Source organism: Salvelinus fontinalis, chromosome 12 (assembly GCF_029448725.1).
Source record: "Salvelinus fontinalis isolate EN_2023a chromosome 12, ASM2944872v1, whole genome shotgun sequence".
NCBI lineage: Eukaryota > Metazoa > Chordata > Actinopteri > Salmoniformes > Salmonidae > Salvelinus > Salvelinus fontinalis.
In genome coordinates this window covers 35,724,366-36,012,723 of record NC_074676.1, presented here as the reverse complement: position 1 = coordinate 36,012,723, position 288,358 = coordinate 35,724,366, and the positions used below count along the sequence as shown (strand labels likewise).

At 43.4% G+C, this 288,358-nt stretch overlaps 10 protein-coding genes and 2 pseudogenes across 21 annotated transcripts in view; 4 read left to right on the top strand and 8 right to left on the bottom strand.

Moving 5' to 3' along the window:
- The window catches only part of LOC129867260 (fibrillin-2-like), a 107,490-nt gene extending 41,999 nt beyond the window's left edge, over nucleotides 1-65,491 (top strand). Inside the window, exons 8-64 of the mRNA XM_055940549.1 lie at nucleotides 1,795-1,920; nucleotides 16,428-16,553; nucleotides 19,698-19,850; nucleotides 20,638-20,895; nucleotides 31,212-31,355; nucleotides 31,587-31,706; nucleotides 31,897-32,022; nucleotides 32,374-32,496; nucleotides 32,638-32,913; nucleotides 33,184-33,237; nucleotides 33,487-33,612; nucleotides 33,888-34,013; nucleotides 34,550-34,669; nucleotides 38,128-38,265; nucleotides 38,344-38,394; nucleotides 38,581-38,706; nucleotides 39,252-39,479; nucleotides 39,851-39,976; nucleotides 41,897-42,025; nucleotides 42,170-42,295; nucleotides 42,786-42,911; nucleotides 43,114-43,236; nucleotides 43,351-43,476; nucleotides 43,807-43,932; nucleotides 44,580-44,702; nucleotides 44,984-45,232; nucleotides 45,322-45,444; nucleotides 45,688-45,810; nucleotides 45,948-46,109; nucleotides 46,270-46,338; nucleotides 46,449-46,574; nucleotides 46,747-46,872; nucleotides 47,027-47,176; nucleotides 47,467-47,538; nucleotides 47,895-48,020; nucleotides 48,353-48,478; nucleotides 51,635-51,760; nucleotides 51,876-51,992; nucleotides 52,167-52,295; nucleotides 52,544-52,663; nucleotides 53,091-53,216; nucleotides 53,425-53,577; nucleotides 53,752-53,817; nucleotides 53,919-54,044; nucleotides 55,236-55,355; nucleotides 56,010-56,132; nucleotides 56,466-56,597; nucleotides 56,796-56,921; nucleotides 57,100-57,306; nucleotides 57,423-57,548; nucleotides 57,663-57,785; nucleotides 58,896-59,012; nucleotides 59,190-59,318; nucleotides 60,614-60,733; nucleotides 61,009-61,240; nucleotides 61,571-61,730; nucleotides 61,886-65,491. Of these exons, the coding sequence (XP_055796524.1) occupies nucleotides 1,795-1,920; nucleotides 16,428-16,553; nucleotides 19,698-19,850; nucleotides 20,638-20,895; nucleotides 31,212-31,355; nucleotides 31,587-31,706; nucleotides 31,897-32,022; nucleotides 32,374-32,496; nucleotides 32,638-32,913; nucleotides 33,184-33,237; nucleotides 33,487-33,612; nucleotides 33,888-34,013; nucleotides 34,550-34,669; nucleotides 38,128-38,265; nucleotides 38,344-38,394; nucleotides 38,581-38,706; nucleotides 39,252-39,479; nucleotides 39,851-39,976; nucleotides 41,897-42,025; nucleotides 42,170-42,295; nucleotides 42,786-42,911; nucleotides 43,114-43,236; nucleotides 43,351-43,476; nucleotides 43,807-43,932; nucleotides 44,580-44,702; nucleotides 44,984-45,232; nucleotides 45,322-45,444; nucleotides 45,688-45,810; nucleotides 45,948-46,109; nucleotides 46,270-46,338; nucleotides 46,449-46,574; nucleotides 46,747-46,872; nucleotides 47,027-47,176; nucleotides 47,467-47,538; nucleotides 47,895-48,020; nucleotides 48,353-48,478; nucleotides 51,635-51,760; nucleotides 51,876-51,992; nucleotides 52,167-52,295; nucleotides 52,544-52,663; nucleotides 53,091-53,216; nucleotides 53,425-53,577; nucleotides 53,752-53,817; nucleotides 53,919-54,044; nucleotides 55,236-55,355; nucleotides 56,010-56,132; nucleotides 56,466-56,597; nucleotides 56,796-56,921; nucleotides 57,100-57,306; nucleotides 57,423-57,548; nucleotides 57,663-57,785; nucleotides 58,896-59,012; nucleotides 59,190-59,318; nucleotides 60,614-60,733; nucleotides 61,009-61,240; nucleotides 61,571-61,730; nucleotides 61,886-62,257 (7,928 nt within the window). The 3' untranslated portion in view covers nucleotides 62,258-65,491. The remainder of the gene's footprint in view (nucleotides 1-1,794; nucleotides 1,921-16,427; nucleotides 16,554-19,697; nucleotides 19,851-20,637; nucleotides 20,896-31,211; nucleotides 31,356-31,586; nucleotides 31,707-31,896; nucleotides 32,023-32,373; nucleotides 32,497-32,637; nucleotides 32,914-33,183; nucleotides 33,238-33,486; nucleotides 33,613-33,887; nucleotides 34,014-34,549; nucleotides 34,670-38,127; nucleotides 38,266-38,343; nucleotides 38,395-38,580; nucleotides 38,707-39,251; nucleotides 39,480-39,850; nucleotides 39,977-41,896; nucleotides 42,026-42,169; nucleotides 42,296-42,785; nucleotides 42,912-43,113; nucleotides 43,237-43,350; nucleotides 43,477-43,806; nucleotides 43,933-44,579; nucleotides 44,703-44,983; nucleotides 45,233-45,321; nucleotides 45,445-45,687; nucleotides 45,811-45,947; nucleotides 46,110-46,269; nucleotides 46,339-46,448; nucleotides 46,575-46,746; nucleotides 46,873-47,026; nucleotides 47,177-47,466; nucleotides 47,539-47,894; nucleotides 48,021-48,352; nucleotides 48,479-51,634; nucleotides 51,761-51,875; nucleotides 51,993-52,166; nucleotides 52,296-52,543; nucleotides 52,664-53,090; nucleotides 53,217-53,424; nucleotides 53,578-53,751; nucleotides 53,818-53,918; nucleotides 54,045-55,235; nucleotides 55,356-56,009; nucleotides 56,133-56,465; nucleotides 56,598-56,795; nucleotides 56,922-57,099; nucleotides 57,307-57,422; nucleotides 57,549-57,662; nucleotides 57,786-58,895; nucleotides 59,013-59,189; nucleotides 59,319-60,613; nucleotides 60,734-61,008; nucleotides 61,241-61,570; nucleotides 61,731-61,885) is intronic.
- A 1,897-nt stretch (nucleotides 65,492-67,388) lies between these two features.
- LOC129867261 (cortexin-1-like) lies at nucleotides 67,389-90,085 on the bottom strand. 3 transcript variants are annotated; one of them, XR_008761596.1, is made up of 4 exons: nucleotides 89,968-90,085; nucleotides 87,665-87,789; nucleotides 87,438-87,544; nucleotides 84,862-87,202 (listed from the first exon to the last, which is right to left on the bottom strand). XR_008761596.1 is itself a non-coding variant. In XM_055940550.1 (3 exons), the coding sequence occupies exon 3, from the start codon at nucleotides 67,933-67,935 to the stop codon at nucleotides 67,666-67,668; it is 270 nt and encodes an 89-aa protein (XP_055796525.1). In that variant the 5' UTR covers nucleotides 67,936-68,935; nucleotides 82,440-82,510; nucleotides 89,968-90,085; the 3' UTR covers nucleotides 67,389-67,665. The 3 variants fall into 3 exon arrangements, 1 of the variants encoding a protein (XP_055796525.1); XM_055940550.1 differs by lacking the exons at nucleotides 84,862-87,202; nucleotides 87,438-87,544; nucleotides 87,665-87,789 and adding exons at nucleotides 67,389-68,935; nucleotides 82,440-82,510; XR_008761595.1 differs by having other exon boundaries at nucleotides 84,861-87,544.
- Nucleotides 90,086-118,514: 28,429 nt separating this feature from the next.
- LOC129866549 (mitochondrial import inner membrane translocase subunit TIM44-like) lies at nucleotides 118,515-120,834 on the top strand (annotated as a pseudogene).
- A 220-nt stretch (nucleotides 120,835-121,054) lies between these two features.
- Nucleotides 121,055-128,545, bottom strand: LOC129866548 (mitochondrial import inner membrane translocase subunit TIM44-like; annotated as a pseudogene).
- Nucleotides 128,546-131,215: 2,670 nt separating this feature from the next.
- LOC129867257 (heterogeneous nuclear ribonucleoprotein M-like) lies at nucleotides 131,216-138,207 on the bottom strand. 2 transcript variants are annotated; one of them, XM_055940545.1, is made up of 15 exons: nucleotides 137,916-138,207; nucleotides 136,919-137,094; nucleotides 135,231-135,283; nucleotides 134,527-134,534; nucleotides 134,342-134,435; nucleotides 133,964-134,224; nucleotides 133,638-133,841; nucleotides 133,467-133,527; nucleotides 133,193-133,297; nucleotides 133,066-133,110; nucleotides 132,870-132,938; nucleotides 132,680-132,781; nucleotides 132,007-132,572; nucleotides 131,809-131,860; nucleotides 131,216-131,600 (listed from the first exon to the last, which is right to left on the bottom strand). In XM_055940545.1, exons 1-15 carry the CDS (start codon nucleotides 137,954-137,956, stop codon nucleotides 131,437-131,439), a joined length of 2,001 nt encoding a protein of 666 aa, XP_055796520.1. In that variant the 5' UTR covers nucleotides 137,957-138,207; the 3' UTR covers nucleotides 131,216-131,436. The 2 variants fall into 2 exon arrangements, with proteins under 2 accessions (XP_055796520.1, XP_055796519.1); XM_055940544.1 differs by lacking the exons at nucleotides 133,066-133,110; nucleotides 135,231-135,283; nucleotides 136,919-137,094; nucleotides 137,916-138,207 and having other exon boundaries at nucleotides 134,527-135,147.
- Nucleotides 138,208-138,628: 421 nt separating this feature from the next.
- LOC129867259 (ras-related protein Rab-11B-like) lies at nucleotides 138,629-142,124 on the top strand. Its single transcript, XM_055940548.1, has 5 exons — nucleotides 138,629-138,831; nucleotides 140,155-140,350; nucleotides 140,527-140,720; nucleotides 140,839-140,919; nucleotides 141,032-142,124. The coding sequence occupies exons 1-5, from the start codon at nucleotides 138,792-138,794 to the stop codon at nucleotides 141,172-141,174; spliced, it is 654 nt and encodes a 217-aa protein (XP_055796523.1). The 5' UTR covers nucleotides 138,629-138,791; the 3' UTR covers nucleotides 141,175-142,124.
- A 723-nt stretch (nucleotides 142,125-142,847) lies between these two features.
- Nucleotides 142,848-151,100, bottom strand: LOC129867258 (E3 ubiquitin-protein ligase MARCHF2-like). Of its 2 annotated transcripts, none has more exons than XM_055940546.1 (5): nucleotides 150,700-151,100; nucleotides 149,592-149,861; nucleotides 149,072-149,276; nucleotides 148,328-148,537; nucleotides 142,848-148,205 (listed from the first exon to the last, which is right to left on the bottom strand). In XM_055940546.1, exons 2-5 carry the CDS (start codon nucleotides 149,765-149,767, stop codon nucleotides 148,047-148,049), a joined length of 750 nt encoding a protein of 249 aa, XP_055796521.1. In that variant the 5' UTR covers nucleotides 149,768-149,861; nucleotides 150,700-151,100; the 3' UTR covers nucleotides 142,848-148,046. The 2 variants fall into 2 exon arrangements, with proteins under 2 accessions (XP_055796521.1, XP_055796522.1); XM_055940547.1 differs by having other exon boundaries at nucleotides 149,081-149,276; nucleotides 150,700-151,098.
- A 1,519-nt stretch (nucleotides 151,101-152,619) lies between these two features.
- LOC129867255 (ras-related protein Rab-11B-like) lies at nucleotides 152,620-157,315 on the bottom strand. Its single transcript, XM_055940541.1, has 8 exons — nucleotides 157,063-157,315; nucleotides 156,617-156,796; nucleotides 156,328-156,443; nucleotides 155,344-155,953; nucleotides 154,400-154,595; nucleotides 154,067-154,260; nucleotides 153,869-153,949; nucleotides 152,620-153,722 (listed from the first exon to the last, which is right to left on the bottom strand). Exons 4-8 carry the CDS (start codon nucleotides 155,381-155,383, stop codon nucleotides 153,580-153,582), a joined length of 654 nt encoding a protein of 217 aa, XP_055796516.1. The 5' UTR covers nucleotides 155,384-155,953; nucleotides 156,328-156,443; nucleotides 156,617-156,796; nucleotides 157,063-157,315; the 3' UTR covers nucleotides 152,620-153,579.
- Nucleotides 157,316-160,469: 3,154 nt separating this feature from the next.
- LOC129867251 (phosphatidylinositol 4-phosphate 5-kinase type-1 gamma-like) lies at nucleotides 160,470-257,310 on the bottom strand. 5 transcript variants are annotated; one of them, XM_055940537.1, is made up of 19 exons: nucleotides 256,525-256,610; nucleotides 207,051-207,208; nucleotides 200,908-200,939; nucleotides 200,100-200,186; nucleotides 199,221-199,351; nucleotides 197,967-198,084; nucleotides 196,734-196,886; nucleotides 192,516-192,815; nucleotides 191,929-192,128; nucleotides 191,715-191,798; nucleotides 190,817-190,865; nucleotides 184,782-184,866; nucleotides 184,312-184,473; nucleotides 183,962-184,133; nucleotides 183,700-183,732; nucleotides 182,147-182,260; nucleotides 179,870-180,140; nucleotides 175,229-175,315; nucleotides 160,470-166,380 (listed from the first exon to the last, which is right to left on the bottom strand). In XM_055940537.1, the coding sequence occupies exons 4-19, from the start codon at nucleotides 200,145-200,147 to the stop codon at nucleotides 166,378-166,380; spliced, it is 2,010 nt and encodes a 669-aa protein (XP_055796512.1). In that variant the 5' UTR covers nucleotides 200,148-200,186; nucleotides 200,908-200,939; nucleotides 207,051-207,208; nucleotides 256,525-256,610; the 3' UTR covers nucleotides 160,470-166,377. The 5 variants fall into 5 exon arrangements, with proteins under 5 accessions (XP_055796512.1, XP_055796508.1, XP_055796509.1 ...); XM_055940533.1 differs by lacking the exon at nucleotides 207,051-207,208 and having other exon boundaries at nucleotides 256,525-257,310; XM_055940534.1 differs by lacking the exon at nucleotides 207,051-207,208 and having other exon boundaries at nucleotides 183,989-184,133; nucleotides 256,525-257,310.
- Nucleotides 257,311-258,740: 1,430 nt separating this feature from the next.
- Nucleotides 258,741-265,467, bottom strand: gpx4a (glutathione peroxidase 4a). Of its 3 annotated transcripts, none has more exons than XM_055940539.1 (7): nucleotides 265,355-265,467; nucleotides 262,451-262,545; nucleotides 262,158-262,302; nucleotides 261,915-262,066; nucleotides 261,421-261,445; nucleotides 260,508-260,567; nucleotides 258,741-259,075 (listed from the first exon to the last, which is right to left on the bottom strand). In XM_055940539.1, exons 1-7 carry the CDS (start codon nucleotides 265,445-265,447, stop codon nucleotides 259,043-259,045), a joined length of 603 nt encoding a protein of 200 aa, XP_055796514.1. In that variant the 5' UTR covers nucleotides 265,448-265,467; the 3' UTR covers nucleotides 258,741-259,042. The 3 variants fall into 3 exon arrangements, with proteins under 3 accessions (XP_055796514.1, XP_055796513.1, XP_055796515.1); XM_055940538.1 differs by lacking the exon at nucleotides 265,355-265,467 and adding an exon at nucleotides 264,508-264,632; XM_055940540.1 differs by lacking the exon at nucleotides 265,355-265,467 and adding an exon at nucleotides 262,960-263,158.
- Nucleotides 264,722-267,856, top strand: polr2eb (RNA polymerase II, I and III subunit E, b). Of its 2 annotated transcripts, none has more exons than XM_055940543.1 (8): nucleotides 264,722-265,024; nucleotides 266,364-266,538; nucleotides 266,673-266,788; nucleotides 266,895-266,975; nucleotides 267,085-267,143; nucleotides 267,316-267,394; nucleotides 267,484-267,570; nucleotides 267,709-267,856. In XM_055940543.1, the coding sequence occupies exons 1-7, from the start codon at nucleotides 264,968-264,970 to the stop codon at nucleotides 267,547-267,549; spliced, it is 633 nt and encodes a 210-aa protein (XP_055796518.1). In that variant the 5' UTR covers nucleotides 264,722-264,967; the 3' UTR covers nucleotides 267,550-267,570; nucleotides 267,709-267,856. The 2 variants fall into 2 exon arrangements, with proteins under 2 accessions (XP_055796518.1, XP_055796517.1); XM_055940542.1 differs by lacking the exon at nucleotides 264,722-265,024 and adding an exon at nucleotides 265,566-265,910 and having other exon boundaries at nucleotides 267,484-267,559.
- Nucleotides 267,857-267,943: 87 nt separating this feature from the next.
- Nucleotides 267,944-280,824, bottom strand: LOC129866547 (rho GTPase-activating protein 45-like). Its single transcript, XM_055939310.1, is given in 19 exon segments — nucleotides 267,944-268,557; nucleotides 268,694-269,224; nucleotides 270,463-270,698; nucleotides 270,773-270,922; nucleotides 271,063-271,251; nucleotides 271,426-271,589; nucleotides 271,678-271,779; nucleotides 271,853-271,983; nucleotides 273,205-273,401; nucleotides 273,595-273,732; nucleotides 273,950-274,114; nucleotides 274,359-274,538; nucleotides 274,647-274,726; nucleotides 274,839-274,915; nucleotides 274,917-275,044; nucleotides 275,575-275,647; nucleotides 276,611-276,695; nucleotides 276,803-276,946; nucleotides 280,611-280,824. Coding segments are annotated over 18 exon segments (2,685 nt in total). The 3' UTR covers nucleotides 267,944-268,557; nucleotides 268,694-268,992.
- Nucleotides 280,825-288,358: the final 7,534 nt, after the last annotated feature.

Genomic DNA, 288,358 nt, shown 5'->3' with positions numbered 1-288,358 from the left:
GAAGCTTTTGCACACAGGCTAATGAAAAATAGCTGTAAAGAACTGAACAAGAAATACAATCCTGAAACAGCAGTTAGGCTTTCAAGCTTCACTCTGCACACCTTTGAATTACCAATGTGACTGAGCGCCTTGGGGTTTTGTCAACATTTTTTCCACGTCATTACCATGAATAGACGTTGAATTGACGTATGTGCTCAGTTGATTATTTGTCTGCTTTGTCCACAGGACAAAAAGCAAGAAAACAATTGATGCTCAAACTAAATCATACCTCAGATGTGCTCTTAAGACACTTCAAAAACCAAAGTATTCCTAAAATATCCAAAGCTGATTCAAGTTAATACAGCACACATTGTACATTCAGCACACATTGTACATTCAACTCTGAGTCAACCCATTCATTACACACAATTATTGCTAAATTAATAGACCTGGCCACAGACTGACTGTATGACAGTTATAGCCTAATAAAATCCTTCCTTCCTGATAGTTTTTCTGTTATAGTATTTTTTATCTGAAAAGTCACGTTCTTTCACTGAGCCTCTATCAGTCTGCCTTTATATACAGTATACACACCAAGGAAGTCACCTATTCTCCAGAAAGCCCCTGAGAAAAGTCCTGTTGGAACCAGTTGAATGCACACATGCACATGAATCCCAATGTAAGGATAGCATTCCAGACATCATGGGTTTGGATGCTCTTGCCGCCGCTGGTAGTTGGCGCTCATCAACATGAGAGCACATTTTCAGGCTTTGTTAAAAAGGAATAGAGGTCGAAGGTATTCACATGATTAGAAACAGACTGAGTTTGTGTGTGTGGTGAGAGAGAGAGGGGGGTATAAATCTTGGTTGCTTGGCTGGATACTGGCAAGGCGTGCCAACTTCCCTCTCTGAGACTGGTGCAGAGTTAGATGACCAGGTGTGTGTGTGCACGTCTCTGCCCACACGTAGTAGTGTTTCTATGTCCATGTCTTCATACCATCCAGACACATACCAGTCTCAGCACATATTCACATACCCAGACGAACCCCTCTAGACACACAAACCATCTGAGGGGTCTGTCAATGTGATTCCACGGAAGATGATGAAAAACCAACACCTCTTCCTGGCTATCATGGCCAGACTGTGAGCTAACGAAGTGTAAATGTGTGAAGAGGGGAGGAAGATGAGGTGATAAATGACTTTTCCCTCTCGATAAGCCAGTTTAAAGAAGACACTGTTTTGTGTTTCCTGGTGTTGGTGTCCACTGTCCAATCAGAACCCTACGCATACAGTTCCGTCATCTTTATTCACTGCATGATAGAAAATATACGTGTACATGAACCCACTCCCTGCTCAAACAAGGGCTACAGTCTGGACTGGTCTTGGTTCCTAGGTGGCGGTGCCAAAATATATCCCCTGTTCTGTCCTGCTGTGCCCCTGTAAACTGGTTTTAATGCTGCAACAAAAACTCCTGGAAAACGTATTTTAGCCATATGACCGATCATGATTGGTTGTCATGTTTACACCTACTTCCCTTTAAAATCTAAGACGCTGTATATCACAGAGCTTAAAATCCACATTTTTTTCAACCACATTTATAGACTCCATCTGATTCAAGGTTAGTGGGTGGGCAGTAAAGCTTTAGAAGATTCTTCACTCATTAAGAGCAGACTCAGAGTACTTAAACAGCATCCCTTAAAGCAACTCATGTTAAGTGCTGCTTATTTGTGCTAATGGTCTCCATTCTCCTTCCCTCTTTCTTTTCCTCTCTTTCTCTCCCTCAATTTCCCGCCCTCTCCTCCTCTCCCTTCTCTAGATGTGGATGAGTGTCAAGCCATCCCCGGGCTGTGTGCAGGAGGTAACTGTATCAACACAGTTGGCTCCTATGAGTGTAAATGTCCCGCGGGCCATCGCCAGAGTGACACCAGCCACAAGTGCGAAGGTGAGTCACACACAGCTCTCTCACTTAACCCCTGTGGTAATACCATATTATTATACACATTATATAACAAACTGGAATGAATTACTTACAGTGAAGTCATGTAATGGAAAACATATTGGTCGTAATTTAAGTAGGCTTAGCTAACTGAGTGCCTCAGTTAAGAATTAGAGGAAGGATTTTGAATTGTGAGCATAGATCCATTGTTTTGCTTTTTTCCCGGGGTTTTGTTTTGCACTACTATCAGTGTTTTGAATACTTTTGCCAGACAGTCAGTGGCGATTAGCTTCTGTGGTTATCTGGTCACTGATATGGAAATCCACACACACACACACACACACACACACACACACACACACACACACACACACACACACACACACACACACACACACACACACACACACACACACACACACACACACACACACACACACACACACACACCAGTTAGGGGTCGCATTGCTATGTGTTGATTGGGTGGAATTTAAACAATGCATAATGAAGACAGGCAGGCTGAGGTACTTTGCAAGGTGGGGGCTGTAGGCCTTGGATGGGTTCCTAGTCTTTGGGGAGGTTGGAAAGAGCTCTGGGACTGTTTCAGCCAGAGGTATTTCACCCACTTAACTACACTGTCTGATGTGCTGTCTAGGAGTATAGTTGTGTACACTTTGTTTTCCCCTCTACCTGCCAATCACTAGCCTCAGTCCTGTTAGTGGCTCATAGGAACGTGTACTCTAACATCATACTGTACCATACAAGTACATACCAAAGTAGTATACTATACCTTAAAACCTCACAACAGTTTAGCTTCAATCTGGAGATTGCGTGCCTAACTCACTGTCCCACGCATACCTCTCATTGACATCAATGTAATGTATCCCTTATATTACCCAAAGTCTGAATTACAGTACGCACACACATCTCATGTTAGGATTGAGTCCTTATTAAACCAGCCCAGCAGGAGAGAAGGAGTACATAAACACTGACTCAGCAGGGTTATGGTGTACAAACCATCCCCTGGCTCCTCTCAGGCAGAGAGAGGCATTGTAATAATCACTGACCTTAGGGACTCATTAAGTCCATGGTTTTGTGATAGCAAATTCATAATCAGAACACAACTTGAGTGCAATAAAAATAGTCTACAATTAATTTTTGCTATGACGTCTGCAGTGCATGACTGAACGAACCAAGTCTCTGACCCGGGGAAAGAAGATTTAAAGGTCCCGGCCTCTTGGCATCGGATACATTTTTTATGCAGTTTTCAAGCTAATTTCCTAAAGTTCTACACATTTTGTCAGAGAGAAAACTTTTCCGTTTTAAAGCTTAAAATGCAGCGAGTGCATTTATGTACAAAAATAACATTTGGGAGAAATAAATACATCTTTAAATACATATTTTTAAAATGATTTGTGCACTTATTTGACATTTACTCCATTGTTAGGAGCTAGTAACATAAGCATTTAGCTGCAACTGCTATAACATCTGCTAAACTGAGAATGCGACCAATACACATTTTTATTTTATTTTATTTTGAGTTTCCTCCAGGTATATGACTGTTTCTAACCCTTCATTGACCCTCAGGGTCTACTGATAGATATCCCCCAGATGATCTCTCTCTACATATGTTACTGTACAGCCAGGCCCTGTTCAAATACTCTTAAAATGCACCCTTCCTTCCTTTACTAATCACAGATTGGAAAGTGATTGGATAAGTAAAAGCAAAAACAAAGTACCAACATAACTCTTAGACCAACTCTCTCCTTCTTTAAGGAAGGAAGGAAGGAAGGATGGAAAGAGGGAAGTAAGAATTTCCAAAGTATTTGAGGAGAGCCTGAGTTTCTCTCCATCACTCAATAGGGAATCATCAGTGGTCTAGCATTGGTTCTATGGTAGTTAATGATATTAGGGAGTGGAGCCCTGAAAACGGACCAGAAGAAGCTGGTGGGATGAGCAATAGAAGGATGGGCACATTTTAATGCCTAAAATGGAATAAACGGAACAAAGTCAAACATGTGGTTGCCATATCTTTGATATGTTTGCTACCCTACCATTTATTCCCTTCCAGCCATTACAATGAGCCCGTCCTCCTTCAGCTCCTCCCACCAGCCTCTTCTGGAGATGACTGGGTGAGGAGTGAGGTGGGTAAAGGACCTAATATTGGTCATGCTCTGCCCTATCACTTAATGCAGGGGTTCTCAAAGTGGGGTTCGCGGAGTTCCGTGGCCAGAATATATATCAAGAGTATATTATTACTTTGGAAAGTATTCAGACCCCTTGACTTTTCCCACATTTTGTTACGTTACAGCCTTATTGTAAAATTGATGAAATTGTTTTTCTCCCTCATCAATCTACACACCATACCCCATAATGACAAAGCAAAACAAGTTTTTAGATATTTTTGCTAATTCATTAAAAATATATATTTTTAAAAAAATCACATTTACGTAATTATTCAGACCCTGTATTTAGTACTTTGTTGAAGCACCTTCGGCAGCGTCGAGTCTTCTTGGGTCTGACTCTACAAGCCTGGCACACATGTATTTGGGGAGTTTCTCCTATTCTTCTCTGCAGATCCTCTCAAGCTCTATCAGGTTGGATGGGGAGTGCTGCTGCACAGCTATTTTCTGGTCTCTCCAGAGATGTTTGACTGGGTACAAGTCCGGGCTCTGGCTGGGCCACTCAAGGACATTCAGAGACTTGTCCCAAATCCACTCCTGCGTTGTCTTGGCTGTGTGCTCATGGTTGTTGTCCTGTTGGAAGGTGAATGTTTGCCTCAGTCTGATGCTCTGAGCGCTCTGGAGCAGGTTTTCATCAAGGATCTCTTTGTACTCTTCTCCATTCATCTTTGCCTCGATCCTAACCAGTCTCCCAGTCCCTGCCGCTGAAAAACATCCCCACAGTATGATGCTGCCACCACCATGCTTCACTGTAGGGATGGTGCCATGTTTCCTCTAGACGTGGCGCTTGGCATTCAGGTCATGGAGTTCAATCTTGGTTTCATCAGACCAGAGAATCTCGTTTCTCATGGTCTGAGAGTCTTTAGGTGCCTTTTGGCAACTCCAAGCGGGTTGTTATGTGCCTTTTACTGAGGAGTGGCTTCCGTCTGTCCACTCTACCAGAAAGGCCTGAATGGTGGAGTGCTGCAGAGATGGTTGTCCTTCTGGAAGGTTCTCCCATCTCCACAGAGGAACTCAGAGTGACCTTTTGGGTTCTTGGTCACCTCCCTGACCAAGGCCCTTCTACCCTGATTGCTCAGTTTGGCCGGGCGGCCAGCTCTAGGAAGAGTCTTGGTGGTTCCAAACATCTTCCATTTAAGAAGGATGGAGGCCAATGTGTTCTTGGGGACCTTCAATGCTGCAGAAATGTTGGTACTCTTCCCTACGTCTGTGCCTCGACACAATCCTGTCTCGGAGCTCTATGGACAATTTCTTCGACCTCATGGCTTGGTTTTTGCTCTAAGATGCACTGTCAACTGTGGGACCTTATATAGACAGGTGTGTGCCTTTCCAAATCATGTCCAATCAATTTAATTTACCACAGGTGGACTACAATCAAGTTGTAGAAACATCTCAAGGATGATCAATGGAAACAGGATGGACCTGAACTCAATTTCGAGTCTCATAGCAAACGGTCTGAATACTTATGTAAATACGTTATCTGTTTTTATTTTTTATACATTTGCAAAACATTTGAATAACCAGTTTTCGCTTTGTCATTATAGGGTATTGTGTGTAGATTGCTGAGAAAAACATTATATTTAATCAATTTTAGAATAAGGCTGTAACGTAACAAAATGTGGAAAAAGTTAAGGGGTCTGAATACTTTCCGAAGCCATTACTAACAACAGATTAAATAACTTTTGGCCAAGGGATCCTGAATAAGTTTCAATTGTGAAAACAATACAAAGTAATATTATTAATCTGCAATTTATGTTCTTAACCCTGGGCAACATGGGCCTGGGAGACTCACAGGGATATTGGTATCCACAGTACAATTATAGATTTTTGCCGCCTTTTCCCACTCCTCTTTCAATTCTGGTTAGAGCCAGTTTGCGCTGTTCTGTGAAGGGAGTAGTACACAGAGTTGTACGAGATTTTTAGTTTCTTGGCAATTTCTCGCATGGAATAGCCTTCATTCCTCAGAACAACAATAGACTGACGAGTTTCAGAAGAAAGTTCTTTGTTTCTGGCCATTGTGAGCCTGTAATCGAACCCACAAGTGCTGATGCTCCAGATACTCAACTAGTCTAAAGAAGGCCAGTTTTATTGCATCTTTAATCAGAACAACACTTTTCAGCTCTGCTAACATAATTGCGAAAGGGTTTTCTAATGATCAATTAGTCTTTTAAAATGATAAACTTGGATTAGCTAACGCATTGGAACACAGGAGTGAAGGTTGCTGATAATGGGCCTCTGTACGCCTATGTAGGTATTCCATAAAAATCTGCCGTTTCCAGCTACAATAGTCATTTACAACATTAACAATGTCTACACTGTATTTCTGATCAATTTTATGTTATTTTAATGGACGAAAAATTAGCTTTTCTTTCAAAAACATGGACATTTCTTAGTGACCTAAAACTTTTAAACGGTAGTGTATATATATGTATGTGAATGGTGTGTTTAGACATTATGGACAATATGTGAATGTCGAATTAGTTGGTCATGTGATGGCGGCTGTCCTATCACAGTCCCACTGAAATGCTGGATTGTGCTATGGTCTTATGATGACTGGAGGCCTGTTGTCTGGACAAGCAGGAGAGGTGACCTATGCCCTGTAGTCTTTGAAACCTGGTGGAGTGAGAGGCAGCGTATGGGGGTAGAGGTCCTTGAAGGTTAAGTAATTACAGCCCCAAGCCTGAGGCTTTGTACGTGGGCTTCGCTTGGGCCAAGATGGGGGTTGGATGGTGGATGGGGCAGCTTTTAGGGAACATTGTGTTTGAACTTAAGTGGAGCAGTCAGTTTTAGTTTCAAAACATCAAGCATTCCATAGCCCATTAAAGGCTAGAGAATACTGAGTTGAACCATCCATAACTATAAATGCCCAGATACCTCAAATAGCCCAGCTCTGAGATTGAGCGATTCAAACCCCATTTTGTTCGGTTAAGACATCACAGACCACCCTCTGTTTTCCAAAGGGAAAATGGGTTTCAAAATGCCCTCCAAGTTTATGCACCAACATGGCCTCATGTTCCCGTGGAGCCAGCCTTGGAGCTGTTAACATGTCAGGGAGGTAGTTCTTCTAGGTCAAAGCAACCTACCTGATTTCATAGTTGTTGTTTTTTTCCCCTCTCGTTTTTTGCCCCCTCATTTTCCTTCGATAAATAAAGACTACTGGCCCAGGACCAGCTGTTAGTGCTTGAACAAAGAAACACTTACAGAGCCGAGATGATTTTAGTGTTATACATAAGGACCTCCCCATAGCGTCGGACACTTATAGATACACACACACACATACTGTACAGACAAACACAGTTACACACACACACACACACACACACACACACACACACACACACACACACACACACACACACACACACACACACACACACAAAGGGTCGGAAACTTTCCTGTAAATTTCCTGGAATTTTTCCATGGGAAGTTAAGCCCTGGAATTTGGGGGATTTTGGTTAAATTCATCAAAAAAGTTAGCTTATAACAGTGAACCTTTTTTGTGGGATACACATAAGGCAATTCTAGGTATTGTGGCATATTTTGGTTAAACTATCCCAAATTCAGTGGAATTGCAACCCTCTGCATGCGCAGTGCATTCTTTCATCACATGTACAGCTGAATCTCAAGATCTTGCACACTAAATCAAATCAAATTTTATTTGTCACATACACATGGTTAGCAGATGTTAATGCGAGTGTAGCGAAATGCTTGTGCTTCTAGTTCCGACAATGCAATAATAACCAACAAGTAATCTAACCTAACAATTCCACAACTACTACCTTATACACACAAGTGTAAAGGGATAAAGAATATGTACATAAAGATATATGAATGAGTGATGGTACAGAACGGCATAGGCAAGATGCAGTAGATGGTATAGAGTACAGTATATACATATACATATGAGATGAGTAATGTAGGGTATGTAAACATAAAGTGGCATAGTTTAAAGTAGCTAGTGATACATGTATTACATAAAGATGGCAAGATGCAGTACATGATATAGAGTACAGTATATACATATACATATGAGATGAGTAATGTAGGGTATGTAAACATTATATTAAGTGGCATTGTTTAAAGTGGCTAGTGGTAAATTTTTACATAATTTCCATCAATTCCCATTATTAAAGTGGCTGGAGTTGAGTCAGTATGTTGGCAGCGGCCGCTAAATGTTAGTGGTGGCTGTTTAACAGTCTGATGACCTTGAGATAGAAGCTGTTTTTCCAGTCTCTCGGTCCCTGCTTTGATGCACCTGTACTGACCTCGCCTTCTGGATGATAGCGGGTGAACAGGCAGTGGCTTGGGTGGTTGTTGTCCTTGATGGCCTTCCTGTGACATCGGGTGGTGTAGGTGTCCTGGAGGGCAGGTAGTTTGCCCCCGGTGATGCGTTGTGCAGACCTCACTACCCTCTGGAGAGCCTTACGGTTGTGGGCGGAGCAGTTGCCGTACCAGGCGGTGATACAGCCCGACAGGATGCTCTCGATTGTGCATCTGTAGAAGTTTGTGAGTGCTTTTGCTGCTGCGCCTTCTTCACAACACTGTCTGTGTGGGTGGACCAATTCAGTTTGTCCGTGATGTGTACACCGAGGAACTTAAAACTTTCCACCTTCTCCACTACTGACCCGTCGATGTGGATAGGGGGGTGCTCCCTCTGCTGTTTCCTGAAGTCCACAATCATCTCCTTTGTTTTGTTGATGTTGAGTGTGAGGTTATTTTCCTGACACCACACTCCGAGGGCCCTCACCTCCTCCCTGTAGGCCGTCTCGTCGTTGTTGGTAATCAAGCCTACCACTGTAGTGTCATCCGCAAACTTGATGATTGAGTTGGAGGCGTGCATGGCCACGCAGTCGTGGGTGAACAGGGAGTACAGGAGAGGGCTCAGAACGCACCCTTGTGGGGCCCCAGTGTTGAGGATCAGCGAGGTGGAGATGTTGTTACCTACCCTCACCACCTGGGGGCGGCCCGTCAGGAAGTCCAGGACCCAGTTGCACAGGGCGGGGTCGAGACCCAGGGTTTCGAGCTTGATGACGAGTTTGGAGGGTACTATGGTGTTAAATGCTGAGCTGTAGTCGATGAACAGCATTCTCACATAGGTATTCCTCTTGTCCAGATGGGTTAGGGCAGTGTGCAGTGTGGTTGCGATTGCGTCGTCTGTGGACCTATTGGGTCGGTAAGCAAATTAGAGTGGGTCTAGGGTGTCCGGTAGGGTGGAGGTGATATGGTCCTTGACTAGTCTCTCAAAGCACTTCATGATGACGGAAGTGAGTGCTACGGGGCGGTAGTCATTTAGCTCAGTTACCTTAGCTTTCTTGGGAACAGGAACAATGGTTGCCCTCTTGAAGCATGTGGGAACAGCAGACTGGGATAAGGATTGATTGAATATGTCCGTAAACACACCAGCCAGCTGGTCTGCGCATGCTCTGAGGACGCGGCTGGGAATGCCGCCTGGGCCTGCAGCCTTGCGAGGGTTAACACATTTAAATGTTTTACTCGCCTCGGCTGCAGTGAAGGAGAGCCCGCAGGTTTTGGTAGCGGGCCGTGTCAGTGGCACTGTATTGTCCTCAAAGCGAGCAAAAAAGTTATTAAGCCTGTCTGGGAGCAAGACATCCTGGTCCGCGACGGGGCTGGTTTTCTTTTTGTAATCCGTGATTGACTGTAGACCCTGCCACATACCTCTTGTGTCTGAGCTGTTGAATTGCGACTCTAGTTTGATTGCCTTGCGGAGGGAATAGCTACACTGTTTGTATTCGGTCATGTTTCCGGTCACCTTGCCCTGGTTAAAAGCAGTGGTTTGCGCTTTCAATTTCACGCGAATGCTGCCGTCAATCCACGGTTTCTGGTTTGGGAATGTTTTAATCGTTGCTGTGGGTACGACATCGTCAATGCACTTTCTAATGAACTCGCTCACCGAATCAGCATATTCGTCAATGTTGTTGTTGGACGCAATGCGGAACATATTCCAATCCGCGTGATCGAAGCAGTATTGAAGTGTGGAATCAGATTGGTCGGACCAGTGTTGAACAGACCTGAGCGAGGGAGCTTGTTGTTTTAGTTTCTGTTTGTAGGCTGGAAGCAACAAAATGGAGTCGTGGTCAGCTTTTCCGAAAGGAGGGCGGGGGAGGGCCTTATATGCGTTGCGGAAGTTAGTATAACAATGATCCAAGGTTTTACCAGCCCTGGTAGCACAATCGATATGCTGATAGAATAGGGAGTTTTGTTTTCAGATTGGCCTTGTTAAAATCCCCAGCTACGATGAATGCAGCCTCAGGGTGTGTGGTTTCCAGTTTACAAAGAGTCAGATAAAGTTCGTTCAGGGCCATCGATGTGTCTGCTTGGGGGGGAATATATACGGCTGTGATTATAATCGAAGAGAATTCCCTTGGTAGATAATGCGGTCGACATTTGATTGTGAGGAGTTCTAGATCAGGTGAACAGAATGACTTGAGTTCCTGTATGTTGTTATGATCACACCACGTCTCGTTAATCATAAGGCATACCCCCCCGCCCCTCTTCTTACCAGAAAGATGTATGTTTCTGTTGGCGCGATGCGTGAAGAAACCAGCTGGCTGCACCGACTCCGTTAACGTCTCTTGAGTTAGCCATGTTTCCGTGAAGCAGAGAACGTTACAATCTCTGATGTCTCTCTGGAATGTTACCCTTGCTCGGATTTCATCAACCTTATTGTCAAGAGACTGGACATTGGCGAGTAGTATGCTAGGGAGTGGAGCGCGATGTGCCCGTCTCCGAAGCCTGACCAGGAGACCGCTACGGTTGCCCCTTTTACGGCGTCGCATAGGGTCGCCGGCTGGGATCAGATCCATTGTATTGGGTGGAAGGCAAAACACTGGATCCGTTTCGGGAAAGTCATATTCCTGGTTGGAACGATGGTGAGTTGACGTTGCTCTTATATTCAGTAGTTCCTCCCGACTGTATGTAATGAAACCTAAGATTACCTGGGGTACCAATGTAAGGAATAACACATAAAAAAACAAAATACTGCATATTTTCCAAGGAACGCGAAGCGAGACGGCCATTTTGGTCGGCGCCGGAAGTAGTCACTAATGAGATGCTATTGAGCCCACACTACTACACTGTCTGAGCCAAGGACTACATGCTTTCCGGTAAGTTTTGATTACGATACTGGGTGAGGTGAATATATTTTATATGAAATACATAATTTTTTGTTAACTAGTAAATAGTAGCCTACAGAAAAGTGTGTTTAACTAATTTCTAACTTGTTAACAATTTCTACTAGTTCGTTTTTGCTACCATGTGGGTTTTAGCTTGCTTGAGCCTGCTACCTGAGGAGTGTTAATTCACCTGTTTCCATACATATTTCATTTTAAAACATGTATCTTACAAAGGAGTTGTTTAATCTAACTGCTTAACTATTTATCTGTACATGGAATTATATTTGGGGGGTTTTTTACAATTTTTTTTCTAATCTTTACAGGAAAATGCCACTGGCACTATCAGATGTGTTGTGATACTTCACTGCAGCTAATGGAGCAGGAAAAGCTGTGTACATTTGCAAATAATGTGCCAAATTATATGTGAATAATGCAACAAAGATGCAGAATCATCTGGCCAAATGCATAAAGTTCCCTCAGCGCTCACAACAAGCAAACTCTGACAAAAGTCCCTCTACTTCTATTCGAGGTGAAAATTATGAATCAGACACCTTATCGATAGCAACAGCTCATGGTCCTCCTGGAATCAGAAGTTTTTTTAACTCAATGGAGGAACGTAGTCAGAGAAATGCTGATGAATGTCTTGCTCGAGATGTGTATATGCAACTGGTTCATATCTGATGCTCACAGGCAATGTGTATTGGAAGAGATTTCTGAATGTTCTTCGCATAGCATACACCCCTCCAACCAGACATGCTTTATCTACTCATTTGCTGGATGCAGAGTTCAAGTGAAGATCAAGCAAATCATAGGGAAAGCAGACTGTATTGCAATCATCTCTGGTGGGGGGGTTGAATGTTTGTGGGCAAGGAATAATTAACTACATCATCTCCACCCCTCAACCAGTATTCTACAATAGCACAGACACAAGGAACAACAGACACACCGGTCTCTACATTGCAGATGAGCTGAAGGCAGTCATCAATGACCTTGGACCACATAAGGTATTTGCACTGGTGACAGACAATGCTGTGAACATGAAGGCTGCTTGGTCTAAAGTCACACCCATTGGCTGTGCTGCTCATGCATTGAATCTGCTCATCAAGGACATCATGGAACTGAAAACAATGGATACACTACAAGAGAGCCAAGGAAATGGTTAGGTATGTGAAGGGTCGACCTGTTAAGGATAGGGGGTGCTGTTGTCACTATTTATGGAAATCGTGTAATTTTTGAAACGGCTTCCTACAAAATTCTTGATCGTACAATATGCATATTATTATTATTATTGGATAGAAAACAGTCTATAGTTTCTATAGGCGTGGAAATTTTGTCTCTAAGTGGAACAGAACTCATTCTACAGCAATTTCCCTGACATGGAGTCAGATTTCACACATTTTGGCCCCTGTTCTGGAGTCAGTTTTAAGGCCACTGTTATTCCTATGAGTATACGGACACTGCTTACGTCTTCCCCTGGATGCCTTTACGTGATGACGCTTTGAATGGTATCGATTGCCCAATCACAGCCACTATAAATGAAAAAACCCTGTAGGTAGGAACTCTTTTCTTGGTGCGTCATGCGCGCGGAGGATACCGACCTACTGTTTTTCCAAGCATTAGTGTAGCCAGTTATATTTCTCCGGTCATATTTTTACTCGTTATAGGAGTTAAAAACATCATAAGGTAGTTAATTTAAAGCGTTTTATAGCAATTTATATCCGTTTAGTGCGATTTTGGGACATTTATTTCTGAGCCACTGTGAATCTCTGGGCACCGTTCCAGTTCATGCCGAACGCAATGTGCATTTCTGCATGGCAAGAGGACAGCTTTCGACCAAAAGACGATTAGACCCAAGAAAGGATTCTTTGACCAAGATTCTGATGGAAGAACAGCTCAAAGTAGGAACAATTTATTATGATAAATCGTATTTCTGTCGAAAAATGTTAGTGGCTTAGGACGCCATTTTTTTTTACTTAGCTTCGCTTGGCGCAAACTGTATTGAAAAGTAAGGATAATTTAAAAAATGTAATTCCGCGATTGTATTAAGAATTAAATTGTCTATCAATCGCTGTCCACCCTATATTTTTTAGTCACGTTTATGAGTATTTATGTATACGACTAGATCACTGTCTAATATGGCGCACGAACATTTTCTGACCAGCTGGGCTACTTTTCTCATTGTCTAACCATGATTTTGGTGGCTAAATATGCACATTTTCGAACAAACTGTATATGTATGTTGTAATGTGATGTTACAGGAGTGTCATCTGAAGAATTCTGAGAAGGTTAGTGAAAAAATTAATATATTTTGGCGATGTTTACGTTATCACTCTCTTTGGCTAGAATCAATGCTGGGGTAATGTTTGCACATGTGCTATGCTAATATAACGATTTATTGTGTTTTCGCTGTAAGACACTTAGAAAATCTGAAATATTGTCTGTATTCACAGGATCGGTGTCTTTCGATTAGTGTATGCTGTGTATTTTTACGAAATGTTTGATGATTAGTAGTTAGGTAAACACGTTGCTCATTGTAATTATTCTAGTCCATTTGTGACGGTGGGTGCAATTGTAAACTATGACATCTACCTGAAATATGCACATTTTTCTAACAAAACCTATCCTATACCATAAATATGTTATCAGACTGTCATCTGAGGAGGTTTTTTCTTGGTTGGTGGCTATCAATATCTTAGTTTAGCCGAATTGGTGATAGCTACTGGTGTTGGTGGACAAAGAAAAAATGGTGGATTATGCTAATGTGTTTAGCTAATAGATTTACATCTTTACATATTGTGTCTTCCCTGTAAAACATTTTAAAAATCGGACATGTTGGCTGGATTCACAAGATCTGTGTCTTTCATTAGCTGTATTGGACTTTAATGTGTGAAAGTTAAATATTTAAAACAAATATTTTTTTGGAATTTCGCGGCTCTGCCTTTTCAGTGGGGGTGGGGGGGGTGTGCCGCTAGCGGCACCCCGGTGCTAGACAGGTTAAGTTATAGCACCAATCTACCTCACCAAGGAAAGTGAGAAGAATATGAGCACCACATTGAAGCTGCCCAGCAACACCCATCGGGGTGGTGTTGTCATCATGTTTGACAGTCTCCTGGAGGGGAAGGAGTCTCTCCAAGAAATGGCCATATCACAGTCTGCTGATATGGACAGCCCCATCAAGAGGATCCTCCTGGATGATGTATTGAAACTCCTGAAACCTATAGCAGTAGCCATTGCAAGGATTGAGTGAGACAAAGCCATCCTGTCTGATGTTCAGACTCTGCTTGCAGATGTAAGAGAAGAAATCCGTACAGCCCTGCCCACTTCCGTTGCTCCAAGCAGAGGAAACTGCAGTTCTGAAATACATCAAAAAGCGTGAAGACTTCTGCCTGAAGCCCATACACGCCGCAGCATACATGTTGGACCCCAAGTATGCTGTTAAGAGCATCCTGTCTATTGCAGAGATCAACAAGGCCTATGGTGTCATCACTAACGTGTCTCGCCACCTTGGCCTGGATGAGGGCAAGGTTCCTGGCACTCTGGCTAAGTACACTTCCAAGCAAGGGCTTTGGGATGGAGATGCAATATGGCAGTGGTGCCAACATATCTCATCAGCCACCTGGTGGAAGGGACTTTGTGGATCTGAGGCTCTTTCCCCTGTTGCCTCCATCATCCTCCAAATCACACCAACATCAGCCGCCTCAGAGCGCAACTGGTCCTTGTTTGGGAACACTTTTTTATATATGACTTGAGGATAACCTTTTGCCACTGCAGTCAGACAATAGTTGTAACGGTAGTCCTCCTCCTCTTCAACCAAAAAGGAGGAGTAGTGATGGAACCAAGGCGCAGCGGGTTGTGAACACATAATTTATTTAAAGACAAGACGAAAAAACACGAACTTCACTATAACTAACAAAACAACAAACGGAGTAGACAGACCTGGACGACAAACTTACATTAAACACGAAGAACGCACAAACAGGGAAAATAGACTACACAAAATGACGATGTACAAAAACAAACCGAACAGTCCCGTATGGTGCGACAAACACTGACACAGGAGACAACCACCCACAACGAACACTGTGAAACAACCTACCTAAATATGACTCTCAATTAGAGGAACGCCAAACACCTGCCTCTAATTAAGAGCCATACCAGGCAACCCTTAAACCAACATAGAAACAGAAAACATAGAATGCCCACCCAAACTCACGTCCTGACCAACTAACACATACAACAAACTAACAGAAATAGGTCAGGAACGTGACAATAGTCAGCAGGGGACCCAGTGGTTCTTAACTTCCCACTGTGTGCATCATCACACACACACACACAGCCCCATAGACAGCGTTCTTGCATACCCGCCAACTACTCACACACATTTACGGCATGCCACCACGCGTCTCCGACGCCACGGTATACACACACGCATACTGTAATTTGACCAAATAAAGGTAATTATGTATGTGTATAGATAAGTGGTAGCACGTCATAAAAACCCAATGCCTTCTGGAAGCTCATAGCAGTGAGAGGCCTTTTCATGTGTAAGGTAATATACTGTAATACACCACACAGAGGAGTAGACCCTGCCAAGTCCTGGCTAACTCACACACACACACATACACACAGGCGTGTGCACACACACGTAAACACACACACACAGACACACACACTAGCTCTTTACTGCTGACTCCCAGGTCTAATGTAATCTCTCTGGGGCAGCTGAGTTTCTCATGGTGTGTGTGTGGGAAACTCTCACCATTTAAACCTCTTAAAATCCACCACAGTTATGAAGTCCACTGAGGTGTGTTGGACATTGATAAATGTAGACCAGTGTGAAAAAGTCATGAGTCTTTGGCAGAAAATGAACCTAGACATTTTCCATTTGATCGCCTCCTCCCTTCAGACCTGGACTCAGGTTGTCTTGACTGAGTCTGGCGGTAGGTCCTGGTCTTGTCTGTAGAGTTATTATGAATAGTGATTATTTGAGGCCCTCAAGTGCATTTTGACAGATGAGATATCATCCACTTCTTCAAATATTTAGATAGATCCAAAGACTTTGAACAGCTGCTATTAAGGAAAAGGAATTCTTCCAAACAATGCCTGTGACAGGGTTTTGATTTACTGTGTGTGATTAAGATGAAGCTCAGTGGATGCTCTAACTCCAATGATCTAAGTGTTTGTGTGTGTGTTTCAGATATTGACGAGTGCAGCACTATCCCAGGTGTGTGTGACGGAGGGGAATGCACCAACACAGCCGGTAGCTACGTCTGCACCTGTCCCCGTGGTTACATCACAAGCATTGACGGTGCCAGATGTGTAGGTGAGTTACCACTGCCCCCTCCAAACACACCCACACCCCTCTCTCCTTCCCCCTCTTGTTAGCCACTGACTGCTCACAGCTGGATTTCTCCCTCCTGTCCTCCTGTGACTTGTGTTCTGATGAGTCAAGAAGTTCTGCAACAGGTCTTGACTGCTGTTATAACATTTAGCATTAGCACCTCTGACTCACACCCTGAAACACTACCAAGTGTTAATGTAGAGCGCCTGCAATCACCAGCAGCTCGTATCAAAATGGCCGCCAGAGAGCTGGTTCTGTTGCTTTTAAACAGCGTCCGAATGGGAGTCCAATAACTGTCCTTAATTCAAGGCCCCGCTCATAGCCAAGCAGAACCCCTTGATTACTTTTATTGAAAAGTTGTGCGCCCCAAAGTCTACCAGGCAGTAGAATGCCATATTCAAATTCTCTTTCGGATCAAGGTTTTGTTGGCCTCCCGCTCTCTTTGGCACGCAATACATTTTTTCATCATCTGTTGAAAATCTCTGCTGTACTTGTTTGTTGTCTTTTGACAAAAAAGGGAAATAGGGTGGAAATGCCAAGGGAACAGTGAACAGGGTCAACGTTGATCTCACAAGGAGGCCTCTGTTCTCTTCTGTTCTGCCTGGCCTGGTTGTGTGGCAGATTGTTTAGCGTCAAAGGTAGAAGGCATCTGGACTCACTTAGAGGCCTGCAGGAGAACAAAGCTGACACCACCACAACAACAAGCAAGATAAGACAGAAAGAGCAGGAGCAGAGGAGGAAAAAAACATCAAAACCATCCCCTTTCTCTGTTGTTCTGTGCCACAAAAAAGGGTAGAGCAGTGGGAGAGTGGGAAGTGAAGGAGGAGTGGGAAGTGAAGGAGGAGTGGGAAGAGAGGGAGCAGAGGGAAGTGTTGCCTGATTGGGAAAACGAGCTGCAGGCCGTATGGTATAACAACTCTCTCTCTCTCTCTCTCTCTCTCTCTCTCTCTCTCTCTCTCTCTCTCTCTCTCTCTCTCTCTCTCTCTCTCTCTCTCTCTCTCTCTCTCTCTCTCTCTCTCTCTCTCTCTCTCTCTCTCTCTCTCTCTCTCTCTCTCTCTCTCTCTCTCTCTCTCTCTCTCTCTCTCTCTCTCTCTCTCTCTCTCTCTCTCTCTCTCTCTCTCTCTCTCTCTCTCTCTCTCTCTCTCTCTCTCTCTCTCTCTCTCTCTCTCTCTCTCTCTCTCTCAGGGGACTGACAATTTCTCTCCCTCTCCTTCCACCCCCTGCTTTCTGTATTTCTCCTCCTCTCCCTCTCTCTCCAAGGGGACTGACAATTTCTCTCCCTCTCCTTCCACCCCCTGCTCTCTGTATTTCTCCTCCTCTCCTCCAGGCCCTTTTTCTCTTTCCCCCTGTTTTCTCTTTCCATCGCTTCTCACCCTGAGCACTCATCCATCTGTCTAGTGTAATCCGATGAACTGTCCCCAGGAACAAATAAAAGAGAGCTCTGATATCAGGGCCTGTCTGACACATCCCACCATATGTCCTCAGCTACAGCCAGACCTATGCTGTGGCTGGCTCCCCTGTTTGCTTGGGTGTGTTTTGCGAGTGGGAGGTAGACTAAGAAACTACCCCCCTCCTTCCCCATCCCCCAGATTACATGAAGTGAGCGGGGGGCTCCAGGTCCAGGAATGTCAACTCTAGCAGCATAGCGTGGAGAAGCAGATCGGAGGGACATGTTGAGCCCAACACTAATCAGCCCTAATGCCCCGTCCGTCACACTGTGAAAACCCAGTCTGTAAAAGAGAAAGCATGCGTTGTGTGGATTGCTATAGACTAGCTAGCTACGGGTCTGGTTCCCATTGAAGTTATCATCATCCCCATCACCACTTTCCCTTTCTCCTCTCTCCGTCTCTCTGCTCCCATATTCCCACCCCTCCACACCCATCCTCCCCGAATCATGCCCCCAGCTAGGTTGGTTCTAGGGAGGCAGGAAGTGATGGGGGAAGCAAGGGGGAAAGTTTGGCTGTAAACCCTAGACGCACAGCTTCTCATGTATAATATAATTGGCCAGGATTGCTCCACATGGAACTGGTTAATTCCAGACTGCTGCCTCATTAGCCAAGTTAATCAACTTGTACTCCCCCTTCTCCCTTCACATCTCTTTCGCCCATCTTTCCCCCTTCCCCCTCTCTTCCCCGTGCCCCTCTGTTTCCCCCTGCCCCTCTGTTTCCCCCTCCCCTTGCCCCTGCCCCTCTCTTTCCCCCTCCCCCCTCTCTTTCCCCTTCACCCTGCCCCTCTATTTCCCCCTGCCCCTCTTTTCCCCCTTCACCCTGCCCCTCTATTTCCCCCTGCCCCTCTCTTTTGCCCTTCCCCCGCCACTCTCTTCCCCCTGCATCTCTCCTTCCCCCTGCCCCTCTCTTTCCCACTTCACTTTCATCCTCATTACACACACAAAAACACACACGCACTCAGGAACCCTCACTTCTTCTCCACTTGCCCCAAACACACCCTCTTCGCTCTGTGCAACCCTCCCTCCTCCACCCCACTGACTCTGACCTGAGAGACTGTAACAAACAAGACCAAATTAGGAGGCCCTTGTAATTCTTGCAGTTAGTCAGGACACCTCAGACCTTTAAAGCTCCCAGACCATAAATTAGCTTCCTCCCAGGCTACCATGTAGAGGGCAGGCAGGGGAGAGACTTCCAGGGGAGAGGCAGCCCTGGTATTTGGGGACAGCTGTTACCTGTAACCCCTCAACAGGGCTGGAGGAACCACACCTCTATCCCCACTCCCTATATCATCTGTGTGGTAGGGAGGTGCTTGTCAGGCTTTTTTTGTGCTGAAGGCTTCTGAATTTTCTTGTGATCCTCAAGAATGTACAAACACCTGTTTGTACACAACCGTACACTGTGAGCCAGTAGAAACTGTCTGTGACCCACATGAAGTGAAACACTGCAGTATTGTGTTTATACTTGGTCACCAGAGTATTTACAGTATGTTAAAGCATGTGCATTATAACATGGTCTGCATAAAGTTGAAAGAGTAACAATAGATTTTCTACATGACCTGAAAGTCAGCCGTGTTGCAACACAGGTCATGAGTGATCTGAGTGACTCACCCTAAAGCATACTGACCTCTCTTCCCATCTCTCTTTCTCTCCCCTTCTCCCTCCATCCTCTCCCCCCTCAGACCAGCGTGTGGGCACGTGTTTCTCGGCATTGGCGAACGGGCGCTGTGCGGGTGACCTGCAGGGCCAGTATACCAAGATGCAGTGCTGCTGTGACACGGGCCGCTGCTGGGCATCTGGACAGATCCCCGAGATGTGTCCTGTCAGGGGATCTGGTGAGTACACACACACACACACACACACACACACACACACACACATACACACACACACACTTATACTTACCACTACTGACCCACGGTCCTAAGGGAGTCCAAACTCCCTTTTGCATATCAATGGCAAGAGTTATTTTGTACATGTGTTATGAATGAACAGCTTGAACAGCTTGGATTAAACAAAAAGAGCCTGCCATTTAACTGACAACGTAAATAATTCACGATCCCACATCCCCTCACTGTGGGAAAGGGGCTGAAGAGGATGACATCATGACTAAAAACCGAAGGAGAACGATGGAAGAGATCTGGATGAAGACAATGGCCCTGGCCTCGTCCATCTAGCTCGCCTACTGCATGTCTATTCCCCTGTGAGAGTGTGTGTTTTCATACTTATTACTTTCATTCATTTGTAATTGTTTGTATGAATGAGTGCCAAGCTGTACACACACACACACACACACACACACACACACACACACACACACACACACACACACACACACACATACACTAAGCCTTCATTCCCACCACTCATTATGGTGGGAGGCCTCCCTTTGGCTATTTCCTCTGGGGTTCACCCAGTGTGTGTGTGTGTGTTCATACATCCCATTTTTCCAGCCATAATCATGTCCAGGCATTGTTCCAGTGTGTGACTTTATGCAACCACTGACCCATATGTACAGTATACCATGAAAATAAGTCAAACTGACCCAAACCATGACAAAACATGCATGTCATTTTCATTGAAGATAACCAATATGAACCCTTTCTATCATCTTCCTCATAGATGAGTACAGAAGGCTGTGCATCGAGGGGGTGCCCCATGGAACAGGTAACGGAGGTTTCCCCCACGGAGTCTTCCCCAATGGGGGTGGCTACCCCAACGGCGGCGGCAACAGTCACGGTTACAGCTACGGCTACAAACTCAACCCCAATGGGCCTAACGGAAACGGTCACTATGGCAACGGAGGAGGAGGAATCGGAGGAGGGGGACAGGGAGGAGGAGGCAATGGTTTTGGAGGAAACGGCGGCGGGCGTAATATCGGTGAGTTGGTTCGGCCACGACAAGTGTCCATAGGGTAGTGTTGCATTATTAGCCTGTGGTTTTAAGTTTTGTAACAGAGATATTAGAGTGTTTAAAACCTCTTAAGGATCCGCCCCTTGAAAAAAAAAATGTTGCCTAAAATGACATACCCAAATCTAACTGCCTGTAGCTCAGGACCTGAAGCAAGGATATGCATATTCTTGATACCATTTGAAAGGAAACAAGTTTGTGGAAATGTGAAATTAATGTAGGAGAATATAACACATTGGATCTGGTAAAAGATAATACAAAGATAAAAACATGCGTTTTTTTGTAATTTTTTTTGTACCATCATATTTGAAATGCAAGAGAAAAGCCAAAATATATTATTCAAACCCAGGCCCAATTTAGACTTTGGCCACTAGTTGCAGCAGTGTATGTGCAAAGTTTTAGACTGATCCAATGAACCATTGCTTATATGTTCAAAATGTTGTATCAAGACTGGCCAAATGTGCCTAATTGGTTTATTCATACATTTTCAAGTTCATAATTGTGCACTCTCCTCAAACAATAGCATGGTATTCTTTCACTGTAATAGCTGTTGTAAATTGGACAGTGCAGTTAGATTAACAAGAATTTAAGCTTTCTGCCCCCATTAGATATGTCTATGTCCTGGGAAATTATTTTGTTTCTTACAACCTCATGCTAATCACATTAGCCTACGTTAGCTCAACCGTCCCGTGGGGGGGGGACCGATCCTGCAGAGGATTTATCAACAAACTATAGTTTTGGCAAGTCGGTTAGGACATCTACTTTGTGCATGTGCATGTACTTTTTCCAACAATTGTTTACGGACAGATTATTTCACTTATATTTCACTCTATCACAATTCCAGTGGATCAGAAGTTTACATACACTAAGTTGACTGTGCCTTTAAACAGCTTGGGAAATTCTAGAAAATTATGTCATGGCTTTAGAAGCTTCTGATAGGCTAATGGACATCATTTGAGTCAATTGGAGATGTAACTGTGGATGTATTTCAAGGCCTACCTTCAAACTCAGTGCCTCTTTGCTTGACATCATGGGAAAATCTAAATAAATCAGCCAAGACCTCAGAAAATTGTAGACCCCCACAAGTCTGGTTCATCCTTGGGAGCCATTTCCAAATGCCTGAACATACCGCGTTCATCTGTACAAACAATAGTACGCAAGTATAAACACCATAGAACCATACAGCCATCATACTGCTCAGGAAGGAGACGCATTGTGTCTCCTTGAGATGAACGTACTTTGGTGCGAAAAGTGCAAGTCAATCCCAGAACAACAGCAAAGGACCTTGTGAAGATGCTGGAGGAAACAGGTACAAAAGTATCTATATCCACAGTAAAACGAGTCCTATATCGACATAACCTGAAAGGCCGCTCAGCAAGGAAAAAGCCATTGATCCCAAAACCGCCATTTAAAAAAGCCAGACTACGGTTTGTAACTGCACATGGGGACAAAGATCGTACTTTTTGGAGAAATGTCCTCTGGTGTGATGAAACAAAAATAGATCTGTTTGGCCATAATGACCATCGTTATGTTTGGAGGAACATCCCAACCGTGAAGCATGGGGGGACTGGAGGGACTGGTGCACTTCACAAAATAGATGGCATCATGAGGAAGGAAAATTATGTGGATATATTGAAGCAACATCTCAAGACATCAGTCAGGAGGTTAAAGCTTGGTCGAAAATGGGTCTTCCAAATGGACAATGACACCAAGCATACTTCCAAAGTTGTAGCAAAATGGCTTAAGGACAACAAAGTCAAGGTATTGGAGTGGCCATCACAAAGCCCTGACCTCAATCCTATAGAAAATTTGTGGGCAGAACTGAAAAAGTGTGTGCGAGGAAAGAGGCCTACAAACCTGACTCAGTTACACCAGCTCTGTCAGGAGGAATGGGCCAAAATTCACCCAACTTATTGTGGGAAGCTTGTGGAAGGCTACCCGACACATTTGACCCAAGTTAAACAATTTAATGGCAATGCTACCAAATACTAATTGAGTGTATGTAAACTTCTGACCCACTGGGAATGTAATGAAAGAAATAAAAGCTGAAATATGTCATTCTCTCTACTATTATTCTGACGTTTAACATTCTTAAAATAAAGTGGTGATCCTAACTGACCAAAGACAGGGAATTTTTACTAGGATTAAATGCCTTGTATACAGGGTCAGTTCCAATAGCATATGTACAATGTGCAGGGATACTGGAGATAAAGAGGTATATATGTATAGGGGTAAGGTGACTAGGTATCAGGATATATACTACACTTTTGAATGCTGGCGGTGCTTTCACTCTAGTGGAAGCATGAGACGGAGTCTACAACCCATACAAGTGGTTCAGGTAGTGCAGCTCATCCAGGATGGCACATCAATGCGAGCTGTGGCAAGAAGGTTTGCTGTGTCTGTCAGCGTAGTGTCCAGAGCATGGAGGCGCTACCAGGAGACAGGCCAGTACATCAGGAGACGTGGAGGAGGCCGTAGGAGGGCAACAACCCAGCAGCAGGACCGCTACCTCCGCCTTTGTGCAAGGAGGAGCACTGCCAGAGCCCTGCAAAATGACCTCCAGCAGGCCTCAAATGTGCATGTGTCAGCATATGGTCTCACAAGGGGTCTGAGGATCTCATCTCGGTACCTAATGGCAGTTGGGCTACCTCTGGCGAGCACATGGAGGGCTGTGCGGCCCCACAAAGAAATGCCACCCTACACCATGACTGACCCACCGCCAAACCGGTCATGCTGGAGGATGTTGCAGGCAGCAGAACGTTCTCCACGGCGTCTCCAGACTCTGTCACGTCTGTCACGTGCCCAGTGTGAACCTGCTTTCATCTGTGAAGAGCACAGGGCCCCAGTGGCGAATTTGCCAATCTTGGTGTTCTCTGGCAAATGCCAAACGTCCTGCACGGTGTTGGGTTGTAAGCACAACCCCCACCTGTGGACGTCGGGCCCTCATACCACCCTCATGGAGTCTGTTTCTGACCGTTTGAGCAGACACATGTACATTTGTGGCCTGCTGGAGGTCATTTTAAAGGGCTCTGGCAGTGCTCCGCCTGCTCCTCTTTGCACAAAGGCGGAGGTAGTGGTCCTGCTGCTGGGTTGTTGCCCTCCTACGGCCTCCTCCACGTCTCCTGATGTACTGGCCTGTCTCCTGGTAGCGCCTCCATGCTCTGGACACTACGCTGACAGACACAGCAAACCTTCTTGCCACAGCTCGCATTGATGTGCCATCCTGGATGAGCTGCACTACCTGAGCCACTTGTGTGGGTTGTAGACTCTGTCTCATGCTTCCACTAGAGTGAAAGCACCGCCAGCATTCAAAAGTGACCAAAACATCAGCCATGAAGCATAGAAACTGAGAAGTGGTCTGTGGTCACCACCTGCAGAACCACTCCTGTATTGGGGGTGTCTTGCTAATTGCCTATAATTTCCACCCTTTGTCTATTCCATTTACACAACAGCATGTGAAATTTATTGTCAATCAGTGTTGCTTCCTAAGTGGACAGTTTGATTTCACAGAAGTGTGATTGACTTGGAGTTACATTGTGTTGTTTAAGTGTTCCCTTTATTTTTTTGAGCAGTGTACATGACCAAAAGTATGTAGACACCTGCTCGTCGAACATCTCATTCCAAAATCATGGGCATTAATATGGAGTTGGTGCCCCCTTTTGCTGCTATAACAGCCTTCACTTTTCTGGGAAGGCTTTCCACTAGATGCTGGAACATTGCTGCGGGGAGTTGCTTCCATTCAGCCACAAGAGCATTAGTGAGATCGGGCACTGATGTTGAGTGATTAGGCCTGGCTTGCCATCGGTGTTCCAATTCATCCAAAAGGTGTTCGTTGAGGTTGAGATCAGGGCTCTGAGCAGGCCAGTCAAGTTCTTCCACACCGATCTCGACAAACCATTTCTGCATGGACCTCACTTTGTGCATGGGGGCATTGTCATGCTGAAACAGAAAAGGGCCTTCCCCAAACTGTTGCTACAAAGTTGGATGCATGGAATCGTCTATAATGTCATTGTATGCTGTAGCGTGAAGATTTTCCTTCACTGGAACTAAGGGCCCTAGCCCGAACCATGAAAAACAACGTCAGAACATTATTCCTCCTCCACCAGACTTTACAGTTGGCACTATGCATTCGGGGAGGTAGCGTTCTCCTGGCATCTGCCAAACCCAGATTTGTCGTCGGACTGCCAGATGGTGAAGCTTTTTTATTTTTATTTCACCTTTATTTAACCAGGTAGGCTAGTTGAGAACAAGTTCTCATTTGCAACTGCGACCTGGCCAAGATAAAGCATAGCAGTGTGAACAGACAACAACACAGAGTTACACATGGAGTAAACAATAAACAAGTCAATAACATGGTAGGAAAAAGAGAATCTATATACAATGTGTGCAAAAGGCATGAGGTAGGCAATAAATCGAATAATTACAATTTAGCAGATTAACACTGGAGTGATAAATCATCAGATGATCATGTGCAAGAAGAGATACTGGTGTGCAAAAGAGCAGAAAAGTAAATAAATAAAAGCAGTATGGGGGTGAGGTAGGTAAATTGGGTGGGTAGTTTACAGATGGACTATGTACAGCTGCAGCGATCGGTTAGCTGCTCGGATAGCAGATTTTTAAAGTTGTTGAGGGAGATAAAAGTCTCCAACTTCAGAGATTTTTGCAATTCGTTCCAGTCGCAGGCAGCAGAGAACTGGAAGGAAAGGCGTCCAAATGAGGTTTTGGCTTTAGGGATGATCAGTGAGATATACCTGCTGGAGCGCGTGCTACGGGTGGGTGTAGCCATCGTGACCAGTGAACTGAGATAAGGCGGCACTTTACCTACCATAGCCTTGTAGATGACCTGGAGCCAGTGTGTCTGACGACGAACATGTAGCGAGGGCCAGCCGACTAGGGCATACAGGTCGCAGTGGTGGGTCGTATAAGGTGCTTTAGTAACAAAACGGAGGGCACTGTGATAAACTGCATCCAGTTTGCTGAGTAGAGTATTGTAAGCTATTTTGTAGATGACATCGCCGAAGTCGAGGATCGGTAGGATAGTCAGTTTTACTAGGGTAAGTTTGGCGGCGTGAGTGAAGGAGGCTTTGTTCCGGAATAGAAAGCCGACTCTAGATTTGATTTTGGATTGGAGATGTTTGATATGAGTCTGGAAGGAGAGTTTGCAGTCTAGCCAGACACCTAGGTACTTATAGATGTCCACATATTCTAGGTCGGAACCGTCCAGGGTGGTGATGCTAGTCGGGCGTGCGGGTGCAGGCAGCGAACGGTTGAAAAGCATGCATTTGGTTTTACTAGCATTTAAGAGCAGTTGGAGGCCACGGAAGGAGTGTTGTATGGCATTGAAGCTCGTTTGGAGGTTAGATAGCACAGTGTCCAGGGAAGGGCCGGAAGTATACAGAATGGTGTCGTCTGCGTAGAGGTGGATCAGGGAATCGCCCGCAGCAAGAGCAACATCATTGATGTATACAGAGAAAAGAGTCGGCCCGAGAATTGAACCCTGTGGTACCCCCATAGAGACTGCCAGAGGACCGGACAACATGCCCTCCGATTTGACACACTGAACTCTGTCTGCAAAGTAGTTGGTGAACCAGGCAAGGCAGTCATTAGAAAAACCGAGGCTATTGAGTCTGCCGATAAGAATATGGTGATTGACAGAGTCGAAAGCCTTGGCCAGGTCGATGAAGACGGCTGCACAGTAATGTCTTTTATCGATGGCGGTTATGATATCGTTTAGTACCTTGAGCGTGGCTGAGGTGCACCCGTGACCGGCTCGGAAACCGGATTGCACAGCGGAGAAGGTACTGTGGGATTTGAGATGGTCAGTGATCTGTTTGTTGACTTGGCTTTCGAAGACCTTAGCTAGGCAGGGCAGGATGGATATAGGTCTGTAACAGTTTGGGTCCAGGGTGTCTCCCCCTTTGAAGAGGGGGATGACAGCGGCAGCTTTCCAATCCTTGGGGATCTCAGATGATACGAAGGAGAGGTTGAACAGGCTGGTAATAGGGGGTGCGACAATGGCGGCGGACAGTTTCAGAAATAGGGGGTCCAGATTGTCAAGCCCAGCTGATTTGTATGGGTCCAGGTTTTCCAGCTCTTTCAGAACATCTGCTATCTGGATATGGGTAAAGGAGAAGCTGGGGAGGCTTGGGCGAGTAGCAGCGGGGGGGGCGGGGCTGTTGGCCAAGGTTGGAGTCGCCAGGTGGAAGGCATGGCCAGCCATTGAGAAATGTTTGTTGAAGTTTTCGATTATCACGGACTTATCAGTGGTGACCGTGTTATCTAGCCTCAGTGAAGTGGGCAGCTGGGAGGAGGTGCTCTTGTTTTCCATGGACTTTACAGTATCCCAGAACTTTTTGGAGTTAGAGCTACAGGATGCAAATTTCTGCTTGAAAAAGCTGGCCTTTGCTTTCCTGACTGACTGCGTGTATTGGTTCCTGACTTCCCTGAACAGTTGCATATCACGGGGGCTCTTCGATGCTATTGCAGTTCGCCACAGGATGTTTTTGTGCTGGTCGAGGGCAGTCAGGTCTGGAGTGAACCAAGGGCTATATCTGTTCTTGGATCTGCATTTTTTGAACGGAGCATGCTTGTCTAATATGGTGAGGAAGTAACTTTTAAAGAATGACCAGGCATCCTCAACTGACGGGATGAGGTCAATATCCTTCCAGGGTACCCGGGCCAGGTCGATTAGAAAGGCCTGCTCGCAGAAGTGTTTCAGGGAGCATTTGACAGTGATGAGGGGTGGTCGTTTGACCGTGGACCCGTGGCGGATACAGGCAATGAGGCAGTGATCGCTGAGATCTTGATTGAAGACAGCAGAGGTGTATTTGGAGGGCAAGTTGGTCAGGATAATGTCTATTAGGGTGCCCATGTTTACGGATTTAGGGTTGTACCTGGTGGGTTCCTTGATGATTTGTGTGAGATTGAAGGCATCAAGCTTAGATTGTAGGACTGCCGGGGTGTTAAGCATATCCCAGTTTAGGTCACCTAACAGAACAAACTCTGAAGCTAGATGGGGAGCGATCAATTCACAGATGGTGTCCAGGGCACAGCTGGGAGCTGAGGGGGGTCGGTAGCAGGCGGCAACAGTGAGAGACTTATTTCTGGAGAGATTAATTTTTAAAATTAGAAGTTCAAACTGTTTGGGCATAGACTTGGAAAGTATGACAGAACTTTGCAGGCTATCTCTGCTGTAGATTGCAACTCCTCCCCCTTTGGCAGTTCTATCTTGACGGAAAGTGTTATAGTTGGGTATGGAAATCTCAGAGTTTTTGGTGGCCTTCCTAAGCCAGGATTCATACACGGCAAGGACATCAGGGTTGGCAGAGTGTGCTAAAGCGGTGAGTAAGGCAAACTTAGGGAGGAGGCTTCTGATGTTGACATGCATGAGGCCAAGGCTTTTTCGATCACAGAAGTCAACAAATGAGGGTGACTGGGGACATGCAGGGCCTGGGTTTACCTCCACATCACCCGAGGAACAGAGGAGTAGTAGGATGAGGGTGCGGCTAAAGGCTATCAAAACTGGTCGCCTAGAGCGTTGGGGACAAGGAATAAAAGGAGCAGATTTATGGGCGTGGTAGAATAGATTCTGGGCATAATGTGCAGACCAGGGTATGGTGGGGCACGGGTACAGCGGAGGCAAGCCCAGGCACTGGGTGATGATAAGAGAGGTTGTATCTCTGGACATGCTGGTCTCAATGGGTGAGGTCACCGCATGTGTGGGGGGTGGGACAAAGGAGGTATCAGAGGTACGGAGAGTGGAACTACGGGGTCCATTGCAAACCAAAACAATGATAACTAGCCTGAACAACAGTATGCAAGGCATATTGATATTTGAGAGAGACATACAATAAGGCATAAAGTGATTGCAGGTCATGATTGGGAGAGCTAGCTAAAACAGCAGGTGAGATAACAGCAGCTAGTCAGCTAACACAGCAACAGAAGGTAAAAATGGCGACGACTGGGCAGAGAGGGTTGGATTAACTACACACAGATCCTGAGTTAAGGCACAGAGCCGACAGATAAAACACAAATAAACAGAATGGAGTACCGTGAATTAATGGACAGTCAAGCAGGCATCAGCTATGTAGCCAAGTGATCATAGTGTCCAGGGGGCAGCCGTAGATGGAGTAGTGAGGCCTCCACTAAGCTAGCTCGCGGCGTTTAAAGTTAGTAGCCCGGGGGAGTGGTCTGCTCAGACGGAGGGGGTCTGCTCAGACGGAGGCCAGTTGAGGGCACAGCGGATGGGGTATTTGTCTGCAGACCAGACGTGGTCGTGTCGACAGAGAATCCAAGCCGGATGGCGGTGGCGAAAGAGAGGTTGTGAGTTGTAGAATTGTGTTTGCTAACTGGTGCTAGCTTCGTGATTCAGACAGCTAGTCATGGGTAGCAAGCTAGCAGAAGATGGAGGTCTGTTTTTAGCCACGCCGTGCAATTCCGTCGGTAGATTAGTGGGGTTCCGTGTGGTAGAGGGGACCAATCCAATTGTCAAAATAGTTATAGTGGCCTAAGAAGATTGTTCGATAGACCTGTTCAGATAGCAGCCGATATGCTCAAGACAGCTAACGATTAGCGGGCCGCAGTTAGTATATGGACGTTCAGGTTACGTCGCGATGGAGGGGCCGGTTTAAATACTCCCTCGGGCAGATAACGTCGGTATCCCAGTCGTGAAGGCCCGGTGGGGCTCCGCATCGGCAGTAAAACGGGTCCGGATAGGTGATTGTAGCCCAGGAGTGGCTGATGGAACTCTTCAGCTGGCTAGCTCCGGGATAATTGGTGTTTGCTCCGGAATTGATGTTAGCCGATAGTCACTCGGATAGCAGCTAGTTAGCTGCAAGATCCAGGTGTAAATGTCCAGAGCTTGAGGTAAAAATCCGGGGATATGGAGAGAAAATAGGTCTGGTATGCTCTGGTCTGAGTCGCGTTGTACAAAACTGGCAATAGTTTTCCGAGCTAAAGGATAGCTGATGAGCGCTAGCTGTGGTTAGCTGAACTACTAACGTTAGCTTGTGAGCTGGCTAACTTCTGGTTAGCTTCTATTGTAGATTTCGGATACGAGGTGAATAATACTTTTGAGGAAGAAAAAAAAACAGATCCGCACCACATTTGGTGAGGTGGGTTGCAGGAGAGTGTTTTGAAGTTGAGTTTTTAAGAAGAAAAGAATATATATATAAAAAGATATGCGAAGAAAAATATATAAAATATATATACACGGGACAAGACGAGGACAAAGGACATCTGACTGCTACGCCATCTTGGATTCGAGCTTGATTCATCACTCCAGAGAACGTCTTTCCACTGCTCCAGAGTCCAATGGCGGCGAGCTTTACACCACTCCAGCCGACATTTGGCATTGCTCATGGTGATCTTAGGCTTGTGTGCGGCTGCTCGGCCATGGAAACCCATTTCATGAAGCTCCCAACAAACAGTTCTTATGCTGACGTTGCTTCCAGAGGCAGTTTGGAACTCTGTAGTGAGTGTTGCAACCAAGGACAGACTATTTTTACTCGCTTCAGTCCCGTTCTGTTAGCTTGTGTGGCCTACCACGTTGCGGCAACGACTTTGTTCCTCCTAGATGTTTCCACTTCACAGTAACAGCACTTACAGTTGACCGGGGTAGCTCTAGCAAGGCAGAAAATTGACGAACTGACTTGTTGGAAAGGTGGCATCCTATGACGATGCCACGTTGAAAGTCACTGAGCTCTTCACTAAGGCCATTCTACTGCCAATGTTTGTCTATGGAGATTGCATGGCTGTGTGCTTGATTTGGCTGAAATAGCCAATTCCACTAATTTGAAGGGGTGTTATGTGTGTGTGAGCAAATTATGTATGTGTGTGTGTGTGTGTGTGTGTGTGTGTGTGTGTGTGTGTGTGTGTGTGTGTGTGTGTGTGTGTGTGTGTGTGTGTGTGTGTGTGTGTGTGTGTGTGTGTGTGTGTGTGTGTGTGTGTGTGGTGTATAGAGTCTTGTGAGTGTGTGTGTATAGAGTCTTGTGAGTGTATGTGTAGAGTCTTGTGAGTGTGCATAGAGTCAGCACAAACATACAACTGTCAATGCAGATAGTCCATGTAGCCATTTTGTTAGCTATTTAGCAGTCTTATGGTTTGGGGATAGAAGCTGTTCAGGAGCCTGTTGGTGTCAGACTTGTTGCTCCAGTACCGCTTGCCATGTGGAAGCAGAGAGAATAGTCTATGGCTTTTCATCAACTTTTCTTCACTGTGTTTAACAAATAATAAACATTGTGTGATAATGTATTGTATTGTAATGTGATTGTGTTGTGTATCCTCAGTTCCTGTGTCAGTCAATGAGACCGTTGACGTGTGTAAACATTTCACCAACCTGTGTTTGAACGGCCGCTGTATCCCCACCCCGACCAGCTACCGCTGTGAATGTAACATGGGCTACAGGCAGGACGTACGCGGGGAGTGTATTGGTAAGCACACTGCAGTCATTACAGTTTGGAAAATTATATACACTACTGCCATCTTCTGACCACACAGAACTTCTCTGGTAGATGTAAAACTCAAGGGAGCCTTACACAATAGCATTCATTCTTTAACCTTTTTTTAACACGTATGGGAGTGTTCAGATTTGTAATTGGAGCATCCTGGGTTGCACTGATAAATGTATATTTCTTCATTGCCTCCTCTCCTCCCTCCTTCAGATGTGGATGAGTGTGTCAGCAACCCTTGTGTCAACGGAGACTGTGTCAACACACCTGGATCGTACCACTGCAAGTGTCATGAAGGCTACCAGGGCACCCCCACCAAACAGGCCTGCATTGGTATGTTCCAATCACTCACCAGAACAACTACAGATCATGATAATTTTGTATTGGATGGACAGACTGGGTACGTTGGCCCACTGACTGACTCTGCTTGTAACAACACCACAAGGTGTCCAGAACAGAAACAGACTGGTACCTAACCTGGCTAACAGTCAAACTAAGCCTCAACTCCCCCCTCCCTCCCCAGATATTGATGAGTGCATCGTGAACGGAGTGATGTGTCGTAACGGACGTTGTGTCAACACTGACGGAAGCTTCCAGTGCATTTGCAACGCTGGCTTTGAGCTCACTCCTGATGGAAAGAACTGCATAGGTGAGCTACACACATACCTTACTCTCTAACAGCATGGACTACACCTAGAGGCCTGTTACATGGTAATTACATACTGTATGTCACGAGGTTACGCTCATTTGTTTGTGACAGAAAGCCTACGTGACAGAAAGCCTACGTGGCAGAAAGATTACGTGGCAGAAAGCCTACATGGCAGAAAGCCTACATGGCAGAAAGCCTACATGGCAGAAAGCCTACGTGGCAGAAAGCCTACGTGGCAGAAAGATTTTGTGGCAGAAAGCCTACGTGGCAGAAAGATTACGTGGCAGAAAGCCTACGTGGCAGAAAGCCTACGTGGCAGAAAGCCTAATTCACCTCCATTTGTTCAACCAGATCATGATGAGTGTGCCACCACCAACATGTGTCTCAATGGAATGTGTATCAACGAGGATGGTAGCTTCAAGTGTATCTGCAAACCTGGCTTCGCCCTGGCACCTAACGGACGTTACTGCACAGGTACGTCATCTGATATAATTTCTGGACGTGCATCCTCTCTAAAGGTTTCTTTGTATCGAAATTTGATTGATTCCATGACTGTATTGCAGCCATGTGGGACAAGTACCATCATCATATCTCTCCCCTTCTCTCCTCCCTCAGACATTGATGAGTGCCAGACACCAGGCATCTGTATGAACGGACGATGTATCAATTCTGAGGGCTCCTTTCGCTGTGAGTGCCCACCAGGCCTGGCCATCGATGTGGACGGGAGAGTGTGTGTCGACACACACATGCGTACCACCTGCTACGGTGCCATCAAGATGGGCACGTGCTCGCGTCCCTTCCCTGGCGCCGTCACTAAGTCTGAGTGCTGCTGTGCCAGTCCTGAACACGGCTTCGGAGAGCCCTGCCAACCCTGCCCTGCCCGCAACTCAGGTGACCGACTAACCCTAACCACACCAGCAAACATCATTGGTTTACATGTGCTGTCATTCACATCCTGTTAGCCTGGAATCCAAGCTTATACGCTCTGTTTCAGTATTGTTTCACAATATTGTTCATATCAGTTCAGATTCTAGACTAAGATCCTGTAGAACTCTTCCAAATACTGCAGAAGTGATTGTTAGAATTATAATGTCAATTGTGATTTTTAGTTACACTGGAGATATTAGCAGGTGACTTACAGGGGTTTGTCTTGGCTTTCAGCTGAGTTCCAGGCGGTGTGCAGCAGTGGGATTGGCATTACTGCTGACGGCAGAGGTGAGTCATGTGACTGGTGCTGTTTAATGTTAGGTCTCTGTGGTTTGGAGCTTGCCCTGCAATCACTGCTAGTTATTCTGGCATTTAACAGGCCTCCCCTCAAACATTCCAATGCATCCCTCTGAAAGGTGTGAATTTCACTCCGAATTTCAAATCAAAGAGAGAAAAAATGAAAAGTGAAGAAAATGAATCTGGACGTTGGCGAGAGCTTAAAGCTAAGGCTGTGGTTTGTGGTGGGTGTCTCCTCAGACATCAACGAGTGTGCCTTGGACCCTGACATCTGTCAGAACGGCATGTGTGAGAACCTGAGAGGGAGCTACCGCTGCATCTGTAACATTGGCTACGAGTCCGACTCCAGCGGCAAGAACTGCGTGGGTGAGTCCAGTCTTCCTGTATTCAGTGTCTGGTGGAAAAAGCAGCAACCCAAATGAAAGTTTATCAGACCTTAAAAGTGATCTAAAGTCAAACTGAGTCCCATATTCTTCACAGCATCTGCTGTACTTTTGTGGTCTTGACTTTGACGTATGAAAAAAGTTCATTTTTCAGGGTGAACCATCTTCTAAATGTCAAACACTGAGGTTGATTGTTTTGGTTGGTTTGTGTTACATGTGATACGTCAACCTGTTGTCCTCTTATCCTCAACCTACCAGACATCAATGAGTGCCTAGTGAACCGTCTGCTGTGTGATAACGGGCTGTGTAGAAACACCCCCGGCAGCTATTCCTGCTCCTGTCCCAAAGGCTTTGTCTTCAAACCTGACTCTGAGACCTGCGAAGGTGAACACTTCATACACACACCAATGGAAAAGACACACACACCCCTCACATTTCTAATGCCTCAATATCAGCATACTAATGCGCAACCACAGTTGAACATGCTAGGAGTATCAGAAGTGTGTTGGTATTCCCCTTTCGTTTCATTGACTAAACGTTGTAGATGTGAAATCTGCTAGATGTACCTGCAACTGTTTAGCACATGAGAGATTGGAGTTAAATAGAACCTCAGATATATGAACACGTTGGCTTACATCCTCTGTCCTGGTTTAAGTAAACACATGTCTGCCTATATCACAGGAGGTTGGTGGCACCTTCATTGGGGAGAAAAGGCTCATGGTAATGACAGGAGCGGAATAGGGGAAGGGTATCAAATACATAAAACACATGCTTTTCAGGTGTTTGATGCCATTCCATTTGCTCCGTTCCGGACGTTATTATGAGCCGTCCTCCCCTCAGCAGCCTCCACTGGTCTATATGACCCATTTAACTGGCTATTCAATGCCTTACCTAACCCTGCTCTGATCCATGTGTTTCAGATATCAACGAGTGTGAGTCCAGCCCTTGTGTCAACGGAGTCTGCCGCAACATCGCCGGGTCCTTCAACTGCGAGTGTTCCCATGGCAGCAAGCTGGACCCCACCAACACCATCTGTGTGGGTAAGAGAACAAGGCATCTATCACAACTGCCCGACTCAATCTGACACAAATGAAAAACAACGGATTCCTGAGAGAAACTTCTGTCGGAGAATCACCATCAAGCAGACAGAGTGAAAAGTGGGATATGAGCCAAGGTTTCTAGCTTAGTAGGACCTTCTAGAAGGTGTATTCTAGTCTAAATAAACAAGTCAATGTCCGCTTTGGATATCTACAGATGGTAATCTGGGATGAATCATTAGAATAAACACCAACATGAGCCGGCCTTGTCAGTCTAATAGAGTCCTGTACTTTAGAATATAGAGCTGTTTTCTGTTCAAAGCAGAGTCATATATACTACCGTTCAAAAGTTTGGGGTTACTTAGAAATGTCCTTGTTTTGAAAGAAAAGATCAACTTCAAAAGCTCAACGCTCAAAACTCAGTCTCAACGTCAACAGGGAAGAGGTGACTCCAGGATGCTGGCCTTCGAGGCAGAGTTCCTCTGTCCAGTCTCAACGTCAACAGGGAAGAGGTGACTCCAGGATGCTGGCCTTCGAGGCAGAGTTCCTCTGTCCAGTCTCAACGTCAACAGGGAAGAGGTGACTCCAAAATGCTGGCCTTCGAGGCAGAGTTCCTCTGTCCAGTCTCAACGTCAACAGGGAAGAGGTGACTCCAGGATGCTGGCCTTCGAGGCAGAGTTCCTCTGTCCAGTCTCAACGTCAACAGGGAAGAGGTGACTCCGGGATGCTGGCCTTCGAGGCAGAGTTCCTCTGTCCAGTCTCAACGTCAACAGGGAAGAGGTGACTCCGGGATGCTGGCCTTCGAGGCAGAGTTCCTCTGTCCAGTCTCAACGTCAACAGGGAAGAGGTGACTCCAGGATGCTGGCCTTCGAGGCAGAGTTCCTCTGTCCAGTCTCAACGTCAACAGGGAAGAGGTGACTCCGGGATGCTGGCCTTCGAGGCAGAGTTCCTCTGTCCAGTCTCAACGTCAACAGGGAAGAGGTGACTCCGGGATGCTGGCCTTCGAGGCAGAGTTCCTCTGTCCAGTCTCAACGTCAACAGGGAAGAGGTGACTCCGGGATGCTGGCCTTCGAGGCAGAGTTCCTCTGTCCAGTCTCAACGTCAACAGGGAAGAGGTGACTCCGGGATGCTGGCCTTCGAGGCAGAGTTCCTCTGTCCAGTCTCAACGTCAACAGGGAAGAGGTGACTCCGGGATGCTGGCCTTCGAGGCAGAGTTCCTCTGTCCAGTCTCAACGTCAACAGGGAAGAGGTGACTCCGGGATGCTGGCCTTCGAGGCAGAGTTCCTCTGTCCAGTCTCAACGTCAACAGGGAAGAGGTGACTCCGGGATGCTGGCCTTCGAGGCAGAGTTCCTCTGTCCAGTCTCAACGTCAACAGGGAAGAGGTGACTCCGGGATGCTGGCCTTCGAGGCAGAGTTCCTCTGTCCAGTCTCAACGTCAACAGGGAAGAGGTGACTCCGGGATGCTGGCCTTCGAGGCAGAGTTCCTCTGTCCAGTCTCAACGTCAACAGGGAAGAGGTGACTCCGGGATGCTGGCCTTCGAGGCAGAGTTCCTCTGTCCAGTCTCAACGTCAACAGGGAAGAGGTGACTCCGGGATGCTGGCCTTCGAGTCAGAGTTCCTCTGTCCAGTCTCAACGTCAACAGGGAAGAGGTGACTCCGGGATGCTGGCCTTCGAGGCAGAGTTCCTCTGTCCAGTCTCAACGTCAACAGGGAAGAGGTGACTCCGGGATGCTGGCCTTCGAGGCAGAGTTCCTCTGTCCAGTCTCAACGTCAACAGGGAAGAGGTGACTCCGGGATGCTGGCCTTCGAGGCAGAGTTCCTCTGTCCAGTCTCAAAGTCAACAGGGAAGAGGTGACTCCGGGATGCTGGCCTTCGAGGCAGAGTTCCTCTGTCCAGTCTCAACGTCAACAGGGAAGAGGTGACTCCGGGATGCTGGCCTTCGAGGCAGAGTTTCTCTGTCCAGTCTCAACGTCAACAGGGAAGAGGTGACTCCGGGATGCTGGCCTTCGAGGCAGAGTTCCTCTGTCCAGTCTCAACGTCAACAGGGAAGAGGTGACTCCGGGATGCTGGCCTTCGAGGCAGAGTTTCTCTGTCCAGTCTCAACGTCAACAGGGAAGAGGTGACTCCGGGATGCTGGCCTTCGAGGCAGAGTTCCTCTGTCCAGTCTCAACGTCAACAGGGAAGAGGTGACTCCGGGATGCTGGCCTTCGAGGCAGAGTTCCTCTGTCCAGTGTTTGTGTTCTTTTGCCTATCTTAATATTTTATTTTTATTAGCAAGTCTGAGATATGTCTTTTTCTTTGCAACTCTGCTTAGAAGGCCAGCATCCTTCATTGTTGACGTTTAACTGGTGTTTTGCGGGTACTATTTAATGAAGCTGCCAGTTAAGGACTTGTGAGGCATCTGTTTCTCAAACTAGACACTCTAATGTCCTCTTGCTCAGTTGTGCACCAGTGCCTCCTACTCCTTTTTCTATTCTGGTTAGAGCTAGTTTGCGCTGTTCTGTGAAGGGAGTAGTACACAGCTCTGTACGAGATCTTCAGTTTCTTGGCAATTTCTTGCTTGGAATAGCCTTCATTTCTCAGAACAAGAATAGACTGACAAGTTTCAGAAGAAAGTTCTTTGTTTCTGGCCATTTTGAGCCTGTAATCGAACCCACAAATGCTGATGCTCCACTAGTCTTAAGAAGGCCAGTTTTATTGCTTCTTTAATCAGAACAACAGTTTTCAGCTGTGCTAACATAATTGCGAAAGGGTTTTCTAATGATCAATTAGCCTTTTAAAATGACAAACTTGGATTAGCTAACACAACGTGCCATTGGAACACAGGAGTGATGGTTGCTGATAATGGGCCTCTGTACGTCTATGTCGATATTCCATTAAAATGTACTACAATAGTAATTTACAACATTAACAATGTCTACACTGTATTTCTGATCAATTTGATGTCATTTTAATGGACAAAAAATGTGCTTTTCTTTCAAAAACAAGGACATTTCTAAGTGACCCCAAACTTTTGAACGGTAGTGTAATTAGTTCAAAGGCTTGGCTCAGCGGCGAGAATGTAAATTGTGGTCTAGTTTTTGGGTGGGCCTGCGGTCTCAGGAGAACAAATGCACATCCCATTTGTTCTGACTGTGCTCTCAGTCCATTCGGACTGCCATAGCAAATTATTAAAGTCTATGATGCATTTGTCTCAGTTTGGGCTGAGGTAAGATGGCAGCTGTTGAAAGGGAAAGCTGTAGTTAGTTACTTACAACAGATGGTGCTGTTGTGCTTGGAATGATTGGAGTACTGTATACCGATGATGGGCCTTTTCAGCAGGGTTCTCTTGAAGGCCTTCACTTGCTCACAATCTCTCTCTCTTTCTTCCCTCTCTCTCCCTCCTACCTCTCTCTCTCTCTCTCGCTTCCCTACCCCTCTCTCCCTCTCTTCTCTCTCCCCCCTCCTCTTCCTTCTACAGACAGCATGAAGGGAACGTGCTGGCTGAACATCCAAGATGGCCGCTGTGAGGTCAACATCAACGGTGCCACGCTCAAGTCCGAGTGCTGCTCTACACTGGGAGCTGCCTGGGGCAGTCCCTGTGAACGCTGCGAGATCGGTCAGTACAAACACAAACACACCTAATAAACGTAATGAAGTGTGAGGTGTGTACTGTAACTGCTGTCTCTCTCCACAGACACTGCCTGCTCTAGAGGGTTTGCTCGTATGAAGGGAGTCAACTGTGAAGGTAAGACACTAATCGACTCCTACACACACACACACAAACACACACACACACACACAGTCAACTGTGAAGGTAGCAGACCCTCTGCTTTCCTCCTTGTGGTATTCCATTCACCCTCCCTTCCACAGAAGATGATGAGCCAAAGATCACAGTGAGTCTTGTAATATTGTCCCTATATCCTCCCTGCAGACATCAATGAGTGTGAGGTGTTCCCTGGGGTGTGTACCAACGGGCGCTGTGTCAACACCCAGGGGTCCTACCGCTGTGAGTGTGGCGAGGGGCTCACTCTGGACGGGAGTGGACGCACATGCGTGGGTAAGACACCACTGTCACCAACATCAACTCTGGCAGACACCATGCATTTTTATAATAACAGAAATCATGGCTATTTTGTATCTTTGCTGTTGACTTCACACATATGCTATATTTAAGCAATTAGGCATGAGGAGGTGCGGTATATGGCCAATATACCCCGGCTAAGGGCTGTTCTTAAGCACGACGCAACATGAAGTGCCTGGATACAGCCCATAGCCGTGGTATATTAGTCATATACCACAAACCTCCGAGGTGCCTTATTGCTATTACAAACTGGTTACCAACGTAATTAGAACAGTAAAAATAAATATTTTATCATACCTGTGGTATACAGTCTGATATACCACGGCAGTCAGCCAATCAGCATTCAGTGCTCGAACCACCCAGGTTATAATACACTATAAAATATGAATGATAACCTACATGGGAGAAAAGACATCATACAAATTTGGTGAAAACAAATATTAGCATTGTTAGGATATTGTGGCATTAGCCGTAAAGTTCTGTATGTCTGACTGTTATCCGTCCATCTGTCTGTCCCTCAGACGTGCGCAGCGAGCAGTGCTATATGAAGTGGCACGAGGATGAGTGTGGCGAGCCGCTGCCCGGTCGCTACCGCGTGGACATGTGCTGCTGCTCCGTGGGCTCGGCCTGGGGCATTGACTGTGAGGAGTGTCCCAAGGCGGGCACCCCGGAGTACAAGGCCATCTGCCCCAGAGGACCAGGCTTTGCCAACCGAGGAGACATCCTGACTGGCAGACCCTTCTACAAAGGTAGGTACTAACACTCATTAAATAGTCTTGGTAACACTTTAATTTGCGTTGTGATAATGTAGCATTCACAACATACTCATGAAGCCTTCATGAGTATCACATAAAGAGTCATAATCTTCTGAACACCAGTAGGTATGTTTCTCACGCTAACAGCTTCCGAGTAAAGTCCTACTGCTACACTGATGAGCTACACACAAAACAAGTACACCATTTTGGCCTCACGCCAGCAGTTGCAAACCAACCACAGCATCTAATCTCGTTAACCACTAGGCATTTTTTTAGATTGTGTTGATTAAACAGAACGTACTGGATTCCATCTTGAATCCCAGCGCTAACCGTTGATGTTTGTCCGTTGTGTTGTCCCTCCATAGATGTAAATGAGTGTAAGGTGTTCAACGGCCTGTGCTCCCACGGAACCTGTCGCAACACCATCGGCAGCTTCAAGTGTCGCTGCAGCAGCGGCTTTGCCCTTACCATGGAGGAGAGGAACTGCACAGGTATGGAGAGAAGGGGAGAGAAAGAGAGAGAGAATGATAAGGGGGAGAGAGAGATAATTATGTTTATTCCATAAAAAAGCATTTTAAAATCTGTATGATTAAAGCAGAAATCTATATCTTTAGTAAGTATCCTTGTATATGAATTATAGTTGAAGTCGGAAGTTTACATAGACTTAGGTTGGAGTCATTAAAACTCGTTTTACAACCACTCCACAAATGTCTTGTTAACAAACTATAGTTTTGGCAAGTCGGTTAGGACATCTTCTCTGTGCATTTTTCCAACAATTGTTTACAGACATATTATTTCACTTATAACTCACTGTATCACAATTCAAGTGGGTCAGAAGTTTACATACACTAAGTTGACTGTGCCTTTAAACAGCTTGGAAAATTCCAGAAAACGATGGCATGGCTGTATAAGCTTCTGATAGGCTAATAGACATAATTTGAGTCAATTGGAGGTGCACCTGTGGATGTATTTCAAGGCTTACCTTCAAACTCAGTGCCTCTTTGCTTGACATCATGGGAAAACCAAAAGAAATCAGCCAAGACCTCTGGTTCATCCTTGGGAGCAATTTCCAAACGCATGAAGTTACCACGTTCATCTGTACAAACAATAGTACGCAAGTATAAACACCATGGGACCACGCAGCCGTCATACCGCTCAGGAAGGAGACACGTTTTGTCTTCTAGAGATGAACATACTTTGGTGCGAAAAGTGCAAATCAATGCCAGAACAACAGGAAAGGACCTTGTGAAGATGCTGGAGGAAACCGGTACAAAAGTATCTATATCCACAGTAAAACGAGTCCTATATCGACATAACCTGAAAGCCCCCTCAGCAAGGAAGAAGCCACTGCTCCAAAACCGCCATTAAAAAGCCAGACTACAGTTTGCAACTGCACATGGGGACAAAGATCGTACTTTTTGGAGAAATGTCCTCTGGTGTGATAAAACAAAAATAGAACTGTTTGGCCATAATGACCATCGTTATGTTTGGAGGAAAAAGGGGGAGGCTTGCAAGCCGAAGAACATCATCCCAACCGTGAAGCACGGAGGGACTGGAGGGACTGGTGCACTTCATAAAATAGATGGCATCATGAGGAAGGAAAATTATGTGGATATATTGAAGCAACATCTCAAGACATCAGTCAGGAAGTTAAAGCTTGGTCGCAAATGGGTCTTCCAAATGGACAATGACACCAAGCATACTTCCAAAGTTGTAGCAAAAGGGCCTAAGGACAACAAAGTCAAGGTATTGGAGTGGCCATCACAAAGCCCTGACCTCAATCCTATAGAAAATTTGTTGGTAGAACGGAAAAAGCGTGTGCGAGCAAGGAGGCCTACAAACCTGACTCAGTTACACCAGCTCTGTCAGGAGGAATGGGCCAAAATTCACCGAACTTATTGTGGGAAGCTTGTGGAAGGCTACCTGAAACGTTTGACCCAAGTTAAACAATTTGAAGGCAATGCTACCAAATACTAATTGAGTGTATGTAAACTTTTGACCCACTGGGAATGTAATGAAATAAATAAAAGCTGAAATAAATCATTCTCTCTACTATTATTCTGACATTTCACATTCTTAAAATAAAGTGGTGATCCTAACTGACCAAAGACAGGGAATTTTTACTAGGATTAAATGTCAGAAATTGTGAAAAACTGAGTTTGAATGAATTTGGCTAAGGTGTATGTAAACTTCCAAATTCAACTGGGGCGGCAGGGTAGCCTAGTGGTTAGAGCGTTGGACTAGTAACCGAAAGGTTGCAAGTTCAAATCCCTGAGCTGACAAGGTACAAATCTGTTGTTCTTCCCCTGAACAGGCAGTTAACCCACTGTTCCTAGGCTGTCATTGAAAATAAGAATTTGTTTTTAACTGACTTGCCTGTCTCTACTCCCTCCTCTGTCTCTGTGTCTCAGATATTGATGAATGTCATATCTCTCCGGACCTGTGTGGCTACGGCACCTGCGTGAACACCCCTGGCAGCTTTGAGTGTGAATGCTTTGAGGGCTATGAAAGTGGCTTCATGATGATGAAGAACTGCATGGGTGAGTCATGCCCACAAACAGGCACACACTGCTCTCTAGCTGACTGGAGAGTGGGAGAACTTACTCAGAGATCCTCTGTGCAAGTCATTTTTGACAGCTGACCTCATTGCACTCTGTCCATCTTCCTTCCCCTCTCCCCTGCAGATTTTGATGAGTGTGAGCGGAACCCTCTGCTGTGTCGAGGAGGAACCTGTCTGAACACAGAGGGGAGTTATGAGTGTGAATGTCCCCCCGGACACCAGCTTAGTCCCGATGGTTCCTCCTGCGAAGGTAGGTCATATATCCATCCACATCACACACACACACACACACACACACACACACACACACACACACACACCTAGAATATGAGACACTATACACCACAGTTTTCTTCTTTTTTTTTCTTCATCATCCCAAAGTCATCTGGAATGCATTTTTAAGTTAACCAGACATTAACCCCTTTTTAAAATGTTTTTATTTATTTTACTGTTATTTTACCAGGTAAGTTGACTGAGAACATATTCTCATTTACTGCAACAACCTGGGGAATAGTTACAGGGGAGAGGAAGGGGATGAATGAGCCAACTGTAAACTGGGGATGATTAGGTGACTGTGATGGTATGAGGGACAGCTTCGGAATAGAGCCAGGACACCGGGGTTAACACCCCTACTCCATAAAAGTCATCTCAAGATATTCTACTACTTTCTATGTTGTCTACTGTGGAAGCTAGTTCCTTTGATTTAAGCTGACTGTCATGTCCTCTTTGTGTGTTTCCAGATGTGAACGAGTGCCAGCTGAGTGACAACCTGTGTAAGAACGGCCACTGTGTCAACATGGTGGGGAACTACCAATGCTCCTGTGACACGGGCTACCAGGTTACACCAGACAGACAGGGCTGTGTGGGTGAGTGACCACTGACTGAGACATGTCATCATTTGTCTTTGGGGGGGGGCATACTTCAGTGTATGGAAATACCTGACATAAGTAAGTTACAAAAATGATCATTAACAGACTTTTCTGATAATTTTTTCATATCAGAAAGGCAATATTTGAGTTTTGTTTGTGTGTGTGTGTCTATACTTACCTGTAACCCATCTGATTGCAGATATTGATGAGTGTACCATTATGAACGGAGGCTGTGACACACACTGTACCAACTCAGAGGGCAGTTACGAGTGCAGCTGTAGTGAGGGATACGCTCTCATGCCTGACCTCAGGACCTGCGCTGGTATGTATTTTACTGGGATACACACACACACACACACACACACACACACACACACACACACACACACTCATGGAAAGAAGTCATGTTAACACTCACTCTGTCACACCCGTGTAGATATAGATGAGTGTGAGGACAGCCCTGATATCTGTGATGGAGGCCAGTGCACCAATGTGCCTGGAGAGTACCGCTGTCTCTGCTACGACGGATTCATGGCCTCCATGGACATGAGGACCTGCATCGGTGACTATTCTCTTTCTCCCGCCCTCTTTGTCTCTCTCGCTCTCCCCACCTCTCTCTCTCTCGCTGTATCTCTCTTTATGTCTCTCTCGCTCTCCCCACCTCTCTCTCTCTCGCTGTATCTCTCTCTCTCTCGCTCTCCCCACCTCTCTCTCTCTCGCTGTATCTCTCTCTCTGTCTCTGTTTCTCTCTCTTTTCCTATCTCTCTCTCTCCTCGTTTCTGTCTCTGTCTCGCTCTCTCTCTTTGACCCTGTTAGACAAACTCCTCTGTCCCCTCTCCAAGACCAGTTAACTCATGTTCCTCTGTGTGTGTGTTCCTGTCTGTGTGTCCAGATGTGAATGAGTGTGAGCTGAACCCTAACATCTGTCTACATGGAGATTGTGAGAACACCAAGGGATCCTTCATCTGCCACTGCCAGCTGGGGTACTTTGTTAAGAAGGGCTCCACCGGCTGCACAGGTACAGTACACGCACATGCACACAGACACACAGACACATGCACACAGACACATGCACACAGACACACACACACACACACACACACACACACACACACACACACACACACACACACACACACACACACACACACACACACACACACACACACACACACACACACACACACACAGCACCATGGGCTACACACACATACTGGTAGTAACAGCAAGGATATTACTGTAAAACACTATCTAAACCAGGGTACAGACTGTGAGGTATAAACCAGGGTAGAGACTGTGAGGTATAAACCAGGGTACAGACTGTGAGGTATTAACCAGGGTAGAGACTGTGAGGTATAAACCAGGGTACAGACTGTGAGGTATAAACCAGGGTAGAGACTGTGAGGTATAAACCAGGGTAGAGACTGTGAGGTATAAACCAGGGTACAGACTGTGAGGTATAAACCAGGGTAGAGACTGTGAGGTATAAACCAGGGTACAGACTGTGAGGTATAAACCAGGGTAGAGACTGTGAGGTATAAACCAGGGTACAGACTGTGAGGTATAAACCAGGGTAGAGACTGTGAGGTATAAACCAGGGTACAGACAGAAGGAGAGAGGAACTAACATATTTTCCTCTATTGATCTCTCTCTTATTTCTTCCAGATATCGATGAGTGTGAGATTGGGGCTCACAACTGTGACATGCATGCTGCCTGTCTCAACGTTCCCGGGAGCTTCAAGTGTCGCTGTCGTGACGGATGGGTGGGAGACGGCATCCAGTGTGTAGGTGAGTACACTATAGTGCTGGCCTGGGAAAAAAACGAATTCCTCTGTTCAGCTCTCTATGACCAGGAGATGTGACCACTAGGCGGCAGGTAGCCTAGCAGTTAGAGTGTTGGGCCAGTAACTGAAAGGTTGCTAGTTTGAATCCCAGAGCCGACGAGGTGAAAAATATGCCAATGTGCCCTTGAGGAAGGCACTTAACCCTAATTTCTCCAGGGTCTCCATTGATAATGGCTGACCCTGACTGTGACCCCACTCTTGTTTGACCCTTCTCTCTCCCCATAGACGTGGATGAGTGTTCCACTGAGGAGCACAACTGCAATCTCAATGCAGACTGTGTCAACACCCCCGGCTCCTACCGCTGTGCCTGCAAGGATGGCTTCAACGGGGACGGCTTCTCCTGTTCAGATATGGATGAGTGTGCTGACAACGTGAACCTGTGTGAGAACGGCCAGTGTCTGAACGCTCCGGGGGGCTACCGCTGCGAGTGTGAGATGGGCTTCACCCCCACCGAGGACAGCAAGGCTTGCCAGGGTCAGAATGACACACTCTTCTTTTTCACCCTGTGATTCATTTTATCACCATAGATCCTGACTGATCCTCTCTGTGTTTTCATTCGGTAGATATTGACGAATGTAACTTCCAGAACATCTGTGTGTTTGGAACGTGTCAGAATCTACCGGGGATGTTCCGGTGTGTGTGCGACGACGGATACGAGCTGGACCGCAGCGGAGGAAACTGCACTGGTGAGAAACACACACCCTCTACCACACACTGACAACTCTGCCACAGCATCACTCTATACCAGCCCAATCTGGCATCCCACATATTAACAAGGGTCTTTCTGCTTCCTCAAGTCCTTTCACAGTCTGAGAGCATAGCTTTCATCGAGTGTATGTGTTGTGTTAAAGTGTTTGTGTGTGACTATGTGTGTTATTTAGTGTTGGTCATAAAGTGTGTGTTTCTGGCTCTGTGCGTGTGTGTTCCAGACATTAACGAGTGTGCGGACCCTGTGAACTGCATCAATGGCTTGTGTGTGAACACACCCGGAAGCTACCTGTGTAACTGCCCTCCTGACTTCGAGCTCAACCCTACTGGAGTGGGCTGTGTGGGTAAGTACTAGACAACTGGCATCAGAGCAATGCTAATGTCTCGTAGCCATGGAGATGAAGACACCTCAGACAATGAATGATTGGCAGAAGGTGTTGATGGGTGTAAGTGTAACAATAGTTTCTTTCCCTCCTCTCAGACACGCGAGTGGGCAACTGTTTCCTGGATACGTTGGCTCGCGGCGACGGGGGCATCTCCTGCAGCGCTGAGATCGGCGTGGGCGTCACCCGCGCCTCCTGCTGCTGCTCCCTGGGAGGAGCCTGGGGAAACCCCTGTGAACTCTGCCCCCCAATCAACTCCAGTACGTACAATAAAGCTTGGTCGAACCAAAACATGACAGACATTTTCTTTTTGAAAAATACGGGGGAAAACCTATCTGAGCTAATCGTGCCCAATTCCACTTGTGCTTTTGAGGGTATGTTGTGCTAGTTTGATGTTTCATGGTATTTTTTGGTCTATAGCTGAGTACAAGACACTGTGTCCTGGAGGAGAGGGCTTCAGACCCAACCCCATCACTGTCATCCTAGAAGGTAAGACATCCTCTCTGTCCTATTCTTCTACTCGTCCTGATCTTATTATTCCTCTGTTTGCATTGGAGTATGTCCCAACAAACTAAACCGGACTCTCTCTGCTCCACAAGACATTGATGAGTGTCAGGAGCTGCCAGGCCTGTGCCAGGGTGGTAACTGTGTCAACACCTTCGGCAGCTTCCAGTGCGAGTGCCCTGCAGGCTACTACCTCAACGAGGAGACACGCATCTGCGAGGGTAAGAGGGCAAAGGTCGCAGAGGGGTCAGATGTCAATACTGTCTGTAAGAGGGGTAGCTGTTATGTCTGTACTGTCTGTAAGTTGGGTACTTATTCAGTACTGTACAGTTAGAGGGGTATTATGTAGGTACTGTGGGTAACTGTCTATATTGTCTGTTTGTGTGTGTCTAGATATCGATGAGTGCACAGCCCACATTGGAATCTGTGGCCCTGGTACCTGCTACAACACCTTGGGGAACTATACCTGCGTGTGTCCTCCTGAGTACATGCAGGTCAACGGAGGAAACAACTGCATGGGTGAGTCAGACCACACTGGGTGGTGCATATACAGTACTGTATATATGTGAATAAACAGTTTACTAATGGTTTATAAACTATAATGGATTCTAAACAGTTATTGAGTTGTGTATTTATGGTGAGTCATTCTCAACTCTCTCTGGTGACATCACAGATATGAGGAAGAGTGTGTGTTACCGCAACTTTAACGACACGTGTGAGAACGAGCTGTCGTTCAACATGACCAAGAAGATGTGCTGCTGTGCCTACAACGTGGGCAAGGCCTGGAACAAGCCCTGTGAAGCCTGCCCTACCCCTGCCACCTGTGAGTTGGAACACACGCAGACATATTATCTCCAACACTTTCAGTACAGCCCCTTAATATGTTCTTAATATGGTCTTAATATGTTCTTAATATGGTCTTAATATGTTCTTAATATGTTCTTAATATGGTCTTAATATGGTCTTAATATGTTCTTAATATGGTCTTAATATGGTCTTAATATGTTCTTAATATGGTCTTAATATGTTCTTAATATGGTCTTAATATGTTCTTAATATGGTCTTAATATGTTCTTGGTGCATAAGTTCACATTGTTTTGTCCTCTCCCACAGCGGAGTACCAGTTACTGTGTGGGAACCAGGCTCCTGGGTTCATCATAGATATCCACACAGGCAAGCCCATCGGTAAGGTCATGAGGTCATCAAATCAAATCAAATCAAATTTTATTAGTCACATACACATGGTTAGCAGATGTTAATGCGAGTGTAGCGAAATGCTTGTGCTTCTAGTTCCGACAATGCAGTAATAACCAACAAGTAATCTAACCTAACAATTCCGGTCATGAGGTCAAATAGGTCATAATGGCCTACTGCTTGCTCAACACAAACTGATCAATATTGTCGTCATTATTGTAATTTTATGGTACCACTATGTCTGTGTCTATTGTAAATTGTGCTTTTGAAGACTTACTTGAGTAGAAAGGGGCTTTGTGAGTGAAAGAGTAGCTAACATAGCATGATGTTTCTGTATTGTTCTGCAGATATTGATGAGTGTCGAGAGATCCCGGGGATATGTGCAAACGGAGTGTGTATCAACCAGATAGGAAGCTTCCGCTGTGAATGTCCCATGGGTTTCAGCTATAACAATATACTGCTCATCTGTGAAGGTAAGTCTCAGACACACACGCAACTACTCACACACATACTCACACACATACTCACACTCAGTCTATATATAATCTCTGACATACAAAACCATCGCTTACATTTAGCAGACACTCTTATCCAGAGAGATTTACAGGAGCAATTAGGGTTAAGTGCCTTGCTCAAGGGCACATGAAGAGATTTTTCACCTAGTCGGCTTGGATTCAAACCAGCAACCTTGTCACTGTTCTGTTTGGTCCTCCTCAGCTTCTGAATGACTTCACACTGGGCTTTTACTAGACAGTTATGACCACTGTGACTGACGGTTGCCCGCTCTTGTTTTTCTTCCCTCCAGATATTGACGAGTGTAACAGTGGAGACAACCTGTGCCAACGCAACGCCAACTGTATCAACATCCCAGGGAGCTACCGCTGCGAGTGCTCGCCAGGCTTCAAGCTGTCCCCCAGCGGGGCCTGTGTGGGTGAGTCCAGACTCTGTGCCCAGAGGCAGCAGGAATTTACCATCTCAGAACAATAGGGGGTTGGAGGGAATATGTTAATGGTTAATGAGTGACGTGTACTACAGTGATTTTCCCTGTTGAGAGGTAATTGTATGAGAGTTAGATGGTGTATTAGACAATGGGAAAACACTGAGATTCGGTGCCTTTTGAGGTCTGAATTTGTCAGAAAAAAAGTTTGATTTCACCTAATTTTAACATTCTGTCATAAAGAGAATGCTAAAATGAAAAAGGTTAAATCAATATTTTAGTAAGTGCCTAGCCCTTCCTATTAACAGCCCCTGTCAGCCCTTATATGTTGAAAATGGCAGATTTTGTCATCGATAAGCACCTTAATTGGAACGCAGTGGCTGTACAGTAACATGCTATACATGACGTCAGAGCTTAGTGGCTGTACAGTAACATGCTATACATGACGTCAGAGCTTAGTGGCTGTACAGTAACATGCTATACATGACGTCAGAGCTTAGTGGCTGTACAGTAACATGCTATACATGACGTCAGACCTCAGGTTCTCCGCTTCACAACGCTGTAAATGTTTTGACTGACAGCTGTTATAAACTTGAGCACCTGCCGTGACAAGAAGATGCCCCATTCCTCCTGCTAATTGGGCTACTTTTGCACATTTGTTATTGTCTGAGTGAGGGAAATGCTGTAAATGGAGAGAAGTCGATGTGATCTGAAAGATGAGATGTTGGGTATTATATTAAATACCACTTTGATGTCATACAAGTAAACCACACACCCATGAGTCCAAATGTGCAGTTCAAATTTCCATATTTTAAAACTCATGTCATTTACAGTATCAACATTTATGATGTCTATGTTTGATCCAAAGTTACAAGGATGACATGAGTTATACCCTGGGTTGTCCTGAACATAATGAGCCTTTGTCTGTCATATTGTGAACAAAATTAGCCACGGAACATACACTTGAATGCACTCATGACTGCATTCTATGCATACCAAAATTACAATCTGTTTGTCTGAAGTGCTTTTTGAAAGCCTAACACTATAATATCGTATTTTATAACTTAGTTGGCCATGTTTTCAATAGAATAAGCTTTCAAGTGATGCCCACCTGACCCAGATTGGGATTTATAATGGACCGTTTTTGGATTGCGTGAACAACAACAGTAATTTTGTGATGTTGGGGATTCAGGGCTGTGTTCCAAACAAAAAACTACAAATGTGCTTGCTTCAGTTCCTCAACGGCAAAGCTAGGAGAGCTCAAAAAAGCACCTTATAGTTGAAGTCTCTTTCTTTGAGTAATAAGAGTGGAGACACCAGATTTAAGGGGGGCCAAGAATTTAGATCTTAACAGGTTGACCGTAACAGGGTTGAGGATTCTTTGATCTAAATCAGCCATAAATCCCCTTGTGACAGGAGGAATAATGGAAGCTTGTTGTGTGCAACAGGGAGTGGCAATTTCATTTTTATTGTTAAAACATTTCTAGCCTGTCTATCTATGGGTAACAGGGTTGACATGTTTTGCTCGACCCGCTCAGTTTTCCACCACAAAACACCAGAAAATGTGCAAAAAGAATAACCTGCTTTTACACTATGATTTTACTATTAGGGGTTCTATTTTCCGCTGGCGTGGAGCCAGCGCAATTGTCAAACGCACACTAGTTTGCGATTTCGACCTGTTTAAGATGGCGCTTTTCTGTATTTGAATCCTAGCGCTGGGATTGGAAATGTACCTGTCTTATATGATCTGGCTTGCGCTAGGTGTGAGGGGTGGCAAAACGTGCCAAAGTGCCAATTTCAGGCAGTGCTGTTGGGTTATTTAAGACCAACCAAAAGCTGGTCTTAGTGGTAACCTGGTTGGTTATAGCATGGATTTTGACAGCGGAAGCGCGGCCTATCCAGCCGTGACGCACAGTGCCCATACGCTCATGGAACAAGAGAGATGTTCTTTTTGTGCCCGTAAACCTTGTATTAAGAAACATAAAAAACAATTGTTTTTTTCCCATTTCATTTGTTCACAAACCAAGCAGAGCCTCCCCTCCTGTCAATGAAGGCAGTTTTTTTCCTGCCCAATGCATTTGCCAAGTAGTCAACACTATCATAAAGGGTTTGGCTCCTGAGACCGCTTTGAATCAAATCTTAATCACCAAAGCTTTCATCACCAAAGATCAAGTTTGGAAGCATCCCCTTTTAATAAACTGTATCAATCCACAATGGACTAGGAAGGTAATATTCGGTGCCCCCATGTAGCCGAATTGGAGTTGATGACAACGCAAAGACCGTCAATAACTTACAGAACTTGAGACAACGACATGCAGTATTAAGCCATGAAACTCGTTGATTGGCCAGTGAGTGGCCAAGCCCTCGTCACACCTATAATTGATTTATTCATAAAAACCCAGCCCTTTCGCGTCACCGCCAGCTATTGCGCTCATAATTCCTGCAATGAAAATAGCTAAAATGTTTCTGACACACCCCCGGATCTATAGCCCTATCATCAGCGCTTAGATTTACCATTGGGTTAGGTTTGTTAATATAATAGAACCTTAAATGTCCAATGTTTCTTTTGATAAACAATAAAATAATAGTTTCACCATATTAAAATGAGAGTTCACATAACAGGGTTGACCTTAAAATGAGAGTTCACGTAACAGGGTTGACCTTAAAATGAGGGACAGACGTACATTTATCACTAATCACATGAAAAAAAATAATTATCTTTAGAAATGACTTTGTCAAAGCAACAAAATAACTAGGGATTTACAAAGATGGTGAAAACTTGGAGAAATGTTGGGGTTAAAGTGGATTAAAATCTTCCTAGAAGTCAATGCTGAATTTTGGCACTTTAGCAAACCAGATGTATTGAATTCTCCATGTGGTCTATATTAAAGGGAGCTTCAATATATAACATGCTTTTAAAATTCAATATTGGTGCTGAATTTCTACTTAAAATATCAAAGTGAATGACCCATGTAATGTATTTCCCCGAGTACGTTAGTTAATGCTGGAGCTGCCTTCTTGGCCTGGTCTCCCTTGGAAAACCGATTATTGATCTCCATGGAACTTCCTAGTTAGATAATTTATTACAAATTAAGTAAAAAGTGTGTATGATATATGAATCAATGAATCTTCTCTTCCTAATGTGTGTAGACCGTAACGAGTGCCAGGAGATCCCTAACGTGTGTAGCCACGGAGAGTGTATCGACACCCAGGGCAGCTACCGCTGTCTCTGTCACAACGGATTCAAGGCTACCGCCGACCAGACCATGTGCATGGGTAAGTAAAGAGTCCCAGTAAACTAAATAGTCTTACAATAGCAGACACAGTAGATCCTCTATAGTTTGGTTTCAATGAACTCATCTCAGTCTCACCTGGTCTCTCTCCATCTCAGATATTGATGAGTGTGACAGACAGCCGTGTGGGAACGGAACCTGTAAGAACACGGTGGGCTCCTACAACTGTCTCTGCTTCTCTGGCTTCGAGCTCACGCACAATAATGACTGCATGGGTACGTACTCGATCACATCCCAGCGCACATCTTTGAAAATAATTATATTACCACCCTTTAGGAATAATTCAGGCTAAATGTTAAAAGGAACACTTTCAATTGTGTAAAGGAGAAATGTTTGAAGCATATTTTGAATGATTAGATGAAATCAAACTATCTCTATTCACTTTCCAGACATTGATGAGTGCAGTGCGTTGGTGGGTCAGGTGTGTAGGAATGGCCAGTGTATCAACGACCTGGGCTCCTTCCAGTGTCTCTGTCAGGAAGGCTACGAACTCACCCTAGACGGAAAGAACTGTGTTGGTAAGTCAAGTCAACTTCCAGGCAGACCAGGGGCAAATACATATTCTTTGTCAAAGAATTTAAAATACTTGACCCACGCTTGCATTAGTTTGCCCTGTACAATGGAACCAATGGAATAGTGCAAACTCCAAAAAAGTGCAAACTCCAAGCTAAATCAAGTATTTGTTTTAATGTATGTCTGATCCTGCGTTGGTGTGTGTGAGCTGTAGGGTATTTCTAGTGAGGAGTGTACCGCTGTCGTTTGTCAGATATCAATGAATGTGTAAGTCTTCCTGGGACCTGCTCTCCTGGCATCTGTCAGAACCTGGACGGATCCTTCCGCTGTATCTGCCCAGCTGGATACGAGGTCCAGAACGACCAGTGTATAGGTAGGAGTCTCCTTCACGCACACACACACACACACACACACACACACACACACACACACACACACACACACACACACACACACACACACACACACACACACACACACACACACACACACACACACACACACACACACACACACACACACACACAGGACCACCACAAGGAACATGACTCCATGACTTCTGTACATACTGATCCCACCTGCTCACACAGCTAGAGCCATAATATGCTCACAACTACACATCAGGGTGTCAATGACCATCCATCTGGTCCAACACACACACATACGTAACGGCCGTATAGCCTTGTGCACTGTTGGGGTGACACGTTTATACACACACATATACACCATCTGGCCTTGGAGTTTGAAACTCATCCCCTCTCCCTCCTGTCATCCCTCTTCTCCTCCCTCTCTACTCCCAGATATCAACGAGTGTGAGGTGGAGCCAAATATCTGCCAGTTTGGTACATGCACCAACACCCCAGGAAGCTTCCAGTGTATCTGCCAGAATGGCTTCGTTCTGTCTGACAATGGACGCCGCTGCTTTGGTGAGGGAGAGAACCCTGCAAGTAGTCACTAAATGGTTATGTTAGAGAGTACAATTATGGAAATATAGTCTCAGATTTGTTAGTCACAGCACTTGTGTTCTTTCTAGTGTGGCCAAAAAGTAATAACTTTTTTTATACTGTCTCAGCCTCACTGGTGGTAGTCAATTGTTTACTCTCCTCCTGACTTGGTTGTTTGCAACCCCTGCAGATACTAGAGAGAGCTTCTGCTTCACCCGCTTTGAGTCTAGCAAGTGTTCTGTACCCAAAGCCTTCAACACCACCAAGGCCAAGTGCTGCTGCAGCAAGATGCCAGGCGAGGGCTGGGGAGACCCCTGCGAGCTGTGCCCACGTGAGAGCGAGGGTGAGTCACACACACGACACGTTCCACACACACACACAATACTTTTCCAGTCAATGTAGTGATAAAAATGCATTCTTCAACTCAAGCCAGTTGATATGAGCTAAACCAAAATGATCCTGTCTTGTTATCAGTCCGTAGATCTAACCTCTGACCTCTGTCTCCTTGTGTCTCCAGCGGCCTTTGACAGCCTGTGTCCCTACGGCCATGGAGCCTTGCCTGGACGAGGGGACGCCCGTGAGGGTGAGTGACAGACTGGGCCACCCCTCAACTGCATCAGCTCTTTGATGACCCCATGCCAAAACTCTCTGGTCAATAAACTGTCCTCATCTGCCTTTCTGTAGATATGAATGAGTGTCTGGACAACCCAGGCGTCTGTCAGAACGGTGTCTGTATCAACACGGATGGATCGTTCCGCTGCGAGTGTCCCTTCGGGTACAACCTGGACTACACCGGGGTCAACTGTGTTGGTGAGCTGATCCCTATTGGGGGATGAAGATTTTTTTAAATCTTTATTTTAGCAGGGGGTCCTATTGAGACCAATGTCTATTTTACAAGGGAGTCCTGCATTTACACAATTGACAAATACAACATAATACAACTATACAAAATTACAAAATACACTTAAGAGAAACAATCACATTCCTCAGCAAAGAGGTCCCCAATCAACAATTTGAACTGCCCGAGAGGCACCGGTACATCTAGTTGTAGGGAACTCTGTAGATTGATCCATACATGGGATGCAAAGAAACTCAAATCTGATTTACCTAACAAAGAGGTCTCCAGAGTTAGCCATCCCTGAGACCGGGTATGGTAACATGTACGTCTAAAGGTTAGCAATGATGTTAGCTAGGTACTGCAGAAGTTTTTGTAAGAGAGCCTTATACATAAAAAGGTATCAATGAATCAACCTACGTGACTTCACTGATGGCCAGCCAATTTTCTGATACAGAATGCAGTGATGTGTACTGAACCTGTCGCCTGTAATAAACTGTAGTGCACTGTGATAAACTGAATCTAAAGGCTTTAATGTAGTGGCAGCTGAATTCATATAGATGATATCACCATAGTCTAGAACTGGGAAGATCGTAATGATTTGCTTTCTGCTATTTAACGAGAAGCATGAGCTATTTCTATACAAGAAGTCCATTTTTATTCTCAACTTATTAACTAACTCATCAATATCTTTTTAAAAGACAACTTTTCGTCTATCCAGATGACCAGATATTAATAAGCAGGGACATAATTAATGTGGGCACCATCCAAAGTACATATGCCTAAATCATCAGATAAATGTTTAAATGTTCTGGAAAACAACATACACTTAGTTTCAACTGCATTCAGCACCAATTTCAGTTCAACAAAGATTTTCTGTAAAGAAATGAATGCAGACTGTAGCTCAGAAAGAGCCTGGTCAACCGTGGGGGTGTCCACTTACACGACAGTCATCAGCCTACAAGTGCAGGTTACAATTTTTTACAGATAAACCGATGATGTTGATGATTACATTTACTGTCCTTCAAGAGGACATTCTTGTCAGAGGTCATAATACCTGAGGCCAAATTAATTAACATTACTGCCCTCTCCCCCTCCTTCCTCTTCCTCCCCTCCTACCTCTCCCCCTCCTTCCTCTTCCTCCCCTCCTCCCTCTCCCACCCCAGACACTGATGAGTGCTCTATAGGGAACCCCTGTGGTAACGGGACCTGTACTAACGTGTTGGGAGGCTTTGAGTGCTCCTGTCATGAAGGCTTCGAACCCGGACCTATGATGACCTGTGAAGGTATTTGACATCATATAAACACTGACCTTTGACCTTTCACTTAACGTTATACATGGAAAATTACAAATGCTTATGATATACCATCAAATCAAAATTATATTAGTCACATGCGCCGAATACAACAGGTGTAGACAGGTGTGAAATGCTTACTTACATGCCCCTAACCAACAATGCAGTTTAAAAAATATGATTAAGAAATAAAAGGAACAAATATTTAAAGAACAGCAGTAAAATAACAATAGCGAGGCTATATACAGGAGGTACCAGTACAGAGTCAATCTACGGGGGCACCAGTTTTTCAAGGTAATATGTGCATGTAGGTATTAAAGTGACTATGCATAGATAATAACTGAGAGTAGCAGCGGTGTAAAAGAGGGGGGATATGCAACTGGTCTGGGTAGCCATTTGATTAGATGTTCAGGAGTCTTATGGCTTGGGTGTAGAAGCTGTTTAGAAGCCTCTTGGACCTAGACTTGGCGCTCTGGTACCGCTTGCCATGCGGTAGCAGAGAGAACAGTCTATGACTAGGGTGGCTGGAGTCTTTGACAAGAGACTCCAGATTCTACAATTTGTCTTGTATGATAGAATGCTCATGTACTCATCTCTCTCCCTTTCTCTCTTTCCCTCTCTCTCTCTCGCTCTCTCTCTCCCCAGATATCAACGAGTGTTCTCTGAACCCCCTGCTGTGTGCCTTCCGCTGTGTCAATACTTTTGGTTCGTACGAGTGCATGTGTCCCTCGGGCTACGTGCTGCGAGACGACCACCGGATGTGCAGAGGTGAGGGGACGCGCCATAACCTACCTCCACACAGGAGTCTCTCTCTCTCTCTCCCTCTCTCTCTCTCTCTTTCTCTCACCCACTCTCTCAATATCTCTAACTCTCACTACTTCTCTCACTCTCTCTATATATATATACAGTATATCACTATCTTTCACTCTCTATATCTCACTCTATATCTCTCTATATATATATTTCACTCTATATCTTTCTATATATATATATCACTCTCTATCTCTCACTCTTCATCTCTCACTCTCTCTATTTCTCACTCTCTATATCTCACTCTCTATCTCTCTCTATCTCTCACTCTCTCCGTCTTTCTCTCTCCAGACCAGGATGAGTGTTCAGAGGGGCTGGATGACTGTGAGTCCAAGGGCATGTCCTGTAAGAACCTGATTGGCACCTTTATGTGTATCTGCCCCCTTGGCATGCAGCGCAGACCTGACGGAGAGGGCTGCATGGGTGAGTCATACACACACACACACACACATATACACACAAAGACACACACACTGCAGGAGAGAAGTAGGCCACTTCTTGAAAATGATTACATTTTATTTCACACTCGTCTTCTCTCATCTTCTCCCCTCTTCTCCTTCGCCCCCTCTCTTCTCTCTCATCTTCCTCTCCTCTCATCTTTCATCCTCCTCCCCCTGGCAGACCTGAATGAGTGTCGTGCAAAGCCTGGCATCTGTAAGAACGGGCGCTGTGAGAACACAGTGGGAAGCTACCGCTGTGTGTGCAATGAGGGCTTCCAGCCCAGCTCCACCGGAACGGAGTGTATCGGTGAGCATATCACCTCAAAGGATTCTGCAGAAGGATGCACAACCCATCCATGCAATTTCAATGGAACCACATCAAAACAAAATAATGAAAGAATGAATCACCCCTTCCACACACACATTTGATATACAGCTCCTGCATATTGCTGACTCATCTCTCTCTCCTCCCTCCACCCATACAGATAACCGACAGGGCTTCTGTTTCACCGAGGTGCTCCAGACTATGTGTCAGCAGGGCTCCACCAACAGGAACAGTGTCACCAAATCTGAGTGCTGCTGCAACCTCGGACGTGGCTGGGGACCCCAGTGTGAGCTCTGCCCTCTGCCTGGCACAGTGCAGTACAAGAGAATGTGCCCACTGGGACCCGGGTACACCACCGACGGCAGAGGTTAGAGAGGGGAGAGGATGTGAGAATGGGTTGAGGAAGGGTGATAGTAAATGTTAAAGGAGATAGGGATGTGTGTGTGTGTGTTTGTCTAACCTCCTTGCCTACTGTTGTTGCAGACATCAATGAGTGCACAGTGATGCCAAACCTGTGTAAGAACGGCCAGTGCATCAACACCATCGGATCGTTCCGCTGCCACTGCAACGTGGGTTATACCACCGACTTCACCGGCACCTCCTGCATTGGTATGACCCATCTCTCTCTCTTACTGGGCCTTGGACCAAACCATCCTGCCCCGGGGTAGAAATGGCCCTCATTCTGATCATATTACTTACTACTGTTTCCTGTTGTTTTTTCAGATATGGATGAGTGTTCCGCATCTCCCAAGCCCTGTAACTTCCTGTGTAAGAACACAGAGGGCAGCTACCTGTGCTCCTGCCCCAGAGGATACACCATGCAGCCTGACGGAAAGACCTGCAAAGGTGGGTCAAATCAAATCTAATATTATTTGTCACATGCTTCTTAAACAACAGGTGTAGACTAACAGTGAAATGCTTACTTACGGGCCCTTTGTCAACAATGTAAAAAGAAAAAAATTGAAATAATAGAAAAATGCTAACACTAGAAAAGTTAGAAGCTGTTCGGGGTCCTGTTGGTTCCAGACTTGGTGCATCGGTACCGCTTGCCATGCGGTAGCAGAAAGAACAGTCTATGACTTGGTTGGCTGGAGCCTGCTATAGAGGTCCTGGATGGCAGGGAGCTTGGCCCTAGTGATGTCCCGGGCCGTACACACTACCATCTGTTGTGCCTATCAGTCGGACGCCAAGCAGTTGCCATACCAGGCGGTGATGCAGCCAGTCAAGATGCTCTCAATGGTGCCGCTGTAGAACTTTTTGAGGATCTGTGGGCCCATGCCAAATCTTTGTCCAGGATGTCCAGGATCCAGTTGCAGGGGGAGGTGTTCAGTCCTAGGGACCTGAGCTTAGTGATGAGGTTGGAGGGCACTATGGTGTTGAACACTGAACTGTAGTCAATGAACAGCATTCTCACATAGGTGTTCCCCTTGTCCAGGTGGGAGAGGGCAGTGTGGAGTGGAGTAAAGATTGCATCATCTGTGGATCTGTTGGGGCGGTATGCCAATTGGAGTGGGTCCAGGGTGTCTGGGATGATGGTGTTGATGTCAGCCATGACCAGCCTTTCAAAGCATTTCATGGCTACAGATGTGAATGTTACGAGGCGATAGTCATTTAAACAGGTTACCTTGGCGTTCTTGGGCACAGGGGCTTTGGTGGTCTGCTTGAAACATTAAGTCAGGGAAAATGTTAGTGATGACACTTGCCAGCTGGTCAGGGCATGCTCTGAGTACACATCCTGGTATTCCGTCTGGCCCCACGGCCTTGTGAATGTTGACCTCTTTAAAGGTCTTACTCACATCGGCTACGGAGAGCGGGATCACACAGTCATCCAGGGCAGCTGGTGCTCTAATGCATGGTTCGGTGTTGCTTTTCATGAAGCGAACATATAAGACATTCAGCTCGTCTGGTAGGCTCGCAATATATTAACAAATCCATATTTTTACCCCTCAATTCCAGATCTGGATGAGTGTTCCACCAAGCAGCACAACTGTCAGTTCCTGTGTGTCAACACCATCGGAGGGTTTACATGCAAGTGTCCTGCAGGCTTCACCCAGCACCAGACCGCCTGCATCGGTGAGTGGCCATGAACAAGATACACACTTTGTTTTGGACAATTCTACTACCTAGAAAGGTTAAAGGACCCTTAGACTTAGAGCTGGTAGTTCCCCTAAGCACCTCACTTGCACTTAATTTGAACCCAACATTTTTTGGGAATGAAATCTCATGAATGTGTATCTTCATCTCTCGTAGACAACAATGAGTGTAATGGGCAAAACAGTGTGTGTGGCTCCAGAGCCTCCTGTGTCAACACTCCCGGCAGCTTCAACTGTGACTGTGGGAAAGGCTTTTCTCTGGACACCACTGGTTTGGAGTGTGAAGGTAAGGATCCAACACACAAGCATGCATGCATGCAGACACACACACACACTCCCTGCCATAAGCACACACTCACACACTCCCCGCCATAAGCAGAAACACACACTCCCCGCCATAAGCAGACACACACACTCCCCACCATAAGCAGACACACACACTCCCCACCATAAGCAGAAACACACACTCCCCACCATAAGCAGACACACACACTCCCCACCATAAGCAGACACACACACTCCCCACCATAAGCAGACACACACACTCCCCACCATAAGCAGACACACACACTCCCCACCATAAGCAGACACACACACTCCCCGCCATAAGCAGAAACACACACTCCCCGCCATAAGCAGACACACACACTCCCCGCCATAAGCACACACTCACACACTCCCCGCCATAAGCAGACACACACACTCCCCGCCATAAGCAGACACACACTCCCCGCCATAAGCACACACTCACTCCCCGCCATAAGCAGACACATACACTCCACTCCCCGCCATAAGCACACACATACACTCCCCGCCATAACCAGACACACACACTCCCCGCCATAAGCAGACACATACACTCCACTCCCCGCCATAAGCACACACATACACTCCCCGCCATAACCAGACACACACACTCCCCGCCATAAGCAGACACACACACTCCCCGCCATAACCAGACACACACACTCCCCGCCATAAGCAGACACACACACTCCCCGCCATAAGCACACACACACACTCCCCGCCATAAGCACACACATACACTCCACTCCCCGCCATAAGCACACACATACACATACACTCCCCGCCATAAGCAGACACACACACTCCCCGCCATAAGCACACACACACACTCCCCGCCATAACCAGACACACACACTCCCTGCCATAAGCAGACACACATACACATACACTCCCCGCCATAAGCACACACACACACTCCCCACCATAAGCAGACACATACACTCCCCGCCATAAGCACACACATGCACTCCCCGCCATAAGCAGACTCACATACTCCCCGCCATAAGCACACACACACTCCCCGCCATAAGCAGACACACACTCCCCGCCATAAGCACACACATACACTCCCCGCCATAAGCAGACACACACACTCCCCGCCATAAGCAGACACACACTCCCCGCCATAAGCACACACACACACTCCCCGCCATAAGCACACACACACACTCCCCGCCATAAGCACACACATACACTCCACCAACTTTTGCAAGTTTTAACCCAAAATGCCTTATGGAATGTCTAACTTCCCCATGTCTATGACCTCTCCTTCAGATGTGGATGAGTGTGGTAGTAACCATCGCTGTCAGCACGGCTGTCAGAACATGATGGGAGGTTTCCGCTGTGGCTGTCCTCAGGGCTATGTGCAACACTACCAGTGGAACCAGTGTGTGGGTGAGTGGGACAGACGGACACCAGTCACAAGACCAGTCACTTACTTAAACACTTTTTGCTTCAAGGGGTGCATACGGCCACAAGATATGTCACTGCCCAGTATTGAGACACAGGAGCTGTCCTCTATGTGTGTCATAATCTCAATTCAGGACCTAATTTACCAAGTATCTGCATCAATCAACTAAATCTGATACCGTGTGCACATCATGCTTAGGCTTGTATTTTACTCATTTTGATCCATCAATCTATCTTTCTCTCTTTCTTTCTCTCTGTAGATGAGAACGAGTGTTCGGGTGTGTCTGTGTGTGGCTCGGCCTCCTGCTACAACACCCTGGGCAGCTTTAAGTGTGTGTGTCCATCCGGTTTTGACTTTGAGCTGGGAGGGGGTGGGTGCCAGGATGTCAATGAGTGTTCCATGGGCAGTAACCCCTGCAGCTTCGGCTGCTCCAACACAGACGGAGGATACCTGTGTGGCTGTCCTGGAGGGTACTACAGGGCTGGACAGGGGTGAGTGGATGGGAGACTTAGCCTTACATTGACTGACTGACTGACTTACACCAGGGTTTCCCCAATGGGTTGTGGCTGATTCCTTATGGCTCAACTTGGATTTAAAGATTTAAGATTTAAAAAAAATCTAAAATATCTTAAAGACTTCAAAAGTTTTAGGTTGGTCACAGCACAAAAATGTCTTTGGAACCTCATACAACACAACACTGTTTATACAGGCACACTTATTTTCTCCACAAGAAAGAGTATCTCTTCGTGTTAAGGAATGTGTTCTACTGTGAGTTCTACTGTGAGTCCTGACTTCTCTCTCTCTTTCTGTTGTCTCCCCAGTCATTGTATTTCAGGTCAGGGCTTCCAGGACCAGTTTAGCTCAGAGGGAGATGATGAGGACAGTTTGTCTCCAGAGGCCTGCTACGAATGTAAGATCAACGGAGACGTCGGCAAGAAGGGCCGACACAGACGTCACGCTGCTAGAGACAACGACCTCAAGGTGCTATTGCTACTCTCTTTCCTCTTCTCTTTTTCTGCTATTTTGAAGTCTCTCACTCCTTCTCAAATCTACAGGTTATAAATGTGTATGTTGTGTGTATGTATGTTTTTTGTTATGTTGCTATGTGCTGACCCTCTCCTCCCTCATCTCCCCAGGAGGTGAGCATGGCCAGCCTAGACACCCAGGAGTCCATCCCCATGAACCTGAGCCTGGCCTCGCTGCACAACAAGGAGCCCCTGCTGGAGCTGCTGCCCGCCCTGGAGCCCCTGGAGCACCATGTGCGCTACGTCATCACCCACGGCAACCAGGGCGAACACTTCCGCCTGCTGGAGCGTCACAATGGGAAGAGCGTGCTGAGGTTGGGCAGGAAGCCACCTCCCCCTGGCTCCTACCGCTTGGAGATCGCTAGTCTGCCCCTGTTCGGACCGCGGCGCCTCCGACAGCTGGAGGATGAACATGACAGCGACTACCTGCTGGGAGAGATAGGAGATGCCCTGCGCATCAAGCTGCACGTCCACCTGAACTGAGCTGCAAGCACTCCAACCCTCCCTAACCTCCTTCCTTCCCGCCCCTGGACTAACCTTATAATGACCCCTCTGATCTTTGACCTTAACCCCAGGACCATCCAACAAATTGGGGTAGGGTGCTTTGAAAGACTGAGTCAACCAGCCCAACCACCACTTTTTAATTGTCAAGTATTTTATTTTGTTACCCTGACTACCCACACACCGCCTTGCCCTCCTTACTGTATCTACCCACCCCAGACCCACCCCTCCTATAGATGTAAGATCTTAATTTGAGCCAGTTTGCTACAGCAGGAAAATAGTTATACAGCAACAGGAAATGTGTATTATTATGTGGATTATAATTAATGGGCATTTTTGTAGGGGTTGATAATGTTTTTGTTAGGGCAAATCAAGTCTGAAATTTCAAATTGGAAATTGATATACTATCAAATATACTACAAGTTTGCATTTCCTGCTGTGCAGGAACATTTCCAGCAACAAAGGAGTGATCAAATTAAGATCCTACATCTGTATTCTACTTGGAGAACGAGTGGAGGAGATTACAGAAAGGTGTGCAGTGCTTGGACCACAAACCCCTGCCATTTTAGATTTTACACGCAAAATGGCTGACGAGAATCGATTCATGCCTTCGAATCCATGAACCTCTGGAATGAAGTAGAAATGGAAGAAGATGCACAAAAAAGCTGAAAATTGTTGAAATGCTAAAGAATGTGCTATAAAGTGTGTGTGGGGGGGGGGTAGGACAATCTGAGCGTGTGTAGGACAATCTTATGATGATGTGGAAAGGTAAGAACCACTGATTTGCAAAAAGAGATATAAGGGTATGTGTTGGTGAATGGTGGTCCAAGCAGTCCCTCGCCTGTCTGTAATCTCTGTGACATCACAACACTGGGGATAGAGGTCATGCTTCGCCCTACTCAGTATTCTGTGTCATTTAATGTATTGTGCTGTCAAAAAACTTCACACGAAGGACTGCAACATTTACACATGTCAGGTTTAACAGTAATGTAGAGTTGGTCATCATGCATAGTATACAACTCTAGGAGTAAATCACCATCGGTAAGCAGGGACCTTCTGGTGTGATGGCATGTGCTGCCGGCCCGCGTTCTGTTACCTCAATGTGTCTCACTCATGTCCTCCATTCACCATACAACGCTGTTGTAATGCTGCCTCCGGCCAGGAGAGGGCCACACTGTCCCTCAGCATGAACCATGTCCAGTGTCTCAGAGACAGAAGAGGAGGTAGAGGCCGCCCCTAATCACTGGTCCAGGATCAGATATTGTTTTATCTCCCTAATGGTTAAAGTGGGAATCGCGGGTAGGGTACTCTGATCCTAGCTCAGTGGTTAGGGGTGATTACTACCTCAAGTCCTCTCTCCAAAAGACTGCCAAGACATTGTACTAGTGGTTTTATATCATGCACTGAAACTGCTCTTTGAATTTAATCAGGGAGATTTTGCTTAGAAACGCAGCAAACAGGTCCTGAGGGATTCGGCTTTAGTCAGAACTTTATTTTGAAGCTTTTCTGAGAGTTGGCATTCTGACTGGTAGTGGGAACTTATTGGATGGCTGAACCAACTGCAGCCCATAGAGAAACATAGCTGGAGACTAAACATACTGTAACAACCTCAATGGTACATAACAACGTTACCACAACAGACAGGTAACGTTTGGGATTTTTACAGAACACACATAAATGCGGGCACAAACACACAGGTGAACACCAAAACTCACTGAAAACAAGCATCCATCAGCTCACAATTCTTTTTTTCTCAGAGAAAAAGGTGCTAAATAATTCCGTCTCTTACATGATGTACAAAAAAAATAGCAAAAACTGTCATTCTTACTAGGTTTTATGTTTCATGTTTGTCTGTCTTTTGTAATGTCTTAATGCTGAAAACCAATATTATCGAACTTGCTTCTTGAAAATGTAATTGTATATTTTTAAGTGAAATGTAGATGTTTTTTATGTTGTTTTTAAAAGCGTCAAGGCTGCCCAAGATTGAATGCCTTAAAGTGCTGGTGGCTTTGTTTGCACAGAACAGAAAAGATCAAATCAAATCCTAGAGTGGCATCCATTTTGTGATCATGCAGTAGATTAGAACACTGTACCTATCATTGTCCTTTTCAGCTCATACTGTAGTCTCTGAGCTCATAATGCAGTCGGTTAGTGGGTGCGGATTGCCAGTAGCCTGATCCCAGATCAGTTTGTGCAACAACCATAGCACAAACAGATCTGGGATCTGGTTGGATTGAGTGTCAGAGACCAAAACACACTGCTATAGTAGCATTCCCACTCTACAGTTTGTCTCTCTATAGTGATGTTGACACTGTAACAAGCCTATAGGATCAATGCAAACTCAACATGGCCATCTATCGCTCACTCTGGCAGTGAGTGTCCCTAGCCCTGTTTATACCTGCCGCTAACATACATCCTTAGTCCCGATCTCGTCCCGATCCTGTCCTGATCTTGTGCCGATCTTGCCCGTTTACACTTATAATATCTGATTAAAATCAGTTCACAATGTGTCTTTTGAATCACCTGTCTAAAATGTGGGCCCAATCAGAATGAGGACAAGATCAGAACAAAGGACGCATGTTAGAACCAGGTATAAACGTGGCTTCTGTCTAGTAACCTATCTCTGATGCTCAACTATGATTTTGCTCTCTGAACATCCAAGGTTACTGCACTGTTCCCACAGCCTGGGCTATATTTATGCATAACCATTTTTCGAACATGGGAACATTGTATACTTTATCTTTTTTTTGTCTGTCCATTATTTTATTTGCCAATACATGTTAAGAAAATAATGTGCGTGTGCGTACTGTATCTCAGCTTCAGTGTCAAACTTGAACTTCACTGGTATCGCTCAATCGGTCAGTTCTGATTTGAATTTGAGGGGGAAAAGAACTTGAATGTCATTTCTTTAGAGGTGCTCAGGAGGGTGTAGAGAACACAGACAGACTCAACACCTGGAGCTCTCTCTGAAACCAGCTGATGGTTTCCATGACAATCATTGAGCCATACCATACCTCTAACTGGGGCAAAACTGAACATCCCTGACAAACTAGTGTTTTCTCATTTTCCAAACTCTTATTTTATGCTGGAACGAATCTAACATTAATTGGGTGTACACATGTGTGATCTGTCAAATCTGAGTGATTCTCCTCATTTTGTAAACTTTTGTCAGTGACATTTAATGGCAATAAAAGTATTGTGGGTTATATTTTTAAAGGATTGTCTTGGAGTTTCATTTTCCAGCTCGGTGAATGTCCCATTAACGCATTGTTAAGGTGATTAAAGTGAGTTAATGTGCTGATATGTTTTATCGATTTTACAGGAAGAGTTATCGGTAACTGCCAAAATAAAGGAAACACCAACAAAGTGTCTTAATAGGGCATTGGGCCACCACAAGCTGCCAAAACAGCTTTAATGCATCTTGGCATAGATTCTACAAGTGTCTGACTGGGCATTTTTATACATGACCCTAAGCATGATGGGATATTAATTGCTTAATTAACTCAGGAATCACACCTGTGTGGAAGCACCTGATTTCAATATACCTTGTATCCCTCATTTACTCACCTGTTTCCTTTATTTTGTCAATTACCTGTATCTACCCACTCCAACCGTTCACCCCCACAGGAAATTGAAAAAACGAATTAAAGAACCCCATTTTATTTCACAGAATGAAACTGCGTAGCAAAAACAAAGCCGTTAGGAAATATATCTACTTACAAATCTTTAAAACGCAAGCAAAGCTGCCTGCTCTGCCTCCCCTCGTCCCAAGACCTGGCTACCTGAAGAATCACAGTCCAACGATAAGATTGAGAGAGCTACAAACCACAGAAAACACTAGCACAAGGAAACTCCAAATTTGAGTCGGAATACAAAAATAAAGTATTTCTGGTCTTTCTAAAAGTCGCAGTTGTAGAGTTAATGTTTTCACCAAGCTTGGCAGGGTGGCTAAAGCCAACAGGTCAACCAAACAATATGTAGATATAGATAGTAAATATATGGCTTTGTTTCAGTTATACAGACACAAAACCCACTAATAATATTTCTATGAAGAGAAAATCACCAGTTTGGTTTCTTAAAGAGGTGACTGCATCTGTAAACACAGTTGTAATATAATAATAATCTGTCAGAGAATAATATTGGTTAAAAAGGTCATAACTGCTGAATATACTGTAACAAATCATCAACTGGAGGTGCAGAAACAGGTGAGATGTAAATACTGCAAGATACTATTATGTCTAGGTTTATTCTGTAGTTAGGAGATCTTGTTTGTAATCCCAGATCACAGGATGTTTGAAATGGCTTGGTAGCTCTCCCCTGCATTTTAGCCAGTCTACAGGGACTACAGCAGGGGGAGATGCAGCATAGGGTTTTAAGGCAGCAGTGCAGTATAACCCCTTTCTACCCCTTGGTCTGAGTTTCAAGGAGGCTGCTCTTGAGGGTTCTGATCTCGGTCTGGGTCTTGAGTGTTCTGATCTCGGTCTGGGTCTTGAGGGTTCTGATCTCGGTCTGGGTCTTGAGGGTTCTGAACTCGGTGTGGGTCTTGAGGGTTCTGAACTCTGTCTGCGTATTGAGGGTTCTGAACTCGGTGTGGGTCTTGAGGGTTCTGAACTCAGTCTGGGTCTTGAGGGTTCTGAACTCAGTCTGGGTCTTGAGGGTTCTGAACTCAGTCTGGGTCTTGAGGGTTCTGAACTCAGTCTGGGTCTTGAGGGTTCTGATCTCGGTCTGGGTCTTGAGGGTTCTGATCTCGGTCTGGGTCTTGAGGGTTCTGAACTCGGTGTGGGTCTTGAGGGTTCTGGTCTGGGTATTGAGTGTTCTGATCTCGGTCTGGGTATTGAGGGATCTGAACTCGGTCTGGGTATTGAGGGTTCTGAACTCGGTCTGGGTATTGAGGGTTCTGAACTCGGTCTGGGTATTGAGGGTTCTGAACTCGGTCTGGGTATTGAGGGTTCTGAACTCGGTGTGGGTCTTGAGGGTTCTGAACTCAGTCTGGGTCTTGAGGGTTCTGAACTCAGTCTGGGTCTTGAGGGTTCTGAACTCGGTGTGGGTCTTGAGGGTTCTGGTCTGGGTATTGAGGGTTATGAACTCGGTCTGGGTATTGAGGGTTCTGAACTCGGTGTGGGTCTTGAGGGTTCTGATCTCGGTGTGGGCCTTGAGGGTTCTGATCTTTGTCTGGGTCTTGAGAGCTCCAGTCTGACTACTTGTATGTTTCTACAGCAGGGCCAGTCAAACTGCCCCCTTTAAACCCTACCAGGGTCGTTTTCATTAGGGAACACCGTAGCAAAACGTTGTGCAACAGAAAAAACAAAAACAAGCCTTCCTTATTGGACAAGTTCTGGTAGTCCCTCTCTGTTTCAGTCCGTTTGGTGCCTAATGAACACGACCCAGGTCTAGACCAGGGCGTAGTCAAACTGCCCCCTCTCTGCACCCTCTTTGTGTTCGGTCCAGGAGGAGGATGGCATGCGGCTGTAGGGGTCCAGCAGGATGCGGAAGCAGCGCACCAGCAGGAAGACCAGGAAGAGCATGAGGAGCCCCACGAAGGCAAAGGCCGTCCTCTGCTCCGCGTCACCCCCCACCAGAGGAGGACTGCTGGGGGCCCCAGGGAGGGAGGGCCCAGGGGACAGCAGCAGCTCATAGTCCAGAGTGGGGACATCACTCATCCTCCAAGGGGTCCGGCGGCAGAACTGGCACACAAATTGGATGGTGGGGGGATTGGGCCACAGGGGTACGGAGGGACGGATGGACAGAGTGATATGTTCTATTCAGCCTTTGTTAATCCAGGTTAGTCTCTTTTTTGATGAAGTGTCTTCTTCAAGAGAGATTTGATCTTGATCCCTTCTAATAGGGTGACAGACAGACAGACAGTATGAACAGTACCAGGACCCATAGGCAGTAGTAGACGACTACAGAACATGTGTTTATCAGAGCCCTGTCGTATCCACTCTCTCACACAGACATCCACCTTGACAGACCGGACATAGCACAGGCACCTGGCAGTGTGGATAAACACAGCAGTACAGCACTGGGCAACAGCGTACTGTACTAGTAGTACTACCCAGCTTCCTCAATGGGAGCTAATTGTGTACAGATGGGATATACCCAGGTGTTGTCTGTAGTGGATGCTAATCACAGCCAGACGAGACGTAGATGTGTAAACGAGCTGACAGCAGCATGCGCCTGTGTGTGTGTATATATGCATAAACAATAAGAGAGTCTAAAAGGCTAATCAGATCAGAGGGGGGGTCAGTGGATCAATGATGCTGAATGTGAAAGCAACGCACAGCATTAGATGCTAAGTAAGCCTTTTCTCCAGGGAAGGGACAGTTAGTGGGTTTGAAAAGCAGAGCTCTGTCTATAGCCCAGTGTGGGTCTAACAAGTAAACACTCTCACCCTGCGGTCTCCCTATATAGTGTGTACTTTTAGGATTAAATACATGGTGAAAGATGTCCGTCTGTCTGTGAATGGGTTTGAGCAGTCACTGTCACAGTCAAAGGTCCTGAGTCCTCGGTAGGTTATTACTGTGTTGAAGAAAAGGATCCTCTGAGAGAAGAGTTGGTTTCCTCTGGTGTACTAAGCCAAGCATTACTCCAGGTCTTTAACCCAAGACTAACTGCTTTTCCTCCACGCGACTTCACTGCTTCCTCCCCTTAAAATACAACCTGGAAGCACAAGAAACACAGTCAACATTCCCATTATGATCACTCTGACTAACATCAATATAATGTTGTATGCATTATTTATATGCGTTATGGGGCTTATAATGATTAGGTTGAAGGTTGATGCTCACAGCCATGAGCCTTAATAGATCATAGCCAGAACAGAGAACTTTAAAACCCTGCAAACTCCACTAAATACTCAAATCAAATCACATTTTATTAGTCACATGCGCCGAATTTCCCCTTACAGTGAAATGCTTACTTACAAGCCCCTAACCAACAGTGCAGTTTAGCTTCTTCAGGCTGCAGGGTGAATATTGAAAAAACTGGAAAATATGTGCACATTTTCAAACGGCCTCTTAAGAAATTTTTTATTTTACAATATGCATATATTTACTACTGTTGGATAGATAACAGTCTATAGTTTCTAAAAAGGTTTGAATTATTTCTCTAAGTCGAACAGAAATATTTTTACAGCCATTTTCCCAGCCGAATTGAGATTTCCAAAATGCGATGTGTCTCTTTAAGACCTTGTCTATAAAAGGTCATTACACTTAGGACCGTAGAAACACGTCATACGCCTTCATCAGGGTGTAATGCAGAAGTGAGAATTGAAAGGAGTCGAATATCTCGTCCATGGACTGAATACCACACCTTCTTGTGAGACCTGCGCAGTTAAAAAAAAATTCCGGGCGCGAGGCAGAATTTGGTCTCGGCTACTGGAAGAAGGTCGATAAAGGTGAATATGATCTCTGACTTCGATATTATTTGATACATGTCACAAAATCATCCTAAAGTATGTTTTTTCAATATACTTTAATTATATTATTGCAATTTATTCTGGACTTTAGACGTGATGTTTTGGAAGAATGTTTTGAAGACAGAAAGTTTAGCGCCGCACAGCCGTGGTGCTTGCTAACCAAAGAGGGAAATATTTCGTTCTGGAACCCAACTAAAGACTGTACTGGACATTGGACCCCGTTACAACATTCTGATGGAATATCAACAAAGATAAGGACCCAATTTGGGATGCTTTTTCATATATCTGTCGAACTGTTCAATGCTAACTGTGCTAACTGTGCTAGGCTAGCGCTTGACTAGAATCAATGCTGCCTTATGCTAGCTTATGTTGTTAGCTAATATAACGATATATTGTGTTTTCGCTGTAAAACACTTCAAAAATCGGAAATATTGGCTCTATTCACACGATATCTGTCTTTCATTAGCTATCCACCATATGTTTTTCTGAAATGTTTTATGAGGTGTAATTAGTAGTCGACGTTGGTGTCTGTATTTTTCTCTGGCTACTCCCGTCTGGATTCAGACTGTAGCTATGTGGTAGCATTTATGGTAGCATCAATGTAAAACTGATTTATAGCTAAAATATGCACTTTTTATGAACAAAACATAGATTTATTGTGTAACATGTTATATGACTGTCATCTGAGGTAGTTTTTTCTGGGTTCTTTAGGTTGGTTTTAGTTTATTTCGGTTGGCTTGTGCATGCTACTTGAATCATAATTCATACATCATAATCATATTCATACGTGTCTGTCCACTTTTGTATTTGGTGGTGAGCTAACATAAATATATGTGGTGTTTTCTCTGTAAAACATTTAAAAAATCGGACATGTTGGCTGGATTGACAAGATGTTTATCTTTCAAATGCTGTATTGGACTTGTTAATGTGTGAAAGTTAAATATTAAAAAAAAATAGATTTTGAATTTCGCGCCCTGCAGCTGTTGTCATTTTCGTTCCGACATCGGGTTTGCAGCCCAAACAGGTTTTAAAAAAATACAGATAAGAATAAGAGATAAAAGTAACAAGTAATTAAAGAGCAGCAGTAAAAAAGAATACATACAGGGGGGTGCCAGTACAGAGTCGACGTGCGGGGGCACCAGTTAGTAGAGGTAGCATGTACATGTAGGTAGAGTTAATTAAAGAGACTATGCATAGATGACAACAGAGAGTGGCAGTGGTGTGGGGAGGGGGAGGCAATGCAAATAGTCTGGGTAGCCGGTTGACCAGATGTTCAAGAGTCTTATGGCTTAGAGGTAGAGGCTGTTTAGAAGCCTCTTGGATCTAGACTTGGCGCTCGGGTACTGTTTGCCGTGTGGTAGCAGAGAGAACAGTCTATGACTAGGGTGGCTGGAGTCTTTGACAATTTTTAGGGCCTTTCTCTGACTCCGCCTAGTATAGAGGTCCTGCATGGCAGGAAGCTTGGCCCCAGTGATATACTGGGCCGTTCGCACTACCCTAAGTAGTGCGTTGCGGTCGGAGGCCGAGCAGTTGCCATACCAGGCAGTGATGCAACCAGTCAGGATGATCTCAATGGTGCAGCTGTAGATCCTTTTGAGGATCTGAGGACCCATGCCAAATCTTTTCAGTCTCCTGAGGGGGAATAGGTTTTGTCGTGCCCTCTTCACGACTGTCTTGGTGTGTTTGGACCATGATAGTTTGTTGGTGATGTGGACACCAAGGAACTTGAAGCTCTCAACCTGCTCCACTACAGCCCCGACGATGAGAATGGGGGCGTGCTCGATCCTCTTTTTCCTGTAGTCCACAATCATCTCCTTTGTCTTGATCACATTGAGGGAGAGGTTGTTGTCCTGAAGCCAGGTCTCTGACCTCCTCCCTATAGGCTGTCTCGTAGTTGTCGGTGATCAGCCCTACCACTCTACCATCGGCAAATGTAATGGTGGTGTTGGAGTCGTGCCTGGCTGTGCAGTCATGAGTGTTAGACTCAGGTCAATAAGTAACAATAACATTCTGACATTTCCCAGCTGTTGTAGTGAGTATTACACTGACATTCTGCTTGATTACACTAATTGAGTGGATGATTATAGCAGCATTAGAAGAGCATTAGCTGTAATGAATACACGCTTATAAACAATGATGGGTCGTTCCACCAATCCGATACCTTTTGCGAAGTGTAACTTGGTATCATTTTTTTTTTTTTTTTTTTACATTCTGTCATAAAGAGCACATGTTCAACTTCATAAAAAACATGTTTTCCCATCTCAAAAGGTTAAATAAATGTTAAAAAGACTATAGTAAAGTGCCAAACAAAATAACAGGGTTGACGGTTTCATCTTAAATCAGCCATAAATCTCCTTGTGACAGAGAGAGTGGAAGCGTGTGCAACGAGGAGTGGCAATTGAATGAAAAAATATATATATTCAAAAAACAAACAAACGCTAAAACAGTTCTAGCCTGACTATCTATGGGTTGACATGTTATGCTAGACGCACTCAGTTTTCCACCACAAAACACCAGGAAATGGCCAAAAAGAGTAGAACCAGCTCACCTGCTTTTACACTATGGTTTGACTGTTAAATGTTCAATGTTTCATTTCCAAAAGTTATTTTATAGGGACTGGTTTCACCACATTAAAACATAACAGGGTTGACCTTAACATGAGGGACAGATGTAAATGAATCACTGTGCACATGAAATTAATTATAATTAGAAATTACTTTTCAAAGCAACAAAATTACTAGGGCTTTATAATAATTGTGAAACTTGGAGAAATGTTGGGATTATTCCTATTAGTGACACAGGGTTGACGTAGGAACATGTTAAAATGCTGCATTTTGGCATGTTACCGTGTGGTCTATATTTCATTTAATATAACAGGCTTTTAAAATTCAGTATTGGTGCACAATTTCGACTTTAAATATCAAAAGGCACTCTTTTTGTGTAACAACCCTGATAATGCAAATGTCATTCATTCATCAGTGCATTGTTTCAGCAGCTCATTTGCTCATTGAAAGAAAAATGTGCAATCAAATGGATTCTCATGAATTATATAAATCTCCCTGTCGACCGGAACGGGTTTCAAATCAAGAGGGAGTGAGAGCGAGAGTGAGAAAGAGAGAGAGACAGAGAGAAAGATAGGGGGAGATGGGTGGACAGAGCAAAAGCACCTGCAGTGAATGAGCATAGGTATGGAGAATCGAGTAGAGCGTTGGACAGAGCCAGGTTAAAGTACAGTTATAGCATCACCTACCTCTCCTCTAGCTAGCCGACCTTGGCCATGATTCACACACAACGCTGACACATTACTGTATCTAGAAAGAAGTATGTAACATTGTACAGTCGTGGCCAAAAGTTTTGAGAATGACAAATATTAATTTCCACAAAGTTTGCTGCTTCAGTGTGTTTAGATATTTTTGTCAGATGTTACTATGGAATACTGAAGTATAATTACAAGCATTTCATAAGCATCAAAGGCTTTTATTGACAATTACATGAAGTTGATGCAAAGAGTCAATATTTGCAGTGTTGACCCTTCTTTTTCAAGACCTCTGCAATCCGCCCTAGCATGCTGTCAATTAACTTCTGGGCCACATCCTAACTGATGGCAGCCCATTCTTGCATAATCAATGCTTCGAGTTTGTCAGAATTTGTGGGTTTTTGTTTGTCCACCCGCCTCTTGAGGATTGACCACAAGTTCTCAATGGGATTAAGGTCTGGGGAGTTTCCTGGCCATGGACCCAAAATATCGATGTTTTGTTCCCCGAGCCACTTGGTTATCACTTTTGCCTTTTGGCAAGGTGCTCCATGTTGGAAAAGGCATTGTTCATCACCAAACTGTTCCTGGATGGTTGGGAGAAGTTGTATCAGTCTTTCCACAACAGAGCCATCCTTATGTGTGTGTGTGTGTGCATGATAGTGATATGAAATATGTCATAGTTTCCTTTCTCATGATCACAACCCTCCAAGATCCCCACACAGTTCCCCAATAGATGTCCCTCAACCATTCGAGACCGCTTCCACAGTCCCCCCCCCCAAAAGGAAGATTTTTTTTCTTCCATTAAAAATATTACCCACCCCCAATTACCCCCAACGCACCAACAACCAAGAGAATGAACTAAAGAGAAAAAAGGAAAAGACAGAACAGCAAACAACAATGCAATTTTTTTTAAACAAAATAATACATTTAAAACAAAAGACATCAAGGACAACTGAAATCATAACACCAATGCCAACTGTATATGTTTGTGTGCATGTCTGGCACTATTACATGTATGTGTGTGTTCTTGTATGTGTTTATTTGAATGAGAGTGTGTGTATATGCATGTGTACAAACACCTGCACGGCATCAGCCACAGGCAAACCGGCATTAGTTGTAAAAACACTGCCACTTAGTGTCATTCAAATGTACTTTTATTATGTTTAATTTTGACTTTTTTTCCCCTTTATCTTTTGACCATCATTCTCTCTCTCACACAGCAACTCCACTCCCACTTGTCTCCAATTCCACATCCCAACCCTCAGCTTCCCTCAGCCCATCCCATCTATCTCTGCTGGACACCCACTTCGGGTTTCTACGCAACACATATCTTTCAACTATGCTATGATGTTTAAAGTAAAATTTCAATCTACCTAATTGAATAGAATCTACAGATTGCGTGTTGAAGATAAATACTTTTACTAAGACTATTAGTATATTAGTAATTGACTGACCTGGTCTCTCCAGATCTCCTAACAGTACTATTTCTAGTGTCAATTTTAGATCAATGCTATGCATTTTCAGCCATTCCTGAAACTGAGACCAGAAACAGGCTACCTGAGGGCAATACCAAAATAAATGGTCTATTGATTCTGTATCCTCACAACAAAATCTGCAGAGCTTCGATGATTTTATGCCCCAAATATTCAACATTTTGTTGGTGGCAAGAATTCTATATAATCATTTTAGCTGAAAAGCACGAAGTCTTGAATCTGGTGTTTTATATATCAAATCATACACGCTGTACCATGGAATCGGTACATCAAAAATCTCTTTCCAACTATTTTGCAATCTTTATGGCACAGTTGTCAACATCCTGGTCCTCAAATGAAACTGGTATACTTTCCTATTTATGCTATTTTTATTCCTCTGCCAGTTTTGATCCTTTATATTGGGCAGACAGACCAGTTCCCTACGCCCTCCCGCTGCCACCCGCCTGCTCCATTTTTGGGGCAATGCTTTAATCAATTGGTTGTACTCTTGGATTGAGCAGACCTTCCCATACAATTCTGATAACTCCATGAAGGACATAACTCTACCATTACGATTTACAATATCATTTAAGAACAAAATACCCTTTTCAAACATCTTTCCCATAAATACAGGTATTTTATCAACCGGCACATTTGAGTTCAGCCATAATATTTGTGGTAATATTTGTTCTATCTTTTCAGGGGGATGAAATTGAAATTGTAGCCAGCTCTGCAATGCTTGTTTGAAAAAGACAGATAATATGAAAAAAGTATCATTTTCAATTAATTGAAAATGAGACATGGCAATCTGCACAAAGGCAAAAAGGCCATTTTTAAACAATGGATGAGCTTTTCTTAGTCATCTACTTGAGAAACATTTAGGGTTCAAATAAAACTTTTGAATGAGTGAAGCTTTTAGAGAGAGGTTTAGTGCTTTTATATTTAATAATCTCAACCCACCCAATTCATATTCATTATATAGATAGGCTCGTTTTATTTTGTCTGGATTAGCATCCTAGATAAAGCAAAATATTTTTTGCTCATATGATTTGAAAAACGAATCATCAGGAGTAGGCAGCGCCATAAGTAAGTGAGTAAACTGAGATATGACTAAGGAGTTAATCAGGGCAATTTTTCCATAAATAGACAGGTATTTACCTCTCCATGGTTGCAGGATCTTGTCTATTTTTACAAGTGTTCTATTGAAATTCATTGTGGATGTCACGACTTCCGCCGAAGTCGGTCCCTCTCCTTGTTCGGGCGGCGTTCGGCGGTCGACGTCACCGGTCTTCTAACCATCGCCGATCCACCTTTCATTTTCCATTTGTTTTGTCTTGTTTTCCCACACACCTGGTATTCATTCCCTCATTACATGTTGTGTATTTAACCCTCTGTTCCCCCCATGTCTGTGCGTGTAATTGTTTATTGTCAGGTTGGCACTCTTCCGGCTGGTTTGCGCCGGGTTATATTTTACACCCATGCTTTTGACAGCCTGTACTTTGTACCTTGTTATTTTTGTACTTAGTGCTGCCTCACTTGTTCTGAGGACATTTGTTTTTTTGTGACGCCATTGCATTCTATTCATATATTGCCTCAGTAAAGTGCCTTGTCCACTCATCTCTGCTCTTCTGTGCCTGACTTCCAATGCACCAGCTACACCCACACCTTGACAGTGGAGAGCTTATTTATATATTTTGTGATATGAATACCGAGTATGTCTACTTCACCATCAGCCCATTTTATAGGTAAGCTGCAGGGTAATGTAAAAGTTGTATTTTTTAAGGATCCAATACGTAATATTGTACACTTATCATAATTATGTTTTAGTCCAGAGAGTACAGAAAAGTTATCTAGATCTTTAATGAGACATTGCAGGGATCTAGCTTGCGGACTTAACATAAAACTTGAGTCATCGGCATACATGGACACCTTTGTTTTTAAGCCTTGGATTTCTAATCCTCTAATGTTGTTATTGGATCTGATTTTAATAGCTAGCATTTCGATGGCCATAACGAATAGATATGGTGACAGCGGACACCCTTGTTTAAATCCTCTTGACAATTCAAAACTCTGAGAAGTAGCCGTCATTTACTATTTTACACCTGGGGTTGCTATACATTATTTTTACCCATTTTATAAGAGAATTACCGAAATTGAAAGAATCCAGGCTACTTTATCAAATGCCTTTTCAAAATCGGCTATAAATACCATTCCTGGCTTCTTATATGTTTCATGATGTTCTATTATTTTGCTAGTATTTTTGCATCACAACATTGAAGTGTAAGGGGCCTCCAGTTTTTTAGATAGACTGGGTCTTTATATTTGCCATCTGGGTCTTTTAATAATAGAGAAATCATACCTTCCTGCTGAGTACCTGACAGATGGTCCCATTCTTTATTCATGGCTGTTCTTAGGCAAAATTGTGTTCTTAGGCAAAATTGTGAGTGAGCCCACTCCCTTGGCTGAGAAGCAACCCCACACAAGAATGGTCTCAGGATGCTTTACTGTTGGCATGACACAGGACTGATGGTAGCGCTCACCTTGTCTTCTCCGGAAAAGCTTTTTTTCCAGATGCCCCAAACAATCGGAAAGGGGATTCATCAGAGAAAATTACTTTACCCCAGTCCTCAGCAGTCCAATCCCTGTACCTTTTGCAGAATCTCCGTCTGTCCCTGATGTTTTTCCTGGAGAGAAGTGGCTTCTTTGCTGTCCTTCTTGACACCAGGCCATCCTCCAAAAGTCTTTGCCTCACTGTGCGTGCAGATGCACTCACACCTGCCTGCTGCCATTCCTGAGCAAACTCTGTACTGGTGGTGCCCCGATCCCACAGCTGAATCAACTTTAGGAGACGGTCCTGGCGCTTGCTGGACTTTCTTGGGTTCCCTGAAGCCTTCTTCACAACAATTGAACCGCTCTCCTTGAAGTTCTTGATGATCTGATAAATGGTTGGTTTAGGTGCAATCTTACTGGCAGCAATATCCTTGCCTGTGAAGACCTTTTTGTGCAAAGCAATGATGACGGCACGTGATTGACAGAGGAAGGACAATGATTCCAAGCACCACCCTCCTTTTGGAGCTTCCAGTCTGTTATTCGAACTCAGTCAGCATGACAATGTGAACTCCAGCCTTGTCCTCGTCAACACACACCTGTGTTAACGAGAGAATCACTGACATGATGTCAGCTGGCCCTTTTGTGGGAGGGCTGAAATGCAGTGGAAATTCAGTTCATTTGCATGGCAAAGAGGGACTTTGCTATTAATTGCAATTCATCTGATCGCTCTTCATAACATTCTGGAGTATATGCAAATTGCCACCATACAAACTGAGGCAGCAGACTTTGAAAATAAATATTTGTGTCATTCTCAAAACTTTTGGCCACGACTGTACATTGTCATCCCTGCTAATACTATTGTCTACCTCGTAGACTTGCTCTCTCTTCCTCCCTCTCCTCTCGTCCTCAATCACCATCTCCCCAGTGGTCTCCACTTCTGACACACAGCTCCCTACAGACTCTGGCTGGCTGCCGCCCCAGCTGTAAGGACTGGCTACACTTATGATTACACACAGCACTGTGGTCTTTCATTAAAGTACTACAACTGAGAGCATGAGTGATGGAACTTTAATATAAAGTGAGAAAGGGCAAATTGTGTGTGCGCACCACAGCAACCAGAGACAGATGGCAGCACCACACCACACACAACTATTACATCACAAAACAGTACAGGCATGCAGACTAGCCTGACTAGCTGAGTGTCTGATGCTACAGAGCCATACATGTCCCTCAGCATGGCGGTTCATCACAGACACGTGCACACCAGGGTTTCTGTTAGGAAAACGTAGCGCCAGACATTTGACCTGCAGCATTTCAATTGACCGGACATTTGAGAAATTGACCTGACCCATATGCATTGGGTGCGTAACCTGATTAGGGCGTCCACCCACGGTGCTCAGAATGACAGAAATCACAATTAGATTATGGTAATTCAAGCAGAACATACAACTCGAGGATGTAACGCATATGTCCTTCTTACCGAATTCTGATGTGCACTTTGAGATGTTACAATAACGATCCACATTTACTTTCCCTCAGCCAACAAGACGAGTAACGAACAGCAAAATCACAAACCTATGTCAATCTTACTATCCTCCATAGTAGAAAAGTATACCTATTCTATTGGTCAGCTTGTCATTCTGTGCAAGAACGAAATAGCCTACCTAAAACAGACTCTGGGACAGTTGTGGGACAATAGATCCCAAACTCATACAACCAGTAGACCTAGGCATTACAACAAACACCTACAGATAAAGGCTGATGCAACAGAAGAGGAAGTTTAGCTTAAAATGTTGATAAACTATTATTTCTTCACATTATAAGCACAGCAATGCCCACTAGGCAGTAGGCTACACTCCAATGACAAGAGGAACACCTATGTGAGAATGCTGTTCATTGACTACAACTCAGCGTTCAACACCATAGTCCCCTCCAAGCTCATCAATAAGCTCAGGACCCTGGGACTGAACACCCTTTTTGCAACTGGATCCTGGACTTCCGGACGGGCCGCCCCCAGGTGGTGAGGGTAGGCAACAATACATCCGCCACGCTGACCCTCAACACGAGGGCCCCTTAGGGGTGTGGGCTTAGTCCCCTCCTGTACGCTCTGGTTACCCATGACTGTGTGGCTGCACACGACTCCAACAACATTAAATTGGATGACAACACAACGCTGGTAGACCTGAACACTGACAACAATGAAACAGCACACCTGGCAGTGTGATGCCAGGACAACAACCTCTCCCTCAACATCAGCAAGACAAAGGAGCTGATCGTGGACTACAGGAAACGGAGGTGCGAGCACACCCCCATCCACATCAACGGGGCTGTAGTGGAGCACGTCGAGAGCTTCATGTTCCTTGGTGTCCACATCACTAAGGAACTAACATGGTCCACACACACCTACACAGTCGTGAAGAAGGCACGCCAACGCCTTTTCCCCCTCAGGAGGTTGAAAAGATTTGTCATGGGCCCTCAGATCCTCAAAAAGTTATGCAGCTGCATCATTGAGAGCATCTTGACTGGCTGCATCACTGCTTGGTATGGCAACTGCTTGGCATCCGAACGCAAGGCGCTACAGAGGGTGGTGCGTACAGACCAGTACATCATACTGCCATCCAGGACCTCTATACCAGGCGGTGTCAGATGAAGGCCCTAAAAATTGTCAAAGACTCCAGCCACCCAAGTCATAGACTGTTCTCTCTGCAACCGCACAACAAGTGGTAATGATGCTGCATCATTGAGAGCATCTTGACTGGCTGCATCACTGCTTGGTATGGCAACTGCTTGGCATCCGAACGCAAGGCACTACAGAGGGTGGTGCGTACAGACCAGTACATCATACTGCCATCCAGGACCTCTATACCAGGCGGTGTCAGATGAAGGCCCTAAAAATTGTCAAAGACTCCAGCCACCCAAGTCATAGACTGTTCTCTCTGCAACCGCACAACAAGTGGTAATGATGCACCATCTGGAACCAACAGGACCCTGAACAGCTTCTTCCCCCAAGACCCTGAACAGCTTCTACCCCCAAGCCATAATTAGTTAACCAAATAGCTACCCGGAATATCTGCATTGACCCCTTTTGAACTCGTTTGACTGATCACATATGCTGCTGCTACTGCTTATTATCTATCCTGTTGCATAGTCACTTTAATCGCTATCTATATGTACAAATCTACCTCAATTACCTCGTACCCCTGCACATTGACTCGATACTGGTACCCTGTGTATACAGCCAAGTTATCATTACTCATTGTGTATTTATTCCTTGTGTCATAATTTTTATATTATAAAAGAAAGTGTCCCCTCTGCATTGTTGGGAAGGGCCCATAAGAAAGCATTTCTCTGTTAGTCTACACCTGTTGTATATGAAGCATGTGACAAATAACATTTATTTTGATTTGTATGTTCGTTCCACAATGCTATTAGCGGGAATACAATAGGCAAAAGTGCACCGTAATGTGAGAGAGCTCATGTGACAAATATGAAAATATCCATTAGATATGTTGAAAGAGGGGAGATCTAAATATGCAACAACTAGCATAATATGACTAGGATTGTGCCTTTGTGTCACGTGTGCTCCCTCTCCGGCCTCTAGGTCACCAGGCTGCTCGTTATAGCGCACAACCGTCACCATCATTACGCACTCTTGCGCGTCGTCAGTCTCACCTGTACGCCATCACTTCCTTGATTACCTGCCCTATATATGTCACTCCCTTTGGTTCCTTCCCCAGGCGCCATTGTTTCTGATTCAGTTTCATGTCTGTGCGTTGTTCGTGTTTCTTTTTTTGTATTATGTTTTGTTTATTGATTAAATCACTCACTCCCTGAACTTGCTTCCTGACTGTCAGCACACATCGTTACAGAATGACGCCTTACCAAAGGGAAGCATCAGGGATTGTTTTTTGTTTGTTTTTTTGGTTAGGTGGGAATGACGTTGGGCCCGGAAGCCGCTACAGGCTCTCATGCCTCAGCCGGCTCATCGGGTTTTCATGCCTTCGCCGGATCGCCAGGCTCCCCTGCTTCCACTGGCTTTTCAGGCTCTCATGCCTCAGCCGGCGACAGGTTCTCGAGCATCAGCGGGGGTGACCAGTCCGCTCTTGATCCCCGAGATCATCCCTTGGCTGGACCCGAACGTTCCGAGGAGGGGGTACCATCAGTTATGCTCTCTCTCTGGCGCCATGCTCCTGTGTCTCAGCCGGAGTGACGGGTTTCCTGCGCCTATGCAGAGGTGACCGGTATGCTCCTGTTCTCCGGGATTGTCATTTTGGTCGGTGTCCTGCAGCTGGAGCTGCGGGTCAGGGGGGGGGGGGGGGGGGGTACTGTCAGTGTGCTCCCTCTCCGGCCTCTAGGTCACCAGGCTGCTCGTTATGGCGCACAACCGTCACGCGCACCTGCGCGTCGTCAGACTCACCTGGACTCCATCACTTCCTTAATTACCTTCCCTATATATGTCTCTCCCTTTGGTTCCTTTCCCAGGCGTCATTGTTTCTGTTTCAGATTCATGTCTGTGCGTTGTTTCGTTTATTGATTAAATCACTCACTTCCCGACTCTCAGCGCACATCGTTACATTTTGGCTAATAGACAATGAAATAAATTTGATTTGAAAAACAATAGAACATGAGAGAATAGGCTACTAGTTTCAATGGAAGTCTTTATAAAATAATTGCCTCCACATTTCTATGGTGGGATTTTGGCTAGGCTACTTTGAAGCAAGGAAAGACATGCCTCATATGTAGTAAAACGTTCACGTTTCAAACAATTAAGTAAATGTTTTCAAATTGCATGCTGCCTCCAGCTCATTGCAGGCTGTCCCGTGACACACTGAAGCCTGTATACCATTGTCTATGCACTTGAACAGTGAATGGGAAGCGCACTTCAATTTCCAGCTCAGAAATAAAACGAGTAGCTCTTTTAATCGTGGCCACAATTTTTTTTTTTAAATTTGCATTTAGAATTGTTGCTCATTGATTGGGCTTGTAAAAGTAAGTTTCACTCCAGCAGCAACAGGAGCTGTAGCAGAAAGCTAGGTTATGTATCTGTATGCTGTGCATGTGTGAAAAATAAGATATATAATGACTAATGAAAATACACAAGCGCCAATTTAATTCCACAAAATTATGCAAATTACCTAAAGACCGATAAGCATGGCCAGTAAAATGTATTTACATCGACTGGTATTTACATCAATTAAAAGGCTAAAAAGCATTCTTCACAATGGTATTATTTGTCTTCTTAATACTGGCTAACAAAAACCCTTGTGGACACACACAACAAGCTTGCACGCACACACATGCACACACACAGGCACCTCAATTATTTCCTCTGACACTTGGATGGTAGGAAGACCAGAAATAGAAAAAGGAGGTAGGGATGTAGAGAGGGAACAAAGTAAAGTAAGCAGAAACAGACTCCTGGCAGAGAATGTCCCTCTTTGGGGAATGACAAAGAAACAGGAAACACACCTCCCTCCTTGCTTCGTGCCTGTGGCTCCTTGCTTCGTGCCTGTGGCTCCTTGCTTCGTGCCTGTGGCTCTCTGTGTGTGACAGAGACAGAGTACCTATGAAACCGACTACTGTTCAATAGGATCATATTCACCCTGAGACAAACATTTAACTAATCACCTGACAAATTGGCCTTTCTAGGGAGTTTTTCCTAGCCACCGTGCTTCTACACCTGCATTCTAGCTGTTTGGGGTTTTAGGCTGGGTCTCTGTACAGTACTTCGAGATATTAGCTGATGTACGAAGGGCTATATAAAATAAACTTGATTGACAAATGTCCCATTGAGCACAGACTCAACTCCACACCAACAATGGCTATGGATTCAATCATCCAATCATAGGTGTGTTCTCAAAAGTCTCTTTCCTTTTACACTACAGTAGGAAAACTAACTATTGATTTTACTTAGAAATTAAAGTTTGCAAGGAAAATTTGGCAATTTTGCAAAACTGTTTGGAGAAACCTTACACACTATCCATTTGTACGTTTCTGATAACTCGTTGCTTTGTCCAAAACTCGTTACAACAGACCTTGATAGTGTGCTAGATAGAGGATAACACAAAGATAGACTCTCTCTCTCTCACTGAGGAGTCAAGGGAAAGCATTGGCTGTCAGTGTGTGTGTGTGTGTGTGTGTGTGTGTGTGTGTGTGCGTGCATGCCTGCCTGCCTGCATTTGTGTGTGTGTGCATGTGTGTGTGTACAGTCACTCAGCCAGTGGGAAGTGAGGGAGGGGAGGGGTGAGGGGTATTGTTCAGCTTATTTTCCTCCTCGTTAGTCCTCCCTCCAACCATCATGATCCATCACGCTCGCTCACCCACTCCATTACTCCATGAGGACACTTCCTCTCAGCCCTGCTGCTGGAACAAGTCCTCTGAGAGGTACAGAGGGGAGACCTGCCTTATCACTCTTCATAGAACACCCGCAACTTAACACACACACACTCTAGGTCAGCCTACACAGGGCCATTGGTCACACCGGTGGTGACAGAGCCCATCAGAGTAAATGAAGAAATAGCTAAATGACATTTAGTTACCTTACTGGTCTCTGCTCTACCCTTTCCCTGCTCTCCAAGTGTACACACACACACACACGCACACATGCACACACACACAACCTGCATTAACATGGCAGGGCAATATCTTTTCATTAGGTCCAACACCATTATTGTATTATCAAACCCCCTCTAACTGCAGCACCTAACTACAGCCAAGAGAGAGAGAAGGAAAGATAAAAGAAAGGGCGACAGAAAGAGAAAGAGAGATGGTACAGAGAGAGAGAGAGAGGAAAAGAGAGAGTGGGGAGGAGAAGAGAGAGAGCGAGAAAGAGAGAGAAGCAACCCCCTCCTCTAAAGATCTAAATGTCCTCCAGTCTCACAGGACTGCAGAGAATTGAATGAACCCCTTCCAATGTTGTATTCATAAAGATGAATTGGAAGAGGAGAGAAGCCAGTCAACAAAACTCAGGTTATATCCAGCCATGTTATTTGTAGGAAAAACATATGCTGAGGAAATACAGAAGAGGCAACACAGTATGGTCCATAGGAAATCATATTGATGCCATCCATCATGGCCCTTATTGATGTGCTTCTTTGATTTGATTAGCCGTGTATAGATATATATAATAGTGTTTGTCCTCTACCATTCATCCCAGCACGAGGGGACTAATTAAGCAATAAGTCCCAAGGAGGTGTGGTATATGGCCAATATACCACGGCTAAGGGCTGCTCTTATGCACAACGCAACTTGGAGTGCCTGGATACAGCCCTTAGCTGTGGTATATTGGCCATATACCACAAACCCCTGAGGTGCCTTATTGCTACTATAAACTGGTTACCAACGTAATTCGTTTTTTTTTTCATACCTGTGGTATTTGGTCTTATATACCACAACTTTCAGCCAATCAGCATTCAGGGCTCAAACTACCCAGTTTATAATGAGGAGTATAGCACCAGGTCACCTTGGGCTCCCAACAACAAACCAACCAAATTCCAACCGCATCCAAGCCTCTCAGCTCGTTAGCGCCAGTCTATATAAAAACACTATACGCTCACCCACCTCTGTTTATGAGGTATTTTTAGATACAACCAAAGACAAATGGGCAAATTGGCATTTCCCTTTACAGTAAGCGTTCCTCTCAGTCTCAGGCCAGGCCCTGGTCTCTGATCCTCACTGTAGTTAATGATGCTTGCCGGTATTCAAACACTACTGTAGAGATCAAGTTGAGCAATTAAACATACAGCTGTTCCATCTTGAAGTGCCTGTTTAGCCCTCTGCCATCCCCTTCTAGTCGGCCTGCCACTTTAGTGAGAAGAGAAGCACAGTCTTCTTTTGCTGAGTGTGCATGCATTGGTGCCGGGGCGAGGGGGCGAGCAGGGGGCGAAGGGGTGGAGCACTTTGAGACTGCTGACCTTTTAAAACAACGCAGCGAATAAAACGACAGCGAGATGAATTGTATATTCATACATTCTCCAGACATGTCGACTCACATATATAAATGTACTTTTCTCCTATTCACCCTCATAATGTTGAAGTATAAGCCATTCAGGCTATTCTAGTGAGGAAAGGGTGGCCTTTGGAGGTTATAAATTGTCTGTGGGTTCCCTGGAAGACATTCCTCACCGTGATACAGCCCAGGCAGAGAGAGGAGGACAAATCTGTTCTAGACAGGAGCACAATGGCTAAGCGTTTTCCTTTTACAAAGTCCACTCTGTTATCCCACAGATGCATCATGCAGACTACTCGAAGCATAAACATGATCAGTCAATTTCAATTAGTGTTTGGATCAGTTATGAGACAAATGTATTACAACATGAACATATCCCGTGCTGGGCTGGTGTTGTGCTAGACTCAGGGTCATCTGGTGAGAGAGGACAGCAACACACTACAACCCAGCGGAGGAGATAATCTAGTTCAGAACGGCTGCTTCCACTCCAGGATGCTTATGTAACATTACTGATTGTCTGAGCCGTCAGTGTGTGTCGCACCGCAGGGAGCCTGTGGCCTTCCATAAAGAGCCCATGCTGCTGATGAAGTAATATTACACTCTTTGAGGTTACTCCATGCTGGCAGAGAAAACAGCCACCTCTAAGAGGGTGGGATGCAGGCACTACAAATTTAGAAGTCTCTCATTGGCACACACACACACACACACACAGCCTACAGTAAATCAACACACACACACACACATAGACACTAACACTCAAATTCTTTCTTTCTCTCACTTCATCCATTCTGAGTTTCTATTCATCTCAATTTCACTGTGAAAAAGCAGAACAACAAGACCCAGAAAAGACTCCGTCACTCCAACCTTGCGTACCTACGAGACTGCCAGGGTGAAGGGCAGCCTTAGAACACCCACTCTCCCCAGCAGTCACAGAGAATAAGACTCAGTCCAGTCAAACCCACCTGGAATACATCTTTAATTTACATCCCAAATCACACCATGAAATATTCAGTGAGACGAGGGCTTTCCAAAGTGGCAGTGAGTGAGGTAGCGTCCGACAGGGCTCCCTCTGCCGGGGCCCCCAGCCACTCATCACAGACCCCCCACGTCAGCGAAACTGCCAGACGTGTGTATGGAGCTGAGAGACCACTGAGGAAGAGGCGGCCGGAGGCGGGGCGAGAGAAGAAGAGCTGAATGCTAATCCCTGTGATTCACGTCTGTATTCATGAAGGAAAGCGGACGATAGTCGGCCAGGCAGACGAACATCAATCAGCGGTATCTAGGAGGGAGCGGGTGGCAGGGTGGGCAGGAATATGAAGATGTCAGCACTCCCAAAGTCAGAGGACAGCACTTTCCTCTGTTCTGGTCCGCTGTGGGGATCAGGGAATATCAACACATATATTACACGCTCTGCAGAGCACCAACAATACAGAGTCCGCAAAGTCAAAACTAAAAATGTCCAAAGGAAAGGTTGGTAAAGGTTAGAGCAACTCTAAGACAGGATATAATACAATACATTTCAGTCTGTGATAAGAAGACGTGGTGACAGACTGGGACCGGAACGTCCCTCTTTTCATATCTCTGGCCACAAAGTTACAAAGTCTTTGAAATGAAATTAAGTGAAAGGGCAGTTGAGGACTAAAAATGCTAAATGTCCGGTAAAACTGGTAGCTGGGCTATACAATACATGCTAACTGTCCAGATCCAATTCACAACAGAAGACATAAATTGAGCACTATAGAATGGATTAAGCAAGGAAGTGAAGTCCCCAAACACAGGATGTTGGTAAAGTCAGAGAGTCAGTAAAACTGATCTCTGGGCTAGGGAAATCCTCAAGCATCTCTGAATAATATTTCTCAAAGAAAAGCAGCCCAAACACATTTAGAGAAGAAAGGGAGAGTTTAACAGAATATCTCCTAACTGTCAGCAGATTCTAGTCCAAGAAGGCATTGTGCCACAACACAAAGGCAAGTTTAATAGGTCCGGTTTGAGAGGTTAAAGGGCTATCTGTAATGGTACTCCACACGCTCAGATGAAGAGAGGAGATCATAAAACCTGTCCCAGTGTCAATTATCAAATGGCTCCAGAATATAGGGACGATGAATATTTGAAGAGCGATCTCAGCAGGAAATCGAAACCCTGTGTTTGTTTCCCAATCGAGGTTAGAGTTCCATGACCGACGGCTCTGTTCTCTTCCATTCAAATAACTGTAGATGCAGATACGGCTGATGGAAACAGTACGTGCAGCTGCTGGCAGCTACGGCCTTTTCGGAGATGCCAGCTTCTGTTCGAAGGAATAAAGGATGTTAGACATTCAAAACGCAGTGTGTGGCCACATCTGAACTGGCACTCAAAATTGAATCCCACCACAGCGTGACATTTTCATCATGTTAGGAGCTAGCAAGCTACTGTAAGGCAGGGTTACTCTATAACACAGTTCCTATGTATACATAAGCATTGAGAGCAATAGTGAGAGATGATAAGGGCTATGAAGTGGATAATAGCAGGAGTTTGGTCACCCTGTAGCACTTGACAGGGACATGAGTGCTTTATTAGTGTTAATCCCACAGGTTTCCTCCTTGTCGCTCCTCAGATTACTGGTGTAGATCATCATTACCATATCAGACTAAAGAAAAAGAAGCCTCTGATTACTCATTACAGTCAACCAGCTTCATAATAAGCCAGGAGGATGGTAATACAATGCAACACAATTCAGATAAAGCACTGGAGGCTGTAGGTCACTCACACCCAGCACAGATTTCCTCAACTCAAATCGCTCTTGGACTCCGGCAACACACTGAGGCAATAGATGTCCGTTCTGTATGCACAGCGGGGATAGCCAATAGCACTTCCCTGATACAGCTGGCCATGCTGTATACAATAACACACAGAGGACAAAATGAAAGATACAGTATACACATAAGCAGCTGCTCCTAGATCAGTGTTGGGGAGTAGTGAACTACATGTTATCAAACTAGAAATTTAACTACATGATGCAATAGCTTGAATTAAAATCTAGGTAGTGTTTTGAGTAGTTAATTACTTGTTTTGCCATGTAGCGTTGTAGCTAACTATTGAAACTACACACTACTTTTTTGGCTAAAATAAAATATGGGTGAATAAGGCAATCATTTATTTTCATTTTCGACATCAGACCTGCTTAATTCTCACTTGAAACATAGTTTTTGTGTTTAATAGGCTAAATGACACATTCTGTTCACATCTGACTCCAGTGATCTGTTCTGCAATTTGGAGTTTATGACATTTCAGATGTAGATCATTTATCACTAAGAAGTTTGGTTTAGCTGTAGTGTATCTTAACTTCTTCCAGTGTGAAGTAATTGGTAGCTTGGTAAACTATATTTTCCGAGTAGCTTACCCAACACTGCTGCTAGTGTTTCCTATTAACATCAATTATGAACTGGGCAGAGAGCATCAAGCTGGACATAATGAGGTTCAAATGAAACACGTAGTCTTATTGTCAGTTCTAATCTGTTGGTTTTGATTGGTCAAACCACACCTAATAGCTGTTTGGGAGGTGGATTATCTTTATAGCACCATAGATATCTACAAATATTCATTTCATTCAGGTTTTCTATTCTGGCTTGCCTGAAACAAAAAAAGGAACCTGGAAAAATGTCTAGTTGCTAACACACGCTGTCATACAATTTCCTGACATATTGGTCCACCTCATATGGGAAGCTGCAGGTAATTGCATGGTTTCAAATAACTCAAGGCTAACAGTGTTGGAAAACAGTGTGACTGTTGTTGTTTTTTGTTAGTGTGCTCACTGCTCCCTAACAGTCAAGTTATACACTTGTTACATGATGTATTACAGAAATATGACATTGTTGGACATTGTTATTCAGATGAAGTCTGTTCAATGTACCTGTGAATATCCAAATAGATCCGTGAATCTAGTGTTCTCTTTTTAAACTCGAAAATGATCCATGCTCATTACTCTGGTGTGATATTAAATCATGTTTAATCACCTTGACACAAAACAATGATGTACAGTTTGTTAGGTCCAAGAAAGCATACTGCTTTTACCATAATGAAAAAACATAATAATCCAAAAGGCAATGTATAAACAATTGCACATTATTATCATAATAAATAATAATGACTGAGAGTAACATTTTGTTTTGCTGAATAATATTGTGCCAAGACAGTAGGCTATTTCTAGGGAGTTTTTCCCAGCCACTGTGCTTCTATACCTGCATTGCTTGCTGTTTGGGGTTTTAGGCTGGGTTTCTGTACAGCACTTCGAAATATTAGCTGATGTACGAAGGGCTATATAAAATAAACTTGATTGATTGATTGCTATTCCCAATATTCTGCTCCAGTCAAGAGCATTCACAGAAATGTTTATTGCAGCACTTTGGCAAAGGTAGGCCTACTATGAGTAGCTAATGTGTCTTGGCATTTGGTTGAATTCCCATTCTATATTGACTATTGAGAACCACATTGACCGATTGACGAAACACGGCAGAAGCGATTTTGTTTTTGCTTTCGTTTTGTGGAGAGAAACAGCTGACTATATGGCGTGTAATCTATTGTAATCTATGCTTTCTTGGACCTAACAAACTGTACATCATTGTTTTGTGTCAAGGTGATTAAACATGATTTAATATCACACCAGAGTAATGAGCATGGATCATTTTCGAGTTTGATGCAACACGGCAGAAGCGATTTTTTTTTTGCATTCGTTTTGTATAGAGAAACAGCTGACTATATGGCGCGTAATCTATAGTATCATATAAATCATTAAAAATACTGATACATTTTTTTGTTTTTTATCTGTAAAATGTTCACTATTATTTTACAAAACATGGACACTTATTGACATGCAAATGCATTTATAACCCTGTGCCTTAACATTCATTTCGACATTACTACAGTATTTCCAAAGTCACTTCGGAAACACAGACTGACATGACCTGGTAAACTACTTTTACGCGCGCCTCAAAACCTTGCCTAAGCAAGCTGATAAGAAACAATGTCACGAAAATCATTCCTCAAAACTGTATGGTAATAGTGTTCACAAACCTGAGTTCTTGAGGGGTGACAACACGTCGTTCTCGTTAGAAGAGACAGGGTTGGTCAAACTTCGTGCTCTGTGATGTGCGCTCTTGCTGGTAGCATGTGTTGCTCATGCGCTCTCCCGCCGGGGCGACTATTTGATGAGGGCTATTGCGCGAGTCTCTTAAAGCACCCCCACCCTCCTCTCTCTCTGGGAGACAGTCATCCAATCAGAAAAAAATACAACCTCACACAATACAGTAACACAAGTAATGCCTATGATAGTACTGTAATTCGAGCATGTACTTTATGTGCACATCATTTTTTATACAATAAAAATAGGCAAACTATAAACAATGTTAAATCTGATTATTAATGTATAGGCCTACAGGTGACTTTGGATCTGATGATGATACATCATACTAAAGTGTGATGACAAATGCATGTTTTCCATTCCATGGAGCACACCAATGCCAGCAGCTGTGTTCCTTTGACACCTCATAAGGATTCGAAACATAGAGGTGTAATCAATGTACTTAACCCTAAGCCCCTTTAGCATCGAAAATATTCACATTACTCCAGCCCTCTATTTTTAGGACTCCCCCATGAGTCATTATATAATTTGAACACTGCTTGCATCATTCCACTGCCCTGTAAAGCTGGTTGGATGCCCTGCCCCACCCCCTCATCCCCCTAACTGTTCACTACTCACCTTTAACCTTTTTCAACTGCCTTTACTACGGGGAACAGCCCAATGCCCAGTCAAAAAATGTACTGGACTTGGCTATTCCATAAGATGAGAGAGAGTAGTTAAAGTGAAGCCGATACTCAACTACAGTCTCTGCTGTGTCTCTGCCAGATCTCACCTCACCACCATCACAGTCCCTCTCTCACCTCCCAACATGCCTCCTTCAGCCTGATCATCTATCCTTCCACCTCTCTGTTCCTCCATCCATCCATCCTCCCTCCAGACCCAGTCCCAGGACCCCTCTCCCAGACTTCATTCCAAGGGAAAGGTGGCAGCTGAGCCATCTGTTCCACATGCTGCCATCCTCTTGTCACTCTGCCAGGCTTCATCAGTGCCAGGCGCTTCAACGATGCCCCCTCCAATGGGTCAGAGGAGCCCGGGTGAGGGCAGAGCCACAGAGTCGTTACAGACGAGTTCTGGATGCTTCACGCCCATAATTATATTTACTACAGCACTGTTCCTGCTTGCAACCTTCCACCATTTTGGCAGGCAAAAGAACCCAATCTGAATGTGTTTTACGATTTTTGTGAGTTTCCGTGATCAGCTTGGTTCCCTGGATTCTAAACCCAGTCAGTTTAAATTAAATGGATGACAATAATTTGAGGACAAATTTCCCAACAATATCAAGTATTCCCTCCAGATTCATCACTGAGGAGAGCTATGAGGCCTACACGCTATTCCGTTCAAACCTTTGACAACCAAGCTGGATACACACAAATTACCAGGACTTCAATTCTGATGAAACCAAAAAAATGTGGGAGCCAAATGCAGCTTCCCTACTGTGCTAAAATGTCCTTGACCATTGGCGAGAGGAGAGAGAGAGAGGAAAGATAGAGGAGAGAGAGAGAGAGTGCCTGCCTGTCTGCCTGCATGTGCATGCATGTGTATGCATGTGTATATGCTTGTCAAGCTCTGGGAACCAAGTGTGTTTCCCATCTCTCCCATGGCGTGTGTCTGTCTGACTGTCAGTGAGTGAATGAGTGAATGTGTCACCCATGTGTCTGATGGGAGGTCTATGGAGGAGGAGGGGGAGAAGGAGGAGAGGAAGATGAGGTTGAAGTTAAGGAGGCTGGAGTGGCAGTCCCAGGGCAGCCCAGTTGGCTGACTGGCTGGCTGGCGGTCTGGCAGCTGTGAGCCTGTTAACCAGGGTGAGTAGCTGAGGCCAGAGAGGCAGGCAAAGACAGGGGGAGGTAGGTGGCCCAAGCCAATCAATAACCTGGATAATGAGAACTGAGGGGTGTCATTATGGTCGCCCCTCGGGCGGAGAACGCCTCCTCGTCCGTAAAGAGCACTGCCTTCTCCTCGGAACACAAACACACCTCATTAACCTTTAGAGCCAGCCAGTCACTGAGGATGCACTGCTTTGTTGTTTTTTCTCATAAGCAACATGGCTTTTCCTCGTTTTAATGAAGAATGAAACATGTACAAATTCTCAACAAGCTCAAATGAAGCCCAGTGCTCATTTAATATTAGTGTGTGTTCACATACAGTATGCTGTGGTTTAGGGCAAATTTCCACTTCATATATGGCAATAGGCTACATTGTGAAAAGCAGCCCAATTCGGATATTTTTTCCACTAATTGGTCCCTTGACTCTTTTTCAGAGATGATCTAATTGATCAAAAGATAAATTACTGAAAAAAAATATCAGAATTGGGCAGCCTGTGTAAACGCAGCCATACAGTGGAAATACAGAGTCCAGGGGCCTCATTTATCAATCATGCATAGGTACAAATCTGTGCATGGGATCATTTCCATGCAACGTGTGAGATGTATCAATAGAAATGCCGGTTCAAATGCTAGTCGGAACTAGGAAACTCAGAAATGTCTGACTAGCTGATTCGTTGAACGCGGCACGTATATAACTACAACCAGTTAGCGAGTCGAAATGTCCGAGTTTCCTAGTTCCGATTAGTACATGAACGCGGCAATACGCGTGCTTGAGAGTGTACGTAAATGTACGCAGAGCCATGTCTACACAGTGCCAAGTGTTGGAATAATGAAACTAAATTCTTGTCAAGCATAGAATGGGGGAAAAATACATTATATGTTGAAATTGTCAGAAATTGTGAGAGTAATAACTAAATAATTTTTCGATTGCATTGTATTTCCATTGTGAATTCATGCAACATATCTTGACAGGCATATCATTTGACCACATCAGTGCATTTCTTACGATAATAATCCATATAAAGTACAGTAATGTTACACGTGTTAAAGTGAAACAATTGTTGAAATACTAGACTGAGATAATGTGAAATCGAATGAGAGGCTGATCTTGCTCTGTTTGAAGATTTGGCATATGCTGAATTTCGCAGAAAGCGTTTTTAGAGACAGGTGGACCTTTTTTATGGGATAAATTACAGATTGGCTCATCAAATTTCATTTCCCAAAACGAATCTTATAGTATTTTTTGCAAGGATTTAAGGCCTACTTTAAAAAAGCAAATGTAACAGTATAACTTTACGGCGTCTCCTCGCCCCGACCCGGGCGCGAACCAGGGACCCTCTGCACACATCAACAACTGACACCCACGAAGCGTCGTTACCCATCGCTCCACAAAAGCCATCCAGTGCAAATCCAAGTACTATCCAGCCTGGGTTTTTTGGCAGCGGGAGCTTGCCGATCGTTTTTAATGCAATCATCAACAAAACGAACTGTTACATACAATTTCCATAAATCATCGCACAAAAGGTTGAAGTAAAGAGGGGTTTCTTTGCCATCAATAGGTTCCCAAATACGAACGGACCAATAGACGGCACCCACATCGCCATAAAAGCACCGTCCCAAAACCAGTTCAACTATGTGAACAGAAAAGGTTTCCACTCTTAATGTGCAGGTGATAGGTTGTACAAAAGACCCTGCTGAATATGGTGGCAAGCTGGCCAGGTGGTAGGCGCGTCTCATTCATTCTGCAGAGCATCATTGTTGGCCTATACGCCTACAGGAAGGAGCCGTTGAGGATGGATGGCTTATTGGTGAGTGTTCCCTACCCATTTAATGTATATTTGCCATTGCTATAGCAACTCATTGTCTTAATAGTCCTCTCTTTATAGCTACATTATTTACATTTTTTATTTATTTTTTAAATCATTTCCAAGTGATATTGATAAATGAGGCTCCAGGAATGTCTGATAAATCACACTTTTTCTATGCAAATGAACATTCTAAATTCCATTCCTAAATAGTACTTTAGAATAGTTTCTATGCAATATTGATAAATGAGGCACCAGGGATTTACACTAACAGAGGGAAGTAGAAGTGTGTTTTTCTAAATATCCTGTGAAAGCAAGATATTTTGTCCTGACAGCTCAAAACTGGAGCTCATACAATTAACCCCTGCTCATATAGAGACAGGAGTAGGTGTTACAGGATGTGCACATGTACAGTACATGACAACAGAGACATATGTTTGAAGGCTTTTTTGTTGAGCTTAACAACTCTCCACTTCCCCAAGTCCAACATCACTAGCCTAATCCTTTTCTAGCTCAACACCAGGCTGCACTTGAATAATTGTGGATTTGATTACTATAACAATAAGCACCAACTGAACAAACTCCCTCTTCAAAGTGTTAAAACCACATGTCAAAGTCAGCATTACCATAAGGAATCATACAGTAATGTGTCCAATCTCCTTCAGAGGATTGCAATATATGTCTTTCCTTATGTATGTTTCTCAGCTCATTAGTGTGTGTGTGTCTGTGCGTGTGATCAGTGATCAGTGATAATGGTTTAAGAGTTCCTCCAGTGACCTACATGTTGTGGAGAAGCATACATCACGCTTTACATTACGGCCACTGACCAGTCCAAGCCCAAGTCCTGGCTGACCCACACTGCATTGACCATTAACTATTTCATTTTTATGTACACTGAACTAAAATATAAACGCAACATGTAAAGTGTTGGTCCCATGTTTCATGAGCTGAAATAAAAGATACCAGAAATGTTCCTTACACACAAAAAGCTTACTTCTCTCAAATGTTGTGGACAAATTTGTTTACATCCCTGTTAGTGAGCATTTCTCCATTGCCACGATAATCCATCCACATGACAGAAGCTGATTAAGCAGCATGATCATTACACAGGTGTACCTTGTGCTGGGAACAATAAAAGGCCACTCACAAATGTGCAGTTTTGTCAAACAACACGATGCCACAGATGTCTCAACTTTTGTAGGAGTGTGCAATTGCCATGCAGGAATGCCCACCAGAGCTGTTTCCAATTAATTTAATGTAGATTTTTCTACCATAAGCCACCTCCAACGTAATTTTAGAGAATTTGGCATTACGTCCAACCGGCCTCACAACTACAGACCACGTGTATGGCATTGTGTGGGCGAGTGGTTTGCTGATTAACGTTAACGTTGTGAACAGAGTGCCCCATGGTGGAGGTGGGGTTATGGTTTGGGCAGGCATAAGCTACAGCAAACAAACACAACCGCAGTTCATCGATGGCAATTTGAATGCGCAGAGATACCATGACGAGATCCTGAGGCCCATTGTCGTGCCATTCATCCGCCGCCATCACCTCATGTTACAGCATGATAATGCACGGCCCCATGTCGCAAGGATCTGTACACAATTCCTGGAAGCTAAAAAAGTACTAGTTCTTCCATGGCCTGCATACTCACCAGACAACGTGTACGACAGGGTGTTCCAGTTCCCGCCAATATCCAGCAACTTTGCACAGGAGTGGGACAACATTCCACAGGCCACAATCAACAGCCTGATCAGCTTGATGCGAAGAAGATGTGTCGTGCTGCATCTGGCAAATCGTGGTCACACCAGATAGACTGGTTTTCTGATCCACGCCCCTACTTTTTTAAAAAGGTATCTGTGAGCAACAGATCCATATCTGTATTCCCAGTCATGTGAAATCCATAGATTAGGTCCTAATTCATGTATTTGAATTGATTGATTTCCTAATATGATCTGTAAGTCAGTAAAATCTTAGAGATGGTTGCATATTGCATTTATATTTTTGTTCAGTATAATTATCCCAAACTAGCTGGCCAGCTCTCAGGCTGCACCATTCTGGGTACACTCTGCCTCAGAGAGAGGCCTTCTCTGGTCCATGGACATTACCTAGCACTGTAACAACTCGAGTACAAGTACAAGACCCAGGGTGCTAGGCATTCAGTACTATGCAGTCTATGTATGGGAATGATGACTGCCATTCACTATCCACTTCTAAAGAGCCAACAGGTACAGATCAATACAGTGAAGGCATTCATCCTGATATTCCAATGGGACAGCTCTCATGATGGCAGAATGAGAATGTGATGTGTGATGGGGGAATATAATGTCCCTAATGACCTTGGAAATTGGAGTTCTACAATTTATGTTACAGCCTGAGAACGCAAGGTGTGTTTACCGATAGAGTTAGGCAGAAATGCATTGTAGGCCATAGTGAGAATACTTTCATATTCATAAACTGTTAATTATGCATAGCTCTGTAATGGAAGGAAACAGTCTACACTGAGTGTATAAAACATTAGGAACACCTTCTTAATATTGAGTTGCACCCCATGTTGACTCCAATGCTTCCCACAGTTGTGTCAAGTTGGCTGGATGAAACCGGTGCGCCTGGCACCCACTACCATACCCCGTTCAATGACACTTACATATTTTGTCTTGCCCCTTCACGCTCTGAATAACACACATACACAATCCATGTCTCAATTGTCTCAATGCTAAAAAATCCTTCCTTGGGGCCTCCCGAGTGGTGCAGCGGTCTAAGGCACTGCATCGCGGTGCTAGTGGCGTTGCTACAGACCCGCGTTCGATCCCGGGCTGTATCACAACTGGCCGTGATCAGGAGTCCCATAGGGCGACACACAATTGGCCCAGCGCCGTCCAAGTTATGGGAGTGTTTGGCCAAGGGGGCTTTACTTGGCTCATCGGACTCTAGCGACTCCTTGTGGCAGGCCGGGCGCTTGCAGGCTGACCTCAGTCGTTAGTTGAACAGTGTTTCCTCTGACACATTGGTGCGGCTGACTTCAGGGTTAACCGGGCGGGTGTTAAGAAGTGTGGTTTGGCGGGTCATGTTTCGGAGGACGCATTATTCGGCCTTCGCCTCCCGATCCCGTTGGAGAGTTGCAGCGACGAGACAAGGAAAAGGGGGTAAAATACAACAACAAAAAATCCTTCCTTAACCTGTCTCCTCCCCTTCATCTACACTGATTGAAGTGGATTTAACAGGTGACATCAATAAAGGAACATAGCATTCATCTGGTCAGTCTATGTCATGGAAAGAGCAGGTGTTCCTAATGTTTTGTACACTCAGTGTATATCAGTGTTTACAGAGGTTGTGTTGGTTGGCTGGTCGGAGATTTCTGGGGATGTCTGATTGATGTAGGCCTACTCCTTGTGTCGTGAACTTGATCATGAGGAAAATGTGCCTGCAGTAACCCTTATACAGTATACTGTACAACTCTCTCAGCTTCTTCTACCATCAACGTTCTGATTCTCTCAATAACCTCTCTTAATAGCCTATCGCAGAACAAACTGCTTTTGCCTACAAGTCCAGCCTGAGGGTAGAGGTGGCATGGATAGAGGTGGCCAAGTGGCATGGATACAAACAAGCACAGTCTTCCTCTTTTCTCACTTGAAATTGCAGAATGAAATGAACCATCCCTCATTTAGCAAAGTAGCTACAAAATATAGTCTTTCCACATTACAATGATGGACAACGATAGGGTAGGTCCATAACATGCAGCATGATGGAGTCAATTGTACTACATAACCCCTCTTGACATAGAGTAGCTCTTTCTGTGCATTGTGTGCCGACTGCTCTGGCTGTCACTGAGGAGGGCTAGGTAGAGGAATGGACTGAGATGAGAGAGGACAGTTTGCACAGATACCTATGACCAGACCAGCTGACTGATGACGCCCAAGTTAAAAATTCTCCACCCGATTAGCATCACCAGATGATTCATTCTGGCTACATTTAAAATGATTGATAATTTTCATAAATGAATGAAAAAAAGAATTAATATATTAATAAGGAATGAGGGCCGAGTCACGTCAGAGGCAGCCAGCCGCGCCGATGCCATGAATCACTTTCAAATGTGTTATTTTCCCCAGTTGCCAGTGGAGAGAACCTATCCCAGTCCCTCATGCACGCTCGCTCAAACCCACCCACACACACAGGGCCTGGCTAAAGGTTGCTCTCGGAAAATGTGTTTTTAACCTCAAATGTATTAAATAAGGGTTAAAGGAAAGGACGTCTAACCAGGGTATGTCTCCAGTGGTTTGACTGGATGGCCTCTGCTCTGGATTTAACCCTTGATCATCCCCTCCAGTTTAATGAATCAATAGTCTATATAGTTGTCTATATACTGTGATTAACAGCAGACTGGGTTCAATATAGTTTAATCACAGGCATGTCTGGTGTCATTAGAAAGCGGTGACAGGGAGCCTCCCTCAGATGAAGATATCAGCAGAGTGATTGAGGTCTTCAGTCCAACCACAGTCTGGATCTCCAGTGACCCAGGGAGGAAGGAGGTGAGGCTTCCCCAGGCAAGGTGAGACCAACCAGGCAGGAAATTACATGTTCAGGCCCCCGAACCAGCTACCACCAGCTCCACCCAACCACTGATGAAACAAGTTGATGTCGATGCAAAATTAAAGCCCAGCAAAAAACAATTATTTGATAGAGCTTAAGATGACAGTTAACAAATTAAATTGAATTTTTTCATAATTACTGCCACTTTCAAATGAAGCGTTACCAGCCGAGGACATCAATAATGGAAAATGTTAATTATGAGTGAAGGAGTTCTGGAGGTAATTATGTTGGGCCAAATGGATTTCTGCAGCCAACTAAAGTGTGCTTTTTTTATTGATGGGAACTCTCGTGATTGCATGGGGGAAGTCACTGAGTCGAGCAGAGTTTGTGGACCTTTAGTGATTTGTCTCTCGGAATTCACAGTTTCTTGGACAAAGTCTCAGGAAAGCCATAAGAGTTCTCCAACCAGAACAAGGGTAAAGTTCAGATGGACAGTTTTTTTTACATGATCAGGTTACATGGCAAAGGAAAACTCTTGGCCCTATTAATTATTTTACAATATGTGACCTGATCGGATTAAACACCTAGACCTGGTTGTTTTTTGTGAATATTTGATCACAGTTGACCTGACCGAACGCGGTGAATTAAGTTTAGTCGTGCTGAGGTTCGCATGTCAAGAGGAAAATCTCTTATTACCCCTGGGAACCGACCTGACCTGGATAGTGTTAACTGAAGCAACTGCCCAAGAAGCTTCAATGGAGCCATGAAGGTATTCACTAGACCAGGGTGGGGTGGAGAGAGGGGTGTGGTGAGAGAGGAAGAAGCGATTCAGTGCTCCCAAGTGGCGCAGCGGTCTAAGGCACTGCATCTCAGTGCAAGAGGCATCACTACAGTCCCTGGTTGGATTCCAGGCTGTATCACATCTGGCCATGATTGGGAGTCCCATAGGGTGGCGCACAAATGTCCCAGCATCATCCGGGTTTGGAGGGGGTAGGCCGACATTATAAATAAGAATTTGTTCTTCACTGACTTGCCTAGTTAAATAAAGGTTAAAAAAAAGAGAGGAGGGAGGGAGAAGGGGGCATTACAATTCTAATTGGCTCTGCTCTCTTTATCAGTCACAAGGGAGGTGGGGGGAGACGCTAGGCTGATTTTGATATATTTAATTTCCTCCTTTTACATATTTTATCAAAATCTTCCCCTGCTTCCTGAATTTCCTCCTCCTTCCCCCCGTCCTCTTTACCTCATCCTCCCCTCCGTCTGCTATCCATCATATGATCTGACTTTAATATGCTTTAGCGAGGAATATAAGCCATTCATCACACAGGTGAGGCCCAGGCACTGCCACACGGCACATTTCATAGGCCAGTAAGCGGCAGCGGAGGCCAGCTGTAGCTCCGCTAATGCTGCTATTTATTCCGGCAGGCGGAGCCGGATCCATCCGTCACTCCCAACCGTCTCACCAGACACCCCCGGCCACACCTTTTATGGAGCCATGAGCCGCTCCTTAGTTAACATCATTTTATCTCTTGATTGGCCTTTTGTATGGGAGAAAGGGAAGAGGGTAGAGAGAGAGACAGACAGATGTTATATACAAAGTACAGAAAGTACTGCAGTTTTTTTAAATAAAACCATCAAAGTTTTAACCTTCTTTCCTCCTTGAGGGAAATCAGGGCTGGGCTCTCCTATAGGGGTTCTGGCAGTATGACACTATGGGACCTCAATATTCCAGGAATAATAAGTCACTTATACCTCTGTGGTCGTCAAGGACAACAGTCCTTGCCCTGTGCTGAGCCAAGCACTGTGGATCACTGGTGCACAGCAGTCTATGGGAATTAACTCACAACAGAAGGAAAGAGTACATGTTTTGTAGTTGTTAATGACTTCAATTACTCTTTGAAGTCTATTAGCCCATATCGTCTTCACATGGGAACAGTGAGGTCAAAAAAGTTAAAAGTATATTTTTGAAAATTAAATGAGGGAAAACCTGATGTAAAAAAAAAAAAAAAACTAACTAATTCATAGATCTGGAATTAGCATGCATAATTATGTAAGTCACAGTGCAACTTAGTCATCTTTAATAAATGAAAAGACACCATTATGACTGTTAATTACTGTCCCATATTATTACAGTACTATGAATACAATTTTGGGTTCAGTTCTTTAAAGTCATTCCATATACAGTACTTCCCCATAACTAATTGTGTGTAGCAGATAATTGTTTTGTAACAAATAGACATGCTCAAAACCCCTGATCAGTAAAATGCAAATACTGTATGACCTTTGCATTAGTCCCCTTTTCTGAGCAAAGCCAGCTGTAGCTAATTGTGGTGAATGGTTGCCTTCCGAGTTCATGTAAAGTCACTCAACTGGTCTATAACTGTGACTAAAGACCTGACTATCAGCAGTTGTTGTTCTACCCTATGGTTTGTCTCTATTTGATCCACAACCCTTTCCCTTTCCCCCCCTCCTCATACTTATTCTCCAGCTGTCAAATTCATCTGGCACACTGCTCACTATAACCCTGATCTCCATTACTATTGATGGGACCTCCATATTGTATCCCTCCGGTCATTTCACAGTCATGCTAATAGTGCAGTATAGTAAACCAACCTAAGGGGAAATAGCTTGAACCGCTGTAAATTGAATGAAAAGCTGAAAAAAATAACTATTGAAAAATAATTCCAAAGTTTCTTTACGACAATGGTCACCAACCCCTGGAGAGCTACAGGCTCGAAGTTCCAGCCCAACTGCTTCAACTTGTTCAATTGTATCCAGAACCATGATCGGGTTACCCTTCTATCTGCATCTCCCCATGGTTTCTCTATGGAGGGGATCCTCCTGACCTGAGTTACCTTCCATCTGCTTCCGCATGGTGATGAATGCCTGGTGGTGTCGATGGCCTACTGTTAGGAATTTTGTTAATAAATAGTTAAAACAAATTATAGCTTTAGATAAAACTATAACTAATTGAACTCTGCATGCCTGGTGAAAAGAGATTTGTGTTGTGGGTCATAAAATAAGCAGAAAGGGTCGTTAAACTATGGTTGAACTGACCCAACTTAGCCCTGAGGTGTTAGATAAGGCTGTGGGTAACTTTTTAGGTCTTCCATTATCTTGAGTTGTCTGCTAAAGTGGTAATAAATTATAGTGAGCCTTCAGGATAAATGATTGTGTCATGTGAGTGCCCTGTGAAGTTGGAATGAACTTTTTAACCTGTTTTCTATTTGTCAGGACAATGAGACTTAATTATGTAACCTATGACGTCATATCTTGTATATAAACCTGTGTTTATGATCAAATGGCAGCGTGCTCCGAGAATAAACACTATTATCTAATTTTAATAAGACTGTATCCTGTCTATTTTATGTTAATAAGTATCTTACAAATTCTTATAAATAGGCAGATTGAATTTAATTAATGAGTACATTAGAGGAATGATTTAATTCCACTAACAATTGGTCCTTCGAGTGGATTTCCAAACTTTGCCTCTGTCATCCGAAGATATTAGCCGAAAACCGTGCACGGGCGGGTCAAGACCCGTTATTTAAAGTCCTGGCCTCTGAATTGAGGTTAAAAAACAGGCCGATATATATATATATCATCAACCTCAGATATATATATATATATATATCTGAGGTTGACGGTGACGGAATCAAACCGGCATTGCTTTTTCCAGTCTGCAAGACGAAGGTAAATAGTCTTTATTCTCGAATGTGGGGGGTATGATGTAAGTTATCTTTGATTTTAAGTTCTAAACATGTTTAGCATTTATCAATAATAAGTAGCTTCGGATATTCCAAACAGATTGTGGGTTACTTGTATGACCGAAATACAAGATGGATGGATGGATAGGTCCGAAAAGACCTATGGTAGGTGCATTACCGGAAAAAAAATATTGGCCTTAAATGATCCTGGCCTTGCAAGCGGTAAGGATTATTTAGGGTGGGTATAGTAAGTGTTGTTAGATTGTACAAAACGACCGTCCTAATAGGACAGCCATTAATTCAAAAGACATACTGTAACGGAATTCCTCCTCCTCTTCATCCGAAAAGGAGGAGTAGTGATTCGACCAAAATGCAGCGGGTTGTGAATACATAATGATTTAATAAAGCAAACGACGAAACACGAAAACAAACACTTGGAAGGATTTACAAAATAACAAAACAACGTAGACTGACCTGAACGGAAGCACTTACATGTAACACGAAGAACGCACGAACAGGGAAAGACAGACTAAAAAAAAAAACGAACGAACAAACATACCGAAACAGTCCCGTGTGGCGCAACATACACAGACACGGAAGACAACCACCCACAACAAACAATGTGAAACAACCTACCTTAATATGACTCTCAATTAGAGGAAACGCCAAACACCTGCCTCTAATTGAGAGCCCTACCAGGCAACCCATTAACCCAACATAGAAAACACATAACATAGACTACCCACCCAAAACTCACGCCCTGACCAATTAAACACATACCACACAACAGAAAACAGGTCAGGAACGTGACACATACCTAAATAAAGTTTTAACTTAAATAGTCTATCTGTCTGTGGGAAGCAGTCTGACTATGAAAAATAGCAGATAGATATATTAAAACAGGTGAGGATAAATTAGGCTTGGTGAGAAGGCAGGGTAATCCTAGGCGAACGGAATAACTGATCCTATTCAATACTGAAAGTGATAATATCCAAAAGGGTGGGAGGGAAACTTAATATAGCGAAGTGAGATTGGATAAATACAACCAGAGTTTGACCAGGGAAGTGTGTCCCCTGGATAATAACTGATAGTTTAAAGTGAGATCTAATGTCCGATCAATAACAACGCTATAGATAAAGTTTCCAGGGAAGAGAATCATATAAATTCATACACATAGATTATAACTAGGTAACGGTAAAACGCACATAACATAGAAGTATATTCACCTAGATTGTGAGAGCGGTAGGAAGTGGTAACACACACATAGAGAAATAAATAAATAAATAAATAGAAAGACATAGATAGGTGATAAATACCATAACTACTAGTAAAGGCAAAGATTGTAATTCGAACATGGGTAGTAAATCCTCCAAGGAGGTCCCGGTATTAACGGGAGACCAGCGTTTTATGGAACTGAAAGATAAGAGTAATTTAGAATTCTGTCCAAAATGGAGTAAGCATTATGGATTTGATGGTAGGCTAAATGTTGAAAAACTAGAATTGCTTATCAAACAGATACATAAGGAGTGTGGTGAGGATGAGAAGAAGCAGAATAAACAGGGGTTATACACAGCTAGAGTCTGGCTTTCGGAAGCTAGGAAAAGAGTAGAGGGTGGTAACAGAAAGAAATCTAAAGAGAGCCAAGATTCGCTGCACTCCGCTCCCACGGATGAAAAAGTTAGCCGAATGGGCGGGGGTGGGAGTCAAATACTATGTCCTTCTCTAGTAGACCAGATATACAGAGGTAATACTGTTGATGAGATAGTAGTGGTCAGAATACGGCTGTAGGAGCTAACGGTACAACCACCACCCAAAATTGTGGAGTCTGCTGAAGCCGAAGGAGAAACAGTCGGTGTGGAGAAAGAAAATAAGTCGAGAAAAGTGGGAAATGTGAGTCAAAAGAAAAAGAGAAAATGTTTTAATTGCAATAATTTAGGGCATATCGCCTGGGAGTGTAATATTCCCTGCACACATTGTGACAGGTTAGGACATAAACATCAAGATTGTAATTTAATTAAGAGGGAGGTCAGGCGCGGCTATCGGGAGAATAAGAGAGAGTCGAGAAACAACGAAAGCGAGAAAAATGGGAATTCTCACTGAGGAAAGGCTTGAGCTTTTAAATTAGGGATATTTTGTTGACTCGGGATTGGAATTACGAATACAGATACATGTAAAGTGGGTTTAAATGCAAATAAGTTTTTGTTATTTACGTGGCTTTGGTGGCTTTGGTGGATCAGTGGTAGAATTCTCGCCTGGAACGCGAGAGTCTCGGGTTCGGTGCCCGGTAAATGCTTTGACTAGAATCAGAGTTTTTGATTGTAATTAAACTATTTGTATGTTTTGCCTAGAAAGTTATAGTTGCTAGTGTTTGTATAAGATAAACTGAACGTTTTAATAGATTGTATAGGTTAAATTAATAGACTAATTCGTTCCACTTAAAATAATAACGAAGCGAATTTCGATGCAAGACGATGTCTGTTGCCTAAATTATATGTTTGAATAATGTATTGGGAATATAGTCGTAATTAAAATGCTGAATCAAGGAAGAGATAGTTACTAAATCTGATGAATTCTAAAGAATAACGGAGAAATACGATAAAGTTGTGCCCGTCGGAATATTATAATTATTATGGATGATTGACATGCGATATAAATTTGGCGAAGCATATGGTACTTTTACACTTGAGTAGAGAAAGTTGAGAAGTTGATTTTACTTATACGATAGTTTTGATGCAAAACTCAGCTGGAGTAAGTAGATGTTTTGCCTAGAGGCATGAATTAGACAGTTAGTTTTGGTATTGTATTGGCTACTAATTTTCAGGGTACGTTGCTGGAGACAGGATGATTTGTATTGTAACGACGTAAAACAACGTCATTCGGTGGGATACACAATTACATTACTCGAATGGATTTGGCCATTGTTCAGGTACACTATTTTCTGTACTTCTGGCAGTACAATTTTGATTGAGAGATGTTGTAAGTTCTGATTCAACAGATGTGATAAATTAGGTTTGTTTATCGAACCCATACTACTGTTGCTGCAGACAGCCAACAATTATTTACAATTCATTGAAAGTCGTTGCGGCTTGGGTCTGGGTTGAGCGCCTGTTGATGACATCACTCACAAGGCACTTTTGTCGCCACAGCAATGATGTTGTGACTGGGGTGTGGCAGAGAAAAGTGTTTGTGTCATTTAGAAGGAGAATGCGTCCATTATTGTTTTGAGTCACTTTTCAGAAGTTGATAGTCATTTCCAAATACATTTTTAAAAGAAGCTGTAAGTCGTCAGGGTAGTCAGGAAAGATGCTAAAAACTAGCAACAGATTCGCTGGGTGGGCATCATTGATTTATGGTGTTTATTGGACTATATTTGGCTGTGAGAAAGGGAGATCTGAATGTCTGAATCGTAAAACATAGTGATAATGGATTCTGGTGGTTATTGATTATAAACATTGTATTCTGGTGTGTTTAAGTAGGATTCCTTCTTCCGGGACGGATGGAAGTTATCTAAAATATGTAAGTTGAAGGAGCCATGGGAAAATACGTTTACATTTTTATTAAATACCTGGGATTAAATTACTGATTTCTTACACTGAGAAATGTACGACATTTGCGACAGAGGAAAAAAGTAATACGGTTAGATAATAAATATCAGGTTAATTGCATCTAAGGCTAGCTTGTTCACTTAAGTAGGCATATACATTGACGTTGTTTAAAACTTATGATTAATGATTTGAGGTAAAGAGGAATTATCATTAGGTTTGGTTAATAGTTCACTTTTGAGTTTCTGAATCGATGTAGCACAGTGAATGGTAGTTAGGCGGTTTGTGTTTTTCCTGGGAGAGTGCGAGTTTTATTGTCTCTTGAATGTTTCCTGGGACTATTATCTTGGGGAGAGATTGAGATTGAGGAGTGAGATTGAGGCCATAAACGACCAAATTGGAAAGGGCCTGAAAGGTTTTTGTTTTTTCATTAAGGTTTGCAAATATACACACATAAAACATTTGTTAGGACTATTTGTTTTAGTGCAAAGGTATTTTAAAGGGGCATGCTCACATTTGGAGTTTTATGAGTTTTTATCTTCTGAGTTTTAATTACACAAGTGAATTTTTTTATTTTAAGGATAAAGGGTTCTTTAAAATGTCTAGGAACATGACTATACAAGGGTGGTATAACCTTTGACCTTTATCATGGCTGTCTCTTGAAGTCTGATCAGCTTCAGGGGAGAGCCATGAAGATAATGCATTTGTGGTCATTTGGGATACTAGTTTTGGGGTAAATTAATTGACTATTATTGATTTGGTATTACAACTGGAAAAATCCCCTTTGTCATCAATAATAAATGAGGGAAGATATGATACATTGAGGTTTGGACAGGATATATTTTAAGCCAATAGGGCAGGAAAATACATAAGCATTAAAATTATTTATGAGAAGAAATACGTTTTAGTTCTTAGGAGTGGTAATTTACTGTGGATAAGGTATCCACACTGTAAAACATATATTAATTATTTATGAGACTGAGTTTAAGGTTAACCAATGTTATTATTTAATAAAAAACAGTGGACTCCTGGGGGAGAGAGCTTATTAGTAAAGAAAGGATTTGATATGGTTACCATTTGTTTTGGCCATTAGAAGATTTTTATTTAAATAGTATTAAAATTGACAGGGGTATATGGCATATGTGATGATTTAGGATTATTGATAGGTTGATTAAGGTTATGTAAGGACTTTAGAGATTGACGCTATAAGACATGTTGTTTTTTTAAATCCATGATTTTAGATAAAGCCAAAACAGTGAGACACTTAGTTAATATTTGGATGGAACACAGTTGTTATTGACTATTATGAGAAAAAGGCATACAGAGGGGTCTGCCACGCACTGTTGAGATCTTGAAGGTTTGAGAGCAGAGTGGAGAGGGGGGGACCAGGACATGAGCAAGGTAGGCTGTGAAATAAGATAGGTGAGAAGAGGGATACGGTTTAAATCAATATATATATAAGAACATATATAAGCAGCACAGATACCTTTTTAAAGTAGATAAGTCACTTGACAGAGAATTGGAAAAGGATAGATATGAATGGACGGCCAAGGGAGAATTGGACATGCGGTGAATGAAAGGGGCGTTCCTACATGATAATGTCAAACATACATGGCAGAGCCAGGTAACAAAGGGGGGGTGGGTAAGTTGTGGTCTAGGATAGGATGTGGCCTATTGGATGATAAACTAATAACAATTTTAAAAAATCTAGCTAAACAAGCAGATATAGAAATAGAAAGAAGTATTGTTAATTACATGAAAAGGTTGTTTGTTTAACCAAACCTGTATGTCCAAGATTTTATGCACTACAGGTGAATTACAGGAGAAGTCACTCAATCCAGTCCCTGAGGCCTGTTGGGGGGACCATACCAAGACTCCTGGTAACAGCTAGCTGAAAGAGCTACCCGGATTCATATCACACTGCGGGAGGGTAAGACACATTGACACTGTCGAACAAGCACAGTGTCCGAGAGGAGAACTGGAATTAACAGAATTCCGGGGGCCATCTCTCGGATGAAGATTTCCTTTTCCCGTCATTCCATTCCTGTGTTTGTTCATAGAAGTGAAAGTGTGTCTGGCTTCTTGCTGATGATGTTTTCTCTGGGAGAGGGTGGGGCTTTATAGGTGGGCGGTCCATCCTGAGCTGTCTGGTTGTGGGAGCCATATTCCTGATACACCATGAACCCCAAGAAGGCCAGAGGGTAATATTGACACATAGTTAGTTAGACAATGAGGATTTTGTATTAACCAAGCATAAGAAATCACTTGATCTGGATAAGCAGGAAGTGAGAGTGGGATTGGGAAGGAAGTCTCAGTGGAGTTCTATGTAGACCAAATGGGGCCTCTGACTCCTTGGCAGTTTAGGACTAAGAGCAGCCATTGTGGAAGACATCTATGAAAGTCCCTGTGTAGTTCATGGAAACAGGTTATAGCTCACATCATGAGGGCTACATAAATCTACATACCCAGTATGGAAGATGGAGAGTAGTGAAAGTAAGGGTTTCAGTTGACAACCTAGTGCCATTCCGAGTACGAGAAGTTAGAGCAGATGATAGTCAGCCAGAATACAAGCAGAGCCCCAGACAAAGCAGATACTGACCGTAGAGTTGTCCAGAGCCAAGGGCCGATGTGGATGGTTCAGATGAAAGATTTTAAGGAAGTGATTGAGGTGGAAACTGTTATGGGATTCTAACCTATGGTTAGGCATGCCTCAGCAAAACCTCAGTTCATAACCATTTCCTTTCCATTTGATGGAATTGCTACACCCATGGAATGGCCTGTATGATAAAGCGGTTCAAGAGGGCAGGAAGCTGAACTATGACAGTTGCATTGATCTGTGATGTGTCCCCAGGTGCCGATTACATCCAGATTTTCTCTTTCACAGTGACAGGATTTTATGGATCGCTACGTAACACACGGATGGGAAGTAGGGGAAGTCAGTACATGCAATAGGACTGAGAATGTTACAACCGAGAAGACAATGAGGGACCTGACTGGCAGATGAAAAGGTTTAGAGTGGCGGTATGAAGCTGTGACCTAACCTGCCTACCAATTGGAACGGTAGTTGTGCACTAGTGCACTTAGGCATGCTCTTTACCCTTATCCAGATCCAATTCAAAGCGAAGAATTAGATCATGGCAGGATTAGAGTCAAGCATTTTCTGGTGGTCTACTCTCAATAAGAATGTGGATTGGATCAATTATATTTATTATAATCAACAGCGATTCATCAATTATACTAGATAATAAAAGGATTGGCAGAACAGACATAAGCGACCAGCCTGATGGCTTGGCAGAATAGAATCGCGTTAGATATGTTATTGGCAGAAAAGGGTGGGGTTTGTGTGTTATTCGGGTCGATGTGCTGTACGTTTATCCCAAGTAACACAGCTCCGGATGGATCTGTGACCAAGGCCTTGGCAGGTTTAACCACCCTAGCTCACGAGTTGGCAGTGAACTCAGGGGTGGATACTTCTCTGACTAATTGGTTTAACAGTATGTTTGGGAAATGGAAAAATGTCATGATTACTGTGTTATGGGCTACCTTCACCTGTGTGACTGTGTTAGTTTCGTGCGGATGTGGTTTGATTCCGTGTGTGAAAGTTCTCATTTCCAGGATTCTGGAGAAATCGATGACACAACAGATGATGAAGTACGGATCAATTCTAAGCTCTGACCAGTGGAAGGATGAATGTATGGGGCCGGATCTAGTGGAGAACGATTCCGGATCTTTTAATTATGAGGAACCGAGATTGGATGAAACTGTATTTGACGTTTAGAGAATTTAGACGGTTACATGTCTCAATGTATAGACTGTTTCTTTAATGAAGATTCTAAATAGAGTTATGTTTCTGATGAAGGTTAGAACAGTCATTGATGTTGATGGAGTGTAAATACATATATTGGTTTGGTTTTTATTCTTGTATAACATTTATGTTTCTATATGATATTTGATATGTAGCTATGAATTGTTTTGTTATTTAGGGTGGATTGTTAGGAATTTTGTTAATAAATAGTTAAAACAAATTATAGCTTTAGATAAAACTATAACTAATTGAACTCTGCATGCCTGGTGAAAAGAGATTTGTGTTGTGGGTCATAAAATAAGCAGAAAGGGTCGTTAAACTATGGTTGAACTGACCCAACTTAGCCCTGAGGTGTTAGATAAGGCTGTGGGTAACTTTTTAGGTCTTCCATTATCTTGAGTTGTCTGCTAAAGTGGTAATAAATTATAGTGAGCCTTCAGGATAAATGATTGTGTCATGTGAGTGCCCTGTGAAGTTGGAATGAACTTTTTAACCTGTTTTCTATTTGTCAGGACAATGAGACTGTAACGGTCCTGACCAGTTTTATGTTGTTTTTGTATGTGTAATTGGTCAGGGCGTTAGTTTTGGGTGGGCAGTCTATGTTATCTGTTTCTATGTTGGTTTTGGGTTGCCTGGTATGGCTCTTGATTAGAGGCAGGTGGTTTGCGTTTTCCTCTAATTAAGAGTCATATTTAGGTAGGGCGTTCTCACTGTTTGTTGGTGGGTGATTGTCTCCTGTGTCTGTGTTATGTCTTACACCATACGGGGTTGTTCGTTTTCGTTTCGATGTCGTCTGTTTCCTGTCCGTGAGTTTACGTGTAGTTATGTAAGTTTATGTTCAGGTTTCGTTGACTTCGTTTTCTTGTTTTGTAAAGTTGAAAGTGTTTTGTTTTTCGTGTTGCCATCATCATCGTGTTAAATAAAAAGATGGCTTATTTCCCTGAAGCTGCATTTTGGTCTGAAGATCCTTCTCTCCTCACCTCGTCCGAGGATGAGGAGAGAGACAGCCGTAACAGAGACTTAATTATGTAACCTATGACGTCATATCTTGTATATAAACCTGTGTTTATGATCAAATGGCAGCGTGCTCTGAGAATAAACACTTATCTAATTTTAATAAGACTGTATCCTGTCTATTTTATGTTAATAAGTATCTTACGAATTCTTATAAATAGACAGATTGAATTTAATTAATGAGTACATTAGAGGAATTATTTAATTCCACTAACACCTACCCTGTTGCGATTCAGTGGGGTTTTGTAATAACTGATAGAATGTCTGGGTGGTGAGGAAACTTAGGGTCCATTCTCATTCACCAGAATTAAGGAGAATTACGAGAGAATCGAGAGGTATCGATTCTCAAGAGACATTACTGTAATGTAAACCTGTGTATTTCTCACAACACTACCTCCGGAAGTCGCGCACAAAACTCGCCCGACGGTTGCCCCCCCCCCCCCCCCCCCCCTCTAAGCAGGACAATGTAAGCAAAATTGTCTCATTGAGCCCAACGATCATACAGTAAAAATACTAATAGCAGAACAATGTTTTTGAAATATCTGAAATGTAGACATTTTCAAGATATTTGAAATTTTAGTAACAGCTACAGTTTTGTTCTCTCCTTCGCTGTTCTGAGACACCATCCAGGCAAGAAGCATGCAACAAGAAGCTAATCAACTCAAAATCCAATAGGACCTTCATCATCATTACGGTTATTGATAGGGCGTTGAAAGCAGGACTGCCCTGCTCTGATTTACTTTATGGATTAACTGTCGCTAGACCAGAGCAAACAATCGCTTGAGGGAAGGGGAGAGGGGCCTCCACCACGAGTCTAAGGTGAGTCTGTCAGAGCAGCAGCATAGGTTTTGGGAGGGGAGTGTATACTGTATATACACAGCTTGTGTATGGTTCTCTGTTATACCAATCATTTCTATACTATGGCAGCCCCCAACACAGACAGGGCTTCTCTTCTCTCAGTTCTTATCTTCCCTACTTCTCCTTTTACTCAAACTCAAAGACCATCCATTCCATTAGTCTGTGTGGTCGCTCACTTTTCAATGGGATTCAATTTCCATACTGAAAGAGAAATACAGCCCAACTGTTGGCACGTTAGTGATTTCAATCACTAACCCATCACTTTGTCAGTCATACACTAACTTATACAGACAGTATGCGGTGTGCAATATATATACTGTAATCCCAGGTACACTGTCTGGGGCCTCATTGTGAAGCCATTGGTGACTGGTTGAGACAGGAAGTTGTATTTACAGCCCGGCCAATTTTGTACTTTTACAGAAATCATCCCTGTCTCCCTCCCTCCCTCCCGACAAAGGCAGATATGACTGACCACTAAATCTTCTGACAAATGGCCACCCTATACAGCACCAACGGAGGCTCAGGGGGGGAAGGAGAAGCACTACGATCGATACAAACAGGGTTTGCCATCATTTTCCTTTTACACAGCAGAATCATAGATTCCCGTAAAGAATCCACCCTTACAATTAGACAAGTGTGTGTGGAGGGTGATTACATTTGTGGAGAGTGAGCGCGAAAGGAGAGAGCGAGGAGAAGAGAAGAAAGGTTGTGCCTCCTCTTGGCTCTTCTCGCCCTCCTCGTTGGCCTCAGGCGACCTGAATCAGCCTGTGTTTATAAGCCCATTGTATGCAGGCCCAAAGAGCGCCTGTCAGCGGGCACAAACTGTAAATAACCACAGATGTGACACTAATGTGCGGGCTGTGAGTTCCGGCACAGTCCCCTGTACCCTTCGCCTCTCCGCCGAGTTGTGCAGGGACAGAGAGGAGGGTGGTCAGAGCACAGTCCTAACACATTACTATGACACACCATCCCAGCCCCTCATCTCCAAAGCTCAACAAATAATCAGAACAAAAAAAAATGGCCTCTATTTGATTAGTGGTCGATATATTCATGACACGTGCCCACGTTGGTTTTTCCGCACATCTGATATCAACGGCTTATGTTGTGGGAGAGAAGAGGTATGAAAATTAGATATGGTTATGATTGGAGTGAATTTTATGAGGAAGAAATGTAGCAATCTAAGCTGGAAGGTCCTGGACATCATCACTCACTACAGCAATAACAACAGAAGCTTTCGGAAAAGATAGAAAGATAACCTTTTAAGAAAAGGTCATTTTAAAAATCAGAAGCAATATCCCCCCCAAAAATGTGAAAGTTGCAGAGGAACATTGATTATAATACTCTCAAGACCAAGATAATTCCACTGCATAGTAAAGTATTAAAAGATTGTGATTGAACCTTGACGGTGTATTACAGAACAATACCCAGTAAGACCAGGGGATTAACGAGACACTGAACCTGGAGACTCTGGGGGATAACAAACACAGTGAGAGGGAGATAGAATGACTGAGTTAGTCTCTCAAGCCCAGACAGACACAACAACCATCACAGTCCCATTATGGTAACTCTGGTGTACAGCACACTGCCTTGTTACTGTACTCCATTCCGCACACAGCCATCGCCGCACACTCACCCTCTCTCAGAAGCACTTCAGTTAGGCCCTGGTTCACTCAGAAGTGTGGTCCACTCGAGTCAGACAGATCAACAGCCCCGTCTAACACTCTCTCCCCTGGACACATCCTGACCTTTACCATGACTGTTACACACACACACACACTAATAATGGCACAGTGCCCCACTGCAACACACACACTAGAGAAAAATCCAATTAATTGGCAGAACTGATGCAAAAAAGCCAAATAGAATGATACGTTTATAACAATGTGCACCGCAGTTGTTTTTTATGACCCTTTAAAAACTACTACTACTGGTTTGATTGTAGCCATCCATTGTCCCATTAACACCCATATTAGAAAACTTATTTCATTTCAAACTTCACATTTCTTTAGTATAGATACTTATCGTAATGATTGATATCAGCAAAATGCCTACAGTAAGTGGTCGGTATCGATCATTTTCGGTTATTGTCCTAGCTCTAGCACCCACACACACACGTTGTGTGTTTAATGAACTGCCCAAATCAGAGGCTCTTTTCTAGAGCCAACATCAGATGATGACAACTGAGAAACATACTCTTGGTACATACCCCAAGGGTAAGGGTTTCTTTTCACTGGTTCTCTCACCTCTGTCAATTCATCAATTAGAGACAGAGGGATAGAAGATGGGGTGATGCTGGATAGGGAGAGGGTGCTGGGGGAACTCAATGACAGCCAAGTCAATGGAGCATCAGAAAAAGAGGAAGAGGGTGATTAAATAAATAGAAAGACGACAGGCATGAAACACTTGACCTCTCACTCAACGTCAACAAAACAAAGGAGATGATAGTGGACTTCTGGAAACAGCAGAGGGAGCACCACCCCATCCACATCGACGGGACAGTAGTGGAGAAGGTGGAAAGTTAAGTTCCTCTGCATACACATCACGGACAAACTGAAATGGTCCACCCACATGGTGAAGAAAGCGCCTCTTCAACCTCAGGAGGCTGAAGAAATGTGGCTTCTCATCTAAAAAACACTCTCAAACTTTTACATATGCACAATTGAGAGCATCCTGTCGGGCTGCATCACCGGCTGGTACGGCAACTGCACCGCCCTCAACCGCAAGGCTCTCCAGAGGGTAGTGAGGTCTGCACAACGCATCACCGGGGGCAAACTACCTGCCCTCCAGGACACCTACACCATCCGATGTCACAGGAAGGCCAAAAAGATTATCAAGGACAACATTCACCCGAGCCACTGCCTGTTCACCCCCCTATCATCCAGAAGGCGAGGTCAGGTGTATCAAAGCTGGGACCGAGAGACTGAAAAACAGCTTATCTCAAGGCCATCAGACTGTTAAACAGCCAACACTAACATAGAGGCTGCTGCCAACATAGAGACTAAAAACTCTGGCCACTTAAATAAATGGACTTAATAAAAGGTATCACTTGTCACTTTAAATAACGCCACTTTAATAATGTTTACATATCCTACATTACTCATCTCATATGTATATTCTGTATTCTATACCATCTACTGCATCTTGCCTATGCCGCACAGCCCCTGCTCATCCATATATTTATGCACATATTCTCATTCATCGCTTTACATTTGTGCGTATAAGGTAGTTGTTGTGAATTTGTTAGATTACGTGTTAGATATTACTGGAACTAGAAGCACAAGCATTTCACTACCCTCGCATTAACATATGCTAACCATGTGTATGTGACCAATAAAAATGTGATTTGAGGTGGCCATGTGTCAGAGAAGACCATTTTCCTGACTATAAACATTAATACTGAAGATATCATCTATGAAATAATATAGCTTTGCTGACAAGAGGTAGTGAAATGAATACTAGTTTGATGGCACTCAACTAGGGAAGTTTACCGTGAGGGAAAATACCAGCCAACCTACACAATCTCAACAATTCGGTCATGCACGGCATTCAGTGGAAACGTCATGTGTTCTCAGGGTACTTCACTGTACATGAGGGGAAAAACAAGGTTCCTTCATAAGGCCTTGGTAGAGGAAGTCTTTTAAAGCTCTAAAACATTTATTAAATGTGTGAGGTTTAGAGTGGTGTGTGTGTGTGTATGTATGTGTTTGTGTGTGTCACAGGTCAATAAATCCTCTAGGTAGGAGGGTTTCCTTATTGAGCATGTCACTTAGTGCGTGTCACAGCCCACCTGCCAGCCAGCGTGTCGGGCTGATTGTGTGTTAGCACTTAACTGTCCAACGAGGGAGAACTCCCTCTCTCTGGGTCTTGGCAGGGCAATGTGTATGTGTGTGTGTTAAAGCAGACCTCAGCTGGCATGTAAAGGCTGCTTACATAGCAATGAGTAATAGTATTCATATGCATTTGTATGTCAGGTCCTCTCCAGGTCAGTGTGTTTGTGGCTGACTTTTCTCTGACAACCATGGTCTGTGGGGAATTCTCTGGGGTGGTCTGTGGGGAATTCTCTGGGGTGGTCTGGATGCGTTTTTGCCTCTTGGTGGACTGTGTGTGATAGACGACCCCGGGGGCTGTGTTGTGGAGGTGCAGTGTGACCGATGGGCAGCCCAGTAGGGAGCTACAGCCTCCTCATATGCCACCAGCTAGGGGGATCCATTATCACAAACAGCCCTGGAATAGTGCGGGTGACTCAACAGGAGGTGGGCTTGTTCATCAGTCTTCCCTCACGGTCCAAAGGCCCGAGTAATCAATCCTGGTGCATCAGAGCTGGGAGCATCCACATGCACACATTGTCATCATCAGGCCCTGCTTCTCTATATTCTACTCGCTGTGAGGTCCGCCCTCACAGAGGTAATGGGTGACATCAGTCATGATAACGCCACCTGGCCACCTATCGTAGCGTGTAGTCAGTCAGGATCTCACCTTAGGGCAGGAGAGGACAACTAGGGACACCAGTTTTTGGGAGAAAAACAAGAATACTGTTAGTGAATAAAATATACCTTAACCACAGCCTCAGTAGTGAAAATTTTACAATCTACCCATGTTGACACTCAATTTACCGAAGTAGAACCTTAAGACAAAACAAGAAGTTTGCCATTATGATTTGTTTTCTATGAACAAATACAAAATGGTTGGAATTCAGACATTTTTATTCTTAAGTTGACTCCTTTTGGCAAGTCTCAACTGTGGGGGGGGTAACAGAAAATCACCATAAAATGAGCTTGTCAGAACAGTGGAAGATCCACATGTACATAAACAGCTGCCTCTAGAGATCTGACTAGGCCTGTGTGTGTGGCACCACTGTGTTAGGACTGTTAAGCAGTATAGCGTAATTTTTTTCTTCATAATAAATAGATTAAATTCAACAATTAGACTGGGCTATCATACAAATGTGGGTTTATGACACGGGTGGTCAACTGGCGAGCCGCGGATACATTTGTAGTCCTGCAGATCAATTTCCAAACGATAGATAGAATATCTGAAATAAAATAAACACAACATGTTGGTAAACATGTGTTGGTTTCATGAGCTGAAATAAAACATCCCTGACATTTTCCATAAGCACAAAAAGCTTCTCCCCCAATATTGAGCACAAATTTGTTAACATCCCTGTTAGTCAGCATTTCTCCTTTGCCAAGATAATCCATCCACCTGGCAGGTGTGGCATATCAATAAGCTGATTAAACGGCATGATCATTACACAGGTGTACCTTGTGCTGTGGACAATAAAACAGCCACTCTAAAATGGGCAGTTTTCATACAACACAATACCACAGATGTATCACGTTTTAAGGGAACATGCAAATGGCATACTGACTGCAGGAATGTCCACCAGAGGTGTTAATTTTATGTACATTTTTCTGACATAAGCAGCCTCCAACTTCATTTAGAGAATTTGGCAGTACGTCCAACCGGCCTCACAACATGTATCCACGCCAGCACAGGACCTCCACATCTGGCTTTTTCACCTGCGGGATCGTCTGTGACCAGCTACCCGGACAGCTGATGAAACTGAGGAGTATTTATGTTTGTAATTTAAAGCCCTTTTGTGGGGAAAAACTAATTCTGGTTAGCTGGGCCTGGCTCCCCAGTGGGTGGGCTATGCCCTCCCAGGCCCACCCATGGCTGCACCCCTGCCCAGTAATGTGAAATCCATAGATTAGGGCCTAATGAATTCATTTAAAATTGACTTATGAACTATAGCAGAGTAAAATCGTCAGAATTATTGCATGTTGTGTTTACATTGATTTGAGGTTAAAAAAAAATCACAAAAAGAAAAATCACACACACACCATTCAAAAGTTTGGACACCTACTCATTCAAGGGTTTTTCATTTTTACTATATTGTAGAATAATAGCGAAGACATCAAAACTATGAAATAATACATATGGAATCATGTAGTAACCAAGAAGGTGTTAAAGAAATCTAAATATATGTTATATTTGAGATTCTTCAAAGTAGCCACCCTATGCCTTGACAGCTTTGCACTCTTGGCATTCTGTCATACAGCTTCATGGAGGTAGTCACCTGGAATGGATTTCAAGCAACAGGTGTGCCTTGTTCATTTGTGGAATTTATTTCCTTAATGTGTTTGAGCCAAATCAGTTGTGTTGTGACAAGGTAGGGGTGGTATACAGAAATTTGGTAAAAGACCAAGTCCATATTTTGGCAAGAAAGCTCAAATAAGCAAAGAGAAATGACAGTCCATCATTAGTTTAAGACATGAAGGTCAGTCAATCTGGAACATTTTATGAACTTTGAAAGTTTCTTCAAGTGCAGTCGCAAAAACCATCAAGCGCTATGATGAAACTGGCTCTCTTGAGGACCGCCACAGGAATGGAAGACCCAGAGTTACCTCTGCTGCAGAGGATAAGTTCATTAGTTACCAGCCTCAGAAAATAAGAAAGGTTGATCTTGCAACCTTTTGGTTACTAGCCCAACGCTCTAACCACTAGGCTACCTGCCGCCCCATAAAATACAATTGTGTTCATTGTCCGTAGCTTATACCTGTCCATACCATAACTCCATCGCCACCATGGGGCACTCTGTTCACAACGTTGACATCAGCAACATGCTCGCCCACACGACAACATACACCTGGTCTGCGGTTGTGAGGCTGTTTTGGATGTACTGCCTAATTCCCTAAAACGGCGTTTGAGAAATTAACATATTTTCTGTCAACAGCTCTGGGGGACATTCCAATTGCATGCTCCCTCAACTTGAGACATTTGTGGCGTTGTGACAACTGCACATTTTAGTGGCCTTTTGTTTTCCCTAGCACAAGGTGCACCTGTGTCCATGATCATGCTGTCTAATCAGCTTCTTGATATGACACCTGTCAGGTGGATGGATTATCTTGGCAATGGAGAAATGCGAGAATCTTTTTGTGATCTGGGGTCTTCTTATTTCAGCTCATGGACATGGAAGCAACATTTGTTGTGTTTTTATATTTTTGTTTAGTATTTGAGTACCCCTGGTTTACACTGTAGCCTTATACATGGAACAAGCAATTGAGTATTACCAAAGAAACAGTGCTGACAAAATGTTTCTGACTGGTGAAAAGGAGCTATGAATGATATACAGTAATGACATTGTGAAAAGTCAATAGAAATGCTGTGGTATTGACTTGTTTTGTAGCATCAGTCACAACCCAGTCATCAATCACACAGCAGAGCTATGGTGTACATTGACCCACAGCTCAGTCCCCATGTTTGATCCATATGGTCCAACTCGATGTCCTGGCTTTGAGGAAATACTGTACTTATGCTGAGTCCAACCCCCCACCCTGTAACCCTTTGTGTGATGTTGATGCACTGTGACTAAATGACTTACTCTGCCCTCTCTTCCCAGGGTTCTTTGAGATGAAGATGAAGTATGATGAAAGCGAGAATGCCCTCAGAGCGTCTCGTGCCGTCACAGACAAAATGACCGACGTCCTAGGTAACCTATTGACTTCTCCATACCACCCACCCCAATCACATCAGCCTTTGGTAGGTGGGCTCTGTCTTTTGTTCTTGTCTAACGTGTGTGTCTGTTCAGGTGGGCTCTTCTCCAAGACAGAGATGTCAGAGGTGCTGACAGATTCTGAAGGTGGACCTGTTGTTCGACAAGGATGTCTTCCTCAAGCAGTGTGAATTTGACATCATACCCAACGTACTGGAGGTGAAGAAAGATATTTCCTCTGACATTGATGTGGTACAAATCGTGATGAAGGTATACAGGAAGAATACAGGTTGTTCTTTTTGAGCTGAAGACACTTGGGAATGAACCCTTCCATGTATGTCACTGCAGTTACATTTTTCGGTCCGCAACCTTCAACATTAGTCATTTAAATCAGGTAAATATCCAGATGAATTGTAAAATCAATGGAGCACTTCTTTCTTTACTGTCCAGATCCATTTTTGTCTATCTACATTGTCTCATGAGGTGTGGATATCACTGTACCTACCTGCCTTACCTGTCTCTCTGTGTGTCTGTCTGTAGGCCATGATCCGAGGGGAGCTTGAGGTGCTGAAGGACTGGTGTTATGAAGCAGTAAGCACTTTTATTGACCAATGGATGGGCTAGTCATTTGTACACCAGCAGAAGATTAATTGATTCTTTTTGAAGTACTGTACATTTTTTTCCCCCCTGCCGTTGCTGTTTGCCACACCGCTGTCTTGTTCATAGACGTACAGTCAGCTGGCCCACCCCATCCAACAGGCCAAGGCTATGGGCCTGCAGTTCCACTAAGATCCTGGACATAGACAACATTTATGTGAGTTAATCTTTGCAATAAACACTTCCTGTTATTGGTTTATGGGATGTTCTTTTCTAACAGTGTCTTTTTATCGTGTTTTCTCAGCTGGCCATGGGGAAGATGATGGAGCAGGGTCAAGTGCTGATCATCACCTTCCAGGCCCAGCTGGTCATGGTGATGCGCAACACTAAAGGTGACGTCATAGAAGGAGACCCTGTGAGTAGAATACACCCTCCATCTCTACTCTGGAAATAAGGATTGCATTGTAAACGTATTAAAACAGGGATATTTTTGTCTCTTAGCTTGTCCAATCAGACAAGGCAATGTTTCAGACCCAGGGTGCATTTCAATAGTCTAAAGTGGCTTCATCGTCTTTCAATGGAGCCCTGCTGACTGTCATCCAGGCTCCACATGAAAGCATCCAGGGCCCGTTAGAACCATTGTAGGAGCATCGTTCAATTTCTGAGCTGTTTCCCAAAACCATCGCTATTAACGCTGCACTTGAATATGTTCATAATCTAACACCTAGAACAGCTAAGTGCATTGTTCGCTGCTTTTTTTTTGCCCTCCCGCATCACTTTATACACAGAAGATCTCCGCTAAACATAGAAACACACGGTTCATCTGTCTCTCTGTGACCACCAATAACCTCAGAACAAAGTTGACTACAAATACAAAGTTACCAATGTCTTGGCAATTGATACAAACAAGCGATATATAAAGATGCTTCAAATGAAAACCGAGACGACTGCATTAATATAAACAGTTTAGGCTATAGGCCTATTTCAATCATATTGGAATACATTTTAATGTTCAAGCTATATTTTTCTGTTTTGCTACTTGTAGGCTGTCTGTATTTTGTCTCTATACACCAAGTATACCAAACATCGGGAACATCTTCCTAATAAATGGATGGGCAGCCGCAGGAAGCTGGCAACCCCTCAGTCTGGTGCAGGGCACTGCCAGGGGATTTATGGAGGCTGGGCTGTTATGTCCTGTACTGTTGATGAGACAACTTTTGTTGCCCTTTGTCTCTGGTCTGAGAGAACAGGCTAGCCAGGGTTGTACAGTGTACACTTTCAACACACGTTCCAAAGGATTGAAAATGGATTTCATTTGTGCAATTTGCCAATCCCTCTGATCGTAACTATGTGTTTGCCAACAGGACAAGGTGCTGAGGATGATGTACGTATAGGCCCTGTGTCGAGACCAGGAGGAGCTCAATCTTTATGCAGCCTGGAGACTCCTGGACATCTCTGCCTCCAGCACTGAACAGGTCCTCTGATAGGCCCACACACACGGCTGGAAGACCGAGGAGGAGAGGGGAGGCCGGCTGGATAGGGGAACATGGAATTACCACAGGGACATGAACAAGCAGTGCTGGCTTTGTCAGCAACCCAGCGATCTCCTCCCCTAACATGGCTTTGGGTGGCCTGCTGTGGACTGCCTCGTCTGGCTGTCCCTCATGGACCAGACTGGTGGTGTTCACAGACCAGGATAGAGGAGACCCAGACTGGATGAACCTGTGTTTCCACCAGGATGACAGTGGAGGCAGTAGACCACTCAAGCAGTGTCTGGCTGTCTCACACCATGGTTTGATAAGTTGATACTGTCCTCCTCCTCTCCTAGACTTCATTATGTTCACGAGAGGATGAAGTGAAGGGTGTCTTTAATGCCTTTGTCGAAGTCCTCCCCAAACTGGGAAGGGATATCTTGGATGCCATGTGGTCCACCAATGCCCGAGACTAGGGATGGGAAACTTTGGTGGGGGCCACAGAAAGTCTGAACTCCTCATGCAAGTCTACGTACCCACATCTATACCCACACAAGAAGTCAGAGCCAGTTCATTTCCTGCAATTCTACATAGTTTGCCATTGGGCAGAGAGCTTTTTTAATGATATCTGAGTGACTAACAAAATCAATGGGGGCCTCCCCGGTCGGTAGATAGTCTATCACCCAGCTATGTAAACAAATTTACCAATCCAAAAAATGTTAGGTAAGATGGGCTAATTGAGTTACTGTCTGACATAGCAAGAGAAACTGCTGCACAACATTTTGAAATTGCACTTAGTGCATTGTACTATTCTAACTCAACAGTAAATTGAGACCCCCAACTGAGATTCCAAAAAACAAATGGTGTTTATTTATACATCTACTCATTCAAGGGTTTTTCTTTATTTTTATTATTTCCTACATTGTAAAACTATGAAATAACACACATGGAATCCTGTAGTAACCAAATAAATATATTTAGGATTTTTCAAAGTAGCCACCCTTTGCCTTGACAGCTTTGCACACTCTTGGCATTCTCTCAACCAGCTTCATCTGGAATACTTTTCCAAAACTCTTGAAGGAGTTCCCACATACGCTGAGCCTTTGTTGGCTAATTTTCCTTCACTCTGCGGTCCAACTCATCCCAAACCATTTAATTTGGGTTGAGGTCAAGTGATTGTGCAGGCCAGGTTATCTGATGCAGCACTCCACTCTCCTTCTTGGTCAAATAGCCCTTACACAGCCCGGAGGTGTGTTTTGGGTCATTGTCCTGTTGAAAAACAATCTGTTTTTCAACAGGACAATGACCCAAAACACACCAGCCAGATTTGTGCAGTCTCCTCTGAACAGTTGATGTTGAGATGTCTGTTACTTGAACTCTGTCAAGCATTTATTTGGGCTGCAATTTCTGAAGCTGGTAACTAATGAAATTATCCTCTGCAGCAGAGGTAACTCTGGGTCTTTCCTGTGGCGGTCCTCATGAGAACCAGTCTCATCATAGCGCTTGATGGTTTTTGCGACTGCACTTGAAGAAACTTTCAAAGTTCTTGAAATGTTCTGTATTGACTGACCTTCATGTCTTAAATTAATGATGGACTGCTGTTTCTCTTTGCTTATTTGAGCTTTCTTGCCATAATATGGACTTGGTCTTTTACCAAACAGGGCTATCTTTTGTATACCACACCTTGTCACAACAAAAATGATTGGCTCTAACGCATTACGAAAGGAAATAAATTCCACAAATGAACAAGGCACACCTGTTGCTTGAAATCCATTCCAGGTGACTACCTCCATGAAGCTGTATGACAGAATGCCAAGAGTGCAAAGCTGTCAAGGCATAGGGTGGCTACTTTGAAGAATCTCAAATATAACATACATTTAGATTTCTTTAACACTTTCTTGGCTACTACATGATTCCATATGTATCATTTCATAGTTTTGATGTCTTCACTATTATTCTACAATGTAGAAAATAGTAAAAATGAAAAACCCTTGAATGAGTAGGTGTCCAAACTTTTGAATGGTGTGTGTGTGATTTTTCTTTTTGTGATTTTTTTTTAACCTCAAATCAATGTAAACACAACATGCAATAATTCTGACGATTCTACTCTGCTATAGTTCATAAGTCAATTTTAAATGAATTCACTATTATTCTACAATGTAGAAAATAGTAAAAATGAAAAACCCTTGAATGAGTAGGTGTCCAAACTTTTGAATGGTGTGTGTGTGATTTTTCTTTTTGTGATTTTTTTTTTAACCTCAAATCAATGTAAACACAACATGCAATAATTCTGACGATTTTACTCTGCTATAGTTCATAAGTCAATTTTAAATGAATTCATTAGGCCCTAATCTAAAAAAGTTTAAAAAAAAAGTAAAAATAAAGAAAAACCCTAGAATGAGTAGGTGTGTCCAAACTTTTGACTGGTACTGTATATATTCACAAAAGTAAGAGGATACCCCTTATCATTTGTGAATTGGGCTATTTCAGCCACATCTGTTGCTGACAGGAGTATAAAATCAAGCACACAGCCATGCAATCTCCATTGACAAACATTGGCAGTAGAATGGCCTTACTGAAGAGTGGTGACTTTCAACGTGGCACAATCATAGGTTGCCACTTTTCCAACAAGTCAGTTTGTTAAATTTCTACCCTGCTATAGCTGCCATGAAAGTCCCTTTCATGTTTCAGCATGACAATGCTCGCGTGCACAAAGCGAGGTCCATACAGAAATACATTTGCCGAGATCGGTATGGAAGAACTTGACTGGCCTGCACAAGCTCGTATTGTTCCCGTTCCGCTGTCCACCTATTGAGGATGACTGGTGTAAACATAAGACAGAAACACTGTTTTCAAGGCAGCTAGTCCCCAGCCTCTCGTACCTTATCCCTTGGTAGTCCCTGGCCTCCTGCTCCTCGTTAGTATTGGGGCCATTAGCTCTAAGATTAACAAGGTTAATAGAAGCAGGACAGTGTTCACCAGACTGGTATAGCAGTCAATCAGCTAGCAGAGGGTTTCCTCATATACACCTTGCTGCTCACCCCACAAACAACTCCAGGGCTAGGTTTATATCCCTTAAAGACTGTGATTTTGGAGACCGGGACATTTCTGACTAGCAAACATGATGATAGTTCGAATTTGGCAATTAACAAAAATTAATCTTCAAGGTATAGTCAAAAGTAAATGACACGTGGTCAAGTTTACAAACGCACCTGCACCTCAGAGCAACAAGCCACTGTATATGAGCATGGTTCCCACAGAGCCTGAGTCACAGCACTAAGCCACTGATTGGTAGTTTTACACTTGAACTTAGCCCCATCTACTGGACAAACATTACAGCAGCAGACATTCATTAAAACTGTTTTGATAAAAGCTCACCAGCCAGTTAACATCTCCATCTAGTACCTGGTCGGACCCCCCCCTTTGCCTCCAGAATAGCCCGAATGCCTCTGGGCATGGATTCTACAAGTCGGAAACTTTCCACAGGAATGTTGGTCCATGCTGACGCGCTGGCATCACGCAGCTGCTAGAGATTGGACGGCAGTACACCACCGCCACCTGCTTGTACTATTGACACCAGGCAGGATGGGTCCATGGACTTATGCTGCTTACGCCAAATCCTGACTCTGCCATCAGCATGACACAACAGGAACCAGGATTTATTCGGACCAGGCAATGTTTTTCCACTGCTCAATTGTGTAGTGTTGGAGGTCACGTGCCCACTGGAGACGCTTCTTGTTTTTAGCTGACAGAAGTAGAACCCGGTGTGGTCGTCTGCTGCAATAGCCCATCCGTGACAAGAATTCGAGATGCCGTTCTGCACACCACTATTGTGCTGCACCGTTAGTTGTCTGTGGCCCCATTGTCACACCATTCTCTGGAAACTCTAGACACTGTTGTGCATGAAAAGCCCAGCCGTTTCTGAGATACTGACAATTATTCCACACCCAGAGTTCGCTTACCTCACTAGTTTACCCATTCTAAAGTTCAATCAAACAGTAACTGAATGCCTCGATGCCCGTCTGTCTGCTTTATATAGCAAGCCACGGCCACGTTACTCACTGTTTGTTGGAGCGATACATTCAGGGATGTAAACTGGTGAGGGACAAAAAGGCGACTTTTTTTTTTTTGCACTCACCCCCGTCTCCGTGGTCAGGCTTCTCACCGACCTAACGTTGCCACTTTGTTATCGTTCAGGGGACGCGCCGCTGTAACTGGCAAGCTTCCTTTCCAGAGTGTGCCCTGATGCTATAACTATTCAATTGGTTGCCTCTTTCTTCAGGTCACATGTTGCGCTGAATTCTGTTGTTACGTAAACAATTGGCTGAGCCTTGGATACGGCCAGTATTGCTACAAACACGCATCACTCGTTCGTTTACAGCCAGTAGTTATTTAACCCCTCACACCAAACTCTTTTTTATTTTTCATCGGATCTACACAAAAAACGTTTTTTGGATTCAAAACAGCGAATTTCACCGAAAGGTGACTAGTTTGCGTCGCTGTACATTCGTGAACGGGTGGTGTACCTAAAACTGGCCGCTGAGTGTATATTTTAAAGGAATAGTTCTGTACTCATCATAACATTATGATTCAGAAGGGTGATACTTAGAGACGTCAATGAAAACTAAAGACACCAGACAGGTGAAGAAAAAAAAAATGATAAGAGAGACATGCTCACTGTTGAAGACCATGTTGTTGTCCTTGAAGTCCTTCCACTGTGCAGCACCACTCCCATGGCCTCCCTAGAAAACAGATCACTGCTCACGCACATGCCACCAGACATAGTACAGCAGAAAGTAAACAGTTATCTAGACTAGAACTGCATTTCACTGTGGCTGTCTATCCAATTTACACCCAAACATTTGGGCACTGAAAAATGTGTTGTGTTATTGAACACAGTTCTACTTGAGTAATGATCTAGAGATCTAGCGATACTGGGAGACTGGCAGCACGTACTCATTAGCCTCGAAGACCTTGTTCTCATTTTCTGCAGCCTTGGATGAAAAGTCACTCCTCTTCCGTAGTGTCTTGGGGGCCCGGTAGGGCCCACTGATTAAGATCATCAATCTCCTTCTTCACACTCTCCATACCCTGTGTGAGCACATACAGCAGGCCTAAGAGGAAATGCATGGGCTGTTATGATAAGCTACCTAATCAATGGGTTGATTCTGCACATTCCCTCCTGATCATTAGACTTACTTGGTTTATGCAGTGACAAGAAAAAAACGGAGCCAGTGGTTGCTATTACGCAGTGAAAATGACCAAACCCGGTATTTGACTTTGAAGTGCTGGATTGGTCCTTTTTGTACCTTGTCCCTGACTATTTAGGTCTCACCTGTGATATTGCTCTGAAGGCACCAGTCTTTCCCAGTTTCCCTCCACTCTTGGACACAGACTCTGCAGATGCCTTGGCTGTCTTTGCTGCTTCCTCCATGCCTTCCTTGATCTTCTTCCCTATATCTGTACAACTGACCTCTTCCAGACCCTAAAAACAGACACACAGAAACATGAACTTCTTATGTCTGACTGTTACGGATACAAGTATTCTGTGTGTATCCTGTGTGTATTTCTTTTCTCTCCTTCTTCCCTACTCACAGGTGACAATCGTCATTCCCCAATCAGTCATCAATCAGTCGCTAATCAGAAGACACCTGCTCCTTTTCCCTTACCCAATCCCTTTCCCTTGGTTTAAAAACCCTATCAGTTGTTTTCTCTGGAGCTCAATCTCTCTGTCAATGCCATCTGTCTGTAGAGCTCTTGTTTGGTGTGCAACTACGTGTCACTTTGCCCCCACCTGTGAGTTTTGTTATGGTGTTTGTTTGACGGTGGGAAAAGGGGGTAACCAGGCAGGTCGCCCATGGGCATACATTACCCGTAGGAATACTTTGTATATAAACACTAGTTAGAACTGGGCGGACCACCCCCAGTATTTTTGGTTAGTTAGTTAGCTGTTGGTGAAGTAGGCTAGTCTAGCTTAGGGGTGTTTTTGGATACTTATTATTTCTTTCCTTGGATCCAGCTCAGCCCCTTTTCCTGCTCCCCCATTACTGTGAGTATTCAAATAAACCATGTGTGTTTGACGGTAATTTAGTTGTCTGTGGTTATTTCGTTCTCACTCTCTTTTTCACTATTATAATTTGCATGAGTTATGTTACGGGTCTCGTTACCATCCACCCTTGACTGTTGGGCCAAAAGGGATTTGTAACACTGACACTCACACCCTTTCTGTTGACATGACAAAGGCCTACTTATGTTATTAATGTCCATGTTGACATTTAATTGACAGCATTCAGCACTACATTTACCATACTCAAGTTCAGTGATCAAAGCTGTTGACAGTGACTACAGCAGACAATCCATGTACAGTACCTCTTTCACAGTCTCTGAGAAGGTCCCTAACTTCTTCTTCAGAACTTTGGACGTCTTCAGTTTCAGACTCTATGGTTTTCTGAGGAAGAAAGTGAAATGGCATATATTATAAATAGTGAAGACAAAAAACAAATAATTGTCCAATCCAACCTGCCTAACAACATTCTTTGTCCGATGTGACAACAAAGCAATGTGTGACACGCGCTTCAATATTATTTGCTGGGCCACAGATAAATATAAAGGAATGAAGCTGTTAATTTTTGGGGGACTATTCACATATTTCTGCTGAGTTTGATTCAGAGCTTCTGATTCTTCCAGCTTTTAAGCCTCCTTGCGAAACATCTTGATGTTCTCCTTCATCTCCTTGTTCTTGCTGAGCTCCTGCTTGAGGTTATCCAAGAACCCCCCCAAGAAGCCTTTTCGGTCACCTCCCCTGTCTGATGCATACCGCACCTAGAGCAAGATATGGTCATTGTATTAGAGAGAGGAACACTTTTCTGCATAAGAATAAAATAATGTTGGTTATCTGACAAATTCTGCATTCAACCACACTACATTGCAGGACAAGGCCAAGTTGGCTAAAGCAGAAACTGATTTGATACACTGCTGTCTAAGCACTTTGAATGTTAAAACTAAGAACTTAATGAACTGTAAAACAGAAAGGAAGGTACAATTCGAATTGTATACAATTAATGATTAGCATGATTACCACAAGTGGAACATTCACTGTTACCTGTGAGGAACTTGTGAGGGACCCACATATCCTGTATTCATGAGGTCTGTTGTGTAGGAGCACATATGAGGGGCTGGACACAAACAAACTTCTAACACATTGCTGGAGGATGAAATGCACAATAAGAAAAACTCAAAACATTACAAAACATTTTGTTCTAGACACATTATGATTGGCCAAGATGCTTTGTTAGGCATACAATAAATACCTAAAACAAAGTGCTATTGCCAACTCATGAGATTTTGATAACAAAAACTGTTACAGACAACAAAGCCTATCTTGCTTATAAAATGGACAGTTTCCTCCTAGAAACAATTGTGAACTAACTTTGGCCTACTAGATACTGTATGATTTTCAAAAATAAGTTCTCAGAGTTACAAAAAAATTCACTTCAGATCGTCCGGTCATACTCAATTACTGCACAAAATGTAATTTGTCTATGCTATGGAAATACGTACGCAAGTGTAAATAATGCAATTTCAAAATGTGTATATTATTTTAATGACAGCAATAAACTTCCGCTTGGTGCACATGTTCTACTGTTATGAATCAAGCCCCAAATACCGACAAGTCTTGCTGCTAAATTAGCGAGCTAGTCTGGTTCAGCATTTTGCAGTGGAGCAGACACTTTGAGGATATGTGTTTCATCGCTATTTTCAATAATGGGTAACCTTAATTATTGAAGATTAAAAGACAACTTGGAAAAATATGTTTAATGAGAACTCACCTGGTAACACAAACACAAGGAAGCCGACATCTTGCTTGCATTGCATGTTTTTTTTATTTATTATTATATATATTTTTTTTTATTAACAACAAATCAATACATAAAGTGCATAAGGGAACACAAGTATATATAGATTGTCCATTATATATAATCGAGCTAGGGGGTACAAATATCACATTACAATTACACAATTACACAAGAAGTCAGGGTAAAGTGACTAGGCATAAGATAATATAATGAGAGTAAAATAAAGAACAGTAGCAGCAGCAAATGATGAGTGTGAATGTGTGTTTGTGTTGTCGGTATCAAATCAAATGTTGTTTGTCACATGCGCCAGGTGTAGACCTGACAGTGAAATGCTTACTTACAAGCCCTTAACCAACAATGCCGTTTTAAAATAAATAAGTGTTTTAAGAAAGTATTTACTAAAATAAAATTAAGTAAAGAATAAATAACAAAATAACAGTAACGAGGTAATATACAAGGGGTACCGCTACAGAGTCAATGTGCGGGGGGCACAGGTTAGTTGAGATAATTGAGATAACATGTACATGTTGGTAGAGGTGTAAAGTGGCTTATGGCTTGGGGGTAGAAGCTGTTAAGCAGAGAGAAGTCTATGACCAGGGTGACTGTAGTCTTTGGCAATATTTAGGGCCTTCCTCTGACACCGATAGAGGTCCTGGATGGCAGGAAGTTTGGCCCTAGTGATGTACTAGGCCGTACGCACTACCCTCTGTAGGGGGGCGTGCTCGGCTCTCCTTTTCCTGTTGTCCATGATCATCTCTTTTGTCTTGATCACGTTGAGGGAGAGGGTGTTATTCAGGCACCACACTGCCAGGTCTCTGACTTCCTCCCTATAGGCTGTCTCATCGTTGTAGGTGATCAGGCCGACCACTGTTGTGTCGTTGGCAAACTTAATGATGGTGGTGTTGGATATATAATGGCGCCAGAGATGGCTGCCATTTTACGGGCCCCTAACCAATTGTACTATTGTGTTTTTTCGCATTATTTGTAACTTATTTTGTACATGTCTCTGCCACGGTCTCTTATGACCTTAAAGAGCCTCTAGATATCAGGACAGCGATTACTCACATCGTACATGAAGATTTTTTCTTTAACGAGTCGGACGTGAAGGATTTACTCCAGACAAGGTCCTTATCCCCATCATTCACAGGAGAAAGAGACGGAGATATCGGGGACGTAGGTCTGGGTGCCTTGTAGGAATCCGCCTGTGAGTGTGTAATCTGCCTTTAGCATTGGTCCTATTAGCCAACGTACAATCATTGGATAATAAAATAGACGAACTACAAGCACATATATATACTGACACACCTTCATGCGTCACGGTAGGAACCACACATGCAGAGGTCATCCATTCACCTACTCTGCGTCTCACAAATACACGGCAATGTCTATTGCTCATGTGTCTTGGCCCAAGCAAGTCTCTTATTGGTGTCCTTTAGTAGTGGTTTCTTTGCAGCAAATGGAGCCGTGAAGGCCTGATTCACGCAGTCTTCTCTGAACAATCAAATTTATTCTGGCTGTGCCGGGTGAAGATTATAACATGGCCAAGATGTTCATAGATGACCAGCAGGGTCAGATAATAAACACAGTGGTTGTAGAGGGTGCAACAGGTCAGCACCTCAGGCGTACATGTCAGTTGGCTTTTCATAGCCGATCATTCAGAGTATCTCTACCGCTCCTGCTGTCTCTAGAGAGTTGAAAACAGCAGTCCAGCAAGCGTAGGAATGGCAGCAGGCAGGTGTGAGTGCATCTGCACGCAGTGAGGCGAAGACTTTGAGGATGGCCTGGTGTCAAGGGCAGCAAAAAAGCCACTTCTCTCCAGGAAAAAAATAAAATAAAATCAGGGACAGACTAATATTCTGCAAAAGGTACAGGGATTGGACAGCTGTAGGACTGGGGTAGTCATTTTCTCTGATAAATCCCTTTTTCCGATTGTTTGGGGCATCCGGAAAAAAATCTTGTCCGGAGAAGACAAGGTGAACACTACCATCAGTTCATTGTCATGCCAACAGTAAAGCATCCTGAGACCATTCATGTGTGGGGATGCTTCTCAGCCAAGGGAGTGGGCTCACTCACAATTTTGCCTAAGAACACAGCCATGAATAAAGAATGGTACCAACACATCCCCCAAGAGCAACTTCTTCCAACCATCCAAGGACAGTTTGGTGATGAACAATTCCTATTCCAGCATGGTGGCGCACCTTGCCATAAGGCAAAAGTGATAACTAAGTGGCTCGGGGAACAAAACATCGATATTTTGGGTCCATGACCAGGAAACTCCCCAGACCTTAATCCCATTGAAAACTTGGTCAATCAAGAGGCGGGTGGCCAAACAAAACCCCACAAATTCTGACAAACTCCAAGCATTGATTATACAAGAATGGGCTGCCATCAGTCAGGATGTGGCCCAGAAGTTAATTGGCAGCATGCCAGGGCGGATTGCAGAGGTCTTGAAAAAGAAGGGTCAACTCTGCAAATATTGACTCTTTGCATCAACTTCATGTAATTGTCAATAAAAGCCTTTGACACTTATGAAATGCTTGTAATTATACTTCAGTATTCCATAGTAACATCTGACAAATAGCTAAAGACACTGAAGCATCAAACTTTGTAGAAATTAATATTTGTGTCACTCACAACTTTACATGTCAGTGGCAAGGAAGACAGAAAACAAAATTCCAATGTTGATATTTATTATCAAAACACCTTATAGAACAAAGGCAATGACGTGAAGCATTACAGGTAAAATATAAAGAAATTTAAATTTGGTCACAAATTATGCAGGGATGAGAACTAACTAAAAATACACTTGCACAGTTACAATTGCCTAACAAACAAGAAATGTGGAAAGGTCGATACAGGGCGGCAAATATCAGGGCCATAATGACACTGGACGTTTACGCATTTCTGTCGATTCTGACATCGATCTCTCTTCCATTCAGCCTGTAGCCATTCATGGTGCGACAGGCTCTCTCTGCAGTCTCCGGGTTGTCAAAGCGAACCACGCCACAGCCCTTGGACTTACCATTCTCCATCTTGATGTCAGCATATTGGACAATACCTACAGTACAAAGCACATTAAAGCAGTTAGAAATATTTGGGCTGAAGTTCCAATTGAATTTTGGGTCAGAAAGACTTCCACGGTGTCATTACCTAATGAACTTAAACATTCCATTTGCATGCTTCTCACTTCTGTCAAATTACATTTCTGATAAGTTTGTGCGCAAGGAAGTCCCCACATTAATGAAATGAGTGGATTATGTTCCTACCGCATGTATTGAAGTTATCCTTCAGCATTTTCCAGGTGAAGTCAAAGGGCAGCTACAAAAAGAGTCAAATCAATTAGTTTACAATGGTCTGTGTTGAATACAACCTCCAAGATGAGTCTTAATAAAATACATATTCTGAATACACTCCAACCACACGTTTTGGAGACAGTTGATCATTATTTCTATAGAGAAGCTTACATTTCTGACAAAGATCTGACAGCCCTTCCTGGCGTTGGCTCCAGGACCTCCGGCCCCCCCAAAGCCATTTCCTCCAAAGCCCCCGCGCTCCATCTCAGCTGGCCGGTCAAACTGGCCTCCAACACCAACAGCGCCCATGCGGTCCATAGTGGAGCCCATGCGGTCAAGCCCGGTGGTCGGGAAGCGGTCGATGCCGGCAGAACCCATGCGGTCAAAGTTGGTTCCCATCCTCTCCATGCGGTCCGACATGCCCATGGGAGAGGCGAAGTCCAGGCCAGCAGGCATACGTTCCAAACTGGACGGGCCCAGGCGGTCAAATCCAGCTGGGCCCAGGCGGTCCACGCTGGAGCTCATACGGTCCAGCCCAGAACCAAGCCTGTCCATACTGGGCCCCAGTCGGTCCAGCCCAGAGCCCATCCTGTCAAAGCCAGACCCCCCTAGCCTGTCCAGATCAGACACGCGGTCCATCCTCTCCATCCCCATGCGCTCCATTCCACCCAGACGGTCCATTCCACCACCCAAGCGATCCATGCCAGAGCTCATGCGGTCCATGCCCAGTGAGCTACCTGTAAGTCAAGAAAAAACAACTAGTGAGACATTTTAGGTCCTGTAAGAAATCAGCGTCAGGCATGTACGTGTTAGGAAGAATTGCGCAAATCCTAAAAGTACTAACCCATTCCTCTTTCAAAGGATTCTCCAAAATTATTGCGAGACATGCCCATATCATTTCGACCAAACTCCCGGTCAAAAGAGCCACCAAGCCCACGGTCCATCTCTGACAACGCAAGAGATTAAACTATTAGAAGACGAACTAATGTTTCACGAACACGTGAATTTGTGTTGTGTGAATTTAATTTCCTTACCATTCATCCTGCCCATTCCAGATGGTCCGAAACGCTCCATGTTGTTCATTCCACCAAAGTTATCCATTCCTGGGAGAAAATTATGGCAAGAAAGTTAAATCTACAATAGTGTATTAGGGGGAAAAGGGCAGGAAAAACACCATGCAATTTTTTTTAACTATACCCATTCAATGGACGCAGTACAAAAAGTACATACCTCCCATTCTACCCATGCCACCACCAAAGCCCATGCCATCCATGCCTACAAACCAAACAAACAGTGAGTGACTGAACCAAGCCAAATGAAAAGTCCACTGCAGAGGATCACAAAGACAGCTCCTTACCCCCAGGTCCCATGTTGCCCATTCCTCCTCCACCTCTGTTCAGTGCGGTGGCATCGATGGGTTGGCCACCAGGCCCAAGTCCCAGCCCGATGCCACTAAGGCCACCTGAGGGAAAAGAAATGGATGATTGAGAGAAAGAAACACAACCGACCCTTCTATTGAAGATTATGTGGAAGCTAGCCTTGAACATACTCAAAATGTGTTGGACAGAGTATTTCCATTGACTTATCTTTACATTTCGGGGGGGGGGGGGGGGGGGGGGCATTGTACGTACGGGGTAGTGCTGGGGGTCTTTCAGGTGGTGCAAAGTCTCCTTTTGGCAAGGACTTCTCATCCTGAAATATCCAACAAGCGACAAACATCAGTTAAAATACATTCAAAAATGTGTACAAGGAATATAACATTTGTTAATATTAGTGTGTGCACAATCTAATATGTTGCTTACGAGCTTGACATGCATGACCCGGTTGAAAAGCAGTTGACCGTTGAACATACTGACGGCTTGGACAGCTTCAATAGGCATGTCAAAGGTGACGGTGCCCATGCCCCTGCTATTCCCATCTTTGTCCTCCAGGATGTCAGTACGCACCACCACACCTGCCATGCCAAACACCTCCTTCAGCTTCTTCCAGCCAACCTTGTAGTCCAGCTGGAAACAAAACATGGTGTTGACTTGGTTAAAATACTTGCAATATCATAATTTCAAATGATATCAAAAAACAATGTATATTGGGCATACACTATATAGACAGACTACAAACTCCAACTGACGTTAGCTACAAAGACGGTGCTTCCAATCTTGCCAGCCTGCAGCCCGTGGATGATCTCATTGGGGATGTTGGAGTTGTTCATGAGGCTGGGGGGGATGTTGACCATGGGTGGGGCACCCGGTCCTGGGCCCATGCGGTCCATGTTCATTCGCTCCATGTTCATGCGATCCATGCCCATGTTCATTCCACCATGGCCACCGGGGGGTCCACCACCACCCTGGGACCTGTGGGCGTCCCTCTGGGCAATCACACCATCTGGGTCCTGAGGAAGACAGACATGGACAATATCACTAAATAGGGAAAAAAGGCTTAGTGGTAGATTTTGTTCTTCTGGTGGTAACAAGTGCCAGTAGCATCTTTAAAAAAAAAGACTGCTCACCTCTTTGACCTTCAGGGGCCGCCCATTCAGGTTGTGCTTGTTGACCTTCTCCACAGCCTTCTTCATCAGTTCCTCAGTCCTGAACTCAACAACCCTGTTCACACAAACATTGTGATGAACACCAGGAACTTAGAATAACCTTCAGACACCTATTAGAATGAAGACAGAACGATGAAAATACTCACGCGCAACCCTTGGTTGATTGAAGATCACACAACAGCATCATTGAAGTAGAAAAAGAACATTCAAGTTAGTAATCAGTTGTGGCACAGTAGAGAACAATGGTATTCAGGGGCCTGAATTACTCTTATGAAAGGCATCGAATGACCTTCATACATATTCAATAACAGGGCCAAACACATTCTACTCACTTGTTTGGTTTTAGCCCTGAACAGTCAATTACTCTTTCAAAATTATTAGACCGCTTAAAAGCTGGTCACCAGACAATATAGCAAATACAGAGGTTGTCTGGTGAATCTAAACCCTAAACATTGTACACAAAGGCAGAAGTCCCACAGACAAAATACACTCCTTTGAAGGAAATATCTGTTCCACATAAACAATTACATGGATTCAAATCTATTACATGTAACAGCCATGTTACAACCTCTTGGGGGGCTGTGCCCCATTTTAGATTAAGTCCCAGATGAACAAATCCACCGCAAAAGGGGACTTTCCCAGCTACTGCAATCACATGGGATTGGCTACAGAAACCCGAATTCCCAATCAGACACCAAGATGACCTTTTCAGTGCCACAGACTGCACCATGTTCTGTCCAGTGTCACCCACTTGACACGTTCATCAAAACTCATCCAGGTTTGAACATCCCCCACAATGAAAGAAAAGATAACTCAAGCTGACAAACACAGGTTCGTCTATTGCACTTACCCTCGATTTGCCTTCTCCGTCCATTAAGTGTTCCACGTACGTTACCTCACCCACTACAAATCAGATTCCAGACGACACACACCAGGGGAGAGAAGCCGAGAAAACAATGGGGGTTTAGAGCAGACAAGCGGTTGGTGACCGTGAGCTCGGCCTGCTACTCCAGAGCCTTCCTCCCAGCACCTCAATTCTGGTACAGGTCTACAAAAGACAAGCTCGTACTGTATCTTAAAATGACTTCTTAGCCTGTCCTTGTAGAGTCCCCAAACACCAAGAGCAATAGATTATAGAGAATAATCGTCAAATAGCTAACAACATCTAAATCGGATGAGTTATCATAAAGAAACCATTTTCGAAGTGAGGATAAAGTTGACAGAATGACAGTTAAGTTTGCAGAGTTATTTGAAACCACGAGTCCACCCTTCCAAAATCCATGTTCCTTGTTAAATGTATTTGGAACCACTGACTGATACAACTGTTCAGACGCACCTTTGAACATAAACTACACTAAAAACTAAATTGTACCAACTCAACTAACGCCAATGTCTGAAGAACATTGACATTTTTGGAAAGCTGTACATGCATTGGACCTGGAGAGGCACAACAGTGTTCAAATGTGTTTTTAACTAACAGAGGGACAACAATGAGTGCGCCATAAATGGACAGGAACCAATCCTCAGCTGAAACAAGGACAGCCGTGAGAAGCTGCTTCATTTTGTAGACCTGTACCCCAAGAAATCCCAAGCACACATCTGTAATTGGTACAACATGGAGATCTGCGGAAACGACAAACCTAAAAAAGAGAATGCAATTTAACGCCACATTCAATTATTATATCCAAACACCAAAAAACTGTTTCTGAAAGGCATTGGTAACCTCTCAGAACACCCATGCTTCATCATGATTAAAAGCAGGTGCTATTTATTACATTAGTGCCAACATATATTATAGCTTTGCCAAAGCCATGTAAACCACCACTTAAACGTCGATAAATACACCGTTCCTTTTGTTGCAGGACTCAATTTGAAAACAAGAAGAAGTTGAGGACAACTAGCCCATGCTGCAAATTAATATTAAATAGAACCAATTAATCAATTCTTATTTGGACATAATTTCCAAGAAAATGATAACGCAAAGAACATAAGACCAGCTTTAATAATTGTAGTATGGGCACCTGAGAGAAATTCAGTGTCTCAAGGCAATGCAGACGTTTTTCCCTTTTCAGCTATATACACACACAAACCACAAGACCCAACACAACAGTACAATTGATGGCCCATACACTATAAGCCCTGTACTTAATTTGAAGACCTCCCTTTAGTTTGTATATTCCCATTGTTCAAGCAAGTGTAGCTGCAGCGATCAAGGACTCCAAAATGAAATACAAATTCATAATGCTATTCACAGCACTATAAAAATGACTAGCCGAAGGCAGAAATCACAGAACTATTCTGAAATCTAAACCATCCAAGACTTAGAACGCAGGCCAATCCATGGAAAGGCCACTCCCATAGTCTGTATACCAAGAACCTCATAGCTATGAATTGCAACCTAGGCCCTTTACAGATTTGCCAGATTCCTTCCAGTAAACAAGGTGAAGTGGTTCAACGCAAATGACCTGTTATGGGAGGTTTTATTAGCCTTGATGGACTCCATATCTATAACGGAGCTAACTTAACTTAACACCATACCTTTTTCTTTCATTAGGTCTTTGAGTGCCTGCCATTTCACATCATATGGAATGTTGCTGACAAACACACGGTATCTCTTCGATGGGGTTCCATAGGGTTCAAAGCGACCACCGCCGCGCTTCTGGGGCCTTTCCTTCCTGACACTGGGTTCATGCTTGACCTTGCCGTTAATTTCCCTTTGGGAAAAAAGAACGGGAAGTGATTAATGGAGTAACGATAATACGTCAGTCTGATGGTGAAAAAAGGTTAACGTCAACTAACAAAAAAATACTTGGCCAAGTAAACGTTACATTTCTAGACTGCAGTACAAAGGGGTAACTATCATGCCAGTGTTATACTTGCTATATTGTATTTACTTCGCCACCATGCCTTTTTTGCCTTTACCTCCCTCATCTCACCTCACTTGACTTTATGTTACTAGCTATTACTTTGTTTACAGATCGTTTAATATAGCTAAATGTTAACTAATACAAATGCTTAGTTACCGGAAAAACCTACACCAATCCAGAGTTTGGCTAAGACTCCCATATTACAAGCCAATTTGTATTAACGTTTGCTAACTTCACTTTCTCCCATTTTCAGACACGCGATATATCATAACGTTAACAATAGCTAGCTAACGTTATTCCGTATTCTGTGAATAGTTGGCCAGTACACGAGCTTAGTTAACCAAAATAGCAAGTGATGGCGTACTAAACAAAAAAATGGAGGGAGAGGACAAGTTAGGTAACGTTAGCAGGCTAGCTAATTCGCTAATCTCATGCGGTGTGGTGTACTGGTGCACGCAGCTCACATTGTGGCTAACATAGCAAGCAGAAGCCATTGTTTAGCTATTTTAGTGATTAACTAGGTAGGTATCAATTTAGCTGTTAACGTCTCAAAACAATACAGATTATAAATATACGAAACCTTGGCGATCGGAAAATGTAAAGAAAGGTTACTAGGTAGCTAGCAGCCAGCCCCAAAAAATAATTAATGAAATAAATTAAAACGTTACCCCTGGCCTGGTTTCTCCGGAGCAGCGGCCTCGGTCGACATCTTCTTGCGCAGTTAGCTAATCCTGTTTTGTTACGGAATTAGTTTTTGGTCAATAGAATACCTCACCAACGCTGATAAAATATTGCCGAAATTTGGCAGTGTTGCTTCACTTTAGCAGTATCGAATAAATAACTGTTTTAACGTATTACTTTGGAGCGACGGGCTGCTAGTTAACAAGCTAACGTTGGTGAAATGGCGGAAGAATACACCCGTTTCTATTTATTCACTGGGTTGCCCAGGAGAGTGAAGCATGCTGGGAATTTGGCTCTGCGACCGACGACGGCTCAGAATCAAAGTACATTTTTTTGTACTGTACTACATACGCCCTGGGGCGGCAGGGTAGCCTAGTGGTCAGAGCGTTGGACTAGTAACCGAAAGCTTGCAAGTTCAAATCCCCGAGCTAACGAGGTACGAATCTGTCGTTCCAAGGCCGTCATTGAAAATAATAATTTGTTCTTAACTGACTTGCCTAGTTAAATAAAGGTAAACAATTTACATTAACACATTTGCTACTGTCTTATATTTTGTGTAATGTAAGTGTCTTGATGAGTTTGGACCCCAGGAAGAGTAGGCATTTGCTAATGAGGATCCCTAATAAAATAAAAAAACAAATACTGTAATGAATGTCATGAATATTGTAGTTTACATGGGCGCCCGTGAACTCCTCCCCTTCTGCAGAGTCAGGAAGATTCCGTGTTCCTGCAGTCAGTCGGGGACTGAAAAACCAGCGCATTGTTTCACACATTGGGTTATAGAGAAAATACTGCAACTAACTTCAGAAACGCTAGACCAAGAATATATCGCAATTAAATCGGAATCGGACTATTTTTAAGACATGGGCAACAGAGATGATGAATACGATTTCTTGTTCAAAGGTAAAATAACTATCAATCTAGCTGTAGCCAGCTGCCTCTTGGTGGTAGCTACAACAAATATGATTTGTGTCTCATTCTATCAATTATGAAGGTACCTTGTGAAACTCCCACAATGTATTTTATTCTAACAGATCGCTTAAGAATGTCCAGATAGATTAGGAATTGATAGCCTCCATCTGATCTGGTGGCTTGCTAAATACAATGCTGAGTATAATGGGTTTGTCGCATTGTGTAGAGCAATGCACAGCTCTAACTTAGCTAACAACAGAGGTTTTCTTAGGTTGCTTTATAACACCAATACCATCATTCTCAAAGGTCCTGGTTTATAGCCAGCAACATGTCGGGTTTTATACAATTAATATAGCTAGGAGGATCCTTCAAAAAAGTGTACCAAAGGGTCAAATCTGAAATGATTCACAGTCATTTTTAACTAGTTGTAGCCTACAATTAGCCTGCAATGATTTATAGGTAGACCTAATACTCATACAGAATTAGCCTAATATACATACTCAATCATAAACAGTTGTTTACATTATAATGTGACGTTTTGATCAATAATAGCTGAACATGCCCATAAAATAGGATGGGATAATGAGCAGGAAGGAAGTTCCCAGTGGGTCACCCTCTTCATAGTCTGACGCTCTGACCATTCCATAATCTATTCCACTCAATATAACACAAGAAAAGACATTTGTCAAAATCTTACAGATACCAATTTATAACCCTACTGATGAGCTACTGTTAGATGTTGTGTTTCAAATCAATCCCACAGAAGCACACCTCACCCGTTACCCAATCTAATTTAGTGTACAGCAGTCTATAAAATACATTCCAAATGACACTTCAAACATAACAGAAAATGTGAAAAAGGGGCAGTGTGAGAACAAAGAGGATTTCCAAGGGAGAATGACTGAAGGTGACGATAGGAAGAGAGGCCCTCTGAAAAGTGTCAACTCAGGGTTCCCAGCAGGAGCAGGTTCTCAGCTTCCTGCACCATGACTCCAGAAGGACAAAGGTCAAATCCTTTTCCCCCTCTGAAGAGGCAGAGCAGCACTTTGTATTCATATAACCACTTTATTTCTGAATGTGTTTCTGTTGTCTCAGTCTTCAGCAGTATTCAATCAATGAAAATATTGTCTTTCCAAAGCTTTAAAAAAAGTCAGACATGCAAACCTCATAGGTTATGATAAGTCATCCACTTGGTATACCTGTAATTGGTTTACTGTACTATATGTGATCTCATATTTTTGACTGTACTGAACTGCACATACAATGGCAGCCTTTCATTGCAGTGCTAATGTTGTCTGTGTGTTTTGTTGCCAGTGGTGCTGATCGGAGACTCTGGTGTGGGGAAGAGTAACCTGCTGTCCCGTTTCACACGGAATGAGTTCAACCTGGAGAGCAAAAGCACCATTGGTGTGGAGTTTGCCACCCGCAGCATTCAGGTGGATGGCAAGACAATAAAGGCCCAGATCTGGGATACAGCTGGACAGGAGCGTTACAGGGCCATCACCTCAGCGTGAGTGGAGTAACGAAATGTACCAAGCAATCAACAACTTTATAATACATTTGTTATAATGTGCTCATAACGCCCCTCTGAAACCTGCCATGAACCATAGAAACTGTTATGAGGTACTTCTCTGTCTTAGTCCTACAACCTTTGACATCCCGTTCTCCTTGCTCTGTCCCAATCAGGTACTACCGTGGGGCAGTGGGGGCTCTCCTAGTGTATGACATCGCCAAGCATCTCACCTATGAAAATGTGGAGCGCTGGCTGAAGGAGCTCCGGGATCACGCAGATAACAACATCGTTATCATGCTGGTGGGCAACAAGAGTGACCTGCGCCACCTCAGGGCAGTGCCCACAGACGAGGCTCGTGCTTTTGCAGGTAAACAACAATCACTGCAACAATACCACTGGAGATGATAGCTCACTGTGGGGACAGAGATGGTTAAAAAGCCACCCATGTTTGTCTCAATTCAATCTTTTCTCTTTTTCTCCCTCAGAGAAGAATACGCTATCATTTATTGAAACATCAGCTTTGGATTCCACCAATGTGGAAGAGGCATTCAAGAACATCCTCACAGGTAAGAAGAGGGATCCACAACACACCTCACATTACTGGAAACTAGCTAGTCTATAAATTATGTATTATTGGCACATTTTCTTTTCAGTAACTGTCTCTTCCTTTTCCTTCAGAAATCTACAGAATCGTATCACAAAAGCAGATAGCTGACAGATCAGCACATGACGAGTCTCCAGGCAACAATGTAGTGGACGTCACTGTCCCCCCCACAACCGATGGGCAGAAAAACAAACTACCGTGCTGTCAAAGCCTGTGACCCTTACAACTCCTGTGACCCCCTTCACCCAACCCCCCTCCACTTCCACCATCACTCTGTCTTATCCTGTACCGCCCATTCTGTCTTTGTTCCCATATGTGACGACGCCCTGCTTTCCCCTCCCTGTCTGTATACAAAACATCCTTTTTATTTCATGTGCTCTCCTGCCATGAAGTGAAACTTTAAAAAGCCTTTCTGTCACTTTGTCAGTCATTCATGGATTCAATGTTGAGGTTCCTGCATTGTAGGAACAGGGCAGTTATTTTAAATGGATTGAGCTATACAGGTGTAGGATCTTAATTTGACTTATATTGTCACAGCAAAATAATGTTTAGTCCATAATCTGGTCTAAAGTAGGCTACATGAAAAGTGCAATACTGTTAATACAACCGTGTGCTAGTGTGGGTTTTCAGTGAATTTATGTAAATCACAAAGCTCTTCTGCATTTCCTGCGATGCAGGAAAATTCTCAGCAACAAAAGAGTGATCAAATTCAGATCCTACACCTGTACTTGAAGTGCTATAGAGCAGGGTTCCCCAAACTCGGTCCTGAGGTCCCCTCTGGGTGCACGTTTACTTTTTTGCCCTAGGACTACACAGCTGATTGAAATAACTAACTCATCATCAAGCTTTTGGCAAAACCAAAACGTGCACCCAGGGGAGGGAGGGCCCCATGACTGAGTTTGGGAAACCCTGCTAGTGTATTTGAACAATGACCACTAGATGGTGCTGCGTATATAGCCACTCACAGTTGCTCATGAGTAAGGCAGTATTATTACATTGGTATATGTATGCATTTGTCTTTTAGGTGGCTCTTACTTTTCATCCAGGCAGTTATCATGCCCAAAATTAACCTTATTGTGTATTTATTCAAATATATTTGGCTCACCTTTTCATTGTTTTATTTTCCATAAGCACTGTAAGACTTTTCAATAAACTCCTTTAAACACAGTAATACGTAAGTAATTCATTCATCATTAACATGTCATATATAACTTATCAGTGCACTACACAGTATTGGAATTGAAATTGCTCAACCTTAGATGTATGTGGGTAGAATATGTGAGATGTCTCCTGTGTACCTGTTCTGAGGGCTTGCTGTGGTAGAGGCAGGGGTCTAGAAAGATTGTTCTTGCTCCCCCATGCTCAACCCTGTTCCTCTGACCTAGGACAGCACCACACCCCATGAAAGCTAGCCTAGTGGTTGGGTGTGAGACATTCTTTAGGTTCAGGAACTGTTACATTCAATATGTCCCCCCTCCCATTAGTTGTTTAGTTCGGTGTAGCCAAGAGAGAAATATAGGCCAGTGGTGGGAAATAATTATCGCATGGCAGGACCCTCTCATCTTTGGTGGTCTATTTTAAGTGGATTTAGAAACAAGCCTAATCTTAGATGGAGATGATGGGTTTTATAAGTTGAGAATGTAACCAGTAAGTTAACATGAGACATTCTGACATTTAATAAATTACCTTGTGTTGATGGGTTCACTCCCCTCTTGTTGAAAGGTGAGTGACTGAAAACTACTATTAAGGCCAAGCAACATTTTGTAAAAAAGTATATTTTTGACCGAACGTGTTAAGTGATACAGATAACCGTAAAGTCTGAAAGAACATTCAATATGGGGCCAGTGTAGTACATGCAAGTCCGCATCATTATGAAAACAAAAGGAGTGATTGATGTTTATCCATACTGTAGCTTCCATTTTTTATTTGCTTTGCAGTTTCTTGGCTGATTGCAAGCACCAACATATTTTGGGTTTAGACATCTTTCTTTTCCCACTGCACAACATAAACATCATAGTTAAAGCTGGAATCCTTAATGGTGGAACTGCCACGTCCGTTTGCGATATTACAACAACAAAAAACGAACACTGTTTTCCCCCCAACAGACATCATTGCACCTGCGATAGAAGAGCATCATTTGTTTTACCATGCTGTGCGACGCTCCTCAGTTTCTGCGGATTCCATCTCTAAGAGTGATAAAAACCCTGTGCTTAATGAATAATTGAACATAAATTACAACTGATACACATCATTATGTTAAAAACAGTGGCAGAATTAACAAGAGATTAAAACATTATCAAACAAAAACAAGTCTACAAATCTGGTATGTTGCTCCTTCTACATACAAGCATGAGAATGCCAAGGAATCTTTGTTGCGTCTTCAAACTAAAAAGAAAATTTGAGGAGCAATACCCAAACACCAGATATTGGAAAATTGTACTATATCAGTAATGCTTTCAAAATCCCTTTCAAAGTCGGTGTTAGAAGACTATAGAAACAACCAAACTGTATTGATTTCCATGATAGTTTTGTGAAAGTGTCATTTGATATATAAAACAAGAATCAATGCATCTTTGGAGAAAATGACCTGTTTGAGTTAACGGTTATATAAAAGCTGGAGTAATGTGGCAAGTATGTCTCTGAGCAGCCTTCAAAGGGAGCAGTGTTGCATATTGTTGGCAACTCACAGACTCACATAGCAAAATAAAACATCCTATCGTGGCCCTCTCAGACTGCACAAGTGAGCAAACTGCTATGATCCTTCATATGCACTAGCTTCTACATTATATTTCTGATTTCATTATCTATTGTTAAGGTTATAGGTAAGAATTGCATTGTAAAGTTATCAAATTGCACACTGCTGTAACTACACCCTACATTGCAAAGTCTCCATAGCTCCCAACATGTCAGGTAGAGGCAAAAAGCACCAATCAGAGACAGCATGTGATAGGGCAGTGGCCCATCACTGACAATGCAGATAAGAACTCTCTCCATGCTGAAAGATCCTGAAAGCTGTTCCACTCCACAACACACATTGACATACAGGAAAATAACCTCCTACTAAGCTCTAGTATTATTTAACAACAAATATATTTTCCAGACAAGAGGATTCCTTTAGAGGTCAAATAAACACTTTACAACAACAAAAAAGAGGAGGGTACTTTATTTTTTTTTAAAGGGGTCTCCCAACAGGACACCACTGAACTAGGCTGACTGTCTGTCTATGCTGTTCAAGTTGAGAGGATGACTTTCCTATTTCGTTTACTGTGACTGGAGATAACAATTTTTCAGGTTGAAACTGATTCCAGAAAGTCACTCTCATAACCAGGATTCTCACAGCTGCATAACACTTACACAGCTTAGCTGTCCCACTGCAAAGCCCTTCAGGTGTTAAACCCTCAATGCACGAAGCCTACAGGTACTGGAAGAGTTGAACCTGCACCTACAAAATAAGCAAAACACAGGAGTATGGCTCAGTTGGTCCCGTGTGGCTCAGTTGGTAGAGCATGGCGCTTGCAACGCCAGGGTTGTGGGTTCATTCCCCACGGGGGGACCAGGATGAATATGTATGAACTTTCCAATTTGTAAGTCGCTCTGGATAAGAGCGTCTGCTAAATGACTTAAATGTAAATGAGTATGATTGCCATGAAGGGATTATAACAAATACTAGTATCATAGAAATAAGTGAGCGTCAAATCTAGGCCTAGGTTTTTGGCTTCTGTGGACCATAATTTGAGCTTTCTACTGAGGCTATTTGCATTCAGTCTCTCTTCTATTCAGGCCTGTTAACATTCAGGGTCAATACTTTTACGTTCAACCATGGACGACATTATGATTAACAATATATATATAAACAAATATGCAAAAATTAAGCTTGGCTAAAACAAAGGGGGTTCTGAAGCGACCATACAGTGTACAATGAAGAAAGTAAAATATACAAAACTGAACAAAGAGGAACTCAAACCAAACACCCATACACAGTTGAAGTCGGAAGTTTACATACTCCTTAGCCAAATACATTTAAACTCAGTTTTTCAAAATTCCTGACATTTAATTATAGTAAAAATACCCTGTCTTAGGTCAGTTAGGGTCACCACTTTATTTTAAGAATGTGAAATGTCAGAATAATAGTAGAGAGAATTATTTATTTAAGCTTTTATTTCTTTCATCACATTCCCAGTGTGTCAGAAGTTTACATACACTCATTTAGTATTTGGTAACATTGCCTTTAAATTGTTTAACTTGGGTCAAACGTTTCAGGTAGCCTTCCACAAGCTTCCAACAATAAGTTGGGTGAATTTTGGCCCATTCCTCCTGACAGAGCTGGTGTAACTGAGTCAGGTTTGTAGGCCTCCTTGCTAGCACATGCTTTTTCAGTTCTGCCCACAAATTTTCTAAAGGATTGAGGTCAGGGCTTTGTGATGGCCACTCCAATACCTTGACTTTGTTGTCCTTAAGTCATTTTGCCACAACTTTGGAAGTATGCTTGTGGTCATTGTCCATTTGGAAAACCCATTTGCGACCAAGCTATAACTTCCTGACTGATGTCTTGAGATGTTGCTTCAATATATCCACATAATTTTCCTGCCTCATGATGCCATGTATTTTGTGAAGTGCACCAGTCCCTCCTGCAGCAAAGAACCCCCACAACTTGATGCTACCACCCCCGTGCTTCAAGGTTGAGATGGTGTTCTTCGGCTTGCAAGCTTCCCCCCTTTTCCTCCAAACATAACAATGGTCATTATGACCAAACAGTTCTATTTTTGTTTAATCAGACCAAAGGACATTTCTCCAAAAAGTATGATCTTTGTCCCCATGTGCAGTTGCAAACCGTAGTCTGGCTTTTTTATGGCGGTTTTGGAGCAGTGACTTCTTCCTTGCTGAGTGGCCTTTCAGGTTATGTCAATATAGGACTTGTTTTACTGTGGACATAGATACTTTTTTACCTGTTTCCTCCAGCATCTTCACAAAGTCATTTGCTGTTGTTCTGGGATTGATTTGCACTTTTTGCACCAAAGTACGTTCATCTCTAGGAGACAGAACGCGTCTTTTTCCTGAGCGGAATGACGGCTGCGTGGTCCCATGGTGTTGTACTATTGTTGAACGTGGTACCTTCAGGCGTTTGGAAATTGTTCCCAAGGGTGAACCAGACTTGTGGAGGTCTACAATTTCTTTTCTGAGGTCTTGGCTGATTTATTTTGATTTTCCCAAGTAAAGAGGCACTGAGTTTGAAGGTAGGCTTTGAAATACATCCACTGTGTGTACCAGTGGGTGACTCAAATGATGTCAACTAGCCTGTCAGAAGCTTCTAAAGCCATGACATCATTTTCTGGAATTTTCCTAGCTGTTTAAAGGCACAGTCAACTTAGTGTATGTATACTTCTGAACCACTAGAATTGTGATACAGTGAATTATATGTAAAAAAAATCTGTCTGTAAACAATAGTTTGAAAAATTCCTTGTGTCATGCACAAAGTAGATGTCTTAAATGACTTGCCAAAACTATAGTTTGTTAACAAGAAATTTGTGGAGGGGTTGAAAAATGAGTTTTAATGACTCCGACCTAAGTGTATGTAAACTTCCGACTTCAACTGTATATTCATGAAAAGATCCAAACAGATGATAGTAACATGGCCAGCCCTATAAATCTGTGTTTTTGCATATCTCTCTTGTCCAGAGGTCAACTCGTGCATTTTAAAGCTGTGGTAGATGGGTGAGAACAATGCCTACACTGGTCTTGCTCCACACACTGGGTTCTACTGTCAAGGTACAGTTGACATCTGTAGACGTCTGAGACTAGACGTCAGTCTGGTCGCCTGCATATCAGAAAGGGAATACAACTGCTACAAAACATGAAGTAACATCAATTAACCAATCTACGCTCTTGCTGCATGTGATTACTAGCAAATGTTATGACTACACAAAAAAACACATAATATTTAAAAGCATTTCATTGGTCTATCGTCGTAGGAGAGCAATGTACTAGCTATTGAAGAGTGATCTTGACCTGCGCTACTCTAACATTGTCCTGGAAAGGTAAGACTTACTTTCCGTCAACCACAAAAAGTTTTTAACTTCATGTTGGTAGAATATACATTTACGTAAAGTTTTTTTCTCTCTCATCAGTGGCGTGTAGACCTACCTACCTACCTAGATCAGCTCACTCTATTTGGTTCTAATAGTATGAGAGACCTCTATACTCTAGGGGGAAAACCCAGTTCAACATACTAACTAGTAACACCAGATGAATGGGAGCTCAACCAACCTCTCGTACAATCCTCCACAGTAACCCCCCCCCCCCCCAAAAAACAATACCAAAAATAAAAAAGTAACAGTACATGCATGCAAAACTGTGCATGTTGGTAGCAGTCTCATCACGTACTGTGAGAGGAAACCGTGTCCAGTGTTTTATTGCACAATCTCCATCTTTATGAACAAAATTCCTGCTCACACCAAGGGGGAAAACAGATGGAGCTGAATTGAAGGGAGTCAACTGGCTTGCGTAGCAATGTCAAAAGCATCTATAATCCCCCCCAGTCTAATAGCCTGTGGCTGGTAAACAGGAATCAAAGCTTTAAGCTTCTTACTTCTACACTCAGTGGCTAGGGAACCAACCGCTGGATGGATCGCCGTAGATCAGCGTCAACGATCCATGCTACACTTTTAGAGACGCTGTGAAGGAAATTAGGGAGGAGAAAGTGGGAATTGTCCACTTAAACACTAGAGGGTTTGGTCTTAAAGCTTCAGCAGCCATCTCCACTGAGCATATGTCCAATGAATCCTAGGTCGTCCCTTTGCAGGGCACAGCGGAGACCCATCCAATCAACTGCCCTTTTCCAAACCTTCAGAAACACCATACTGCAAGGTAATCACTGGTCTCTAACATACTGGTTTCTTTACCAGATCACAAAAAAACACAATCAGAGATTCAGACGACAAAAATAAAAAAGAAGTGCTGACGATGATGACACACATAGGTAAAAAGGATTTAAATAGAAAAAGAGCTTGGGCTCTGGTTGGAGACGTGCTTTTTCATTGAGAACCTCCAGCACCCGAAGAACACCAACTTCAAATCTTCCCACCTTTGACCTCATACTATAGTCTCGTCTGCCGTCTTTTTCAGCAGCTTGGTGGAGAGCAAGGAATGCTGGTTAGAATGCCGCCCCTTTGCGTCTGGAAGGAGGAGGCGTACTTTCTGATGGGTTCGTCTCCACTCAGAGTAGAGCTGACAGTGGTAGCGGAATGATACCTGCAGGAGAGAAGGGTAGAGAAGAGGATAGACTAGAGAATATTGGTGTTTATCCAAGCTATAAACAAAGTTAAGGTTAGGATTTGGGGAGGGCAGCTGATCCTAGATCTGTGCCTACTTACCAGAGTCCAGAGGACGTAGATTGTGAAAAGGGCGATGGTGAGGGCGATGAGGCCTAAGGCCTCCAGTCTGCTGTTGAAGTGCAGGTGATCTTGGGCTCCCCTCAGACACAGCCAGCCAGAGATGGCTGCCAGGGGAGTGATTAATAGGAAGCACACCATGTCACAGAACAATGTGCGCTTCTCGTTACGAGGGCCCGGGTCCCGCAGCCACTGTGGAAAGAGAAGCGAGGACAGAGAAGAAAGAGAAACATGTACTGAGCCTACATGAGCACTGAGTATGCACATGCACTATAGCCAAAACAGGGGACACTGGAGGACTCTGCTTTTCTTCTTCTTCAGGGTTTGGTTTATTGAGATACCCATTAGTAGATCAATGGTTAAACTTCCTGGGTTTCTTCATCATTCATTACATAAACACATGATGGCATATAACAAAAAAAGAACAAAAAATCTCTAACCCTCCCAAACTACATTTCTGTTGACATATTCAGGATGTAATATGCATGAGTAATACACAACTAAGTCAACAGATCTGCATGTTGGTGACCCATGAGCAAGGCCAGAAATTCTATTTCAACACATAAGTATTGCAGCTGCCTACAAACACAATTTTTGCATTGAGGAATCTACGCAAGCAGAAAGAGAAAAAAAAGTGAATTATGCTCAAGTTAATCATGCTCAACATAAGCATAACCACACACAGAGAGGCAGGCAGAGGAGAACAGACAAGCTAAAGGCATTGACCTTTGTTACCTCTGTGAGGGGCTTGGGTCTGCGCTCAATGGTGAACTCTGTGTGGCACAGCTCACAGTAGCTGGTGTTGGAGGAGGAGAGCCACTTCTCCAGGCAGCTCTTGTGCACCGTGCCCAGAGTCCCTGTGCAGTTGCAGGGGGACAGAAGCCCTTCGCCGTTGGCCCCCTCATGGCAGATCCGGCAGATTGGCCCATCGCTGGAGGAAACAGGAAGAGAGGTCCTGAACAGAGTACTCTGACTGGGTTTACTTACTACAGCTTGCCGGATGCCACTTGGGCTAACATGTCACAGTTTTAACAGCTAAGCTAATTCTCATACATGTCGAGGACAACTGTGAGTGAGACATTATCTTTCCGGGAACACCCACACTAACACATACTCGCATACACTTTCACGAGTTGCAGATATGACTAGGATTACTACTATAAAAGCCTGTTGGAAAACCCTGAATATCTCATAAATGCTTAACTCTGAAAGTAAGAATGTGTTCAGGAGTTTTCAGTCATAGTACCTCTGTGTGCTCAAAGGTTTGATGACGGTGGAGAGCAGCCGCCCATCTTTGGCTGTGACCTGGGTGACATACTGCGCTCTGCAGTTATCCGACTCCTCCACGCTTTTGGACAGGCCAGCGTTGCCAGTGCAGTCACACAGGGAGCCCGGGAGGTGGCAACAATCCCCCGTCGTCATGGTTACACCGTCCAGGGGTCAAGAGTCAGGGATCAAAGGGATTATGGGGTGAGCAGACTCAGCTCCCTCAGGTCAGAGCAGTTAGGCCCAACGGCTGAAGAGCGATAAGATGGAGTTAGGACCTCAACCAGCTTCATGAGGTAGTCACCTGGAATGGATTTCAAATAACAGGTGTGCCTTCTTAAAAGTTCATTTCTGGAATTTATTGTGTTGTGACAAGATAGGGGTGGTATACACAAGATGGCCCTATTTGGTAAAATAACAAGTCCGTATTATGGTAAGAACAGCTCAAGTAAGCAAAGAGAAACGACAGTCCATCATTACTTTACGACACGAAGGTCAGTCAATACAGAAAATTTGAAGAACTTTGACCAAATTATATATTTTTTAACCATTTCAATTTATACTGTTGATATCAAAGCCAACATTAAAAGCTCGAAGACCATTGCATTTTTATTGGACAATCAAAATACAAGACACCGTTGTCTTACTCTAAATGAGGAGTTGGACTATTCAAGTCTAACAAATAACAATCAATTTTTTTTTGTAAATACCAGGAAAAATAATCCTGATTTGATAGATTAATTAGTGGTTACTACAAGCAAACCGAGCTAGGTACATAATGCTTGGTGTCGAATCCCGACAACACTCAAATACAGACACAGCCCCCCGACAGGACACATCTGGATAATTTGGTCAACCAGCTGTTTAACTTGCTACAGTAGCTTGCTAACGCAATATAGACCACACTAGATACCATACTGCTTGCTACATGGAAAATTACGATTATGATTGCATGTGTTCACATCAGTATCGTTGATTTAAGCTAATGCCTTGTAACGTTAGTCGGCTAGCTTTATCATGTTAGCTAGCCAGTTAGCTATTTATGTTAGCCAGCCGACCGAGACGATAGAAAAAAATGTATTACTCACAGCATTCCTCCTTTTTTCATTTTAACATGTAATATGTGGCGTTGTCAATATATAAAATACTCATTGATAATTAATTTCAGCTAGCTTAGTATCTATGCCAGTTATCGTCTATCTGACAGACGACAACAATAGCATTTTCTTTGGTAGCCTCCTCACGGTCGTCACACAGCCACAAAGTCATAAACCCCGCCTATTCTCCTATTCTACCATTTATTTTCTTAAAATCAGATTTTAAACCTAACCTTAACCACACTGCTAAATGTATGCCTAATTCTAACCTTAATTTAAGCATATTTTAGTTCTGAATTTTGAAAATATAGCCAATTTTGACTTTAAGGCTGTGGTAACTAGTGGAAACCCTCCACCGACGGCGTTTCCGCTCAACATACAGGGTGCGTTTGTAAATAAACGTTGGAGTGCCAGTGAGCGCTCTGGGCGTTCAGAGCGTTTTTTAGATTGTCCGTTCGGAAATTCAGAACTCGCACTGGACGCTCAGGCGGAGGAGTAGGGTTGATCCGAGCGTCCTGGTCTCATCAGCAGTCAAGCACCCAAGCTAACTGGCTAACGTTGGCTAGCTTGCAAGCTACTTCAAGACACATGAAAGAACACCTCACTCTGACAATTGTACTCCCCCTAGCAGAGTTGGTTAGGGTGTTTTCATGTGATCTAGAGCGTTGGTGACTGTAACTGCTATTGGCAACCATTTAATTACGCTTTTTTTGCCTACGTTTACTGACACCGGCCATATTCTGCCTAGTTAAAGGTAAAACATAAAATAAAAATTAAACTGGTGTTGAGCGTGCGTAAATTCATCAGTTATTCAGCGCTCTGGCACGGAGACGAGTGCTCTGAAATCGGCGTAGATAGCCAGAGCGAATTTACGAACGCACCCTTAGTTACCTTGCTCGCCAATTTGGCTTGTTTTCTGCTCCCGATTGATAGGCTACAAAATGTAAAATATAGAAAAATCTCACCCATTTGTATGTGAAATAAAACAGATTGATGTACAGTTTTTTTTGTTCCGTATGGAAGGGACCTTTATTTTGTCAAATATACATTAACACCAGAAGCAAGCACATATTTTGTATGACAATGTAGGCCAACCCACGTTGAATTCACCACGAACAAAAAGCGACGTAGCTATATTTACATAGTGGATTTAATAAAACTAACACCTTTAAAAGACCTGCTGGAATTCAGTATGTCTTGCTTGTATTAGAGTAGTTGAATGTGTGGTAACATTCACGTGCATAAATCATGGAAAAAACTATTTGGAATGATTAACTGAAATGATTTACTATAAAGCTAATCAGGCATATCGTACAAAAATAAAATTTCACATTGACATTTTATCAAAGTTGCACAATATCTAATGAACACTTTTCTGGTGAGCATATACAGTATAAGTAAAGTCTTCAAAGTATTCAACCAAGTCTATGTTGCATAAGGCTACCATTACATTTCAGTGCATTATTTTTTTTGGCATCCGTGCATTTGAGATTATATTGGTCCTCCTACTGGTAGGAGATATGTAAACATGTATTTCTGTATCAAGCATTCAATGGTATGCTATACATACAGCACTAGAAATTATGCAGGACATTTTCAGCACTTAATTACAAGACTTGAGAGAGTTATTTTTGTTCAAAGAAAATGTCTGCCGACATGAATTTGGTTTATTTCCATTTCAGTGTTCCTTGATGAAAAGGCAGATGAACCGATTTGTTTGATTTAAAAGTTGGATGTGACATAAAATTACATATGTAACCACACTCCAAAAAGGCAATTCTACTAGAAAGGGGAGATAAGGCATTATAGCCAACCATACACAGGCAACCTTTTCATAAATTCCACTGTCAACTCAATTTGACACCTTCATGGTTTGACTAGAGAGAAGCAATGAGAGCATCCTCCACCCTAGATATTGCAGTGTTTTATTAGAACCCCCCGCCCAAACAAACCAAGCTAAGTGTTGGGATTTAAAAATGTTAGAGTCATTCAGAATTAGTTCACATGGCGAGTTCCATTGAAGTGATCAGCAGGACAACCTTCATATTCACTTTTGCTTTCAATTGTAGTCCTACTACTGGATCAGGTCATAGTATAATCTAATGACAGAAAGAACACAGTGGCTGCAGCTAACAGTGAAACAGGGCACATGAAACAATTGGTAAAACCAAATCTTGACCAATGTGCCTCTCTGCAAGTTTAGACTATTTCAGATTGAAATTGATTTCAGCCACACTTTGGTGTATCTGTGAACCACAGGCTTAACAAATTAAAATGCAACATTTTTTGAAATGCATCAGATCAGCCATACTTTGTCACTACCTACATCCCTGTTCTTGCTCCTTTCATGCCACACTCAAGACAGGGACTCTGAGGACAACAACCAAAAGCTTGTTTTATCTAAAAGGGATACAGCTTGTCAAAATGTACTTTTCATAAGAGGTTAGGAGAATTAACATAGCAGGTTAGGAAAATTGGGTTAAGGTGTTAAGAAAAGGTTTAGATCAAAGGTTGAAATATTTAGCATTTTATATCAATTGACACAAGCTGTACCTTATCTAGATATGACCCAGAAGCTCAGGACAATCTGATCCCTCACCATTCCTTCGACAGGATTGGGTCACATGATCAGAGCCTGAATTCAAAATAGCCCCCCCAAAAAATCCTATCACTTGGTAAAAGACAAGTCGAGGTTAGAGGATAGCATACAGACAAACATGAGAAAAGTGAAAAAGGAATGTTATCTAGAAAGTCAGAGTTTCTAGGAGACTTCTAAAACACATGGAGGAAGAGACAGCAACATCACAACACCCAGGAGAAAAGCAGAGATGAAGAGAGTGAGGAGTGGAGGTGGGACGGTGGTATTGAGGGTCACAGGCTTTGACAGCACGGTAATTTGTTTTTTTGCCCATCGGTGGTGGGGGGGACACTGATGTCCACAACATTGTTGCCTGGAGACTCGTGATGTGCTGATCTGTCAGCTATCTGCTTTTGTGATACGATTCGGTGGATTTCTGTGCAAAAAAAAGAAGGAAGTTTACGTTACTCATTAAATATTTACCTAATACAGCACCCACTGCATTCATGCGTTAGAAATCACACAATTTCACTTAAAACAAACTAATGTAAATAGTCTTGTATAGTGGCGCCTGTCGCTTACCTGTGAGGATGTTCTTGAATGCCTCTTCCACATTAGTGGAATCCAAAGCTGATGTTTCAATAAATGATAGGGTATTCTTCTCTGAGGGATAAAAATTAAAATATTGAGTTGAGACAAACATGGGTGGCTTTTTAACCATCTCTATCCCCAGAGTGAGCTGTCTCCTCCAGTGGTATTGTTGCAGTGGTTGTTGTTTACCTGCAAAAGCACAAGCCTCGTCTGTGGGCACTGCCCTGAGGTGGCGCAGGTCACTCTTGTTGCCCACCAGCATGATAACGATGTTGTTATCTGCGTGATCCCGGAGCTCCTTCAGCCAGCGCTCCACATTTTCATAGGTGAGATGCTTGGCGATGTCATACACTAGGAGAGCCCCCACTGCCCCCCGGTAGTACCTGATTGGGACAGAGCAAGCAGGTCAAAGGTTGTGTGATTCAGACAGAAGCATATTTTCAGGATGGTTTCAACACTATCCAAATACGTTGGTTCCGTAAAGGGCAGGTCACAGGAAGACGAGCACCCTCCTCCACTCACGCTGAAGTGATGGCTCTGTAACGCTCCTGTCCAGCTGTATCCCAGATCTGGGCCTTTATCGTCTTGCCATCCACCTGAATGCTGCGGGTGGCAAACTCCACACCAATGGTGCTTTTGCTCTCCAGGTTGAACTCATTCCGTGTGAAACGGGACAGCAGGTTACTCTTCCCCACACCAGAGTCTCCGATCAGCACCACTGGCAACAAAATACAAAAAAACATAAGCACTGCCATCTCACAGTGGAAAAGATGAGGGTTCAGCAGTGACTAGTACAGGATACATTTGTTTAGATTCAACAATTTCTAAATGAAGCCCAAAACTACTGAGCATGTTTCTCCTGGTAGCTTGTCTGATGATTGGTGCTGATACTTAGGCAAAGTTATTTGTATGACAAAACATTTTATATCTAAGACAGAGATAAGTCGTCAGTCATAATTGTTATTCATGTCAGACAAGTGGTGACCAAGCTAACATTGCACAAGAAACTGTCTGCAATCTTTGGTTAGCTGGTGGTAATGGATAGCCTAGTTAGCACAGTGCCAGCAGTGGCTTTGGCTAACACCATCCCAGCTGATTGTCAGACATTACATTAGCTAGCTAGTTAATTAGTTAGCCATTTGTTATCAACTCCATGATAATAACACTAACAATCTACAACACGTTTGAAAGTAGTTAGCTTAGTGACTTTTTCTTCACACTGCCTGAGTGTAGCTAGCTAGTAAAGGGTGATGATGAGACGTTTAGCAAGCTACCTATTAGGCCGCAGATAACCGCTTATTTGATAGCTAACAGGTTACCTAGTTGGCTATCAGCAAGCTAGTTTGGCTAACGTGAACGTTAGCTAGCTGGGGAGACTTCCTCTCCTTTCAACTTCAACTAACGTTACTGCGAAAACACGTACATGTAAACTTTGACTACTACAACACATGTGGGGCGCGTCTTACCTTTGAAAAGATAGTCGTATTCGTCGTCTCGGGTTCCCATTTTGAAGATTTCCCACTTTATGAAAGTACTTTACTACAAAAGATAGCCTCCTAAATCCGTCTCAACCACTGCTCCGACCGGCAGTAAAACAGCCTCCAAAGGGAATATGCATATGAGCTGAGGGACAACTGCTTTGACCAATTAGAGGTGTATCTCTGTTAATTGATAGATACTTTGACAAGTAATATCCTTCTCCATTTAATATTGACCAATGGCCATAGGTAGGGCCGTGATCAGAGGAAAACTGATAGCTTCCCACCATAGGTATTTATGAAGTCTACATTCTAAAAAATGTGGATTGAGCAATAATCTTTTCCACCTTGTATTTCTGTCCATACATGCATTTGATGGTTTATGAAGGAGAGCTTATTATTGAAAATACAAACTAACAAAAATGGACTAGAATCAATTATTTATTTGCCATGAAATCATTCTGATTATTTTAACAATTCTCATATTGTCAGGTACTGGGATTTCCCTCAGTTGTACAGTAATTCAGTGGTCCCAAATATTTTAGCTGCTGTTGCTATGACGTCCGAAGTAAACCCTTGATATTCCTCTGGAATTCAGCTAAGAGAAAAAAACAAATTCATAACTTACAATTTAGTGAAGAGTTCAGTGCATAGCTAGTCTAACATTATTAATCAAATAATTTGGTTGAACAAAAAAACAGAACAAGAAAGGGGAAACATTGGCCTACTTCTGTCATAATGAAGGCTCTAAGCTTTGATTGTGTCAAAGGCAGAAAGCAAAACAACAACAGGATATGATGCCATACAATTAGTAAAATATTACTATTTTTAACTCAATGGTCTCTTTTATAATTTGGTGAAATGTTGTCCTATTAAAAAGTTCCATTGTTTTTCAGGGCCTTTCTATAAAGATGGTCAATGGACATCTACATACTATTTTCTTTGTGATAGCTTTACATGATTGCTTTTTACCTGACTGGAGGTTCTTCAGTCTTTTTTGGACTGTTAGTAAATGCTGCATGCCTTCAGAATCCTTCAACCCACAATGGGCGCTAGGTCCAATCTTTTTCTCCCGGCCTACATATTGCCTGTGAATAAAAGAACACAAAACAATACATACAGGACTGTAATGGCGCTCAAAAATGTAAAAGCATAAAACCCCAGAACCTTCCATCCACTCTCCCAGTATACTTAGGGGAGCATGAAAATAAAAGATCTGGGCAAAATTTTGAAATCTATGCCAAGATGCTGATTAGATTACCCATTGTGATATGGAGAAGCAGGTCTCGTAGAGAGGTTCCTCTGAGGCATCGTCACAGCAGAAGGGGAATGAGGGGAGGGTGATGCTCCACTTCTCCATGCTACTGATCTATATTGGTCCCTCTCATCCCCCTTCTTCTTCCAGCAGCTGGTGACTCTGCAGAGAATCTAAACTGTCCACCTGCAGAAAAGAAAATAAAGCCAACAACTCAGTCATATTGTAATAATGATGCATAAATGCTCTGTTGCTTGTGTTTTGTGAAACCTCAGCTGTGCTTCTTTACGAGAACGGTCTACTGCAACTAAGGGAGCGTAACAAGACTAGTAGCAATACATTGAACATTGATCATTTTTAGTCTGAGTAAAAGTGCCGTGAACAAAATATACCAATGTGTACTGGTCATCAATTGTACATGATTTACAATAAAACAAAAGGATGAGTCTCACCAGTTTTTCTGCCTTTTTCTCCCATTCCTTGCTCTTGTCTAACACCTGCATCCAGTCTTGCCTCCTCTGGTCATCTCTCCCAGCCTCCTTCTCCAGGACGAAGTGCAGGTTGGTTCTCAGGTTGAAGAACCCCTCCTTCAGGCCACCCATGTGGGGGGTGAAGTGCTGCGGTCCCTTCTCCAGGCCACAGACCAGTCTGCACCTCAGAAGGTCTGCCTTTAGGTGGTGCTGTACATCCGCCAGGTCCTTCTGACGCATGCTCAGGCTATTCAGGGCAAACTCCCTCTCCCCAATTTGGGTTCTCAGCTTCTTTCTGTCAGATTCGAGAGAGAGGGGATATAAGGGAGTTATATCATGTACAATCAGTGGCGGCAGGTAGCCTAGTCGTTGGAGCGTTGGACTTGTAACCGAAAGGTTGCGAGATTGAATCCCCGAGCTGACAAAGAGCTGTTGTTCTGCCCCTGAACAATGCAGTTAACCCACTGTTCCTAAGCCGTCCTTGAAAATAAGAATCTGTTAACTGACTTGCCTAGTTAAATAAATGTACTTTTTAAAAAAATCATTGGCTAGGGTCACTTCATTGTTTTAATCTGTTTTTATTTGTATCAATAAAGGAAAGTGTGTGTGTGCTTATGTAAACCTGAGATCCTTGATAGTGTCTTGCAGCTCTTTCTCATATCTAACGGCTCTCTCAAGCTCCTTGTTTGCCTTTGACTGCTCCTCCAGCAATTGAGTGTTCAAGGCAACAACTAACAAAGCCAATATGAAATCAGGATTATACAGTGAAAGGGAAACATCTGATATAATCTTCAACATTATTCACTCACTGGCTGTGCAGCTCCTGCTCTGTTGAAGACAATTTCTTTGTAGCTCTGTTCAGTTTCTGTTGAAGCTTCCCCACCTCCTTCACATGCCCAGACTCAGTCTTGTCCATTGCATCCTGCAGAATCTCCACTTTCTCCCTGGCCCTCTGAAGACCCATCTGCAGGTCCTGCACTGTGCTGTGGTGCTTATCCTCAGAAACCCTGAGAATCTGCATCAAACCCTTGATCCTCTCCTCCTTCTCCTCTTTGCATTTCTCCAGAGACTGCTGCTGGGCCTTGGCTGCCCTGATCCGCCTCTCGCTGACCCCCAGGGCCTCCTGTAAGGACTGGGTCTTCTCCTCTAAAGATCTGAGAGCCTCCTTCAGGACTTTAGCCTTCTCATCTTTAGCCTTGAGCCAATGTTTCGTTGACTGGAGATTTTCCTCTGAGGAGTTGAAGCTCTGCTGTAGGGACTGGGCTCTCTCCTCTGAGGCCCCCTGGTTGTGTTGGAGGGATAAGACCTTCTCCTCTGAAAACTTCAGGCTCTGCTGCAGCAGAGAGACCTTTTCCTCAGACTTCCAGTTATTGTGCTAAAGGAACTCAACTTTCTTTTCTGAAGCGCTAAGGTTCTGGTTGAGGGTCTGGATGTTCTTCTCAAAGGAAGCCAGGTTCTGTTGCAGAGACTGCGTCCTCTCTTGGGAGTCCCCAAGGATTTTCTGCAGACTTTGGCCTCTCTTCTCAGACTCCTCCAGGTCTTGCTGAAGGGACTGGAGCCTCTTGTCAGAGACCCAGAGGATTTTCTGCACACTCTGAGTCCTCTCATTGGAGCCCATGAGATTGTGCTGCAAAGACAGGACCTGTCCCTCAAACTCCTTGAGTTTCTGCTCCATGGAGTGTACCTTGTCCTCAGACAGCCTGAGGTTCTGCTGGAATGTGAGCTTGGAGCTCTTGTTTTCCTGCTCAGCAGAATGGAGGGACAGGTGGAGGCTCTTGATCACAGTCTCTTGTCGGCTCTTGGTATCTTTGAGCTCCAATTTTATGGCATCGTTCTCAGAGAGTAGGAATGTACGGTCGGATGAGATCAGGTAGCTCTGCACGTCATCCTTCAGTCAAACACAGCACAGAGAATAAATACAGGATGGTCACACATGACTATGAATATTATCCTATAGCAGGGATCATCAACTAGATTCAGCTGCGGGACAATTCTTTTTTTTAAAGCTGATTTCCTGGTGTTCTTTTACAGTCTATTATGTCCAACAATGAAAATTCCACACACATTTTTTTCTCCAACTTTTTAATTTATTATTTTGCTCAGAAAACTTGGCTGGCCAAATAAAACCACGCTGCCAGTTGGGGAACCTTGTCCTATAGCCTTACATCATAGGGCGGCGTACAATTGGCCCAGCGTCATCCGGGTTAGGGTTTGGCCAGGGTAAGCCGTCATTGTAAATAACAATTTGTTCTTAACTGAGTTGCCTAGTTAAATAAAGGTTCAATAAAATAAATTTAAAAAACATCAAAAACCACAGTCCTAAATCAAAAAGGGAAACACTTCAGTACCTACCCAGTTTTGGGTAAACGCTAATTTCAAAAGGAACTCTTAGAGGGAGGGGGTATGTAAGATAATGTGTTTGTCCTGCTGGTCTTTCCTGTGACAGCTATCCTCCAATGCTGATGACTTAGTCACAAATTTGCATGCATCTGAACGAATTTGATCCAAAATAGGCTGAGAACATAAAACATTACACGCTTTTGTTTTTCAGGCAGATTTCCACAGCAGATCACAGAGCCATGGCCAACTACTGGATACAAAAAGAAAACCATAAAAACTATTTAAACAGTGATTTGCAACTATGCATCATCAATCATTATCATACTGCACCTTCATGTGGGCATGGACCATGGCTTCAACTTCTTTGTATGACATTTTGGACCTGTCTATTTCATCACGAAGCTGTCTTATTATAACATTGCAGCATTCTAGAAAATAAAAGAGTGAATTACACCCTTTAACATTTTATAAAAAAGAAAAATAGGAATTTGTTGAACCTGTCTCCAAAAGAAAGGCCCAAATCAAGACAGTGTTTGTTTTACCACTGGGTTGATTTCTCTCATCACTAACAACTCCAGATGCTGGACTTGAGCATCTACTATTGCCTTCATTTGACATTTTGTCTCCAAGACCCTGGAACAAACCAGACACAGTTAAATAAGAATTATAAAATACAAATATTTGCTAAGGAACATGAGAGGACAACAAACCTTGCAAGACAGGTCCTCCCATGTGGGGAGAGTTTTAGTGAAGTCTCCGTTGTCCATCATCATGTCAAAAGAGGGTGAAAAACCCTCACTATAGCTATAGATTAAAAAATGAGACTTCTAATCGTAATTTTTAGACAAATTATGGATGTGCTAGATTTCATTATTAAATGTGCTAGTCCTATAAATCATAAAATATCATTAGCTAGCTAACCTTTCAAAACGTAGCTCTGTCGTTCTCCAAGGAAACCTGACGTACGATTCGAGCGTTCCATTCGTTCATTCCCGCCCTCTGGCTCTGGCACTTTGATCATGAGAACGTCTGTGACATAAATAGACACGTTGGTATTCGTTTTTTTTATTGACATGTAAATTAAGAGAAGGACATACAATTGAATCATCCCAGCACTTTGACCGTTTATTTTAGTTACATTTTAGTAATTTATCAGACGCTCTTATCCAGAGCGATTTACAGTAGTGAATGCATTGACATACATAGACGTGTTGGTATTCGTTTTTAAAATTATTTTGTATGACTTTATTTGTTTTCCCGCACGTTTTTATTGACATATAAATTAAGAGAAGGACATACAATTGAATCATCCCAGCGCTTTGACAGTTTCTTTTGGTTACATTTTATCAGACGCTCTTATCCAGAGCGATTTACAGTAGTGAATGCATACATTTTCTTACTGGTCCCCGGTGGGAATCAACCCAAAACCCTGGCGTTGCAAGCGGCATGCTCTACCAACTGAGACACACGGGACCAGACATTTGACAAGACATTTTAATGTCACTGGTCTCAGATATATAGCTCAATGTTTTAATGAAATGGCACTGTCACAGGGCATATTTTCTCTTATGTAAAACATTCAAGCAAAATACCAATGAGAAAATTCAATTTAAAAAGACAATCAAAATAAAGATCATATAGCCACAATATGGGCAGGTAACGGTGCAAACAGCTTTTGAGAACATGTATTACATTTCATGAGAACAGAGAAATTAAGGATCAATACATGTCAAAATATTTCATAAGAGCCTTATAATTTTGACATAATAAAACCATGATTGCATAACATATTTAAACACTTTCCTACTATTCAATTGTATTGTTATAGCTGTAGCCCTCCTACTTAAAAGTGTAAACACCAGTCTAGTAATGAACTTCATTTGTGGTTTAGCATAATAATCAGCTCAGTTGATAAGTGACTCACTGGTAACCTCAGAAACTTTTCTGTAGTGATGAGGACCAATTACAGTAACATTTTCCTGAGTGTTATGAAAAATGTTCTTTAACTCCCTCATTCATCACCAGTATTGCTCAGATAAGATGTCATAAATCGAATATATTCTTGAGTACTGTGCCTTGAAGATCATGTTGCTATTCTCACCAGTTGAACAGATTGAATTCTTTACTAAGCAGGTCAATATGCTTCTCTTAAAATGTATCTTCTGTGTGCTTTATTGTAAGCTAAGGGGAAAAGGCCACACAAAAATCAAGCACATCACAATGAAGATTGTTTTTCACAGTATACGCTGAACAGTAGCACGAGAGACACATGGAGGGAATTTCCTGCTTGCCAACATCAGCTATATAGACATGGAAGTACACAGACACACACAACTTTGGAAACATGGGCAAATACTCTATTTCATAGACATATAACTGCTTTATTGAGTCCAAACACACAGTCCACACACACACACACACACACACACACACACACACACACACACACACACACACACACACACACACACACACACACACACACACACACACACACACACACCTATTTATCCTCATGTATAAATAGATGAATATACACAGATATACAGTGCATTCGGAAAGTATTCAGACCCCTTAACTTTTTCCACATTTTGTTACGTTACAGCCTTATTCTAAAATTGATTGTTTTTCCTCATCAATCTACACACAATACCCCATAATGACAAAGCAGAAACAGGTTTCGACATTTTAGCAAATATATTTAAAAAAAATAAAAAAATAACTTATTTACATAAGTATTCAGACCCTTTGTTCAAAATTGAGCTCAGGTGCATCCTGTTTCATTGATCATCCTTGAGATGTTTCTACAACTTGATTGGAGTCCACCTATGGTAAATTCAATTGATTGGACATGATTTCGAAAGGCACACACCTGTCTTTAGAAGGTCCCACAGTTGACAGTGCATGTCAGAGCAAAAATCAAGCCACGAGGTCGAAGGAATTGTCAATAGAGCTCAGAGACAGGATTGTGTCAAGGCACAGATCTGGGGAAGGGTACCAAAAATAAATCTTAAATGGAGGAAGTTTGGTTCCACCAAGACTCTTCATAGAGCTGGCCACCAAGGAGGTGACCAAGATCCAAATGGTCACTTTGACAGAGCTTCAGAGTTCCTCTGTGGAGATGGGAGAACCTTCCAGAAGGACAACCATCTCTGCAGCACTCCACCAATCATGCCAGACAGAAGTCATTCCTCAGTAAAAGGCACATGACAGCCCGCTTGGAGTTTGCCGAAAGGCACCTAGAACTCTGACCATGAGAAACAAGATTCTCTGGTCTGATGAATCCAAGATTGAACTCTTTGGCCTGAATGCCAAGCATCACATCTGGAGGAAACCGGCACCATCCCTACGGTGAAGCATGGTGGTGGCAGCATCATGCTGTGGGGATGTTTTTCAGTGGCATGGACTGGGAGACTAGTCAGGATCGAGGGAAAGATGAACGGAGCAAAGTATAGAGAGATCCTTGATGAAAACTTGCTCCAGAGCGCTCAGGACTTCAGACTGGGGCAAAGGTTCACCTTCAAACAGGACAACCCTAAGCACACAGCCAAGATAATGCAGGAGTGGCTTCGGGACAAGTCTCTGAATGTCCTTGAGTGGCCCAGCCAGAGCTCGGACTTGAACCCAATTTAACATCTTTGGAGAGACCTGAAAATAGCTGTGCAGCGACGCTCCCCATACAACCTGACAGAGCTTGAGAGGATCTGCAGAGAACAATGGGAGAAACTCACCAAATACAGGTGGGCAAAGTGTAACAGTATAGCTTCCGTTCCTCTCCTTGCCCCTACCTGGGCTCGAACCAGGTAGGGGCGACAACAGCCACCCTCGAAGCATCGTTACCCATCGCGCCACAAAAGCCACAGCCCTTGCAGAGCAAGGGGAACAACTACTTCAAGGTCTCAGAGCGAGTGTCGTCACCGATTGAAACGCTATTAGCGCGCACCACCGCTAACTAGCTAGCCATTTCACATCGGTTACACAAGCTTGTAGCATCATACCCAAGAAGACTCAACGCTGTAATCACTGCCAAAGGGGCTTCAACAAAGTACTGAGTAAAGGGTCTGAATAATTATGTAAATGTGATAGTTCTTTTTTTTTTATACATTTGCAAAAATGTCAAAAAAACTGTTTTTTTCTTTGTCATTATGGGGTATTGTCTGTAGAATGAGGGATACATTTAAAAAAATATATATTTTAGAATAAGGCTGTAACGTAACAAAAAGTGGAAAAAGTCAAGGGTTCTGAATACTTTCCCAATGCACTATACATATTTCTGATATGCTTATTCATTTTTAAATCATGCTGTCTCTGTAAAAGACTCTCCCTAAGTGAGGGCACACAGCGATTTGAAAACACACACACAAATACAGCTAAATTGTTGGAAGAACCCCTACTGATTTGCATGTACAGTAAAACTCTTCAGTTACAGATATCATACAGAGACAGCAGTGATTTATACACCATAAATAGAGCTGCATTTTGTCAACTCATTAAAACATATGGTACAGTAATTCATGTGTTGCTCTTAATCTTTTCTTGCCGGCAGCAAAAAATTAAATCAAATAAAAATAATATTCTCCAATTCAAATTGAAAATATATTTATATCTTTATATATGTATTTATAATTCTATATACACATTCTCAGGAGCACAACCACGGTATTGAACAAATTACTTGAAATTAATAAATACAACAGCACTACAATGAAAAATCAAATCAATATTTTAATTTCTATATAAGGCAATTAAAAGTAACTTTACAACTACTGCATTGTAGAAAATATTGCTGCTATGGTCTCTTGAGGACATTAACAACTGATTACAACTGGCCACTGCACATCATAAGTATTTTACAAGTTCTGACACCTTGCCTCACACACAGACATACAAACACAGCAACTTTAATTTAAACAGCCAAGTGTGAAACCGAAAAAGAGCAATAAAACTGTTTAAAATCTAACTTAAATCTTAAAACATGTAATCCACAAAGACTAAAAAAAACATGAATCCTATGCCAGATGATTGTGATAAAGACATCACTTTCACACCTAATGATGGTTAATACATAAAGTGCTGTCAAAGCAGCCTGAATTCCCTTTCTGATTAACACTTACTAAATAACAGAAGTATGAATTAATTCTGGCTATGATATGATATTGTTATTTGTCCTAAGTAATCCAATCCATTAGCCTAAGGTCACTAGCCTGGTTGACCCGACTCAAGTGACTCACAGCAAGGGAGAGCTGTGACACACTGGTCTGGAAAGGAGGCCATTGTAAATGCAGTATTTGTGCAGAAATGTGCTCCTGAATGTACTGAGCTTTGATTGGTTCTCTCAAACGTATTTTTCTTCTCTTTTTTTCTGGGGAGGTTGAGTCCTCACGTTGTTTTCGATTTGAAAATTCAACAGTTGCATTGGAGAGCTGTGAATGGCTGTCCATGTGGGTGTTGGAATGAGAAAAACACAGAAGAGAACCAATCAGTAAAACAAGCACATCCCCTTCCTTATCGCCGCATCGTGCTGACGCCAAAATAGCCTTTCCAGACTCTGAAGTCAGGAGGACTTTGAGTTAGGCTACTAGTCTGGCTAATACCTATGTCCAGCAGAGCTAAAATTCAGAGTCAAAGTTTGATTGCTAAACTGTTGGCATTTCATTTCATATTTAGAGACCTCAATAACTCATTATGCGTGGAAAATGTTTTTTTTTTTTTTTTTGCATTTATCCAAAAGCTGGGTGGTCCTGGAATACATTGTAATGATGTAGGATTCTGAAATGATAGACAATGTCTCAATATTGTCACGTTCCTGACCTGGTTTATGTTATTTTTGTATGGTTTAGTTGGTCAGGGCGTGAGTTGGGGTGGGCATTCTATGTTTTGTGTTTCTATGTTTAGGTGGTTTGTAATTAGCCTTATATGGTTCTCAATCAGAGACAGGTGTTTGACTTTTTCTCTGATTGAGAACCATATGAAGGTTGGCTGTTCACACTGTTTGTTGGTTGGGTGATTGTCTTCCGTGTCTGTGTCTATGCACCACTAGGGACTGTTTCGGTTTGTTCGTTTATGTATGTAATCTGTTTCCTGTTCGTGCGTTCTTCGTCTATTGTAAGTTCTCAAGTCAGGTCTGTCTACATCGTTTATTTGTTTTGTAGTTTATTCAAGTGTTTTTCGTGTTTGTCTTCGTCTTGCAATAAATTCATTATGTATTCACAACCCGCTGCATTTTGGTCCTCAAATCCCTACTCCTCCTCCTCGTCCGAGGAGGAGGAACTAGACTCCCGTTACAAATATTAGTTAGTGTTGCAATGATCTGGTTTTGAGGCTTGGAGACTCATGAGAGGTGCATTCAGCAGGAGTGTATGGGAAGTGTAGCAATACTGTGATAGAAATGTCAAAATAAATACTAAACTAAAAAATAAACCTGTAAAATAATACAGTAGGCTTATAAAAATGCACAAAATCATGTTTTGTGAAACACAGTCTAGCGATAAATTTTCTGTTTATGGAAATGTAAAAAAAATTGTGAAAAAAGTTCAGAAAATAAAGAAACTAAACAAAAAACAAAGAAAAAGCAAACAATATAAATGAATATAATATCAATTCTATACATGTGACCATTTGACTTAATCAACCGTTGGGAATGTGTGGCGAGTAACAGAGACGACTCAACGCCCCTGTTCTCATGGGGCATGCTAGCCTAGCCATTTGAGGTCCTGTTTTTCTTATGGTAGGTGGGGGTGAAAGGAGAGGAATGGATCATATCATCAACACAATGATAACGGGACGTCTAGGGGGGTTTCCTCACAGTATTTCGTCTGTTCTGCTTTTGTATCCATGGTTTAAAATACAGGTCTGGACTGGAATCATTCTGCTGCCTGACACTCAAAGGCCTGGGGATCAATCTGATGGCTCCTCTCTCCACAGAATCATTCTCCTCTCAGCTCTATGGAGGAGTGTTTACTGTTGGTGGAAGAGAAGAGAGAGAGAGAGAGAGAGAGAGAGAGAGCAAGAGAGAGAGAAATTGTAAGGGGAATAGAGGTTGTAAATATTTGGCACATATTCATGTCAATAGTATCAAATAAAATCTATTAATTCCCCCACAGCACTGTATAACTGGGGTATAACCCTTATCAAAGTACATTTATTTATCAAAGGTATATATCAATAATTCATAAGGCAGGCAAGGGAGGACAAACACATAAAATAGAGGGTAGAAAGAGAGAAAGGTAGTATTTTTAATCATGAAGATCCGCTCAACAAAACAGTTTCTTGACTGTTTTTACATTTTGTATAAATCAGTTTCTTGACTGTTTTTACATTTTGTATAAATCTATGTTGAGACAAGAGACAGTCTCCTTCCACTAGGCACTGTAATTCCATGTCCCACAGGCTCTGCTTCCACTTATTCTGCTGGCAGCTCCTGTCTCATGGTGAGGTGGAAGTGACAGTTGTGTGTGTGTGTGTATGTGTCTTCTCTATGGGAAATAATGGGCCAGGGGTGGAAGTGACATCTCCATTCACAGCTACTTCCTTCTTGCCGTAAACCAGTGCAGTGGACTTTGACGGAGGGTCAACCAGCCTGCTACAGCTCTGAGCTTCTACTACTACTGCAGCTTAGATTTCTTAAAATACCCCGGACTAAAATCAAATCAAAGTGTATTTGTTACGTGCGCCGAATACAACAGTGAAATGCTTACTTACCGGCCCTAACCTGAATAATAACAGTAGTGTGTCACGTTCCTGACCTGTTTTCCGTTGTTTTTGTATTTGTTTAGTATGGTCAGGGCGTGAGCTGGGTGGGTAGTCTATGTTATGTGTTTCTATGTTGGGTTCAATGTGTTGCCTGATATGGTTCTCAATTAGGGGCAGGTGTTTGACGTTTCCTCTGATTGAGAACCATATTAAGGTAGGCTGTTCACACCGTTTGTTTGTGGGTGATTGTCTTCCGTGTTAGTGTTTGTACCACACGGGACTGTATCGTTTGTTCTAGTCTGTACCTGTTCGTGCGTTCTTCGTGTTTATGTAAGTTCATATGTTCAGGTCGGTCTACGTCGTTTTTTGTTTTGTAATTTCTCAAGTGTGTTACATATTCGTCTTGCTTTAATAAATCATTCATGTGTTCCACCTACGCTGCATTTTGGTCCGATCCTTCTCGCCTCTCCTCATCCGAGGAAGAATATGACAGCCGTTACAGAGTGAGGCTATATACAGTGGCGAGGCTATAATAGTAGCGAGGCTATATACAGGCACCGGTTAGTCGTACTAATTGAGGTAGTATGTACATGTAGTTATGATTAAAGTGACAGAGAGTAGCAGTAGCGTAAAAGAGGGGTTGGGGGCACAATGCAAATAGTCCGGGTAGCCATTTGATTACCTGTTCAGGAGTCTTATTGCTTGGGGTTAAAAACTGTTGAGAAGCCTTTTGGTCGTAGACTTGGCGCTCCGGTACCGCTTGCCATGCGGTAGTAGAGAGAACAGTCTATGACTGGGGTGGTTGGGGTCTTTGACAATTTTTGGGCCTTCCTCTGACACCGCCTGGTGTAGAGGTCCTGGATGGCAGGCTGCTTAGCCCCAGTGATGTACTGGGCCGTACGCACTACTTTTTGTAGTGCCTTGCGGTCGGAGGCCGAGCAGTTGCAGTACCAGGCAGTGATGCAACCAGTCAGGATGCTCTCGATGTTGCAGCTGTAGATCCTTTTGAGGATCTGAGGACCCATGCCAAAACCTTTTAGCTTCCTGAGGGGGAACAGGCTTTGTCGTGCCCTCCTCAAAACTGTCTTGGTGTGTTTGGACCATGATTGTTTTTTGGTGATGTGGACACCAAGGAACTTGAAGCTCTCAACCTGCTCCACTACAACCCTGTCGATGTGATTTGGGGCGTGGTCTCCCCTCTTTTCCTGTAGTCCACGATCATCTCCTTTGTCTTGATCACATTGAGGAAGAGGTTGTTGTCCTGGCACCACACTGTCAGGTCTCTGACCTCCTCCCCATAGGTTGTCTCATCGTTGTCGGTGATCAGGCCTACCCCCGTTGTGTCGTCGGCAAACTGAATGATGGTGTTGGAGTCGTGCTTGGCCACGCAGTCATGGGTGAACAGGGAGTACAGGAGGGGACTAAGCACGTACCCCTGAGGGGCCCCTGTGTTGAGGATCAGCATGGCAATGAGGATCAGCATGTGTTGTTACCTACCCTTACCACCTGGGGCGGCCCATCAGGAAGTCCAGGATCCAGTTGCAGAGGGAGATGTTTTGTCCCAGGGTCCTTAGCTTTGTGATGAGCTTTGAGGCCACTATGGTGTTGAATGCTGAGCTGTAGTCACTGCACAGCATTCTCACGTAGGTGTTCCTTTTGTCCAGGTGGGAAAGGGCAGTGTGGAGTGCAATAGAGATTGCGTCATCTGTGGATCTGTTGGGACGGTATGAAAATTGGAGTGGGTCTAGGGTTTCTGGGATGATGGTGTTGATGTGAGCCATGACCAGCGTTTCAAAGCACTTCATGGCTACAGACATGAGTGCTATGGGTCGGTAGTCACTTAGGCAGATTACCTTGGTGTTCTTGGGCACAGGGACTATGGTGGTCTGCTTGAAACATGTAGGTATTACAGACTCGGCCAGGGACAGCTTAAAAATGTCAGTGAAGACACATGTTAGTTGGTCAGCACATGCTCGGAGTAAAAGTCCTGGTAATCCGTCGGCCTTGTGAATGTTGATCTGTTTAAATGTCTTACTCACATCGGCTACGGCAAGCGTGATCATCCAATCGTTGGGAACAGCTGGTGCTCTCATGTATGCTTTAGTGTTGCTTGCATCGAAGCGTGCATAGAAGTAATTTAGCTCGTCTGGTAGGCTTGTGTCACTGGGCAGCTCGTGGCTGGGTTTCCTTTTGTAGTCTGTAATAGTTTGCAAGCCCTGCCACATCCGATGAGCGTCCGAGCCGGTGTAGTAGGATTTCATCTTAGTCCTGTATTTACGCTTTGCCTGTTTAATGGTTTGTTAGAGTCCTGCTTCTTGAAAGCGGCAGCTCTACCCTTTAGCTCAGTGTGGATGTTGCCTGTAATCCATGGCTTCTGGTTGGGGTATGTACATAGGTCACTGTGGGGACAACGTCATCGATGGACTTATTGATGAAGCCGGTGACTGATGTGGTATACTCCAGTCTGTGCTAGCAAAACAGTCCTGTAGCTTAGCATCTGCATCATCTGACCACTTCCGTATTGAGCGAGTCACTGGTGCTTCCTGCTTTAGTTTTTGCTTGTAAGCAGGAATCAGGATATAATTATGGTCGGATACGCGTCTCTCTGTGTGGAGTAAAGGTGATCTAAAGTATTTTTTTTCTCTGGTTGCACATGTAGGTAGAAATTAGGTAAAATGGATTTAAGTTTCCCTGCATTAAAATCCCTGGCCTCTAGACCACACAATCTACCGCCTCTGGATGAGCATTTTCTTGTTTGACGAAAACTATAGATGAACTCTCTTGGTAGATAGTGTGGTCTACAGCTTATCGTGAGATGAGGTTTTGCTCGCCTGAGGTAGAGTGTCTCATGATCAGCTGTAGACCACACAATCTACCAAGAGAGTTCATCTATATTCTTCGTAGCTGTCTATTTACCACCACAAACCGATGCTGGCACTCTACCTCAGGCGAGCAAAACCTTGAGACTTCCTTAAAACCTCTTGAAGCTAGGGGGCAAAAATTTTATATTTGGAAAAAAAACGTTCCCAAGGTAAACAGACTATTTCTCAGGCTCAGATATTAGAATATGCATATAATTTACTAATTAGGATAGAAAACACTCTAAAGTTTCCAAAACTGTCAAAATATTGTCTGTGAGTATAACAGAACTGATTTTCCAGGCGATAACCTGAGGAACTTCAACCCGGAAGTGCTTAACAAAAAAAAATCCTTGTTCCATTGCTTGCCCCTCCATTTAAAGGCGTATCAACCATATTTATTTTCCAATGGCTTCCTCAGGCTGTGACCAGGCTGAGTTCCAGGCTTTTATTTTGAAAAATGAGTGAGATTTATCAAAACGCGTCAGTGGATGACCAGGTGTCCTTTGTTTCCTGCGCAGGAGAGATTTGGCTCGACATTTTCTATCTCTGTAGAATTTAACAGTTTACCGTCTGGTTGAAATATGATCGATTATGTATGTTAAAAACAACCTGAGGATTGATTATAAAAAACCTTTGACATGTTTCTACGAACATTACGGATACTTTTTAGAATTTTCGTCTGCCCTTCAGTACCAGAACGAGCTTGTGGTTTTCTGAACATTACGCGCAAACCAAATGGCGATTTTTGGTTATAAAACTAATCTTTATCAAACAAAAATAACATTTATTGTGTAACTGGGAGTCTCGTGAGTACAAACATCCGAAGATTATCAAAGGTAAGCTATTAATTTTATTGCTTTTCTGACTTTCGTGACCAAGCAAATTTAAGGCTAGCTTTTCTAGCAGTGATTGATACACTCACAAACGCTTGGATTGCTTTCGCTGTAAAGCATATTTTCAAAATCTGACACGATAGGTGGATTAACAACAAGCTAAGCTGTGTTTTGGTATATTTCACTTGTGATTCCATGATTATAAATATTTTTTGTATTATTTTTGAGTTTGGCGCGCTGCCAATTCAGCGGTTGTTTACGAAAATGATCCCGTAAAAGGGATCCGTGCGGCAAGAAGTTTTAATATTAGATTTTGCACACCAACTGTTACTGACAAATAGACACAGATCACCACCTCTTGTCTTACCGGAGGCCGCTGTTCTGTCCTGCCGTTGCACCGAAAACCCAGCCAGCTGTATGTTATCCATGTTGTCGTTCAGCCATGACTCGGTGAAACATAAGATATGACAGTTTATAATGACCCGTTGGAAGGATAGTCTTGATCGGAACACATCCAGTTTATTATCCAATGATTCTACGCTGGCCAATAGGACGGATGGTAGAGGCGGGTTACCCACTCGCTGACGAATTCCCACAAGGCACCTGGACCTGCGTCCCCTGTATCGGAGTCTTTTCTTCATGTGAATGATGGGGATTTGGGCCTGATCCGGTATCTTGAGTAAATCCTTCGCATTCGAATCGTTAAAGAAAAAATATTTGTCCAGTACGAGGTGAGTAATCGCTGTTATGATATCCAGAAGCTCTTTTCGGTCATAAGAGATGGTGGCAGAAACATTATGTACAAAATAAGTTACACAAAATGCAAAACCCCCCACAAAAATCACACAATTGGTTTGGAGCCCGAAAAAATGGCAGCCAGCTCCTCCGGCGCCATATTGTGTGTAGATTGATGAAGAATAAGGCTGTAACGTAACAAAATGTGGAAAAAGTCAAGGGGTCTGAATACTTTCCGAATGCACTGTACGTACCAGCATCGGTTTGTACCAGCATCAGTTAAGGCGGCAGGTAGCCTAGTGGTTAGAACATTGGACTAGTAACAAGATCGAATCCCCGAGCGGACAAACCCCTGAACAAGGCAGTTAACCCACTGCTCCTAGGCTGTCATTGAAAATAAGAATTTGTTCTTAACTGACTTGCCTAGTTAAATAAAGGTTAGAAAAAAATGTGTGGGGTACAGAGATGAGTCAGTCATTAAAAAATCATGTTAAACAATATTATTGCACACAGAGTGAGTCCATGCAATTTATGTGACTTGTTATTCACATTTTTACTCCTGAACTTATTAAGGCTTGCCATAACAAAGGGGTTGAATACTTATTGACTAAAGACATTTCAGTTTTTTAAATTATTTGTAAATCCACTTTGACATTATGGGGTATTGTGTGTCAGCCATTGACAAAAAAATCAAAATGTAATCTATTTTAAATTCAGGCTGTAACAAAATCAAATGTGGAATAAGTCAACGGTTATAAATACTTTATGAAGGCACTGTATGTGTACAAAAGTAGTCAAAAATGTAGTATTTGATTCCATATTCCCGAGAATGCAATGTGGTTCTACAAACTTGTTGGATGCATTTGCTGTTTGTTTTGGTTGTTTCAGATTGTTTTGTTCCCATTGGAAATGAATGGTAAATAATGTATTGTGTCTTTTGAGATACTTTTATTGTAAATAATAATATAATATGTTTCTAAACACTTCTACAGTCGAGGCCAAAAGTTTTGAGAATGACACAAATATTAATTTCCACAAAGTTTGCTGCTTCAGTGTCTTTAGATATTTTTGTCAGATGTTACTATGGAATACTGAAGTATAATTACAAGCATTTCATAAGCATCAAAGGCTTTAATTGACAATTACATGAAGTTGATGCAAAGAGTCAATATTTGCAGAGTTGACCCTTCTTTTTCAAGACCTCTGCAATCCGCTCTGGCATGCTGCCAATTAACTTCTGGGCCACATGCTAACTGATGGCAGCCCATTCTTGCATAATCAATGCTTGGAGTTTGTCAGAATTTGTGGGTTTTTGTTTGTCCACCCGCCTCTTGAGGATTGACCACAAATTCTCAATGGGATTAAGGTCTGGGGAGTTTCCTGGCCATCAACCCAAAATATCGATGTTTTGTTCCCCAAGCCACTTAGTTATCACTTTTGCCTTATGGCAATGTGCTCCATCATGCTGGAATAGGCATTGTTCGTCACCAAACTGTTCCTGGATGGTTGGGAGAAGATGCTCTCGGAGGATGTGTTGGTACCATTCTTTATTCATGGCTGTGTTCTTAGGCAAAATTGTGAGTGAGCCCACTCCTTTGGCTGAGAAGCATCCCCACACATGAATGGTCTCAGGATGCTTTACTGTTGGTATGACACAGGACTGATGGTAGTTCTCACCTTGTTTTCTCCGGACAAGCTTTTATCCAGATGCCCCAAACAATCGGAAAGGGGATTCATCAGAGAAAATGACTTTACCCCAGTCCTTAGCAGTCCAATCCCTGTACCTTTTGCAGAAAATCAGTCTGTCCCTGATGTTTTTCCTGGAGAGAAGTGGCTTCTTTGCTGTCCTTCTTGACACCAGGCCATCCTCCAAAAGTCTTTGCCTCACTGTGCGTGCAGATGCACTCACACCTGCCCGCTGCCATTCCTGAGCAAACTCTGTACTGGTGGTGCCCCGATCCCACAGCTGAATCAAATTTAGGAGACGGTCCTGGCGCTTGCTGGACTTTCTTGGGCGCCCTGAAGCCTTCTTCACAACAATTGAACCGCTCTCCTTGAAGTTCTTGATGATCCGATAAATGGTTGATTTAGGTGCAATCTTACTGGCAGCAATATCCTTGCCTGTGAAGCCCTTTCTGTGCAAAGCAATGATGACGGCACGTGTTTCCTTGCAGGTAACCATGGTTGACAGAGGAAGAACAATGATTCCAATCACCACCCTCCTTTTGAAGCTTCCAGTCTGTTATTCGAACTCAGTCAGCATGACAGAGTGATCTTCAGCCTTGTCCTGGTCAACACTCACACCTGTGTCAACGAGAGAATCACTGACATGATGTCAGCTGGTCCTTTTGTGGCAGGGCTGAAATGCAGTGGAAATGTTTTTTTGGGGGGGGATTCAGTTCATTTTCATGGCAAAGAGGGACTTTGCAATTAATTGCAATTCATCTGTTCACTCTTCATAACATTCTGGGGTATAGGCAAATTTCCATCATACAAACTGAGGCAGCAGACTTTGTGAAAATGTATATTTGTTTCATTCTCAAAACTTTTTTCCACGACTGTACATTAATGTGGATGCTACCATGAGTATGGATAGTCCTAAATGAATCGTGAATAATGATGAGTGAGAAAGTTAGACGCACAAATATCATACCAAGACATGCTAACCCTCTCACCATTACAATAAAGCATTTATTTCGGGGTGGGGGGGGGGAGGCTATATTTTTGCGTTATTGGCCTTCAAGCAGGCATACATTTGGCCGGTATGACGTCGCACTGTGATAAAGTCTCTCATTACAATGGAAGTTAATAGGAAAACTACTTTTACATCGCGAAAACGTGTATCATACATGTCATATTTTAATACTGGCTGATGTCATACCTCGGGAAGAGATCTTCTCCCGAATAAGCCATTGATCATATTTTTGTGATATTCCTACCTCGAGAAATGTGTCATTTAATGGAGGGTCTAGCACATTTTTCCTATTTGTCTGCCTCTTTAGTCCAAGGTGCATTGCATGGTTCCGTTGTCAGAGATATTATACAAAAGAGATAGGAATCCATTGAAAAAATTAACATATAATGCCCCACCGAGCAGACTGTCGACCAATTGCGTTCAAGTTGTCATGTTGCATCACGCGGTTGCTAAAATAATCATCACGCAATCCCTTCTCAAAGTCAATGTATATGTCGAGAAACGTGCCTATTTTCCTGGAAGAAAACACATTATTGTGTTTCAGAGAGGAACTGTACAAATCAAATGTAATAGCTATTTATTTGCTTTACTTTTTTGCTATTCACCTGACCAACTGCTTTTTACTGTATATGTCAAAGCACAGGCTTAAACTGTATGTTGGTCAGTTGTGTCAGAAAAAAACTAGTGATATTGGCAACAGTAGGTGTGCGGGTCTGGGATCTGATAATGGTGATGCATGAGCCATGAGGTGAAGGAGACATGTGCCAAGTTACCAAACTACATGCAACCAGCCAGCCAGGCCTACAGACCGAGAGTATGAGTCCGAGGCAGCACAGTGAAACAACTGAGCAGCATGCAGTGAGAGTTGGGGGTTGCATGGTGAACGGAGAGGGAACCAAATGGTTGTTACTGGCAGGGCCATATTCAGTGGGCACGACGGGTGGGCCGGTCCATACACACACTGTACTGGAGGTGTAATTCTCACTACTTACTGTCTCGCTCTCCTCCCCATCCGGCAAGTTATTAGACTCACTGCCATAGTGCAGAGGGGAGTACACCCAGGTCCTGTCCTCTGGGGGCTGTCGGTGCACAACCGACACAGCAGAGGGCGTCAGAGAGAGGGAGAGAGCGGGGGCCATTGGACGCACACAGAGAAGCAGAGGCAGGCAAGAGAGATAGACAGGACAAGGCAGGCCAGGAAAATGAAATAAAATTAGAAATGCCAAAGGAGGAAATGCCAGGACAGAAAGTGTGAGCTTGGAATATAGATTAGCCTAACTGCAGGAGAAATAGGGAAATCCTATTTGAAAAGAACACAGTGTAGAGGGTTAGTGTAATGAAATATTAACATTCCCTTCAAAAGAACGTTAGTCTTTTCCTATTTCCTGCTATCACTGTCAAAAGTCTTCAGTTTTCATGCTGGCTGGTATGTATCATGTGGCTAAGAATGGCTTTCTATGACTATGCTATTTCTATTTGATTAACCCCTCATCAATCTCAACAGCCAAGGTGAAGTGGACAAGGAAAAAGGATGAATCTACAGTATGCATCAGCCAGAAAACAGGGTGGGAGTGGGTGGTTGGCGACGGGTGGAAAGCGAGGGTGCCAGCACTGCCAACAACCAAAAGGACATCTTTTCTCAAAGCATCTTCCCCCTTCATTCTCAATAAAGAAAAGTGCTCTGTGCCTTGCATTTATTATTATGTGCATTAAGTGTTTGGCCAGGACAGCACCTCAGTACTGCGCCACTCAGGTAGAGACAGAGGGAGAGACTGAGAACTAATTTGAGAGAGAGGGAGAGAGAGAGCGAGAGAGAGCGAGAGAGAGAGAGAGAGAGAGAGAGAGAGAGCAAGAGGTGGGAAGACAGAGAGTGGGAGCGGGAGGAGAGAGACAGATGGCCTCAAATGAGAAGCTAAGAGCCCCCTCCTATAACTCAGCCACCTCATCCCTTCTTTCTCCTCCTTTCCTGCCCCATCACTCCCCCCCTCTCTCTACAGGGAGAGTCTTCTCCAGCAGTTTGATTTGATTCAACATGAAGAGGAACAAACCCCAAGCGGAGGATGAGGTGGATGAATAACGTTAAAGCTACAGTCTGCTTTAAGAAAAACAACAAAATTATATAAAGATTTGAAATTACTATTGAACAGATTTCCAGATTGCAGACTGAAGCTTAACAAAAAAGGCCAAGTCCCCTTTTGTACAAATGATATAAAACACATGAAATAAAAATGATCTGTAACAATAGGTAAAGCATGTAATGTGTCATGGCCTCTTTCGCATCAAGGCACCATAAAGCATCCTCTGAGAAAAGATGCTTGTCAAGGGAAGTCAGTTTATAAGTCATTTGTGTGAGATCTTGTGCATGTCTTTTCATTCGGATCCGTCTATTTCAAAGTCTGAGGATCAACTGAAGAATCGCTACAGATACAGCACTAAGACTCTAAGTAAGCAGACTGGAGGACTAAGCTACAACAACTCCATCCACAGCTATATGCCATTGATATCCTTATAAACATGTGCTACTGACTGAAGCATTGACTAGACAAGAGAGCTTGGGACTATAAGGTTCTATCTGCAAAAAAGATGATTCTGAGATATTTGGCTTTAAAGTTCCGAACCCTCATTGGTTTGAATGGTGTCAGCAATTTTTATCTTGTATTCTTTTGAACTTAAAACCATGAACTGGGGTATTCAGAGTACTATATAGGTAGAGAGCATTGAACAGAACAAGGCTATGTCAATAAAAAAAATTGACAAAAATGCAGATAGTTGCCTACTACGAGAGCTTGGGACTATGAGCTGGGAGCCATAGAGAGTCCTACCAACTTACACTGCAGCTGGAGCTTTCTCCTCCGACAGGACAGGAGAGAACACCCAGGTTCTCCCGTCTGCAAGCTGACAGCACACACCCAGAGAGAAGGGGGGTGGAGAGAGAAAGAAGAAAGAGAGAGGAGGAGGGAGAGAGAGATGGGGGAGAACAGAGGGGTGAAAGGGATAGAGGACAGACAGATGACACGAAGATGGAACATGGATGGAAATGAAAGGTTCATAGAAGAGACGGTTGCTGTTTTGACTGTGATGGTGAAGGGTGAACAAATCAAATGTGAATCAGGCATGATGATGAATGGATTTACAGGTCTGGTGCCCTCCTTCTCCTCTCACCCCCCCTTTCTCCTTCCTCTCCCCACCCTGAGCCTCTGTCACAGCTTAAACAGATAAATCAGAAGAGAGAGGGAGTGTGAAAGAGAGGGAGAGAGATGGCGTGAAGGAGAGAGGAAGATAAGGGAAACAGAGCGAGGGATAGGAAGGAGACAGAGTAACAGAGTGAAAGACAGAGCGAGAGGGTGAGACAGAAACAGAGAGAATGAGTGTAAAAGGGAGGTGGTGACTGCTGATGATAAATGAATAATTCAGGCTGTAGCCACTCAACAGGAGCTGGTGAAGTGCTTCTCTGCTATCTCCCCTGGGCCTGCTCTGACAAGAACAATCACTTCAGCCCTCTCTCCATGACCTCTCAAAGTAATATCCACTCCATCTCTCAGGACTGGTACAATATCCCACACATTGTTCTGATGAAGAGTCATGTCTTCTTTGACCAGTCAAATCCCAGAAGACAATCATCTTTTCATGCAGTTTACTGGTATTCGCTTTGAGATTGCTTTACACATGAGATGACACAACCATACAACCCAGAAAATGAAACCGTTTAGAAGCACTAAATTAGAACGCTATTAGAATTCAATTTAGAACGTTATATGACCTAATACGTGTCTTCGGCTGGCTAAATAACCACAGGTGCATGGATACAGAGAGACACAGTGGTGATAGTGGTTGTCTAAAAGCGTTGCCTCTGTTTCTCCAGAACTGCAGAGAGGCAGAGCAGGTCTGGTGAGCTGAGATGGTCATCCGATGACTAAGAGCTCTCAGACAGACAGACCTACTGACCCTCAGAGCCTCCAGGGTCACAGTGTGAGGTGTTTCATTGCAGGAGACTGTCCACCCGTCAGAGTAACGCCAGAGGAAACTTTCCTATCTGGACTTATCATCAATTCTCACCACAGACTCGTACATCAATGCATGGCTCTGGCTCAGAACTCAGTGTCATAGAGCCCAGACTTCCACAATAACACCTGTCAGATCAAAGTCAGGCTGTCTGAAGAGAAGTAATCTGTTCAGGAGGACAAGGGCCATGCAGTTAAGAGAGATGTCAGATCAAAGTCAGGCTGTCTGAAGAGAAGTAATCTGTTCAGGAGGACAAGGGCCATGCAGTTAAGAGAGATGTCAGATCAAAGTCAGGCTGTCTGAAGAGAAGTAATCTGTTCAGGAGGACAAGGGCCATGCAGTTATGAGAGATGTCAGATCAAAGTCAGGCTGTCTGAAGAGAAGTAATCTGTTCAGGAGGACAAGGGCCATGCAGTTAAGAGAGATGTCAGATCAAAGTCAGGCTGTCTGAAGAGAAGTAATCTGTTCAGGAGGACAGGGGCCATGCAGTTAAGAGAGATGTTTGAACAAAAGAGAGAATAACTCAACTTCACTATCTGCTGATGTCATAGCCTGAAGTACTGTCCTATTTGTCTGGGCCCACATTCAATTATGTTTAGTGCCAGATTGAGATGACATAAAGTGCTTAGGACAAAGCAGAAGTGAAGCTAGGGAGATGGACTGACTAAATTAACCCTTAAACACCTCAAATCCCAGTCTTAACACTCCACCCCAACCCACTCTGAACACCCCAGAACATTCTGAACACTCCACCACAACCCACCCCAACCCACTCTGACCACCCCAGAACATTCTGAACACTGCAATCCAACCCACACTGAACACCCCAGAACATTCTGAACACTCCACCACAACCCACCCAGACCACCCCAGAACATTCTGAACACTGCAATCCAACCCACACTGAACACCCCAGAACATTCTGAACACTCCAATCCAACCCACTCTGAAAACCCCAGAACATTCTGAACACTCCAACCCAGTCTGAACACTCCAAACCAGTCTGAACACTTCAACCCACTGTGGTGTCTTCTGGTATAACACACGCCCATGCAGGTGTCTCACCTCACTCTCTCTCTCTGCTCCCTCTGGATTCCTACTGTCAACGCTTCTGTAGAAAGGCATGACAGCATCCAAATCTGAGACTCACACACCCTCCCATGACCCAACACTAATAACACACACTGACCATCTGCATTACGGGTGGCAATGATAAGTTACACACACATGGACAAACAATATTTAACAAATCAAAAATGGAAATGATGGCCAATGTAAATGATGGGAGCTAGCTGTGTATAGTCTAGTGTCTGCTGTTGTCTGTTTCATGTTCTGCTGTATGCCTACCGACTGACGTAGATTTAAACCTAGGAGATATTTAGCAGCTAGGATACTGTAGTATACTGTATGTTGTAACTGAGCTGTATGCCTATAAACATGGTAGCAGTTGGTATTTAGTATCCATCATAACTGTGCCTTGTGTGCCCAGGGTCCTATTCATTAGGCACTAAATGGATGAAAACAAATTGAAACAGTTTTTTTTTTGTTACAAAAGGTTTTAAAACGTTTTCCTAAGGAATACGACCCAGGTGTGTGTGCATGTATGTTGTGCCAATGAAAGCACAACTTACAAAGTAGATGTCTGTGATTGTTACGTCATCCTCGTCGTCCTGGGAGGCTTGGCTGGTGCAGCCGGACCCTGACACCATGCTGCCCCGGCGGTCCCGCTCAGCCTCCACCACCACCACCTTGGAACTGGCAGGGGCCTCAGCAGGGGTCTCCGGGTCAGAGGTATCAGCAGCAGAGGCTTCAGCAGGGGCCTCAGGAGCATCAGGGGTCGGGGGAGAGGTGGAGGGTGGGGTAACAACAGCAGCAGAAGCCTCAGCTACCTCTGGTACCTCACTGAGAAGATAAAGGGGGGGTTAGTCACACACACACACACACACACACAGTAGAATTACTGTACACACCTGCTCTCATACACATTCTCTCTCTCCTTCTCCCTCCCACTCCTTCTCTCTCTGAAACCAGCCCAGACAGGCAGAGCTGAGACTGACTGATTAGATCAATGGGAACAGAGAGGCCACTAACCAAGACTTACACTACCAGATGGCACAGTGCCACCACAATCCCTCTATTGTCCAGACCCAGATCATTAACTACTAGGAATGACTTAAGCTTATCCCAGATTGCTTTCTCAGCTTGTGTGTTTAGATAGAGAGACAGAAATGTGAAGCCTGCTCCCTGGTGGCGCAGTGGTCTAAGGCACTGCAACGCAGTGCTAGCTGTGCCACCAGAGACTCTGGGTTCGAGCCCAGGCTCTGTCGCAGCCGTCCGCGACCGGGAGGTCCATGGGGCGACGCACAATTGGCCTAGCGTCGTCCGGGTTAGGGAGGGTTTGGCCGGTAGGGATATCCTTGTCTCATTGCGCACTAGCGACTCCTGTGGTGGGCCGGGCGCAGTGCACGCTGACCAGGTCGCTAGGTGTACGGTGTTTCCTCCGACACCGGCTGGCTTCCGGGTTGGAGGCGCGCTGTGTTAAGAAGCAGTGCGGCTTGGTTGGGTTGTGTTTCGGAGTACGCATGGCTCTCAACCTTCATCTCTCCCGAGCCCGTACGGGAGTTGTAACGATGAGACAAGACAATAACTACTAACAATTGGATACCACGAAAATGGGGGGGGTAAAAAAAAAGACAAAAAGAAATGTGAAGCCTGGCATTCCTAAAGAGCAGTGACAGCATCTCAGACTCGGAGAAGGACCTGTTTGTTGGGAAATAAGTATTTAATGGGGGTGAGGGGCTGGTGTTGTAGTTGCCATGGGGACCTAAACTCTCTCTCCCTCTCTTTTTTTCTCTTGCTCTCACCAAGTAGGCGAGTCTGAGGCAGCTTTGAGGAGCAGGGTCTCCAGGTGGCTAATTCCCCAGTCCCCTGTCTACTCCGTCCCCTCCACCCTTCCCCTACTACCCCACCCAGCTCCCCGAGGCCATATGTCTAACTTGTTCTCAACCCCCCCAGACCCATCTGACATAGTTCCACTGCCCGGCCACTCCATAACTTTCCCCATGCACTCCTGTCTTTCTGTTTCACTCTTTTCCAGTCACTGTGGTCTCACCCTACTACCCTGCCTGTCTTGTCTGTCTCACCCTTTTCCAGTCACTGTGGTCTCACCCTACTACCCTGTCTGCCTGTCTCACCCTTTTACAGTCACTATGGTCTCACCCTACTACCCTGTCTGCCTGTCTCACCCTTTTACAGTCACTGTGTTCTCAACCTAATACCCTGTCTGTCTGTCTCACCCTTTTACAGTCACTGTGTTCTCAACCTAATACCCTGTCTGTCTGTCTCACTCTACTCCACTCTCTTAACCTAATTAGATGGCTTCTCAAGAGAACATCCAGAGGCAGCGATGATCTGTACATAACAAGGGACTTAACAGCATAGCTACAGGCCACAGCCACCCCAATAACCAAATGGGACCTAGAGTGAGGTGTAAGGTGGGGACTTAATATCACAGTCAAATGGTAACATGGCTGCCCCACTTCCCAGAGCGGAGGGTTAGATAACCTAGATGTTAGCCTGTCCCAGGTGAGACGTTTTCAGGTTAGTTTTAGTAAAAAGTGCCGTAGCAGCAGCGGACCGGGTTCCTATTGGGGTAAGAGCAGCCCCATCAGAGGTAGGATCTGAAACACTTGACTTTATACTTGGGATTCCCAGAGTTACAGTGAGCACTGACAAGTATGTTAAGTATACCAACATGATACCCGTTGAAATGTTAATAACTCTGTAAATGCATGGCTCTGGTTTCAGTGTGTTGGATACTGGGTGTGCTGCTCAGTAGAGTTGAGCCTGCTCTCAGGGATTTGTGTAATACATCTTGATCTTTGTAGAGTAAGGTTGAGGCTGTGTACCTGATCTCTGGAGATGGCTGTGGGGCCGTGATGATGGGCTCGCTGTCATGTCTCTTCACCTCCACCTCCACCGTGATGGTCTGCTGCTCCTCCTCACGCACCTCCTCCTGGGTCCTACACACACACACAGATGTGCAACGTAAGTACACACACGTTCAATGTATAGTACCAGTCAAAAGTTTGGACACACCTACTCATTCCAGGATTTTTCTTTATTTTTACATTGTAGAATAATAGTGAAGACATCGAAACTTTGAAATAACACATATGGAATCATGTAGTAAGCAAAAAAGTGTTAAACAAAAAAATATATATTTGAGATTCTTCAAAGTACTCTGCGTCTCACAAAGACACGGCGGTTGGAACCCAAAATCTTAAATTTGGACTCATCAGACCAAAGGACCGATTTCCACTGGTCTAATGTCCAATTGCTGCTCATGTTTCTTAGCCCAAGACAGTCTCTTCTTATCATTGGTGTCCTTTAGTAGTGTTTTTTTTGTAGAAATTTGACCATGAAGGCCTGATTCACGCAGTCTCCTCTGAACAGTTGATGTTGAGATGTGTCTGTTACTTGAACTCTGTGAAGCATTTATTTGGGCTGCAATGTGAGGTTCAGTTATTTGCCAATTTCTGAGGCTGGTAACTCTAATGAACTTATCCTCTGCAGCAGAGGTAACTCTGGGTCTTCCTTTCCTGTGGCGGTCTTCATGAGAGCCAGTTTCATCATAGTGCTTGATGGTTTTTGCAACTGCACTTGAAGAAACTTTCAAAGTTGACTGACCTTCATGTCTTAAAGTAATGATGGACTGTCATTTCTCTTTGCATATTTGAGCTGTTCTTGACACAATATGGACTTGGTCTTTTACCAAATAGGGCTATCTTCTGTATATCAACCCTACATTGTCACAACACAACTGATTGGCTAAAAAGCATTAAGGAAAGAAATTGCACAAATTAACTTTTAACAAGGCACACCTGTTAATTGAAATGCATTCCAGGTGACTACCTCATGAAGCTGGTTGAGAGAATGCCAAGAGTTGTCATCAAGGCAATGGTTGTCATCAAGGCAATGGTTGGCTACTTTGAAGAATCTCAAATATAAAATATATTTTGATGTGTTTAACACTTTTTTGGTTACTGCATGATTCCATATGTGCTATTTCATAGTTTTGATGTCTTCACTATTATTCTACAACGTAGAAAATAGTAAAAATAAAGAAAAACCCTTGAATGAGTAGGTGTGTCCAAACTTTTGACTGGTATTGTAAGTACACTCACGCACACACATGTGAATAAGCACACACACGCACATGCACAAGCGTAAGCACACAATCAGGCACAGACACGCAATACAACTCAGCGACAGGAAGGGTGGTCACATCCATAAAAACACAGACCAATAGAGTGACCTGACACACCCTAGCCTATTGGCCTTACTCATTGGTCAGAGCCGGAATGACTAGCGCTGTAAGAACACCCAACTACCAAGTCCTTTATGCAACGGAATAAGTTGTGCATTCAAACAGGCCATGTAGGCACAGCAGTGTTGTTACCTCCCGTCATGGCTGACAGACTGGGTGTGCCTCCTGCAGAGAGACACACAGAGCAGTTAACGTGTTGTAAATCTGGGTAGGGTACATCAATTCGGTTCTCTCGCTCTGACAGTTCAACACAACCAGGGATTGTTTTTTATCCAGTTATAAATATGGTATAGCCATTATATTATACATTTTGACTTATGTTTTAATTCTCATTTAAAAAAATGACACCATGAATACATAGTCCATAAATAAGCCATTGTGTCCATAGCTGTACCTTCTCTCAGAGCTGTTGTTCTGGTACCTGTAGCGGGGGTTCTCTGCTCCAGCATCTGAGGGAGACCTCTCTGGGATGGACAGAGAGGTGGTGGAGGAGAGCGTGGTGGCGATGGAGGCCGTGGTCGCCTCCTCAAACGACGGAGGGGTGCAGGGTAGAAGGTCTGGTCGCCCTGAGAGAGAGAGAGCGAGAAGAGACAAGGGGAAAGAAGTGGGTAGAGAGAATCAGAACAAAACACCTGCATTCAGTCTCCGTCAACAGCTAGGATAAAATGATAGCGCTGTGTGAATGTGGAGTGTGTGAATTTGACGGTGGGGGGGTGTTTGTTTATATAATCTAGGTCTCCCTACCCTCGTCCTCCAGCGTGGGGAAGCTGCGTGCTCCTCTCAGGTCGTAGATGTTATCGTCTCTCTCCGAGGGAAACTGGCTGGCTGACCAGGCGGCTCCAGGGCCAGTGTACTTAGGCACCGTCAGGCCCACACGACCCTTCTTAATGGGAGAAGACTTCAAGGCTGAGGAACACACAGATAAATAACATCACTTGTCCTCTTACCACCAAAGGGAACACAGTCCTATGTGTGTGTTTGAGTGTTCAATATCTTTCATATTTTCTCATAATGTTTCACCTCCCAATACAAAATACATAACAGAGGATTTGCAGTGAAAAAGTACATCCATTCAAAAGAGATCAAGTTAAATACATCAAGTTCAAAACCAAGATTCAAGCATAACACTAAGTGAATTGAGCAGGTCTTTGTTTTCCTGGAAGCCGTGTGTGTGTCAGCCTGACTGATAGTATAGTCTAGTCTGGTCTACTCACAGGAGCTCTTCTTGAACACATTGCTGCTCATGAATTTGAAGAACCTGTCTGCATAGAAACCAGGCCGATGGACTGATACGGTGTCCTGGGGGGGTATGGGAAGATAAAGAAAGCAAATGAGAGAGAGGTAGCAAAAACAGGAGAGAGACGCAGCGAGTGAAAGAGAGAGGGAGAGAGAACAACACATTTACTTTAAATACAGTCCATCTCCATTCTTAGTTAGGATGCTGCACGCCTCACTGTATGGCCTAGTTTATTCATCCTTTCTCTCTAGAGTAGGACAGGCCAAACGACCCAGGACACACACTCTCTTCAACTTATTACACATGCACCAGTGGGCTAAGATCACATGGCTGGACAGGACACACGACACTCGGGTGTTTGGTTCAGTCTGACCCAGAAAGAGATGGTGAGAGATGACCCCCCCCCCCCATATATTTTCTCAGTGAGGTACCAGAGACTCCTGCTGTTGTTGCCCCACCTCTCCCCGAGCCCCGGAGGCTCCTGGGGCCCATGCTAAACCCTCTGCTGCTCAAGCCACTGGCCCGGAGTACCCTGCTTCGGCCCCGGAGGCCCCTGCCAGTCTTTAAGGTGGTGGTGGAGGCTGAGTGGGACCGCTGGGGCAGCATGGTGTCAGGGTCTGGATTCATCAGCCAAGTCTCCCAGGATGACAACAATCACAGACATATACTTTGTAAGCTGTGCTGTCATTGGCTCAACACACATGCACACACACCCGAGAGAGAGAGATGTGGTATAACCCCATCACTCAGTCATTATGCTGGTTTCCCAACACGTCACGCCAGGCTTGTTAAACCATGTCAGGAGGGAGCGAGAGAGAGCGAGTGAGAAAATAACAGTTCTACAGTGCCTTCAGAAAGTATTCACACCCCTTGACTTTTTCCACATTTTGTTGTGTTACAGACTGAATTTAAAATTGATTACATATAGATTTTTTGACACTGGCCTACACACAATACCCCATAATGTCAAAGTGGAATTATGTTTTTCAAAAATGTTTACAAATTAATAAAAAATGAAAAGCTCAAATGTCTTAAGTCAATAAGTATTCAACCCCTTTGTTATGGCAAGTCTACTTAAGTTCAGGAGTAAAACATTGCTTAATAAGTCACATAATAAGTTGCATGGACTGCATGGAATAATAGTGTTTAACATACGACAACCTCATCTCTGTACCCCACACATACAATTATCTGTAAGGTCCCTCAGTCGAGCAGTGAATTTCAAACACAGATTCAACCACAAAGATCAATGGAGGTTTTCCAATGCCTCGTAAAGAAGGGCACCAATGGTAGATGGGTAAAACAGAAAAAACAGACATTGAATATCCCTTTGAGCATGGTGAAGTTATTAATTAATGGCTGTGATAGGAGAAAACTGAGGATGGACAAACAACATTGTAGTTACTCCACAATACTAACCTAATTGACAGAGTGAAAAGAAGGAAGCCTGTAAAGAATACAAACATTCTAAATCATGTTTGCATCAAGGCACAAGGTAATACTGCAAAAAATGTGGCAAAGCAATTACCTTTTTGTCCTGAATATAAAGTGTTATGTTTGGGGCAAATCCAATAAAACACATTACTGAGTACCACACTCTATATTTTCAAGCATAATGGTGGCTGATCATGTTATGGGTATGATTGCAACCGTTAAGGACTGGGGAGTTTTTCAGGATAAAAAAACAAATGGAATGGAGGACAGGCAAAATCCTAGAGGAAAACCTGCTTTCCAAAAGACAATGGGAGATGAATTCACTTTTCAGCAGGACAATAACACAAAACACAAGACCAAATCTACACTGGAGCTGCTTACTAGGAAGACAGTGAATGTTACGGAGTTTCCGAGTTACAGTTTGGACTTAAATCTACTTGAAAATCTATGGCAAGACCTGAAATGACCAACAACCAAATTGACAGACCTTGAAGAATATAGAAAATAACAAATGGGAAAATGTTGCACAATCCAGGTATGGAAAGCTCTTAGAGACTTACCCAGAAAGACTCACAGCTGTAATTGCTTATAAAGGTGCTTCTACAAAGTATTGACACAGGGGTGTGAATACTTACAATTGAAGTCGGAAGTTTACATACACTTAGGTTTCTTGTTAACAAATTTCACAAATTTCTTGTTAACAAATTTCTTGTTAACAAACTATAGTTTTGGCAAGTCGGTTAGGACATTTGTGCATGACACAAGTAATTCTTCCAACAGTTGTTTACAGACAGATTATTTCATTTATAATTCACTGTATCACAATTCCAGTGGGTCAGACGTTTACATACACTAAGTTGACAGTGCCTTTAAACAGCTTGGAAAATTCCAGAAAATGATATCATTGCTTTAGAAGCTTCTGACTGGCTAATTGACATCATTTGAGTCAATTGGAGGTGTACCTGTGGATGCATTTCAAGGCCTACCTTAAAACTCAGTGCCTCTTTGCTTGACATCATGGGAAAATCAAAAGAAATCAGCCAAGACCTCAGAAAAAAAATTGTAGACCTTCACAAGTTTGGTTCATCCTTGGGAGCAATTTCCAAATGCCTGAAGGTCCCACGTTCATCTGTACAAACAATAGTATGCAAGTATAAACACCATGGGACCACGCAGCCGTCATACCGCTCACGAAGGAGACGCGTTCTGTCTCCTAGAGACGAACGTGCTATGGTGCGAAAAGTGCAAATCAATCCCAGAACAACAGCAAAAGACCTTGTGAAGATGCTGGAGGAAACGGGTACAAAAGTATCTATATCCACAGTAAAACGAGTCCTATATCGACACAACCTGAAAGGTCGCTCAGCAAGGAAGAAGCCACTGCTCCAAAACCACCATAAAAAAAGCCAGACTACGGTTTGCAAATGCACATGGGGACAAAGATCGTACTTTTTAGAGAAATGTCCTCTGGTCTGATGACCATCATTATGTTTGGAGGAAAAAGGGGGAGGCTTGCAAGCTGAAGAACACCATCCCAACTGTGAAGCACGGGGGTGGCAGCATCATGTTGTGGGGGTTCTTTGCTACAGGAGGGACTGGTGCACTTCACAAAATAGATGGTATCATGAGGTAGGAAAATTATGTGGATATATTGAAACAACATCTCCAGACATCAGTCAGGAAGTTATAGCTTGGTCGCAAATGGGTCTTCCAAATGGACAATGACCCCAAGCATACTTACAAAGTTGTGGCAAAATGGCTTAAGGACAACAAAGTCAAGGTATTGGAGTGGCCATCACAAAGCCCTGACCTCAATCCCATAGAAAATTTGTGGGCAGAACTGAAAAAGTGTGTGCGAGCAAGGAGGCCTTCAAACCTGACTCAGTTACACCAGCTCTGTCAGGAGAAATGGGCCAAAATTCACCCAACTTATTTTGGGAAACTTGTGGAAGGCTACCTGAAACGTTTGACCCAAGTTAAACAATTTTAAGGCAATGCTACCAAATACTAATTGAATGTATTGTAACGGTTGTCCTCCTCCTCTTCGGATGAAGGGATTGAACCAAAATGCAGCGGATTGTGAAGACATGATATTTTATTTGAAGACAAGATGAAAAAAACACGAAACGAAATACACTTGGATGATTAACAAAATAACAAACGGAGTAGACAGACCTGGACGACGAACTTACATAAACACGAAGAACGCATGAACAGGGAAAATAGCCTACACATAAATAACGATGAACAAACAAACCGAACAGTCCCGTATGGTGCGACAAACACTGACACAGGAGACAACCACCCACAACGAACACTGTGAAACAACCTACCTAAATATGACTCTCAATTAGAGGAACGCCAAACCCCTGCCTCTAATTAAGAGTCATTCCAGGCAACCCATAAACCAACATAGAAACAGAAAACATAGAATGCCCACCCAAACTCACGTCCTGACCAACTAACACATACAACAAACTAACATAAATAGGTCAGGAACGTGACATGTATGTAAACTTCTGACCAACTGGGAATGTGATGAAATAAATAAAAGCTGAAATAAATCATTCTCTCTACTATTATTCTGACATTTCACATTCTTAAAATAAAGAAGTGATCCTAACTGACCTAAGACAGAGAATTTTTACTTGGATTAAATGTCAGGAATTGTGAAAAACTGAGTTTAAATGTATAAGGTGTATGTAAACCTCCGACTTCAACTGTCAGTAAATTCAATATTTCTATATTTGATTGTGAATACATTTATAAATATTTCTAAAAACATGTTTTCACTTTGTCATTATGGGGTATTGTGTGTAGATGGGTGAGAAAAACATCAATTTTGGGGGGAATAAGTAAACAACACACACACACACACACACACACACACACACACACACACACACACACACACACACACACACACACACACACACACACACACACACACACACACACACACACACACACACACACACACACACACACACACACACACACACACACACACACACGGCTACCCTGCTTCTCCACAGTAGCCAACCTGTCTGTATAGCTGTGACTTCATCAATAAATGCATGAGGGGAAAGAATGGCAGTAACCTCAAGGTCAGAGTATAGAGTACTCAGAACCCAGACAGAGAGAGGGGGACGAAACAGATGGTGGCTTGCTGTTCAATCATTAAAACCGCACAACTGGTCAAATCTCCAATAGTCTGCACACCTGTGTCTGAGGAACTGGAGTAAAGCTGTCTGTCAAACAGGACTAGGAGCTCAGGTGCATCCTGTTTCTATTGATCATCCTTGAGATGTATCTACAACTTGATTGGAGTCCACCTGTGGTAAATTAAATTGATTGGACATGATTTTGAAAGGCACACACCTGTCTACATAAGGACCCACATTTGACAGTGCATGTCAGAGCAAAAACCAAGCCACGAGGTCGAAGAAATTGAACTCAGACAGGATTGTGTTGAGGCGCAGATCTGGGGAAGGGTAACAAAAAATGTCTTCAGCATTGAAGGTCCCCAGTGGCCGCCATCATTCTTAAATGGAAGAAGTTTGGAACCACCAAGAGTCTTCCGAGAGCTGGTCGTACGGCCAAACTGAGCAATCGGTGGAGAAGGGCCTTGGTCGGGCAGGTGACAAGGAACTCAATGGTCACTCTGACAGAGCTCTAGAGTTCCTCTGTGGAGATGGGAGAACCTTCCAGAAGGACAGCCATCTCTGCAGCACTCCACCAATCAGAAGGAAGCTACTCCTCAGTAAAAGGCCTGCTTTGAGTTTTCCAAATATGAAACCAAGATTGAACTCTTCGGCATGAATGCCAAGCATTACGTCTGGAGGAAACCTGGCACCATCTCTACGGTGAAGCATGGTGATGGCAGAATCATGCTGTGGGGATGTTTTTCAGCTGCATGGACTGGAAGACTAGTCAGGATCGAGGCAAAGATGAACGGAGCAAAGTACAGAGAGATCCTTGATGAAAACCTGCTCCAGAGCACTCAGGTCCTCAGACTGGGGCGAAGGTTCACCTTCCCACAGGACAATGACCCTAAGCACACAGCCAAGACAACACAGGAGTGGACTCGGGGCAAGTCTCTGACGCTCCCCATCCAACCTGACAGAGCTTGAGAGAATCTGCAGAGAAGAATGGGAGAAACTCCACAAATATACATGTGCCAAGCTTGTAGCGTCATACCCAAGAAGACTCAATGCTTTAATCGCTGCCAAAAGTGCTTCAACAAAGTACTGAGTAAATTGTCTGAATAGTTATGAATGTAATATCAGTTTTTTATTTTTTAATAAATTCACAAACATTTCTAAAAACCTGTTTATGCTCTGTCATTATGAGGTATTGTTTGGAAATTGATGAGGGAAAAAAACGATTTAATACATTTTAGAATAAGGCTTCAATGTAACAAAACGTGGAAAAGGTCAAGGGGTATGAATACGTTCCGAAGGCACTGTATATTGTTAATGACTGTGTTCATAAAGAGCTCAGATATGATTACATAGCCCAGGCTGACTGTACTAGGAAATACAAATAAAGAAGGCTCATTATGAAGGTTAAACTCACCCCATCGTGAACCAAAGCCTTCCACGTGTGCTCCAGTTTCTTTATTAACCTGGAGCCGGAAAGAGAAACAACACTTAAAACATTTGGTATCAAAAATGGATTAACCCGTTAGAGTTTAAGCCCTGTCTAAGTCGGAGTAGGGGTGGGGGTACTACTAAGCTATATTGAATTGTTTTAAGAAGGTCATGCCAAGGATACTTTTGCTATTTGACTTTGAATGTTTAGACCCTTTGAAGTATCCCCAAAAAATATACAAAAATGATTTGATGAAAATGTTTATTTGGCCTTACTGCTATTAGCCCATACAAACGCATTGAATAACAGATTCAGCACATGGAACAACAGATAGTCCCCCAAAAAACATCTAAAGGAAATTTGTTCTGAAGTGTCTGTCCTTCTTGTATCTGAGAGATATAAGAAACATTTGTTATTTTTTGGGACATGTATTGAACCCCTTATTTTTGTCACTAAATAGTCTCCATATATACTTCCACACATTTTTTAGATTTTTCGATGTTTGTATTATGCTAATTAGATTTTCACAGGGGCGCAGACATCGACCTTAGGGGGTTAAGGTCACAGCGACAAATATAAACAGCGTCAACCAGCCACGCTACAGGCTGTTGTTTTATACGCTGATGGAGGCTGAATATTTTATCATCTTATGATGCTGGCGAGCTGATTCTACAAGACAGATAGTGACTGAATGAGTTATAATATAGTTAACTGGGTCACATTTATTAGGCAACAAAGATAAAAAATATATACTGCTACAGATAGGTACTATCTGAACTTGTCCAATAAGAAACGTTAGTTTTCGTTTCCGTTCCAAAACGTTTTGCTACAGTGTGACCTAATGAACACGATTCTGTATGATTTATATGATATTTGTGATTACCTGTAGGATTGCAGGATGTCGATGATTCCGATGTAGAGGAGTAGACGCTCTCCTTTCCCGTTGACTGCTGGGATGCCGCCCATCCTACAGACAAACATGAAGAGATAGTGAGATACAAAGAGTGGCACTGACAAACAGAGAGGGTAGAGAGAGCTACAAGGAGACCGCTAGCAACACTCAAACGCCCCAGCAGGTCACATGTCAGTCACTCAACGTGTCGTCGGTGTCGATAGACTCTCCGCAGGCGGCCCCTCCCTGGATGGACTCCATGGCGGTGGAGTAGAGGGCCTTCTGGGCCACGGGCCTCTTCTGATCCTTCTCTCCTCCCTCCATCTGCTGCTCCCGCTCTGCCTGGTCGATGTTATGGACCCCCAGCAGCAAGCTGTAGTCCATGATCTTAAAGCTCTCCAGCACCTGGAAATAGACACAGATATATAGGTTTCAGTTATAGGACTGAGCCAGGCCTATCAGCCCTATGATTGGGCCACACGTCAATGGGGTCCTTCTCAATTATCTTTTCTATTACAAATGGGGGTATAAAAGTTAACCTGTACTGCAGCGTAGTATAAAACATTTGCTTCACAGTGGATGTAACTGCACAGTCAGGGGCATATTTCAGAAAGGTATTTAATTAATAACTTGCTGCTCGATGTCAAAGGAATTGACAATATTAATAATATACCTTGCTGCAGCAAGTAACTTTTTAGTGCCCTCAACTGTAGATGCTAAGTTTAAAATTATGTCAATGTGTAATTTAAACCCTGATAGCAATGGGTCCTAAACCTGGCTTGTTTTCCTCACCAGACAGTCTCTCTGCAGGGTCTTGACCAGAGCGCTGTACATATCCTGGTCCAGCATCAGGCCATCCTGCAGGTCCTGCATGAAGTCAAGGTCTTTGAAGGTGGGCTTGGCCTTTTGTCTCTCCTTCTTGGAGGCACAGCGTTTGTATGTGGAGCCCTTCAGGTCGAACTTGAGGTGCATGCGGACGGCGCGTGGTAGAACGTTGTTCATGACCACCATGCGGATGTTCTTACCGCCAGACTGGATGCAGTACAGGCCGAAGAACTTGGGGAGCAGGGTACGAGGGTTCTGGTTGAGGTTCTGGAGAGAGAGAAAGATGCAGTAAGAAAAAGACCAACATTACCAAGAGCACAGGATACTTTTGAATAAAACAGTCCATGATTTGGTACCTTTCATTTTAACCCTGGTAATTAGGTAACCTGCTCTTTAAAATAGATGTGCCTGCAATGTTTGTGAGCTATGTGAGCTACAGTTTTTTTAATGGTTTTAACTTGATCTGGAAAGGCAATAAATACAATCATTTTGAACAGTTTATATCTCAGTCTTTGTTTTTAAGCCTTTTTAAATGGATATTTCAGGATTTTGGCAATGAGGCCCTTTATCTACTTCCCCAGAGTCCGATTAACTAATGGATACAAATGTTATTTAACCTTTATTTAACTAGGCTAGTCAGTTAAGAACAAATTCTTATTTTACAATGACGGCCTACCCCGGCCGAACCCTAACAACGCTGGGCCAATTGTGCGCTGCCCTATGGGACTCCCAATCATGGCCGGTTGTGATACAGCCCGGGATTGAACCAGGGTCTGCAGTGACGCCTCTAGCACTGAGATGCAGTGCCTTAGACCACTGCGCCACTTGGGAGTTATGTCTCTGTGTCTAGTTTCAAGGATGTAATGACTGGAAGTCTATGTGTATCTACTAGCATGCTACCTAGCAGATACTTTCAGCCATTGCGCTGACGCTAGTTAGCAATTGCGCTAGCACTAGTTAGCAACTTCAAACTGCACGCAGAAACATAAAAATGGTATCCTCATTGCCAAAATCCCAAAGTATCCCTTTAGGTGATTGAGTAAGGCCAGCTCCGTCACAGTACCACACGATTCCTCAAGACCAAACCAACCTCACCCCTTCAAAATATTCACAACACAAGAGTAGCGAAAAAATACCAAAAGGAGTAACCCAACGTACGAGACGTTTAAACTAACCTAATTCCTGATTTCGTAAAACTATCTCCTTATCATCACTCTGCTTTAAATATTTAAGTAGTCAACCCAAATAAGTGAGGTTAGCCAAGCTACACACGTTCCTTAAACATTAAAAGTAATGACAGAATCCCATTAAAGTAATTACCAGGAGCCAGCTTCTTATCCACTCAAAGAGTGCAACTCGGAGAGAGACAGAGAGAGAGAGGAGGGAGAGAGACGGGAAGAGACAGACAGAGAGACAGGGGAAGGAGGGGACCGGAGGGGTCACAGGGATCCAACAGCAAGCAGTAAGGCCTTCAGGCTTTTAGGCCACAGCCAGTGATCTCCACAAGAGAGACAGACTGGGGGCATGAGACGAAGAGAGTGAGAGACAGAGAGAAACAGAGGGAGTGAATCCCCATCATCCAGCAACACATGCCCCCTCTGTCCCTGAGTGGAGGGCACAGCGCTGACAAATCAAATCAAATTTATTTATATAGCCCTTCAAACATCAGCTGATATCTCAAAGTGCTGTACAGAAACCCAGCCTAAAACCCCAAACAGCAAGCAATGCAGGTGTAGAAGCACGGTGGCTAGGAAAAACTCCCTAGAAAAGGCCAAAACCTAGGAAGAAACCTAGAGAAGAACCAGGCTATGGGGGGTGGCCAGTCCTCTTCTGGCTGTGCCGGGTGGAGATTAAAACAGAACATGGCCAAGATGTTCAAATGTTCATAAATGACCAGCATGGTCAAATAATAATAATTACAGTAGTTATCGAGGGTGCAGCAAGTCAGCAAGAGAGAGACACATGAGAGAGAAAGCAGGGGATGAAAGAGGGGGATAGAGAGTAGAGGTCGACCGATTAATAGGAATGGCCGATTAATTAGGGCCAATTTCAAGTTTTCATAACAATCGGTAATCAGCATTTTTGGACACTGATTTGGCCGATTACATTGCACTCCACGAGGAGACTGCGTGGCAAGCTGACTACCTGTTATGCGAGCGCAGCAAGGAGCCAAGGTAAGGTGCTAGCTAGCATTAAACTTATCTTATAAAAAACAATCAATCTTAACATAATCACTAGTTAACTACACATGGTTGATGATTTTACTAGTTTATCTAGCTTGTCCTGCGTTGCATATAATCGATGTGGTGCCTGTTAATTTATCATTGAATCACAGCCAACTTCGCCAAACGGGTGATTTAACAAGCGTATTCGCGAAAAAAGCACTGTCGTTGCACCAATGTGTACCTAAACATAAACATCAATGCCTTTCTTAAAATCAATACACAAGTATATATTTTTAAACCTGCATATTTAGTTAATATTACCTGCTAACATGAATTTCTAGGGAAATTGTGCCACTTCTCTTGCGTTCTGTGCAAGCAGAGTCAGGGTATATGCAGCAGTTTGGGCCGCCTGGCTCGTTGCGAACTGTGTGAAGACCATTTCTTCCTAACAAAAACCCGAATTAATTTGCCAGAATTGTACATAATTATGACATAACATTGAAGGTTGTGCAATGTAACAGGAATATTTAGACTTATGGATGCCACCGTTAGATAAAATACGTAACGGTTCCGTATTTCACTGAAATAATAAACGTTTTGTTTTCGAAATTATAGTTTCCGGATTTGACCATATTAATGACCTAAGGCTCGTATTTCTGTGTGTTATTATGTTATAATTAAGTCTATGATTTGATAGAGCAGTCTGACTGAGCGGTGGTAGGCAGCAACAGGCTCGTAAGCATTCATTCAAACAGCACTTTCCGGCAATTGCCAGCAGCTCTTCGCTGTGCTTCAAGCATTGCGCTTGAGCCTATCAACTCTCGAGATTAGGATGGCAATACTAAAGTACCTATTAGAACATCCAATAGTCAAAGTTATATGAAATACAAATGGTATAGAGAGAAATAGTCCTATAGTAACTACAACCTAAAACTTCTTACCTGGGAATATTGAAGACTCATGTTAAAAGGAACCACCAGCTTTCATATGTTCTTTAAGCAAGGAACTTAAACGTTAACATATTGCACTTTTACTTTCTTCTCCAACACTTTGTTTTTGCATTATTTAAACCAAATTGAACATGTTTCATTATTTATTTGAGACTAAATTGATTTTATTGATGTATTATATTAAGTTAAAATAAGTGTTCATTCAGTATTGTAATTGTCATTATTACAAATATATATATAAAAATCGTCCGATTAATCGGTATCGGCTTCTTTTGGTCCTCCAATAATCGGTATCGGCGTTGAAAAATCCTAATTGGTCGACTTCTAATAGAGAGGGAGAGAAAAAGAAAGAGATGTGACAGGGTGAGAGAGAGTACGAGTAAGTGAAAGCGTGACAGAGAATCGAGCTTGGCATTGCTCAATAGAAAAGTATGTGGTGAAAACAAGCATGTAGAATGATGCCATGAGAGAGTGGAAAACAAGTGTGAGGGGGTGGTACTGACGTTTGTTACATCACCATGTTTTACATCATGCCCCCAGCCCAACCCAGTCCTGTCAGCTGCACCAACCCAGTCCTGTCAGCTGCAGCAGACGTGTAGAGCTGTTCTACTGCCTCTCTGTGTATGTGCCTGCCTGCCTGTCCCCACTATGTGTCTCAGTCTTAGTCTCAGTCTGCTATGGCCTCAGGCCACAGTGAACCCGCATGGCTCACAATCCCTCATGGCTCATTAGCACGTACACCTAACACCCATTGGAATCGTGTAACAGCAATGGTCTGGAGCCAAAATGGTGGAAAAGGTCAGTGTAAATGTCTTCCTGTTGTCATATACTAATGCTTGAGGGCATTTCCCTTCAAACATGGGTAAATTCCTGCTCGGTTTCCGTGCCTGTTAGTACATGAATATACACAAGCTTATCCCCACGGAAAATAGAAATCTAAAATAGAAACATGGACATACACTAGTACCGGAAAGATTTCCTCTTGTGAGTAGTATGTGAGTGAGTGGAACGATGCAGTGTGTGTGTGTGTGTGTGTGTGTGTATTGTGAGTGTGTGGGGTCATATCTCACCATGTAGTAGCCAGGCAGCAGCTTCTGCAGAAACTCTGCCTCCTTGTGCATGACGGTCTTGATGATGAACTCATCGTCCTTGGTCAGGTAGAACACAGAGCCACTGGCCCCGGGGTTGGACAACTCAATCAGGGGCTCGTTACACAGGGAGTACTGCAGACACACAGACACATACACTTTGGCTGCATTATTATGGCATATTGAAACACACAAGTACATGCATGTATCCTACTCCGACAAGTATACATACACAGAGACACACACACTAATCGGAGGTATGTGTGTGCTGTGGAGCTTCTAGACTGCTGACCACAAAGGGAGGAGCGGTGACTCACCCTGTCTCCTCCTTGACCTAACCTCTCCACCAGATCTCGTCTGGCCCTAACCATCTCTATCCATCCTTCTTATACCTTCCCCCTCTCCTCAACCCTTCTCTGGCCATCCCCAGCCCTCCTCCTCTCTGCATACCGTTTCTCCTCTCACCCTCCCTATTCTGTTCTTCTTCCTGCCTAATATCCCTACTCAACCACACAGTATTTCTTTGCTCATCTTTCCCTCTCCCAAAATCTCCTGATTCTCTCCAACCCTCCCTGTCCCTCCCGTCTCTCCTGATTCTCTTCCCAGTCTCTCTCCAGGCGTGCCAGGGTGCCTGCCTGTCTGGTGGGGGAGATCACACTCCCAGTCAGGGTGCTACAAAGCCTGCTGTGCTGCTCACTGATGACAGCAGACCAGGACTGAGAGGGAGGGAGTGGGCAGCAGGCTGAACTGAGAGGGAGGGAGTGGGCAGCAGGCTGAACTGAGAGGGAGGGAGTGGGCAGCAGGCTGAACTGAGAGGGAGGGAGTGGGCAGCAGGCTGAACTGAGAGGGAGGGAGTGGGCAGCAGGCTGAACTGAGAGGGAGGGAGTGGGCAGCAGGCTGAACTGAGAGGGAGGGAGTGGGCAGCAGGCTGTGGGAGTGTGGGCCAAGGCCCAAGAACAGGACACTGGTAACCAAGCCTTCTGCCTCTGTCTCTCGATACAGGGAGCCTCTGAACAGCTTTTGTACAGAGAGTTGCTTCAGTGGGACCAGGAATTGGTGCACTAGCCATCCTAAAACCATCCCTATCTATTCCACAACATTGGCCTATCAAATGACTGCTTGTCTGTTCATTCTGATCATCTAATATGTTAACGTCATGCAATGTGTTCATGTCTGTTGTCATGGTTGAAAAATGGTAGATTTCCATACTCTTACCAGGTAGTCATCGGGCCTGATCCCAAAGAGCTCCCTGAAATAGCGGAAGGCCACAGGAGCGTATGTCTTAAAGCGGAAGTCTGGGAAGTGGTGGGCTGGAGTCAGGTTGCTACCTTCACTGGAAGGGGGAGAAGGGGAGAAAAGCTTTTAGATACGGGACAACTATGTATGAACTAAGGAACTATTCTAGTGTAAATATATTAATATACACTGCTCAAAAAAATAAAGGGAACACTTAAACAACACAATGTAACTCCAAGTCAATCACACTTCTGTGAAATCAAACTGTCCACTTAGGAAGCAACACTGATTGACAATAAATTTCACATGCTGTTGTGCAAATGGAATAGACAAAAGGTGGAAATTATAGGCAATTAGCAAGACACCCCCAAAAAAGGAGTGATTCTGCAGGTGGTGACGACAGACCACTTCTCAGTTCCTATGCTTCCTGGCTGATGTTTTGGTCACTTTTGAATGCTGGCGGTGCTCTCACTCTAGTGGTAGCATGAGACGGAGTCTACAACCCACACAAATGGCTCAGGTAGTGCAGTTCATCCAGGATGGCACATCAATGCGAGCTGTGGCAAAAAGGTTTGCTGTGTCTGTCAGCGTAGTGTCCAGAGCATGGAGGCGCTACCAGGAGACAGGCCAGTACATCAGGAGACGTGGAGGAGGCTGTAGGAGGGCAACAACCCAGCAGCAGGACCGCTACCTCCGCCTTTGTGCAAGGAGGTGCACTGCCAGAGCCCTGCAAAATGACCTCCAGCAGGCCAGAAGTGTGATTGACTTGGAGTTACATTGTGTTGTTTAAGTGTTCCCTTTATTTTTTTGAGCAGTGTATATTGCTTTCAATCAAAATAACATATCCAGGATCAGGGATGTGATCGGTCCGAGGCCTGGATGACATGACTGTCTCGTTCTAATGATTTCACAAAGTTATGTGCTGCCCTGATGGTGTGGTTAGCAGTTAACTACTGCAGTACATACCTTTTCTATGAATATCCTGTCCATACAGTCAATACACACCATTCACATACATATATATTTATATTCCAGACTCTGACATTGCTCGTTCATATTATGTCTTAATTTCTTGTTATGTTTTTTACTTTTGGATTATGTGTGTATTGTTATTGTATTGCTAAATATTACTGCACTGTTGGAGCTAGAAACATAAGCATTTCACCGCACTGGCGATAACATCTGCAGAACTGTGTACGGGACCAATAAACTGATCTGATCTGATTTAGTTACCTGGGAAAGAAGACGCTCTCCACCACATAGAAGTCCTGCATGAGGACGTCTCTCTCAGGCTTGGAGCTCAGGTTGCCCACCGTGTAGCCGATGCCCAGCTGGATGGCACCTTTCAGGGCAGAGGACGTGGTCTGGGGGAGAGGAGACAGACAGTAGGGGTTAGTGGAGATAAAACTACTCTGAGCTTGGTGGACTGCAGTTCATTTATATGAATTGAGAAATCTTCTGATTTACTAGCTCCATTAGTTCACCTCTCAGAGGGGACTGTACTCCACAATGAAGAGCCAAAACATTGACTCGCTCAACCATGCACACCAGAATACACATCATCTAATGTGCTAAAGACAGACAGACAGGGTTGCTCAATCAGGTCTCAGTAGATCTCCATCAGGTTGGTTTTCAGTGAGACACACTGTGTCTGCTCTGCTGTGTCTTTATCTCCTCTCACATTATTATAAGTGGAACAGGCGGCAGGTAGCCTAGTGGTTAAGAGTGTTTGGTCAGAAACCAAAACACTCAACACCAAAAGGTTGCTGGTTCAAATCCCTGAGTCGACTAGGTGACACATGTGCCCTTGAGCAAGGCACTGAACCCTAATTGTTCTCTAAGTCACACTCTGGATAAGAGTGTCTGTTAAATGACGTAAATGTAAACATACAGCATGCAGGCTTTCACGGTTCTCTGCTTTGCTTGCTCACAGCTGTAGCCAAATTATGCATACAGGACCATTACCAGGTGAGTTTTCTTGTGCTAGTGTCTTGGCTTGCTTGCTCTTGTGGGAGGTTGACTGCTGTGCTGTAAGGCATTTCAAGGCGCAGGTACTATATGTTATTACTATGTAATTGATTGACTAACTGAATCAGGGGAGATGCTGCCTACCTTCTTGTAGGTGGTCTCTCCGGACGCATCTACTCCCCTGTGGCCCATCCTCTTCCCCTGGCCTGGTAGGCCTGAGACACCAGGCAGCTGTTGGCCAGAGGATGGAGGGATTAAGACACAGATTTAGATTTTTACTCACTTCTATGGGCTGAAAACACTAACACCACCTGATGCCTAGCTATGGGCCAGGTTTATCAAGCGTTTGCTGCGCCTGTGTGAAGTTTGCACCTGTTCTTTCCAATAGGGAATAACACATAAAAAGGAGGAATAAAAGGTAAACTGAGTATCAATAGAAGAACGAGGACAACAAGGTCAGTTTCATGTTTTTTTAGATTTGTTTCATTTGTCTTCTATTTCCGTGATAATTACAGGTGCAAACTCAACACAGGTGCTTCCGCTTAGTAAATCTGGCACTAAAAAGCCTTGTGAGTGAACTGAGTCTCCCCTTTATGCCCATTTTTCTAACCTTTAACCCCTCCCCGATTACACAGACAAACTGACAGTGGGCACTTCTCATCACAGGGCAGAGTGTAAAATGGAAGGGGCTTATAACACAGCATATGACCGGGTCAGTACCTATGAAGATTCCCACACTGCCCGCGAGCATACTGAAGCCTCTATATGGAGTGTAGTAGTAGAGAGATCACACAGCATAAGGATTGAAGTACAGGCAGGGGGATCAAAGTAGCAGGAGATGGTGTGTGTAGCAGAACACAGACAGTAGGAGGGGGGTTTAAATAGAGGGCATGTCAGTCAGTTGTATTTCACAGTCATATGGGCTAAATAAAAGTAAAGGTGAGTACATTACCTCAGTGATGTGTGCTTTTCTAGCAGAAAAATCTGAAAGAGAGCGAGACCGAGAGAGAGACAGAGAGAGACAGAAAGAGAGAGAGAGCATTAGACCTATGAGGGATTCCATTAGTTTACATAATCAGTGTTCGAAGGAACAAAGAGGAATCCCATAGGGTACACATGATGGAATAACAGTGTCAAATAACAATGTGGGGCAGGTAGTGGAAGGAACGGTTACAAAATCAATATACCATCCATATTCTTCCTGGTAGTCTAGTCAGTACCATCTATCCCCAGCCTAGCATTTCATAAAGCCATGTGATGTGAAAACAGAGCAACGTAAACAAAGGAATTGATCAGTGAGCTCTGCTGTCCTGTTCTCTTCAGCCAGCCTCAAATAGATCCATAATTGTAGCTAATTTCTCAACTCACTTAGCATAATGAAGGAGTAGACTAAGAGGGGAGCTTAGATAGCGCAACACACTGATACTGGGATGATTGAACATCAGATGCCAGGAGGCTGATTACATCAAGATTCAAGACACTGACTGACTGAGGAGTTTAAAACTGACCAACACTGTTATTTTAGGCTTGTCTATTTAAAATGATTAACACAGACAGTAAACATGCAATTGGAATGACCTATAAAAATACATTTTGAATGAGAATGTGTTATTCACCAGTCGTGCAAAGTGTGTGATGACAGGAGGTTGTGAAGGGGAGGTTGTGAAGGGGAGAAGCTGCATGTTCTCTGAATGTGTTTTATTCCTTCAAGATGCATTGCTGAAGCATGCCTACCACCAGTGGATGCAGGTTGGCGTTTATTGTCATGAATCTTGCACTGCATCTCCGCAGATTGTGGCTGTTCCAGCTAGTGACCAAAGTCATAGAATCAGATTTTTTGGTCCCTTTCCACCTCACCTCAAAAATTTGGTCCCTTTCCACCTCATAACTAAGCCTACTGTTGTCACGTTGTTCGTAATAATGATGGTCGGACCAAGGCGCAGCGTACTTCGAGTTCCACATATTTTAATGAAAGTGAAACTTAAGCTAATACAAAAGAAAATAAAGAATAAACGAACCGTGATGACAATGTAGTGCGAACAGGCAACTAAACATAAACAATATGTCACGTTCCTGACCTGTTTTCCTTGTTTTTGTATGTGTTTAGATGGTCAGGGCGTGAGTTGGGGTGGGCATTCTATGTTATGTGTTTCTATGTTGGGTTAAATGTGTTGCCTGATATGGTTCTCAATTAGAGGCAGGTGTTTGACGTTTCCTCTGATTGAGAACCATATTAAGGTAGGCTGTTCTCACTGTTTGTTTGTGGGTGATTGTTCCTGTGTCTGTGGCACCACACGGGACTGTTTCGTGTTCGTTCGTTTGGTGAGTCTGTTCCTGTTCTTCGTGTTATATTGTAAGTTCTCAAGTTCAGGCCTATCTACGTCGTTTTGTTGTTTTGTAATTTTTCTAAGTGTTTTTTCGTGTTCGTCTTGTCTTTAAATAAATTCATTAATGTATTCATCTACCGCTGCATTTTGGTCCGATCCCTACTCCTTATCCTCGACCGAGGAGGAGGATTATAACAGCCGTTACACAATATCCCATAACCCACAGGTGGGGAAAAAAGCAACTTAAGTATGATCCCCAATTAGAGACAACAATTACCAGCTGCCTCTAATTGGGAATCATACACAAACGCCAACATAGAAAAATAAACCTAGAACCCCACATAGAAATAATAAACTAGACTAAACACCCCCAGTCACGCCCTGACCTACTCTACCATAGAAAATACAGGCTTTCTATGGTCAGGACGTGACAACTGTTCTGACTTCATGGTGCACATGTAGCCTATAGCCTGTTTTAGAGAAATGTCATCATCAAATATTGTAAGAGCTTTCATTGTCTGCTTATATGCCCCTTTATTTATTCTATGGTTCTGACTTGATGTACAAGGGAGAATAATGTAGTAGATTGTCAATTGTCAGTAGAAACCACATTTATTTAAGAAAGTCAGCCGTGTTTTTTTAAAGGCAGTAAATGAGGCTAAATGAACTGTTTCGCTGCCAGACAAGGCTCCACTGGTAGCCAGGTATAGTGGTGGTAAGGATTCACTCCATGGTGCTGAAAGGAAATATCTGCTGTTGGGACAGCTTTATGTAGGCCCTAACAGTTTGTGGGCACCATTTGTCACTGTTATAGTGCAATTAATTTATTGTTTAGTGTTGTGTAGTGGCTTTGCTGGCATGCATCAACAAAAAGAAATGTGGAGTTTTCCCCACCAAGATTGGCATGCTAAAATCGTCACTGCAGGTGTTATTACGCTGCAGATTCTCAGGCATTTCTCTGTGAACCCTCCCTCTGATCATTGCTATATGCTTCTCTGGCTCCTTTCTGTTTTATTGCCTTCAAATGGTGGTGAAAGGAGAACTTTGGTCCATTTTCCAGTTCTTTGAGAGTATGATTGCATCATTGTGTGAAGACCTTGAAACCTTCAAGTCAGATATGGAGCTGGAGAGGTTTCCAATGGGATCTGTCACCCACTCCCAAGGTGCCCCTGACACACGTATATACAAACAAACACACAGACAAAAACACACACAAACTCAGCAAAAAAAGAAACGTCCTCTCACTGTTAACTGCGTATATTTTCAGCAAACTTAACATGTGTAAATATTTATATGAACATAACAAGATGCAACAACTGAGACATAAACTGAACAAGTTCCACAGACACGTGACTAACAGAAATAAGAATGTGTCACTGAACAAAGGGGGGGTCAAAATCAAAAGTAACAGTCAGTATCTGGTGTGGCCACCAGCTGCATTAAGTACTGCAGTGCATCTCCTCCTCGTGGACTGCACCAGATTTGCAAGTTCTTGCTGTGAGATGTTACCCCACTCTTCCACCAAGGCACCTGCAAGTTCCCGGACATTTCTGGGGGGAATGGCCCTCACCCTCAAATCCAACAGGTCCGTGACGTGCTCAAGGGGATTGAGATCCAGGCTATTCGCTGGACATGGCAGAACACTGACATTCCTGTCTTGCTGTAAATCACGCACAGAACGAGCAGTATGGCTGGTGGCATTGTCATGCTGGAGGGTCATGTCAGGATGAGCCTGCAGGAAGGGTACCACATGAGGGAGGAGGATGTCTTCCCTGTAACGCACAGCTTTGAGATTGTCTGCAATGACAACAAGCTCAGTCTGATGATGCTGTGACACACCGCCCCAGACCATGACGGACCCTCCACCTCCAAATCGATCCCGCCCCAGAGTACAGGCCTCAGTGTAACGCTCATTCCCTCGACGATAAACGCAAATCCGACCATCCCCCCTGGTGAGACAAAACCGTGACTCGTCAGTGAAGAGCACTTTTTGCCAGTCCTGTCTCGTTCAGCGATGGTGGGTTTGTGGCCATAGGCAATGTTGTGGCCATAGGCAATGTTGTTGCCGGTGATGTCTGGTGAGGACCTGCCGAACAACAAGCCTACAAGCCCTCAGTCCAGCCTCTCTCCGCCTATTGCGGACAGTCTGAGCACTGATGGAGAGATTGTGCGTTCCTGGTGTAACTCGGGCAGTTGTTGTTGCCATCCTGTACCTGTACTGCAGGTGTGATGTTCGGATGTACCAATCCTGTGCTGGTGTTACACGTGGTCTGCCACTGCAAGGACGATCAGCTGTACGTCCTGTAGCGCTGTCTTAGTACAAACATTGCACACAGTACAAACATTGCTCACAGTACAAACATTGCAATTTATTGCCCTGGCCACATTTGCAGTCCTCATGCATCCTTGCAGCATGCCTAAGGCACGTTCACGCAGATGAACAGGGACCCTGGACATCTTTCTTTTGGTGTTTTTCAGAGTCAGTAGAAAGGCCTCTTTAGTGTCCTAAGTTTTCGGGACTGTGACCTTAATTGCATACCGTTTGTAAGCTGTTAGTGTCTTAATGAACATGCACCTGTGGAACGGTCGTTAATTGTTTATGGTTCATTGAACAAGCATGGGAAACAGTGTTTAAACACTTTACAATGAAGATCTGTGACGTTATTTGGATTTTTACAAATTATCTTTGAAAGACAGAGTCCTTTTTGCTGAATTTACACACACACACACACACACACACACACACACACACACACACACACACACACACACACACACACACACACACACACACACACACACACACACACACACACACACACACACACACACACACACACACACACACACACACACTTGAAGTCAGAAGTTTACATACACCTTAGCCAAATACATTTTTAACAATTCCTGACATTTAATCCAAGTACAAATCCCCTGTCTTAGGTCAGTTAGTATCACCACTTTATTTTAAGAATGTGAAATGTCAGAATAATAGTAGAGAGAATGATTTATTTCAGCTTTTATTTCTTTCAGCACATTCCCAGTGGGTCAGAAGTTTACATACTAATTGAGTGTATTTGGTAGCATTGCCTTTAAATTGTTTAACTTGGGTCAAACGTTTCAGGTAGCCTTCCACAAGCTTCCCACAATAAGTTGGGTGAATTTTGGCCCATTTCTCCTGACAGACCTGGTGTAACTGAGTCAGGTTTGTAGGCCTCCTTGCTCACACATGCTTTTTCAGTTCTGCCCACAAATTTTCTATAGGTTTGAGGTCAAGGCTTTGTGATGGCCACTCCAATACCTTGACTTTGTTGTCCTTAAGCCATTTTGCCACAACTTTGTAAGTATGATTGGGGTCATTGTCCATTTGGAAGACCCATTTGCGACCACACTTTAACTTCCTGACTGATGTCTTTAGATGTTGTTTCAATATATCCACAATTTTCCTGCCTCGTGATGCCATCTATTTTGTGAAGTGCACCAGTTCCTCCTGCAGCAAAGCACCCCCACAAAATGATGCTGCCACGCCCGTGCTTCATGGTTGGGAGGGTGTTCTTTTGCTTGCAAGCCTCCCCATTTTTCCTCCAAACATAACGATGGTCATTATGACCAAACAGTTCTATTTTTCTTTCATCAGACCAGAGGACATTTCTCCAAAAAGTACGATCTTTGTCCCCATGTGCATTTGCAAACCGTAGTCTGTCTTTTTTTATGGCGGTTTTGGAGCAGTGGCTTCTGCCTTAGTGAGAGGCCTTTCAGGTTATGTCGATACAGGACTCGTTTTACTGTGGATATAGATACTTTTGTACCCGTTTCCTCCAGCATCTTCACAAGGTCCTTTGCTTTTGTTCTTGGATTGATTTGCACTTTTCGCACCAAAGTACGTTCATCTCCAGGAGACAGAACGCGTCTCCTTCCTGAGCGGTATGAAGGCTGCGTGGTCCCATGGTGTTTATACTTGAATACTATTGTTTGTATAGATGAACGTGGTACCTTCAGGCCTTTGGAAATTGCTCCCAAGGATGAACCAGACTTGTGGAGGTCTACAATTTATTTTCTGAGGTCTTGGCTGATTTCTTTTGATTGTCCAATGATGTCAAGCAAAGAGGCACTGAGTTTGAAGGTAGGACTTGAAATACATCCACAGGTACCCCTCCAATTGACTCAAATTATGTCTATTAGCCTATCAGAAGCTCCTAAATCAAATCAAATTTATTTATATAGCCCTTCGTACATCAGCTGATATCTCAAAGTGCTGTACAGAAACCCAGCCTAAAGCCATGACATAATTGTCTGTAATTATCCAAGCAGTTTAAAGGCACAGTCAATTTAGTGTATGTAAACTTCTGACCCACTGGAATTGTGAAACAGTGAATTATAAGTGAAATAATCTGTCTGTAAACAATTGTTAGAAAAATTACTTGTGTCATCCACAAAGTAGATGTCCTAACCGACTTGCCAAACCTATAGTTTGTTAACAACATACATACATACATATATACATACACATACATATATGTGTGTGGGTCTGTGTGTTTGTATATGTAGTCGTGGCCAAAAGTTTTGAGAATGACACAAATATTAATTTTCACAAAGTGTGCTGCCTCAGTTTATATGATGGCAATTTGCATATACTCCAGAATGTTATGAAGAGTGAACAGATGAATTGATATTAATTGCAATGTCCCTATTTGCCATGCAAATGTACTGAATTCCCCCAAAAACATTTCCACTGCATTTCAGCCCTGCCACAAAAGGACCAGCTTACATCATGTCAGTGATTCTCTCGTTGACACAGGTGTGAGTGTTGACGAGGACAAGGGTGGAGATCACTGTCATGCTGATTGAGTTTGAATAACAGACTGGAAGCTTCAAAAGGAGGGTGGTGCTTGCAATCATTGTTCTTCCTCTGTCAGCCATGGTTACCTGCAAGGAAACACGTGCCGTCATCATTGCTTTGCACAAAAAGGGCTTCACAGGCAAGGATATTACTGCCAGTAAGATTGCACCTAAATCAACCATTTATCGGATCATCGAGAACTTAACCTAAAGTTGATTCAGCTGTGGGATCGGGGCACCACCAGTACAGAGCTTGCTCAGGAATGGCAGCAGGCAGGTGTGAGTGTATCTGCATGCACAGTGAGGCGAAGACTTTGAGGATGGCTTGGTGTCAAGAAGGGCAGCAAAAGCCACTTCTCTCCAGGAAAAACATCAGGGACAGACTCATATTCTGCAAAAGGTACAGGGATTGGACTGCTGAGGACTGTGGTAAAGTCATTTTCTCTGATGAATCCCCTTTCTGATTGTTTGGGTCATCCGGAAAAAAGCTTGTCTGGAGAAGACAACGTGAACGCTACCATCAGTCCTGTGTCATGCCAACAGTAAAGCATCCTGAGACCATTCATGTGTGGGGTTGCTTCTCAGCCAAAGGAGTGGGGTCACTCACAATTTTGCCTAAGAACACAGCCATGAATAAAGAATGGTACCAACACATCCTCCGAGAGCAACTTCTCCCAACCATCCAGGAACAGTTTGGTGACGAACAATGCCTTTTCCAGCATGATGGAGCACATTGCCATAAGGCAAAAGTGATAACTAAGACCAATATTTTTGGTCCATTGCCAGGAAACTCCCCAGACCTTAATCCCATTGAGAACTTGTGATCAATCCTCAAGAGGCGGGTGGACAAAAAAAACCACACAAATTCTGACAAACTCCAAGCATTGATTATGCAAGAATGGGCTGCAATCAGTCAGGATGTGGCCCAGAAGTTAATTGACAGCATTCCAGGGCGGATTGCAGAGGTCTTGAAAAAGAAGGGTCAACACTGCAAATATTAACTCTTTGCATCAACTTCATGTAATTGTCAATAAAAGCCTTTGACACTTATGAAATGCTTGTAATTATACTTCCGTATTCCATAGTAAAATCTGACAAAAATATCTAAAGACACTGAAGCAACAAACTTTGTGAAAATTCGTGTCACTCTCAAAACTTTGGGCCACGACTGTATGTATGTATGTATGTATGTATGTATGTATGTATGTATGTATGTATGTATGTATGTATGTATGTATGTAGGCCAGCATCATCCTCAGCCTCTTTACTGTTGAAGTTGAGACTGGTGTTTTGCGGGTGCTATTTAATGAACCTGCCAGTTGAGGACTTGTGAGGCATCTGTTTCTCAAACTAGACACTCTAATGTACTTGTCCTCTTGCTCAGTAAATTATTTTGTCTTGCCCATTTACCCGCTTTCTATTCTGGTTAGAGCTCGTTTGCGCTGTTATGTGAAGGGAGTAGTACACAGCGTTGTACGAGATCTTCAGTTTCTTGGTAATTTCTTGCATGGAATAGCCTTCATTTCTCAGAACAAGAATAGACTGAAAAGTTTCAGAAGAAAGTTCTTTGTTTCTGGCCATTTTGAGCCTGTAATCAAACCCACAAATGCTGATGCTCCAGATACTCAACTAGTCTTAAGAGGGACAGTTTTATTGCTTCTTTAATCAGAACAACAGTTTTCAGCTGTGCTAACATAATTGCAAAATTGTTTTCTAATGATCAATTAGTCTTTTAAAATGATAAACTTGGATTAGCGAACACAACGTGCCATTGGAACACAGAAGTAATGGTTGCTGATAATGGGGCTCTGTACGCCTATGTAGATATTCCATTAAAAAAAATCTGCCGTTTCCAACTACAATAGTAATTTACAACATCAACAATGTCTACACTGTATTTCTGATCAATTTGATGTTATTTGAATTGTTTTTTTTGCTTTTCTTTCAAAAACAAGGATATTTATAAGTGACCCCAAACTTTTGAACGGTAGTGTATATACACATACGTACACATACGTCAAAAGTTGACACACCTACTCATTCAATGGTTTTTCTTAATTTTTTACTATTTTCTACATTGTACAATAATAGTGAAGACATCAAAACTATGAAATAACATGTTAGTAACCAAAAAAGTGTTAAACAAATCAAAATATATGTTATATTTGAGATTCTTCAAAGTAGCCACCCTTTGCCTTGACGACAGCTTTGCACACTCTTGGTATTCTCTCTACCAGCTTCATGGAGGTAATCACCTGGAATGCATTTCAATTAACAGGTGTGCCTTGTTAAAAGTTCATTTGTGGAATTTCTTAACCTTCTTTATGCGTTTGAGCCAATCAGTTGAGTTGTGACAAGGCAGAGATGGTATACAGAAGATAGCCCTATTTGGTAAAAGACCAAGTCAACATTATGAAAATAATAGCTCAAATAAGCAAAGACAAACAACAGTCCATCATTACTTTAAGACATGAAGGTAAATCAATGTGGAAAATTTCAAGAACTTTGAAAGTTTCTTCAAGTGCAGTCACAAAGACCATCAAGCGCTATGATGAAACTGGCTCTCATGAGGACCGCCACAGGAAAGGAAGACACAACATTACCTCTGCTGCGGAGGATAAGTTCATTAGAGTTACCAGCCTGAAATAGCAACCCAAATAAGAGGTTTCAGAGTTCAAGTAACAGATACATCTCAACATCAACTGTTCAGAGGAGACTGCATGAATAAGGCCTTCATGGTCAAATTGCTGCTAAGAAACCACTACTAAAGGACACCAATAAGAAGAAGAGACTTGCTTGGGCCGAGAAACACGAGCAATGGACATTAGACCAGTGGAAATCTGTCCTTTGGTCTGATGAGTCCAAATTTTTGATTTTTGGTGCCAACCGCCGTGTCTTTGTGAGATGCAGAGTAGGTGAACGGATGATCTCTGCATGTGTGGTTCCCACCGTGAAGCATGGTGTAATCATAACAACATACAGGAACTCAAGATCTTTAGTTCACCTGACCTAGAATTCCTTACAATCAAATGCCGACCATATTATCTCCCAAGAGAATTCTCGTCGGTTATCATCACAGCCGTATATATTAGCCCTCAAGCAGATACCCCGACAGCCCTCAAGGAACTTCACTGGACTCTATGTAAACTGGAAACCATATATCCTGAGGCTGCAAATTTGAGAACAAGGCTACCTAAATTCTATCAGCATATTGATTGTAGCACCCACGCGGGAAATACACTGGATCACTGCTACTCTAACCTCCGCAATACACATGAGGCCCTCCCCCGACCTCCCATCGGCAAATCCGACCACGACTCCATTTTGCTCCTTACTTCCTATAGGCAGAAACTCAAATAGGAAGTACCCGTGACAAGAACCATTCAACGCTGGTCTGACCAATCGGAATACACGCTTCAAGATTATTTTGATCACGCGGACTGGGAAAAGTTCTGGGCAACCTCAGAGAATAACATCGATTTATACGCTGATTCGGTGAGTGAGTTTATAAGGAAGTGCATTGGAGATGTTGTACCCACTGTGACTATTAAAACCTACCCTAACCAGAAACCGTGGATAGATGGCAGCATTCGCAGAAAACTGAAAGCACGAACCACTGCATTTAACCATGGAAAGATGACTGGGAATATAGCCGAATATAAACAGTGTAGGTATTCCGCCGCAAGGAATTCAAACAAGCGAAATGTCAGTATAGAGACAAAGTGGAGTCGCAGTTCAACGGCTCAGACACGAGACAGATGTGGCAGGGTCTACAGGCAATTACAGACTACAAAAAGAAAACCAGCCATGTCAAGGACACCGATGTCTTGCTTCCAGACAAACTAAACACCTTCTTTGCCCACTTTGAGGATAATACAGTGCCACCGAAGTGGCCCGCTACCAAGGACTGCGGGCCCCCCTCTCCTTCTCCGTGGCCGACGTGAGTAAGACATTTAAACGTGTTAACCTTCGCAAGGCTACTGGCCCAGACGGCATTGCTAGCCGCATCCTCAGAGCATGCGCAGACCAGCTGTGTAACGGCATTCCTCCTCCTCTTCATCTTCGGAAGAGGAGGAGTATAAAGGGAACCAAGGCGCAGCGTAGAGAACAGACATTTATTTAACGAAACACGAACTTGATTAAACTAACAAAAACAACAAACGGTGTAGACAGACCTAGACGACGTACTTACATAAAACAAGAAAACGCACGAATAGGAACATAGGCTACACAAACCGAACAAACCGTAAACAGTCCCGCGTGGTGTACAGACACAGACACGGAAGACAATCACCCACAACGAACACTGTGACAACGCCTACCTAAATATGACTCTTAATTAGAGGAACGCCAAACACCTGCCTCTAATTAAGAGCCATACCAGGCAACCCAAAAACCAACATAGAAACAGAAAACATAGAATGCCCACCCAAACTCACGTCCTGACCAACTAACACATAAAACAAACTAACAGAAATAGGTCAGGAACGTGACATAACCCCCCCCATAAGGTGCGAACTCCGGGCGCACCAGCACAAAGTCTAGGGGAGGGTCTGGGTGGGCATCTGACCACGGTGGTGGCTCAGGCTCCGGGCGAGGTCCCCACCCCACCATAGTCAATCCCAGCTTCCATCTCCCCCTAAAAATGTCCACCCATATCTTACCCCCACAAAATCCTCTTAGTAACATCCATGACAGGGACAGCACCGGGACAGAGGGATAAATCAAGACAGAGGGATAGCACCAGACAGAGGGATAGATCAGAATATAGAGGTAGCTCAAGATAGAGAGGGAGATCATGATAGAGGGGCAACTCCGGACTGAAAGGCAGCTCCGGACAGAGAGACAGCTCTGGACTGAGGGGCAGTTCTGGGTATATAGCCGTTTCTGGCTGAAGGGCAGCTCATGGCTGACTGACGAATCTGGACGCTCATGGCAGGCTGACGGCTCTCGACGCTCATGGCTGGCTGACGGCTCTCGACGCTCATTGCTGGCTGACGGCTCTCGACGCTCATGGCAGGCTGACGGCTCTCGACGCTCATGGCAGGCTGACGGCTCTCGACGCTCATGGCAGGCTGACGGCTCTCGACGCTCATGGCTCTCTGACGGCTCTGGCCGCTCATGGCTCGCTGGCGGCTCTGGCAGATCCTGTCTGGTTGGCGGCTCTGGCAGATCCTGTCTGGTTGGCGGCTCTGGCAGATCCTGTCTGGTTGGCGGCTCTGGCAGATCCTGTCTGGTTGGCGGCTCTGGCAGATCCTGTCTGGCGGGCGGCTCTGGCAGATCCTGTCTGGCGGGCGGCTCTGGCAGATCCTGTCTGGCGGGCGGCTCTGGCAGATCCTGTCTGGCGGGCGGCTCTAGCGGCTCCTGTCTGGCGGGCGGCTCTAGCGGCTCCTGTCTGGCGGACGGCTCTGTAGGCTCATGGCAGACGGGCGGCTTTGCAGGCTCATGGCAGACGGGCGGCTTTGCAGGCTCATTGCAGACGGATGGCTCAGACGGCGCTGGGGAGACGGATGGCTCAGACGGCGCTGGGGAGACGGATGGCTCAGATGGCGCTGGGGAGACGGATGGCTCAGATGGCGCTGGGGAGACGGATGGCTCTGGCCGGATAAGGCGCACTGTAGACCTGGTGCGTGGTGCCGGAACTGGAGGCACCGGGCTAAGGACACGCACCTTCATACTAGTGCGGGGAGCAGGGACAGGGCACACTGGACTCTCAAAGCCCACTCTATACCTGGTGCGTGGTACCGGCACTGGTGACACCGGGCTGAGGACAAGCACATCAGGATTAGTAGGGGGAGAAAAAACAGTGTGTACAGGGCTCTGGAGACGCACAGGAGGCTTAGTGCGTGGTGCCGGAACTGGAGGCACCGAACTGGATACACGCACTACAGGGAGAGTGCGTGGAGGAGGAACAGGGCTCAGGAGACGCACTGGTAGCCTAGTGCGTAATGTAGGCACTGTAGGTACTAGGCTGGGGCGGGGAGGTGGCGCCGGAAATACCGGACCGTGGAGGCGTACTGGCTCTCTTGAGCATTGAGCCTGCCCAACCTTACCTGGTTGAATGCTCCCGGTTGCCCGACCAGTGCGGGGAGGTGGAATAACCCGCACCGGGCTATGTAGGCGAACCGGGGAAACCATGCGTAAGGCAGGTGCCATGTATGCCGGCCCGAGGAGACGCACTGGAGACCAGACGCGTTGAGCCGGCCTCATGACACCTGGCTCAATGCCCAATCTAGCCCTACCAGTGCGGGGAGGTGGAATAACCCGCACTGGGCTATGCACTCGTACAGGAGACACCGTGCGCTCTACTGCGTAACACGGCGCCTGCCCGTACTCCCGCTCTCCACGGTAAGCCTGGGAAGTGGGCGCAGGTCTCCTACCTGCCCTTGGCCCACTACCTCTTAGCCTCCCCCCCAAGAAATTTTGGGGTGTTACTCACGGGCTTTTTGGGCTTCCGTGCAAGACGCGTTCCCTCATAACTCCGGTTCCTCTCTCTCTTTTCCTCCACTCTCCGAGCTGCCTCCAGCTGTTCCCATGGACGGTGATTCACTTCAGCCCATGGTCCTTCTCCGTTAAATATTTGCTCCCAACTCCACAAGTCCTGTATACTTCCCCGTTGCTCCAAATTACGCTGCTTGGTTCTGGATTCTTGGTGGGTGATTCTGTAACGGCATTCCTCCTCCTCTTCATCTTCGGAAGAGGAGGAGTATAAAGGGAACCAAGGCGCAGCGTAGAGAACAGACATATTTATTTAACGAAACACGAACTTGATTAAACTAACAAAAACAACAAACGGTGTAGACAGACCTAGACGACGTACTTACATAAAACAAGAAAACGCACGAATAGGAACATAGGCTACACAAACCGAACAAACCGTAAACAGTCCCGCGTGGTGTACAGACACAGACACGGAAGACAATCACCCACAACGAACACTGTGACAACGCCTACCTAAATATGACTCTTAATTAGAGGAACGCCAAACACCTGCCTCTAATTAAGAGCCATACCAGGCAACCCAAAAACCAACATAGAAACAGAAAACATAGAATGCCCACCCAAACTCACGTCGTGACCAACTAACACATAAAACAAACTAACAGAAATAGGTCAGGAACGTGACAAGCTGGCTGGTGTGTTTACGTACATATTCAATCTCTCCCTATCCTAGTCTGCTGTTCCCACATGCTTCAAGATGGGTACAGGAACAATGGTGGCCTAGAAGGCAAAGATAACTGAACTAAATGACTTTCGCCCCGTAGCACTCACTTCTGTCATCATGAAGTGCTTTGAGAGGATTATTTTCACCTCCACCTTACCTGACACCCTAGACCCACTTCAGTTTGCATACCGCCCCAACAGGTCCACAGACGATGCAATCGTCATCACACTGCACACTGCCCTATCCCATCTGGACAAGAGGAATACCTATGTAAGAATGCTGTTTATTGACTACAGCTCAGCATACCCGCCCTGTGCAATTGGGTCCTGGACTTTGACGGGCTGCTCCCAGGTGGTGAAGGTAGGAAACAACATCTCCACTTCGCTGATCCTCAATACTGGTGCCCCACAAGGGTGCATGCTCAGCATGACTGCGTGGCCATGCACGCCTCCAACTCAATCATTAATTTTGCAGATGACACAACAGTAGTGGGCTTGATTACCAACAGCGTGAGACAGCCTACAGGGAGGTGATGAGGGCACTTGGAGTGAGGTGTCAGGAAAACAACCTCACTCAACGTCAACAAAACAATGGAGATGATTGTGGACTTCAGGAAACAGCAGAGGAATCACCCCCCTATCCACATTGACGGAACAGCAGTGAAGAAGGTGGAAAGTTAAGTTCCTCGGCCTACACATCACAGACAAACTGAAATGGTCCACCCACACAGACAGTGTGATGAAGAAGACGCAACAGTGCCTCTTCAACCTCAGGAGGCTGAAGAAATTTGGCTCGTCACCTAAAACCCTCAAACCTTTACAGATGCACAATTGAGAGCACCCTGTCAGGCTGTATCACCGCCTGGTGTGGCAACTGCACGCACTCAACTGCAAGGCTTTCCAGAGGGTGGTGCAGTCTGCACAACGCATCACTGGGGGCAAACTGCCTGCCCTCATAGAACACCTACAGCACCCGATGTCACAGGAAGGCCAAAAAGATCAAGGACAACAACCACCCAAGCCACTGCCTGTTCATCCTGCTATCATCCAGAAGGCGAGGTCAGTACAGGTGCATCAAAGCTGGGACCGATAGAAGCTGTTTTTCAGTCTATGTCAAGGCCATCAGACTGTTAAACAGCCATCACTAACACAGAGTGGCTGCTGCCTACATACAGACTCAAATCATTGCCACTTTAATAAAGGGATCACTAGTCACTTTAACTAATGCCACTTTAATCATGTTTACATATCTTACATTACTCATCTCATATGTAGATACTGTATTTTATATGCATCTTGCCTATGCCGCTCGGTCATCGCTCTTTCATATATGTATATGTACATATTCTTATTCCATCCCTTTAGATTTGTGTGTATTAGGTAGTGGTTGTGTAATTGTTAGCTTACTTGTTGGATATTACTGCACTGTCGGAACTAGAAGCACAAGCATTTCATTACACTCGCATTAACATCTGCTAACCATGTGTATGTGAACAATAAAATGTTATTTGATTTGAGGAGGTGTGATAGTGTGGGGGTGCTTTGCTGGTGACACTGTCTGTGATTTATTTAGAATTCAAGGCACACTTAACCAGCATGGTTACCACAGCATTCTGCAGCGATACGCCATCCAATCTGGTTTGCGCTTAGTGGGACTACCATTTGTTTTTCAACAAGACAATGAGACAACACAGCTCCAGGCTGTGTAAAGGCTATTTAACCAAGAAGGAGAGTGATCGAGTGCTGCATCAGATGTTCTGGCCTCCACAATCACCCAACCTCAACCCAAATGAGGTGGTTTTGGATGAGTTGGGCCGCAGAGTGAAGAAAAAGTAGCCAACAAGTGCTCAGCATATGTGGGAACTCCTTCAAGACTGTTGGAAAAGCATTCCAGGTGAAGCTGGTTGAGAAAATGCCAAGAGTGTGTAAAGCTGATATCAAGGCAAAGGGTGGCTATTTGAAGAATCTCAAATATATTTTGATTTGTTTAACACTTTCTTGCTTACTACATGATTCCATATGTGTTATTTCATAGTTCTGATGTCTTCACTATTATTATTCTACAAAGTAGAAAATAGTCAAAATAAAGAAAAACCATTGAATGAGTAGGTGTGTCCAAACTTTTGATTGGTACTGTTTTTTAAAAATTCCTTTAAAATGTTCCTATTTTGTTTCCCCCTAACCCTACCACCCCTCCCCTAATTGGAGTAAACTAATGGACAACACTTAGGCTTCTACTTCCAGCTTATAGATACTATATACATTTTACAGACACAGTTTGTTTGTTTTTAGTCCCATCCTTCAGCTACCCTCAACCCCTCCCATCTATCTCTGAAGACAATCCAGTTTTGATTGGAGTACAGATTAATTTATGGGACAATACACAAATGTTTTTGAGATGTTTTTTTTTGAAAAATACAATTTTATTGAGTAAATGTATTTCTTGGTTCTCTTCATTTTAAGAGAGAAAAACTTAATGAATTCAGGGTCTGCAGAATTTATGGTGGAAAAAATAAATTTGGGCGAAACAAAATGGTATCTCCGTTGAAAAAATATGAACACCACTGGTCTTGTCAGTAAACCGTGTCGATAACATGGCAGAACCAATTAGGACCATCACCATATACAGTGCATTCGGAAATTATTCAGACCCTTTCCCTTTTTCGACAGTTTTTCCACAGTAAGTTGCTAGCTAGCATTAAACTTATCTTATAAAAAACATTCAATCTTAACATAATCACTAGTTAACTACACATGGTTGATGATATTACTAGTTTATCTAGCGTGTCCTGCGTTGTATATAATTGATGCGCCTACTTCGACAAACGGTGATGATTTAACAAGCGCATTTGTAAAAAAAGCACTGTCGTTGCACCAATGTACCTAACGATAAACATCAATGCCTTTCTTTAAAATCAATACACAAGTATATATTTTTAAACCTGCATATTTAGCTAATATTGCCTGCTAACATGAATTTCTTATAATTAGGGAAATTGTGTCACTTCTCTTGCGTTCCGTGCAAGCAGTCCGGGTATATGCAGCAGTTTGGGCCGCCTGGCTCATGCGAACTGTGTGAAGTCCATTTATTTCTAACAAAGGCCGTAATTAATTTACCAGAATTGTACATAATTATGACATAACATTGAAGGTTGTGCAATGTAACAGCAATATTTAGACTTCGGGATGCCATCAGTTAGATAAAATACGGAACGGTTCAATATTTCACTGAAAGAATAAACGTTTTGTTTTCGAAATTATAGTTTCCGGATTTTACCATATTAATGACCAAAGGCTCGTATTTCTGTGTGTTATTATGTTATAATTAAGTCTATGATTTGATAGAGCAGTCTGACTGAGCGATGGTAGGCAGCAGCAGGCTCGTAAGCATTCATTCAAACAGCACTTTCGTGCGTTTCCCAGCAGCTATTGTGTTGTTTATGACTTCAAGCCTATCAACTCCCGAGATTAGGCTGGTGTAACCGATGTGAAATGGCTAGCTAGTTAGCGGGGTGCGCGCTAATAGCATTTCAAACGTCACTCGCTCTGATACTTGGAGTAGTTGTTCCCTTTGCTCTGCATGGGTAACGCTGCTTCGAGGGTGGCTGTTGTCGATGTGTTCCTGGTTCGAGCCCAGGTAGGACCGAGGAGAGGGACGGAAGCTATACTGTTACACTGGCAATACTAAAGTGCCTATAAGAACATCCAATAGTCAAAAGGTATATGAAATACAAATCGTATAGAGAGAAATAGTCCTATAATTCCTATAATAACTACAACCTAAAACTTCTTACCTGGGAGTATTGAAGACTCATGTTAAAAGGAACCACCAGCTTTCATATGTTCTCATGTTCTGAGCAAGGAACTTAAACGTTAGCTTTCTTACATGGCACATATTGCACTTTTACTTTCTTCTCCAACACTTTGTTTTTGCATTATTTAAACCAAATTGAACATGTTTCATTATTTATTTGAGGCCAAATTGATTTTTTTGATGTATGATATTAAGTTAAAATAAGTGTTCATTCAGTATTGTTGTAATTGTCATTATTACAAAAAAAAAAAAAAAAACGGCTGATTAATCGGTATTGGCTTTTTTTTTTGGTCCTCCAATAAATCGGTGTCGGTATCGGAGTTGAAAAATCATAAATCGGTCGACCTCTACTCTGAATGTCCTTGAGAGGACCAGCCAGAGCCCGGACTTGAACCTGATCAAAATCTTTGGAGAGACCTGAAATTAGCTGCAGCGACGCTCCTCATCTAAACTGACACGAGCTTGAGAGGATCTGCAGAGAAGAAATGGGAGAAACTCCCCAAACACAGGTGTGCCAAACTTGTAGCATCATACCCAAGAAGAGTCAAGGCTGTGATCGCTGCCAAAGGTGCTTCAACAAAGTACTGAGTAAAGGGTCTGACTACATATGTAAATGTGATAAATATTATTCTATTTTTTTTTAAACATTTCTAGTACCCGTTTTTGCTTTGTCATTATGGGGAATTGTGTGAAGATTTATAAGAATGAAAAACAATTTAATCCATTTTAGAACCAGGCTGTAATGTAACAAAATGTGGAAAAAGTCAAGGGGTCTGAATACTTTCGAATACACTGTAGTACAGCCACCAAACCTGTACAGGGAGAATGAGCAAATATAGAATACTCATCACAATAAATACCAACCACTCCTGGGAAGTACTAAGCAGACCAGGTAATCTGCTCACTTGTTTACCACACAAAGCCTCTAGCAGCAAGTTCATTAGTAGTGGATGACAGGGAGGGACGGAGGGATTCATGGGCCAAAGGCATTTTGAAGTTGTCCTGTACCCCCCCCTCTCTCTCTCATTTCCATGTGCGTCAGTCACCTGCCTCAGGGTGACTCCCTCAGGGCCCCACGGCCATCAACTAAATTAGTTCTCTCTCGTTCCTCTCCCTTCCGCCGCATTTCCAACCCCAAGTGTCAAAAATTACCAGACCAGGGGAAAATGAACAAGCTTAATGTGTGTGATAGTTCAGCTTCTTCTTACCGGCGTACCTCTCCCTATCACACACTTCAACTGATAAATGTTTATATACACCTATTCTTGCTATGGGTTTGCAGTATGGAGAATTTACATGGCAAATTGTAAACACTTAACATCTCATTCACATCTAATGTGTTAGTGACAATTATTCCTCTAGAACACCTGGCCATTCTCTCTCAGACGTCAATGGAAGATGGCTGTATTGTACTTTAGTGCCGGCTGTTGGCTTTCTCATGCAATCATCCTCACAAACAAATCATCCCAGACGCGACTGCACACCCTTCTCCACTCCCCATTCCCTGGTTTCCATGGCTCCCCAATTGAGGTCAACTGGCTTTTTATGAGTATGCACGTGTGCCTGGAATCAACAGACACATGCTGCCTTCGTTCCAAATCAAATCAAATTTTATTTGTCACATGCTTACTCACAAGCCCTTATCCAACAGTGCAGTTCAATAAATAACGTTTTTTTTTTTTTTTTAAGTAACACACTAAATCAGGGCATTAGTCTTGAACACAGGAGCAAACAGAGATCATAGCCAATCCAGAATAAACAAAGACAAAACAATAAACAAAATGACCATGTCTTGTATCAATAAAGAGGATAGTGTACAGCCGAACCAGACGTAATACTGTGACCTCGTCTCACTTTGTCCGTGTGTAACCTCGCTATATAAGCCAAACTGGGATATTTTTAGATGCTGCTATGATTGAAACAACTGGATTGAGTGCATCTGCATCATATGTTCTGAGTGCTGATTATCCATGTGTCAGTCTGACCTAGTTCAGATCGATGGGATAGGTCCCCAGAGGTGCTTAAAAGGACTGTCGGCTAGGTCTCGCAGGTTGCTGTAACAATTGATTGGGTTGATTTTCTTCAATCTAGACAAGCCTGTTTTGTTTATTGGGTCTCAAGAGTGCACCTGGAATGACATTCTGTCTCTGAAATCAATGAATGGAGAGAATAACTCAATAAAAAGTTTAACACAGAGAAAGATACTTACAGTTTTTCCCTAATTGTTTACACACAAAAATTGGAACTTAAAATCCTGATATCATAAGGTGAATGCACCAATTTGTAAGTCGCTCTGGATAAGAGCGTCTGCTAAATGACTTGAATGTAATGTAATGAAACTCATGTACCAAATCCCTAAACCAAGTCTGAAAAATTGCAACCACAATTCCTGCTTTACACTCAGTTTTCAATTCTATATCACATTTTTTGCAAAACACTACACACAGTTCTCTATATTAGGCACAACATTCAAAAATAAAATCTCTTAAGTCCCTTTGGAAAGCAACGCCAATCCCAATGCCAAGCTCTATACACCAATTGGCAACACCCACTCCTCACAGGTGTAAACACTATTTGCTGAATTGTTCACTTAGAAAATCAGAGCTTTAGCACTATAAAAGGCCACAGATGAGCTCTCCTGTTCTGGAGGAAAATGGAAGTCAATGGTGAAGCAAGAGCTAGAGGTGAAAGAGTGAGAGGAAGAGGATGAGGAAGGACAGTTGTCTCAGATGAGATCAGGGCCACATTAGTTGACCATGTGCTCAACCATGGATTGAGTATGAGGGAGGCTGGGCAGAGAGTTCAGCCCAATCTGAGCCGCTACACAGTTACATCTATCATCCGTACATTCAGAAATGAGAACTGGTAAGTTACCTGCCATCTATGCTCTGTATGTATGTATACTGTAGTATGCTGCAGTCCAACATATCAGTAGGCCTATGTTACTCAGTGATTGTTGGCCAATGTTACAGTAATGTCATTTCATATTGAAAGAAAATAGATTAGCATAGCTTACTGTAACCAATCATATCCTATTTGTGGATCTTCTGCAGAACTGAGAAACGGTCAGGCCATGGTGGAAGACACCGGCTGTTCACGCCAGAACAGGAGAACGCTATTGTGAACATGGTGGTGACAAACAATACCATTAGATTACGAGAAATCTAGAACCACATAATTGCAGACAACACAATATTCAATAACATTCACCAGGTAGGCTTGTCTTCATTGGACTATGTCTTACAGCGCAACCGAACCCGGATGAAACCGGTCTACAGGGTGCCATTTGAGCGAAACTCAGAGAGAGTTAAAGAACAGCGCTATGAATGTGCAAGTAAGTACTATACTGTGAATCTACTATCATATCAGCACTGTATAGACACATTACAGTACTGTAATCCAGTGTATTGTGCCTCACCATATTGACTGCTCTAGGTCTACGTCACATATTGTCGATTCAGAGTCTTGGAGCTGGATGCTGCTGTAATTCAGCAAGTTTATATTTACATTGATGAGGCTGGCTTCAACCTAGCCAAAAGATGGGGACGGAACATTATTGGCCACCGTGCCATAGTGAATGTCCCTGGTCAATGTAAATTGTCCAGTGGTGATTTGTATGAATTGTTCAGCAGTCTAATAGCTTGGGGGTAGAAGCAGTTGAGGAGCCTTTTGGTCCTAGACTTGGCACTCCGGCAGCAGAAAAAAAACAGTCTATAACTTGGGTGACTGGAGTCTCTTTCAATTTTATGGGCTTTCCTCTGACACCGCCTATTATATAGGTCCTGGATGGCAGGAAGCTTGGCCCCAGTGATGTACTGGGCCGTTCGCACTACCTTCTGTAGCGCCTTACGGTCAGATGCCGAGCAGTTGCCATACCAAACGGTGATGCAACCGTTCAGGATGCTCTCGATGGTGCAGCTGTAGAACCTTTTGAGGATCTGGGTGCCCATGCCAAAACTTTTCAGTCTCCTGAGGTGGAAAAGGTTTTGTTGTGCCCTCTTCACAACTGTCTTGGTATGTTTGGACCATGATAGTTCGTTGGTGATGTGGACACCAAGGAACTTGAAACTCAACCCGCTCCACTACAGCCTCGTCGATGTTAATGGGGGCCTGTTCGGTCCGCCTTTTCCTGTAGTCTACGATCAGCTCCTTTGTCTTGCTCACATTGAGGGAAAAGTTGTCCTGGCACCACACTGCCAGTTCTCTGACCTCCCTATAGGCCGTCTCGTTGTTGGTGATCAGGCCTACCACTGTTGTGTCGTCAGCAAACTTAATGATGGTGTAAGAGTCGTATTTGGCCACGCAGTCGAGGGTGAACAGGGAATACAGGGGGGACTAAGTACACACCCCTGAGGGGCCCCAGTGTTAAGGATCAGCGTGGCAGACGTATTGTTGCCTACTCTTACCACCTGGGGGCGGCCCGTCAGGAAGTCCAGGATCCAGTTGCAGAGGGAGGTGTTTAGTCCCAGGGTCCTTAGCTTAGTGATGAGCTTCGTGGGCACTATGGTGTTGAACACTGAGCTGTAGTCGATGAACAGCATTCTCACATATGTGTTACTTTTGTCCAGGTGAGAAAGGGCGGTGTGGAGTGCGATTAAGATTGCGTCATCCGTGGATCTGTTGTGGCGGTATGCGAATTGGAGTGGGTATAGGGTGTCCGGGAGGATGCTGTTGATGTGAGCCATGACCAGCCTTTCAAAGCACTTCATGGCTACCGACGTGAGTGCCACTGATTGTTTAATGAGTAAGCTAAACAAAAACCATGTGCCTTTAAGGCAGCAGAGAAATGTCACACACAAAATGTAGATTTTCTGCTTGTGTTTTCAGTGTAAGTAGGACTATATTTTTCTCATTAATATGTGCCTTTCGGTTAGGCCAAAGCAATAGGAGTGCAACAGAATTAAGTTTGGAGAAGAACTATGCCTGTATGTTGTTGAGTATTGAATCTACGGAAGGCAATGGGCCAGCGCAAACGCCTAATTGGTCTCTCTAAATTATAAGTCGCCCACTCCTTCCCTCCTTTGTTTTTGGCTTCGGCCCAAGTCGGGTTGGAAAGTTGCTGCAGTGAGGTAATTGACTCTCTCTGCTCCAGTGTGACCAAGTTGTCAGATTTCACCCATTCCTCCCCAACCAGGACTATTGAGTGACCACACTCATGATTAAGGCACCCTCAAATGTACTAATGCTCAGCCTTTTAAAGGCGTAACACATTCATGGCCATTACAGGACCTGGCAGGGTATTACCCTGTATTACCCACACACCAACAGAAGGCCTATAAGTAACCCACAGACAGAGCATTAAAACATGTCAAATTGGCAAACCATACCACAGCTTAAAACCTCCAAACGCGATTCATTCTAGCATTGAAATGGTAGTCTAGTCAACATAACCACAGTGAAATAAAACATGCCGTGTATAGCTGGCAGTCAGTGGATACAGCGTGTGCCTGGGGGGAGAAATGCTTTTCATGAAGCCAACTCCATTTTGATCAATAGCGGGTCTGAGTTAATAAAAAGTATCAGTCATTCAATTCAGCTGGCTAGAACATCCCATTGAGACGTGTGCTGAGCTGCTGCTCAATGAAGTCTGCCAGAACAGTCATCTTAATGGAGCCCAACCTTTTGAAAGCAATAGCATTTATTTGAACTGCCACCAAACATACAATGTGGAAAGAGTTGAGTTCAATTCCTTTTAAATTCTGTAAATTCAGGGAGTGAAATAAAGAGCTAATATTAATTTAATTTCAAATCATTTCCTGGATTGACCGAAAAAATAAAATAAAAATGTCAATAAGTAAACTCAGCAAAAAAAGAAACGTCCTCTCACTGTCAACTGTGTTTATTTTTTAGCAAACTTAACATGTGTAAATATTTATATGAACATAACAAGATTCAACATATGAGACAAACTGAACAAGTTCCACAGACATGTGACTAACTGAAATGGAATAATGTGTCCCTGAACAAGGGGGGGAATCAAAAAAAAAATAATCTAAAGTAACAGTCAGTATCTGGTGTGGCCACCAGCTGCATTAGTACTGCAGTGCATCTCCTCCTCATGGACTGCACCAGATTTGCCAGTCTTGCTGTGAGATGTTACCCGACTCTTCCACCAAGGCACCTGGGGGGGTCCCAGACGTGCTCAATGGGATTCAGATCCGGGCGCTTCACTGGCCATGGCTGAACACTGACATTCCTGTCTTGCAGGAAATCACGCACAGAACGAGTAGTATGGCTGGTGACATTGTCATGCGAGAGGGTCAGGTCAGGATGAGCCTGCAGGAAGGGTACCACATGAGGGAGGAGGATGTCTTCCCTGTAACGCACAGCGTTGAGATTGCCTGCAATGACAACAAGCTCAGTCCGATGATGCTGTGACACACCGCCCCAGACCATGACGGACCCTCCACCTCCAAATCGATCCCGCTCCAGAGTACAGGCCTCGGTGTAACGCTCATTCCTTCGACGATAAACACAAATCCGACCATCACCTCTGGTGAGACAAAACCTTTGGTGAGAAACATTGTATGTTACGTATTATCTTTGAAAGACAGTAAAGAGCACTTTTTGCCAGTCCTGTCTGGTCCAGCGACGGTGGGTTTGTTCTGTTCCTGGGCAGGTGTTGTTACATGTGGTCTGCCACTGCGAGGACGATCAGCTGTCTGTCCTGTCTCCCTGTAGCGCCGTCTTAGGCATCTCACAGTACAGACATTGCAATTTATTGCCCTGGCCACATCTGCAGTCCTCATGCCTCCTTGCAGCATGCCTAAGGCACGTTCACGCAGATGAGCAGGTACCCTGGACATCTTTCTGCGCAGTTAAAAAAAAAATCCGGGCGCGAGGCAGAATCTGGACTCTGCTCCTGGAATCCGCTCGTTAAAGGTGAATATGACCTCTGCCTACGATATTATTTGATACATGTCACAAAATCATCCTAAAGTATGTTTTTTCAATATACTTTAATTATATTATTGCAATTTATTCTGGACTTTAGATGTCATGCGACGGAAGAATTTTTTGAAGAAAGACAGATTAGCGCCGCACGGCCGTTGTGTTTGCTAACCAAAGAGGGAAATATTTCGTTCTGGAACCCAACTAAAGACTTTACTGGACAATGGACCCCGTTACAACATTCTGATGGAAGATCAACAAAGATAAGGACCCAATTTGGGATGCTTTTTCATATATCTGTCGAACTGTGCTATGCTAGCGCTTGACTAGAATCAATGCTGCCGTATGCTAGCTAATGTTGTAAGCTAATATAACGATATATTGTGTTTTCGCTGTAAAACACTTAAAAAAATCGGAAATATTGGCTCTATTCACACGATATTTGTCTTTCATTAGCTATCCACCATATGTTTTTCTGAAATGTTTTATGAGGTGTAATTAGTAGTTGACGTTGGTGTCTGTATTTTCTCTGGCTACTCCCGTCTGATTTCAGACTGTAGCTATGCTGTAGCAATGATGGGAGCAGTAATGTAAAACTGATTTATAGCTAAAATATGCACATTTAATGAACAAAACATAGATTTATTGTGTAACATGTTATAGGACTGTCATCTGAGGTAGTTTTTTCTAGGTTCTTTAGGTTGGTTTTAGGTTATTTAGGTTGGCTTGTGCATGCTACTTGAATCATAATTCATACATCATAATCATAATCATACGTGTCTGTCCACTTTTGTATTTGGTGGTGAGCTAACATAAATATATGTGGTGTTTTCTCTGTAAAACATTTAAAAAATCAGACATGTTGGCTGGATTGACAAGATGTTTATCTTTCAAATGCTGTATTGGACTTGTTAATGTGTGAAAGTTAAATATTTAAAAAAAATAGCTTTTGAATTTCGCGCCCTGCACATGATCTGGATGTTGTCATATTTGTACCGACGTCGGGAGAGCCCGCCTAACAGGTTAATCAGATGACAGTCTGATAACATATTTATTGTATAGCATATGTTTTGTTAGAAAAAATTGCATATTTCAGGTATAAATCATAGTTTACCATTGCAGCCACCATCACAACTCTCACCAAAGCAACTAGAATAACTACAGAGAGCAACGTGAATTACCTAAATACTCCTCATAAAACATTTCTGAAAAATACACAGCGTACAGCAAATGAAAGACAAACATCTTGTGAATCCAGCAAATATTTCAGATTTTTTAAGTGTTTTACAGCGAAAACACAATATAGCATTATATTAGCTTACCACAATAGCCAGAAACACAAGCCATTTACCAGCAGCAAAGGTTAGCGATCGTAAGAAACAAGCAAAAGATATATAATTTTTGACTAACCTTCATAAACTTCTTCAGATGACAGTCCTGTAACATCATATTACACAATGCATATAGGGTTTGTTCAAAAATGTGCATATGTAGCGGCACAAATCGTGGTTATGCAATGTGATTAGTGGCCAAACTTCAAGCAATCTGTCCGGCGCCATCTTGGAGAGGCACCTAATCTAATCGATAACTAATCAGAAACTTGACTAAAACATACAGGTTGGACAGCATATGAAAGATACATTAGTTCTTAATGCAACCGCTGTGCTAGATTTTTAAAATTAACGTTACTACGCATACAGCGTGCGCTAAAGCGAGACCGCACCGAAATTCATGGCGGAATTATTGTTTAACATTTGTCAACATAAATACGAATTAACAGCATAAAGACTTCTTACTATTTGCTGAGCTTCCATCAGAATCTTGGGCAAGGTGTCCTTTCTCCAGAACAATCGTCTTTTGGTTGAAAGATGTCCTCTTCTCCTGTAGAAATAGCAGCTAACGCTAGCCATGTGCCGGAGAGGTGTCCAACTCGCGATAGCGCGTGTCAAAGAAATTCCAGAAAATCGCAATAAACTGATATAAACTGCTATAAGTCGGTTTAAATTAACTACCTTATGAAGTTTTTAAGACAAAAATCAAATGAAATCAGAGCCGGAGATATAGAACTGCTAAAACGAAAGCTTTTCAAGACGCCATGGTGATGTCCCTCCTGCGTCAGGCCCCCCGTTGAAAAGATCGGACCTTCCGTTCCAAGAGCTTTTATAGTGCCCCAGAGGGTGCAATCCACTCCATTCAAATTCTCACCGCTTACTGACATCTAGAGGAAGGCGTATGCAGTGCATGTAGCCCCATACCTTACATGGGAATTTATAAACTGACCCTAGAACAGAGACCTCGATTTCAGAAATCTCACTTCCTGACAGGAAGTGTGCTGCAGAATGAGTTCTGTTTCACTCAGAGAAATAATTCAAACGGTTTTAGAAACTAGAGAGTGTTTTCTATCCAATAGTAATAATAATATGCATATTGTACGTGCAAGAATTGAGTACGAGGCAGTTTAATTTGGGAACGAATTTTTACAAAGTCGAAATGGCGCCCCCCTATTGACAAGAATTAAACCCTTTACAATGAAGATCTGTGAAGTTATTTGGATTTTTACGTATTATCTTTGAAAGACAGGGTTCTGAAAAAGGGGCATTTCTTTTTTTGCTGAGTTAGAATGTAGCAATAGTGTAGTTACCGGCAAGTTACCGGCCCAGGGGTGAAACTGCTAAAGTGACCTGAATGATTCATTTCTCACCCTTATACTACTTTTTTTTAGAAGCATATTGGCTTATGGTGTCTTCATTCCATAATGGAGCTTCAGAATAGACAGACACTAGTCTAGGCAACATGGTGACCCAGTCACAGTCCCTCTCAATGAGTAATTCCACAGATAGAAGAACAATTTACTCCTGAGGTGCTGCACCCTCGACCACTACTGTGATTATTATTATTATTAATTTTATTTTATTTTTTTTTACCTTTATTTAACTAGGCAAGTCAGTTAAGAACAAATTCTTATTTTCAATGACGGCCTAGGAACAGTGGGTTAACTGCCTGTTCAGGGGCAGAACGACAGATTTGTACCTTGTCAGCTCGGGGATTTGAACTTGCAACCTTCCGGTTACTAGTCCAACGCTCTAACCACTAGGCTACGCTGCCGCTGGTCATTTATGAACATTTGAACATCTTGGCCATGTTCTGTTATAATCTCCACGCGGCACAGCCAGAAGAGAACTGGCCACCCCTCATAGCCTGGTTCCTCTCTAGGTTTCTTCCTAGGTTTTGGCCTTTCTAGTGAGTTTTTCCTAGCCACCGTGCTTCTACACCTGCATTGCTTGCTGTTTGGGGTTTTAGGCTGGGTTTCTGTACAGCACTTTGAGATATCAGCTGATGTACGAAGGGCTATATAAATAAATTGGATTTGACAGATATTTCACTCTATGCATAAATGTGACGCATCAGTTTGGATTTTCAACTCACTACCAAATATGGTAGTGAGAGGAAGCCCTCTGGAACGAGATGGAGACATTCTGCAAATTGTCTCATTGATAAAACATTTGATCTCAATAGTTTTCTGTTCCCAAAATGAGAATATGTTTTGAACAGAGTGGACTAAGTTTAGTAGACTTTACCTTTTGCAAAAAGTTTTTTAAAAACATCATTGTAGCCTCCCGGGTGGCACAGTGGTCTAGGGCACTGCATCGCAGTGCTAACTGCGCCACCAGAGTCTCTGGGTTCGCGCCCAGGCTCTGTCGCAGCCGGCCGCGACCGGGAGGTCCGTGGGGCGACGCACAATTGGGCTAGCGTCGTCCGGGTTAGGGTGGGTTTGGCCGGTAGGGATATCCTTGTCTCATCGCGCTCCAGCGACTCCTGTGGCGGGCCGGGCGCAGTGCGCGCTAACCAAGGGGGACAGGTACACGGTGTTTCCTCCGACACATTGGTGCGGCTGGCTTCCGGGTTGGAGGCGCGCTGTGTTAAAGAAGCAGTGCGGCTAGGTTGGGTTGTGCTTCGGAGGACGCATGGCTTTCGACCTTCGTCTCTCCCGAGCCCGTACGGGAGTTGTAGCGATGAGACAAGATAGTAATTACTAGCGATTGGATACCACGAAAATTGGGGAGAAAAGGGGATAAAATTTATTTATTAAAAAAAAAAAAAAAAAAAAAACAACATCATTGTTTAGGAGTGCAAAAGCGAATATAGTTATTCCAAACGCACACTTCACAGAGAAGGCGTTACCTAAAGGAAATATGCAGATACATGCGAGAACGCACCAACAGGATCTCGCTAGCTCGTGCTGGGCTCTGCCCACCTCCTTGCTTGTTCTGCCCACTATGACTCATTTGTTCCCATTGGAAACAAAAGGCTGTGGTCTACAGTGCATTCGGAGAGTATTTAGACCCCTTGACTTTTTCCATGTTACGTTACAGCCTTATTCTAAAATTGATTAAATTGGTTTTTCCCCCCTCATCAAAGTACACACAATATCTCATAATGACAAAGCAAAAACTGGTTTATAGAAATTTTTGCAAATGTATTAAAAATGAAAAAAACAGAAATATCATGTTTACATAGTGGGGAGAACAAGTATTTGATTACACTGCCGATTTTGCAGGTTTTCCTACTTACAAAGCATGTAGAGGTCTGTAATTTTTATCATACACTTCAACTGTGAGACGGAATCTAAAACAAAAATCCAGAAAATCACATTGTATGATTTTTAAAGTAATTAATTTGCATTTTATTGCATGACATAAGTATTTGATCACCTACCAACCAGTAAGAATTCCGGCTCTCACAGACCTGTTCGTTTTTCTTTAAGAAGCCCGCCTGTTCTCCACTCATTACCTGTATTAACTGCACCTGTTTGAACTCGTTACCTGTATAAAAGACACATGTCCACACACTCAATCAAACAGACTCCAACCTCTCCACAATGGCCAAGACCAGAGAGCTGTGTAAGGACATCAGGGAAAAAATTGTAGACCTGCACATGGCTGGGATGGGCTACAGGACAATAGGCAAGCAGCTTGGTGAGAAGGCAACAACTGTTGGCGCAATTATTAGAAAATGGAAGAAGTTCAAGATGACGTTCAATCACCCTCGGTCTGGGGCTCCATGCAAGATCTCACCTCGTGGGGCATCAATGATCATGAGGAAGGTGAGGGATCAGCCCAGAACTACACGGCAGGACCTGGTCAATGACCTGAAGAGAGCTGGGACCACAGTCTCAAAGAAAACCATTAGTTACACACTACGCCGTCATGGATTAAAATCCTGCAGCACACACATGGTACACAAGCCAGCGCATGTCCAGGCCCGTCTGAAGTTTGCCAATGACCATCTGGATGATCCAGAGGAGGAATGGGAGAAGGTCATGTGGTCTGATGAGACAAAAATAGAGCTTTTTGGTCTAAACTCCACTCGCCGTGTTTGGAGGAAGAAGAAGGATGAGTACAACCCCAAGAACACCATCCCAACCGTGAAGCATGGAGGTGGAAACATCATTCTTTGGGGATGCTTTTCTGCAGATGGGACAGGATGACTGCACCGTATTGAGGGGAGGATGGATGGGGCCATGTATCGCGAGATCTTGGCCAACAACCTCCTTCCCTCAGTAAGAGCATTGAAGATGGGTCGTGGCTGGGTCTTCCAGCATGACAACGACCCGAAACACACAGCCAGGGCAACTAAGGAGTGGCTCCGTAAGAAGCATCTCAAGGTCCTGGAGTGGCCTAGCCAGTCTCCAGACCTGAACCCAATAGAAAATCTTTGGAGGGAGCTGAAAGTCCGTATTGCCCAGCGACAGCCCCGAAACCTGAAGGATCTGGAGAAGGTCTGTATGGAGGAGTGGGCCAAAATCCCTGCTGTAGTGTGTGCAAACCTGGTCAAGAACTACAGGAAACATATGATCTCTGTAATTGCAAATAAACATTTTTGCACCAAATATTAAGTTATGCTTTTCTGATGTATCAAATACTTATGTCATGCAATAAAATGCTAATTAATTACTTTAAAAAAATCATACAATGTGATTTTCTGGATTTTTGGTACACAGTTGAAGTGTACCTATGATAAAAAATGACAGACCTCTACATGCTTTGTAAGTAGGAAAACCTGCAAAATCATCAGTGTATCAAATACTTGTTCTCCCCACTGTAAGTATTCAGACCCTTTACTTAGTATTTTGTTGAAGCACCTTTGGCAGCATTTACAGTCTCGACTCTTCTTGGGTATGACGCTACAAAATTGGCACACCTGTATTTGGGGAGTTTGTCCCATTCTTCTCAGCAGATCCTCTCAAACTCTGTCAGGTTGGAAGGGGAGCGTTGCTGCACAGCTATTTTTAGGTCACTCCAGAAATGTTTGTTCGGGTTCAAGTCCGGACTCTGGCTGGGCCACTCAAGGACATTCAGTGACTTGTCCCGAAGCCACTCCTGCGTTGTCTTGGCTGTGTGCTTAGGGTTGTTGTCCTGTTTGAAGGTGAACCTTCGCCCCAGTCTGAAGTCCTGAGCGCTCTGGAGCAGGTTTATCAAGGATCTCTCTGTACTTTGCTCCGTTCATCTTTCCCTCGATCCTGACTAGTCTCCCAGTCCATTCCACTGAAAAACATCCCCACAGCATGATGCTGCCACCACCATGCTTCACCATAGAGATGGTGCCAGGTGTCCTCCAGACGGGACACTTGGCATCCAGGCCAGAGTTCAATCTTGGTTTCATCAGAACAGAGAATCTTGTTTCTCATGGTCTGAGAGTCCTTTAAGTGCCTTTTGGCAAACTCCAAGCGGGGTGTCATGTGCCTTTTACTGAGGAGTGGCTTCCGTCTAGCCAGTCATGATTGGGAGTCCCACAGGGTGGCGCACAATTGGCCCAGCGTCGTCCGGATTAGGGGAGTGTTTGGTCGGGGGGGCACATCGCGCTCTAGCAACTCCTTGTAGCAGGTCGGGTGCCTGCAGGCGGACCTCGGTCTTCAGTTGAACGGTGTTTCCTCAGACACATTGGTGCATCTGGCTTCCAGGTTAAGCGGGCAGGTATTAAGAAGAACGGTTGGCGGGTCATATTTCGGAGGACGCATGACTCGACCAGCGATGAGACAAAATCGAAATCGGTGAGAATGTTTTTGTAAAAAAACAACAATAATAATAAATTGCAGAAACATCTCAAGGATGATCAATGGAAACAATTCACCTTAGCTCAATTTCGAGTCTCAAAGCAAAGGGTCTGAATACTTATGTAAATAACATACTTCAGTTATTTATTTTTTTAGACATTTGCAAACATTTCTAAAAACCTGTTTCGCTTTGTCACTTTATGGTGTGTTGACGATGAGGGAAAACGCTAATTTAATCAATTTTAGAATAAGGCTGTAACGTAACCAAATGTGGAAAAAGGGAAGGGGTCTGAATACACGGTATCTTGGTTAAATTATAAAAATATTTGTTAATACTGTAATCCCCAATCTAGCCTAACTGTGCCAGGACATAGTAGTCTTGTCAGGACTTGTGAGTGTGGTTGACTTTAAAAGCAGAAAAATAACAATATACTGAAACTGAGGTTGGAACCTGGTGTATTGGCAACGACTACCATTGCAAACACCAAACTTTGTGATTTTTCCTATCCATGAAAGGTAATGGCTGCATGCTCATTACTACTTCTCTAACTTCTCAAATTTTTTAAAGACTGATCCATTGAGACCAGATGGCAAAAGTGTTTAATACATTTCATATCAAAACCACAACCCTAACTGAACTCAGCTATTCACCTCAGGAAAAAGCAAATTATTAAATGGTATCTTTATTAAAGCCATGTCCACTTTGCTGACTGCTGGGGTCTGATTGACAGCAGACTGATAGACTCAAAACCTCCATGGACCTTTGTGTGTCCTGGCATGACCTGGAATGCAGAGTCATTTACAGTCACATCTTCATTCTAATCTACTGTAAGATATACATGGGCAATTTTAACTGTCTCATAAATCATGCACTGATGTGGAAGACAAAAAATAATAAACAAGTAAGGAGAAGGGCTTGAAAAACATCCGAATGACTAATTCGAGTTAGAAAGGACTTGGAGCACTCAACCGAAAAAGCAAGAAGATGTCAGCTTGACATCAAAACGTCAGTCACCTCTTCGCATCCAATACAATGGATTAAAGTGAGCTAAAATAAATCACTCTGCTTTTTCTTGTTTAGTGCTCCAACTTCTTTTTACCTTCAATTACCCATTCTGGAAGTTTTTCTTGGTAAGCCCTTCTCATGATTTTTCATTGTTGTTGAGCACCCCTCCTTTCCTTTGTTTGATGAAGTGCGAAGCGCCGCCTGAACTCCCAACACTCAAAACAAGTAAGGACTTGACACTCATGAAATGCAGCAGTAAAAGCCAGTCAGTCTATCGGAGCCCATAATGCTCTGCTTCTCTTCCTTCTACATGGCTCTAACATAACCTCCTTAGGGCTATAACACTGCCTGCCTGAGTGGAGCCCTGCTGTTTCCGTCTCTGGCTCCCCTCTGACTTAATGCTCTCTCCCATCGGTCTCAATTGGAATGATGGAGATGGATCCAGCATTACTCTGTCATTCACCCAGAAACCCTTCTCGGCTGGGACAGACAGACTGTGGTTTGTTGAACATCATGCTCCAGCACACAGAGATATCAACACACATCGATTGGTTTGTTGGGCTTCATCATAGCCAGTTTATCAAACCTAATGTTGTGACATTATGTGGCATTCTAAATGAATAGGACTCATCTGTTCCGAAACCTACAGTAGACAGGATATGAACATCTGCAGAGAACAACGTGTCAATATTGGAACGACTAAATATGTGAATCTGTCAGGAGGACAGGTGAACTGAGCACAAATCTAGATCATGTTGTAAAAATAAACCTTTATTTTAGGGGCTTTGGTTTACTTTCCCACACTGTCAAGTAGAGGATAGTTTAACTAGTCCTATGAGCACCAATTCTTAGGGAGATGTGTGCTTCTGTAGGACCACCGGGAGCAGAGCTGCGTCCTGCTCCTTAGGCGGAGTTAAAAACAGCTCAGACCTCCAGGCAGAGAGGAGATGGGATCACACACACACACACACACACTCTTATGCAATTTCTGTTTTCATCACTTACTGGGTCCTTGGATCGGAACTGAGTGGTTATCCCTCGCTGATCCCAAAAACTGCAGAGAGTTGTTGTGAGCAGCATGAAAGTCCTTTTAGGGTGAACTTAGGGGAGCATGGCAGTTAAAGAGCATGTGTAATAGCTAGGTTAGGTTTCATTCAGTTTACACCATGAATAATCAGGGTGGTGAGGGATGAGAGCAGCACATTTTCCTCTGGTGATTAAGAGCTAATGCTCTTTATCTTGACTAGAGTCTGTCTGACACAGGAGCCATAGCGTAAACGCTTTATGGGCACGACAGTAGCAATGCACACCTTCCCAAATTCCTGGGTTAGGCTGGTCAAAACAACAATATATAAAATATGCCATTTGGAGGACACTTTTCTACAAAGAAACTTACAGTCATGCGTGCATACATTTTACGTATGGGCGGTCAAACCCATTACCCTGGCGTTACAAGCACCATGCTCCACCAACTGAGCTACAAAGGACCTCATCTGGGCTCAGCAAGAGGCTGACCATAGGTCGCTCAACCACAGCTTTATATGGAGGGACTACGGTTGAATAAGGAGCTAAAAACATGCCCTTCCATGTCAGAGACAAACTTGTGAAATATGTGGCTAGGTACTGTCAGATAGTCTGGCTGACACCTAACTCCAAGTCCTCCTGCATTCAGAGTCGGGGAAAGGCTATTTTGAGTCGGGGAAAGGCTAATGACGTTGTCATTGCAGGCAATCTCAACGCTGTGTGTTACAGGGAAGACATCCTCCTCCCTCATGTGGTACCCTTCCTGCAGGCTCATCCTGACCTGACCCTCCAGCATGACAATGCCACCAGCCATACTGCTCATTCTGTGCGTGATTTCTTGCAAGACAGGAATGTCAGTGTTCTGCCATGGCCAGCAAAGCGCCTGGATCTCAATCCCATTGAGCACGTCTGGGACCTGTTGGATCGGAGGGTGAGGGCTAGGGCCATTCCCCCCAGAAATGTCCGGGAACTTGCAGGTGCCTTGGTGGAAGAGTGGGGTAACATCTCACAGCAAGAACTGGCAAATCTGGTGCAGTCCATGAGGAGCAGATGCACTGCAGTACTTAATGCAGCTGGTGGCCACACCAGATACTGACTGTTACTTTTGACATCCCCTTTGTTCAGGGACACATTACTCCATTTCTGTTAGTCACATGTCTGTGGAACTTGTTCAGTTTATGTCTCAGTTGTTGCATCTTGTTATGTTCATATAAATATTTAAACATGTTAAGTTTGCTGAAAATAAACGCAGTTGACAGTGAGAGGACATTTATTTTTTTGCCGAGTTTATGTTATGCCTATTTTTTTGTTGTTGCACAAATGTATTTTGTGTGAAGAAAAAGCTATAGTTGCTCAGCCCTGATCACTCTACTAGCTAACAAAAAACTTGACTTTCAATATAAAAACAGATGAAATGGTTTTAAAAAACGCAGATTTTGTTGATGGTCTGCGTTTTGAAAATGCAGATTTCTGAACTCCCCTGGAATTAGCCTAGTGCGCATGTGCACCCAGCCATATCCTGTCCCAAGCTTGTTTTCGCCAGTTGTCCCTGGCTAAACTATGCTAATTTTGGTCCTCATTGTCAAACATAAATACTGCACCCTCAACTTCAAAACTCATTTGCTAGTTATACAATCATGTAAGTGATACATTTTCTGGAAAGAAACGTTAAAATAATATATTGAATATTCATGGCTGGTTCGGGCCATATGTCGTGTCGTAAGACAATGGTGGCAAAGGATATTATTGCTACCTAAAGGCGTCAGCATGCTTCAGTTCGGCTGGCACCTAGCCGAACTCGACTAGAAGAACCGAACAAGCATGCCCACATACTCCCTGAAAAGACATTATCTTGAAAAACAAGAAAAAGGCTACAATAGTACTGTTTGTCTATTTTGAGACACCGTCGCCATTATACACTTCCTCAAAATAGTCTGAATTAATTTAAGATAACGCAAGAAATCTGGTCATAAATTGACGTAGTCACTCAATTTTACATCATTTGGTGCAGTATTTCTCAATGAAAAAATGTGCATGAAAACTTGTCGTCTCTCATTGAATGATAAGGGCTTTATTGAAGAATCCGTACTGTTGACCAATCACCGACAAAAAGTCGGAGACTTCGGCTACCGACTTTGGCTTGCCTCCATTAAATTGTTTGTGTGCCCGAACAGCATAAAAAGTCAAAAATGAACAAAAACGGCACAAAATGTCATCATATGCATGAACTCTTACGAACTGTTTTGGCTGGGAAGCATGCTTAACGTGGATCCAAGTTCAGTTTTGGCATAGGGTAAAGACGACCGCATGCTTCCCATCCGAAACAGTTCGGAACAGTTTGTGCATATATAATGATGACATTTGTTTGTTTTGGTGTTCCCTGGGGTTTTGTCGGCTGTTCGTGCACACAACATTTTTTCTCAAGGCCAGCCAAAGTCTACGCTCCTTCATCTGTGATTGGTCAACTGTAGGGGTGATGAGTTTCTTCTTCTTGTCAATTCAGCCCAAAACTGTGTGGATTCAACATTCAACAGAACGACAACTTAGATCATCAGTACCTTCACCACTACGGTTCTAGCCAAGCATATATAAAGACCAGCATCTAAATGGCAATTCATGGAGAGGAGACTGCGGAGATGCTGGGGTCCTTTTCAAAAAAGTGGGCTAGGGTTCTCAACAAGTTCTTTAAGGCAAAGAAAAAGACAGTAGCCTTTCCACCGGCAGCGTGCCAATTGCATGCTCCTTCAAAACTTTATGAATCTGAGCATGTTGTGTGACAAAACTGCACATTTTAGAGTGGCCTTTTATTGTCCCTAACACAAGGTGCACCTGTATTTTGATAATGCTGTTGTCATGACGTTGCCCTGTTTGGGTACAGCAAGCCCCATCCCCCTCTCCCTGCCTCTCCCTGCCCCCTACAACTAGGCTGCTGTGGTCAGTGAGGTCGTAAATTCCTAGGGAAGACCCTGCCTTATGGCCACACAGTATAGAGATAGAGTGAGCTTTCATAAAGAACAAAGGAATTTCTTCCACCTCACAGAACTTGAAGTCCGAACAACATTTACGTTCCGGAGAAGGTATAAAAGATCGGTGAAGAATCCAGCTACGAACTGGTCCGTTTGTTACAACTTGGGGAAGCTCATGGGAGACGGTGCGGCCACATTACCATAACGCTGTTTATATAATAGCCTCAGATATGAGGTTTACATCTAATTGTTGTATAAGATGAATGAGTGAGTATGATACTGTTTGTAAAATTGTGTAATGTGATTTTGGACTGTTTAATGAAGGAAACTCCAATTCCCTTTTGAGTTTAACTAAATCAGAGGACCGCCCATGAGCCCAGTTAAGGTTAGGCATCCTGGGACAGCCCCTTTTCTGCAATTCCGAATAAAACCCAACTTTGAGAAATTCTCAGTAGACCAGCTTACCTCGATAACGAGAGGGCCAAGGTTTGAGACCAGACTGCTGAATCTTTTAACCATACCACGTGGTTAAACTCTTAGACTATGGATACCGACAGAATAAGAACAAGTCTTTGATATGAATTACTAGCCTGCAGCTAGGAATTCGGTATCATTGAACGCGAAGAACGACAACCGCCGAAACATTCATTCTACAACAACACGAATTAATGTCACTCTGAACTATCCACTCTAACCACGACAGAGAGAGAGAGAGAGAGAGAGAGAGGACGGAAACTCTCCAACAGAAACTAACTTTTCAACAGCGATCAAGACGACACATTGAGCGTGTGTAAATATATATATTGATTGCAATTGTTCCCGAATGAGTGAGCGTTCATGTGCAAAGGATTAGGATTTCAATTGTTATAATTATCAACTTTGTAGTGTCTCATCTCAGTTGACCCCGACTTTCCCTTTTGTCCACCAAGCTGCGATACCGGTTTAGCCCACTAGGGCACATACTATCATTTCTTGTAACCATATTTACTTGGTTTGTTTTGTTTATGCATTTCTGTGAATTACTTAGTTAGTAATAAATAAAGGATTTAGGACAATTGATGTATGGATGACTCACATTGAAGACTGGGTTCATGCAGATAACCAACAATTTACGACGTTTGGAATGAGACTAACGTGAGGTAAAGTAAATAATTCATTAATTAAGAAGACGAATTGATCAGCTATGAAAATATCTGAAAGGTTATATTAGGAAATTATAACTTTGTAATCTGAATATTTTCCTTGGTGCCCCGACTTCCTAGTTAATTACAGTTACATGATTAATCAGTTTAATCGCGTAATACTAATTACAGAGAATCTTTGATAAAAACGAAGTCTTCAATTTAATGATGCCAAAGACATGACACTGTTCAATCAGCTTCTTAATATGCCACACCTGTCAGGTGGATGGATTATCTTGGCAAAGGAGACATTTTCACTAACAGGGATGTAAACACATTTTTCCACAAAATTTGAGAGTAATAATATTTTTGTACATATGGATCTTTTTTCTGGGATCTTTTATTTCAGCTCAAGAAACATGGGACCAACACTTTACATGTATTTATATTTTGTTCAGTATATATACACTGCTCAAAAAAATAAAGGGAATACTTAAACAACACAATGTAACTCTAAGTCAATCACACTTCTGTGAAATCAAACTGTCCACTTAGGAAGCAACACTGATTGACAATACATTTCACATGCTGTTGTGCAAATGGAATAGACAACAGATAGAAATGATAGGCAATTAGCAAGACACCCCCAATAAAGGAGTGGTTCTGCAGGTGGTGACCACAGACTACTTCTCAGTTCCTATGCTTCCTGGCTGATGTTTTGGTCACTTTTGAATGCTGGCGGTGCTCTCACTCTAGTGGTAGCATGAGACAGAGTCTACAACCCACACAAGTGGCTCAGGTAGTGCAGCTCATCCAGGATGGCACATCAATGCGAGCTGTGGCAAGAAGGTTTGCTGTGTCTGTCAGCGTAGTGTCCAGTGCATGGAGGCGCTACCAGGAGACAGGCCAGTACATCAGGAGACGTGGAGGAGGCCGTAGGAGGACAACAACCCAGCAGCAGGACCGCTACCTCCGCCTTTGTGCAAGGAGGAGCACTGCCAGAGCCCTGCAAAATGACCTCCAGCAGGCCACAAATGTGCATGTGTCTGCTCAAACGGTCAGAAATAGACTCCATGAGGGTGGTATGAGGGCCCGATGTCCACAGGTGGGGGTTGTGCTTACAGCCCAACACCGTGCAGGAAGTTTGACATTTGCCAGAGAACACCAACATTGGCAAATTTGCCACTGGCACCCTGTGCTCTTCACAGGTGAAAGCAGGTTCACACTGAGCACATGTGACAGACGTGACAGTCTGGAGACGCCGTGGAGAACGTTCTGCTGCCTGCAACATCCTCCAGCATGACCGGTTTGGCGGTGGGTCAGTCATGGTGTGGGGTGGCATTTCTTTGGGGGACGCACAGCCCTACATGGGCTCGCCAGAGGTAGCCTGACTGCCATTAGGTACCGAGATGAGATCCTCAGACCCCTTGTGAGACCATATGCTGGTGCGGTTGGCCCTGGGTTCCTCCTAATGCAAGACCTCATGTAGCTGGAGTGTGTCAGCAGTTCCTGCAAGAGGAAGGCATTGATGCTATGGACTGGCCCGCCTGTTCCCCAGACCTGAATCCAATTGAGCACATCTGGGACATGTCTCGCTCCATCCACCAACGCCACGTTGCACCACAGACTGTACAGGAGTTGGCGGATGCTTTAGTCCAGGTCTGGGAGGAGATCCCTCAGGAGACCATCCGCCACCTCATCAGGAGCATGCCCAGGCGTTGTAGGGAGGTCATACAGGCACGTGGAGGCCACACACACTACTGAGCCTCATTTTTACTTGTTTTAAGGACATTACATCAAAGTTGGATCAGCCTGTAGTGTGGTTTTCCACTTTAATTTTGAGTGTGACTCCAAATCCAGACCTCCATGGGTTGATAAATTTGATTTCCATTGATCATTTTTGTGTGATTTTGTTGTCAGCACATTCAACTATGTAAAGAAAAAAGTATTTAATAAGAATATTTCATTCATTCAGATCTAGGATGTGTTATTTTAGTGTTCCCTTTATTTTTTTGAGCAGTATATATATATATATATATATATATATATATATATATATATATATATATATATATATATATATATATATATATATATATATAAACAAATGTTTTCAACCATATTCCAAAAGCCTTGATAAAATGGCATTTCTCATATAGAGGTGCATACATGTATGGAGTAACAAGGGAAATGAGAAACATACCTGGATAAGGGCGCAAGAGGTTCTCATGTTGGGGGAAAGTTGCATCTCCCAGGAAAACATAAGGACTTGGCATTGTTGTACCTGGCAGGACAGCTGGCAGTGGTAAATCAAGAGTCTTCAGCAGCAGTTTGGACCCAAAAGAACTCTCTTGAAACACTCCACCATAGCGCTCTTGGCCGTATGCCCTACATCCAAAATTGTGAACCTGTAGCGAGCATCTTCTTTCTCCATATCTCACCTATTATATGTGCTGCTAGCTATATTAAATCTAGGACATCCTGGAAAATGTTCATAATTTTTAAAAAAATTGCCAGTCAAGTGTCGTCTTCTTCTATGAAATCATGGCGGTCCACAAAAAAACTTTTAAAGTGCATGGCGCCACCTACTGCATTGGAATATACTATCAATCATGATCTGCTAACTTCTCTACTACCATGCAAATTAAATTCAAAACCAAATAAATCCCTAACTTCTCCCACACATCTTTTCTTTTCTTTACACCGAGCAGCTACATGTCCCATTCTTTGGCATTTAAAACACTGCAGTGCATATGGGACAAATTCTCTAACATTGAAACTAAGGAATATGATCTGTACTTTTTGACCAGCAGGGTCAAATAATAATAATCACAGTGGTTGTAGAAGGTGCCACAGGTCAGCACCTCAGGAGTAAATGTCAGTTGGCTTTTCATAGCCGATCATTCAGAGTTAGAGACAGCAGGTGCGGTAGAGAGAGCGAGTCGAACACAGCAGCTCCAGGACAAGGTAGCACGCTTCACTGCTTTCTATATCATGACCTCTCTTCTTCCCATGTCTTTCCAGTCCTTTACTCTCATCCACCCGCTCCGTGCCAACAGAACTGACACCCATGTTGTTCTCATTCCAGCACAGCTATTGGTTCACCCCCCCACAAAAATGATCGGTTCTCTCAAAGCTCAGCCCATGTCTGTGCAAATACTGCATTACAATGGACTCCAGGCTAACAGTCAGATGCATGTTGAGACAATATCTCCACCCTGTGCAACAGCCTGAGGCCTGACTCGGTTTGACTCATACTTCAAAGATGTGAGCCTTACTGAGCTGCAACTTTCTCCTGAGACCTCCTCCTAGGCCTAGCCTATGTGGAAAGGTGTCCTGCTTGTGCACTTAGACACAAATCATTGAATGTGTACTAAACCCTGCTGGATGCAAAAAGTCTGGGAAGGGCAGTCTGACTGAGTGTAAATCTTGACTGCTGAAGTATGGAGAAAGATGACAGCTTCTAGAGAGTAAGGATAAATCCAGACAGAAATGTTTTATGCATAGCAACAAGACCTAACAGCAAAATATAGTAACATGTGGGTAAGTGATAAAAAATGATTGTGTAATGTTTTACACCCAACTTCTGCCAAACACTGAAATCAATCACTGACTAGAGCCAACTCCATGGCCTAAGAGTCATGAATGATGGAGATGGCTTTGAATGAATGGCAACCAGTAGAGAGAAGGCTCAGTAAGTCCGCCAGCTCCGCTGTATAATGAATGAATTTCTTCACTGTTCACTACCATTAAAGATTCATAACCCCTCCAGCATATCTCTCTACTTTGTGAAACATTGCATCAATGATGCCCTGACTCAAAGTCTGCATTCATCAGTTACAGTAACCATGTTTCCATAAATAGTTTTTATGAGTGTAAAGTCATACCGTTTATTTAAAAAAACAGGACAACTATGATGGAAAGATTAAGTTTCTGTACAATTTTTTACAATTAATCCACACATAAAATGGTCAACCGAATCGTTTCTAGTCATCTCTCCTCCTTCCAGGCTTTTTCATCTTTGAACTTATATGGTGATTGGCATCTACACTTTCATAGTATTACCACGACAACTGGCAAAACAGTTCGTCTTTCAATCACCCACGTGGGTATAACCAATGAGGAGATGGCACGTGGGTACCTGCTTCTATAAACCAATGAGGAGATGGGAGAGGCAGGACTTGCAGTGCGATCTGCGTCAGAAATAGGAATGACTTCTATTTTAGCCCATGGCAACGCAGACGCTCGTTGGCGCGCGCGAGCAGTGTGGGTGCAATATTTGAATAACATTTATTTTGCAACGCTCGCGCACGCGACGTGTCCGGTCTGGTCAGCATGTTAGCATGTGCCTACTCTGCCCCACTCAGGAGGCAGAATAGGCACATTTGTCACAGTAGAGTTGAAAATGCGATGGAAACACATTGAAATTTTGATTTTATTCAGTACATGAAAACTTAAGTGAAAAAGTACATTTTGTGTGCACTATGTGAACATGCACTGACTTTTATCTGCAACAATTCCATTTGGTGGAAACACCACTGGTGGGAAAATGCGCATAATTTCTTTATGCAGATATTAGAATATTCGCATGAAAATCTGTCGTCAATTAGATGGAAACCTAGCTTGTAAAGTAGAATATTCAGTGCAGTAAATAATTGATTGAGTTATGCTAACCTGTGTGGCCATCTGACTAAGACAGAATTCAGATCTCCTTTACTAGAGCAGGTTACGTTCTTGTGGATCTTAGAGGTCTGTGCAGAATGCTGCTAGCAGTCCAGCAATATAGTTGATATTACTGGCCCCTGAGGAGTTCTATGATAATGTCTGGTGTTTGACCCATAATGATGAGTTATTGAATTATACTGTCATAAATAATCTGGTGTGGCACAGCGCCTTCAGCAGACAAAATTAAGTGGCTTTTGCACAGATGACTACTGCTCTCAAAACATTACCCATGTGAACTATAACCCTGAATACCTCCCATGCTTTAGGTGAAACCGCTGCTCAATCTGCCTCCATATTTAGAGACAGGTAAAGTAGTGAAGACTGAGATAAAGACTGAGATACTCTCCTTAATATAAACACTTGAACACTGAAACAGAGCATTCCCAGTCTAAACACTTCACTGTGTCATGCAGACTCTGGACTTTGAAGTCCTAACATCTTTGAAGATAAAATACAGAGGCATTAGAGTGGGAGACAGAGGAGGAGATAATCCCCCCCCCCCCCCCCCCCCCCCAAAAAGGAACAATAATCTGGAAAAGTTTTGATAGAGGATTTAGCGGGGACCGAGCTAGCTTCAAACAGCTCTGGATTCTCTCAGACTTTAGTAAGAGGATATGAAATTATAATAGCTCCACTTAATAGTGTGCACAGCACCCACCTTGTAACTAGAATCAACAGCAATCTTTGGTTTGAAAGTCCTCTGAGGTTACACAACAGGGCAGCGTGACACTGAAGTCATCAGTGTAATGAAGTCTGAACTGAAGTTGAGCACAGCCCTCCCCTGCAGACTGACACACAGAGTACAGGTAATGACGATGGTGCCTTCATGATTTTTCAAAATAATTCAAATGGAAAACTGAGCTTACATGAAAACCTATGGACAAGGGTAGCCAAACAAACAGACAAAAAAACAAGGATGTTCCCATCTAGTCTATTTTCCCACATACTTTGAGGCAATGCTTACGTCTGGATATGCAAGCAAGCACACAACTTCTACATCATAAGGACTAAGCAAATCTGACCGAAAAAGATCCAGGAGGACTCCAGTCTAAGTCCTGGACAGAAAGATTTAAGGAAACCCTGAGAGTGGCACGTCGCTCCAGAGTGAGAAAGAGGAAATAACGTGAGGGATGCAGATGAATCAATGGTAGCGGGTACACCATTGTGCCACTGTCAGCATTTCTGACAGCAGCAGCCTATAGAAGAGAACAGAGAGGGAGAGAGAAGGAGAGAGGGATGGATGCTGAGGAACGAGTGGCTGAGCCAAGGAATTCACTGACTCACAAGTGGAGGGGAGAGGTGTGGTACAAGTGTGGACTCTGAGGATGGAGGAAGGAGAGAACCAAGGAGAGGATGAGGCTAGAGGAAGGAGAGAACCAAGGAGAGGATGAGGCTAGAGGAAGGAGAGAACCAAGGAGAGGATGAGGATGGAGGAAGGAGAGAACCAAGGAGAGGATGAGGCTGGGGGCAGGAGAGAATCAAGGAGATGAGAGGACGAGGCTGGGGGCAGGAGAGAACCAAGGAGAGGAGAAGATGAGGCTAGAGGAAGGAGAGAACCAAGGAGAGGAGGTAGGGCATGCCTAAGTGAGATTAATTATGTCAGCCTGACAGGGGAACTGTTCATTGATCTAAAGAGAAAAATGACAGTTGCTTGAGTGTGAAGGCCTGAATGGAACAAAATGATGAGATGGTTATTTCACGAGTCACGGTTACCCCCACACCATATTCTCACTAAGTAACGTGATGATCTCATGTAGAATTAACACTCAACAATATGGAGAGTAGAGCTGGGTGATATGGACAAAAAAATCCATATCGGGATAAATTGCCTGAATTGATGCGATAATGATAAATAGAACGTTAAGTTTAACATTCATGTGCAACACTGTTTTTATTATTATCATCCTTTAAAAACTACTAATGGTTGTAGCCATCAATTGTCCAATTAACAATCACCCATAACAGCACACAAAGTGTCAAACTTCACATTAGTCAAGTATAGGCTACTTATCGCAATGAACAATATCAGAAAAATGCCTGTGATAAGTGATCAGTGTCAATCATTTTTGGTTTAATGTCCCAGCTCTAATGGAGTCCATTTTTTTTATTTTTTTTACACCTTTACTTAACTAGGCAAGTCAGTTAAGAACACATACTTATTTTCAATTACGGTCTAGGAACGGTGGGTTAACTGCCTTGTTCAGGGGCAGAACGACAGATTTTTACCTTGTCAGCTCAGGGATTCAATCTTGCAAAACTTACGGTTAACTAGTCCAATGCTCTAACCACCTGCCTCACGAGGAGCCTGCCTGTTACGGGAATACAGTAAGAAGCCAAGGTAAGTTGCTAGCTAGCATTAAACTTATCTTATAAAAAACAATCAATCAATCATAATCACTAGTTATAACTACACATAGTTGATGATATTACTAGTTTATCTAGCTTGTCCTGCGTTGCATATAATCGATGCAGTGCGCATTCGCAAAAAAGGACTGTCGTTGCTCCAACGTGTACCTAACCATAAACATCAATGGCTTTCTTAAAATCAATACACAGAAGTATATATTTTTAAACCTGCATATTTAGCTAAAAGAAATCCAGGTTAGCAGGCAAAATTAACCAGGTGAAATTGTGTCACTTCTCTTGCGTTCATTGCACGCAGAGTCAGGGTATATGCAACAGTTTGGGCCGCCTGGCTCATTGCGAACTAATTTGCCAGAATTTTACGTAATTATGACATAACATTGAAGGTTGTGCAATGTAACAGGAATATTTAGACTTATGGATGCCACCAGTTAGATAAAATACGTAACGGTTCCATATTTCACTGAAAGAATAACTGTTTTGTTTTCGAGATGATAGTTTCCAGATTCGACCATATTAATGACCTAAGGCTCATATTTCTGTGTGTTATTATGTTATAATTAAGTCTATGATTTGATAGAGCAGTCTGACTGAGCGATGGTAGGCAGCAGCAGGCTCGTAAGCATTCATTCAAACAGCACTTTCATGCGTTTTGCCAGCAGCTCTTTGCAATGCTTCAAGCATTGCGCTGTTTATGACTTCAAGCCTATCAACTCCCGAGATTAGGCTGGTGTAACCGATGTGAAATGGCTAGCTAGTTAGCGGGGTGCGCGCTAATAGCGTTTCAAACGTCACTCGCTCTGAGACTTGGAGTAGTTGTTCCCCTTGCTCTGCATGAGTAACACTGCTTTGAGGGTGGCTGTTGTCGATGTGTTCCTGGTTCGAGCCCAGGTAGCGGCGAGGAGAGGGATGGAAGCTATACTGTTACACTGGCAAATACTAAAGTGCCTATAAGAACATCCAATAGTCAAAGGTATATGAAATACAAATCTATAGAGAGAAATAGTCCTATAATAAATACAACCTAAAACTTTTACCTGGGAATATTGAAGACTCATGTTAAAAGGAACCACCAGCTTTCACATGTTCTCATGTTCTGAGCAAGGAACTTAAACGTTAGCTTTCTTACATGGCACATATTGCACTTTTACTTTCTTCTCCAACACTTTGTTTTTGCTTTATTTAAACCAAATTGAACATGTTTCATTATTTATTTGAGGCTAAATTGATTTTATTGATGTATTATATTAAGTTAAAAGTGTTCATTCAGTATTGTTGTAATTGTCATTATTATAAATAAAATAAAATATATATATCTTTTTTTTAAATAAATCGGCCGATTAATCGGTATCGGCTTTTTTTGGTCCTCCAATAATCGGTATCGGCGTTGAAAAATCATAATCGGTCGACCTCTACAATCAACCACAGATCAGTGAGATCTTATCCTTATTTAGCAGTAACATTCTGATTACCGTAATTGCTGGACTATTAAGCGCACCTGAATATAAGCCGCACCCACTGAATTTAAAAAAAATATGTATTTTGTACATAAATAAGCCGCACATGTCTATAAGCCGCAGGTGCCTACCGGTACATTGAAACAAATGAACTTTACACAGCTTTTAAAGGAAACACGGCTTGTAACAAAAATAAATAGGCTTTTTAAACGAAACGCGGCTTGTAACAAAAATAAATAGGCCTTTAAACGAAACACGGCTTGTAACAAAAATAAATAGGCTTTAACGAAACACGGCTTGTAACAAAAATGTTAAAAAATAGCAGTAAACAGTAGCCTACCAAGAAAGTCATTGGTCACTATCTTCCTCCTGTGCACAGAAACCCCTGAAGTCATCTCCTTTGGTGTCGGAGTTGAATAGCCTCAGAATTGCTTCATCCGATGTTGGATCGTTTTCATTGTCGCTCTCGTCACTTTCATCCGGAGGCAAATTCCCCGCTGAGCTCATGCTGCCCTCTTCAATACGCAGCAGTCCAGCCTTTCGAAACCCGTTGATAGTGGATTTTTTAAATTTTTTTTGACAATGCTCCACGCTGTCAGGACCCACTGGCAGACTTGACCATAAGTTGCTCTTCGCATGCGGCCCATTTTATTGAAGGATTACTCCCCACTTGTCATCCAAGCCTCATTTTCTAGTTCGGGCCATCTGCTTTTCTTTCCTCTGAAAGCTTTTGTTGTCTTTTTGCACCGAGTCAGTTTCTCACGCTGCTGTTTCCAACGTCTTATCATCGACTCATTAAGGCCAAGCTCCCGTGCAGCAGCTCTATTTCCTTTTCCAACAGCCAGATCGATCGCCTTCAAATTGAAAGCTGCATCATATGCATTTCTGTAACGGTCGTCGTAATCCTCCTCCTCGGACGAGAAGGATCAGACCAATATGCGGAGTGGTTTGTGTCCATGATTATTTATTAACCAAATAAAACGGAGCACTAACGAAACAAAATGACAAAAGAGAAACGACCCGACAAACAGTCCCGTGTGGCACGAATACAGACACGAGATACAACACGAGATACAAAAAGTATGATTCTCAATCAGGGACAACGATTTACAGCTGCCTCTGATTGAGAATCATACCCGGCCGAACACAAACAACCCGACATAGAAAAATAACACATGGACAACCCACCCCAACTCACGCCCTGACCAACCAAATAAATACAAGAAAAGGGAAAAACAGGTCAGGAACGTGACAATTTCTCTGTGTCTTTGCCATGATGAGGGTGACAAAATGACTACCGTAATCAGAATTATGGGAAGTTTGAGCGCGCTCGATTTACGTCACATTATGTGACGGTGCTCAGTTTTTTGGCGGCATGAATCTTGTGAAAGCGGGAAAAATCCATAAATTAGCCGCGTCATTGTATAAGCCGCAAGGTTCAAAGCGTGGGAAAAAGTAGCGGCTTATAGTCCGGAAATTACGGTACAGGGCACTACAGTGCGACCATTTTACTTACATATGCCCCTAAATATTTTGCTGTGCTACCTGGAATGAAAACTTAGGAGCACCAATGCACCTATAAAATGTGAGATTCTAACTTTAATATCTCAAATACTTAATTCATTGTGCTGCTAAATTTCCTTGAATGCGTGGCGCCTACATTTTTCAATGTATGTTTGTTCCTCTTTCCATAAGTTATGATGATTTAATGAATAGCCTTGGCCTATTGGTGGGATGGCTTAGGCCTACTCTACTTATTTAGAATGGTCAGGCTGTCAACTAAGCATGCACCTTTATGATCTCTTATCTGACCAAACAATGGCCAAGGAAAGAGCCATTCTGAGCAGACAGCAGCAGATGAAGTTGGCCTGTGGAGCTGGAGCACCTACAAATCAGTCCATTATGGCTTATCAGCTGAACCTTCTAATTGGAAGATCTACACCATAAGGCGTGGCACACACACACACACACACACGACTTTAATGGGTGTATGCGGGTGAAAGTATGAGTGAAAGACTAGTAGCTAAATTTAGACTTGACTGTGAAGTCAAGATAGCAGAGTGAAAGGACCTGGAATGTTAGAAATAATTCTTCCTGACATAACTTCAATAAAACAGACAAATATCAGCAAGGAAGCCAAATAATCTCAGGTTGAATTTTTACACGACAGGAGCGTCAGGTTGGGGAGATATCACAAGTAGCTTAAATGATCATCCATACCACCCTAACAGATCCACAGACGATGCAATCTCTATTGCAGTCCACACTGCCCTTTCCCACCTGGACAAAAGGAACACCTATGTGAGAATGCTATTCATTGACTAGAGCTGAGCGTTCAACACCATAGTACCCTCAAAGCTCATCACTAAGCTAAGGACCCTGGGACTAAACACCTCCCTCTGCAACTAGGTCCTGGACTTCCTGACGGGCTGCCCCCAGATGGTAATGGTAGGTAAAAACACATACGCCACGCTGATCCTTAACACGGCCCCATTCTCATCGACAGGGCTGTAGTGGAGCAGATTGAGAGCTTCAAGTTCCTTGGTGTCCACATCACCAACAAACTAACATGGTCCAAGCACATCAAGACAGTCGTGATGAGGGCACAACAAACCTATTACCCCTCAGGAGACTGAAAAAATGTGTCATGGGTCCTCAGATCCTCAAAAGGTTCTACAACTGTACCATTGAGAGCATCCTGACCAGTTGCATCACCACCTGGTATGGCAACTGCTCGGCCTCCAACCGCAAGGCACTACAGAGGGTAGTGCGTACCGCCTAGTATATCACTGGGGCCAAGCTTCCTGCCAACCAGGACCTCTATACCAGGCGGTGTCAGAAGAAGGCCCTAAAAAAATTGTCAAAGACTCTCTGCTACCACATGGCATGCAGAACCGGACCGCCAAGTCTAGGTCCAAGAGGCTTCTAAACAGCTTCTACCCCCAAGCCATAAGACTCCTGAACATCTAATCAAATGGCTACCCAGACTATTTGCATTGCTCCCCCCTCTTTTACACTGCTGCTACTCTGTTATTATCTATGCATAGTCACTTTAAAAACTCTACCTACATGCGTTACAGTCCCCAGTTTCTGTGTTGTGGGTTTGGTTGTGTGTGTGTGTTTCAGGATGGCTTCCTGAAATTCTAAGCAGCTGATTGGTCGGCCCCATCGATGATTGGAGATCTGACCCCGCATTCTCGCCAGGAGATACAGCTGTCTTCAATTACCGACTCTTTCTCCAGCTGGATAAAAGCCAGTGTTCCTTTGTTAGGAAAGAGAGAGCTTCTTGGTATGTCGTTTTTGGGCTGTATAATTGTTGTAAAGTATTTTGTAGCCGGTCCTGCAGATGTATGTGTATGTCAAAAGGACTGTGTTTTTGTTTATTGAACTTGTTTACTTACGTTAGTAATTATTCTGTTTTTGTCCCAGGGGGGAAGGCACCTTGGGAGTGCTTAGGCAAGAGGTCTGCGGGCATACATGTACCCGTAGTATTTTTTATGTCTATGCACACTAGGTAAGACCTGGGAGGACCATCCCCTGTATTTTGGCTGGTCTAAATTAAACTTAATTTGTCGAATTGCAAACATTTCGCTAACACTCCATCAGTTAGCCTCAGGGTGGGAAATTAACACCTGACAAATGCGGGAAGATTTTGGCCTTAGTGGGTAAGAATACCTATATTAGCCTAATGGACAACAATCCATATTGTGATAAATGGCCGGAGTTGATGCGATAACGATGAATAGAACAAGTTTAGAACAATGTGTACTATTTTATTAAATTATACTTTAAAAATGGTTACTAGTTTGTTGTAGCCATCAATTACCCATATGCACAAGCTTATTTTATTTCAAATTTCTCTAGTATAGGCTACTATACTGAACAAAATTAGAAATGCAACAATTTTTAATGAGTTACAGTTCATAGGGAAATCAGACAATTGAAATATAAAGTTGGTGTAACGTTCGTCATATTCCTCCTCCTCTGATGAGGAGGAGCATGGATCGGATCAACACGCAGCGAGGTATGCAGACATAAAGAATTTATTTAACAAGACGAACACTGACACGAAATACACTTGAATAGAATACAAAACAACAAACGACGTAGACAGACCTGAACTTGAGAACTTACATATAGACACAAAGAACGCACGAACAGGAAAGACTAGCAAACGAACGAACAAACGAAACAGTCCCGTGTTGTGCAACAGACACGGACACAGGAACAATCACCGACAAACAAACAGTGAGAACAGCCTACCTTAATATGGTTCTCAATCAGAGGAAACGTCAAACACCTGCCTCTAATTGAGAACCATATCAGGCAACACATTTAACCCAACATAGAAACACATAACATAGAATGCCCACCCCAACTCACAACCTGACCAACTAAACACATACAAAAACAACAGAAAACAGGTCAGGAACGTGACAGAACCCCCCCTCAAGGTGCGAACTCCGGGCGCACCCCTAAAACTCAAGGGGAGGGTCTGGGTGGGCATCTGTCCGCGGTGGCGGCTCCGGCGCAGGACGAGGACACCACTCCACCATTGTCTTTGTCCCCCTCCTTAGCGTCCTTTGAGTGGCGACCCTCGCCCCCGACCCTGGTCTAGGAACCCTCCCAAAGGTCCCTCCTAAATAGAGGACGTAGCTCAGGACAGAGAGGTAGCTCAGGACAGAGGGGTAGCTCAGGACAGAGGGGTAGCTCAGGACAGAGGGGTAGCTCAGGACAGAGGGGTAGCTCAGGACAGAGGGGCAACTCCGGACTGAAGGGCAGCTCCGGACAGAGAGGCAGCTCTGGACTAATGGCAGCTCATGACTGGAAGGCCAGCTCATGACTGGAAGGCCAGCTCATGACTGGAAGGCCAGCTCATGACTGGAAGGTCAGCTCATGACTGGAAGGCCAGCTCATGACTGAAGGGCGGTCCATGACTGGAGGGCAGCTCATGACTGGAGGGCGGCTCATGACTGGCTGGCGGCTCTGGCAGCTCCTGACTGGCTGGCGGCTCTGGCAGCTCCTGACTGGCTGGCGGCTCTGGCGGCTCCTGACTGGCTGGCGGCTCTGGCGGCTCCTGACTGGCTGGCGGCTCTGGCGGCTCCTGACTGGCTGGCGGCTCTGGCGGCTCCTGACTGACGGATGGCTCTGGCGGCTCCTGACTGACGGATGGCTCAGACGGCGCTGGGCAGACGGATGGCTCAGACGGCGCTGGGCAGACGGATTGCTCAGACGGCGCTGGGCAGACGGATGGCTCAGACGGCGCTGGGCAGGCAGGCAGCTCAGACGGCGCTGGGCAGACGAGCAGTGCAGGCAGCTCAGACGGCGCTGGGCAGACGAGCAGTGCAGGCGGCGTTGGGCAGACGGCCGACTCTGACCTGCTGAGGCGCACAGTAGGCCTGGTGCGTGGTGCCGGAACTGGTGGTACCGGACTGGAGACACGCACCTCAAGGCTAGTGCGTGGAACAGGAACAGGGCACACTGGACTCTCGAGGCGCACTATAGGCCTGGTGTGTGGTACTGGAACTGGAGGTACCGGGCTGAGGGCACGCACCTCATGGCGAGTGCGGGGAGAAGGAACAGTGCGTACAGGGCTCTGGAGACGCACAGGAGGCTTGGTGCGTGGTGCCGGAACTGGAGGTACTGGGCTGGAGACACGCACCACAGGGAGAGTGCGTGGAGGAGGAACAGGGCTCTTGAGACGCACTGGAAGCCTGGTGCGTGGTGTAGGCACTGGTGGTACTGGGCTGGGGCGGGAAGGTGGCGCCGGATATACCGGAACTGGAGGTACTGGGCTGAGGGCACGCACCTCGAAGCGAGTGCGGGGTGCTGGAAATGGAGGCCTGGTACGTGGCGCCGGCACCGGAGAGCTGGTGCATGGGGCTGCCACAGGAGAGCTGGTGCATGGGGCTGCCACAGGAGAGCTGGTGCGCTGAGCTGGCACAGGACGTGCAGGGCTAGGGAGGCACACAGGAGGCCTGGTGCGTGGTGCTGGCACAGTCTTCACCAGACGGCTGGCACGCACCTCAGGACGAGTATGGAGAGCTGACTCAGGCGACATCAAATCCCCGACACTCCGTCGGGCGGATGCCGTGCCTCATGCACCAAACCAGCAAATCCCTCATTTCTCTCTCCTCCAATTTCCCAATTAGATCCTTTACAGTCTCTACTTCTCTCACCTCCAATACCGCCTTCACCGGCTCTGGTTCCAACCTTGGCTCCTTATGGTAAGCAGGAGGAGTTGGCTCAAGTCTCCTACTTGACCCAGCTACACTCCCTTTTAGCCCCCCCCCCCCCCAAGAAATTTTTGGGTGAGCCTCTCGGGTCTCCAGCCGCTCTGCCGTGCTAGCGCCTCATAATGCCGCCTCTCCGCCTTTGCTGCCTCCAGCTCCGCTTTGGGGCGGCGACACTCCTCTGGCTCTGCCCAGGGTCCTTCTCCGTCTAGGATTTCCTCCCATGTCCATTCCTCCTTGTACCGCTGCTGCTGTCGCTGCTGCCCGTTACCCCGCTGCTTGATCCTTTGTTGGTGGGTGATTCTGTAGCGTTCGTCATATTCCTCCTCCTCTGATGAGGAGGAGCATGGATCGGACCAACACGCAGCGAGGTATGCAGACATAAAGAATTTATTTAACAAGACAAACACTGACACGAAATACACTTGAATAGAATACAAAACAACAAACAACCTAGACAGACCTGAACTTGAGAACTTACATATAGACACAAAGAACGCACGAACAGGAAAGACTAGCAAACGAACGAACAAACGAAACAGTCCCGTGTTGTGCAAAAGACACGGACACAGGAACAATCACCGACAAACAAACAGTGAGAACAGCCTACCTTAATATGGTTCTCAATCAGAGGAAACGTCAAACACCTGCCTCTAATTGAGAACCATATCAGGCAACACATTTAACCCAACATAGAAACACATAACTTAGAATGCCCACCCCAACTCACGCCCTGACCAACTAAACACATACAAAAACAACAGAAAACAGGTCAGGAACGTGACAGTTGGCCCATATCTACAGATTCCACATGACTGGGCAGGGGTGCAGCCATAGGAGAGCATTGGCCCATCCACTGGGAAGCCAGGCCCAGCCAATCAGAATGAGTTTTTCCCCACAAATGGCCTTTATTAGAGAAAAATACTTCTGTTTCATCAGCCGTCCTGGTCTCAGACGATCCCGCAGGTGAAGAAGCCGAATGTGGAGGTCCTGGGCTGGCGTCGTTACACGTGGCCTACAGTTGAAAGTACTGCCAAATACTCTAAAACAACATTGGAGGCGACTTATGGTAAAGAAATGAACATTCAATTCTCTGGCAACACCTCTGGTGGACATTCCTGCAGTCAGCATGCCAATTACACCCTACCTCAAAACTTGTATAAATAAAAAGACATCTGTGGCATTGCGTTGTGTGACAACTGCACATTTTAGAGAGCCTTTTATTGTCCCCGGCACTAGGTGCACCTGTGTAATGATCAGTCTGTTTAATCAGCTTCTTGATATGCCACACCTGTCAGGTGGATGGATAATCTTGGCAAAGGAAAAATGCTCAATAAAAGGGATGTAAACAAATTTTTGCACAAAATTTGAGAGAAATAAGCTTTTTGTGTGTATGGAACATTTCTGGGATCTTTTATTTCATCTCATGAAACATGGGACCAACACTTTACATGCTGCGTTTATATTTTTGTTCAGTATATTATCTTAACAAACAATATCGGCAAAATGCCCGCAATAAGTGGTCGGTGTCGATCATTTTTGGTTTATCGTCCCAGCTCTATCTTAGCCCATTTCTGCAATAGGATATACTGTACCAGTACAAATCCCAGTGGCAGAATAGCATGGCTTCCATTTAGTCTACACTTCTCTACATAAGAAAACAATGTGTGTGAAGATCTCCATGCATGTATTCCTGCACATTCAGTGCAATGTGCACACTCAAACTGAACTTTTATTTTCACCCACAGCTAAGTAGCAACACTCCTGCATGTCCCTCCCTACACTGATTCATGGGAGTCTTGTCCTGAAGTATTGCCTTGCCTCTTCAGGGCAGGGTCACTGTCAATCAGTGGTGCACGGCTCTAGGATTTTTGGCCTCAAGTCGTAGGAGTCGACTCTTGCTCGACTCCCAAAATACACAAACGGATGCGCACACACCAACTCATTATTGCACTCTTACTAGGAAGTCTACATTTGCGTTCTGGAGGACTGACATCAGCATGATGCTGCCCATTTGCTTATCAATTTAGTATACAAATGGCCTAGGTGATTTGTAGAAACTAGAATATTTCTGTGATATTTCTGCTGTCATTTTTTTTTTTATCGAATAATTGACTCTTATAACGGAAGGCTTGTGTTTTTTATTGTAGGCGTGAAAATATTTCAACGTCATGTCTAGACGATAATATGCTACACGGATAACTCGTGCTTGGCTGTCAAATGTATAGGTCTCCCCATAATATTTAAATTGATGAATTGTTATCATAATCATTATTTTAGCAATCCATGTTAGACGTTTTTCCTAATAACAATGCCCCCCATCCTGCTAATTTGAATTGCTGAGTCGTATTTGCAATTGACTGTGTTAATGGATGAGAAAATTTAAATTAGCCATTTCCAAAAAGTTTAGCGGGGATGATGCTTTGCGATCTATTGCCTAGGACAGAGCTCTCCAACGCTGTTCGTGTAGAGCTATTATCCTGTAGATCCTGTGCGCATCTGATTAAATAATTTGCTGGTTGATAAACTGAATCAGGTTAGTTACAACTGGGGTTGGGGTGAAACAGGGTTGGGGAGCCCTGACCTAGTACATCAACAGCCAGGGTTTCATTAAATAAACTGGGCACAATAGTTTTTATTGCACATTTAGGGTTAATTAAACTGATGCATTTGCCGATGTTCAACTTCATTTCACTGGCACCACGAAAAACAGCGTAGCCATACTCATTGATAACCAAAAACATAACGTGTATATTAGGCTAATTTACAAGGCATTGCTAGGCTAGACAAGACATTTCTAAATACAGATTACAAAGATGTGGTTCTGACTGCTCGACTCGCTTTCCCTCGCCTGCTCCTCGTTATGAAAAACGCTAGAGTGTGTTTGGTCTTCGGTCTGTTGCGTGTAGAATAGCTCAGCCTACTCATTGATAACCCCTACTTCAGTGAATTTGCGCGAGACATTGCAAGCCAAGAAATGGCGACATACAGTATTGCGATAGTCTACATCTTATTACCAATGCACGGTTCTGACGGTCTGCCTGGTGGCGGACACGTCTACCCATGCCTGGCTGTGCCCGCTCCCATCTCTTGCTAGCTTGCTATTTCTTTGCTGTGAGAGATGCAAGAGTTTGTGTACGGCAAATAGTTTCCTAAATTGCTAAAATACTGAATCCTAGGAGTCGATTCCGCTAGCTTGACACCAAGAAATGGGATCGACTCCTCACTACTACTGGCACGCTTCTTCATCAAGGAATTGTCGGATGCTTGCTAATGTCAAAGTTAAACATTTGACAAATTACTTATTTTCACCCTGTATTAAATGAAATTGATGTGGCATTCAGTGAGTTAGCTTGCTGCTAGCTGTAATCTCAATGACAGTCAGCCTAACCTGCAAGCTAGCTGAGTCGGTATGGCTAGCAGCTAGTAGTATAGCTTGCTTACACCCCTTGCATGGCTAGCTAGCCATGTTACCTGGCTAAAAGAAGATGGAACACAGAACCACAGCCACGGCTGGAACTGCATCAATACAGCTAGCTAATACAATGCCAGATATAGCTACAATCAATACAAATATTTAGTTACCGAAGTCGCTATCCATTCCATAGCTTACTCCAATGACAGTGTCCGCATCCTCGGATGCTGTGGCCCCGGAAAAAGGACTCGCTTCCCTGGCCTCTGACAGCCCAACCGCTCCCTCAGCTACTGGCAGTGCTGCTTCCATCCAGACTCCCGGAGAAAGGGCAAGCCCTCGGAATGAAAGACCAACTGCGAAGGCGCGATTCGAAAAATAACGGTTGTTATTCAAAGTCCTACAGCTAAACCATACGATGAAATTAAAACAATAAATTCAGTGTGATATCCGTTATGGACCAGGCATCCGTGCAGTGGTTATCAGCTCGTCGGCGGCACAGGTCCTCTCGGTTCGACTGCGCTTGATGCTATGCATTCTGTCTCCCTCCGACTGATATTTGAAGAACTGCTGACATTGACTTGGCTGTACGTCACGCATTCTCCTGTGCAAGGCAAGGATAAATGAAATATAGCTACAATAAACAAAATTAACTGCTTTGATTGAATCCTTCCTCTTTTAATTGACGAGGAAAACACGTTTTATCCTCAAAAAGGGTGGCTAGCTGCCGACCTTCGCCCCTGTCCATGACCTTTCAAAATGGATGATGACAAAATCTATTGACGCATGTATTCTGCACAAAGATGGAATACTCTGAGTAACATTGATTGATGCCATCAACAAAAGCCAGGGATTGCCTTTGATGTCTGATATCCTCCTCTTCCAACATCGAAAAACCTCATGTTGCAGAATGACTGACAGGCACCTGCAGAGGCGTGAAGGCTTCTGCTCTTCTTGGTAGGAGTTAAAAGGAAAATAGCATTTGTGGTATTATAGAATGGCTGGGCTTTGTTGTTATTTTGTCAACTATCAGGTCCTCAAGTTTTTTCTGGTCGGCAAAGTGCTCTTCTTAACTTAATCAACTGAAAGAAGAGCTGTTGTTGTGAATGGCAATGTGAACTGCATTTCGAACTAACCTGACCCGTCCATAGTCCATCTACAGAACTTGATTAAATCTGACTGGTCTTAATGTAGATTATTAATCAAATGCAGATTCATCATGAGTGTTAATTTGTAATTATAAACTGTGTGGTTCGAGCCCTGAATGCTGGTTGGCTGAAAGCCGTGGTGTATCAGACTATATACCACAGGTATGACAGAAAAATATTTTTTACTGTTCTAATTACATTGGTAACCAGTTTCTAATAGCAATAAGGCACCTCATGGGTGCCACAGCTAAGGGCTATATCCAGGCCCTTACGCTTCGAAAACGCAGACAGCGCCAATGCTTTTTGGTAAACCAGAATTATATTAATTTACAATGAAACGCTGCGTTTGCCTTGCAGCATTGCATTGCAGAAGCAGTTGCAGTGTGGTGCATACATTGGATTTATAGAACATATGTGTAGACGGCTTGACAGAAATGGTAGCAGAAGGTGAATGTTGAAATTTAGTTTCATACATATCCAGATGATACTGCATACTATTTTGCGTTTACGCTGTCGGTGTGTTCGAAGCGTTAGCTGTGGTATATTGGCCATATACTGTACCACACCCCCTCGTGCCTTATTGCGTAATTATAAACCGGGTGGGTCGAGTCCTGAATGCTGGTTGAGTGAAATCCGTGGTATATCAGATCGTATACCACGGTATGACAAAAACATTTTTGTTACTATTCTAATTGGTATCCAGTTTGTAATAGCAATAAGGCACCTCTGGGGTTTGTGGGGTATGTGGCCAATATACCACAGCTAAGGGCTGTATCCAGCCCACACCTTCTCGGGCCTTATTGCTTACGTATGAACTCAGTAGCCAACAGTCTCTGACAACAGAGCAAAGGGATGACTGGCGAGTGACTATGGTAGCACCATTTTTGCTCTCAAATCCAGTAGAGGGCAGTATAACAACATTTATTTCAGCAGAACAGATTCACAAATTCAATTTCAAGCACTACCACTCATATGAAGGAATGCTCTCAGGTGGTAAATCTAAATTACTATTTCCTTTTTAGGTAATCAGTAACTTGAACGTCTTGTTGCGTCACATGGAACAACCTTGTCCACATCATCAACTCCTGGCAAAACATCAGCATCGCAAAACTGGTTAGTAACAGGAACCATGGTTTTATTACTGTTCTACTTGTGTAGTATGTGATGGGAATTCAAAACAAGAAACATAAAGATGTTGAAAGACGCATTCCCATTGACAATAAACACACTTGACAACAGAATTAGCACAAAATAGTTCAGTTTATTATAGAATATGTCACTAAGATCATATTTTTAATTATGCACATTCAGTTTTAAGTATTCAAAGGGAACAGTCGTAGACGTCAGGGTTCCTCTCCGGTGTACTGGCTGGGTATAGGGGGTCCTCCCAGGGGGTTGCACGCCATTTTCATCAGGTCTGTCCTGTCCGTCAGGCGGGTTTGCGGACAGACCGTCACTGGTCTGGGGAATGGACCCACTCACACCCATTGGCTGACCGGAGAGGAGGGAGTATCGGTGCATTAGTCAGTCAGTCATGGAAGAATTACAGGTACTTAGGAAGATCCTTCTCCACCACCTGAAAGGAAGGAGAAATAGGTATGATGAATTGCGTCCATGTCTTTTTTTCCTGAACAATGGTTTATTAGTTTTTCTTGCATGTCCTAAGACAATTACAGTTTCAAGATGCAAAAATGTACAGATCAATAGGGAGAAAAAACAAAATGAAAAAACAAAGAAAAACAACAGGATACAATTAAGGACAAAACCAAACTAAAAAGAAATAGATTTCAGTATTTCCAAATTCAATCAGCCTATTCAAATTTCAATCTCAAAGGCTACCAACCCAGAGCCACATAGGAATATTAAAAGGTAGACAGAGCAGGGCAATCCCATCTCCCATCCACAAGACCAAACATTGTTGTTAAATTAGATCTTGCAAATGGGAAGCAGCATATGACCAATTGACAAGAGTTTCGGGCTTGGCCCCACGCAGTCTGGCAGTGGATCTTTCCAGCTGCTTAATATCCTAGTACATAAACAACCAACATCTGCAAAGGGCAACAGCCGGTTCAAACCAACTCCTTAGAATATTTGTTTTGCCTGCTGTTAATGCAACCATAACAATCTGCCTCTGAGGGATAAGACAAGGAAATGCTAGAGCTACAACCCAGCAGGAGGGATGGGGAAGCAGGTAGGCTCCTGCCAAGAAAACCATTTAAAACACTTGAACCCAAAGAGACTTTACCGGTAAACAGCTCCAAAGCATATGCATATCATTGCCCGCCTCAGATTGGGTACATTTATTACACATCACTATCCACAAGCTTCATTTTGAACCTTCACTCTGGGGTGAAATAAAATATTTGAGAAAATTTTAAATGAATAGGTTGATGGGCAAGGCTCTTAGAAGAGGCAAAAAATATTGCCCCATATCGTGGTCCAATCCCATTTCAACCCTGAACTTTGCAGGTCCTTCTCCCAGACCTTCATAACAGGTAGATGTTTTATATTATGAGTCACCAGCCTATCATATAGTGAGGACACCATTCCAGCATCCATGTCTTTTAGTTGATTTTCATGTTTCTCTCCTTATATGGATTTAATATAATTGGATTTAATTTGTTAGATAAGAGCCATAACAGTAGCCAGCTATAGACACTTGTGGTGTATTGGATTTCCCATTCAGGAGAGACACTATGAGAGATATACCATGTTTGAGCAGCCGTTAAAGAAAGCATGCCCTATATTCACATTTTCTCTGTGCTTGATAGAGGATTGCCCCACTCCCCACTACCTCCAATTTTACAGGGTTGTATTCACATAAAAAGGTTTCCAGGAAGCATTTATAAATGGTCGATAATGCATCATTTCAGTGGCAAAGTCACAAGGCAGAATGATGGAGAGGGTTATTCCAGGCCAGCCCTGAGGTTATGGCTGAGTGCTACATCACATGGACATGTCAGTGAGCCCATCATAGGCCTGTGCTGTAATTACAGTCATTGACTTACACTGGGATCATCCATTGGTCCATATCTCTTCATAACCTGGCCCTCTCTGTTGATCAGGAACTACAAATACAGAGAGAAGAAGCAATGGACATTGAAACTCATTCTGCATTAAAGATTCAGTCCGGGATTTAAAACACTTACAAATTCATAACATATTGTAATGTAATATATATATATGATATGCAAAATGTATATATATATATAAAAAAATTAGCATATCATACGAAATGGATGACGTAATACACAATTGTGCACAATTTTTGGCGACCCGTTTTGGCTCATGAGCACTACTTTCAAAACTACTGTCTGAAATTATACAAAAGCTCTGGAGAATCACTTTAAACTTCCATGATCTAACTGCAAAACCTGATAATAGTCAATAGATGTTTTTGTTTTCAATTCGTTAACCCCACAACTCCCCAACTCATAAATGCTGAAATATACTTCCATTTAAGTATGTATTTGTATGACACTGGGCCAAGAATTTATTGCCTACCTCATGCCTTTTGCACACATTGTATATAGATTCTCTTTTTTCTACCATGTTATTGACTTGTTTATTGTTTACTCCATGTGTAACTCTGTGTTGTCTGTTCACACTGCTATGCTTTATCTTGGCCAGGTCGCAGTTGCAAATGAGAACTTGTTCTCAACTAGCCTACCTGGTTAAATAAAGGTGAAATAAAATAAAAATAAAAATAAAATAAAAAGAAAGACCATAATAATAAGACTACCATTTTTATTTTATTTTGTTAACAGAGGCTATAACATTGAACTCAATGGGCATGCAATGAGCAACCTTTGCTTTCACCAGAGATAAACGCTTGGCATATAACTCTGGGTAACTCCTACTCAGCTGTGTCAACTTTCTGCTGATGGGGATATCTGATGATGACTAATAGTAAATATTTACCTTTGTGAAATTCCACTTGATGCCACTGTTGGGAAGAAAACAAGATCATAAGATAAAGCAATCATTAACACAGTGACAATAACCAAACTCATACATGCTACATTTGAAATATCTGCTTATATTACGGTATATAAGCCATTATCAAATACTTTGAGGAGCATTAGTAAGCAGTTTGTAAATAATTTGATATAATGTATTTAAAGTATTAACAGTGGTCTAAGGCACTGCATCTCAGTGCAAGAAGCGACACTACAGTCCCTGGTTCAAATCCAGGCTGAATCACATCTGGCCGTGATTGGGAGTCCCATAGGGCGGTGCACAATTGGCCCAGCGCCGTCCGGGTTTGGCCGTCATTGTAAATAAGAATTTGTTCTTAAATGACTTACCAAGTCAAATAAAAAATAAAATAGATTTTATATTCATGGCCAACAAAAATGATATGTGAGTCTAATCACGCTAGTTGTGACACGTCTCTCCAAAACATCTCCACTTACTTTCCCAGGAAGCCTTTCCCGTTGGGCTGCTCCTTCAGCCACTTCCACAGGGGGTGGGCGTTATCCCCGTTCACATCAATCTTACTGAACATTGGGAACTCAGCATTGTACGACTTAGCAAAGTCCTTGATCTGAGCTTCAGTGCCAGGTTCCTAAAATGAACACATAAGACACGTAATAAAATGGCCATAGAATAAATGTTTTAGGTGAGAATTGTTTTTTGATGAAGAGAGGTGTAGCTACCTGACTCCCGAACTGGTTGGAAGGGAAGGCCAGGATGCGTAAACCTTTCTCAGCGTACTTCGCGTGCATCTCCGCAAACTGAGAATAGTTTACTGGGGTTTTCCCTCATTTAGAGGCAACGTTGACAATGATGACAACATCTCCCCTACACAAACACATTAAAACACAGGAGAGAACAGGTCAGAGGCTTTTGGAAGGGGTATGGTGAATGATATATATATAACATGATTGTAGTTATGATTGTGGTTATTTAGTATTTTGGAGTGCTGAGTAACTTGTTTTCACCCACTCACCTGTATTTCTCGAGGGACACCTCGTTTCCATCAATATCCTTGGCAGAGAAGTCATAAATAGATGTGGCTGTCAGCCCGTCCTCTGTCGGGGCAGACTGCGAGAGGTGAGAAGAAAGAGAGTAAGTCTAAATATTAAAAGTGTACTGTTTGCTGCTAGCTCTTAAGTACCTGGCACACACGTGTGCTCACTCACACTCACTGTAAAGGAAAAACTCAGCAAACCTCTCTCTCTTTCAGAGTGATCGTCATTATTCAAATGAAATGCCTTTGCTCTCATCCATTCTACACGGAAATCCACATAATAACATATTTCAAAAATGTGTTTGAATGACAGAAAAGCAGCAATTGATGTGTTAAAAAGTTACTCATTACAAGGGTGTATTTCCCCTCCAACAATAAACACACTATATGCACCTGGCATACTTTCTCAGATAAAGGTTCGACAGCAGATGTAAACATAAGAAAACCTGCCATAGCCAATATCGGCAAAACATTTCCAGTGATCTTACTAAAGTCTGCAGCAAGACAGAGAAAAGGACAGCAGATCCTAGCAGACGCATGACTCCCTTTCAGTAAGGTCGACTGAAAAGGCAGAACGCGCATGTGACACTATCCCTGTGATTTGACCACACAGTCTTCTGTCCCACAAACGTTTGACTGACTGAGCCTTTCAGTACAGTACACACTCTAACCCCCCAATTTATGAAACTCTGACAATCAATAACTAGGAAGATATGGCATTCTTCTCTGATAGGACGCTTTTATGCTGACCACTGACAGGCAAAGGATGATAACACCTACACAATCAGTGGTCCTCATTACATACCAATAGATACTGTTATCTCTTCCTAGAAGTGACACAAAGTGTGACTTGCACAGGACAAAGGTAACCTCCTCTTTGGGAACTGACCTTGCTAAACACAAAAGGTTACATAAGTCAAAAAGTACAGTACACAGTAGTACTTCTCTATGACTAAATGAACAGTAACATTTCACATCAACAATAACCTTTTAAAAAGGATGGAGCAAAACTATCAATATGGTCCAAAAATCCACTATTTCACCAAACAACAACTATTTGGATGTATATTGCCCATATGCAGTGATCTTATATTTGTGACCTTTGTCAGGATATCATATCAACTTAGATGAACCTTCACCTGACAAAGGCATGCAATGAAACAATTTCTGTTTGTGATGTGTGATAGAGATGTTCAATTACAGTAGGCTATTCATACTGTAAGTCTCAACAAATGACTCGCACAAGAGAGCCTAATCATTCTGCAAAGCACGTAAACAAGGGTTTCAAAAAGCCTCCGTTCTTTCCTATTTCAGAGGTTCTTTATTCCATCAAATGTCATTACATCTTTAGCATCATATGGTATAGAATAGATGCAACAGATGTGCATGGAGACTCATGTTTACATTTTCTAAGAGAGAGGATCTGAGAGTATCAATCTTTTAATTTGAGGGCAGTGGTACAAGACAGTGGTTGGGCAACTACATTGATTCAGTATATATTATTTCACCATTTTGATAAGGTGCAGCCATAGGAAAATATGAACCTTTCACCTGGTTTAAACTTTACCACTCAATGATGTCATCTGACAAACACAACAAGGTAAATTATAAGCCTGATAAGATTGATATGAGGGAGCAGGGAGGTCCTGACTTGTGATACCACATAGTCTGTGTGTACACCCCAGATACCAAATAAATAACTAAACTGAAAACCAGCCAGATGATGATGTGTCCATACTTTTTCTGACATCCAGACCAATACCTTTTAACACCCTGTATGTAGACAGCTTTTTCACAGATATCAAATGAAGAGTGCATCATGTAGAGTAGTATAATTAATTAATAAAACACACAAACATAAGTAAATTGTCCTAAATACATGTACTGCAATTTAGGCCACTTTGCTATAGACAAGGTCAACAGGTTATCAGCCCACACCAGAAGGGCTATGGAGAGAATGGTTTCATCCTATGTAACAGTCAACAGCACAACAATTAACTCTGCATATGGCTATAGTACTGTATACAATAGCCTACCATTGTGAATAAATATAATCCAACCACAAGAACGAGTCCACAGCTTGCCAATGTCCCAAATACTAAAACACGCTTAATTTGCCACAACGACATTGAATTGTATAAACTCCCGTCTGCAGGGTTTGTTGTGAAACGTACTGCGTACTCAAATCTTTGGTGTGTTTGAGCCTCTAGGGGGCGTGCCATAACTGTACTTGATAATTTGCATGTTTTTCTCTGACTGAGCTAACTCATACGGTCGTTTTTTTTCCTACATGTGCTAAGACATAACATTTATATTTGAAGATCAGTCAAATATTCCATTCATTGTTGGAACATCCGGTGACATCATCATTGCGCGCGCTCCTAATAACGTGTAACTGCAACGTGAGTTAGCGTTAGCTAGTGAGAAGTACCTTACATGTATTGATATATCGTATACTGCACCGGTAATTAAATCAATACATCTCATCGAAACGCAATGGATGACGATGAGGAAACGTATAGGCTATGGAAAATTCGGAAAACCATCATGCAGGTGGGTTACTGAGATGAGCTGTTTGCTAGCTGTATCAACTTTAGTAGTAGCTAACTATCGGTAGCTGTAGTCAATATATGATACCCAAAGGTGGAGCAATTGATATTCACTTACTAAAGTTCAATGATGGAGTATGAATGACTCCAATTAGCTATAGTTTTAGTGCATAAAGAATGATAGAGGCCTCTAATGGCCGTGCTAACATGGGCAGCACCGTTGAGGGCTTCCACCATTTTAATGTAGTCAACTGGGTGATACTTTCATGTACGTTAACAGTCAACAGCACAATTAACTCTGCATATGGCTATAGTACTGTATACAATAGCCTACCATTGTGTATAAATATAATCCAATCACAAAAACGAGTCCACAGCTTGCCAATGTCCCAAATACTAATACACGCTTAATTTGCCACAACGACATTGAATTGTATAAACTCCCGTCTGCAGGGTTTGTTGTGAAACGTACTGCGTACTCAAATCTTTGTATTTCAGCCTCTAGGGGGCGTGCCATAACTGTACTTGATAATTTGCACGTTTTCCTCTGACTGAGCTAACTCATACGGTCGTTTGTTTTTTCTACATGTGTTAAGACATAACATTTATATTTGAAGAGGGTCAAATACAAATGCAATTCTAATGACTGGTTAGATCAGTCAAAAATATTTCACTCATTGTTGGAAAATATCCGGTGACATCGTCATTACGCGCGCTCCTAATAACGCGTAACTGCAACGTGAGTTAGCGTTAGCTAGTGAGAAGTATCTTACATGTATTGATATATCGTATACTGCACCGGTAATTAAATCAATACATCTCATCGAAACGCAATGGATGACGATGAGGAAACATATAGGCTATGGAAAATTCGGAAAACCATCATGCAGGTGGGTTACTGAGATGAGCTGTTTGCTAGCTGTATCAACTTTAGTAGTAGCTAACTATCGGTAGCTGTAGTCAATATTATACTCAAAGGTGGAGCAATTGATATTCACTAACTATAGTTCAATGATGGAGTATGAATGACTCCAATTAGCTATAGTTTTAGTGCATAAAGAATGAGAGGCCTCTAATGGCCGTGCTAACATGGGCAGCACCGTTGAGGGCTTCCACTATTTTAATGTAGTCAACTGGGTGATACTTTCAACTTCATTGGCTGATACAAATCTTGAAGGGATCAGCCAATCTTGAAGAACAACATTACCCACTTCAATATGGAGATACAAAGATGAGTCCTATCTATCTATTTGGCTATGATTCAATGGATCCAGTATATGAATGACCTGTCTTGTCACATTACATGGAAAGCGTCATTGTACAACTCTCTCCTTGTTGGTCAGCTGTGTCATGACAGAGGCTACCTGGTGACCCAAGATGAGTTGGACCAGACCTTGGATGAGTTTAAAAGTCAGTTTGGGGACAAACCCAGCGAGGGTCGCCCACGACGGACAGATCTCACTGTCCTGGTAGCACACAATGATGACCCCACAGACCAGATGTTTGTTTTCTTTCCTGGTATGTTATTGCCAATGTAGCCCTAGTGACCATGTTGACTGTCATTTTTGATACAGTAATAAGTCAGCACCTGTCATTTGCTGTAGTCCTATAACTTATGACGATATTGAATCCCTTCATTTTCACCCATGTAGAGGAGCCTAAAGTTGGTATTAAGACCATCAAGATGTACTGCCAGCGGATGCAGGAGGAAAACATCACACGTGCCTGCATTGTAGTTCAGATGGGAATGACACCTTCTGCTAAGCAGGTAAGGTTTGTGGATGTTTTTGGACACGAGAGCTTACTTTTTCAAGCTACTATGTTTTCAGTTTTTCATTTCAGTGGTCTTTTTTTTTCTTCACATCAAATTTTAGTCTCTAGTTGATATGGCCCCCAAATACATCCTGGAACAGTTTCTGCAGCAGGAGCTTCTAATAAACATCACTGAGCATGAGGTAAGCAGATGGAAAGTTATGTTGCAATATCATTAAGATTGTAGTCATAAGACCTTTTGAACTGCTATGTGGCACACTTAACTAATCTGATGTAATTATTTTGTTGCAGCTAGTTCCTGAACACATAGTCATGACAAAAGAGGAACTGTCTGAATTGCTGTTACGATAGTATCCTTTTTCACAGCATGGATTTCAAACTCGTACCTGGATAGAGTATAAATCCTGTGTTCTATGGACTGGATTCACATGCATAGTCACCCCAAATGAGAATCTATTGATCTAACACTAGATTGAGTTATATAGAGATACTTGTGTTGGGATTTCTTTATTTGTGTCTCAGTAAACTGAAGGAGAGTCAGCTGCCTAGGATCCAACAAGGAGATCCTGTAGCCCGGTATTTTGGATTGAAAAGAGGCCAGGTACAAGATCAATCTCCTCAACCTAATGTAGTTAAAACATGTCTGAAATAAGTGATTTACTTGGCTCTCGTTCCTCTTTGCTGTGACAGGTAGTAAAGATAATCAGACCCAGTGAGACTGCTGGACGATATATCACCTACAGGCTGGTCCAGTGAGGATTTCAATGTGAGTGCTTGGTGAGTATCTTGATTGCAGTGTTAGGGCTGTTTCCTAACCAGCATCTCTATATTAAATGTATTGTCATATGAAAAATAATTAATTATTCAGATGGGCATTTGAGAATGTTAATTCTGATGCTACTCTTGTTCCTTTAGGTATGTCGCTGTACTAAGGAACAGCGGGTGAGCCAATAAAACTCATGGATTATTCTACAGCTGGCCTCATCTCTTTGGATTAAGTTTGGCTTTTGTTAATTTCTTCAATAAATCCTTTGACATATCTTTCCAAAGATATGTATGGTGATGCCAGTTATAATGATTATTTTAAATGGTTTGACCATCCAGACAATGCATATTTTAGGGTTCTAAAAATGTGTGCAAGGTCAAGACAAAAGGCATATATTAGCCTCTGTCACCTAGAGTAGCAGCAGGTATAAATGAGGCTATAGTTTCAATGAATTGGTTGTTTTACAAGGCATAGTCAACATTTAATAGCTTCCTTTATTACTGACAATGTCAAAACAGTGAATTCAGCAGATAAAGACAAATACATCCTACATAACTGTTAAGATCTAAATATGCATTTTTGGGATTTTAGTGCTGAAATAAAACCAGCAGCACTTTGAATACCTGGAAAAATGATCTTAGATAAATAACTCACTATTCAAGCATAAGAGCAATGTAAATACTTTTTGAAAGATTATCACTATGCCAATTTGTAAGGCACAGATTATTTTCAAAATTAAATCACAGCTTGTAATAACTAGAATTAATGCTGACAGAACAGCTATAACCAAGTGTCCATGATGAATGTGTCATGTAGTATTTCATGACATGTTAAAACCAAGATTTGTGGTAACATCCACCAACAAAATCGCCAGACTGGAAGTACACTTAAACACCGTAAAGCCTTTCATTGGGGTTGACACATTGCACAGGCTGTGTTTACACAAACTGTCAGTCAAACCATTTGCTCACTGTAACCCAGGGATTCTGGAGAACTGCCTGCATGGAGAAAAGGTGAAGGGATGTAATGAAGTGACACTGGTCAGACTCACCTGGATAAATACAAGTTATAAAGACGTACTAAAATCAAAAAGGCAAAGGTAATTCTTCACAAGTCCATCTAAACATCTCTTACCACAGCCCTCCATTTTGTCAGAGTCTGTTCTGCTCTGTTCCTCATTGGCATCCTGTTCCTCTTCATCAGCTACCGCAGCACTGCTGTTGTCATCTATACCTGCACCGACAGTCTATACCAGCAGGGGGAGACGAACACAAAACCTAAGATAAATAGGGAGCTTGAGTTCAAACCATTCACAACTCTGGTATTAGTTGAGCTATTGTGGGTAGGTGAACTGAAAGCATTCACATTCTTTGTATGTTTGAAATATTCTTTAACATGTAATTTTGCTTATCTAAAGTATGTACATGCATCCTCTACAACCAAAGACAGGCCTGTTGGGTGGAGAATGGGTGACGGCTGGAGGACTGGAAGATGGCTGTGTAAAAGACTATGAGAGTCTTTATGATGCGGGCCTGGTGGGGGTAGTCCACTAGAGAGGACAGGGACACTGTGGCCCCAGTGGGCCGGGGCCGCATCAGAGAGGGGCCAAACACAATGCCCAGGTTACTGGGACTCATCTTATTGTCCTGCTCTAACTCTGCAATCCTGAGGACAGAGCAGGGAAGGGGGCAACATGGATGATATGACAGGCAGAGGTAAAAAAAAGAAAAGTTAAACATGTAAGGGGAGCAGACTTTTAAACATTAAAATCCTTAACTGAAAAAATATGCAGAATGTAAACAGCATAGTGGGTCAGTTTCCGCAACAACTAAGAGCGTTGAAGCGCGAGGCTCAAGTTTTCCTTTGTTTTGGTGCCCTATCTACCACACTGAACAGCGTGAAGCGAACCCGTGCACATGCGGAGATACTGTATGAGACCGTGTGAGAGCGAAGTGTTGCATCTTGCACATCTCAATATCCTAGCCTATTCGTTGAGGTCTGTCTGTTTGACGACCTACCTACCTATACTGTGCCCCTCGCCTCTCCACATCTGTCCCTCGCTAGTCTTCGCCTTTCCAAAAATACTGAATTTTAGGTGTCGAATCTAAACACTCAAGAAATGGGAGTCGAGGTATCAATTATTTTGGAGTCTACTCTCCACCACTACGTCATCGTAGTTAACAGTTGGGAAAATGACAGCGAAAGGCAAGCGACAGCAGCGAAGTCCTGTATGGCAATAGTTTGACAAGTTAAATGAGAAGAAAATGCACACTTTGCGATGCTTAACCATCTGAAAGGGACGCACAGTGGTGAGACCCAAACCGCAGCTGCTTGGTGAATTCAAGTTGAATTTTATGAATTATTAGTTTAAACAAAAATGATAATTAGCTGTTTAAAGGTTTTTTTTTAAACTCAATTTGTAACATCCCTAATACATAGTCACAGTGGTGAATCTTAAGTTGATATGTGAGGGGTTGGTTGTTTAGCAACAAAAATGGCCCCATAGTTGCGCAGAGGTAAGGGTTGGCTTCGATTGGAGACGCAATATAGTTTAAATGTCAACAAGTATAATTACAAACATACATTTTAACAATGAGCACTTGTCTCAAATACATAGTTGCAGTTGTTGGTTAGCTAGTTAGCAAATTTGAGCCATATTAGCATAGACATGACATCAAGAACAAGCTAAAACGAGCTGAATCAAGCCATCAGCTATTTCCCACATGGCAGCTTCTTGTCATTGTTGCTAGCCATCTGACCATTCAGAATCACAACCACAGCGTTCTGCCCCATTGAAGTGCGTGCATTGTCTTCGTGACGTTGTCAGCTAACCCGTCCTTAGATATGTTTGATGATAGTCAGGAAAAATATTAAGCAATGTTCAATGCAATGTTCTAGCTCACCTGCGTACGATGTAGCGCAACGTGGCTATGTTAGCCTTGGGCAGTTCTCTCAGCAACTCTCTGAGTCTATCCACCACAGCCAGGATCGCTGGGTCAGTGGCTGGCCCCAGGTCCACCAGCTCTACCAGCTCTGGCCCCTTCCCTGTCCTGGCCTCCCCTCCCTCAGTCAGCAGGCTCTCCTTGGCCAGCCCCATCAGGCTTTTGTACAGACGAAACAACATGATGGGCTCTGGAAGCTGTGGAGGAGAGAGGGAGATTATCTTTGTAGCCATCTTAATAAGTGCAATTAAATATGGAGGCTGAAACAGACACGGTGTGTACCTGTCGGGAGGTAGAGCTTAAGGACATTGCTGATGTCGTGGGGGGAACACTGCGATAGCTCCACTAGTTCTTTGCCGTTCTCAAATGCTTGACATAGCTTCTCCACACGAGTCTTCACACCATTCACTATGTAGATACCCTGCAGAGAGTGATGGAGATAAATGGGAAGAGAGAGAAAATGTTAAAGGATAGAGAGGGTTGAAAGAAAATAATGCATTCATTCAACCAACCATTATGCTCATTTCAAGCAATCATTTCCTTCATCCCCCGTTCCCTCACCTTCATCTTCAGGGCTCGTCTCTCTTTCTCGGAGATGCACTTAGTGATGATGAAGGGGATGTCATTGGAGCTGTCGCTGGACACCTGGGAGAAGTCTCGGCCGAACAGCTGGAGTCTACCCTGCAGCTTCTTATGGCCACACTGGATGGCCAACGTCTCCAAACACCACTTATGACATGCCAGGAAACACTAGTGTAGGGGTCAGGGGGCATAGGTCAAGGGGTTAGCGGTCAGGATGATAACCAATGAAAGTCTTAAGAGATCCTTTACACAGAAAAACAGAAGTATGCAACCAATCTACCAGCCAAATTCGATTGCTTTCGCAGCTTTAAAGGTGGCGAAGGAGATGGCATTTTCACTCACCTCCTCACACTCCGCTCCCTGGAAGTACACGTAGCTGTCGCACTCCCGACACTTGGACGGGGTGCGGAGTTTACGCAGCCAGTGGGTCTGGGCGGCTTTGGAGAGCCCAATGTTCCGGAAAGATCCGGTTGGAACCGCCATCTCTGGCTCCATGCCATTTATGTCTGCAGAGGAAGATTAATGCATTTATCAATGAATTCATTAATTATTCACTGGTTGGCAAACAGAGAGGAGGTGGATCTCAAGTCTCACTTGGTGCTTGGAAGGAGGCCACGTTCCCGTCCTTCTCATCTGGACCCTCATTTGATGACATGGTCCCGGTGGAGGAGGTGCGCGCCATTTTACTGATGTCACCTGAAACATACACAATTATAACACATACAGCTACAGTACTGCAGGAGATGGCCAGATAGAGTGCATGGCTTACCTGTACTGGTGGTAGGAGATTCCAGGCCATCTACACTGTCTGCATCACTCACTGTAGAAACCCCCGATTTGTGGCCTTGTCCTGGGGAAAGGTACACAAGATTATCACCGACTACAAAACATGAAGGACACCTTCGTAATATTCAGTTGTACCCCCCCACCTGTTTCCCCCCCTCAGAATAGTCTAAATTTGTTGGGGCATGGACTCTACAAGGTGTTGAATGCATTCCACAGGGATGCTGGCCCATGTTGACTTCAATTCTTCCCGCAGTTGTGTCCAGTTGACTGGATGTCCTTTGGGTGGTGGACCATTCTTGATACACACAGGAAACTGTTGAGCGTGAAAAATCCAGCAGGGTTGCAGTTCTTGACACAAACCTGTGCACCTGGCACCCACTACCATACCCCATTCAAAGGCACTTAAATCTTTTGTCTTGCCCATTCACCCTCTGAATGGCACATATACACAATCCATGTCTCAATTGTCTCAAGGCTTAAAAATCCTTTAACCGGTCTCCCTTTCATCTACACTGATTGAAGTGGATTTAACAGGTAACATCAAGTGATCATATCTTTCACCTGGATTCACCTGTTCAGTCTATGGCATGGAAAGAGCATCTTAATAATTTCTTAAAGTCTTGTACACTCAGTGTATACTGAAGGTCTATACCATTTTGTCTTGCGCTGTAAACCTAGAGCATTGAGTTAAGGTCTTGCATGGTGAGATGGCACAAGACAGTAAGAACCAAATAAATATCATAAAACATCTTTCTGGCATTTTCAGCACTGCGGTCCTCGTCGGTCATGGTCTCTCCGGTGCTGGGTTGACCCTCAGAGGTGCTCTGCTGGTCTGTGTTGAAGCTATCGTTACGGGTTCGAGCTGGCTGCTTGAATTAAAAATATTATTTATTACTCACTTTAATATTGGTGCAACTATGGGGCAAAACAGACGGGGTTGGCTTAGAATGTTGACAACATTTTAACTATGTGTCATCTCCAATGTTAATTGAAAACAAATACATTTGCACAATGAGCAGTTGTCTCTCGAATACATTGTTACAGTTGTTGGTTAACTATCTAGTAAATGTTGGCCATATTAGCATAGAAGTGACATCAGTCAAAACAAGACATGGTATCAAGAACAAGATCAAACAAGCTGAAATAAACCACCTACGATTCCCCACATGGCAGCTTCTTGTGATTGTTGCCATCTGACCATTCAGAATAACACCACCACACAGACTTCTGCTCCATTGAAGCACATCGTTTTTGTGACGTTGTCAGCTAACCCATCTATAGGCACCTAACAAATACAATTATTTTTATTATGCTTTGAGGCTAGTGGTGACTCACTGTGTGGAGGCTGCAGTGGCAGTGTAGGGCTCAAACTGGTAGGTGACCTCTGGTTCCTTAGTGAGCTGCAGGTCTCGGACGTGGGCAGCGTACTGCTGTCCTGGATCATACAGCTTACTGCTCTCACACAGAGTCTGGTAGTGGACCGGCAACGCCACTGTCTGCATATGCATTATCTGGTAGTACGAGATGGTAGCCTAGAGGGAAGGAGAGGAATAGAACGGAAGTCAGGTAGGTGTGAGAGATAGAGAGAGAGGTGGAGGCAAAGACTTTCTGAGCAAACAATAGGTCTGAGTGTATGTGTGTTGTGGTGGGTACTGTATGAGCGGTCTATTGATGAATAACTTGATTCCTGGGTCTATACGTGTGTGTGTGTGGTAGTATACTGACCAAGCGCAGGGTCTGGTCACTCTGTTTGATGACCTCCTGCAGAAGTCGGAGCACATTGACCTTCACATGTTCCAGCTCCTGCTGCTGGGTGGTGGCGTCTGCTATACACGTCCTGTAGGTGGCCTCTTCCTCCTCAGCCTGAACACACACACAGGCTGGTCAATTCTCAGCCAGGTTAATGGGATACATTCTCATTGAAAAATGGCCATAGGCTTTGACAATGACTTGCAGTCAGAGACAAGATTGACTGCAAAGAGATTAGGAGATTTCACTGGAGAAAAGATGTGAGATATGGAGAGGAGAGATGAGTAGAAGAGAGAATGGAGGATAAATAACTTTATGTGGTGATGGGAACCTTGTTGCGAGCCTCTTCTTCCGCTCGTAACTTCTTGCCCAGAGACTTGGAGGTGGAGCCTCCCCCCTCCTCCTCTGCTGCTCTGCTAGTGGCTGCCTTGTTGTACTCCTCACAGCGAGCCATGTAGCCATGCTTGGTCTTGCGCAGGTTAGACTCACATTCCAGCTGGATCACAAAAACACAGGTACACACAGAATCAGTCTTCAGTTACACAAATTGGGAAAACTCTTGAAAAAAACTAAGGGTATTCTTCAAAATACTTTGTGTGGACATCTTGTCAAATAATGTTTTAAAAAGATACATCTCAATAGTACAAAATAAATTCCTGTAAACATCATGGCAATATGAAACAAATAATCAAAATAGGAGAGACAACATATTGCATAAATAGCACTAGCAAGGAACTGACCAGTTTCCTCTTGGCTCAGTCCCACTGTTCCTTGATCTCCTTGCGTTTCTTCTCATGCTTGTGTTTACGCTGCGTCAGAGGCTGTAGGAAGGTCTGGCTGTGCAGTGTGGAGGTGGCCTGCTGCACCCCACTACTCTGCTCTAGAGCCAGAGAGTAGATGGAGTAGAAGGGCATGTGGTGCTGAGAGAGGGGGAGAGGAAAGAGCATTGTCACAGGAGCCTCTGGAAATGGATGGAATCATTTTGACGAGATTGAATTAGGGATTCCTTTCCTTTTATTATAAAAGACAAAACCACCAGGGCTTATGTGTGTGATGCTGTGCTTGCTGGACTGGTACAGTCTTTGTAAGCCCTTGGCAAACTACTCCTCTGGATGGGGGAAGATATGGGCGAATAAACTTAATATGTTTAATTGAAGGGTATAAGAATCAACCTAAATGTCTATTATTATCTGTGTGGACTGCGGTGTCTGTGTGCCCACCCAGTGAGGTCCTCTTCTCCACGTAGCTCATCAGGTCCTTCATGTATTTAGAGATGGTCTTGGCGTAGGCCAGAGCAGTCCACTCCCCCTTCACTACGCTGCAGCATGATGTCCACCTCCTCGGCCCGGCCAAAGTCCTGCAGGTCACCCCTCATCTGAGCTCCCTCTAGCCCCTGACCTGATGCCCTGTACAGGTTCTCCATAGACTGGACAAAGAGAGCGGAAGAGTTTAACCACTCATGAATAGTACCTTATTTTGGAAGATATTTACATTACACACTAAATGACCAGTTCAAACCATTGCAAATGGCCAACTACATAGAAAACATTTCTGGCACTACACAAAATCATTTGGCAGGACACTTTCCCAGAGCCAATACAAACGACGCCAAGTGGAATCTCATGGATGGGGATGTGCAATTGAATGATGGATGTTCTACTGTAAACGGAAGTATATAGCATTTGGCACAGACTGTGGGCAATAATAAGCCCAGTGTGTGTGCAGGCCTGATGAATTCAGTGTGTCAGTGTAGGAGTGGTATTGATGGAGGAGGTGAAAGGAGCTGTTATCTGGCCTGTGTATGTGTGTGTGTGGCCACAACAGGAGAGAGTGAAGAAAAGGCAGAGATAAAGACTCACTGCCAGGAAGTTGGCCTTGCTGCCCCCGTGCCCCACAAACATCCACTCTGAGACTGTCACACACACACACACTAAAGCCACATTAACCTCCACTCACCCTGCTCTTCTCTGTTGGCAGCAGGGACAGTAGGGTACTGCTGTCCACCTCCCCCATCAGCAGCTCTGACACACTGAGGAGGACAGAGAGACCATTACACAGAGACACTACTACCATCACAGAGACAGAAAGTACTAATATACGAGGGACAAAATAGGTTAAAGCAATGTGGAGGGTACATTTCTGGTTATTTCACCCGCCGATGGTCATGGAAAGGAAACAAGGAAAGGATACAAGGAGAAGAGAGCATCAGGAAACAGTTCATGCCAGGCTCCAGGCTCTGTGCCATCGCGCCACCATTTAACTTCCTCTTTGTGTCTTCCTTGCCCTGTTGCTGCTGTGTGTTGTACTGTGTAAAGGGCCCGGATGTGAACAAGCACTCTTTGGTAATGTGTGCTATTCCTATTCACAACTTTAAAAACACACCTATGTGCAATATACTGTACACATCACAGAACGTTTTAGCGGTACATTTTTCCAATGGTATTTTGAGAGAGTGATATGTTGGTATAAAAACTACCGTTATCACACATACACAGAGAACAGGTCGCAGTTGTAAATGAGAACTTGTTCTCAACTGGCCTACCTGGTTAAATAAAGGTAAATAAAACAGATGCACCTATTCCTGGTCTGTAAATAATAATCTGCTGAGACAACAGAAGTCAAATGGCTGCGATTTGGTTTTGTGTCCTTGGTTACGGAAGAAAAGAAAACCACCTCTACATTTCCTGTTTTCTACTGAGCCCCATGCATATGTGTCACTGCGTTTCTCTCTAAGCTCCAGTTCTCTCTCACACACTGACTGTACTTCTACAGTCATCACACGTGCCCCCACTGACCTGACCACTGAGGACACCACATGTGGTCATGTCCCATTACTCTGTGCCAGAGAACAGTGTTGTTGCATCTCAACTGGTAAACAGTCAAATAATTGTGACACACAGAGACATCTGCGGCTTATTTCAGACCCATGAATATTGTTTCTAGCTCATGGCAATACATACAGTACTGAGAAACGGGTGTACCATATACTTACTTTCTACTAAAAGCAACTGCAATGGTCTCAATGGCCTTCTCAAAGTCCTTATTTTCTGTGTCATTACACATTTCATAGTGAAATCCTGGCCCATCTTGGCAATTTTAAAACTCATTGACTTCTTTGTCCTAAAAACGTTGACTTTCTGAACCTAGGTAGTAGACCACTGATTGGTCCAGCCAGAAGTCTCACCTTTGACCTTAGATATGAGTTTGCCTGCAGCAGTGATGGTCTCCACAGTGTTGAGGAGGGGGTAGGTGCTGATGTCCTGTCGTAGGACCCTCAAGACCTCCCCCAGGCACTCATGGGCCAGAGTGTGACGGTTCTCCTGCTTGTCTACAGACAGGGGAAAGTCAGACAGACAAGAGACATGGATCCTATGCCATTCCTAATACACAGATAATCTGTCTACAGCCACACAGAGAGGGATGAACCTACCTGTCTACTGAGCAGCAGTTACAACCCCAGTGATATGGTTGATGTTCGGGAAATGAGGCTGTCTGAGGTCTGACGGGGATCACCATGACAACATGGAATTCACATAACATGGGGATTTTCTTTATATACTGACTCTTTTAAGGTTGGTCACAGTATTAGAGGTTATCAGAGATTGAGAGGGAGTGATTAATGACCAATGTCTGGACATCATGAATAGTAACACAGACTGACAGATGGGTAAGATCCGCTTTGATGTCAGCAGTGACACATCTGCGGCCCACTTCCTCTCGACTCTGTCTCACAGACCGATCCTTTAGCGGGTACAGACCCCGTTCTTTTCCTTTTCTCCCCTCCATCCCTTTGTCTCTGTCGATGTCCATCAGTGGCTGGCCTATTGAATGGAGCCAGGAGTCCAAAGCGGGTGGGATAGAAAGTATGTCACTTGGACGATGGGGATGGAGCCAATACGCTTACTGTACTAGCTAACATCCTGTTGTATCATTATGTGACTGTCTAGACTTACAGTAGCAGTCAAAAGTTTGGACACCTACTCATTCAAGGGTTTCTTTATTTTTACAATTTTCTACATTGTAGAATAATCGTGAAGACATCAGAACTGTAAAATAACAAAGTATCTTGATTAGATAAGAATTCAACCCCCCCTGTGTCAATACATGTTAGAATCACCTTTGGCAGTGATTACAGCTGTGGGTCTTTCTGGGTAATTCTCGAAGAGCTTTGCACACCTGGATTGTACAATATTTGCCCATTATTCTTTTTTAAGAAATCATCAAGCTCAGTCTAGTTGGTTGTTGATCATTGCTAGGCCGCCATTTAAGTCTTGCCATAGATTTTCAATTAGATTGAAGTCATAAATTAAACTAGGCCACTCAGGAACATTCATCTTGGTAAGCAACTCCAGTGTGTATATTTTACTTTGTGTTAGGTTATTTTACTGCTGAAAGGTGAATTTGTCGACCAGTGTCTGTTGGAAAGCAGATTTATCTTCCCCAAACCCTAGTACTTGCCGATGACAAGCATAGCCATAACATGATGTAGCCACCACCATTCTTGAAAATATGAAGAGTGGTACTCAGATGTGTTTGCCCCAAACATAACGCTTTGCATTCATCCTTCTTTACACTGTCATTTAGATTAGTATTGTGGAGTAACTACAATGTTGTTGATCCATCCTCAGTTAACACAGACATTACATTTTAACCGTTTTAAAATCATAAATTGGCCTCATGGTGAAATCCCTAAGTGGTTTCCTTCCTCTCCGGCAACTGATTTAGGAAGACTGCGTGTATCTTTGTAGTGACTGGGTGTATTGCAGGGTTTCCGTTATATCACACGACACAAGTCACGACCTCACAATAGTTTAATTTACAATAAACATAACAGTAACATCATCCAGTAGAATTGTTAAAAGAGTGAGATCATTTGAGCTTTGGAAATGTGAGCTTTCATAAAATGCATGTAACGGGCTGTCGTTTCACAGGAGCATTGCAAAATAAGTTCTCTCAGTGAACCAGCCTTAACAAATTTGATTGTCCAACATAATTTCCTTGTTTTGTGGCCGTCTAGAGTGGCCTCTCAATTGCTGTGGTGCTAAATCGCAGCGGGAATGGGGAGTGGGCCGGCCCTGGTGTTCGTTGACAGCCACGTTTTGTTATTGCAAGTAGGCCTAATTAAAATGTTCATGCCTAGGCTAAATTAGAGTGAAAGCAACCTATTTCCACTGTAAATTAAATTAGAGTGACCTAGATTGCATTTGAAAACACCTGTGTTTTGTTATTTATTAAAGCTGCAATATGTAACTTTTTGGGCGACCTGACCAAATTCACATAGAAATGTGAGTTACAGATCTGCCATTCTCATTGAAAGCAAGTCTACGACGTGGTAGATCTGTTCTATGTGCTCTATTTCTATGCTTCCAGGTCAACATTTTTGGTTTTGCATCTTTTACTTTCGGTTTTGTACAGCAGCTTCAAAACACCTGAAAATGCAATGTTGGGTTATTTTTAATGGTTTTGTCAAATATTTTTCACAGTGGTTTAGATACAATGACTGATTCTCTACACTTTTCCATAATTTTTATTTATGTTAACTATTAGAATTTTAGCAACCAAGAAATGGCAGAGCAATTTCCGCATAATGCATCTTTAATTCAAATGTTCGTACAAATAGCCTATAGGACAGGTTGTTCGCAAATTGTGTTTTCCTTTCAATAAAAACCTGTCGTGTTGGTATAAGAACATTGTTCTACTTTAATGCAACTTTATTTATATTCTGTTAAGATTAATTATAATAATCTAATTGTGATTTTGAGCACCGTCGGTGGACACCCAATGAGTTATGCACCCAATGCATATGGATGTCTGGTAAATGAAAATCTTGCCAGTCACATTGTCCGGGGAAACATTTTTCTAATGGAGACCCTGGTGTATTGATACAACATCCAAAGTATAAAATGAATAACTGCACCATGCTCAAAGGGATATTCAATATCTGTTTTTTTTAACCTCCCTGGTCTATGTGGTTGAATCTGTGTTTGAAATTCACTGCTCAATTTAGGAACCTTACAGATAAGTGTATATGTGCCGTACAGAGATGGGATAGTCATGATTTTTTTCATGTTAAACACTATTATTGCACACAGATCCCATACAACTTATTACGTGATTTGCTAAGCAAATATTTACTCCTGAACATTTTTAGGCTCACCATAACAAAGGGGTTGAATACTTACTGACAAGACATTTCAGCTTTTCATTTTTTATTAATTTGTCAACATTTCTAAAAACATAATTCCACTTTGACATTGTGGTATTGTGTGTAGGCCAGTGACAAAAAATATATATATTTTAAAATTCAGGCTGTAACAAAATGAGGAAAAAGTCAAGGGGTGAATACTTTCTGAAGGCACTGTATATTTCACTAGTAGATTAAATATTTGCTAAACACTTAAACGCAAGAGTCAATAACTGAAATACTGATGGTGTGTCTCTGTGGTTTGTCAGAATTGAACTCTGAGATAAGTTAGGTTCCTAAGGGAAACTGTAACTTCCGATATCATGTGATAGGTTCAGCGGGAGATTAACCTCAGACCATCACAAGGCTAGGCTGGAAGCAGTATTGTAGTATTGACAGTGTCACAGGTCAGACTGAAGCAGTGGACTGTGAGGAGGAAGTCTGAAAGAGTTTTCTGTCAAAGGCCATCCATCATAGCTTCCTGTTTAGATTTCTACAACAGTCATGTTGGGTATGTTTACCATAAGAAGGTGGAGACACCATAACCCTTCCTTCACTTTGAGAGCAAAAAAAACATGTTCCAAAGTGAGACCATTTTTGTTGGCCTGACTCTCTCAAGCTGTTGAAGATGAAAATTGTTCAGTCAATTATGTTGCACTTCTTTTATCTTATTGCATCAATAAAATAAATCTGACACATTAATCAGCCTGTGTCCTGAGAATGGAAAACACAATACTCTAAGGTAACTATAAATGTTTTGGGCCCAACGTTTGGAAGTTGTTGCAGCTGGAAAAACCTTTGCTCCAACTGTTTCGCTTGAGTGCAGACAGAGAGTCTGCTGGAGTCTGCTGGAGTCTGCTGGAGTCTGCAGGAGTCTGCTGGAGTCTGCAGGAGTCTGCAGGAGTCTGCTGGAGTCTGCAGGAGTCTGCAGGAGTCTGCTGGAGTGCGGTCGCTGCTACGCTACGGAGACTCAGCCGTTCAGTGACTGAGAGCTCTGGGTCGTTTGTGCAAAGCCCCGCCATTCCCCTTGCCCCTTCCACATGCAACACGTGGAGAGCAGGAGGGGAGCAAAAACACCATTGTTCTGAGTGCATGCTAACGTGTGGCGCATCTTCACAAGTAGTGGTGATTTCAAACATCCGCACAGAGACAATAAAGAAACAACAGCAAATGTTCACGATGCAGTCTTAAGCACGCCAAATAACAAAGACATGTCAATAATGTGCACACTGAAATACACTATTAAATACAAAAGTATATAGATACCCCTTCAAATTAATGGATTTGGCTATTTGAGCCACACCTGTATAAAATCGAGCACACAGCCATGCAATCTCCAGGAGCTCAATGACTTTCAACGTGGCACCGTCATAGGATGCCACCTTTCCAACAAGTCAGTTCGTCAAATTGATGTCCTGCTAGAGCTGCTCCGGTCAACTGTAAGTGCTGTTATTGTGATGTGGAAACGTCTAGGAGCAACAACGGTTCAGCAGCGAAGTTTTAAGCCACACAAGGTCACAGAATGGAACCGTTGAGTGCTAAAACGCGTAGCACCTAAAAGGCGTCTGTCCTCGGTTGCAACACTCGCTATAGAGATCCAAACTACCTCTGGAAGCAACGTCAGCATAAGAACTGTTCGTCAGGAGCTTGATGAAATGGGTTTCAATGTCCGAGCAGACGTTCTCTGGAGTGATTAATCACGCTTCACCATCTGGCAGTCCGACAGACAAATCAGTTTTTGGCAGATGCCAGGAGAACGCTACCTGCCCCAAAGCATAGTGCCAACTGTAACGTTTGGTGGAGGAGGAATAATGGTCTGCGGTTGTTGTTCATGGTTCGGTCTAGGTCCAGTGAAGGGAAATGTTATTGGTACAGCATACAATGACATTCTAGACCATTCTGTGCTTCCAACATTGTAGCAACAGTTTGGGGAAGGCCCTTTCCTGTTTCAGCATGACAATGACCCTGTGCACAAAGTGAGGTCCATACAGAAATTGTTTGTTTAGATTGGTGTAGAAGAACTTGACTGGCCTGCACAGAGCCCTGGTCTCAACCCCGGCGAACACCTTTGGGATGAATTGGAACGCCGACTGTGAGCTAGGCCTAATCGCCCAACATCAGTGACCAACCTCACTAATGCTCTTGTGGCTGAATGGATGTCCCCGCAGCAATGCTCCAACATATTTTTATTTAACTAGGCAAGTCAGTTAAGAACCAATTCTTATTTACACTGACAGCCTACCAGAAGGCAAAAGGCTTCCTGCGGGGACGGGGGGCTAGGATTAAAACCAAAAAATATAGGACAAAACACACATCACAACAGGAGAGAGAACACTACATTAAGCGAGACATAAGACAACAACATAGCATGGCAGAAACACATGAAAACACAGCATGGTAGCAACACAAAACATTGTACCAACTCCATATTCATGTCTATGATTTTGGAATGAGATGGTCGACGAGCAGGTGTCCACATACACTACATGACAAAACGTATCTTATTCCAGTTCTCTGAAGATAAGTTGTCCCATCTACAGGCTTGTATGCCTATCTTATAGAAGCCAAACTAAAAATCAAGACTCCACAGACTGAGCATGGCTGTTTGTTAACTGTACATTGAAAATGCACCTCCCTGTCCCTTTTTACAATCTAAAGTGCTTTAAGCATTGCAGAACATGGCCTTTAAGTCCTCTACCTCTCTCAGACTTAAACCTTAACCAGACAAAGGAGACTGGAGATAGACCAGATGCTTTTCAACTTTCTGTGGAGAAACCGTACCCATTACATTAGGAAAACTGTTGTAATCAACACTTATGAGAATTGTGGACTGAATTTTCTGGACTTTACTACTTTAAATAATACGTTTAAGATCAATTGGATAAAACAATTCCTAAGAAGACCCACTTCTATCTGGAATTTTATTCCTCATCATGTCTTCTCTACTTTTGGTGGCCTTAACTTCATGTTGTTTTGCAATTATAATATTGACAAAATTCCAGTGAAACTTTCTGCTTTTCATTGGCAGGTTTTCTTGTCATGGTCCTTAATTTATAAACACAATTTTTCTCCACACAGATATTATATATGGAATAATCGGGATATATTGTATAAAAATACTTCTTTGTTTTTAGAATATTGGTTCCGAAATAATATCCTATTGGTGAGCCAAATGGTAAATGCAGAGGGTCTTTTACTCAGTTATAAGGAATTCTTATCACTTTACAAGGTCCCTGTAACACCTAAAGATTTTGCAATTGTTTGAGATGCCATTCCCTCAGGTGTTGCTATGTTATTCAGGAACGTGTCAAGACCTGACCCTTAGAGCCTACCTTCTATTGACCCTGTTGACTCATCAATAGGAAAGATTTGTTTCCCTTTTGGCCCATTCAACAACAGAGCGATACGAACCTTGTTTCAGCAGGATGTTGTATCTATACCTTATGTCATGCCTTATTGGAATGGATTTATTGATAATATCTATTGGGGAAAAGTTTGGATGTTGCCACACACATACCTACTTGTTAACAAAATTAAGGAAGTTTCCTTTAAAATTATTCATAAATATTATCCTGCCAACCACTATATGAAGAAGTTTAAGGAAAACATCAACTCAAATTGCTCCTTTTGTAATGACCACCCAGAAACAGTGTTGCATCTTTTTTGGCATTGTATTCATGTAAGAAAACTGTGGCAAGACATCAGTAGATTTATAATTGAACACATTTATGACGATTTTATACTATTGTGGAGAGATGTACTGCTTGGATTCTTTACATACGATAGAAATAAGCGGAAACAGTTTTATGTATACACAAATGTAAATTTACAAACAAAAAAAAAAACATTTTCTAACCCTACAAAAAGAAATGGAACTGTATTTTAAGACAGTTAAATACTCTACTAACAAAAAAGCTGTTAGAATTGTAAGTGTATGTATGTCCCTTAAGGTCCTTGTGTAATTGTAATGTGATATTGTACCCCCTAGCTCGATTGTCCATTGTATATAATATATATATATACTTGAGTTCCCTCATGTACTTTCTGTAGTGATTTGTTGTTAATAAAAAAAAATAAAAAAAATGATGGACCCTTGGGCGCGTTCGAGCAGATCAATTTTGTAAAGTCCTCGACCATCGACAGAGATTCTGGCCGTGCTCGAGAGGATCAAAACCACAATGTATCATGGGTAAATTATGACTGACTGATCTGCAAATAGTAATGAGACGTTATTTTTGATGCAAGATGATTTGTAGATCAGTCAGTCAGAAGTTGCCTGCAGTCGTTTTGATGCTCTCGAACACGGCCACTGTCTATAATGACAAGCTCTTGTCTCCGCCCTAACAATGGGAGGCATTGTCCCAAACGTTGAAAGGCAGGCCACTTGGTTTTATTAAGCAGCCCAAATGGGGATATTTTGTATTCTCGGATGGACAGATTTTGACAGGAGTGAATCCTCTCGCTTTGCCTCTTCCTATCTGCTGCAGTTGACTGCAAGCTTCTGCAGTTGCTCTTCATCAACTTCATCCTGCAGCCAGTGCCTGCATTGTGAGAGGCTCTATTGTCAACCAATCATTCGGATGTTTTTGTTTGAAACACGCAAACATGACCAAAGGAATGTCTGAAACAGGAACCAACTTCGCTGTGATTCATGTATACAGCTCTCTCACCAATTGATATGCTATATTTACACAGGCAGCGCAATTCTGATAAAAAAATCACAAATTGGTCTTTTGACCCATCAGATCAGCTCGGAAAAAGAACTGATGTAAAAAGAGCTGATGTGAATGGTCAAAAGACCAATTAGTGGAAACAATGTAGCCTACAAAGTATTCAGACCCCTTGACTTTTTCCCCATTTTGTTACATTACAGCCGTATTCTAAAATGAATTAACTAAAACAATCTTCTCAGCAATCTACACACAATACCCCCTAATGACAAAGCGAAAACATTTTTTTTGATTTTTTTTCACATTTATTAAAAACAAAAAAACTGAAATACCTTATTTACGTAAGTATTCAAACCCTTTGCTATGAGACTCAAAATTGAGCTCAGGTGCATCCTGTTTCCATTGATCGTCCTTGAGATGTTTCTACAACTTGATTTGGACATGATTTGGAAAGGCACAAACCTGTCCATATAAGGTCCCACAGTTGACAGTGCATGTCAGAGAAAAAACGAGGTCGAAGGAATTGTCTGTAGAGCGCCGAGACTGGATTGTGTCGAGGCACAGATCCGGGGAAGGGTACCAAAAATGTACCAAAAAACACAGTGGTCTCCATAATTTTCAAATGGAAGAAGTTTGGGAAAACCTAGACTATTCGCAGAGCTGGCCGTCCGGCCAAACTGAGCAATCAGGGGAAAAGGGTCTTGGTCAGAGAGGTGATGAAGAACCCGATGGTCACTGACAGAGCTCTAGAGTTCCTCTGTGGAGATGGGTGAACCTTCCAGAAGGACAACCATCTCTGCAGCACTCCACCAATCAGGCCTTTATGGTAGAGTGGCCAGACGGAAGCCACTCCTCAGTAAAAGGGACATGACAGCCTGCTTGGAGTTTGCCAAAAGGCACTTAAAGACTCATACCATGAGAAACAAGATTCTCTGGTCTGATGAAACCAAGACTGAACTCTTTGGCCTGAATGCCAAGTGTCACATCTGGTGGCAACCTGGCACCATCCCTAAGGTGAAGCATGGTGGTGGCAGCATCATGCTGTGGGGATGTTTTTCAGCGGCAGGGACTTGGAGACTAGTCAGGATCGAGGCAAAGATGAACGGAGCAAAGTACAGAGAGATCCTTGATTAAAACCTGCTTCAGAGCGCTCAGGACCTCAGACTGGGGTGAAGGTTCACCTTCCAACGGGACAACAACCCGAAGCACACAGCCAAGACAACGCAGGAGTGACTTCGAGACACCTCCTTGAATGTCTTTGAGTGGCCCAGCCAGAGCCTGGACTTGAACATCTCTGGAGAGACCTGAAAATAGCTGTGCAGCAACACTCCCCATCCAACCTGACAGAGCTTGAGAGGATCTGCAGAGAAGAATGGGAGAAACTCCCCAAATACAGGTGTGCCAAGCGCATCATTCCCAAGAAGACTTGAGGCCGCAATCGTTGCCAAAGGTACTTCAACAAAGTACTGAGTAAAGGGTCTGAATACTTACATAAATGTGATATTTCCATTTTTTTTATACATTTGCTAAACCCGTTTTTGCTTTGTCATTATGGGGTATTGTGTGTAGTTTGATGAGGGAAAAAACAATTTAATACATTTTAGAATAAGGCTGTTACCTAACAAAATGTGAAAAAAGTCAAGGGGTCTGAATGCTTTCTGACTGCATTGTAAATGTACAGTTTGAGTGTAGTATGGGGGTTGGAGACACGCTTATTTTGACCTTACAAAGAAAAACAATGTATTAACAATGGCCATAGGCTGCGTTCACAAATGCAGCCCAATTCTGATATCTTTTCCACAAATTTCTCTTTTGACCAATCACATAAGATCTTTTCACACAATATATTTTTCAGTCCAGAAAAAAATAATTAAAAAAAAGATCAGAATTGGGCTGCCTGTCTGAACCAGTGATTTATATATACACACTAGATGACTAATAGGGTGCGCTGTGTCTAAGCATCCGTGCCTTCATCTTGGCACTTCCACACCGTTGTAAAACATGTTTTAAAAACTATAGAAATGCATTTATGAATGTCTACATTGTTTTTGCCAGGTTTATTCTATATGCATATTTTTTTATTATATGTGAGCTAAGCATAAAAAAGTAAATAATCTAAAAACATTTTCCTTAAAGTATACTTTTTAGAGATTACTAACTGTCCCCATTATAACAAAAACATTTATATAAATGTAATGTTGTCCTTGAAACATTTGAATTGAAATAGTATCGAATTTCATTAATTCATGACCGGTGGCTTCAATGCCTCTCAATGGGCAACACTTAGCATCAGCAATCAGGGTTTACAGTGGGGCAAAAAAGTATTTAGTCAGCCACCAATTGTGCAAGTTCTGCCACTTAAAAAGATGAGGCCTGTAATTTTCATCATAGGTACATTTCAACTATGACAGGCAAAATGAGAATACAAAATCCAGAAAATCACATTGTAGGACTTTTAATGAATTTATTTGCAAATTATGGTGGAAAATAAGTATTTGGTCAATAACAAAAGTTTATCTCAATACTTTGTTATATACCCTTTGTTGGCAATGACAGAGGTTAAACGTTTTCTGTAAGTCTGCACAATTGGTGGCTGACTAAATACTTTTTTGCCCCACTGTATATACATCATTGGTTTAAACCAGGGCTCTCCAACCCTGTTCCTGGACAGCTACCATCCTGTACCCTAATCTAGCACACTTGATTCTAGTAATTAGCTAGTTGATAAACTGAACCAGGTTAGTTTACAACTGGTGTTGGAGCGAAAATGTATATACACACACACGTACAAAGATGACTGACGGGGTGGCTGTTTTGAAGTCATTTTGGTACTCCCCCACCGTTGTACAAAATATTTTGGAAGCTATAGAAATGCATTTATGTGTATAATTTTTTTTTGAAAAGTACTAATGTTACTGTTCCCACTACAACAAAAAATACTTAGATACATGTCATTTTGTCCTTTAATTTAATTGAAATACTGTAGAATTCCATTAATTCCTATGGGGGTCTGCTTCCCAATGTGTGCGACCGGTTTGGCCAATACGTAGCATCAGCAATCCAGGGTTTATGCTGCATTCGTAACCAAGTGGGAGGTGGGAATTTACCAGTTGTGACGTTGTTAATACCAATTGGATGCATTCAAGTGCTTTGAACTTGAGAAATCAGATTTTACCCTTTAACTCAGTCAAGCAGTAAAATCAGATTTTTTAAAAACCCCATAAAACTACACTTTATTCAACAGCACAGACTGTGAAGAGACACACACAGCATTCACAAACCCATGCTGACACGCACATACATTTTAATATTATTTTGCTGTATTATTGATTTTGTTTTGTAGATATGTTATGGTAGAGTAGTGTGTAATACTGTGTTGTATGTAACTGTGATTGGACCCCAGGAAGAGTAGCTGATTTCTTGGAAGCAGCTAATGGGGATCCGGATTAAAATACAAATACAAAGATTGGCTAATGGCCAACAAGCTGCATAAACCATAAACTAAATTCCCACTTAGTTATGAACGCAGCATTATATACATCATTGGTCTAAAACGCAACCATAGGCAGCCCAATTCTGATCCTTTTTTCACTAATTGGTCTTTTGACCAATCAGATCAGCTCTGAAAAAGATGTGATGTGGAAAAAAATCTGATGAAATTGGTCAAAAGACTAATTATTGGAAAAACTATATAAGAATTGGGCCCAACTGTGTAGACAGCCGTAGGCTAAAAAAACAGCCATGCACAACATTAACGGGAGGTGTCAGTTAATACCATCTATGGATACTTGACAGGAATTATGAACATGTGCAAAAAATGCTAATTTCAGTGAGATGACTTGAATAGGATTTGTGCGACGAATACTAAAACGTTAGCATGTTAAAA

Bases quoted from the DNA above. Each gene is read 5' to 3' on its own strand.
- LOC129867261 (XM_055940550.1), bottom strand. From the start codon at position 67,935: ATGAGTGATGTCCCCACTCTGGACTATGAGCTGCTGCTGTCCCCTGGG.
- LOC129867257 (XM_055940545.1), bottom strand. From the start codon at position 137,956: ATGTCGACCGAGGCCGCTGCTCCGGAGAAACCAGGCCAGGG. The intron at 132,939-133,065 runs GTATGTACTTTT...ATTTTCTCCCAG, and splicing joins TGGCATGGGTAGAATGGGAG to GAATGGATAACTTTGGTGGA. The intron at 131,601-131,808 runs GTAGGAACATAA...TTTGTACTGTAG, and splicing joins GGATAACTTCAATACATGCG to GTATTGTCCAATATGCTGAC.
- LOC129867259 (XM_055940548.1), top strand. From the start codon at position 138,792: ATGGGCAACAGAGATGATGAATACGATTTCTTGTTCAAAG. The intron at 140,721-140,838 runs GTAAACAACAAT...TTTCTCCCTCAG, and splicing joins CGAGGCTCGTGCTTTTGCAG to AGAAGAATACGCTATCATTT. The intron at 140,920-141,031 runs GTAAGAAGAGGG...CTTTTCCTTCAG, and splicing joins ATTCAAGAACATCCTCACAG to AAATCTACAGAATCGTATCA.
- LOC129867258 (XM_055940546.1), bottom strand. From the start codon at position 149,767: ATGACGACGGGGGATTGTTGCCACCTCCCGGGCTCCCTGTGTGACTGC. The intron at 148,538-149,071 runs GTCAATGCCTTT...CTCTTTCCACAG, and splicing joins CCCTCACAGAGGTAACAAAG to TGGCTGCGGGACCCGGGCCC. The intron at 148,206-148,327 runs GTAAGTAGGCAC...TCTCTCCTGCAG, and splicing joins TCTACGTCCTCTGGACTCTG to GTATCATTCCGCTACCACTG.
- LOC129867255 (XM_055940541.1), bottom strand. From the start codon at position 155,383: ATGGGAACCCGAGACGACGAATACGACTATCTTTTCAAAG. The intron at 154,596-155,343 runs GTAAGACGCGCC...TTTTGTTGCCAG, and splicing joins ATACGACTATCTTTTCAAAG to TGGTGCTGATCGGAGACTCT. The intron at 154,261-154,399 runs GTGAGTGGAGGA...TGTCCCAATCAG, and splicing joins TACAGAGCCATCACTTCAGC to GTACTACCGGGGGGCAGTGG.
- LOC129867251 (XM_055940533.1), bottom strand. From the start codon at position 256,663: ATGGAAGCAGCACTGCCAGTAGCTGAGGGAGCGGTTGGGCTGTCAGAG. The intron at 184,134-184,311 runs GTAGGGAGACCT...TCTCTCTCTCAG, and splicing joins CCCCACGCTGGAGGACGAGG to GGCGACCAGACCTTCTACCC. The intron at 182,261-183,699 runs GTAACAACACTG...GTGTGTGTGTAG, and splicing joins TCTGTCAGCCATGACGGGAG to GACCCAGGAGGAGGTGCGTG.
- polr2eb (XM_055940543.1), top strand. From the start codon at position 264,968: ATGGATGACGATGAGGAAACGTATAGGCTATGGAAAATTCGGAAAACC. The intron at 265,025-266,363 runs GTGGGTTACTGA...CTTGTTGGTCAG, and splicing joins TTCGGAAAACCATCATGCAG to CTGTGTCATGACAGAGGCTA. The intron at 266,789-266,894 runs GTAAGGTTTGTG...ATCAAATTTTAG, and splicing joins TGACACCTTCTGCTAAGCAG to TCTCTAGTTGATATGGCCCC.